The following is a 288,358-nucleotide window of genomic DNA, read 5'->3' as shown; positions in this document are numbered from 1 at the left end:
AATATGTCCAAGTTAAATTACGCAATTATGATAGGATACCCAATTAAATTTTTCATGTGTCCCTACTGATTTTTCAATTTTCCTATGAACAAAGAACAAGAAAACTTTCTGGGAGGCTGAAGAGGTAAGTGTTACAGGATATTTTCTGTCTGTGCCTTCTGATCATCTAACTTGATCTGTGACCGGGAAATTCTGTTCCTATGGACTGCTTCAGGGGCTTCCTTGCCTCTGGTTTCTGGTTGGGTTCAGCCACTGGGAGAGCTGCTTTTTCTGGCTCACCATAGATTCACTGCCTCATTCTATTAAAGGTGACAGGTCTCATAGTATGACCCCCTCTTTACAATTATTCTTTTGTTTTTCTAATAACTATTCCCTTACCTTACTTTCCAGGCCTAAGATTAGTAAAGGTTTCCTGCTATTATGATTCCTATGCTGTTGAAGCCAGATTTAAAGTTAGGTAGTCAGTGTAGTTAGGTAAATCGGGTCTAATATCGAGTGAAATCTAAAATGGAGACCATGTGGAGAATGACTCAGGGAAAACACAGGACAACTCATGGAATGTTAATGAAGTCCCGAAAAGGCCCTAGGCCAAAGTCCACCACAAAGAAATGTTAATGAACAGCCCCCAGCAAAAAGGTGCTGACTCAGAAGTCCTTCCTGACCAGATTACTTCTTTGGCCCACCTGTGTCCCACTCCTCGGGCCTTCCAACCTACATTCCATCACCAAAACTATAAAAAGGGGAAACAACTACACTTCCACGGATTCCACCTCTTGGGTCCCCTTCTTCCTCCGGGAGAAGTCTTTTCTACTGTCCTTTTATAAACTTCTAATTTCTACTCTGACCTTGCCTCGGCGTGCTTCTTTGGTGTTATTCTTCAACATTGGGGAAGCAAGAACTCGTCACCGGTCAACAGCGGTAACACTGTTATATACTATATTGGGATGGTATAGCACCCGTGCATTGGTGGTTTTCTTTAACTGCCCAACCTTTGGATGTAGAGATTTTTAATTAAACTGTTCTTAATTTTGCTATAACACTGTACTATTTCTGGCTGGAGCCTCACTGATAAAACACCTCATTTGCATGAATATTAAAGTGATTAGTAAAATAACTACTACAGTCCCTAACCCCTTATTTTATTATCCTTCATTGTTCTTTCTATTTATATTTTGCTTTCAGAGGCAATGCAGTATGTTGATTCAGAGGATGGACTCTAGAACCCAACTTTGTGCATTCGAATTCTGGTTCTACCTCTTTCTAGCAGTTTGACTTAGATTAAGTTACTTAGCTTATTTATTTTATGGGGTTACTGTAGTGATTAAAAGTTATTATGCTGAAAGCCAGGTGCAGTGTCATGTGCTTGTAACCCCAGCTCTAACAGGGTTCATTTTAAATTAGAATTGTTTTTTCTTTTCCATTTCTTGGTCCAGCTATTTTCTCCATCTCAGTTTCCATCATGCCAGCAAACTGTCATCTTATGCAGAGATTGAAAGATAAGAAAGCTCTCCACCAAAGTCCTGGCACCAACAAAGGTTGGAAAAACTGAAATTGTAACATATACCTTGGTCAGGACAGCCTAACTGAAGCCATACTGTATATTTCCTGGCTTTTTGTTCCTATAAATTATAAAGGTTCTGTAGGATGATTAAGGCAGATTGATTGTCTTCCCAATTTTGACCAAACTGTGATTAAATTCATTTTTCCTTTTTTATATCATTTTCTCTTACTTCTCATGTTGGCAGAGAATGAAATCCAGTTAGTTGGGACCTCAACACCTTCTGGCTCCAGGTTCCAGTAACACAGTCACTTGTAAGCTAAAACAGAAGGATCACAAGTTTGAAGTCTACCTAGTAAAAGTAGCAGCACTCCTGTTACCTCCCCCCCCCAAAAAAAAAAAGTTCCTACATAGAAAGCATTTAGAGTAATATTGGTCATCAAATTTATAGGTAAGTGACTTTATTATTCAAAAATTTATTAACAACTAATAAATTATATATTTATTTGTTTATCACCTATCATCCATTCAGGCAAAACTTGATTTTTTTTACATATGAATCCCTGATGTCTATAACAGCACTTTTCAAAAGAACTTTGTATGATGTTGGAAATGTTCTATATCTGCGCTATCTTATATAATAGTCATGAACCACAGTAGGTAATGAGCATTTACAATGTGGCTAGCACTACCCAGGGAGTTACTTTTAAATTTTATTTCATTTTAATTAATTTAAATCGCTATGTGTGGCTAGTGCTACCAGATAGGACAACACAGACATTGACTAGCTCATCATAATAGGTACTCAGTAAATTTTTGTTAAACACATGAATAACTATCTACTATGTATTGTTTGCTAGGCATTTTGTCAGACCTGGAGATAAGTTTATATATTAGTTCATGTAAACCTTTCAAACTATAAAGGAAGGCTCCATTATCTAGATAATAATATTGAGGCTCAGCCATTAAATATATTGAAGCACAGCACTGGGCCATTGACAGTGACCTGAATTAGACTCAAGTTTATCACAATCCTTTGATTTCAGAGTATCAGATTGCTAATCTTTCTTCCAGGAAATGGGAATATATTCTCAAGCTCCTTTCCTGTACTAGATACAGCTCTAATACTATACAGCCATGTATAGACTTTCCCACATTCCTAAAAATAAATTATTTGAGTGTAGGATTCATATTTCTTTCCTCATTCCCCATATAACACTGACACTGTTGGGATAATTCTTTTATTGGTACATAATAATTATATAGAATAGTGGGTTTCATTGTGGTATGTTCATATATGCACATAACATACTTTGAGCAATTACATTCCTTAATACCAGTATAATTCTTCATATAATATAATCTTCATATAATTCTTGGTTGAAAGAATCTAGAGGTCAAGGGATGCTTGGGTCCATGGATATGAGATCAAAAGGAACTTAGTATCTAGTGTCAATTAACATGCATAAGAAGAAATCATGTAAGCATTTGCTGGCTTTAATGTTTTCCCTTCCGACTACTGAACAGTTCCTTTAGAGCAAGTGTTAGCAAACCCCATAATAAATCCTTTAGGTTTTGTGCCTTATAGGTCTGCCTCAACTATATGTCATTTTGGTGTGATGGCATAGATAATTTGTAAATGATTAAACATGATCCAGTACAACTTTATGATCACTCAAACTCGAATTTTATATAATTCTCACATCTCAAAATATTCTTTTAATTTGCTAAGCTCTGGCCTAGACGGGCAAACTGACGTAAAATTAGGAATGAGAAAGGCAATAGAATTGTGTTGAAAACTCTGGGAAGAAGGGAAAGGCAGGGTAATATATAGCTAGCTGTTACTTTTCTTGCAACATATATTTTTTCCCCACTTTGGGTAATTCCACATCTTTTTCCTGTGTTACGCTTTAGGGGCTGTTCTAACGCAATGTACATATTTTCTCATATCTCCACTGTTCTCTCGGGATCATATGTTTCAAATAGAAGGATTTTGGAAGAATGAAAACAATTCAGAATTCAAAGTAACCGCTTTCTGATGAAGTGCTTACAAGAACTGAGAGACGTTTCACCAATTTGAAGCAATCTCTGTCTCATTTGATAAAATAAAATGTTGATTTTTATTCCCATTCACAAAAGGGACACATGGCTTCCTGTTCGCCGGACTTGGAACGACCCCTGCTTTTCCCTCGCTGCCCATCAGTTGGCGCCTTTCGCTGTTCTTTTTTTTTTTTCCCCAAGCCAGCTTTGGGGGCTGCAGTCGCTCCGCAGCTCGCAGGTCACATGGCCTGCCCGAGCGAGGGGAGCCCTGCGTCGGAGCTGCGCTGCGGGAGGAGGTGAGGCTTCCGCGGCGTATCCAACGCGCGCATCGCCTGCTGCTCCGGCCTCCGGGTTCGGGGATGGCGCCTCCACCGGAATCTGCCAGCCACTCGGCCTGGGCGACATTACAGGCGGCCTCGTTGTGCCCCGCGAATGGAGCTGACCGCCTCTACCGGGTAGGTCTGCGCTGCGCACGGTCTGCCCAGCCCTTTTGGCACGGTGATGGGGGCACCCATCCCTGAGACACGCCACTGTAGGGGGACAGGATCCGGGATGGCCGCGAAGGGCACACGGAGAGAAACTGTGGGGGATGGTGCTGTTTGGAAGAGCCTGTATTCCGGCCGTGCGCCCAGGGCACCCTGGCTTCGCTGCGGCCCTGCCCATGCTGCGGGCAGCTTGCTGCCAGTGAACCGCAGGGACCGCTGAAGGGCGTCGCCGCGCGGCCCGGCGGTCGTCAGCGCAGGGAGGAACGTACTTGTTCACCTCTCGCCCGCGCCCTCCTGGTTGCGGGGTAGATCGAAGGACCCGAGCAGGGCGCGTGCCAGCCTGGGCAAGACCGCTACCGAGCCCAGCCAGGCGCAGCGCCTAAGGGCCGGTCGCCTAATGGCCGCCCCTGGGCAGGGGAGCCTAGTCGCGCGTCCGCCCCTCCGGCCACCGGATGCGCCGAGAGCTCTGCTGAAGCTAGGGGTTTCTCGCAGCTCCGGAACCTGGGGAAGGTGATCTGACCGAGGAAGGGGCCCCTCCCAGCTCGCGGGAAACACTAGCAGAAGGAAACCTGCAAAGCGATGGAAATGGTCAGCCACAGCCTTTGGGAAGGGAAACTGAGGCCTGAGCGTAGGGGAACTGCCCAAGGTTAGCCGCAGACACTAGATCCTGGACCCAGGTCTCCGCCCGCATTCTTTTCCCAAGAGCGATAGTTAGGACATTCTGGGCATTTCTTGTCCTCTGGACGCTGAGCTCCGATGTCACCCGTGCCGCACTGCGCTCACGGTATCTTGGGGCACAAGCTCCTGCAGGGTCGGTGTGACCCAGGCATCTCCTGCTCGCCCCATGCTGTTCCCGCCCGCCCGCAGGGCGGCTCCAATGATGATCTCACTATGCGGACCATTAGCAAATCCTGCAGGTGTGTGTGTATGTGTTCAAGCGTGTGTGTTTTCCTCAGGGCAAATAGTTGTTTCAGGGGCAGTTCTTTTTCTAGAGGGCATGCACCAGGTACTTTATGCGGTAGAAAACTGTTAGTGCCTAAGACCTAACTTGAGAATTATTAGAATTTCTTTAAAGGATAAACTTTTTTTACAGAACACTCAAGAAATAAGCATGATAAAGAGACGATTAAAAACTGCACCCTCTAGTTTGTTGATATTTTATGGATATCTTCTTAAAATTTTCTCTACTTCATGCACTTGAAATGTTAAATCATTAACGTGGACCAAAAAATGGTTACTTTTAATTTTCTTAATTTTTTAATTTGGATGTTGTTGATTACCCATAGGAATTAATTGTTCCTGTGCTCATTAGTCTTTTGTGTTTCTGTGGTTGAATTGACTGTTAATTCCATTGCCCATTTTTCAGTTGAATTCTTTCTCTTTTCTTCTCCTTCTCCTTCTTCTTTTCTTTTTTCAGTACTGGTGATTGAACCAAGGCCTCCCACATGTTAGGCAAGCAGTCTGCCACTGAGTTATATTTCCCATTCTCTTCCTGATTTTTAAGCATTCTTTGTATATTACACATTAAAGTAGTAATTATCTGTCATATATATTGCACCAAATTAAGCATTTCCTGTTAAATTTTAGGAGTTCTAATTCCAGATTATCTTTAAACTTCCATCAATTTTTAAATTGTGATGGTGATTACATGGGTATATAAATTTTATAAGTGTCATTGGATTATATTATATAATTAAATGGTACATTTTGGTGTATGTAAAGTGTATCTCAAAAATATATATATTTTTTAAGCCAGGAGAATGAATGCTAGGTCAGGAAAGTGAATCTGCTAATCAGGTATTAAAACCTATTTTAAAGCTTCAGTAATTAAAATAGCATGGCTCTGGCACCAAAATACACAGATAAATAGATGCAAATGTCTACGAACAAATGCAAACGTCTATGAACAGATTCAAATATACAATCATTTAATAAAACTGTACCAATTTCAATTATGGCTAAAAATATGGATTTAGGCTCTCTGGCTTTCATGTTCACCATCCCAGTGTCTGACACAAGACTCAAATGTTAGTGAATTAAATGTCTAGTAATGATCATAAAAGTAATATATGCTCATTGCAGAAGTGTGGAAAGCAAAACAGAAAACCTCCATCTCCCATACCCTTCATCTCTCCTTCACCAAATGGTACTCTACATTAAAAAGGTAAAGTGGTCCATAGTATGTACATTTTTCTACAGTTGCCTTGACATAGTTTGCATTTTCTCTTAAAACTGTCCTAGTCTATTTGGGCTGCTCTAACAGAGTACCATAGTTCAGATACTTTCAACAACAGAAATATTTATTTCTCACAGTTCTGGAGGCTGGACATTTTCAGATCAGGGTGCTCTCTTCCTGGTTACAGACTTCAGGGCAGGATTCTTATTCTGTCCTTCTAACATGAGGTAGAGCAGAGCAGAGAAGCAAACCCTCTACTATCTCTTACTATAAGGGCATTAAACTCATCATGAGAGCTCAGGACCTAATTACCTTCCAAAGATCTGATCTAAATTTTGGTATACCATCCCATTGGAGATTATATAGGGTTTTAACATATGAATTTTGTAGAGACACAGAAATTCATTCCATAGTGGAGACCTAGCTAGCAATTCTTTTATTGTGGCATATTTAACCCCCCTCCCAATATTTTTAACATCTTCTTAGCATACTCTGTGTGATTATCTAAAAATCTATTTTCCCATTCTTAGACATTTTGTTTGCCTGCAGTTAGTTCTTTTCTACCTTCCTTGCTATCTTCTTTCTCTTCTTTCTTTTTTCCTTTCATCTTTCCTTCCTTCCTGCCTTTATTCCTCTCCTCCTTCTTTGTTAAACAAAACTTAAGTGAAAATTCTTTGTCCGTTTTTTGGTACTATGTGTTGACATTTCTGTCAGGTATATCCTTAAAAGTAGAAATGCTATGTAAAGATGATGCACATATAACACTTTTATAAATACTGCCCCAATGTTACCTCTGAAGATTGTACCATTTTATAGGCAAATGCCCATTTATTGAACTGTACCATTCCCTCTTTAATTGAATTATAATTAGATTATGTTCAATATAGATATTAATTCGGACTAAGGTACCTCTTTCTATTACTAGTCTTTGGTAAAATATTTTTTTTCTCCATTTACTAATGACCTTTTAAATGTCTTTTAGTAGAATTTGTAGTATGTGTGTATATTCCTATATTTCTTAAATTTATTCCTAGGTATTGGGTTTTTATTTTTGATTGACACCTTATATTCCATTAATTAATTTTTATTGATCAGATGAAAGCATTTAAGTATATTTACACATATACATGTGTATGATGTAAATATATAATCAGAGTGATAATGTATATATAAATGCATATGATGCATATTATTTGTATATGTTAATTCTATTACCTACCACATTCTAAAATTCTTTGCCATGTTTTTCAGCTGATTTTTTTGTGCTTCCAATCTGTGCAGAGGCTGTAGTATATATTGGTTGAGTACATAGGTTTTAGAATCAGTCTGACTGGGTTCCAAACTTAAAAGCTTTGTTAACCTCGGGTACAAGTTAATTGTGTCTTTTCTTTTTCAGCTATAAAATGGGCTTGAAGACTTCTCATAGTCTTTTTCTGAGGTCAATGAGTTGCTAAGAGCAGCACCTGGCATGTAATTGCTCATCAGTGTTTACTAGTAAGTTGGTCTCTGCACATTATGTGATCAGGCTTTTTAATGCTCTCAATTTAATACTCTCAGCTGAGAACCTGAGGCCCATAGAGGTCAAAATTTTCACATGGCCTTTTATTTACTCAACAGTCATTAAGCTTTTTCTGTGTATAAACTACTACACTGGGTCTGTGAGGGATTTCAAAGATATATCAGACTGAATCCACTAAAAAGGGATTTAGAAGTCCAGCTGGGGCATAAAAAATTCAAGGTCCATAAATAAAGCATTGGAGGCAGTAGGCATCATGGATAACACACGAGCTTTAAATTAGTCCTGTATTTGAATTTCCTGCTTTTGATTTCCTAGCATCTATTTTTGTTCTCATCTAAATGGGATTAATTGCATTGCTAGTTGAGAGTTGCTGTCTTAGAAGAAATAGATTCAAGAGTCTAGCACAACCCTGGGATATGTTGTAGGGAATTAATAAGTGGTAGCTATAAATATGTGCAATCAGCCCTCTGTATCTCAGGGTCCACATCTGTGGATTCAATCAATTGTGAATCAGAAATAATTTTAAAAAATTGCATCTGTACTGAATATGTACAGATTTATTTTTCTTGTCATTCCCTAGATAATATAGTACAACTATGACTTACATACCATTTACATGGTATGTAAGGTATTATGTTGTATTAGGTATTATATAAGTATTTTTACTATTATTATTATTGGTACAAGGGATTGAACTCAGGAACACTCAACCACTGAGGCACATCCCCAGCCCTTTTTTATGTTTTATTTTGAGACAGGGTCTTGCTGAGTTGCTTAGGGCCTCACTAAGTTTCTGAGGCTGGCTTTGAACTTGCCATCCTTTTGCCCCAGCCTCCCAAGGCACTGAGGTTACAGGTGTGTGCCACCATGCTCAGCTTATACAAATGATAAATGATTTGAAGTGTACAGGAGGATATGCAATAGGTTAAATGCAAATACTATGCTTTTTAAGTCAGGGCCCTGAGCACTTTCAGGTTTTGGTATTGGTGGGGAGTGTTCTTGGAATCTCAATATTTCAACAATAGTACATTCTAAAATAGGAAGTAACAATTGAATGCCATGGGGGAAGCATAGAAAGGTCCTCAGTATGTGTAAGAAAAAGAGCTTATTTATGGCTAGGGGAAATTATCCTTAGCTTTTGGAAGAGTCACCTTTTGATCCGATTTTGACAATTGTATTAGCATTTTATGGAGAAGGAATGAAGCTGGAAAGATAGAACTGGCTTGTGAAGAATCTTGGCAAAGACTTCAGACTTTATTCCATAGTCATTGGAGAATCATGGATTAGTTTTCCAGAAAATAGTACTGTTCTGACCTGTGCTTTAAAGGATGAGGTGGATGCTGGTAATGTAAAATATTACCATCATTTACACAGTGTTTCATGCCTGATAAAGAGCGTTTGTAGTCATTGTCTTTTCATCTAAACAAAGCCTAAATAAAATTAGATAATTTTCAATTTTTCTGTTTTGCAAAGAGACAAAACAGGACTAGGGAGAGGAATGACTTATTCCTATAAATGAATCTAATTAATGAGTGTTGGGGCCAGAATTGGACCCAGATCTTTTAATTTTGAATCTGTCACTCATGCTGGAGGTCAGGAGTCCACTCAGGAGTCTGTTGCAATCAACTGGCCTAGAAGTGATGTGGGTGACCAGGGGGTACAGTGAGGAAGGCATGATAATGGACAGGGGAGGAGAAAAGAGGCATATTAATAGAGACCAGGGAGGTGGCACTGGGAAGTGACTGAATGGAAGGGAGAGGTCAGAACCTGGACCCAGGTACCTGGGAGAGCAATGGTGTCATTCAGAGAGAAGAGTGGAGTTGGGAAATATGGCCAGTCCTCTAGTGCTTGTCTCCTGATGTCTAGCCTGTGTTCTGCTGCCCATACCTTGAGTTTAATGTTCAGAATCTGTGCCAAAACCTGTCATTGACATTCCATTTATTCATGCAAACCCTAGTTCGTATTTATTAGTGCCTTTCTCCTTTGCTATCTTTCCTGAGTCTTATACCTAGACATGGTAACAGGTAGAATCCAGTTTGAGGAGTGGTTGGGTTTCAAGGTTCACTTGCAAAGCATAGATAAGAACTCAGTAAATATTGTTCCATTGAATTGAGGGTATAATGATTGTTACCAGGCCAACTGACAGGTACCAGTCAATTCACATTGTTGCTGGAGTGTGGGCCTGAGCAGGTGACATTGTGGACAAGTGATTCTAGAATTCTAGGAAAAAGCATCAGATCTCCTCCTGTGGCCCAAGGTAGGTTTGCTAGATTGCATTGCTCTTCAAAGGAGAAGTGTATTTCTTCAATCTTTGTGACTTCAGGCTTTTGGTACCCTCTTCCTGCAGGAAAATTCCATATCTTGCTCTGCTGAACTCAAGTTATTATGTAACTTGATCTGGTCAGTGAAATATAGGTGGAAATGATGGTGTCACTTTTGAACAGTAGCTCGAGAGCCAGGTTGTGGTTTACTATGCCTCTTTTCTCTCAGCCACAAAACAGTGTTCAAAAATGAGGCAGTGTCACCTGCCTGGGTGCTGGAGTGTGGACAACATGGAACAGAGGCACAATTGACCCATACAGACAAATAATAAGATCAAGGAGTAAACCTTAGTTATAAAAAAGGGGGGAGGGGGATAAAGAAAAGAAAAACCAATATATTAATTGGAGGTTGTAGAAATTGAAAAGCAGAATATTTCCCCTTTGTTTTTATATCAGTATGAATAGATAAATCTTGTTACACAGTTTGCTTCCAAAATGGGAGTTGTTCTCTTGTTTTTCATGGCTCATATATACACCTAAAAAAACTTACTGAGTAATTAAAAAGTGCTCCAGGATTAGAATCTATTTATTTAAAACTTAGCAATAAGAGAAGAAATGCATATTATCATGGTTTCTTGATTTTTTTTTCCTGTAGCATATTTATAATAAAATATACTAAACTGTTTTTCCTTGTCACATTGAATACAAAACGAAAACCTTAGTTCTTATAAACCACTGGGATTTGGAAATCATTACAGAAGCCTGCCCTGACTCATAAAGTGTAGAATAATGGAAGACCTGGGTCTTACACCTTGTCAGCATTCTAGAAATTTCTGTGGATAGATTGATTGATCCTTTATTTTCTCCTGAGAATCTAACAGTTGGTCTGCTGCTTTTCCTTTCTATTGAATATTCATGGCCTCCATCCCTATCTCTGTGGGAGGAGTGAATTGCCTTGCCCCTTGGCTTTGGCCAGTGGGTGGTGAATGGGCTTGATCTGCAGCACACCTACACAGCATGTAACTGTACCTGCATGTTTTGACTCAGCCTCTTGTGCAGCTTCTATCCAACATAAGATCACTTCCCAGGTAACTGTTGCCTCTGCAGCTTGATCTGAAAGGAGGTACAACAGATGATCTGCTTGCAACCTACATTCTGTACCTGAGTCCATCTGGGCCACAGCTATCCAAAGATTGTGTACAAGAAGTGCATGATGTTATTGTAAGTTATGAAGATCTGGGGCCATTCATCACCCCAGCAAGAGCTGATCACTGCAGGCAGGGACTCAACTGAATCCTTCACCTTCCCTTGTTGTCAGTGGAACATTGATGACAATCTTGCAGTCTTGCAGCCGTATTTGTTAAGGAACTTTTTGAGATACTAATGATTTTATTGTCCTTAGGAAAGAAAATCACCTGGGTTTAAAAGGTTCTCTTTTTGTCTAATCTCAGTGCTCCCATTTCCGTCCCATCTGCCATATCATAGTAAGTGATACCACTTACTGTGTGCTTGTGTTATGGGGAGGACTGCTCAGAAAACGTACCAAGTCCATTTTGTCTGAATTGAAAAGTCTTTATTTAGCCAACCAGCTGGCAGCTGCTCCCCACAGGACCCATAACTGTCTCTGCAAGGAACAGCTCCAAGCCTGAGCATTTTAGGGTCTTTAAAGGCAAAAACCACATCTAGGTTGACATACCTGCAAGCAAAGAGGGGTACAGAATCTGAATTGAGGAGTTAGCGAAACAATGCAATGAGTACATTGGCATTTCCCACAGTACTTTCCAGGTTGGCATAGCAGCAAGCAAGCAGAAGGGAAGTGGGTCAAAATGATACTAGTTGAGTACAAGTTAGAGAATGGTTACTAATGTCTAGATAATCAATCTCTGACAGGGTACATTACCCAAGAAAAATGAGAATCAAAGAGAACAATTTTATACTGTGTAAGAATTGCCATTTTGTGTTGCCAAACATGCTGTGCTAAGCAACTATTGATAGGTACAGAGGCGGAGTGTTGCCACGGGAGAAGCATTTCTTATGGAACATGGAGTCTCGGGGTAAAATGGAGTCTGTTTGGTCATGGCCCATAACGCCTGCCATTTTCCAAGCTTCCTGCCTTATCTTGTTGACTTTGTTTAGTTCCCTCTCCTGTATGGGTCCAGCTCCCTTGAGTAATATAGCAAGGGCAAGGATAGAAGTTTGAGCAGGAAACCACCTGAATGCCCCTACTCCCAGGGCTATTATGCCAGGAGCATGAGCTTAGCCTATTCCAGTATTTGCATCCACTAAGTATGATATGGAACTGGTGAGGCCATGTGGATGTGGAATCCCATGCAAGAACAGAGAGAATCAGAGGCAGAAACAAATGGTTCGCACTATCTTAGAAGTTCACAAATGAGCCAACTTGGAATTACCTAATATTCTGCCCTCTTCTTGCTAATAATTTTGCTCTTTAGTACTATCTAGGTCTCTTATTAGTACTAGGATAGTCTGTCTCACCTCTGGGGTGACCCAGCATAATCTGCTTCTGTCACTGAAATTTCACTAGATTTATCTTTTTACTTCCTTGAATTATTATTTCATCAAACTGTACAGAGAGATTTGATATTCTACACAACTGTAGAGGGGTGGCCAGGCTAACTGCTATCATAAACAAATCCAAAAAGCATTTATGGCTAGACACAGTGGTTTAGGTATTGCTCACAGCACAGACCACTCTCGGTTGGGAGGTGATCTTTGGGAGCTGTTTCATGCAATCATTCAAGGACAGGCTCTTGCTATTGGTGGCTCCATCCTCCTCTATTTGTAGCTGGCAGAGTGGAAAAGAGAAGTGGAGAGAGCACACATCTCTGTATCCCCTGTGCCAGAAGTCACAACTGTAAACTTGCTCACATTTACTGGCAAACCCTAGTCACATGTCCCTCCCAGGGAGGAGACAGGCTAGGAAGTGAGGTTTGTACCCAAGAAGGAGAGAACATGGATGTGGAGTGGACTACCACCACAACCTTGTGTGGGGCCTGGACAACCTTTCCTTCACAAAAACTCAAACTGACCATTTTCTTCCAAATGTGTACAAACGTTATCATGCTTCTGAGGCAAGAGGTTTACATTTGCTACTGTAGAAATCATTTAGATTTGCATTGACGTTACTGGTTTTCTACTAGCTTTGTCTTTCTGTTTCTATTGTTTGGTGCAAATATGTTTTCCATCAGGACATTAGGCCTATTTTCTCCCAAAATATTACTTTAATTTGAAAACAGGCATATTTTAGTGGCATTTTCAATATGCCCACAATACATGCTCTCATTGGTTCCCATGATACTTCTATAAAAATAAAATAAGAGAAAAATCAGGACTAAATGAATATGCAATTTGAAGTATGAGTACCTGAGGTTAGAGAAAAATGAATACAATATGATATTAAATTAACAAACAGTTCAGGGAATCCCAGAAGTATTATTTTTCTTGTTTGGAATATGCAGGAAAGACAAAAGAGTTTTCAGAAATTACTGTGCACAGGCAGTGAACAAGTATTTACTGCACACTTATGCTGAAACTTGTTCTAACTGTGTGTATTTCCTCTAGACCAACCCTAGTTTTTTGACGTATGTTTTAAGAACCCATGTCTATATAGTTGGAGAATCAATTGACACAATGATTTTATTAGTCTAACTGGTGATTTTCTGGCACCGTAAACCTAACTAAGCATCTGTGGGCATGAGGACTTGGTTGAACTTACTTGACCTTGATGCTTATAGAAATAAGATAGTATTCCAGAGATCACTAACAGGTACAACTAAAGATCAGTTCACTACAGAATATAAAGTCTCTAATAGTTATACAGCCTCCAGCTAGAACTTCTGACTTGATATGTGCTCATATCAAATTCAGTCCTCATATTTTTTTTGGGGGGGTTATTTTTACCACTTTCTGTTTTTTCTCCTTAGGTTTGACTTGCTTTGATTCTGGCCTGAGTTCCAGGATGCTTTGTTCTTGGGATCAGACATGACCAAAAGTTGACCTCATGAGCACATCAACCTCTTCAGCTGCCATGCTCCTCCGGAGGCTGCGGCGACTCTCCTGGGGCAGCACTGCTGTCCAGCTTTTCATCCTAACAGTGGTGACATTCGGCCTGCTGGCCCCCTTGGCCTGTCACCGACTTCTGCACTCTTACTTCTATCTACGCAATTGGCATCTGAACCAAATGAGCCAAGAGTTCCTGCAGCAAAGTTTGAAGGAAGGGGAGGCTGCCCTTCATTACTTTGAGGAGCTGCCTTCTGCCAACGGCTCAGTGCCCATTGTCTGGCAGGCCACCCCTCGGCCCTGGCTGGTGATCACCATCATCACTGTGGACAGGCAGCCAGGCTTCCACTATGTCCTGCAGGTGGTATCCCAGTTCCACCGGCTGCTGCAGCAGTGTGGCCCGCAGTGCGAGGGGCACCAGCTCTTCCTGTGCAACGTGGAGCGTAGCGTGAGCCATTTTGATGCCAAGCTGCTCTCCAAATATGTCCCTGTGGCCAACCGCTATGAGGGCACTGAGGATGATTACGGTGACGACCCTTCGACCAACTCCTTTGAGAAAGAGAAACAGGACTATGTCTATTGTCTGGAATCATCACTGCAGACCTACAACCCAGACTACGTCCTGATGGTAGAAGATGATGCTGTTCCGGAGGAGCAGATCTTCCCAGTCTTGGAGCATTTGCTACGGGCTCGCTTCTCCGAGCCACATCTCCAAGATGCCCTGTATCTAAAGCTGTATCATCCCGAGAGGCTTCAGAACTACATCAACCCAGAGCCTATGCGGATCCTGGAATGGGTCGGCGTGGGCATGCTGCTAGGGCCTTTGCTCACCTGGATATACATGAGGTTTGCCAGCCGTCCGGGCTTTAGCTGGCCTGTCATGCTCTTCTTCTCCTTGTATAGCATGGGGCTGGTTGAACTCGTGGGCCGGCACTATTTCCTGGAACTGCGGCGCCTGAGTCCTTCCTTGTACAGTGTGGTTCCTGCCTCTCAGTGTTGCACCCCAGCCATGCTCTTCCCTGCCCCTGCAGCCCGCCGGACCCTCACCTACCTGTCCCAGGTGTACTGCCACAAGGGCTTTGGCAAGGACATGGCACTGTACTCACTGTTGAGGGCCAAGGGAGAGCGGGCCTATGTGGTGGAGCCCAACCTGGTGAAACACATTGGGCTCTTCTCCAGCCTCCGGTACAACTTTCATCCCAGTCTGCTCTAGGGTGCCAAGAAACGCCTTTCTGAAATTGGCCACTTCCTGGAGATTTAAATATTGAGTTCTTTCTTGAGACACGGTTGCTTGCAGATATTTCATTGTTTAATGTTGCTAGGAGTAAAGGCACTGGGACAGCTGAGGGACGCATACAGGTCAAGAGCTTTGGCTTTGGTAGCCCCTGGCAGGAGCAGCGGTTTGCCACAGGTCTGGCCCTGACTCCCTCCACACAGCCACACTGCCTCATGCAGTCAGTCCCACCCACTGAGGGTACATTTAAATACCAGTTATATTCTCCTGTTGTTTGTAAGCTCTTCTTTGTGATAGAGCTTGTGACTGCCAAAAATCTTGTGCACAACTGTTTTAGGATTTTAAGGATAGAATCTGGTGAAAGATGAGATCTTTCTGATGAATCTCTTTCTCATTGGTTATGAGAATGGATGTATGTTTAGAATGTAAGCCTAAAGAGGCAGGACCATGTTGATATATTCCATTTGTTTCCTTGACCTGGTGTAATAAAAACTGTTAAAAGATGGACAGTGCCTGGCATTTTGTAGGCAGATGATTTGGCATTTTCTACGGGTAGCACATTGATAATTGATATTATTAGTCACAGTCAGATCTGCAGGAGCTTTCTGAATCATCAAAGTCCACTTGCTTCTGTTCAGTAGTAACTTAATATTGATTTTTGTCATATTCTTATTCTTTGGCAATTGGACATTTCAGTAGGGTGAACTCTGTCCAGGTAGCAATCCTTTTCCCTAACTTTGCTGTCTAACAGTTCAACCACAGTTCTTTTTCTTCTGGTGTGTGGTGATGTAAAAGAGAAGGCATGGATCTTATCTCTTCCAAGCCCTTGGGCAAGTCATCTGGCCCCTCTGGGTCTCCTTTTCTTCACAAGTAAAGTGAGGACAGTAAGACCTACCTTTTAAAGTATACTTGAAGATTAAATAGCAAAATGGATATGAAACATAAGCAAATGCTTAGCCCATGGAGGACACGTGGCAGGCATTTTTTCACTGTTGTAATAAGCTGTTTTAGTCAGCTTTTCATTGCTGTGACCTAATGGCCTGACAAGAAAAAAAAAAAAAATTTAGGGGAAGAAAAATTTATTTGGGCTCATGATTTCAGAGGTCTTAGTCCATAGATAGCACTGACTTCATAGTTCTGGGCTCAATGTGAGGTGGAAGGGCATGGTGGAAGAAAACAGTTCAGCACATGGTAACAGAAAGCAGAGAGTGAGCTTGGCTCATCAGGAACAAAATACATACCCAAAGGCATGCCCTTTCCCCTGGCCTGTAACATACCTCCTTTAGCCACAACCATACTGGTTACAGTTAATGCTCAGTTAATCCATATCAGGATTAATCCACTGATTAGGTTACACCTTTCATAATCTAATCATTTCACCTCTGAACATTCTTGCATTATCTCACAAATTAGCTTTTAAAGGATACCAAAGCATATGAAGTTTGGTAGTTTTACACAAGCACATAAAACTCAAGTGTGTTTTGGATGAAGGTGCTAGTGATGATGTTTAAAGTATGACATAGGGCATGGGGCTGAAACCTGCAGAACATCTGGTTCATACCAAACATTTAGAAGAGAGGCTGACTTTTCACTGTGGCTTCTAAAGATTATGCAACTCAGCTTTCTAGCAGTCCCACCTCTGACTAAGCCAAAGTAAGAACTGTTCATTCAAACTGGAAATGCCCTGAGATTCCTGTTGAACCTATCCCCAGACTAGCATCTGAAAACTACTTTTCTCAAAAATTACAAATGTGGGTTGGGGTTGTGGCTCAGTGGTAGAGCATTTGCCTAATATGTATGAGGCACTGGGTTCGATTCTCAGCACTGCATATAAATAAATAAAATCCATTGATGACTAAGAGAATAAATTTTTTAAAGTTACAAATACATGTCCTTTGAAAATTACTTAACTAGTGGCCAGCAAGTCCCTATTAAGAATGGAGGATTATATGAGGGGGTTCCAGCAATCATCCAGTTTGTTTCAATGCCACATCTTCCACTTGTTTTTAAATTTCCATACTAAGTTTCTGTCTTGAGATCTGCTTAAGAACACTGAAGGAAAATGTAGGGATTGACTACCCACGCTCTACAGAGGGAAAAAAAAAATGAGATCCAGAGATGTTTAAAAGCTTCATACAAATAAACAGCAGCAGAGCCAGTAGAGAAACAGGACTTCTGACTTTAAGCCTGTGTACTTTATCTTTCTCTTCTTCTTCTCCTTCTCCTCATCCCTCCCTCTTTCTTCTCTGCTTCTCCTTCTTATTTTTTTTTTTAATATTAGAAACCTTTATTGAGAACATGGCAAACAATGAGTTGAAAATAAGAGTCCAAGGAGGCTGAGGAAACCAAAGTGAAGAGCAGACGGATCAAATGATGAGCCAAAGACATTTCAAATTACTGTTGATACTTAAGGCAATTTTTAAAAATGAGGCCTGAAGAAAAAAAATATTTTCTGGAGCATGAAGAAAATATATTGAAATCTGGATAGACTAAAAGAGCTAAATTGGGACTGGGGTTGTGGCTCTGTGGTAGAGCACTTGCCTAGCATGTGTGAGGCACTGGGTCCGATTCTCAGCACTACATATAAAAAAATAGATAAATAAAGGTCCATAAATAACAAATAAAATATTTTTTAAAAAGAGCTAAATTGTCTACCCAAAGTCTATATAGCAGGGATCTGTTTTCAGCAGGTAAGTTTATTTATTTATAAGTAAGAACCTCTTGTAACATTATCCTGTTTTGTTTTAAGAGAATATATAACTCCCATCCTTGCAGAGTTAGTCCATAAGGCCTTAGTGACCCCATGGAAATATGAACCTATCTCTGCAAGATAGGTGCACTGTGTTACAATGCACTGTGAACGCACATATAAACACCTGCCTCCCTTCCCCCCTCTAATTGTGAATGCCTTGAGTGAAGGGGCTGTGGCTCATTCAATTTTATATATAGGATGACATTTATTAGGCACTCAATACTTTTCTTCACATGAATGTTTAAATGAAAATGATTTTATAATATCACTACTATTTAGATTTTAAACATCCCCACATGACCCATCTCCAAATTAAAAACCCCAAACTGCTACCAAGTTTACCGTGCTTGTGACAGTATAGTGCTTCTGGATTTTTTTGTAAGCACACATTCTTTTTTTTTTTTTTTAATTTTTTTATTGGTTGTTCAAAACATTACAAAGCTCATGACATATCATCTTTCATACATTTGATTCAGGTGAGTTATGAATTCCCATTTTTACCCCAAATACAAATTGCAGAATCACATCAGTTACACATTCACAATTTTTACATAATGCCATATTAGTGACTGTTGTATTCTGCTGCCTTTCCTATCCCCTACTATCCCCCCTCCCCTCCCCTCCCATCTTCCCTCTCTACCTCATCTGCTGTTGTTCAATTCTCTCCCTTGTTCCCCCCCCCCTTTCCCCTCACAACCTCTTATATGTAATTTTAAGCACACATTCTTGAATCGCTAATTTTCATAGTAATGACACAAACTGGGCATTCTCTTTAATGGAATACTTGCTTGGAAGTTACTTTATTATTTTCTTCTTTTTCAAAAGTTCGTCTCACAGCACAGCTGCTTTTTTTCTGACAGACATTCTGGCTGTACTGCCTCATTATAAAGTTCTTCTGCTTTTTATTTGTGGATTCATTTTGGTTTTCTCCCTCACAAATTCCTTTCGGTCTGTCTTTCCAGCCATAGCAGTTGCTAGTCTTGTCTCCTTGTCAGACTTTGGCTTTTTATAAAGATGTTCAGTGTCCCAAAGAGAAAGTAATTCACCTCTGGGTTCCTCATCACTGTCTATTTCAATGTATTTTCTTTTGGGGGGGCTTTCCCAGGGGCAGCATCAAGTTTTTTCCTTATTTGGGCCATGCAGATTTTCTGAAAGCTTTCCTGAGTTAAAACTCGACTAGTGCTGATGACTGCAGCTTTCTTGATGGGCATGCTGTTCAGCTTCTTGGAAATTTCTTGCTCTTCATCAGAAAAGTGGTGCACATCAACCCATTCACCATCAGCATCCTCCTTCTCACTGATACTTTCCCATCCATCTTCATCATTTTCAGTTTTCTCTTCTTTCTCAATTTCTAGAAGCTCAGTTCCTGGGATGAAATCTTTAGCATCCAATTCACCATATTCTTGTACTCTTGCTTCAACAGAGATTTCTCTAGGTTTACCCTGGAATTTCTTCTGCAACATCTGAGGGTTCAGTGTCTGGAAGAGCTGAATCAGAGTTCTAGCAGACATCATCACATTCTTATCTTTGCATGTCTTATGTCCAGGTCTTGGAGAAGTTCTTCAGTCATGGCTACAGGACACCAAGCTGTTATCTCCTCCATAGCACTGATTCCTACTGTCATGACTTCCCCAGAGTTCTTGTCAGTAACAAAATTGTTGGCCATAGTCATGAGCAAGGATTGAACAATCTCTGGGGGTACTAGGTGATGAGAGGCTTGGGTAGCAAACATAAGGATCTTTGTTACTTCTCCCTAGAGGGGCTGCTAAAACCTTTGCAAGAAGGGATGAAAGTTGAAGAGAAAAAGCTCGTGAATTCCCACCAGTCATCATCTTCACTTCAAACCTTTCCTTAGAGCTCTCCAGATGCTTTAGTAGTTTTTCTGCAAAATATTGGGGATCATGAATCAAGTGAAGAGCTGAAAAGTTAAACACCTCTGGAGTTTTTTTCTTCCTCTTTTGTTTCTTGAGTATTTTCATTGTCTCTTCCAACCTTTTCTTGTTCTTGGAGTTCTTCTTCCCTGTGGCATACTGCACTAGCAGGTCTCTTGCTGTTTTAGGGCCTTCATCCTCAGATTCTGAGTCACTGTCCTATTTCTTGTCTTCATCTTTCCCAAGGAAGAATGTCAAAGCAGCAACTAGTATCTTGGTGACCTGAGAGAAGCATGTAGTTGTGATAACATTTAACAGTTTGGGCATCATTCCAGATGTTCCTTCTGTAGAGTTCTATCATCACATCCAAAGATATCTTGGCTGCAGTTGCATTGCTATCTCTTAACATGGCATACATAAAATTCTGCAAAACTATACTCACTTTCTTGTGTTTTGCATTTGTATGCTTTTAATTTTTTTTTAATTTTAGTTATAGATGACACAATACGTTTCTTTTATTTATTTACTTTTTTTATGTGGTGCTGAGGGTTGAACCCAGTGCCTCACCTGCATGAACCAAGTGCTCTGCCACTGAGCCACAATCCCAGCCCATGCATTTATATTCTTGATATCAGTTACAAATGTGTGTATAAAGGCTTTTGCAGAAGCTTATCATGGCAATGCAGAAGTTAAAAGAAGAGCTCTAGTAAACTTGATGGATTGTGAGATTCTTATTTCTCAGCCAGATCAAAGCTTTGCAAAATGTCATTCAAAAATCTGGATCCAAGGCTGTAATGATTGTAAGAGAGAAGATCTTTCAGCTCTTGAGGAAAGTTACTTAGATGTCCTGGGTAGCAGTGACCAGTCTGTGCCACAAATGTCACCAGCTCCAACTCTGCTGGGTTTATTTGACTGTAAAATGAAAATCTCCACATTGGATTTGTAGTGATTATACTACTGGAGAAACTCCTCCCTGTAGGCCAGTGGGTCCCGCCTCATCAGATTCTGTGACTGCGGCGGATCACTGGGCAGCCTGTTGTTTCTGCTGGACACTTTGGCTGTAGACTGGCTTTCCCGACAGCAGTTCTAAGAAAGTTCACACAGCATCCTGCAGCCAGTCAGTCCCAGCTCCTGCCTGGACTCCTGTGCATGTGCTTTTTTCTTAACCACATTATTGTGGTCACAGTCTCTTATAAGATCTGATAATAACCCAGACTAAATAATGTCTGTTTGCTAAGATAGTAGAAACCCATTGTTAAGTTAGTTTCAGTCTGTGTGTTCTACTGTTATAGTGAGCTGTCATTTATCCCAGCAACGTCCCAAGTGATTGGAGTGGCTAGATGGCTTCTCACAATGTTCAGATTCCACTTCTTCATTCCTCCTCCACCTCAAGTAATTGGTTCACCCCTGGATTTTACAATTGAACCATCTACAACATACTCATCAGAGTTTGTTACATTAGTGTTTGGGTCTTCTCATGAAAGGTTTTGACCCATGTCAAGAGAGGTACTCTAAGCCAGCCAGGCCCAACATGCTGGTTTACATTTCTGCTCTAATTCAGTTGTCCATTGCATGCAAACATCCCCTGCCTAACTCCTCTGTTCTGGGTGATTCGGGTCATCCTTGTCTGTTTTCTTCACCTGCACCCCAATATGTTTTCTACTGTTGATCTTAGCAAACCATTCTTGGACATTTCCCCCACCCACTTCTAGATCCTCCTCCATTTTATCCCTTATTCCTAGAGTCTAATTTTTGCTTCAGGCATCTGAAATCTTTATGCCAAAGCTGAAGTCCATTTAGTCCCAAGAGGCAGAGGAAAGCTGAGTACCCTTCCCACACCAAAGGACAAAGTTTACCAGGAGGATAGAGACCTATAATAATCTCACCTGCCTTTCAAAACTTAAATTATAGTTAGGCCCAAGAAATTTCTTATCTTGATGGAGTGAATTTGCATAGACATGAAATTCAAAATAAAAGCATGCTATCTACTGGGGCTTTCTGAAAAGACTTCAGACATTCCCTTTTCTAGGGAAATTTTTCTGATATCGCAAATAGCATGCACCCCCCCCCACACACACACACCCACCTACACACGGTGGTAGGGTCCACAGGTAGCCATTGAAAAGTACAGGCTGCTGATTGTACAAGCAACCATGGTCATTGGCCACAGCAGTGCCAGGATTTGATTCTTTCTCCGGATAAAAACAAATTTGGGGCCACCCAGAGCGCCCCACCCTTCACCTGTACAAACAATGCAACATGGTAGTCATTCCTTCATTCTTTCTAGCCTCTTGGCCTAAGGTCCTAAGTAAGTTGCGGAGCTGCCATGGGTGGTATACATGTCTAGATGATTTCCACTGGCAATAGCAGGAAGAGGCAAGGGTACCACAGCCCCAAAGAGGAAACCCAGCTTTTCCGGGACAGAAACACACAGACAGGGACCCGCCCCCAACACACACACTGAAAACAAAACCATAATAACAACAAGGTGAAAAGTAGCCATGTGTGGAGCTATGAAAGGTCTTTTTTACACATCACATCCCTTCTCCCTTGAATGCATGTGAAAAAGAGTTCTAATTCAGTTGTACACAGGAACCAACTCTCACTTTCTGGACCTTACTCTTTGTTCTTCTTTCTAGTTTTCTTTTCTAGGCCTATTTCTCTTTGTTCCAGTATTTCCTCCTTTATTTCTTTTTTAAGATTTTCACTGTGAGTTGGCAACAGAGCCATTAATGAAACAGAAGACTCCTGACCCTGTGGAGCTTCTGTTCTGTGGGGGGAGGTGGAGGGGGAAAATCAAAATAACAAATAAGAGAATTGCAGGTAGTGTTCAGAGCTGTGAAGGAAGTGGCCAATGTGGTGGGAGTGGGGAAAGGGTGGGCCACTTTAGATAGGATGCAATGTCTTCTAGAGGAGATTAAAATTTACTCAGACCTGGATTATAGGGAAAGGTTTAGCTAAGGGGAAAACATTCCAGATCGTGCAAAGGCCTTGCTATAAGAACCAGTGTAGAAAGTTGAAGGAATGGAGAGAAAGACAGTGTGGCTAGAACTTGAAGTATGAGAATGGGTGGTAAGACGTGAAGTCAGCTTGCAGGGCCAGATCACATCAGGCCTGGTATTGGAGGTGTCTGAATTTTATTCTAAATGCAATGGGAAGCCAGGTCCTAGCAAGTTACTGAATCACTTTCCCAGAGCATTGACTACCCATAGTTTTGGTCCTTTGAATTCTCTGTAGGCTGGTCCTATAAAGATACATGGAAGACATATTACATAAGACAGTGTGAGATACCAAGAAAGGTGCAGAGACTACTTCACAAGACAGATGCAGAGACTGCTTCACAAGACATCTTTGTTCTCTTCCATCTTTCTGACACCTTAAAGCTACCCTGTGTGTCACATACTTAGGCCATCTGTTCTTTTTGATAAATTGGTTCTTTTTGATAAATATATCATTTGCTTCTGGATTTTTATCAGTTTTTATTCCCAACTTGTTAATATAAGTGCTTCCTGGGGAATAAGTTCATTCTTTTGTATTTTTCTGTAGGTTGCTAGGAAAAAGACCAGGAAAATCTGTCATTCTAAACCATAGATTCCCATCCATTGCAGAGTGATGATTCAGAACAATGCTGCAGTTCAGTCACTGGAGTGACATGCAAGCAACACCACTTCACCACTGCATTTGTAATATATGTACTTTATTCCCCTTTAGTTCTATTAAATTACTAACCATTATTGACATAGCCCTAAAGGTTTTCCAATAATTTCCTACCCACCCACCCCCCAAAGACTCCAATTAATAAGCAATTCTCAGCAAATTTCATTATAGTTGGGATAAAAAACATATATAGCTTTAAATTACCCAATTTTACATCATGTGTTGCTGTAACTCACAATGCATCATAGTGCATGTAAAAATCCCACAGTAATCAATTTCAATTAAAATGCCTCTCCACCCAAATTAGGTTGCCAATTAAATAAATTCTCCTAAACAAGGACTGTACCTAAGGTAAATTAGATCGATCCTTTCACATTGGTATTCTCTAGTTGCACTGTAGTATTCTCACCACTTTTTTTTCAAACAGTAATAAAAAGAATCAGTCTACATGTTTCTGTTTAAAACATAGCAAAATCAGTTATAATTCCCTATCATGTGTATGTTTGATGTTGTGTGTGTGTGTATATATATATACTTTAGCTGGTATTTTAATATTTTAATTCCCCTGAAAAGAAATACATAGAAAGAATCATGGCTTTTCAAAGGATTTCCTTTTAGGCATGTTACTTACAGAAGTAGGATTCTCTTTTTTCTGGTTTTACCCAAGCAGGCAAGACATTGCTGATATTCCAGTTTTCACACCATCCAGTCTATGTAGATTTCTTTTTAGGAACATGTTTGTGCAATTCCTTTTGTCCTTCTCAATAAAACTCCTCTATCCAAAATCCATAGTCCTCTGGGTTCTGCAAAATCTTGGCTTCTGTCTAGCTCCCCATGGGATTTATCATCAAGGTGGAGGATTCCACCATCTTCTGTAATGTACATGTAGAGTACCTCCATCTTGAGCAAGAAAAGGAAAAAGCATCTGTGTTAGCTTTCTGTCACTGGAAAAAGATAACTGAGATAATTAACTTAAAAGGAGGAAAGGTTTACTTTGGTTCCCATGAGTTTCAATCTCTGGTGATTTGACCATGTTGCTTTGGGTCTGTGATGGCGCAGTAAGTAATCATGGTGGGGGTACATGACAGAGGAGGATGATCACCTCATGGTGGCTGTAAAGTAAAAGAGAAAATTGAGGAGGCTGAGGATCCAGTACCTCCTTCAAAGGCATACCCTCCATGGCCTAACTTTCTTCCATTAGACCTCACTCCTGAAGGTCCCACTATCTCCCAATAGTGCCACAGACTAGCAACTAAGCATTCAGCACATGGACTTTTAGGGGGCATTAAGATTCAAACCACAGCAGCATCTACACTTTAAAACTTATAAAAAAAAATTGCATGTGCCCATGTCACGTTAAAGGTTATGTAGTTTGTGTTTTATTCTTCAAGGAAATACATCAAACAAGTTAATCATAAGTAAGTTTAAATTTAGCAGTTTATCTTCATCTTAATGAATGCCTAAATCCTGTTAGCCACATGCATTCAGATGACTCAAAGCTTTTTTTCTTCTTTAATTTAGCCGAACTGTTGGCTGAAATGCCCTAATCTGGAGAAATGACTCCCATCTTTGAAACAGAAAAGGCTCTGAAGAGATTAGAATCACATTATCATTCATTTTACCAGATAACACTGCAGGAAGAAAAGAGCTATTTCAGTCAAACTAATTCCTCATTGTCACACTTGAAACATTAATCCTCAAGCAGAGGCAGACACATGTTAAAATTCAGAATTGCACCTCAGGACTCCTTTAGGACAAATTAATTTTTGTTCCATTAAATGCAGCGGGTGTCACATCTCATATATCAATTTGTGTTTATTAAGTGCCTATGGGATGGCAGGAGCTGTGCTGAGTGACGGAGACACAAAGGTGAGTGAATAAGACATGCTTACTTCCTTTCAGAACCTGGTGTCCAGTGGGGGGAGTTAGGACAGTGAGGTGAATTGTGGGATGTCAGCATTACAAGGTGCTGTTTGTAAGTTGCCCCAAAGCACTGAAACTTTAAGATACCCCAAATTTCCTCAACAACTCTGCAAATTCTTTGTGTGTGTGTGTGTGTGTGTGTGTGTATGAGACAAACATACGTTTTAAAGAAGAGTTGACTCTCAAAGGACTTTACTAGTTCAGATATGACTTACCTTATTGGCACATAGCATGTGAACCCCCAAAGTCCCAGTTTCTTACTTCTGGGAACCTGCAAAAAGGCACCTCATATCTTTGCACTCATAAAGAGCTTATTAGCTACAACTGTTACACAAGAATCTATTTTATCTCCCCTTTCCTGTTCTGGCTCCACACTGCCTGCCAAGTAACTCTACAGGGCCCCCTCTCTCACCCCTGCTTAAGGAAGCTCTTTTGAGAATACTAGTACTGTGCCAAGAAGACTATTTTTCAATGTTTCCCCAACAGCCACTTCCCCAGGCTAGGATAAACTGTGGCACAGCAAGGTCAGATGCCAACATCTTCTTACAACTAAGTTTATTTCTTGCTGTCACAAAATCTAATAAAGATCTAGGAAACTCTCTAGAGCAACTGTTTTCCATGTACCAACACAGCAATTTAGGCTGAGGGACCTTCCACTGTCCTACAGCTATCTCATCAGAAGCAGAAACCCTCCCTGGTCAACCAAGCAGGGCTAAAAGAGATAGTTTAATGGTTACTCACCAACTCTTTGCTTCAGAATACAATGGTCATAACTAAACACCATGGTTCTGCTTAACTGCAGAGGGTCAAAAATGCAGAGAGGTCTTATGTATGTTTGAAAGTGGAGGAGAGCAGATTTTGGTGAATTCTGGTAATATTTACTTGACAAGTCATTACTGGGTTCTAGGAAAAAGTGAAAACCATTGTATTGTTTGGTGCCTGGTCCTCAAATCAATGCTACTTATACCCAGAATCTCAAAATGTTTTCATGAGTAAGCTCTATTGTTTGGTTCTAATTTCTATTTCTATAGGGGCATTGACCTAGCTCAATGGTGGGAGAAAATGTTGAATGATCTCCACTCACAGATACTGCAACAAAGGTAGTCTATTCCATTTCTACCTATTCTTTGAACTTCAGTCACTTTGACCCTAGTTGCCATCCTTCTGTTTTAGACACAATTTTTGACACTTTTAAAAAATCCCTTTTTGGATAAAAAATCTTATTTAGGATTAATTATGGGAGTGTCAGGGTTTGGTTGGTTTGTTTGTTGTTTTTTGCTATATTGAGGATTGAACCCAGGACCTCACACTTGCTAGATAAGTGCTCTACCACTGAGCTCACATCTCTTCAGGGACTCTGAATTGAGGGATATGCAGATAAGAACAATAGCTAAATGCTGTTTATCAAGTAGCTTTTTTTTTCAGCAAAATTTTAGAACATACAGATCCTACAATTCCTCAAAACATTCTCATTGCTGCAGAATCTCTACAAAGGGGAAAACTGAGGCAACTGAAAAACAGAAGTTGCAGTTACAGACACTTCACCACAGAAGATGGCAAGTAGGGACATGAAAAGATGTTCTACCACATTAGTCACTAGGGAAATGCAAATGAACCACAATGAGAGAGAACCACACACCCACAGAATACCTCACATTTTAAAAACCATACTGGGTGCTGATGAGGCTGCGAATCAATTGCCTCTGTACACAGTGTGGAATTCTACACCACTGGTAGGAATATAAAGTTGTGCAGCCACTTTGCAAGACAATAGGCTATTTCTTGAAAAAGTGAAATATACATCTATCATTTGATCAGATCCAGCCATCGCACTCTTAGTTACACGCCCAAGAAAAATGAAAATATATGTTCACACGAAGACTTGTATGTGAACAGTCATAGAGCTTTAATTGTAATAGCTTCAGTCTGGAAATCACTCTAGTGTCCATCAGCAGCAAATGGACAGATTAAGGACTAGTCATACAATGAGATACTACTTGGCAATGAAAAGGAATAAATTTCTGACGTGTGTAACAATATGGATAAACCTCAAAATAAGTATGCTCAATGAGAGAAGACAGATTTTTTTTTAAGATTATGTATTGTATCATGTAATTTATGAAACATTCTAGAAAATGCCAACAAGCCACTACAAAGATAGGATGCCAATGTTGCCTCAAGATGAGGATGGAGTGGGGCAAGGCAGGGAGAAAAGGTACGTTAGGAAACATTTCAAGATAATTAATACGTCCAGTACCTTGATTGCTGGGATGATTTCTTAAGTGTATACATGTATCAAAACTTAGCAAGTTTTACACTTCACATACATACGCAGTTTATTATGCCAATTATATCTCAGCGTTGTTATTTAATAAGACTTTTATATAGTGGTTTTTGCATCAGCTAAAGATGAAAGACCTGGCTTGCAAATTTTCATTAAGTTTTAAATTACTTTTTGGAAACTCTCCTAAAAGTTCAGGTGAGCAGACAGGAGAGGTGAGTGCGCTGGGTTACCTGTCACTCCACTGTGTTGTTATCTGTTGGTTTGTTCACAGTTTCTCTAATGAATTCCTTCAAAAAAGTCCAGGTTTAGAAAAAAGAAAAAGAAAACAGTGGGAAAAGCTTTTAAAATCCATTGCATCATCTGATCTTAAATGCCCACTAGCTATTCCATTTTTTGAACCTAGGATTATATTAATGAGGAATTTTTCAAATATACTACATTTTTGAATTGAAGTTTCCCTCAGTTATCAAAGACCCACCATATTCCTAGCTTTCTCAACAGTCTTTTTTTTTATTCTCCTTTTTTTTTTTTTTTTTTTTTTAGGGGTTGTGGTACAAATGAAGTATATTGATGGCACACTAATCATCAGATGCATTCCAGTTTCTAACATATTCAAAAGGAAGGTTTGGCATAGTCATTGTCACATGTAGTCCTAGGGTTGAGGAAAAGTGTGCACAGGGCCACTCTTTATAAATTCAAGTTGCCTGGGCTGTGGTCTCAGCATGAGGGCTAGACTCAGGCATCAATCATCTTAAAGTAGAAGCAGGACACTAAAACCCCAATTTCATACTGAACACTGGCATCTTTTCCTATTTCCAGATTCCACAGAATCCCTGATGCTGAGATTGTAGCCAGAATCCAGCTTATTTCTTAAAAATATAAATTGATATTCACTTGTTTATTCATTCACTCAACAAAAATTCACTGTGTACCTGGCACTGTTCTAAAGATAGAGCAAAGAATAAGACAGATGAGGGTTCCAGATATCATAGAGATAATATTCTAGCAAAAAAAAAAAAAAACAAGTTTTAAAAATATGTACAGATGGAAAATGGTTTGGATTCACTGTAAGAACAAGCAACACTGTTTAAGGGTATAGAAGGTGTGTGGGCTGTTTCTACTAAGATATGGTAGAGGCTTCTCTGAAGGGACAGTGAGTGATACCAATGAGCAGGCTGTGTGAACATCTGGAGTGTAGGATCCCAGGCAGAGGCACAGCAAGTGGCATAAGTTCCTGAGGTGGACCCAAGCTTGGTCTGTTGAAGGAACATTGTCTGTATGGAGTCAACAAGAAAGGGGAAGTGACCAGAGATGAGGTGGAGAAGCAAGGTCTTATAGACCACAGAAAGAAGCTGGCATTTTATTCTAAGTGTGATGGGAAGCTGTGAGGGATGTGGAAGGTTTCTGTATCCTCCACTGGAAGTGCTGAAAAAAAAAAAATCTGGGCACAGGTTGACACCAGCATTCTTATCTAATCGCTACTTCAAACACCCAGATTGCTTCTGTTCTACCACAGAATAGAAAAGTAGAGAGAAAACTGCATTTATGCCAGCAATCAAGAAAAGAAAATAGTCACTTGCTAGAGACATAGGCAGATTTCTACACGACAGAAAGGGGAAAAAAATGGCTATTCCTACCTATTGCATCTTGGCTATAAGAAGGAACAACTCAAAAGAGGCCTGGGACCCAGCACAATCCACCCATTTATTTTGGAGCTAGTACTGGAGGTAAGAGGGGAGCAAGAGATGGGCTAGGGGCATGTCTACACCTCCCCACAACCACTCCAGGACAGACTACCCAATACTAGGGGTTGTATCAAACAGGTTCTTCCAGTGTCACTTACTGTCACCATGCCTTTGGTAAGGCTAAATATGCTTGGCAAATATCTGAGGTATTGCTTTGGCTGGTTGTATAGATTCAGCCTGCCACGACTGCAGCTAACTTGAGTCACAATCACCACGATGACCCCAGAGTAACACCGGTTAGCTCTCCCCATGTATTTTCATAGCAAATTATAAATAGACAAATCCATTAGAGTGTCATCAGAAATATGTGTGACTCTTAGATATTACCTAAGATACACCAGGTACTTTCTGGCTAGAATGAAGTCACTTTTGTCCTCTCCTTCTGACCCAGGTCTTGCTGCTGCTCAGGACCACACTTCTGTCACTTAAGTCTTGAATAAATAGCACTCTAAGCAATCCTGGATCTGTCTGCCTCTTTTCTTCAGTCTCATGGCAACTTCAAGTCAGTTCTCACGTACTGGGATTTTTTTCAGAACACTGGTACCCAACAGGTCCAATCTTGTCAGGCAAAGAATAAAGACATGGGCCAAGCTATTTCTAATTACATAGCACACAAGAAATTGAAGTTCTGTTATGTGTGAATGAAGTTCCCAGCCACACCCACTTTTGGTCCTGGCTCCTTCCACCCTATATCTAGATAGTTTGATGCCTAAACTGTCAAAGAAAGTCTCAAATAAAAATTTGGTTATATGTTCCTTCATTTGGATATTACACAAAGTCCACAGGACTTCATCTTAACTTTCCATGTAAGACAATCAGAAACTATCCTGGACCTCCTTTTATAAGACTGTGCAAATGGAAACATTTATAGGTGATAAAAAAAGATAAAAGAGAAGAGAAAGAAGGGACTCAATCTAGGAATCAGAAAAATATCTCCCAATGAAATATAGCTCCTATGACAAATAAGACATTTTAGAAAATTTCTAAACTGAGTCTTTGCAAGATTCAAAAAAACCTTGAAACTTCAAATCTAGAGCACAAAGTCATGGAAAAAGGATCTAGATGGGCCAGTGAGCTGTGGAGAGTTTGAAAAATATGTCTGGATGACAAGTTTCTGAACTCTGTCTTGCCAACTTTTTTTTTTAATATCATGGTAAGTACATGTAACTTTAACCATAAATTAATTTATTTTTATTTATTATTTATTGTGGTGCTGAGGATTGAACCCAGGGCCTTGTACATGCTAAGCACTCTATATAGCTCCAGCCCTTAACCTTTAATTTAAAAAATAAGTAAATAAAATATACAAAAGTGTTAACCACATGGAATTTCCAAGTCATACAAACACAGTTTTTCCCTCTTTGGTCATACTTGATTTGGAGATGAGGGTTTGATAAAAGATGGACATCACAAAGCCAAACTTTTACTCATATATTTACCAGTTGACGAGAATGGACCCCATTTGTGGTGGGAATAATCCCTTACAGACAGTGACTTCCCAACTACTATCACAAATTTTAAGAATTGTGAAGTAGGCTGGCTTCTATTAATAAAATTGTAATGAAAATATAATCTATTGTGAGGATTCAATTGAGATAATGTACAGATATACACAAAATATCTAGCATATAATGACATTCACATCATCATATCTATCATATATCTCCATTCCACTCTCAGCCAAGAGAATCACATGCAGAGCCCTACTTATTATTATTATCTCCACCTTATTCATTAGAATGACCTTCTTTTCATGTACTAAAGAAAGCACTTGGGTTCAGTCCCTAATACCAAACACACACACACACACACACACACACACATTTTGTATGTGTGCTCTTAGCTGCAATTCTATTTTTATTGGTGCAAATTAATTACACATAATGTTGGGCTTCATTATGGCATACTGGTACAAGCATATAACACAATTTGATCAGTTTCAATCTCCAATGTCTCCTCTTCCCCCTCCCCTCCACTGTCCCCCCTTTTCCCTTCTTCTCTACTGTTGGTCTCCCTTATACTTTCATAATGTCCTTTTGTTTCCCCTACTAGATTCCATGTATGAGAGCAAAAACCTGACACTTCTCTTTTTGAATCTGGCTTACTTCACTTAGCATGATGCTCTCCAATTCCATTTATTTTTCTATAAATGACACAGTATTCTTCTTCATGGCTGAACCCAACTCCATTGTGTATACAAACTACATTTTCTTTATCCAGTCATCTGTTGACAGACACATAGGCTGATGCATAACCTGGCTATTATAAATTGTGCTGTGATAAATATGGATATATATATATATATATATATATATATATATATATATATATATATATATATATATATATAGAGAGAGAGAGAGAGAGAGAGAGAGAGAGTAGTGTAGCTGGTATTTCTGGTTTTGGTTTTTAGTAGAACCTCCGTACTGATTTTCGTTGTCTACCACCTTCTTTCAATACCTTCGGAAATGCCACCACTCAGATGACAAATTATGGCAAAAACACCCAAATCATCATGTCATCTATCCTCCTGAGTCAAGCTAGAATAACTATACTAGGTGCATCCTTTTTCTGCCTATGGGGCTTCACTCTCGTTTTTGCCTAGTCTTTTAAGTGGAGAGAGCAATTTTTTTAAGTGGGAGGGAGATCCCACAACTTTCCTCCAGTGCCAGCTGTGTGGAAGCAAAGAGGGAAACAATTCAAGGGAAAATGCCTAAAAGAAGAGATCTCCAAGTGTGTGAAGCATCAAAGCAATTATCCTAAGCTAGCTCTGTTTATGTTACCTTTACCCTTTGGAAATGGAGTCTTTTCAGGGGTCAGAGGAGAAAGCCTTGAGCTCCCTCTAGAGGATAAAGTGTGAGGCACACGCTTCCCCAGACTTCAGCCCCTATATTTAACAGAGATGTCAGCCCTTCCCCATAAGAGGCACCAGATCCAGCCTCCTTGCTGCCTTGGGCACCTCTTTCTTACAGCACTCACCCCATCCTTCACTTATATCAAGTGCTGTCCTTGAGGGTAACAAGACTGTCCTTAAGTCTTCTCCATCCATTGTAATGGCTCCTGGTAGATAATAGACCCTCAGCAACTGTGTTTGTTAGAGGAATGAAAGCATCCACGGGAAACAAAAAACACTAAACTGCTGGAAGGCCATGCTTTATATTGCAATGCTTGTTTATTTTACCTATCTTCTTTTCTATTCTGTCCTCTATCTTTATTATAACGAATAACTTAAGCACATGCAATACTTAATTCTCATCCTTCTGCCTGCCTTTACTAGAGGAGAAGCACATTCAAACAGATGAAGTGAGTAGCTCCAGGTAACAGCCAGGAGGGATTAGAATAATGAAGCAAAGCCAGGTTTTCCTGACTTCAGATTCCACAATCAGTTATCAGTGAGGCCACTTTACTGTTTGCTTTGGATGTTTTACTGGCTTCAGCTTAATTTCTGCAACTGCCTATATGCACAAATGCACATTGCATACAAATTGGTAAAATCGAGATAACTTTGTCTGGTTTCCTGACTTATAAAAATGAACACTGATTGTAAAACCAAACAAAATAACACTGGTTCTCAAGCCTGATTGCACATTACAATCATCAGGAGGAATTTTTACCAGCACCCAAGCCTTACCCTGAACATTCTGACTTAATTGGTCTAGCATTCAGATGCATAACAGACTTTTTTTTTTTTTTAGAGAGAGAGAGAATTTTTTTTAATATTTATTTTTCAGTTTTCGGTGGACACAACATTTTATTTTATGTGGTGCTGGAGGATCGAACCCAACGCCTCGCACATGCCAGGCGAGCGCGTTATTGCTTGAGCCACATCCCCAGCCCCAGACTTATAATACACTGAGAACCACTGAAATATATAAAAATATAGAGAACAAATGTTGAATCTTTTATATCACCACTCAGAGATAACTACCACTGTTGACATTTTGGTGAATTTCTTTTCTGTTTGCATGGAAACTCACTCCAACATTATAAAAAATATATCATAAAAAATATTTTGTAATGTGGCTTCTTTTATTTGTTTGGTTTTTGCTTGTGTTGTGGGGCTAGGAATGAAACCCAGGGCTTCACATATGCCAGGCAAATGCTCTACCTTTGAGTTACACCTCCAGATAATTTGTTTTTTTACCCCAACTCCTCTGCCTCCATTATATACAAGTTTTATACTTTTATAGTATTACACTGTGTACATATTAATGTTAATACAATCACTTGAAAGCTCCTACTGATATTCATATTTTAAAAATTTATTCTGTTAAAATCAACCTTGTACACATTGCTGTGCTGCTAGTCTTGTTAATATTATTTAATTCTTCAATCTGATTTATGCTTCAATATAGCTTTCTCTCCTCACCTAAAGGAAGAGAGGAGAAGGAATTGGGGGAAAGATACAAAGACAAGTCCAAGAAACAGAAAACCTGGTGCTTTTATATCCTTGGCTCACTTTGGACACACTGGAATGATGAGGATGTCTCCTCTAGCCTGTTTCCAGGCATGTCAGTGTGTGTGTGAGACCAAATACTACCCCACTTCCTAACCAGATTCCCCTGAAGCCTTTTGTGTGGTCCAGGGTTGGGCATAACAGTGAGTGATAAGCTCTTTATCCTCTGGAGGATGGTTCACAGCAGGTAGTCCATTTGCCACAAGAGGTCACTAAGGAATAGAGGACCACAGCTTCTCTAAGAAACTCCTCTGGGCTGAACACATAGGTTTTTAGGATGTCTGTTGGTAGGGATCATAGTACCATAGTGATCTGTAGAACACCAGGGTCCTGGATTTACTATAGACACTGCTTTGCTGCAAGATCAAAGGAAGACCTTTCTTTCCACAATCACACCACAGCCATTGTTTCAGGAATTATCTTGCAATCCTAGAAAAGCTAAGGAAAGAGAAGGGATTAATTACATAGACTTTGGGGTCATAAATACAGTGATTATATTTCAACTCAGTAACTATTTCAACTCAGTAACCCTTTAACAAGTGAAATATACTTTCTAAGCTTCCATTTCCTCATCTGGGAAAAGGTAGTAAATATGGTATAACTACTAAATAGGAATTAAAATGTTTGGTACATGTTTACAGCTAATTAAATGTTAGTTGTTTTGTGTCTACATTTGGTAGAGGAGGGGAAATGAGTTTGAGGCATTTTAAATTAGAGGGGCTAGTGAAACATCACAATGAAGAAAATAGCAAGAGTATATATGTCTTGTAGTATGCATGTATGAAATATGCATATGAAATTCATATGCATGCGGGAACTACAAAACATACATAGTCATACACAGTCAACGTTTAGTGTTAACTAAATAGAGAGGTATTCTTTCTTATTTATGCTATCTGGCAATGTTTTTTGTTTGTTTATTTGTTTCTTTGTTTTGTTGTTTTTTTTTTTTTTGTTGTTGTTGTTGTTTTAAATGGACACAATATCTTTTTATGTGGTGCTGAGGATTGAACCCAGTACCTCACACATGCAAAGCAAGTGCTTTACCCACTGAGCTACAGCCCCAGCCCTGGCAATGTGTTTTGAGAACTAAAAGTGTTCACATCAGTCAGGAAGAAAAATGCAGCAAAGATCTCAAAATAAAACATCTTTAGATAGAAATGTTTTTCAATCCCATGGAACACCCAGTAGGCAGGCAGTCTAGGGCTCTGCTCTCTGCTGGTTTTATGGGTGTTTCCTGTGCTTTTGTCACACAGGGCCCTCCACTCAAAAGGGTTCAAGGTTTGCTATTGCCATCTTGAAAGGCTTTAGTGATTTTAATATTTAAGTTTGTGTTATAAGTAAAGTCCAACAGGACAATGGAACATGCACCTAATCAAGGGAATACACGGCATAATATGTTTGCATATGGTGTTGCCTCTGCTCTGTGAGCCGAGACTTGAGGAGGACCCTTGATGCACGAGAATGCAGGAGAGTCTCAGCGAAGGAGTTACAGGGAAGATACTAAGCATCTGGAAAGGCCAAGCTTTCCATTCAAACCAGAGCTTGCTTTTGTTCCAGAAAAAAAAAAAAAGCCATGGTGTGGTAAGAAACATCAACAATGAAGAGACCCTATCCCATCCTTTCTTCTTTGTGTCACTTTCTTGTATTAGCCAGCCACTTAACTTGAAAAGGATGACATGGCAGGGAAAGGGAAAGATAGCGCAGCCTGCACTTCCTTTTCCTCTTAGTACTTCTTTACTCATTAGTAAGTGGAAGGTAGAGAGCGCAAGGGAACATGTGTTACCAAGAAGTGGAATAAAGAGGTTGAGTTTTGTGCAGCCTTTCTACTCTCCTGATAAGAATGAAATGCATGTGGGGACTATAAGACGTAAGTTGTATCGTTTTTGTGATTCCACACACAGGTTAAATGTTCCCGTATTTGTATTCAAAACTGGCATAGCACAATATAGAGATGAGGGGCAAAATTCATACTAATGATTCAAATTTTAAGCTTTCTTAACATTAAACGGCCATTTAAAAATCAAAAGAGATACTATGGAAGAAAAAGAAACTTTATATTTTGCTACCTTTTTTTAGGCACTGGAGATTGAACCCAGGGGAACTCCACCACTGAGTTACAACCCCAGTCCTTTTAATTTATTTATTTATTTTATTTTGAGACATGATCTCCTTGAGTTGCTGAGGTTGGCTTCAAACTTGTGACCCTCCCACCTCAGCCCCCCAGGTCGCTGTGATTATAGTCAAGTGCCACTGTACCCAGCTAATTTTACTACCTTTAATGGCACTTCCCCCTTCTTTTGGACCAGAACCCCACATTTTCATTTTGCACTACCCCCACAGGTTATGGAGCTCTCCCTGCTGCTACCTTCAACATGTGACTTCTGGTCATATCTAGCTCAAAAAAAAAAAAAAAATGAAATGACATCATCTGGGTATGAAGGAATGCCTGTCTCTTGTTAATTCTTCTCGGGTGTTTCCTGGTTCTGTTTCAGCCCCAGTCACAGAGCTAAGGAGCTAGGAAGGAAACAGACACGTGGAAAGATGTCCCTTTGCCACAGCTCTGCATCCCCCTCCATCCTTCATCCTCCCCCACTCATCTGCAAGTTAACACTCAGCACATTCCTAACTCTTCACAGATTCCTCAGTTTGATTCTTCCTGACAGTCTCAGAGAAGACCTTTCCTTTGAACTCACTTACAAAGTTCTCCCTTACCTCTCCTCTGGTCCTCCCCATACAACCTTGGGACATGCTTAAAAGAAAAACCAAAATTGTCCAGTAACACCAAAGGTAGCTTTTAAGTCTAGTGAGATATGTGAAAGGAAATCTCAAGGCTTCTGTGAGTGGCTTGTTGCTAGCAAAGTCAGTGGCCCTGCCTGGTGTAAGTTGCCCTGTTTGGAGATTCAAGGTTCAGAGATGAGCTGGGGGTACCACCTAGTAGAGAAAAAGCAATTCAGATCTGTCAAGGAAATCTGCAAGGGAGGAGGGGAGGAGGAGAGATGCGAGGGGAGAGAAGAGAAGTAGAATTTCCAGCAGTAGACAGAACAAAGGACTTACAAGGATGTAGAAGGTTAATGCTCAATTTTAAACTGCCACCTTGTAATACTTGATCCTCTCTGGAAACCTTTATGTCCACAAAAAGACTTTGTGAAAATGAAATCGCATATTTTTTTTCTTGCTTTTTTATGGAAATCAAATGAAGGGATCAAGTTTCCCATTATGGAAAGAACAGGGTAGGTGTGCTGGGGCTGGGTGAATTGGACTCAACTGATTGGGTGAAATGAGAAGCTCTTGGCCAGAGTAATCTCAATAATATAATACCCTGCCCCTGGAAATTTTCCCCACACTGGGGAAAGGTACTGGACTTTCTGTAGTTATAGGATAGAGGTTTGAACCAATCTTATCTGGATATAAAAGGACAAGGAGAACCCAGCTGAGCTCTGAACCTATTTGTGATCATGCCTTCTCTTCTTTGCCAGACCCATGTCAATTGGGATGGTGGCTTTTGCAGAACCGCTGTAGGCAGCTTCCCTCACAGCTTCCCTCAGGGAGGACAAGGGGAAATGAGCATCTTGAGAAGAAACCTCCGAGAAACAGAATGGAGGAGGGTAGAGGATACTAAAAAATGACTGGCAAATTTGCTTTTACACAGTAAGAGCTCTCACAAGAGATGGCTCCAAAATATAATTATCTTTTAAGAACTGGTTGTCTTTGAATCCCCCCTCCTGCTTTCTTTCTTTTCTTTTTTCAGTATTGGATATGGAATCCATGGGTACTCCACCACTGAGCTACACCTGAATACTAGGGTACATTTTTCTTGTTATTGTTATTGTAATTGTTGGGTTTTGTTGTTGTTGTTGTTTTGAGACAAGTTGCTCAAGCTGGTCTCAAACTTTTGATCCTTCTGCCTCAGACTACCAAGTTCCTGGGATTATTACAGCCTTCTTCCTACTTTTTTTTTTCCAGTACTGAGGATTGTACTCAGGGGCACTTGATCACTGAGCCACATCCCAGCCCTATTTTGTATTTTATTTAGAGACAGGGTCTCGCTGACTTGCCTAGCGCCTCACTTTTGCTGAGGATAGCTTTGAACTCTTGATCCTCCTGCCTCAGCTCCCCGCCCCCTTGGCCCACCAGCCACTGGGATTACAGGTTTGCACCATGGCGCTGGCTCTTCCCACTTTAAAAAAAATTTTTTTATCTTTTATGTTTCTATTTATTTAAAAATCTTTGATTACTAGAATAATTTGTAGTTCCTGGAGAAAACTTGGAAACCGCAAGAAATTATAATGAAAGATCAAACATGACTACTCTTCTGGTTCATATATACATACATACATACACATATATATTTCTTTATAATAAGGATCATAATGCACAAAATTTCCTTTAACACTTTATCCTCATTATTTTTCTTGCCATTATGTCTCCTTAGTTGACATAATTTTAATGTTTTCAAAATACAAATAGTATATCAAAGGGATATGCCAACATTTACTTATCATTAGATCATTGAGTTATATTCCCAGTCCCCCAATAATGCCAATTTTAGTAACACTATAATATAGTATTTAATAACACTATAATATAGTATAGCCTTTAATTTTTTTCACTGAGGCACAAATCATATTTCAAACTTGGTTTTTCTTCTTTCACACATCACTGACTTTATCCTAGTCCAATTCACCTCTGAATGGACAAGTCTTCATGTCTGTATAACCAAAAATCCACATTCATTTTCGCCTCCCACAATCCAAATTCTACCTAATAAAAATCTTCTTAAAGAAGAGTAGTCTTCTTTTTTTAATTTAATTTTTTATTTATATATGACAATAGAATGCATTACAATTCTTATTACACATATAGAGCACCCCCAACTTCCTTAATAAGACTCTTTTGGTGCAAGAATTAAAATTAAGAATCAAAAAATCAATAAATGGACTCAAACTAAAAAGTTTCTTCTCAGCATAAGAAACCATCTGTGAAGTGAATAGAGAGCCTACATCTTGGGAGCAAATCTTTATCCCTCACACATCAGATAGAGTACTAATCTCTAGAGTATATAAAGAACTCAAAAAGCTAAGCACCAAAAAATATATATAATAATAATAATAATAATAATAATAACCCAATCAATGAATGGGCCAAGGACCTGAACAGACACTTCTCAGAAGAGGATATACAATTAATCAACAAATATATGAAAAATGCAATTAGAGAAATGCAAATCAAAACCACTCAAAGATTCCATCTCACTCCAGTCAGAATGGCAGCTATTATGAAGACAAACAATAAGTGTTGGCGAGGATGTGGGGGAAAAAGGCACACTCATACATTGCTGGTGGGACTGCAAATTGGTGCAGCCAATCTGGAAATCAGTATGGAGATTCCTTGGAAAACTGGGAATGGAACCGCCATTTGACCCAGCTATCCCTCCCCTTAGCCATACCCAAAGGACTTAAAAAACAGCATACTACAGGGACACAGCCACATCAATGTTTATAGCAGCCCAATTCTTCCCACTTTTAAAAGTGACAGGAAATCAGAGGGACTCTATTCTCCCTTGGTGAATGACTCAAAGAAGGGCCACCAAAGAGAATATCAATAGAAGGCAGGACCAGGGTAGGAAACAGATTAAAAGAGAGTGACTCCTCCCTCCTTTTCCACTCCACCTTCCACACCAGGGCTTCTGCCCCTTGGTCATGAGCATTGTGCATGCAGCCTCCTGCTGGGAGGCCAGTAAAGCAAAAGTAAAGCAAAGCTTCCTGGGCTCCTTGCCAGGGAGATAACTTGTTCCAAACTCTTACTTACATCTCCAGATGGCAGCCCAACAGGCGGGTGCTGGCATGCCTGGGGGTTGGTGTGCCACAGAGGACATGCTCTCTCCACGCAGTCTGGCCATGCACCTTGAACAATGTGACACAGGGGCTAGTGAGGTGAACCTGTCTGCCCCGTCTGGAAGACTGGCTTCCCTGCCACTCAGTCTGCTCCTGATTCAGAGGCATGGGTGTGTGGCCACATCTTGTGACCTTATCTCTTTCCCTCATTCCCCTTTAATACATTTCCACAAGTAAAATAGCCATTGTCTTTATTCTTCTCACACCTGCTTCCACCTCTCTCCGTATCCTTCTGTGTATAAACTGGTTCAGGTAATGGCAGTAGGCCCCTACTACCCTTCAAGTGGGGGATACCTCTTCATGGGTATGGGTAAACAACTTTGGGTTGGACTCAGGATTCAGCTTATTTTTCTACATATTAGATGGAGAAATATTTTTTAGGTAAGAGTGAGATGGGAAGATTCTGGATGAAGGATACAAGAGATAATGAGATTGGGTACTGTGGGAGCAAACATTTTGAAATGTTTGGTGATCAAGAGGGAGAAGGGAACTTGAGAATTGTGGGGAGAAGGAATGATGACGATGGACAACAGCTGTTATGTTCACAGTACTTACCTTTGGCCAACATTATGCTTAAAACCCTATGATTGGGCTGGGGATGTGGCTCAAGTGGAAGCGCGCTCTCCTGGCATGTGTGGGGTGCTGGGTTCGATCCTCAGCACTACATAAAAATAAAATAAAGATGTTGTGTCCACTGAAAACTAAAAAATAAATATTAAGAAATTCTCTCTCTCTCTCTCTCTCAAAACAAACAAACAAACAAACAAAACCCTATGATTCATTATTCAACCCAATCCTCTAACAACCTTGTGGGGTCATTTTTATTATTATCCTTTTACTAATCAGACTCAGAAACAATTAGAGAATTTCTCCAAAGCATCATAGCAAGAAAGCTCAGAACTGGAATTTGAAACAAGTTCTATCTGACCTCAAAGTCCAAATTCTTAAGGACTGTTACATTAACTCACCAAGAAAATTTATGGGTGGACCTTCAAGAAAGAGAGTTGAATTTGTAGATGACTGAATTAATTACCTGGGAGGGTGAGCAGCCCTGTCCTTTATTTGGTGGGAGATAATGTGGCACCAAGGTGGCCACAAGCAGTTGACTGGTGTATCATCTGCTTAAGCTACTGGCCCTCAGCAGTCTGAGCCTGTACCCTCCCAGCCTTCCAGGATGGCAGAGTTCTGGATCAGTTCCAGCTGGTCCTCTTCATTCCTGAAGACTGCTAAGGTGGGAGGAAACAAATCTGAAAAGCAGGAGGAAATGAGGCAGGAGGCTAGAACCTTCCCGTCTCTTCCATGCACGCCCAGATTTTGAAGATCTAGAGTCAATCCATAGCAACAATACTTTCTGAAAGAAAATATTTCACAGTTGAAGATTCTTATGTTTTTGTCTTAAACTATTTCCTTTGCTCCAGGACAACTATGTTTCAAAATCATGCAACTTTAAGATATCAGAGCATGAAGAGAACTTTCATTCACATAGATTAAAAGCTCAAAGCTTGTGGAGAACCTTAGACTCCTAAGCCTGTGTTTCAGTTCCTGCCTGGCTGCTTACTAATGGCACGACTTTGGGCAAGATATTAGATCATTCCCCTCCTCTCCAAAACAATGCTTACCCTTCTAATAAATGGGGATTAGTGGTGCATTGTATGGGAAGTGCCCTGTTAGGCGGAAGTGTTCAGCAAATGGCAATGCCCTCCCATGAACAATGCCATGTAGCTATCAAGAGTAGCATTAGGGGCTGGGATTGTGGCTCAGCAGTAGAGCGCTCGACTAGCACGTGTGAGGCCCTGGGTTCGATCCCCAGCACCACATAGAAATAAATAAATAAAATAAAAGTATTTAAAAAACACAAAAGAGTAACCTTAGGTCCCAAATCTTGCTTCCTGATTCTCAAACTGTGTGTGTGTGTGTATGTGTGTACTCAACTCACCGTTTGTGCTATAGGAGCAGAGAACTATTCTGTGAAGTAACATGAAGTGACTTTACAGTTATGTAGGGCTTCCTAGATGTCAAAGCACTCACTCATAAAAATAAGCACCACATAATTTAGGCAATGCAGCAACACAGGAGGGTCGCTATTTCTAGGCCCACTGTACACAAAAAAATGTACACAAAAGGAAAGGGAGGCTGGGAGGAGGGGCTTCCTGCAGCCCTGTGGCTGGACAGGAGCAGAACTGGACCTAACCTTGTGTTTCCTCATTTGGAAATTTTTCCTCTTGCACACAATGTTTTCCCACCTAAAGGCCCACAGTTTTACCAAAGAGATAAGGAACAGTGAAAGAAATATTGGGCTGGGGGTCATAAATGACATAAGTAACCACAACCTGATTAGATAGTGAGAGGAAAATTGGACTTTGAGACGATTGAGCAAAAGGCAAAGAGAAAACACTGACCAGGTAGTAAATAACCCAATGTGAGGGGTTGTGGGAACATGGGGATGGGTGGCCAATGAGGACCACAGTGTAACTCTTTCATGTCACATAAATACTGGTCCCTCAGTAATTCTGAAATTGTTTCCTAATGATTCTGCTTCCACAGCATCCTAACTGCATCTACCCATTTCCTCAGTGAAGGAAAACCTCAAATTCTTGATGAATGAATTCTTGATGAAGAATGACTGCTGATTTCAGAGTCTTGAAAACATCCCAAACATTGAAGCAGGTTATAATAAACAAGGAAATACCCAAATCACAGACTGAAAAAGATATTTTTAAGTTCCAGCCATGATCCCTACGTTTGTATTGTGTAGACGTAGCCCCTTTTCATCAAAACTCTTTCTCCATTCCAAGCTTCAGTTTTACTTTCCAGTATCAAGGAAGGTGATATTTCTAAGTCCTGGAATATGAGTACTCTCACGTTCACTTACCTTGGATAAAGAATTTACACAGGCACTCTACTTGTACAATGCATAGAGTTCAGATTTCTTAGCAATGAAGAGTGTCTAAAAATTTGCCATGAAGAAATGGAAGGTGAATCCTGACTCTTCAATTCCCATGTTGCCCTGAGCTTCATTATGGTGCCTTAAGACTATACGCTCCAATTCTGAACCTTTAAAAATGGGTGAATTGTATGGTATGTGATTCTAATTTAATGAAGCTGATACATTAATAAAATAATTGAAATCAGGGTTTTAAAAAGATATTTGTACATACATTCATGTTCACCATATCATTATTCACTATAGCCAAAAGATGGAATCAGCCCAAGGGTCCATTGACTATTCAATGGATGAAGAAAATGTGGCATACGTACAAAATGGAATATTATTCAATTTTTAAAAGGAAGGAAGTCTGACATATGTTATGACATGAATGAAACTCCAGGACATTATGCTAAGTGAATTAAGCCAGTCACAAACACACAATTACGATTTCAAGGAGAACCTAGAATAGCCAGACTCATAGAGATAGAAAATAGAATGGTGGTTTCCAAAATTTGGGTGCAGAATGGAATGGAGAGTTGTTTAATGGATAGAGAGTTTCAGTTTTGCACAAGTTTTGAGATTGGTGGCAGAACAAAGTGCATATACTTAATGATACTGAACTGGACACTTGAAAGTGAGTAAGCTGTAAATTTTATCTTATGCGTATTTTAGCACCATATTTTTGAGGAGTGGGGAACTATGGTTCTTGTGTAACATTGCAGGGGAGCTGCAATCTGGATTCCCATGAAATTCCAAATGAACAATGATAGAAAAGCTTTCAAATCCTAGTTATAATAAACAAGGAAATACTCAAATCAGTTTTAGAAAAAGCAAAAGTTATATTCTACTTGTCAATAATTTCAAAGATCACAAGGATATTAATTATAAGCCAGTTACTCTGGACTTTTTTGAGATTGAAATTCATGCATTAATATATTTATTAATCCATTTATTCAACAAAAATTGATTGGGTACCTGCTGTATTCCCGACATGGGACTGGATGTTGGGCAGACAGTGGTGAAACATTGCTGGTCCTTCCCTCTTGGGTCTTACAGATGAGCAGAAATAACTGGTATGAAGCATGCATTGGCCATGTAAAAATCTGGAATAGGTAGGCTTTTCTTAGTCTTTTCTCTCATGTTACTTCAGAGTCATCCATGAACACTGCAGTAACAATGACAAACGCAGCCACCACCATAACCACCACCATAACCACAAAAAAATACTTTTTGTATTCATTGGTTTGGTATGATTTGATTCTTGACCCCAACACTACCTTTACACCCCTGGTGTTGTGAAGTGTTCTAAGATTGAGTCACTCTTACTCATTTTATATTCTCAACAAAATATATCCCTTCCAGAAGTTTCCACAGCTACCAAAACACTCTACACACAGAAGTTCAGTAAAGAGTTTTTCAACTAACCCTCTCTCCATAATCAAAATCATGACTGCTGATTCGGAGTTATGAAACCATCCCAATCACCAAATCGGAATGCAATTCAACAAGGAAATACCTATATCACAGATGGGGGAAGGTATTTTTAAACTCCAGCCATGATTCTTCAAGTTGCACTGTGTAGGTGTGGACTTCTTTTTATGAAAGTTCTTTCTCATAATATAATAATCCTATAGTGAGTATAACTCCATGACACATAAAATTTACTTACATAGTCAAGTTTTATCTTGTGCTGGGTGCACGAATACACTTAACTCCATGGCCTGATGATTGATTTTGTATCACATTCAAACTAGAAATACTTGGAATGGGGCAGGAAGTGAAGAATACGTTGGCAGTTGTTGAAGGTACTGACAGTAACGATTATGAATGCCATCAGTGTATCACCTTTCAAAATAATCAATAATTGGAGATCTCTAAATCACAGGTGTGTTCATATTTACCTATTTCATAAAAATCTATCCTATGCTAGACTATTAATGTTATTTAATTCATGCTTCACAATCAGTTTCTAGTGGAGGCCTTACTAGTCCTTTTACCAGATGGTGAAACTGGACCAAAAAGTGAGGACTTGGCTGGGGATGTAGCTCAGTGATACAATGCTTACCTAGCATGCACAAGGCCCTGGGTTCAACCCCCCAGTACTGTTAAAAAAAAAAAAAAAAAGAAAAGGTTGGGAAATTCTCCCTTGTTTCTCAGCCTCCAAGTCCCATGGTATTTCAATCTTGAACATTTGACAGGGCTAGGAGGCTTTTTAAAAAAACAGCTCCAACCAACAAAACAAAATAAATAATCTGTTCTGCTTGGAGTCCTTCTTTCTCTAAGGTCCAGTAAGCCCTTAGCTTCGCTTTCTTGAACTTTGAGTTTCAAAAGCACATCAATCCCTGGAGGTGGGCAAATGCTGATGGGAGAGGAGCAGCAGCAGGCGGTATGGTACTGCTCAGGGCCAGCTGTACTCATGCTCCTCTGACGTGCCTGGCCAGTCTGCTGTTCACGTGAAACTACGCCCAGCATGACCAGGGACACCTAGGTCTGCCGACGCAAGTCATTCCTCTCTGATTAATGCAGGTTTAACGTCCAAGGTTATAAACTACTGAGAGGCAGACAGAAAAAAACTGATCTATGCTGTCTGTGTTCACTAAAATGTGAACAGGTCTGCTTTAGACCATTGACTTGGAGCAAGACATAGTCTGCATGTACCTGTCTTATGACTGCAGACAAGTTATTTGCTCTCTCTGAACAAGAATTATTTTGTGCATAAAGTGGGAGTAACAGACCTTTCCTAAGAAAAGTGATAAGGTGGAAGATCATGAAGAAAAGGAACCAAGTGCACCACAGAGCCTTAAAAGAGAAAAGATAGCTATTGTGATTGTCATCTTTGTAACACAAATAGTGGCATCTCTCAGCAGGTAGAATGTTTTAGCCACAGTTCTGACCACCCCAGCTTGGAACCCCAAAGGCCATCACTACACCCACTCTCCATTCTTCATCACCATCTGCCTCTCCCTTTTTTTTTTTTTTAACAAATCCATATGTCTCCAGATGAGGTCACCTTGGTCTCAAGAATCGAGTACCATGTTCTTAAATGAGCACCAGGTGGAGGTGGGAGAACCAGAAAATGAAGTCAGAGTTGCTGATGAGAACTCCACCTGATGTCCTCAGGACAGTCTTGGTCAACACTTCCCTCACCAAAAGAGCCCCAGTTTTGTGTTTCAAATACTCCAGTTTCTTCAGTTATCACATACAGTGTCTAGCCCTTCCTATTTTGAGAAACTGAGCTTTAACTATATTTGGAAAGCCTAATTCTCTTGCTTCTTTTCCCTTCATTTTATTGCTATTTCACTTTTTCACCAAATAGATCCTAATGTTAATATTATGGTCTGCACCATCAACCACTTTAGTTCTGTTTTCTTTTGCTTTCCCTTTTATGAGTTATTCCAAAAGAACATGTTCCAGAGAATTTATGTTTTCCTATAATCATGGCCATTGTATTATATTTTAAGATTTCTCCCTTTTATTTGCCTCAGAAAGCACTTGATATTTTTCCTTACTTTCTAAAGCAATTGATTTTGATTTAATGCTCAGGAAAAAAATCTTTTTGTAGAATGAAATGATACTTAGTGCTGTACTTGGGAGTGCTGATGGCTTTGATCCAACACTTGGACTTTACTTCTGGTTTTTACCAACTTTGAAGACAAAAGTATAAACGTTGAAAGAGAATGAGAATAGTGTAAAAGGTGGTAGCTTCTGGCTCTCCTCCATCAGGGAGCCCTGCTTAATTTTTGTAGACTGGATATGATGGGAAAAATATGTTGTAGATGGACATAATACCTTTATTTTATTTATTTATTTTTATGTGGTCCTGAGGATTGAACCCAGTGCCTCATATGTGCTAGGCAAGTGCTCTATCACTAAGCCACAACCCTAGCCTAAAGATACGATTTTTAAAAATAAAATGGTTGAATTTTATTTTCCATCAAAAAAAATCTATACATAGGGAATTCAAAATACAGAATCTATTTCCTCTTGTGAAAGATCATTCAAATTTAATTATAGAGTAAGCTGTTGGAACTGGCCACTAGTGAAGCATTAAAGATAAGTTATGAAAATACAGGACTGATTGTTTAATTTGGAAATATGATTCTTGAATGCCTACTGTAGTATAAACTCAATGCTCCTATGAAGGAGGAATTCAGCTTTTCAGAGGAGGAAATTAAAGCTCAGAGTAGTAAAATAAATAAATAAATACATACATACCTTGATCATGGTCATGTTTTTAGAAAGTACTAGAATTAAACTAATAAGAATTCTTCCCAGGATCCCTTGATGGGCCCTAGAGCTCAGTCATTCTCTAGCTGCATGATTTAGGGGACTCTCTCGGAGTCCACCATTCCTCAGCTTCCTCATCCGTAAAATGTAAGGTGTTGACCAGGGGTCATGTGTTCTAAAGCCAGCCTGTGTAGCTTTAACTTTCTATGAGCCTAAGGAGGGTGTGGACATGATTTGAAGGATTGGTTGCTTATGAACCAACCACAGTTATTGAATAAACACCTCCCTACCAGGCCAAGGTAGGAAGGGGAGGGAAAAAGTTAAAAAAAAAAAAAAAAAAAGGCTGATGAAAAGGCTATAAAAACTGTGTGTATCCAAAGATTTGTCCTACTAGGCAGCTGCGACTTCAACCACAGCTTCTGTTATCTAAGAGGACTCTTTATCAAACCGTAAGTAAAAGAACTTCCTTTGAATACCTGGATAGCAAGAGTGAATAAGGGGTTAATGATAGCCCTGAGCCCTGGGGGGAAGGACTGCTTGCCTTTGTTTATAGGAAAAGCCTGGTGGTGGCCTGGTAGGCGATGCTGAGATCACAGTGTGCTCTCACAGCGCACTCATTGCACCTTTCCTCAAGTGGCCAATTTGTCTAGATTGATTGCCAGTGACCTTGTTACCTGTATGGGGCACTTGTGAGTCTGTGGTCTGGGAAAAATACTTGAACACTTCTATTTTAATGGAGTGTAGTCAGTATTGAGGGTCCAGTTCATTTCCACTTTCTTTTCATTACAACTACTTATTTCAGTGAGTTTTATTTACATATGTATTGCCTTATGTCATTTTCTACATTCTCTTCCCACATGTACTGATTCTAGCACTGAAGTTTCTTTGTGACCAAAATGAGCCCTTGGAGTGTTTTGCTCTTTGCCTTCACCCACGGCATAAAAGAAGAAACAACAGGGTTGGAAACTTCACTGATCATAGTCATTCTGTGGTTGTGGATGTTCAAGCCCTCCACTCACTTAATGCTTTCTGTCACATTTCTTTTCAACACCAGCCAATGTGAAGATCCTGATTTATTTTAGTACATTTGCTCTACTCTCTGAAAAATAGGCATGTTATGAGAATATGTTATCTTTTCCCACAAACTTCTCTTTAAACAGTTACCTAGGGCTCTAGTTGCCAGTTGAGATGCAGCAGTGGCTTCAGTTCTGTAGCTGTGGTATTTATCACTTTAGCCAATGCAAATCTGGGGAACACCCAGGTTAGGATTAGAGGTACTAGGACAGGGAATGGTGTAGTTGCTGGAAATCTGAGAGTTCCTTTGGTTTAGATGCCAGTTTAATAGAAAGAGCAACACTTGAGTCTCTTTCTGGGCTGTTCCATGTGTTCAAAGGCACCAGGGATCAGGTGCCATCTCACTGCACTTGTCTCTCTGGCACTGGGGAGGGTAACAAAGTTGAGGGCATCTTCATGCATCCATACATGAGAGTGCTGCTCTCGTGCCTAGCAATCATAAGCTTGCAATGAATGACAGTCCCCTGCTCCATGTTCATCTTAGAAACCCGTCTGCTTGTACAGAAGCAAATAGACTCACTGCTGTTTTATAATTCTCTGGGAGTTAAATATCCATGTTTTACAGATCACAACTTCACAGAACCTCTTTAGGAAGACAGAAAGAACCACACTGTAGGATGCCATAGACTATTTGAATGAAAAAGGACTAGAAACCAGATTCTAAATCATAAGCCAGTAGGCTGGGACTTGCAATCCAAGAACATCACAATTTAGAAGGGGCATCAGACAGACATAGTGGGCCTGGGCCTCAGTTTCCAGTCCTCATCTCTAAAGGGTTATATTGATGCAAATATTTCTCTAAGGTCGGTCTTCTGTAGTTACTCTCTGTTCTTATATGTTAATATTCACAAGTTTCAGCCAGATTTGTGTGTGTATAAATATATACATACCTGCTCATTAAGAAATCAAACATTACAAAAGAAATATAAAGTGAAATATGATGCTATCCCCATCCCCCAGGGGTAACACCAGAATGTTACTCTTTGCATATGTAGACCTACAAATAGTATGTGAATATACTTCTTTTAATTAATAGGGTGATAATATACATTGCATATTTCTCTGAAAAATGCTTTTTCCCACTTAATGTGAACTACTTCTCATCACACTTTTAAAAAACAATTGATGTGAGACCTCTGGTCAGAGGCTTAGGGGCACAGAAATAATTGATTCTCATTACCCATTCCAGGCTAGCCTCCTGTCTTCTGGCAGTGAACATTGGCCTGTGACCTGTTTTATGATTAACAGAGAGGCAACGTTTGTGCTGATGTGGTACAGACCTTTAATCCCTCTGTATAAGTTTAACTTCCTGCAAACAGTATGAGTTGGACTTGACTTTTTTTCTGCTATTTGGTTGAGTCAGCAAACCCAGAATGGGGAAAACAACTTGGTAGTAAATAGAAACATGGAGGGCCTTTAGATGATGATTTTTTTAAAGTTCAAAACAGATAAATAGTGGCACCTTTCACTTTCATAATGCTTTATAAAGCACCTTCATGTTTATTACGCAATTTGACAAATACATTTTGAGCAACTATGGTGAGCAGGGTACTCATAGGTTGCATTGAGTCACTTGGCAATAAGATGACCAAAGCAGATATTATCACCATTTAATTCATAGTAAACTAAGAGAAGTTACTGACTTGCCCAAGTCCCAGCTAGGAATGGTAGAGCAGAACTGGTCCTTGAGCACAGGTCTGTCTGACTTATAAACCCCAGATTGCAAGGTGAATGTGTCAGACCCTTATGAATTTGAATTGCTATGTCTGTGGGGTGATGATTCACAGCCTAAGGTGTTCTGGACATTAGGAACCATCCCAAGGCCAATTCCTTTCCCATCCTCACTCTTTCCCTTGAATAGATGGGAGTGCTATCTCTTTTTCCAACTTTGTGCCTTATTGGGTATTGGTCCTTGGGATTAAAACTCTCTTATTATTTCCTATTTCTCATTATTTCCTAGTCTATTAAGTGAAAGAAGGAAAAGCCCAACTGCTTTCTGGGATTATTGTGAGGAATAAATTATATGTCAACCAATTAGCAGAATGATTGGCAATAAATGGTAATTTTTAATTGTTATTGTGCTATTTTTTTCCTTTCACTTCATAAGGAAACATTTTTTTTTCTTTTTGGCAATTATCAACTCCTTTGTGCAAATAATTAAACCGAGAAGGAAAAATTGCACCTTGGTCTGAAGGTTACCATGGCACCAGAAATCCACAGAACAGACAGCTAGTCCATTGCTGAAGTTCCCTCTACTTGTCAGGGTTTAGTGGGCCCCTGATGAGCTAGTTCAGCCTCAGAATCAGTGACCTCTAGGTCTCCTGGAAAGCACCCTATTTAGGATCGCCATGAACATTTGGCATCCTACTTTCATTCATTATGACTATTTGGAACTACTTAGGCAAAGGGGGAAAAACAGAACTTATTTGTTTATCCATCTGTGGAAATGGACCAGAATGGTCAGAGGAGTCTGCAAAGCTTATCTGCGCAGACCATCTTGGTCACAAACCTATTTGAGCACCCACATTTTGTGCACAACTCTCTTGTACTCTTTTTCCAGGCCTGTCACCATGGCCCACCGATTTCCTGCCCTCACTGCAGAACAGAAGAAGGAGCTCTCTGATATTGCCCAGCGCATCGTTGCCAATGGAAAGGGCATCCTGGCTGCAGATGAATCTGTAGGTGAGTGTGAGAAATGGTCACATCATACAACAGCATAATCTTGTTTCCACTCTTAGAAACTTTATAATCATTTTCCTTTCTCTGTGAGAAAGGAAAGGTTTAAGGTTTACATAAATGTGAGAGGGAGCAGAAGATTCATTGAGCATAAATCTTTTGAGACCTGTAGCTCCAGCAGGTAGATTCTGGAAAACCAAGGTGAGAAACTCAAGCCCTCCATCTTAAGGCCCTTGCTGGGAGTCATTTAAATCTAGCCTGTAGCAAGGCCAGGAACTCAGTAACCAGAGGGAGATCAGATATGCAGGTGTCTGCTGCTAGTAAGAAGGTAGTTTTAAAGTCAGCTCGGTTAGGAGTCTGCAGGGTGGAATGTGCATTTGTACTGGGGCAGGGCTCATGGATAAGGGAACCCCAGGATGGCACAGGGGAGAGTTATGGCAGCCTTGAACAGCTTAATCCAAAATGACAGAAGCTAAAATTAAGAGTCTTCCCCATTTCTTCTTCCACTGCAAATACATTCAGCGAGCTTGAAGACTGGATCAGGGGAGGGGTAGGGAGGTCAAAAGGCCTTCCATGTCCACCTGAACCCAATGATGGATTCCAACCTGACCCTTACATGCCCAGCCCATACAGCTACCAACTAGCAACTTTCCCCTGGGAGTCAAAAATCCAGGCAGAAACTTTGAAGATCAGAATTTAAAAAGAGAATCTTGCTTTCCATCCTGGTAAGGATCACTGAGTATGGAGAGGGGCTACAGGAAAGCCCTGGCTTGCTCCTTATGCTGCCTTCTGCCCAATCCCCTCAGGCACCATGGGAAACCGCCTGCAGAGGATCAAGGTGGAAAACACGGAGGAGAACCGCAGGCAGTTCCGTGAAATCCTCTTCACGGTGGACAGTTCCATCAACCAAAGCATCGGGGGAGTGATCCTTTTCCACGAGACCCTCTACCAGAAGGACAGCCAGGGAAAGCTGTTCAGAAACATCCTCAAGGAGAAGGGCATCGTCGTGGGCATCAAGGTGAATATCTCCATTCACACCTCACTCCTGTCAGGAGACAAGCTCCCCGCATGCTGGGCGGGGCAGGGCCAACACCTCGAATTCTCAGCACCTCGTTTCTCACCTTTCCATCATGATTTTCTTCCCATGGAGAATCAGATCCTCTCCTAGACTTTTCTGCCAGTGCCCTTGTCTTTCAATTGCTTTTTCTACAAGGTACTTAATCTCTCTGAATCTCTGTTTCCTCATTTCTCAAAATGGGAGTATTCATACCTAACACATAAAGTTCTTGTAAGGATGAAATGAGTTTTTAAAATAGTTCCTATCACATAACTGTTTGATTAATGGCCCTATTTTTATTAAAGTGCCTACTGTTCTATCTTCTAAGTAGGTTTTCTATTACTGCATGAATTTCTCCAGTGAAAATTAGCATTCATTCATTGGATGCTTAGAATTCCAAGCACTCATTTAACCCTCTGGGCAACCCCTGGAAATAGACTCATTTATTATCCTTATTTTAGAGATGAGGTGAAAAAACTGAACCACATGGGTAACATCATTTGCCCATATTCAGGCTATCTATAAAGAGTTTGTGGATTTAGCATCTGCTATTTTGATGCTTAGAGAAGAGGCTGCTTCCTTTATCTCTACCTCCTGGCCAAATGCAGGGCCTGGGAGGTGCAAGTGTTCAATAAATGTCAGGATTGACATTCTCAGTCTGTTCCTTCTAGGTAACTTCCCTTCTTCAGTAGACTGAACTGGGTCTGTCCCCCAAACCCATTCCTGCTGTACACCTTCCCTATTTACTCCTTAGCTTGTGAAAGATGAGAACAGAACCAAAAGTCTTGCTTTATCGTTTGCTGACATTCAACACCTGCTAGTTACTTGTTAATTATTTGTATCCACAGTTAGACCAAGGAGGTGCTCCCCTTGCAGGAACAAACAAAGAAACCTCCATTCAAGGTAAGGACATTACTTACCAATTTGAATCATCTTCATAGAGACTAGAAATGAAGATGATTAAAGAAAGAAGCAAGGAAAAATGAAATATGAATATTATTCTAATTTTAGAGCCATTCACACCTGGCTTTTCAAAAAAATATTTATTTTTTAGTTTTAGGTGGACAGAATATCTTTATTTTATTTTTATGTGGTGTTGAGGATCGAGCCCAGCGACCCATGCATGCCAGGCAAGCGCGTTACCGCTTGAGCCACATCCCCAGCCCAACACACCTGGCTTTTAATACCAGTTCCTCCATTTAATATCTGGGTGACCTTGGGCCAGTCATTGAAATGCTCTGAGCTTCAGTTCTCTTACCTTAAAAATGGGATAACAACATCTACTTTGCAGAGTAGTCATGGGGATTATATCAGACAGTGTACACCAAGTGGTCACCACAATGTATTGCATACTCTACCTGGAACTATTATTTTTAAAAAGAAATTCAGCAGTAATAGAGAGGAAAGTCCCCAAGTTTTGAGATCAGACACACCTGGGTTTGAATCCTTGTTCCATCATAGGCTACATAGATAATTTTTCAAGGTACTTTACTGCCAAGTAGATAATTCTTAACCTCAGCCTTGGATTAGTTAAGCAGAATTTGAATCCCAGCTGTTACTTTTCAGCTGTTCAAACTGTACGGTAAAGTGACTTAACCACTTGGAGCCTCAGTTTCCACATTTGTAAAATGAATATAATATGAACTATTAGTTATCTCTATTCTACTTGTGGAGTGTCCAGGATCTACATTAAAAAAAATGTTCATTAGTTCTATGTCTTGTGGCCCAGTATTGTGATTAAAGCTTATTTGCCTGGGTGTTGCCAGTCCTCAAGCTCTGTGGCTTGAAAGCTAAGCCAAGAGAGAACTTGACTTTGTCAGTGGTCCCACGGATCAGGTACAGAGGTTCAAAAAAGCTGTTCTCTCTTTTGTGACTTGCAGGGCTCGATGGCCTCTCAGAGCGCTGTGCTCAGTACAAGAAAGATGGTGCTGACTTTGGGAAGTGGCGTGCTGTGCTGAGGATTGCTGACCAGTGCCCCTCCAGTCTTGCTATTCAAGAAAATGCCAATGCCCTGGCCCGCTACGCTAGCATCTGTCAGCAGGTGCTCTGCCTTCCCTGGGCTAAGAAACATTCATAGATTCTTTCATAGATTCTCTCTTTTCAATTTTACTATAACCACAAGGAGTTCCTCCTCTTCCCTTACTATATGCTAGTGGTATTTTTTGCTACTTTTGTTATAGCCAAGTGTATAGGGAAAGATTTGGTCCCATAAGCTGGTAGAAACCCCATTAAGCAAGAAGCTCAAAGGCCAGTGCCATCAACTTCTGCTCTCTGCCAAAGCTCCATAAACCAATTCTAAAAACAGTAATGTTCTTGAGGCCAGAGTACTTGCTTATTTTTGGTTCATAATGCCAAGATATGACCCACTTAGATATGTAGCAAGGGGGTCATAGTTCAAATCTAGTCCCAATCTAAATAATTTTATGGAGGATGGTGGCTTGATGCTAAAGTTTTTAGCCAACACATGCTGAAGTATTTCCAGAGCAAATTAAGTTTGATTTGCTTCTGTGAGTACTGTGTTGGGGTTACTAAAGTTTCAGGCACCTGAAAATTCCCAGTTAGAAAACTCTGTACACTCTGCTTGAATGCCTCAATTAACTTATACCAGAGGCATCTTTCTTAGTAATTTAAACTTGACTGCCCTAAAAGGATGGCAAGTAGGTTCTGGGGTAGCTAGAATAATCTCTGGAATAGGATACAGAAATTAAGGGTTTGTATTTATTTTTTAACCCTATTCCTGAAAAAGTTTTCTATAACTTCACAGCTCTTTTTTACCTAAGCCACAAATTCTCACTAGATACTCCATAAGTTTCTTTTCACCCACTTTAATTCACGTATATGGTGGATTTTGTTTATACCAATTGAATCTGTTGAATCTACTCCTCAGGAAGGGATCAATCACAGTGTACACAGCTTCACTTTTGACCACCCACAACTCCATTTTCCTTTTTAGAATGGACTGGTACCCATTGTTGAGCCAGAGGTAATTCCTGATGGAGACCATGACCTGGAACACTGCCAGTATGTGACGGAGAAGGTAGGTCTTAAATATATAGATCCCAAATCCAGTGAAAAATCTTGTTTTTAAGTAACTGCTGTTATTTACATATAACAGCTGTTATATTTGAAATAGCCTTTTGTTCAAAATCATTGTGTAACATGGAGAAGGTGAGGAGGTGCTTGTCAGTACTTCCCTTTTTTGGTACATGGAAGAAGAAAAGATTTGCACACTAAGACTTGGGTTGGAGAATCCTCTTTCCCACTATGGATCTTGGTTGGGCAAGACATATTATCTATTTTGGATTTCCATTGTGTGTACACTAATAAATTTTTAAATAAGGCCAGCATGATAAAATGTTTTTAGAAAGCATGTTGTTCACATTCGACTTTCTAAGTTAGTCATAGTAGTTCTGAAAGAAGGTGATTTTTCTCATACACCAAGAAAGTAGAAGACATATTGTCATCTGAACTTGATTTTTCCCCTTCCAAAATTATGTGGACTGAAATGACATTTGAAAACACTTCTGTCTATACTTGGTTTTTAAGGGAATGAAGAGGGGAGGCCAGTTTAGATGTTTTCAACTAGTTTTATCAAGACACTCTCATTAAAGGATGATATTGACCAAGGGCATAATGGGAAGAGTGAGTGAAAGGTCCCAAGGACGTAAACTCATGCCATAGTTCACACAGTGGCACCACTGAAGTAGAGATGGTGAGCATGGTTGTGCTCGGTGGCTACAGTTTGCAGTGCATTGCAAAGATGAGGCCTGGAGGCTGATTCAGAAGCTCTTGCCAGGCAAGACATGGGAATTCCTCCATCCTGCATCCTTGCACTATAGAAGCGCTGAAGTAGGGGACTCTAAAATTGACTTTGGTTCACCTGTTTGGTCTCCTTGTCCTGAAGGTCCTGGCTGCAGTCTACAAGGCCCTGAATGACCATCATGTTTACCTAGAGGGCACCCTGCTAAAGCCCAACATGGTGACTGCTGGACATGCCTGCACCAAGAAGTATACACCAGAGCAAGTGGCTATGGCCACCGTCACGGCTCTCCACCGCACTGTTCCTGCAGCTGTTCCTGGTAAGATCTTCTTTCTTCTCTAATTCAAGGTCTCAGCCCTCAAACTTTGAAAGAATGCCACAAGCATTTGTTGTGCCATCTGCTTCTACCCTTGAAACAGACCTCCAGTCTCACAGGCAGCCAGCACGTCCCCTCCTGCTGTATGATATCAAGCATCCTATGTCAGTCCAATGGCTCACATCCATTTATTTCCTCAATATTTCAGTGCCCCATTTTATTTATTAAATTCTTTTTCTGCCTAGCCAACTAGTTTCAGCAAAGGCAAACTGATTTCCCTGACCCAGTCCCATGCAAGTCAAGCAGAGAAAAGATGGAGATAGTAGGTTATGTACCTTAAGCAGAATATATAAGCTGAATCTGATACAGTAGAGTCATGGCTTCTTTCCTGCAGGCATCTGCTTTTTGTCTGGTGGCATGAGTGAAGAGGATGCTACTCTTAATCTTAATGCCATCAACCTTTGCCCACTGCCAAAGCCCTGGAAACTGAGTTTCTCCTATGGACGGGCCCTGCAGGCCAGTGCATTGGATGCCTGGAATGGCAAGGCTGCAAACAAGAAGGCAACCCAGGAGGCCTTCATGAAGCGGGCCCTGGTAAGATGCTTCTACCTCTTATCTACCTGATTAAGTTGATATTAGAGGCCTGATGTTCTTGCAATGGTGAAGCATCATTTTCTCCAGGCAATGAAGGTTTCTATATACGGTGCCTCATAGGTATTTGAAAATGTGGCATGAGAGCTCAGTAGGAAGATTGGGGCTAGAAAGAGTTCTGAATTATTCATGCTGGTAGTAGCACTGATGACAGTAGATTGAAGGTTCTTTGTTTTCAAAGAGGCACTTCAGAGGGAAGAAAATAAGAGAACCAAAGTCTAAATTTGAGTCAACTTTCATTTTGGGAAGATGAACAAGAGAAGCCACCAAGAAAATCAGTGATTATATAATAGGATGAACCAAGGATTCTGGGAACAAACTAAAAGAGTTTTAAGGGGTCAGTAACTACATGCTGCAGAGAGGTTCAAAACAAAGACTGAGGAAAGGCACCGAGATTGGCATTTAGGAGCACATCAGTGACCCTCAACATTTTCAGTAGAGAGAGAAAGGGGAAAGGTGCCTCTTCAAGAAGTTTGTCTAGAAAAGACCAGGAAAAGTGATCAGGAGAAATGAGACCAAATAAGACAGAGACAGAGATAGAGATAGAGATAAAGAGAGAGAGAAAGAGAGAGAAGAGGAGAGAAGAGAAGAGAAGAGGAGAGGAGAGGAGAGGAGAGGAGAGGAGGGGAGAGTAGGGGAGGGGAGAGTAGGGGAGGGGAGGGAGGAAAACAAAAGAAAAGAAAGTTAACTAGTAACCATTACTTTAAAAATACTCTCTATGAGTCAAGTACTGAAGTGAACATACATAACCACTGTTCTCAGGCAGCTTAGAGTTTAGTGACATAGGAGAGAGGTTGGCTTTGTGAAATGTAAAGCAAAAGGAGTATGAGGATAGGTAAACATTAGGTAATGGGAATAACTGAGAGAAGAAGGACTTACAGAATATGTATTAAATATGGATGGCATATTTAATAAAAAAAAGGAGAGACAAAAAAGAAGAGAGAACAGGTTTGGATTCTGCTTGGTAGAGTTGAGATGGAGCATTTGATCACTCATTGAACTTGCTGAAAATGGGAAAGAAATTAGATTTCATTCCTGACAGTGGGGAAGGTTAGAAGCTGCTGAAGCAATCTGCTAGGAAATTGACCAGACATTACAGCCAGACATAGCCAAACATCAAATAAGGTACACATGCAACTGAAATGAGAGTGAGTTTGTAGTACATTAGCTTAGTTCCTAATTTTTCCTAATGATATTCTAAGGCCTGCAGGGAGATTCAGACAAACTTGAATGGGAAGTAGCAGGATAAAAGAGTAAGTTTAGTAGAGAGAGAGGAGTGCCTCATTTTAGTGATAGATAGACTCATTTCCTTGTTAACCATAAAGGAGGCTGGGCAAGGAATCAAGTTAGTCAGAAGTTTGGTAAGGAGGCCCTAAAGGAAAGGAAGCCCCCACCCACACCGTAAAAAGTTGAAAAACCATCTCTGGGACTGGAAGGAAACATAAAAGCACCTTGATGATGGAAGGCAGGGAATGGATGTGCTGGCATGTGGCTGATGGGATGGGGAGGTGGATCTCACAGGATGAGGGATTATGAAAAGTATGGATGAGAAGTGTCATCCACACAGAGCAAGAGAAGTTGAGTTTATCACCCAAGATGGTGGTTCTCAAGCTTGACTGTGCATCCCAATGGCCTGAGGGCTGGCTGAAATGCAGGCTGCTGGGCCCCATATACTGAATTTCTAACTTAGTAGGTATGGGGTGAACCCAGTGTGTCCATTTCTAATAGAAACCTAAATGATGCTGATTGTCCATGAAAGACTCTTGGAGAACCAATGATGTAAGATATCCAAATCTTGGAGAGTCCTGGAGAGAACAGACAATAACAACAATGACTGACAGAAGAAATGGCACCAAATATTATTATAAAAGTTTTGTTATTCTGAATTTACCTTTAATTGGAATGTACACAGGCAATCAAATGATAATATGATAACAATTATATCAAACTTACATATTCTTGTGGATAACTATAGGTAGAACACAGAAAAAGATGTAAACACTTCTTTTTTGATTATAGTATACTATACTAGTGAGAAGTTTCTCAACTTCAGTTTCTAGTACTGTCATTGCAGTATGATTGATTCTATGAAGAAACTTTCCCAGGAACTGACACAAACCTCAGTTTACCAAAGAAATGATCAGAAAACTGGGTCAAAAAGGAAGCTAATAGGAAAAAAAGGAGGGGGGTTATATCACCTTCAATATTTAGCAGTAGCATTGCAAGGAGAAAAAAAAAATCCAGCTGAAGGTGTAGCTCGTGTCCAGTGAGTGGTTACTCCCAGTGTTGCATTTTCTCTAACTCAGTGTCCTCTCCTATGCTTGTGTTTTAGGCTAACTCCCAGGCAGCTAAAGGACAGTATGTTCACACAGGCTCCTCTGGTGCTGCTTCTACCCAGTCACTCTTCACTGCCTGTTATACCTACTAGGCCCTGATGCCCACCAGCTTGGCTCCAGCTCTTCTAGGTGTCTGGGTAGGAGACTCGACAGGGAACAATCTTTCAATCAATCCTGGAAATTAGACAAAATTAGATTGGAAACTTCTGGAAAAACAATATGTGCTAAATTTCAGACACAGGGGAGAAACTAACTCAGTTGTTAAAATATAAATATGAATATCAAAGATCTGATGACTTTCACACAATAGTTTCCTTACACTTCCAGCTCCCCAGGCTCAAGAGTATTCATCCAAGAAAAGAACAGTCTTTAAAAGAAAACCAGTTCTCCTTCCAAATAACAACTACAGAGTAAAACATCTCAAAAGCTAAAGGGAAAGTAGATCTTATGAAAAACCTTACCACTGGAAGGTTATGAAGGAGACAACTGCAACCTAAAAATAAATAAAATGTTCTGTAACTCTTCTGTTGGTATTGGGTTTGATTTTCTGCTGTTGTTGACAGGCTCAGTTTATTTCATTGTCTTTGACTCTTCTAGACATGACTGGCATTAATGGTCAGGGGCCTCAGCTTTGGCTACTCATTGGAGTCAAATGGTAGATGCTCAGGATACACCTTAGCCCAATTAAATCAGAAACTCTAGATGTGGACTCCTCAAATTATCACATTTTTTAAAAGCTCTCTTGGTGATTTGAATGTGCAGCTAAGTTTGAGAATGTTGTAAAATTAAAGCCATGCACAGTATGAAGCCAACTAAAATGCAAAATGATTTCTAGTAACTTGGGATAGATGTGACTTTGATGCTTGGAACATTCCTCTTCAAGTGCCCAGGTTGGTGACACAGGACTACATTTCCCTCTGCATGGTCAACCACATTCCCTAGTTTTGCAGTAAATAATATTCATGTAATTAGAATTTGTTGACTTTCAATGCTCAGGATTAATCTATAGAGAAAGCATGTGAGAAAAATCATACTTATAAAAGCGAATTTGAACATTATAACTTTGGACAATACTGAAATAATTTAACTGACAGAGGGTGGGACATATAAGGGTATAAAGAAGTAGAGGACAGCAAAAGGAGTCAGGAATATTATGTAAAACTGATGGGTTAAGAAATAGTGCTGTAAGTCTATCTAGGTGATAAAGGAAATAACATAAATCACCAAAATTCACATATGTATAATTAAAATATAGAAGAGGGAAGAAAACTTAATTCCTTATCTTGAACAGTACAAAGATGAAAGATAGTGCTTTGAGTAAATAAATTTAAAAATAGAGCCATAAACATACTATCTAGACTAAAAAAGACAGAATTGGTCCAAAGAGGCTTGAGGAGAAAGACCTGGGAATAAGGTAAAGGAAAAATGACTTTTTCTTACTTTATACCCTCTATAACATTTGACTATTTATTGCCATATACTTGTCATTAGTTTTTTCTTAAAAAAAGTATTTACTTAAGCAATTCAGTCCTTCCTCAGAGGTCATTTAGCCAAGAGTTTCATTTGACACACGAGAATACCAAACCCAGAGCAGTTAAATTACATGCCAAGGGTCACACAGTTAAAATTTTTATCCAGACACAACTAAACCTGTTCTGTAAAGACACTTCTTAGATTCCCATTTAGTGGTTGAGCATGGATTTCTAACCAATGTTGAGTTCTTTATATCTTAGGCTAAGATATAAATATGAATTATGTTTCACTGGGAATGAAGATTTATATAATACATTTTCTGTAGCTCCCATCTGAAATTCTTGCCCACTAAAGGACTACAGTTACTTTGAAATCTCAATTCCAGTAATTTCCTATATTCAGGGTAAAATGAAGACAAGTGTTATGAAGCTTCAGATTTCAAAGATCAACTCTGTGATCACTAAATACATTGGTGGCTTCCTAGCTTTACCTACTTTGTCAGATTTATTCTAGGGGTGACTGAACACATACCAAAAATAAAACCTGGTACTAGATATAGAAAGGAATCAGTAGAAGTTTCATCTTTAGGGCATCTTCATACCAAATGAGCTCACATAGCTCAGCAAGACACACACAAGCTGTTGTTGACGAGGGGTGGGTTACTGGGAAGGAGAGTCTAATCAGATGGTTGGATGTAACAAAGCAGGAGATGGCATATGGATTAGCTATCACAGGATGATACAAGGAAGGAGAACTGCCTTTGTGCAAGAAAACATTTTGATAAGTCACTAGAATATGATACTTTGAGGGTACGAATATCAAAAGCCAAGGCCACAAAAAAAATGACTAAATGCTGAAAGGAACAAAAACAGGAAACTGTTTTTGCTCTAAAGAGGGAGAAGGAGAGAAAGGACAGAATGGGCAGAGAAATGAGGGAAGAAAGGCGTGGGAAGCCATTCTCACACGTGACTGGGCAACTCCCAGTTTGGGTCTGAGGCGCTCTGGCTAACTTTGTCGGAGCTTTCCCAGCCCTCTCCTGATGAGAGAGCCCGTCCGTGTGGGGGTTTGACTGACCACTGACCCTGACCTTGGAGTGTGGCCCCCCTCAACCTTCATTGGATGGAATTCTCCCCTGAATTTCTTGTTCCCCAATAAAAGGCTACTCCCTGGTGTGCTCGCTCTCTCTCTCTCCTGCTAGCCCTGAGTAATCCTTGCTGCCTTACCGGGCGGTTAGAGGTGGGAACCAGAGAGGGGAGCCGTCTCGGACCTGGTCATAGAAAAAGGTAACTGAGTCTGTATGTTTTATTTCGATCTCGCTAGCTAACTTTTATGCCAAGAACCTCATTAATGAAACCAGTGCGCTGGTCGCATGGTGGAGAAAGGGAGAAAAGAAAAAGAAAAGGAGACAGGAAGATGTTAGGGCAATATGTAATTAAGGGGTCATGACTAAAGGACTTTGAATAAGAGAAACTCGTAATACCAAAGATATTTGTCTTCTTGAGATGAAAAGCTTAGTTTTACATATGAGTCTGCATTATGCAAGATACTGAGATGAGTTGTTAACAATTCATAATGTGAATGAATTCAGCAGAAACAGAAGCTAACTGTGACAGAATATGGACCTAAGAAACTTACAGAAATCTTGGGGCAGGCTTTAGGCAAAGTAAGAATGGGTCCATTTGATTTAGCCCTCTCAGGGAAAAGACACCTACTGACATACAGATGTCGCTCACAGCAACAGAGGAAATGGCTCCAGTGTGCTAAGGAAGTTGTCCAGAGTCACATAACCAGTTAGTGAGACTTGGGCCAGTGTGATGTGTAAAGGCCTCTTGGAAGGGTGTTCTCATGATAGTTCAAAGCAGAGGTTCTGGAGTTAGCCTAAATGCAAATGCTGGCTCTGCCATTTATTAGCTTTGTGACCTTAGGCAAACAACCTTCCTATGGTTCAGTTTCTTAATCTCCAAAATAACTAAAAGTATATTTTCACATTTTATTGAGAAAGTAAATGAGTCAATAACACATCTCGGTAATAGGTTCACATCTCTTATGATATCCAAAAAGCTCTGAAAACCAAAAGTTTGCAGGGAATTATTCAGTGGCAAAATCTGACACGAGTCTATCCATTATTATTCCACTTGATGTGATGCAGAATATTAGTGTGATCGATAGTAGGTGCTGCCTGAGACCCTGCAGAGAGGGTTATAAAAAATTCTGATTTCCAAAACACGTATAGTCTCAAGGTTTTTTGGATAATGAATTGTAAACCTTTCCTTAGTACAATATCTGCCACACTTCGAGAACAGCAGATAAACTGCCCATGTTCAATAGACCCTGGGGGGCTCCTGCAATGTTACCAAGTCCCTAAGTCCATATCTAGAAAGGATGAATTAAGAGACAGTAGTAATGTAAAGCTCAACACAGCCAGTCATAGCTCTTTCCATTACTCAAAAATGATTTTCTGGCTGCAACACATTCTGTCCTAGGCTTCTTGAAATAGTGTAACCACTCAGTACTGGATATCAAATATACATAAATATACATAGAAATCAGTCAACAAATATTCACTCAGCTCCTACTATATGTTCAGTGCTATAAAGATACTGCATGGTCCTTACAAGCTCACTATTGAGATGAGGAAGATAAGGATACAGTTAAGAAACAAAGTGGCATACCATAATGTGCTAAATTACCGTGACACAGTCTAGCTGCCAAGATCCAAAGGGAAGGTATTCTTTATAGAGGCAAGATAATGAGCTGCAGGCAGTTCATTACAGGTTATATGATCTTGGTAAAGTCTCTTCGAGCCTCAGTTTCTATATCTGTAAAACTGTGGTTTTGAGGGCTAGCATAGTTAATGTACAATGCCCCATACATAAGTAGTGAATAAATACTAGTTATATTTTTTCTTGTCAGCCAGCTCTTGAACAACAGTCGCTTAAGTGGGAATGAATGTGAACTGTGTGTCCTGACTAGAGTACAGACTATATCTGTTGAGGGAATTGCAGATCATTCCAGAATGTTGAGGCCAAGTGCAATGGCATTGGAGGTGGTGGGTTGGTAAAGGATATTTTGAAAACTTTTGAAGTGATGAGAAATAGAGAACTATGGATGATTTTTAAGGAAAAAAATGACACATGAGTATTCCTGAAAATTACTTTCAGAAAGTAGTGGATCAGGAGGAAAATAAGAGCCAGGTAAATGTCTTTAACAATCCATCAAGGGCCTGGACTGTCTGTGGTGGGGTGGGTGAGTAGACACGGCATCTTCAGACTGGGGAAAACAATGAACTCTCCTTATGTAGCAGTCATTTGCCACCCTAATAAAGTCTCTGCACCCTGATAGACAAAACACTAGGGACAAATAAAAGCTCAAGAGGCTGGGGTTGTGGCTCAGTGGTAGAGCACTTGCCTCACATGGATGAAGCACTGAGTTTGATCCTCAGCACTACATATAAATAAATGAATAAAATAAAGGTTCATCAACACTAAGAAAACAAAACGAACAAAAAAAGAATTAACCTAACTTTAAAAAAATAAATCAATAAAAGCTCAAAGTTCATCTTTACACAGTTTTCAAAAAGGGACTCAACTACACGTACAGCCCTTTGAATACTGTGGCACATGAAAAATAGGGCATGTTCTAAACATAGCACAAATTCTGGCAGTTTAAGACAGTCAGGGCTAGGCTGTAGCTTAAGGTCTCAGGTGTCAAGAGAGATCCATGCTGCCTTCCTGAGATCTTAAAACACAAGACATATTTCTGCAGCCACTTCCAACTTTTCTTTATCCTGCCCATTTCTACCTTGGGGAATTTACCAAAGAAGTCAGAGTACACCTCTTGGTTCCAGGGATGCAATGACTGTCATGTGATATGGAAGTTTACCTTAGCTGTTGGACCAACATGAGAAACCTGTCCTTTAAAGCTTGGCTCCTGGATAGGAAACAATACAGGCAGAGGCGCACACCATATTTCATTTGTGCAAGATGTATAGCTAACCAAACCTCAGTGTTTAGGAAATTTAGGTGATTTTTCTCCAGTCTTTTACTGTATGTATTATATATAGCACACTATTCATTCTGCAAGTCTCCTTGAGGACAAAGGGCTGTCAATACAACTGGGCATTTTATACTTACAGAAAATACATAGCATATGGCAGGTACTTTAGAACTACATGATAGTTGAACTTATAATACCTTTGAACTAAACATGCTCACATCTTAGTTATAGAAATGACTTAATAAAAAAGAAAACAATCAACCAACCCCCACCAAGACCACTTCTAAAGTAAGCAAAGAAGGAACATCACAGGTAGAACATGAAAAATAGGGTATTTAAGTTTTGGAACAGCAACTATCTTGGAACAGTAACTTTAAAATGACTGGACTATCTGAACTAGATTTTAAAAGTTGAAATTTATTCTGCAAGCAAATACTGTGCTCAAATGGGTATGTTGTATATGCCTCTAGACTGGCTAATGATATACTCCCTTAGGAAGATAGATGAATGTGTTGCTAATAAAAAGTACAGAGAAATGGATAATTATAGTAGTTTTCAGTCTTTGCCACCAGGCTCCTTTTACCTGCTCATATAAAAATTTTATCTGCTAACCAATAATTTGTTTCATTTACTTAAACCCTAATTTCCTTTCAAAATTGTTCCATGTTAATTCCCAGAAAGAATTTGAGTAATTCCATCAAGTTCATAGTCTTGTACTTCAGCTGGGCTCTATACAAAACCCCAGGCCCTCCCAAGTTTTTGTTTTCTCTTCCATGCTCCCCAGCTGCTCCTTCAAACCTTTAATTTTGACAAGGCCCAACTCTGCCCCAAATCACATCCAGCTTTCCTCCTTCCCTCAGTCTCCAAACATAAACTCGCTTATTTTTTTTTAATGGATCACCTCATGTGAATTCAATTTCTTCATCTCTTGAACAAGACAGTGAATCTGTCCTCTTCCCTTTTCTCCCAAATTGGAGGAAGATGGTCTCCAAATGCTAGGACCATTAATGCTAGGATTCAGTTATCCTCCTGATCTTCCTTATCCTTCAACTGGCTATCTTTTCAGAACATAAAAATGTCAATTTTTCCTTAATCTCAATCTACAGCCCTCTTTGTAAATTTAATTTTTAATTGACAAATAATAATCATATACATTTATGGAGTACAGTATGATATAGCCCTCTTTATTTTCACACACTAGTCATCTACTTTTATTGCTTTTTATAGACCAGTAACATGGATAAAAAGAATTACAAATAAAGGGTTACCATTTGCTCTTTCATCTAGGATATATATTAAACAATGTATCCTCCCATCACTATTATTCATAAAAAGGACTTATTTTAAACAGGGCATAATTTTAGAATAAAGGTCTTTAACCACTTCAGCTTTACAAAGATACTATCTTTTTCTTACTTTTACCACTTGAATGTAATAAAATTTTTGTCTGAATTGGCACATTTAGGAACTGATGACCTACACTCTCCAGATACCATTTCACCCTCTGAAAATGTTTTTTTCCCAGCTCTAGAAGCTGCTCTTATAGAAACTCATTACTTCCTAATGAACAAGTCCAGAGGACACTCTTTAGCTCTTCCTCTGCCTTGCTGCAGCACTCTTCCAGGTCACTTTCCTATGGCAGTCATTACTACATGCTGGCCTTCCACGCTTCTGCTGCCCCTCCCTCAGATCCCTTTGTATCTTGCACATGGGATTCATGCCCTCTGGACTTTTCTAGTTTTATTCTTTCCTTGAAATTTAAATCTGCCTCTTTCCAGTTCTGGTAAATTGCTACATCAAATTCTAACCCAGTCTCTTCTGTAAGCACCACATCCTTATGTCCAATTGCCTCTCAACATCTTAATTGTCTCATGGGCAGACCAAGTTCAAAACAACTTCAACAATCACCTGTTTCTATACTGTGACACCCACCCCATTTTAGCAGTTAAGAGCATTAACACCCACCTACACTCAAAACTTCTAATTCTTTACCTTTTTCTTTCAATTACCAACTGCAGACAAATACTTCTCAAATCTGTCTCCTCATGTTCCCATTGGCTTAGCTGAAGCATCATAATCTCTCAACTGTTTTATAAGGACCTGTTTAGCTTCTTCATATGGAAACCATAAATTCTTAGAACAATTATTTTGCATGTCCTGTTTTCTGAGTAAGACCCATCGATCCAAGAAAGATCAAGTAGTATGAGCCTAGACCTTTTCCCTCCCATTCACCTCCATAATGACTGGTGAGTTAAAATGGAAAACAATCTCCTTAGCAGAACTCTCTCCATCTGCCTTCTTTAAGCTCTGCCTTTCCTCACTTTCACATTCCTGACTGAGCCCCTAGGCTGCCACTCTATACTCTGTAGCTTCCAGGTTATCTCAGACACTACTTGTTATCTTCACTGGTACTCATCTTTCAGTCTCATCCCAATGGACTCCTTTCAAATGACTTAACTTTTTCCTTCCCTTCTTTTCTAGGATCTTCATTTTCCTCTGCATTCATCTATCATTTTCATGCGAAACAAAATAACTTTAAAAAAAAATCATTTTTGGCTGTTTTTTTATTTTTTTGTTTTTTGAGATGATCCTGCCCATGAGTGCAATAGATCCTCCCATCTCACCTGGCCATCGGCTGTTTATAAAAAGCAATGAGTTGTATATATAGTCAAAAACTGTCCACTGCTACAGGAGTTTTGTCACTCCAGATTCATATCCAAGGATGTTAAAAATTATTCAATTCTAGTAGGAGTATCTCATACAACCATGGCCAAGAATTAACATGAGGAAAATATAAACAGCTACGGGTTATAATTCCAGTGAAAAAGTAAAGTTGTTTGTGTGCCTTCCATTGAAGGTTTGTACTAGGTTTTTAAAAATACTGAGCACAGGTCTAAGAACCTCATTATTAGTTGAGATCTCATTATTAGCCTGGGAACCACTGTTAAAAAAAGAAAGTTGACTATCCAGGAAAGGAGGGTAATTCTGTGGACTCAGGTACAGTCTGTTATTTTTCATACTTTCCATTGGGTGACAAGTATTTGTTTTGAAATCTTAACTTAAATCTTAAAATATAAGTACCTAACTTAAATAGGTCTATTTCTACACATGTATAATTGCCACATTTATATGCATACGCATACATGAACACATGTGCTATTGTGCTATTCACAATGAGAAGATGAAAATTGGAGGTTATTTTTAAAATGGCTGTGGTATAGGAAAAAGGGTGTTTGCTCAAACTGTTAGGAAGTTAGAATTAGTGAGTTCTGATAATTTGGAATTCTATATTCAGAAATTAGAGAACCTGGACTTAAGCTTATTTTGATCTAGTCTAAAAAAAATTAACTAGCCATAGGCAGAATGAGTTCCTTCAAATACTTGATTTTAATTTTAAAAACACAGTAATGTAGTTGATAGGACTGGTTTTAATAAAAAACTCCTACATGAAGCAAAAAAAACCAAAACCAAAACCAAAACAAAAACAAAACTGGTTTTAATTGATTCAAATGATGACTTAACAGGTTTATAAAACAACCATTAACTAAAGGAAGCCCTAGAACCAGAAATAAAAAATTTAAAATTGCATGCAAAATCTAGTTACCATAAAACCCAAAGCAATACCAAAATATCTCAAGCTTCCTAGCATAAACTCCAAGTCTTTTTATTTCCAATTCTTGGTAACCAAAATATGTACACTTTCACATGCTCCTTGGTTGTGCAGGAATAAGCTTATTCGTATAGTATTACAAATATCTTTCACAGATGGGACAGCACAAAAGAACAGTTATCTTCTACTTTTTTAGGCCCATCTTGGGGGGAAAAAGGCACTCCCAAAGATTGCTTGGTAACACCTTTGCTAGGTGAGGTTGGTTAATTACTCACATGATCTTTACACGTAAACTTAATAGTTCACTCATTTCACTGATCTGGGAATAACTAGGCACTGGAACTGCCTTTTATTAACTCACATGCCGAACAATTAACTTTCTTAAATAAATGACAAAAACTTTGTATACTGATTTCAAAAACAACTGAGCTTTGTTTGACAACTTACATATGCTTAATCACTAGGCTTTGGCATGCACAGCCAAACATAATGGAATTGAAAGGACCACCATGAAGATGGTGGCAGAAGATTCTCTGAATCATTATTCTCAGTTTTCTAACTCAGCTGCTCCCAGTTTCCTTGCACTAATTCAACTTTGTCCTTTAGAGCACTTCCATGTTCTACACCTGGGTTCAACTTCTCTGCTGAAAGATTTGTTAAAAGACACTTAAATTAGTAAGTCTTAGTCCATGATCATGAAAACAGAGTAATTAGAAGTCAACTGGCCATGGACATGTGTCCATCATTCACAGGATCTTTAGAAACCATTTGCCTGAAGCCAAGGACAATTTGCTTTACCAGAAAATTTGACTCATATTGAGCCAGACTAAAACTACACTTGGGTAGATAATCTCAAATTAAACTGAGCCTACTTATTTCTCTACACTTACTGCATCCATGCAGTATGCAATTTTTGATGCTGAATAAGAGATATATGGCAATTGAAGGCTTCACCACAAGCATCACATTCATGGGTTTCTTGAGTTTTCACCTCTGCATGGATCTTCTGATGGTTGACAAGGCTGCGCTGTTGACTGAAACTTTTGTCACATTTCTCACACTTGTAAGGTTTCTCTCCTGTGTGTATTCTCTGGTGTTGAATAAGACCTGAGTTCCGGCTAAAGGCCTTCCCACATTCCTCACATTTATGGGGCTTATTACCTGTGTGAACACCCTGATGTCGAATGAGATTACAAAGCTGACTGAAGCTTTTGCCACACTGTCTGCAGAGATAGGGTCTCTCACCAGTGTGGATTCTCTGATGTTCTATGAGAAATGAACTCCGACTAAAGCTTTTCCCACAAACAGTACACAGATAGGGCTTTTCACCAGTGTGGATTCTTTGATGCTGTACAAGATGAGCACTAACACTAAAAGTTTTCCCACATTCATCACATTTGTAAGACTTTTCCTTAGGGTAGACCTCCTGCTGTATAACAAGACTGCAATTTGGATCAAAAGTGTCCTTAGTTTCACTGTATGGATAAGTCTTCTCCCTGGTGTGGATTCTCTGATGCTGAATAAGACCTGAGCTTCTACTAAAGGCTTTTCCACATTCCTCACATTTATGAGGTTTGTCTCCTGTGTGAATTCTCTGATGACGAGTAAGATTGCAAAGCTGACTAAAACTTTTCCCGCACTCTTTGCACTGATAAGGCCGTTCACCGGTATGGATCCTCTGATGTTCAATAAGGAATGAGCTCCTACTAAAGCTTTTTCCACATTCTATACAAAGGAAAGGTTTCTCACCAGTGTGAATTTTTTGGTGTTGTATAAGGTACGTACTTAATCTAAAGGCTTTCCCACATTCACCACATTTGTGGGGTCTTTCCCCAGTGTGGATTCTCTGATGTTCAATGAGCAATGAATTTCGGCTAAAGCTTTTCTTACATTTGGTACAGTGATAGGGTTTCTCATCAGTGTGAGTTCTCTGATGCTGAATAAGGTGTGACTTCCAACTGAAGGCTTTCCCACAGTCACTACATTTATGGGGTTTCTCACCTGTATGGATCCTTTGATGTTTAACAAGGCTCCTTCTCTGACTGAAGCTCTGTTTGCACTGATTACACTGGTAGGGTCTTTCTCCAGTGTGGATTCTCTGGTGTCTAATAAGGGTTGAGCTCACACTAAAGGTTTTTCCACAGTAATTACACTCATAGGGTCTTTCCCCAGTGTGAATTCTCTGATGTTCAATAACAAATGAACTGCGACTGAAACTCTTCCCACATTCATTGCACTGAAAAGGTTTCTCACCAGTATGGACCCTTTGATGTTGAATGAAATGGGCCTTGCGGACAAAACCTTTTCCACATTCTTCACATTTATGGCATTTTTCTTCTGAGTTTTGTTTCTTATGAATAACATTAGTGTTTCCTCTGAATATTTTCTGCTCCTGGGTCAAAGATTCCCGTGGTATTTCCCATAAGAAGATACCTCTCTGTTTATCTAATCTACCAACAAGTTCAAAGGTTTCTCTACCCATGGGATCCTGGTCAATCTCACTTTTGATTCTTGTAACTATTACACCCTGTGGCTCCACTTCTTCCTCAATTTCCTCAATTTCTTGTTTTACAGTTGGTTCTTCATCCTTATCTCTGTTCAAAACATCTGGAATAAATAATAAATATAATCCAAACATCAGCCAAGCTCTTCAAAGGCAAGAAGAAACTATTAGAAAAATAAGGTAATCAAGGGGTTGGGGATGTGGCTCAAGTGGTAGTGCGCTTGCCTGGCATGCATGAGGCACTGAAAGTTCGATCCTCAGCACCACATAAAAATAAAAAAGATATTGTGTCCACCTAAAACTAAAAAATAAATATTGGGAAAAAAAAGAAAAATAAGGTAATTGAGCTGGATATTGTGGTGCATATCTGTAATCTCAGCTACTAGGGAAGAAGCCATGGCAGGAGGATTATAAGTCTGAGGCGCCAGCCTGAGCAACTTAGTGAGACTGTCTCTAAATAAAAAATAAAAAAGGGTTGGGGATGTGGTTGTTATAAAGTGCTCCTGGGTTCAATCTCCAGTACAAAAAAAAAGGCTACTATACTTAAAAAAATTTATTACCTCAGAATGGTACCGTGAAGATTAAATTATATAAATATTACTTCTTCTAATTATTTTTAAGAGGTAAGATCTTGTTTAAGGCTGGCCTTAACTCCTGGGCTCAAGAGATCCTCTTGCCTCAGCCTCCCAAATAGCTGGGATGACAGGCATGTAACACTGAGCCTGACGTAATATTATTATTTAATGTAAGTTATCTGATGAAATAAACTGGCTTTTTTGGAGAAGGGTATCAAGATTGTTCAGGAGGCAGAGAATGAGATAGTAGGAGCAAGTAGAACTGGGGTGAAGAGCTATCAAATCAATACTGATACAAAGTAAGATGGGTAAACAAAGAAAGAAAACAAGTAGGTGGGATTAACTGATCTAACAAAGAAGAAAGGATACTATGGAACAAAAACAGTAAGGTCAGAAAAATTTAGGATGAGAAAGCATTACTGGAATCTGGGCAGAATAAATAGACCAGTTCATAGAAGGAACACATAAGAGGATCCTGGGACAGATTTTAAAAAGAAGGAGGAGAAGGAGAAGAAGCAGCAGCAGCAGCAGCAGCAACAGCAGGGAAAGTTACAATTTATTCATTAATAAGAATTTATTCATTGGCCCGATGAAGTAAGCCAGGATTGAAAGATAAGTCATAAAGCTCCATATCAGATGAAATGGATATTTATTAAAAATGAGGAAATAAAATAATAAACACGATGTTAAGAAATAAGTAGCTCCTATGTTGATAAATGGGTCTTTAAAAAAAAAGGTTGAAGTGTCATGAAGTGTTTTGTTTATTTTTTAAGGCTATGGTCTAGAAAGAATAAATAAAATAAGTATAAAGGAACATGGTCAGAGAAATGGAAGAAATGAAAAAAGTCTGCAGCAGTTTACGACTTCACTTACCACAAATCATAATACATTCTTCAAGTACAAATGATTCTCAACCTTCTGAATATATAAGACCCAAGGTTCATCACCTTTTTTCAGCTGACAATCTGTATTACATCTGAGAAATAAAAACCCTGCAGATGTTGAAGAAAAGATAGCATAATAATCTAATAACACAGTGGTCTATAGGACAATTAAGCCTGCCTCTTGACTTCTTTCCTGATTTTCCATTTCTCTTGACACCTCATAATCCACAAGAAGATTTAATCACTATGAAATTTATTTTTGACCTTAATTCTTTTCATAATCCTCTTCTCTCAATGTTCTTATATTTTAAATGTGTCGTTAACTATGAATTTTCTTTTGACTTACTTCAAACCAGTTAAGCTATTTTATTAAAAGTAAAACAAACTTACTTCTCTTATTCTCCTAAGCAACTACTAGAACCTCAACTTCTTCTAGGGTACTTACAATATCCCCTCTGGAATTCACTTTCAGTGGACACTAAAGTCCTAGATTTCTCCTGCTTTCTTATTATTAACCAATCACCAAAATCATGAAATCCTTTCTAGTGTCTACAGTCTCCTTTTAACTCTCACAATCATTCAGCTATCTAATAATCTGTGGCCCTGATCTTTCTTTAGGCTACCCTCACATTATATTTGCCTGATTCCAGAGATGTTTAGAAAATGGAATTCTATTCATGTCATCACTTATAGATTCAGCAGCAACATATCATTTTAAGATCAAATCAAAGCTCTTTATTATGACACTCAGAACTCTTCATGACATGGTCTCTAATTCCCAACTCAATCCTCCTACCTACTTATCATACTTTATGCAGGTAACCTGCTTGTGTTAGTCCTTCATGCTCTATCCTTGCATTTTCTATTTATTAAGTGTCCCTCTGCATTGCTTACTAGGCAACTCTTGGTTCTTTAAGACTCAGTTCAAAGCAATAGTTCCTCTACAAAGACTTTGCTAAGTCCACTAGACAGATTTAGGTGTTCTAATTTTCTTATTACCAATTCTGTATTACTGTCCATAACCCCACAGTGTTGCCAATAGATGCCATTATTAACATTTTTAACTGTTATGTGTTGGTCTCTTTCATTGGATCAAAAAGTCATTGTGGGAAAGAAAGTCTCTATAATGTTTACCCAGTGGATATTGTACTGGGTAAAATTACTCGAAGAAATAAGACAAAGTTAACATCACTTAAAGGTGATATGAAGTCTACTTAAAACTTTCTGAGTCAAATGAAAATATAAATAGTAAAAACAAGATTAAAAAAATTAGTTCTTATTACAAATAAAACCGGTCAGTAAATACTAGAGAAAAATAAAATGTTCTTCACAGTAGTAACAAAAAAATATAAAACCTAAGGAATAAATACAGCAAGAAATGTTCTAGTGAGTTTTAGTGAGGCATGGTGGCATACCTCTGTAGACCCAGGAACTCAGGAGGCTGAAGCGAGAGGACTACTTGAGCAACACAGACTATACCTCAAAAAGAAAACAAAAATTAAATAAAATGTACAAGACATGTAAAAATAACCTGTAGAATTTTTCTGAAAGAAAAAAAGACAGTTAAATAGTCAATCAACTGGCTAAAGAGATTCAATATTATAAAGACAGCGATTCTTCCCAAACTAATCTATGAAACTAATAATATTACAATCAAAATCACATGAATCAATTAAAAAAATCTAAATTTCAACTGAAAGAATGTATGCAACTAACTTGTTAAGTACATCCTGAAAAAGAATACTGAAGACTGACTTATCTTAAGAAACATAAAATATAATATATTGTTAAAGTAAAGGAAATGACGACACTGGCATAAAAACAAATAGGTTAACAGAATAGGAAGATGAATAAAATAAGTGTAGGCTTCCATACAAAGTAGACTTGAAATGATTATCTATTACATCCAGCTTGGTGATTATGTTCTATGTTTATATATCTTCCCACCCTGTGGTCATTGCTCATTTATTCATAGTATGCATCTGACTCAATGTGGATGTGTCTCCAGGAATGTGGAAACTGAAATTAAAATAGCTAGTTAATCTAAATGTGGTTAGAACTGTAAACTATCAACTCAGAAGCAAAAAGGGCAGAAGCATATGGGCATAAGGACTGAAAACTAATCTGCCAAGGGGGAGCGTCATGGACTAAATGGTGTATCCCCTTTGAAAATTTAAATGTTGAAACCCTAAGCCCCAATGTAATAATATTTGGAGGTGAAGCCTTTGGTGGGTAATTAGGTTTAGATGAGGTCATGAGGGTAGAGTCCCCATCATGGGGTTATAATGCCGCCCAGTCTACTGTATTTTGTTACAGCAGCCTAAGCTAAGACAAAATAATTTTTTCAGTTCTTGAGATTGATTCAATTTCTGCTTTCAGTCTTTTTCAGATATTCAACTATAATCATGCTCATATGCTGTATAAGACATTCCATATCTTTATAATAATTCCTTTGTTGGTTTATGCTAGATTAAGTTAATTTTAATGTTTTTTAACTCAGTAGTTCTAATACTATGTATGGTAGCTGAGGGGAGAGAAAGAGAAGGTAAGGAGATGGTAAGTGGACAAACTTTTAAGTCAGAAGTCAGGTTGGTGTACTTTTCTTGTAAAGGGCCAGGACAATAGATATTTTTCATTTTGTGAACTATATGGTCTCTGCTATTGTAATAATTAAAGTAATTAAAGACAATAAAGAAATGAGTATGTCTGTGTCAAAAATAGGCCACAGGCCAAATGTGACCTGTGGGCCATATTTGCCAACCTTACTATCCAATGGAGTATAAAACAAACAGTCTTCCTGGTTAACAAAATGGGAGAATGGGGAAGAACTAAAATTTCTAGGGCCTAGCACAGGTTCAATAACAAGTAATTGAATTAATATTTTAAGAAATAATTGAAGAAAGAATATAATTAAAGAAAAAAACAATGAGTTCAATATCTTGTAATTTCAGCAATTCTTAGTTCTGTCCAGTGTGAATCAAGTAGTCTGAAGAGCCAACGTATGGATAAGTTGGCAGTGACTCAAATACACCATGGTATATTAAAAAAAAAAATTAGCAGGTGATACAACTAAAGATTAAAGTAGTATGCAGGAAATAACAGAGGAGACATGAAAACTAGGCAGAAACTATATTAGAGAGGTCCTAGAAATGGTAAGAAATTAAGATTTTTGTATTGTTAGTTATCAGGAACCATCAAAAGTTTTAAGCATAAAATCACTTTGGTAGCAATACATAAAATATATTTTAAAAAAGAGATTGGGGGCCAGGGACTAGTTTAAGGCTATGGCAACAATCCAATCAAGAGATGCTGAGTCTTAAATGAACTGGACTTATTCAGTTTCACAAATATTTAAGAAGCATATAACATAAGCCTGCCTCTGTGGTAAGTGCTGAAGAAATCAAATGAAACAGGTAAAATTATTGTCCTTGTGATAATCAGTGTGGTTAGAGAAATAACAAATAAAGAATGTTTATGGGACAGTAATGTTAAATAGTAGAAATACAGAGAAAGAAATGTTTGACTCTGAAAAGAAGGTCTGTGAGATCTTAATGGATTATCTGAGACTTGCCAGCTAACTTATCTACATGGTCTTCAAAATACAGAAAAGATGATGATGAGAATAACATTCAATACTCATACTGTGCTTCCTACATGATAATCAATGTCCTAAGTGCTTTATACATACACTATCTCAGTAAATATTCACAATAACCTTAAAAGGTTGGTGCTATTATTATTTACATTTTATTAAAAAAAAAAAAGAACTGAGGCACATAGATGTAAAGTAAGTTATCCATAGTCATAAGTCTAGTAAGTGGTAGAAACAGGATTTGAACCCAGGCAGTTAGGTTCCACCTTACTTTTCTTGGGTGGAGATAAAGACTGGAAACTTACCATCACATAATGGCAGCTGATGGCCTGAGGGCCTGTGGGCCATATAGTGTAGATAAGATTATCCAAGCAAAGTGTTCAGAGAGGAAGTCAGAATATAAGATAATGGAGGCAAGCAATAAAGAATTTCAAATATTCATAACGAGGTGGAATAAAATAAGGCCCAGAAAAGAGCCTATTTCATTTGACAATGAAGTTATTATAAATCCCCGCTACACAACTTAAAGGACATACTAGAGGCAAGGCAAAAGGTGTACAGATAATGAAAGGTAAAGTAGTACAGAATAGACATTAACTACTCTTAAAAAACTTGCCTATGAAGAGGATCAGTAGTAAGTTATAGGGAGCAGTAAAAAGGAAACTCTGGTTCAAAGATTTTTTTCTTTCTCCTCACTTCTTCCTCAATTGAAAAAGCCATGAAGAGACCTATCATGAGAATAAAGGTACCAAGAGAGAAGGACTAGAAACTGAAGGCTATTAGGGGAAAAAAGATGTCTGATGATAAGTTTCTGGAGAAAAAATAGGACTAGTTTTAAGTGTGAAATGAAGGCAGAGAATATGAGGGTTCAGGCTTAGTGGCTTCTATTTTCTCTGTGAAATAGAAGGTAAAATCCAGAGAAGGATGGGAAACTCTTAACTTTTTGAAGTAGTAACCAAAAGGATTAGGGAACAAGGCCTGTTAAGGACAACAACAACAACAAAACCCCCAAAAAACAAAAACAGAAAAACACTAAAACCAAAACAAACCAATCAACCCTGCTGAAATATAAACCCTGTGGAAACTAAGGGGGGAAAAAGCTGTTTGTGTGTGTGTGCATGTGTATACACGCATACATATATACATATACATACAAACACACATCATACCCACACATAAGACATCCATCCTTTTGTTAAAGACTGTTCCCTTCAGTTTAGTAACTCAAGTAGAAGAGGGGTAAAAAGTAGATTTTTGTAACAACAGGATTTAAAATTTTCAAATGGACATAATTTATTATGCAGGTGGTAAGAGAGCATGCTGTTAATTAGATGAGTAAGTAGTAAGGAGAGAACTTACATGCACCTTGGTAAAGAAAAGGATACATAAGGGGACAGGAAATACTACTAATAATGAAAAGATAGGAGAGATAGAAGGTAAGAAGTTGCAATGAGCTCCACTAGGACATGTGTTTTAGTCACCATTGTTTAGCCCCAGTCAATACACATCTATTGTCTTGAGTAAGTGATCAGAAAATAGGATGTTGGGGTTTAGTAACTGTCTGTCACAAAAAATTTAAGGGTATGAGTTGGGTAAATGTGGAAAGCAGGGTCTCTAGAGTCAACATGGTTAAGATCCACTGAGGTTCAAGTATTGACTGAGTCACCAATGGTGTGGGTTAAGTACAGAAGACTGAAATAGGTGATAAAGTTATATGTGTGAAGAACCAAAGAAAATGTTGACAGATGATGGTGAAAAGAAATTCAGTGGTTAGGACAAGAGTGCCGAGTCCTCAAAGGAGAGTTTGTTTGAAGATAGAAAGCTACTGCTTTGGGAACAGCATTGAAAAGCAGGAAGAACAGTAACTTCTCCCTTGCAGACTTGAAACAAAGGATGGGGAAGGAGAAGTGGGAGAATAAGCAGCCCCCACTCAAAGGACTGCCAAAGAAGTGGTGTCCTTGGGAAAAAGCCAGGTTTCAGTTAAGGCAGGGAGGGGTAAGGAACATTATGTGAAGAAGAACAGGGACTCCAGAAGGCCAGTGAAAAGGGGTGGGAGGAAAGCAGTGGGAGGATGAGCCAGGAGGGAAAGTACAAAGCAATATGGGAATAAGATGATGAAGTCAGGAAGCCAGAAAAGCTTGCATTATGGTCACTGCAAGGAAGTTAAGAATAAGTGCCATGGAAACAACCAATGGTTGAAAGGTTTGAATCAGAACTTTAGAACAAAGCAGTTTTGGTACTGGTTCAAACATTCTAAGTCTGATTACCAGTGCCTTCTTGGATATTTTAGTTACAGAAACAACAGGTTCTTACCCAGTGAGACCAGGTTTCCATAATTCTCCATCATGACATCTTTATAGAGGCTTCTCTGAGCTGGGTCCAGATAATCCCACTCCTCCTGAGTAAAAAACACAGCCACATCCTCAAATGACAGCAACCCCTGAAATAGTATGATTTCTGTAGTCAGTTCCTATTGTCTCAAGGACAATTCTACCAGTGAAAGTGGCAGAAGCTATTACTTATCAGGGCCAGGTGCTCTAGAATGAAGATGGTAACTAAGAATGCCCAAAGGTGCCCAATTCCGGGAACTGACTGCAAAAGACAGGCCCCTCGGATTAGAGGGAAAGTAGGCTGGAATCTTGACCTCAGAAGTGAAAGAACTAAGGATAAAGCATTTTCTGGTTTAATAATTATACCTTAATATTTTAATTTAGAAAACTGCCCCAAGGTCTCTCCAAGCTCCCCTTACCTCACTGTCCCGCTCCAATTCTCTATTCGCATTCGCTTGTGACCCTATTCAATTCAATTCCATCAGGTTCTTTAAGCATCTACTTTGGGTCCAGGCATCATGCCAGGCGCAGAAGACACAGAAGAAGGTCAAAAATGGTGCCTTACCTATAAAAACTCAAAAATGAGAGAGCTAGCTAGGAGCATTCCTAATTTTCTCCAGCCGACTTATTAAGTTGCTCAAGAAAGAAAAGGAGCCAGCGGGCAGATTTTAAGTGAACCGCACCCCAGAGCATCGGCGGGGCCTGGGGGGTTCCTCGCACGGCAATGGCGGTCAGAAAGTTGTGGGGGGTGGAGGCCCAGCTGGGGTACCGGCGAGACAACGGGAATCCCTGGAAAAGGGCGACTTACCTTTGGCTCCAGCGGGGGGCTCGGGGAAGCCATTCTCGCCAGAGAAGAGCGGCGGCCACACGGAAAGGCTCTGGTGAGGCCTAGCCAACTGCTGGAAATTAGGCCCAAACAAGACGAGTTTCCCTGGCTGGGTCCGGCCAGGCCAGGTCCTGCTTCGGTCCCCGAGCGGTCACGTCCCCAGCGGCATATCAGACTCGCTCCCTGGCTGTCCCCCAACCTCGAATCCCCTCCCCTGCCAGGCTGCTCAGTCTTTCAGATCTCGAGAGCCTCCTCTCGGTTGCCAATTCCTATGCCTTACAGCCAAGCTGCTCTGTGACCGTCCGCCCCCGGACCAGAAGGCGTCACCCGGAACCTTCCCGGGACGCCCCGCAACTACAACTCCCATCTTGCTCCGAGACTCGACGCGGCGCAGCCTCCTACGGCCACGCTACCTGACTACATTTCCCGGCGTGCAAAAGGAGAGGGCAACGACGGGGTGGGCGGGGGAAGGAAACACCTGCCACTAAGCTTTCATCCGATTGGCTGGTCTGTGTGCATCACGTTCGGCTGAGAGAAGAATTTAGGTCACCGGCACTTCGCGAAAATGGCGATGTTGTGTGTGTCCGGCATTGCTAGAAGAGGCTTGACGTGGATAGTCTTAGGGACGACGCGCAGAGAATTTTGGTCTCGACCCAGGTAAAACTGAAGTTCGGACGGTGGGTTGCGTTCATGAAAAGTAAGGAAAGAAACCGAGGAGGATTAGGGGACGAGTTCAGAAGGCAGTGCCATGCCATTAAGACGGGACCCTGTTCTGAGCCGCATCAGAGTAAGAACAAGAAGAGCGTTAGGATTCTGAGTTCAGACGCTTCAGTGAGGGTCTCCGCGAGTGCTGGGCCCAGTCACGTCCCCTCTCTGTCTTGATTTTCCAATAACGGAAATACCGTCCCTTTTCCCTTCCACCTCACTCATGAGTTAAGTAGAGTTTTAAGCGCGTGTGCCGGGCACCGAGTGTGGTGTCAGAAAACCAATGGCTCATTTGGAATATCCACTTCCACACGAACGTGAAAGTCGGTATGTATCTAATGGAAATTAAACCCCACCTAAAACATGAACGTGAAAGTACTTGGTAAACTAAAATCATATGTTGCTTCACAGATTCAGAAACGAAGTGCATGCTCTTGTTTTGTTCGTTTGTTGATTCATTGATGAACTCAATAAATAGTTATTAAATTGCTTTCCTGGGCCGGCATTTCTCTAAGCTTGTAGGATATAGCAGCAGAAGCAAATTTCCTTCTCCGCGCCAAAGTACTCGTGACACATGAGGTAGTCGAGGCCCACAAAGAGGAATTATTTTTCCCACAATCGCAAATCAAGTTAATGGCAGAGTTGGATCTAGAAACCTGGTCTCCTAACTGCCCCTCTGCTGTTTTTCCTACTGTACCGTGTGGAATCCTCCGACGGTAAATCTGTTTGACCTACATCATGTTTAGGGCATCAAAATTTAAGGTGGTGCCCTCCATGGTGTCCCTCTCCTGTAATTCCAGTGACTCAGGAGGCTGAGGAAGGAGGATTGCAAGTTGTCTGTCAATGGAGTCTTTAGAGTTTTCTACTTACAAGATTGTATCATCTGCAAACAAAGGCAATTTTACTTCTTTTTGATTTGGATGTCGTCTATTTCTTTTTCTTCCCTAATAGCTCTTGGTAGGATTTCCAGTACTATGTTTAATATAAGTGGAAAGTACTATGTTTAAAAGAAGACTAAGCATTCTTGCTTTGTACTAAAATCTTAGAGGGAAAAAAAAACTTTTATTTTTTCTGTTGTTTATAATGTTAACTGTGGTCTTCTCTAAATGATGTCTTTTATGTCAGGGTAGGTTCCAACTAAATTTTTAGAGTTTTTATCATAGGACTATGTCAGATGGTTTTTCTGCATATTTTGAGAAGATCATGTGGTTTTAAATTTTTCATTCTGTTAATGTGGTGTATCTAGTGATTTGAACATGTTGAACGAACTTTTCATTCCAGAGGTAAATCCTACTTGGTCATAGTGTAGTCTTTGATATGATGTTGAATTTGATTTGTTAGCATTTTATTCTGATTTTTTTCATCTATATTCATAGAGGTATTGTCTTGTAGTCCCCCCCACACACACTTATAGTTGTCTGGTAGTGTCTTTGGTTGGCTTTCATATCTTATTTTCATAAAATAAATTTGGAAGCATTTTATATTCTAACTTTTGCAAAAGTTTAAGAAGGGTTAGTAGTTGAACTTGGTGGCTCATGCCTATAATCCCAGTAACTCAGAGGATGAAACAGGAGAATCAAGTTTGAGCAACTTAGCAAGACCCTATCTAAAAATAAAAAGGGGATGTATCTCAGTGGTAGAGCAAACCTGGGCTCAACCCCTTGTAACAAAAAGAAGAAGGTAGGTACTAATTTTTATTTGAATATTTGGTAGAATTAACCCAGGAAGCCATCTGGCTCCAGGCTTTTTATTTGTTGGGAGTTTTTTGATTACTACTTTAATCTCCTCATTGGTTTATTGGTCTGTTTCGGCTTTCAATTCTTTCTAGACTTAGTTTTGGTGGGTTGCATGTTTCTAGGAACATACACATTTCTTCTGGATTATCCACTTTGTTAACATGTAATTATTTATAATGGTCCCATATGATACTTTCTAATTCTGAGGCGTGTATTATCATATCTCCTCTTAAATTTTTGATTTTACATAGGTGAGTCTTCTCTCTCTGGCCTTGTCTCTCTCTCTTTTTCCTTTAGTAAGGGTTTTTCAGTTTTTGTATTTTCAAAACACTAACTCTTAGTTTGTTATTAATGTTAGGTTGTTTGAAATCTTTTTTAATATTGGCATTTATTGCTGTAAACTTCTGTCTTAGTAGTACTTTTTTGCGGCTTATAACTTTTGTTGTGTCATGTCTCATTTTCATTTATTTTGAGGGTTAAAAAAAAAAATTCGTATTGATTTACTCATTGACCCACTGGTTGTTCAGGAGTATCTTGCTCACTTTCCACATATTTGTGGAATTTTTGTTTGCTGATTTCTAGTTTTATTCAGTTGTGGTCAGAAAGGATAGTGTATTTTGATCTTAAATTTGTTGAGACTTTGTGACCTAACAGAATGAAAATTTTTAAAACCACATGATCCTCTCAATAGATGCAGAAAAGCCATCTGACATAGTTCTAACATTCATTTATGATAAAAGCTCTAATACTAAATAATGTTCTGTGTGTAATTGAGCAGAATGTGTACTTTTCTGCTGTTAAATAGAAAGTTTGGCATGTGTCTGTTAGATCTATTTGGCATATAGTATTATTCAGGTTTTTTCTTTATTGATTTTCTGTATGGATGTTCTGTCCATTATTGAAAGTAGGTTATTGAATTCTTCCATTGTTTTGTGGTCACCTTCTTTCAGGTCTGCTAATATTTGCTTTATATACTTAGGTGCTCTAATGTTCAATGCATATATAAGTTGTTATCTTCCTGTTGAATTAACCATTTTATCATTATATAATGACTTTGTTTATCTATAAAGAAAGATTTTGGCTTTAAGGTTAATTTTGTCTGATAGAAATATAGCCATGCCTGCTTTCTTTTGGTTTTCAGTTGTATAGAATTTTTTTTTTTTCTATCCCTTCACTTTCAGACTGTATGTGTCCTTGAATCTAAAATGAGTTTCTTATAGAGAGCATATAGTTGGGTCTTGATTTTAAATCCATTTAGCCACTTAGTCCTTTTTATTTTTTATTTTTTTGGCAATAAAATTTATGTTTTTACTTACATAAATACAAAGTTTTGTATTTGCAGAAAAGTTAGGAGATATTACAGAGACATCTATATAGTCAATTGTTTTTCTACTAACAACTTATATAATTATTTTACTATTATTAATGAACCAATATTAATATTATTAGTGTATAGATTGCATATTTTATTCATATTTCTTTCAGTGCTACCTAATGTCCTTTTAGTCTTCTTGTAGTGACAGTTTCTCAGACTTTTCTTGTTTTTGATTATCTTCACTATGTCTTTTGATTGGGCTATTTAGTCCATTCACATGAACTACATTTCATTCTGGGTGTGATAATGTGTGGCCAGAGTGATTGACAATATGAGAGCTGAGAGGACAGAGACTAAGTATAGACAACTCTTTGAGAATTTGAGTGGTAGCTGGAGGGCAATGTGGAGTCTATGGTGAATTTTTTCTTTAAAAATGTGGGATATTATATCATATTTTTTACTCTGGAATTACTTTAGTAGGGCTTTAGTTCATCTTTTGATGCTGAGAGTGGGTAATTGATGAAGAATAGAAGTTGATTTGAATCATGGTTCTGGATGCTGGCAAATCATCATCTGCCCAGCAACTGGCAAGGGCCTTCTTGCTGCCTCATAACATGGCAGAGGGCATCACATGGCAAGACAAAGCAAGTGTCCTACCTTGGGTCTCTCTTCTTTCACAAAGCCACTAATGTCATCATGGAATCCCCTACCCTCATGACCTCATCTAATCCTAATTACCTTCCAGAACCTTCCAAAGGTCCCCACATCCAAATATCATTAATATATGGGGATTCAGTGTTGGGAACTTTAGGGAACCTACTTTAAATAGAAAGTAGGTAGTGAGAGGTTGATGAACAATTATGTAGAAAGAGGGATTAATTGCTGGAAGAAAGTCTTTTAAGTAGGCAAGGAGGAATTACATTAAAAACCACATTCTTGGCCAGACACCATTTTCTTTCTGGTGCTTCCATTTTCTGTGGGGATCAATCCTAGTCAGATGCTAATTCCATGAGAAATAGGATTCCCTAGGTAGTTCACAAACAAGTCTTACATTAAGCATGTAAATGGTATGTCAGGCAGATTCACTTCCATTGACCTGTTTACTCAGTACTTATTTAAGTAGCTATTATGTTTCAAAGAACCCCAAAATCAATTAAAAAGATAATCTATATTGAGGAATTTATGGTTTGATACGGTGATTCTCAACCAAGACAATGTTGCCACCTGGGGACACATGGCAGTATCTTTGGTTGTCATGACTGGGGGGCAAGGATATTACTAAAAATCCTACAATGAACAGGATTCATGTTCCCCCACCCGCAACAACAAAGAATTATCTAGTCCAAAATGTAAATATATTTGAGGCTGGGAAACCCTGGTCTCGTTAGAAAAACTAGAATATAAATAAAATTAAAACTTAGTGTGTGATATATTCTTGAGAGCAATATAAAATGCTGAGAAGATGAGAGGAACTTAATTATATTTGGGGAAATCAAGTTAAAGTTTCTTAGAAGACAACAATTTTGCCCCAGAACTTATATGATAAGTAAAATTTCTGCAAGAAAGCATTTAGGAAAGGATATAACTTGAGCTAACACATGATTTGGAAAAGTCAGATTGTATTAAATTTGAGATTAGTGGGAGGTAAGGTTAGAGAGGTAGATTGAGGTTAGATTTTCGAGGACTAGGAATCCCAGATAGAATGATTTACCTTACTTCTTTACCCATCCCTAGGAATTTTTAGAGTATGTAAAAACATAGTTTTTGTTTTCTGTTTATGCCAACTCATTCACCTATAAGCATTCTGAGGGTAGGAACTTATTCTTTTGTGGTCTTCACCATGCCTAGAAAGTAGTAAAGTATGCAATTACTTGTTGAGTTTGATTGGTGAACAAGATTCAGTCAAGTGTTTGTTAACTTCATTAATGCAGTGAACCAAAGATTCACATATTTGTTTTTGATCATTCCAGAAAAGAAAAAGAACCAGTGGAGACTGAGATGATAGAAGAGGTAAAAAAAGAGCCTATTCTGGTGTGTCCTCCCTTGCGAAGCCGAACATACATACCTCCTGAAGATCTTCAGAGTCGTTTGGAATCTCATATGAAAGAAGTTTTTGGTTTATCCCTTCCCAGTAATTGGCAGGATATCTCCCTGGAAGATTGTCATATGAAGTTTAATCTCTTGGCACATTTGGCTGATGACTTGGGCCATGCAGTGCCTAACTCCAGGCTTTACCAGATGTGCAGGGTCAGAGATGTTCTTGATTTCTATAATGTCCCTGTTCAAGATCGATCTAAATTTGATGAACTTAATGCCAATGATTTGCCTCCCAATTTGAAAATCACTTGGAGTTACTGAGCAGTTCAGAAGATAAACACATGGAAGTCATTTGCCCTGAGCAAGGGGGCTGTTTTAGACTTTTTGATACTTTACCTATCAGAACACTGCTCCAAATCTATTTTTTCCATAGAGGAATGCAATATCTCTTTTTTTCCTCTTTTATCATGAATTAACAAAGAAATAACAGGATTTTCTATTTTCACATTTGCTGAAACCATTCTCTTTTTTTTAAATGGAATCAGGTCATTAAGAATTTATGGACGGTTTCTTCAGAGGACCACTATAATGAGTTTAAGATTGGAGGTCATTACAAGTTCAGATGTGGTCTTTACCCTTCTTAGGCATAAAGCAATAGTTGCAAGAAGATGTTCTAATCCTATTAGGACTCTTAAATCTATGCTGTAATGATCATATGTAGAATACATAAGTAAGGAAACTTTTATTACATATAGAAAGTTGTTACTTTCACTGCATGAGTAGAAACAAAATATACAGTGCATTGTGGATTAATCTTTTGGAATTAAAGTATATTTCTTAAAGTGTGTTGTGTCTTTAATCTTTTTTAAGTGAAATTTGCTTTTTTTTTTTTTTTGCCTTATCATTCCCTTAAAATAAATATTATAACTTTGAAAAATTAGAACATGTGGCAACTATTATAAAGTGTTGTGGCTTTTTAAAATAAGAGATGCCAGATTCTATATTTAATTGCATATTCTCTTTAGAGGAGATGATGTTTATTTTAAACCTTTTATCTTTTCTGTAACTTTTAAAAATGGGCATTATAGTAAGAATCCACTAGTGTGGCAAATCTTTGCACTTTGATGTAGTTAGTTTGTGGAAAATACTCAAATAGAAGATTCCCAGATGGTTCTGAGTGACATAATTAAATGATTAGGAATTGTTTTCAGACTGTAGATAGGATTAAAGAAGTTGAGGCAAGAAGAAGAAATTTATCGTATTGTTTTATTTTGACTAATGACAATTCTGAAAGAAAAGTGATAGAAAGGTTTTAAGCAAAGGAAATTGCATTTATTCTCTCCCTGAATGACTTCTTTGAAGAGGGAAATAATCAGTTGGGTATATAAATTTTAGAATATTAATTTGAAAAATTATTTTAACAGTATAGTGTTATGCCTATAAAATATCTGTAGCACTGGCACTGTGGTTTTCAAGAACTTCGAAAGTGTCATTGTCTGGACCCTGACATTAGACGTTATAGCTGATATAATTGTGTCCTCTCTGCTTCAGATATATGTGAAAGAGGGATTCAGCATGGAAACATTTGAAATTTATGTACAGGATTTGATTGTGTTTCCCATACAATGACATGATGGAAATAAGGGATTGGGAGATCAGTGGGGAGGCAATGTTGATTACAAGTGGAGAAGTGTTTGCATAAACCAGAGTTCATGTTATTGTTAAGACAGAAAAAAATTACTCATTGTAGTATAGAACAGAACTCAAAATTTCAATTGCATCTGAGTCATCTGGGAATCTTTTGAAAATGCAGATTATTATTTAGTAAAAGTGAACGTGTCCGGAGCTTTTGCATGTCTCCAAAGCTTATAGGAGCTGTGCATGGAGGTACAAGCTTGTAATTTCAGTGACTTGGGAGGCTGAAGCAGGAGGATTACAAATTCAAGGTCAGCTTCAGCAAGTTAGTGAGGCCCTCAGCAATTTAGACTTTGTCTTAGAATGAAAATTAAAAGGGCTGGGAATGTAGCTTAGTGGTAAGTCCCGGGTTTAATCCCTAGTACCAAAAAAGGAAAAGACTCATAGATGATGCTGATGATGTTTTGAATAACATGACTCTAGAGAAGACAGAAGTATCATTCCTTGAAACAGTTCTGGTAAATTTAGCCATCCAGGAAGATAAGTTTCACATCCATCAGTATTTGTAGAGGGCATTACTGGTGTATAGGTCAGTACAATGACTGTTCAAGAATAATAGCCTTTAGTTTTCCTGGAAAGAAAAACATTTGCTACATTGTTTACCGAGTTAACCAAACATATGTAATAGTTTTACATTTTTTAAAAATTTATTGATTGCTATTTAAAAGAGCTATCAGTTCACTAATTTTAGAGAGTCAGAGTCAATAGAAATGATCTTACGTAAACTATATATTTCAAGTAGTGAAAGACTGCTCCCATTTAATTTTGACTTTTTTTTTTTAATTATAGAAGTAGTGTGTTGTGAGCCATCCATGGGCTGTATATGTGAACTATGTGTATTTGAGCATATGAGGGGACTGGTTTGACGTTGTGTGCTGACTGGGCTGTGCAAAGCAAGTGTACCTTTCTTCCCTCTCTGCATGTGGTTCCACACAGCACCTCAGATGGCTGTGACTTGCCAAGATGTCAATGAGTCTACTGACCATAAGAAATCACCAAGCAAGACTCCACCTTTTGAAACCCATCCCTTGCCTTATTTGGGTAGAATATTCTATTGAATGTCTTTTCCCCAATTAAAAACGGGAGTTTCAGGTGTGCACTCCCTTCTTCTCTCTTGCTTTTTCCAGCGCTGCCCAGTGTGCAGCTGACCCATGAGGACACAGAGCAGTCCCACCCTTGAAACTCAGGTTTGTGTGTTGTGTGGTTTCTTCACCATTTTCTTAGTTATTGCTGCATCCAACTCCTTTAAACTCAGCCTATCTTGTCAGCCTGGCCAGCTGGTGACAGTAGTGTATTTTTTTAGAAAATTGGGAAAAACAACAAAAAAAATTGTCACTGTCCTCTACTCAGATAATCATCTAACATTATGGCATATTTCCAAATGGAAAAATAAATATTTGTTAGGGTAGCTGGTGCAAATATCTACGTGACACACACCTCTGAGTCAAGCAAAGGTTTATTGACAGAGAATATCTGCCAGGCTGTCCTGTAAGCTGTTGCAAAAAACTTCTTAGCTATATAGTCATGTACAATGAAGTAGTTAAGAAGTGAGCCATCGGGTCCTGTGATTGTTACTTGGCATCTTTGTTGTGATTTTGATAGTCATGCCTGGGCAGGCTTCTTAAGATGGCAGGTGCTGATTTTCAAAGTGGAGGACCTAACTATTTCATGTATTTTATAATTCCTGTAGCATCATGTCCTTCACTCTTCCTTCACATTATGGGCTTTTCCCCTTAGCATTAAATAGTCTTCAAGAAAAAAAAGTTTGGTTAATAGCATATTATTTTATACTTGGATATTATCCAACCAATTGTCTATTATTGCATATTTAAATTATCCCGATTTTTATTTTTTTATGGATTTTTAAAAATCTGGCTTTTCTAGCTTTTTAAGAATTGGTCTGCCATAAAATTTCTTTCTACTCAAAAGCTATTTCTCGACCTACTCAGAAGTAGATACTAAATTTCTTGACCCTAACCTAGGCATGGACAACTTGATCCCTGGTTCTGTGATCTTAATCCCATTAGCAAGTATTCTGTGAATCCTAAAGTACAAGATGGTAGGTAGCTTAAAAATGCATGAACTTAGTCTTAGCCAAAATTACTTTCATATCATTCATTTTTTCATTTGCTTATTTCACAGTACAAAAGTATAGTTTTTACTTGAATGACTTGCAAATTTAAAAGTAGTTTCTAACTTTGGATTCCACAGAATTCTGATGTAGAATTTTACAGAACTCGGCAGCTTTTTTCCATCATGAAATATCAAATTCAAAATATTTAATACTGATTAAACAGTAGTCAGACATCATCCACATTGAAATTTTACAATGTCCCAGTAATGACCTTTATACCAATTTATTACAGCTTAGATCTTAAATGTCCCCCAAAGGCCATGTATTGAATGCTTGGTTGCTAGCTTTTGGCACTATTGGGAATTCGTGGAACTTTTAGGATGCAGGGACTAGTGTAAGAAAGTTAGGTCCACTGGAGGTGTGTGCTTGAAGGAGATGTTAGGAATCTAGCCCCTTCTCTGCTTCCTGGCTATTCCACTATATGATATTCTACCTCACCATAGGTTCATAAACAAAAGAGCCAACTGACCATGGACTCATACCTCTGAAACCATAAGCCAAAATAAAATCTTTTCCCCTTTTAAATTGATTATCTCAGTTATTTTGTGATATCAACGGAGAGCTGACTAACAATTTTAACCCTGATCCAGGATTCAGTACTGGTTCATTTATTTGTTCATTAATAACCAATTCATTAGTTATGCTATTTTATCTCCTTTACTTTGAAACAGTTTTTCAATGAAATTTTTTCAAGTACTGTATTTATCTAAATTAACATGAAGGTGTCATAGTATTCTTTAACTTCCTATTGATGTCTGTTGGAGCAATGAAGATAAGCTCTCTTTCATTTTGTGTATTTGTTATTTGTCTACAGTCTTATTTTTATTGGATTAGTCTAGCTTAGAGTTTGCTAACTGTCTTTTCAAAGAACAAAACTTTGTCTTGTTTTTTTTCTACTGTTTATTTTCTGTTTCATTAATGATGCTTTTATTATTTTCTGCTTCCTTTGAATTTATTGTGCTCTTCATTTTTTAGTATTTGGAGGTAATGTGTTAGGCCATTGATTTTAGACTTTTATAGTTCTCAAATACAGGCCATTAAAATTACAAACTTCCCCTTTTCAACTTTAGCTTTATCCTGACTTTTTATATTGTATCATTTTCATTTATTTTGATATATTTTATAATTTCCAGTGTGATTTCTTCTTTGACCCATGGATTATTAGAACATGCTCAATTTTCAAACATTAGAGGATTTTCTAGGCATTTTATTGTTATTTCAGATGTCATTGTGGTCAAAAGGTATGCTGAATGATTTCAACATTTTACTTTCATTCAGATTCATTTTATGGCCCAACTTATGACATGTCTTATTGTATTACTACCTGTGCTTGAAGGTGTTGGGTTTACTGTTCTGTGAATAGAAAGCAATTAGATCAAGATTGTTGCTAGTATTATTTAAATATATGCCTTTAATGAATTTTGTCAAGTTATTTTATCAGTTACTGAAAAAGATATGCTAAAAATTTTAGCTAATTGCTTGAAAAATTGTCTGTTACTTTAATTTTGTTAGTTTTTTGGTTCATGTATTTGAAATCCATTACAAGATCTTAAGATTTTTCTCATCTTGTCACATGAAATTTTAACATTTATGATCATATCATTATCTTTTGTCTCTAAAAAAGTCCACTTGGTCTTGAAATCTACTTACTCTGACATTAGTATTGCCACTTTAGAGGGTTTGTGAATCTGTGTCTCTGTATGTGTATGAGTGAGAGAGTATGGTGTCAGGGAATCAGGTTGCTTATGCTTGCTGTTGCATGGTATATATTTTTTCTCATGCATTTACCTATTAGTTTTAACTACATTCATAAATTGTCATACAGTATGATTCTGGGTAATCCTTTTTTGGCTGCTTTTGTTTAAAGATTTATCCCAAAAGTATGCTGTATAGTGTCATTTGAGTACATATAAATTTGTAAGATTCAATTGCATGTATTCATTTACGACTCTTCTAAAGCTCATGTTTGTAAGATTCATCAAGATTGTTGCTTATACTTGTGATTCTTTTTATTACTTATAATATTCTACTGTATAAATTTGCCACAATTCATTCATTTTATTGCTTATAGATATTTGTTTCCAGTTTGTTAATATCTTGAAAAACGCTGTTATGAACATTATTGTACATATTTCATGGTGTGCTATCAAACACATTTCTGCTGAGTTTATCTATAGAGAGAATTGATGGACCATTTATTAGATAATGCCAAATTGCTTTCAAAGTGAAAGTACCTATGTATATTCCCCTAGCAGGTTTGAGTCTTGGTGATTTATTTCCTAATCCTTATTTTCAGAATTTTTAATTTTTGCTAATCCTATAGTTGTGAAATATATACCCCATGATTTTAATTTGTGGGTTTTTTTTTTCTGCAAACAATTGAGATTTAGATTTCTTTCCATATACTTATATATTTGTTTCCTCTTTTGTAAAGTGCCCTTTTCAGTCTTTTTTTTTCCCCCCATATAATTTGTATCAAGGGCATAGACTCCTCACTTTCACCTACAAATGTCTGATTATTGGCTAAAAGCAGGAATAAAGATTCGGTATCTCTGCTTCCATTTTGCATCCAACTCCTTTCCTCTAAGTCACTTTGGATTCCAGGAACAAGGTCTGATTCTATAACCATCTTGTGATGAGTTGAAGTTACCCTCCAGGCAACAGTAACTTTCTTAATTGAGAACAAGGCCCTGTCTGACCAATCCTGAGGTAGTGATGGACACTGGCCATACCTAGACAAGATCACATGCTTTTGGCCACTTTGAAAAGCACCCAACTATACAAATCCTAACCCTTGCCTTGTCTTAATTCCTCTTTCTAGGAAACCTCAAAATCACTGACAGACCCTGGAAGTTAAATTTCTTTTCATGCTTTTCACCTTTCCTGTTTGGCTTTTGGGCAAGTGGCTGAATCTGATTTGTTGGATTCCCAGAGTGAGGCCTTTACCCTAAGACACTAGTAACAAATATTTGTTTGATATTTTTATAATTTTTTGGGGGGGACATGTTTATATATTCTAGCTAATAATTCTTCACCAGTTTTTTTGTAGCATAATTTGGTTGCAAATTTGTAGCTTGTGTTTCCAGGTTTTTTAAAGGAGTATTTGGCTGATCAGAAGTCCTTAAAGTAGCCAGGCACGGTGGTGCATGCCTGTAATCCCAGTGGCTTTGGAGGCTGAGGCAGGACTATCACAAGTTCAAAGCCATCCTCAGCAAAAGTGAGGCACTAAGCAACTCAGTGAGACCCTGTCTCTAAATAAAATACAAAATAGGGATGGGGATGTGGCTCAGTGGTTGAGTGCCCCTGAGTTCAATCCCTGATACCCCCTCCCCCCCAAAAAAATAGTACTTAAAGAAGTTAAATTTATTAATTGTTTCCTTTAGTTTGTACTTTAAAAATGCGGTCCATCACTTCATATAAGACCCAATACTGTGTGTGTGTGTGTGTGTGTGTGTGTGTGTTTTAGTTGTGGATTAACCTTTATTTTTATTTATTTATTTATATGTCGTGCTGAGGATTGAACCCAGTGCCTTACACATGCTAGGCTCTACCACTGAGCCAAAACCCTAGCCCCAAGACCCAATACTTTAATGGAGTTTATCCTTATATTTTGTTGTTATTTCACTAGCTGCCTCGAAAGTCTCTGAATTAGATGAGGAAGGAGAAAGAACTTGGAAATTTGGTGTTCCCCAAATTCTGAAAGTTGGAATTAAGACTTAGAAAAAGTATTTTGCTACCCATTACTGTGACCACATTTGTAGTTCCCAGCTAGTATGGCCTTGGGAAAGAAAGTCTTTGCAAATTCAGAGTTATTCAGTAGTTCTTTATTTGTAGAGGACAGGTATGCCCAAAGAGTGTCAGTAGAGGTAAACAAACAAAAACTGTCTATAAAGAAAACTAATATGTGAATAAAATGTAGGGTCTATCCCTAAGACTAGGAGATTTCAAGAGAATATAAAAAGAAAAGAGGGCAAAGGGAGGGGGCTAGGTTCACTAAAGTTTAAAAATTAATAAGAAACTAGAGCCAGGTGGTAGATAAGCTGATGATGTTAGCTCTTGCAAAACACAGTTGAGGTTTTGGCCTTCAGGGCAACTGGGTAACTGTCCTTTTCCTTTACTGCTGGAAAAGAAGGCTCAAGAGGAAGGGGAAAAAAAGGTATTTTGCTTTGGGTTTCGGAGTGTTTCTTCTGAACTGATGGGAAATAGCTTGAATTAGAAATACAAATCAGGTTATTTGTTCCAGTGTTTGGAATTTAGGAGTTTATGAGGACAAATAGTCTCTCTGCTCCTTTTATAATCTCAGAGAGCTGTGGAGTTACCCAAGAGTGCTCAGTAAGAGTGTCTTCAGTCAGATTTTTCTTAGAAAGAATGTAAATACGAAATTACTATGAATGAGGATACTCAGAGTATATTTTTAAGGAAAAAAAAAGGTTATCAGAAATCACTTTTCTTTATCTTTTCCGTCCCCATCAATGTTTCTCCCTCTTTTTAACAACTATTTTCTAGAACATAGAAGAAACCATTATAGTCTAGAAAACTAAATTGTGGTCCTATTTATAAATATTTTGTTAGAAAGGTGACTTCTTCCTTCCTTTCTTTCTCCCTTTCCTTTCCTGTGCTGAGGACCTAACCCAGGGCCTTGTGTACACCAAGCAAGTGTTCTCCACGTCCCCAGTCAGCAATTTTATTTTAGTGAGTGACATGTTAGAATTACATTTTGTGAAAATACATGTTACATCTATTTATACAACTCAGAAATGCTTTCCGGTAGCTAAGTATAATCATCATGATTAAAAACATATCAAGAAAACAAGTATGAGTTAATTTCTGTTTGGGTACACTGGATGATATGTGATATTTAAATAGAAGCTTAATGGGTGATATATGGAAGGAAATACGAGACCTTAAGCTTAGTTAAAACAGGACTGTACCTAATCTTTCAGTGACTATCAAATATAGATCCTTGATAAATTTTTGTTGATCTGTTAATCAGTTTGGCTAAGAGTAGGAGATATGAATTCCATTCCTGGCTTTGCCATGTATTGCTGTGTGAATGTAAGTGTTCATTTTCTTGAATATTGTAACAAATGCAATATGATTCTTTTGAGCTATAAACTCGTTGTAACCTCAGGAAACAGAAGCAATGTTTTATTCATTCAATTCTTATTCTCAGCTCTTCTGTCTCAATATGCTCATCCTTACTAGCATTTTTTCATGTCTATCCATCTATTTATCTGTCCATCCATCCATCCATCCATCCATCTATCCACACACATACACACGGCCCTCAGCTGATCAATTTTTGGTTCTCACCTCTCTACTAATGTTTCCTGGAATCCCTTAAAAATAAACTACTGGTTCTTGAGTTGTTCTATCAAGGTCAGCTTCTGGAGAAACCCAGAATAACATACACAGTAAGTTCTTCCTTGACCCACCCTTCAGCCTTCAGTGTCTCATTCTTGAACAACTCAGATATCATACTCATTCCTCAAACCTGCTATACCAGATTCTGCCTTCCCTTCACCATATTTTTTCTCGAAAAGATCACAAGGATGAACAACATACAGCATATCCAGTGGTGGTTTCAGAACTGAACTTGTTTGAAATATCAATTGATAGTAAATAAATGACCTTTCCTTTAGCCTCCTCATCCCTCTAATATAGGATTTGATCTTATACAAGTTGTTGTAAGAACTGGTTTAACAGTCTGAAAGACTGTTATCTTTGCATCTGATATTGGAGTTTTGGAGCTTGAAGTATTCCAGGCAATTTTGAAGGAAGGGTGGATGGAGAGGAGAGAGAGGGAAGGCTTTTGTCCACAAAGCATGAGTTTTGGAGCTTGAAGTATTCTTGCTGCCCCTGGCCTTATGTATAAGTGCCTGTAAGAGGGGGTTGTACCCTTCCTCACAGAACTAAATTTGTAAGACTTTTAATATATTTTGTTTTCAATATCATTCTGTTAAAAATATCTTCCCATTTTCTAGTTATTTCTTCTTTGACCCATTCATTGTATAGGGCAGTCATTTTAAGTGCTCAGTAATCAGAGATTCAAACACTTTGTTAGGTCAGTTTCTACATTCAGTGTCCTATGTTCTAAGTTTCTACATCCAGTCCTCTACATTCTAAGCAAAAATCAGTAAGCTGGTTTCTTTAGAAAGAGTTTATATTCTGAAGTTTTGAGGTGTAGTGTTTTATAAGTGTCAATTAGATAAAATTGGTTGCAAGTGTTTAAATCTTCTGTATCGTACTAATTTTTTAAAAAATGTGCTTAAATGACTGAGGAAAATGTTAAAATCTTCAATTATGTGAATATTTTTTGGTGCATGCATTTTGAAACTCTTTGTTATTGCAGAGTACATATGTGTTTAGAATATTTTGGACAAACTGTTTCTTATGAAACATCCTTCATTTTCTCTAACTATCTTGATAAATAGCTTGAGATATGTTAATAAATATGTAATTATATAAAACATTATCTAAGTCGCTAAATATAGCCCCACTAGTTTCTTTTGCTCAATGTTTGTGTTGCATGAATTTTCTTCCCTTTTACTTTTATCTGTAAATCTTTACAATGTGTTTCTGGTTTTTGAACTGGTCTGACAACATGTGTCCTCTAATTGGAGTGTTTAGTACACATATATTTAATGAAATTATTAATATAATCGGGTTTAAATCTCCAGTGTTGGTATTTTGTTTTCTATTAAGTTTATTTATTATAAATAATAAAGGAGTAATCCTTTATTCCCCCTTTCTTGTTGTGGTAGATTGTATTTCCAATGATTGCAAATGGCAGCACAAATACGCATCTCATCCCACATCCTTTTTTTATTTCACAAAATGTGACTGATATTAGTCCCACTGCTTGTAGAAGCCTATGGCCTTCCACTTGAATTTTAATGGTGCCTTCTGACTTCTCCAACCAATATAAAATGACAGAGATTATACTTTTACCTGGCTCTATCTTTCTTGAAATATTTGCCCTTTTAACACACCATCCTGTGAGGAAATTCAAACTAACCTCTGTAGAAAGACCACAGTGAGGCTCATATATAATGAAAATTATGTGAAAGAACTCCCAAATAGGTGAAAGAATGATTCTCAGATGATTTTATCCCCTTGCCTTTGAGTCTTGCAGTTGAAATACAAGACATTGTGACACAGCGAGTGATAAGATGACCTCATGATAAGCCAGCACATTGCAATTTCTGAAAAGAGTTGTTGTCAGACTCAGGTCCACAATGTTCTTCACATATTTGCATTTCTAGCTCAGGGGCTTCTATTTTTAGGCCTCTTTTCAGACTTTTGATCAAGCCCAATTTCCAAGTTCTGTCAGGCACCTCTGCTGAGGCCTCCTTATGCCCTGAGGAAGGGGAAAATTTAGACACTTTTCTGTACTCTGACTCATTACTCAGTATTTTTCCAATTCCTAAACCTTCCCCTCCACTTCCTTGCCCCAGGGGGTCTATAAAATTTCCAGAGCCTTTTATTTGGGATTCCCTCCACCGTGAGATGGCCTCTGATTCTGGGCTGATCCCTTGACCTTCTTCCTGCATTGCCTGAGCACTTTCTCTAGTTCAGACTTTTGCTATGCTAACACAGTAAGTGATTGATGGCTTAATCCTTTTGGTTTTAGCTTGTTGCTTTAATTGGCTGCTGGACAGAGGAGCAGGAACAGGCAGCTTAGCTCTCCCTTTCTTTCCTAGCTCAGCTGAACTTCTGACAGGTCTTTTAAGTTATCATAGTCTACTTGCAAATAATTTTTTTAAACTTGAAAAAACAGTGAAAGAAGATTCTTACCACAAGAGACTTCTGCTAATCCCACTTTCACCTTTTTGTCATTTCTACATCTTATACTCTTTTATTATTTTAATGTTAAACAATCTTTTAATTACATTTAAATACACACATGCATACACATATGAGGAAATTTTGAAAAAGGACTTTCATATTTGCTCAGATAACTACATTTTTGGCTCTTCATTTTCATCTTTCCCAAACAGATTAAGTTCTCTATCTGGGATAATTCCCTGCAATATTTGAGCATTTCTTGAAGTGCAGGTTGCCTACATAATTTCTCAGAGGTTTCCTGTAAATAACTTTAGTTTCCCTTCATTTTTGAAATATATTTTTATTAGATAAGGCATTTTAGTGTTTTAAGTTCTTTAAAATTTCTTGTCTTCTGGCTTTTCATTGTTTCAAATATTATTTATATTAGTCATTCTCATAAATGTAATATTTCTATGTTTCTCAGCTGCTTTTAAAATTTGTTCTTTATATTACCAGTTTGACTGTAATGTAATTGTTGTGGTTTTCTTGGCTTTTGACTTCTATCAAATTTCTTGCAACTGTGGCATGGTGTTTTTCAACAAATTGGGGGGAATTTCAGCCATTATTTTTTCAAATATGTCTTCTGGATCTCTCTCCTGTGTCTAACTAGTGTTTAATATTGTCCCACACATCTCAAGTTTTCTGGTCTTCTTTTACACTCCTTTTTTTTTTCTCTCTCTCTCTCTCTTTGTACTTTAGCTTTGCTACTTTCAATTGTGTTGTCTTACTTTGGTTGGTCCTTTACTCTTCCATTTTCTGTCTCATAATTCCGATATTTGGGCCATTTCCGTTTCTACTCTACTGATTGTTTTCTCTTATAATCATGAGTTGATTTTAAAACTTCTTTTGTTCCTCATAATTTTTTAAGAATTGACTCCTGGATATTTTGCATAAAAATAATGACTGAGAGAAGCACAGTGGCACACACTTGTAATACATCTACTCTGAGGCTAAGGCAGAGGATCACAAATTCAAGGCCAGCCTTGGCAATTTAGGCATAGCCTGTCTGAAATTAAAAGGTATGGGAATGTAGCCCAGTGGTAGAGTGTTTGCCTAGCTTTCCCTTGAGTCTGAATTCCCAGCACTGAAAAAATAATAATGATGACTAAAAATAAATAACTAACTAAATAAAGATTTACCTCCAGGAAAGGATTTTTGTTTGTTTGTTTTTATTTATTCTGTCAGAAAGTGATAATTAGGGGCTAAAACAGTTTGATCTGTGGTTGAGCTGAATCTGGGCTTTGTGTGGTTCAGTGCACCATTGGTTTCCAATAGTTTTCATTGTGGAATGGATTTTTCTCATCAGAAGAGCCTGGGGTCTCAGCATGAAGGAACATCTGGGTAGATCTTTGTGCTTTACGGCCATGCTAGCTTTTCAAACTAGGGAATTCTGATTTGCAGTTCTTCTGGAAGAAGAGTCACTAGGGGATTTTCTTTGTAGTTATGCTTCATGAGTGTGGGGACATCTATCTCTGTCCTTCTCCCCTCAACCTTTGGAGTGCAGCTGCCTTAACTTATACAAAGGCCTGCAGTGCCTCAGAGTTTATCTCAGCTCCCAGCATGCCTCCCTGCACTCAGTCTTTGATGCCCTGTCCTTGAGCATGTGATGCAGTCGTATAGAAAGTCAGCAGATGGAGAAAGTCTGTGGTTAGAGTTTCTCAGAATTTTAATCTGTCAAACTAGCCTCCACATATTCATTAAAAGTCCATTAAATGTTCTGTTGATTTCTCACTTTTCTCCATGGGGTTTCTTTCTTTCTGCTTTATCATAATTGAAAATCAGCATGTAGGAGAGAAAATTTCTTGTCTCCTATGAGTAGTGTGTCACTTGCTGGTGTTCACTTCATTTGGATTCTTGGCATTCTCAGCAATCCAATGAGTTAAAATGAAACAAAGTCAAAAACTAAACGAACTTTGATTTTGTAGTTTATTCAGCTAGTTATGATTATTAGAGAAGAGTGGTCACTCTTGTGGCTTTCTCCAAATTAACCAAAATATTAATTTTTAAAAGTGAGATCATAAAAAGTTCAGTAAGACCTCTGTGTCCCTGAACGTCTTGTCAGCTTCTAGTTTTGCTTAAGAACTGCTAAATCCTAAATACAAAGTGGTAGATATTTTTACTCTAGGAAAAAATACACACATCAGCTTAGTTTTTGAAAGATTTTACTCTAGTTTGAAAAGGTCCTCCTTTTTTTAGTGCAATTATAGGTAAATTCTTCAATGTTAGACATTCTGTTTACAGGGTTTGGAGAGAGGATTTGTAATGGAGCCAGCTGTTCTATTTAGAGACATATTCAATAAATCATTCTGTTTTCAACGCTGCCTCTCAGTTTTATAATCTATTATACCTTATTTTTCAAGAGTTCCCACACAACAAATTGTGATATGTTCTTGAAGTACTGACATCATTCATGTGCATTTGGACTGCTGCTTCCTCAACCCTAATTCATTATTATAAAACTTATCATCTTGCTTTTTGTCTTTTAGAAATTTGTTGAAAGCCCTCAGGCGTCTTGCATTAGAAGATTACAATAGGATATGCTAAACCACTGGAGAGTTAAAACTGAATCCTAAGAGGTCTGACTCCAGGTCTAGTTCACCATTCATTAACTTTATTATTTTAACTTATTTTATTCCTTCTTTTTTTCTTTCAGTTTTGAGGTTTTGTTGAAGATTTTCCTAAAGAATTATCTGAGATTGCCACACACCAGAAATGGTTCAGCTGACAGTTACTCCGCTAAGTGCACTTGTTGATGAGCCAGTGCATATCCGGATTACAGGCCTGACTCCTTTTCAGATTGTGACTCTTCAGGCATCACTGAAAGACGAAAAGGAGAACATGTTTTATTCTCATGCCTACTATAGGGCCAATAAAGTTGGTGAGGTGGACTTGGAACATGATTCTGCACTTGGAGGTGACTATGTGGGAGTCCATCCCATGGGTCTCTTCTGGTCCTTGAAACCTGAAAAGCTATCAATTAGACTATTGAAAAGAGATGTGATGAATAGCCCTTTCCAGGTCCAAATAAAACTTTGTGACCTAATGTCACCACTAGGAAATCAAGCTACTAGTATCTCAAAGGTCAGCCTGACTTTGGAAAGGTGGTATGTGGCACCTGGTGTCACACGGATCCAGGTGGAGGAAGGCCACCTTCGAGGAGCCCTCTTTCTACCTTCAGGTGAGTTGAATTACTGATGTTATTATCCTTGCTTTTCTTCTTTTGAATACTTAATCCTTCTAGCAATTTAGTTTTGATGTGGATAATTCATAGAGCTCTCCTTGCCTTCCTTAGAATCAGAGTTAACTTTAGGTCATCAAAACAGGAATGTGCTAATAATACACTCCAACTCTGAGCCTGGAGCTTGTCTAAGGATATGACCAATATAGTTAATGGAATCCCTACATTGTGGGGTTTCCAAAGTTTTGGATTTATACTAAATTTATCTGCATTATAGCCTGACTATTCTGACGACTCTCATCTTGATGTCACAGAAACTGTGTCCCAGCACCTTTGGGGGCTCTATTATGTTGCATTTCAGTTTAAGCCTATGTTATTGCATTGTTGTCACAATAAGCTGGTGATGTGATGGCTTGAAAAACTGCAACAAATGAAGATGATGCAAAGACACTTTATTCCCATGAGTCCATAAATATTGCATATTTATAAAATATTCCATAAATCAGATAATATAGCATTCTTCCTAATGGCCATAAAACTTACCAGAATACAAATTATTTCCCACAGGGATCTCCTCATACCAGTAAACAGTTTTAAACATCTATTGCTCAAAGTTTATTTTGACTCTGAATGAAGCAAAGATAGTTCCCAGAACACTTCACCAGACCGAGGTTTCTGATCTGTTTGAGGCCTACTGCCTCAAACAAGTGCTTTTATTTGGGACATAGCTTTCGCCTCATCAGAATATGTTGCCTTTATTTAATCTTTCACTTATAGAACTGAGATGGTGTTTTAGTCAGCTTTTTCTCTGCTATGACCAAAAGACCTGAAAAGAACAGTTTTAGAGGAGGAAAAGCTGATTTAGGGCTCAGAGGTCTTAGTTCATAGATGGCCAATCCCATTGTTCTGGACCTGGGATAAGGCAGTACATTAAGACAGAAGGGCATGATGGGGGACAGCATCTCAGGACATGGCACTAGGAAGAAGCAAGCAACAGCTCCACTCTACAGGACAAAATATATATACCCTAAAGTCATGCCCCCATTGACCCACCTCCTTCAGCCATACTCTACCTGCCTACAGTTACCATCCAGTTAATCCCTATCAGGGGATTAATGCACTGCTTAGATTAAGACTTTCATAATCCAATCATTTCACCTCTAAACTTTCTCACACTGGAGCTTTTGGGGGACACCTAATATCTAAACTATAACAGAGGGCTTGAGGACCCTTGATGTATTAAGGTTGATTTCTGGGAACATAGAGTTAGAGGTGGTGTAGAAGGAATAAATCTTCCCTTTTCAAATTTACCATGACCCAAGTACTTGTTTGGATAAATTGGAATTTTATATAGCCAGTAATTAGCATACAGACCATTTTACTGTGTACAGGACCAGGAAGTAAGTAGTACAAAATTTTGTTTCTTTAGCATTCCACCCCTGTTAAAAATTTGTGTATTGATACAGTTCTTCCATGTTGGGATGGTGTGCTGATTCAGGATGTATTGTTTGTGAACCCTTTGGACATTGTGTATACTAGTTTTTCCACTTGAGGTGTTTGTTCTGTGGGAACACAGAAGGGTGAGTTGTGTAGGCCATAAAAAGGTTGAGTTGGGTCTCAAAACATTTCTCAACTGCAACATTCTTTCTAGATAAGGTACTCTGTACTATTAATAGTTCTCCCCTTTCCTTCCAAGCAGAAGATGCAAGAAAACATCCTTATTCTTCTACTCAAATGGCATTTTAAAACCAAGCTATATTAAGTTATCATTTCTTTTTTTCTCAAAGTGAATATAGTAATTTTTAAAAATTCCTAATACTCATTTAAATCAAACCACTCCTTTTAAACGTGTATGGTACCTGTCTTCCTTAGCTAAAATCGTATATCTAACAATAGAATTCTCCCAGTAAATGCATTGTAAATTTCTTTTAGTGTATGGACTCCCTCAGAAAGGGAGTGTAGAATGATTCTCTTACCATGCCTCCTTTTTACCAAATGTTAGGGAGTGGGGAATAAAGAACATTACTTAGTGAAAGAGTTCATCATTTACATCTGCTTAGGTGGGAGATTTCATTACTTAGCAGATTAGTGTAACTGAGCAGTATCAAGCCAGGATGGTAGCAAAAGTAATCTTTAACAAAAAATATTTTTGAGTCATGTGCTTCCTTGAGAACCCAGTTAAATCTTTGTATTCTCATGTTAGTTAGCTTTTCATTACTATAATAATATACCTGACATGGTAAATGTATAAAGAAAAAAGTTTTATTTTGGTTCACAAATTTAGAGGTTTCAGTCCCTAATCGATTGGTCCTGTTGTTCTGGGCAAAGCAGCACATTCTGGCTGGAATATATGGTGGAGCAAAACTGCTCACCATGTGGGAAGCAAAAGAGAAGGAAAGGAAGGAGCTGGGGTCCCTTCAAAGGCATGCCCTCAATGACCTGAAGACCTCCTGTTATTGCATCTTGTCAAGTTTCTACCATCTCCCAATACCATCACCCCTGGATCAAGCCTTTAACACATTGCTGTCTAACCTATAACATTTCTCATCAGTAAAATGCATACTTAAACATATATTCTACTTTTGCATATAATTTTAGGACCTTCCAAGTTTTCCTGAGGTCTGTTATGTACCTTTTATGGGTTAAGAAGTACTGGCCCAATTTTCTGGCTTTCTTTACTCTAAGACTAGGCAAATGGATCCCTTATCAATAGGCCATAATTCAGTCCCAGTTACAAGGCTGAAAATTGGGAGATTCTATTTAAAAATTTATACATTAATTTCAAAATTTCTATTGCATTTCTCCCTTATGGGTTCATATTTTTATTATCTTTTCCTCATCCTTCATACACAAACATGTTTTGTTTTATTTTATTTTATTTCTTTTTCAGGAGAGGGCCCTTTCCCAGGGGTAATTGATTTGTTTGGAGGTTCTGGTGGACTGTTCGAACACCGGTCCAGTCTCCTGGCCAGTCGTGGCTTTGCCTCGTTGGCCTTGGCTTACTGGGGCTATAAAGACCTGCCTTCCCAACTACAGAAAATAGATTTAGAGTATTTTGAGGAAGCTTCCAACTTTCTCCTGAGACATCCTAAGGTAATTTTATCTCTTTAGTAAGTTTTAGTCCTAGTTTTTTAAAATAACCATAATATTCTGTTACTTCTCTTAACTTCCAATTAAGATTCTCCCTCAGTAAACCCAAAATTCTGTTACTTGCCCATATTATTCACTTGACTTCTCATCCAGTTTATTTTGCTCAGAAAAACAAAATGCATAGGAAGTTAGCCTGTGTCCAAAAGGCATTGGCTTTGAAGTTAGACAGAAATGAGTTATATTTCTAGCTTTGTCTCATCTGGTTCAGGGAATTTGGGTAAGTTACTTAGTGCTTCTTCACCTGTTAAATAATCTTATAATGATTCTACTTCATAAAGTTATGGTGAGATTTAAAGGCTATTATAGAAAACAAGGTTCTTATTATATAGTACTTGATAATATAGCATTGTAGTCAATATAGTATTATAGTACTTGACAGTACTAAATACTCAATTATTATCATTATCATTTTCTCATCACCATTTTTACCTAGACAACTACTATGCATTTCTTTGAAAAATGGGTCTGAATCTTTAATTACTTGAGAGGACCTGAACATAATACTTTAGTACTAGTACTCTGATTGTAGTCCAATCTATCTTGGAATCTTAAAATGTGTACTTTGCTGCTATAATAGGGGTGGCTCTTATTATCCCTTGTGGATTGCCTACTATTTTTTTCCTTAATAAGAATTAAACTAAAATTAAATGTAAATAGTATATAATTTTTCATATAAAGATCACCAATATAGAATCAGGTTTGTAATAATAAGATAAGCAACAATTAGTGATAATTTACTAATGTACTGAAATTTTAAATGACAATTTTTGATGCATTAAATGGAATTGTCCTTGAACTATCAGATAGACAATGTTATCATTATGCTAGCCCTTTGCTTGACTTGGATGAGAAATAAAGAGATTATATGATTCTGCTTTTCACTTTCTTAGTCTGGTTCCCCTTATACTTGCTGCATGACTTTACTGTTTTGACATTGCTGTTTTTGCAATGTCAAAAAGATAGCTAGTTATGACTATTAATCTAGGTCTAGAAACCAAAATTTGTTCCTAGGCCCTGAGTGCTTCCATTAATGCTGCTTCACAATATCTCTTCTGCTAAATGATAAATCAGAGACCTTTTAATTCCTGATAGGAATAGTTGATTTTAAGTGACTTTTGAAAACTTGAAATTCCCTGATCCCAAATTGGTGACAGAAGTTTTAGCAAGAGTTACTGTTCTTCCAAGGATCAGAAACAAAGTAGATAAAGTCTGCATATATTTGAGTCACACTTTTTAGTTCAATTATGTTATAATTGCTTTTGGTTTATCTTCCATGGCCAAATGCATTGAGTTCCCATCTCTCCTTGACATAACTGTGACTATCTTCCATATTAAGACATAGAATTTCAGAAAACGGGAGCCCAGAAAAATGGAAAGTTTAGTAAAGGATATTGAGTTTCAGTAAGAAAAAAAGAATAAATTCTGGTGTCTATTTTATAGTTAATAGTGCATTGTATATTTCAAAATTGCTAAAGGAATGGATTTTAAATGTTCTCAACACACAGAAAGATAAGTTTGTAAAGTTGTGAAGTGATGAATATGTTAACTACCCCAATCTGCTCTTTCCAACTGTACCTCATAAATGTATATAATTGTTATGTGTCAATTAAAAATGAAAATTAAAAAAGGATTTCAAATCTTTGAGATACCCTTTAATTGATTTAAACCACCCTTTTAGTATGCGGCATGGGAAATAGGGAGAATACATTCCTCATTCTGTTTGTTTAGTTTTTTCCCCCCTTATCCTATTTCTCACATTTCTATCAGCTGTCCACAAGTGGTATTTTCATTTATGTTTTTCTAAATAGTGGAAACCCCAAACATTTAATTGATAAAATTTCCTGAAAATTCAGAAGACCAATTAAGAAGAGAAAGATAAAAAGATGTTTCTCTTTGAAACTCTGCAAGCAGCCAGGGCGCAAACACAATCAAGGCTGTATTTTGTGCCACAAAGAACTATCTTGTCTTGAGCTCCTTCTTTGCACTCCTGTACCTAGCCAGTGATTGAGAGCTAGCTGTACATTCTACACTTCTAAATAACTTGGAACCATGTAGTTTCCTTTTCATTTCCACTGGTGTCCCCTTTTGTTCAGACACCATCACTTCTTGCCTATGCTATTGTAATAAGTTTTAGTTTTTCTGCCTCTGTTTTGTTCAAATTAAAGTTGCAAGATTAGCCTTTTGAGAGCACAACTGTTTGCCAGGCTTCCTAGCATTGTTAGACAAACTTTCTATACTCTGAATTCTGCATATTTCTTCAGCTCTACCTTATGCTCATCTGTAAAACCTGGCCTAATACCGCTCTTTAGTTAGGAAAAGAGTCAAGACTTGCTTGGCACTTCTTTCAGAAGTACTCACTATCATGTTGTTATTTTCTTTTTCAGACTTATTCTGCTTTTTCCCACCTTATTCTCTAAATTCAAGTAATGAAGAACTACCCTGTGGTCCCGTAACTTCATTGCTCTTTGTTGCCTCCGAGTTCTCACATGTGTTCCTCTCATGGAAAATCTGTTTGGGCTACATTTCCCAGAAAAGTGGCTGTTGGTGGCCCAACAATATCAACATAAAGAATTTTATTCTCTCATTTAACAGATCAGAAGAGAGGTGGTTCAAATCAGTGAAGTGATCAAGGAAACTGAAATGATATTTCTGTAATTTTCTCACCTTACTCTCTGGGTCACAAAGTGACTGTGGCAGTTTTAGGCATACTTAATGCCTGAACATGCCAGCATCGTAATATGGAAAGAATGGTTAGAAACACAGGCTTTCACGTCATAATTCTGTATCATTTTACATGGGGATAAAAGAAGGCCTTAGGTATAATATATTGGCCTTACAACAGAGGCTGAAAAAGTATATAGCAAAGAGCAATAGGTTCAAACACATGAGAATTTATCTCTTGGGACTGGATACATTGCTATGCCACACAAAATCAAGGCAGCATTAGCCTTGAAACTGTAGTGAATGATTCTGGTATAGGTAACCTAATGATGCCTGCTACACTCAGCATGGAATACTACTCCTTTTTGGCTCCCATTTTTTTTTTTTTTTTACATGAATACTCAATGCGTAGTCCATTTCCTCTGAAAGTCTTTCTTTGATCCTGCAGGGAGTTCCTTGGTGGCAAGAGATTGAGCCTTTTCTCCCTGGGGCCCTCACTGTTTGGCATAGGGTGGATGATCTAAAAATGCTTATTTGATAATTGACAAGGAAAAAGAAAACTGAGCCAAACTCCCTTGTGAAAATTTTTTTGCAAACAAAGCAAGCTAGAGTCCTCTGTTCAAATTTCATGCTTTATCCTACTGACCCATCTTCTTTCTCAGTCTCTTCCTCTAGGATGCCCATTCTTTTAAACTTTTAGAATTGGTGCAACAAAGTTTATTAATCAATTATACCCTGATTCATATTATTCACAATAGTACATGCATTTTACTTATTTTCCCTAAGACATTGATATTTCTTGAGGGCATTTTAAACTCAGAATCAAACACAATGCTGAATCCATAGTATTTAGTCAGTAAAGCTCAATATGTTTTTAAAGGAGTATTTCCTTGAATGCACATTCTATCTTCCAGAACTCTACACATGAGGTGTGAGTATATTTGTTTGCATTGGTCACTGAAGCTCTTTGGTTGTCTAAGATGATGGGTTTTCCTAAATGAAGGGTAGAATAACATCTCATTTTTGTTATTTTCAGATCTTTGGCCCAGGCATTGGGGTAATCGCTACATCCAAAGGAGCAGAGATTGCACTGTCTATGGCTGTTCACCTAAAACAAGTCACAGCCACCATACTTATAAATGGGCCAACCTCCATTTATGGCTTTCCACATGTATACCGCGGTCATACCTATCAGCCTATACCCTATTCTATACAGTTTCTATCCACCAATGCTTTGGGGTTTATAGAGTTTCATGGCATTTATAAGGAAATTGGAGTTGAGGCCAGCCAGTCTTTTCTTCCCATTGAAAAGGCCGATGGGCACTTCCTCTTCATTGTGGGAGAAGATGATAAAAATACCAATAGCAAAGAACAAGCTAATAAAGCCACAGAATGGTTAAAGAGACATGGGAAGAACAACTGGACCCTGCTATCTTATTCTGGGGCAGGCCATTTGATAGAGCCTCCCTACTCTCCCCTGTGCTGGGCGTCAAAGAACCCCAATGTTTACACACCTCTCCACTGGGGAGGAGAGGTTATTGCACATGCAGCTGCACAGGAACATTCTTGGAAGGAGATCCAGAAATTTCTCAGGAAGCACCTCATTCCAATGGTGACCAGTCAACTTTGAGAAGACTACATATTCCTGGGAAATAGAGAAGAAAATCTCTTCATTAGCATCTCTTGATTTTCATAGAGGAAGACCTTTGATCTCTTACTGTTAAGAAGGAAGTTGTAACCAAAACACAGGGCAGGAGGAGTGGGAATGGTAAAGTCTTAATTTTTGAAAGGGAAATGGTTTCCACTGAACCAAATATTATACACTGAGAATCTCTTATTTGTAGAAATAATCTATGCCTCTACCTGCCCTGAAATAGTCATCATTTTAGCAATTCTCAATCATAGCAATTGTCAAGGGAAAATTTACCAACAATGAACCACAGATATGAAGAACAGATATGAAAAGAATCAGATGCTGACATCTATTTCCTAAAACTCAAATATTTGTAGATCCCTCATAGCTCATTAAAAATATACTCATAGCTCATTGTTGCTTTGTTGTTATTGGGAGGCTCGAGCCAGATAAAGAATGTGTTATTTTAAGGCAATGTGAAAGTTTATTATGGATGTAAGATCATTGAATCAGTCTACAATCAAAAATTCAACAAAAATTAATGAAATTAAATAAAATTATTTTTGTGTCTGAACATGTACAGCATGTTGGCATTCTCAACAATGAGAAAGCAGAAATTTGAGATTCATAGACTTGCAATTCAGGGAGGTAGCCATAATAATGGGGATTGTATGTCTCTAGATTAGGGTCTGGTAGACTTTTCCTGTAAAGTAACCAGATGGTAAATATCTTCAGCTTTGTGAACCATAAGGTCTCTGTTACTATTCCTTAGCTCTATTACAGCACAAAAACTGTAATAGCCATAGGTAACTGTGTAATGAATGATGGTGACTTTATTCCAATTAAATTTTATTTATGGACATTGAAATTTGTGTTTCTTATCATTTGTACATATTTCAAAGTAGCAATTTTCTTTTTATTCTTTTCTCCAAGGACTTATAGATGCGAAAACCACTCTTAAATCCAGCAGCACCACACAAATACGCTGTAGGCCACATATAACTCCCAGGACATAATTGGATGACCCTGCGTATAGTGCAATCCAAACGACCTTGTCCAGGGTCAGATTTGCTGTGTGTTCTCTAAAGGGAAAACCATAGTCCCACTATTCCCAAGCTACCCAATTGCAGTGAATAGAAGGTGATTGGTGGCTAATCAAGGCGAATATGACCAAGCAGAAATGTATTTTAGATGATTTTGTAGGTATGATGGGTAGTCAATGAGAAATTAGAATAACAGAAGTAAAATGAGGATGCTTTAGTTGTGTCTGCCTAAACCCCTTTCCATTTGTGTGCTTTCTGATACTTTCTTTGTTTAGAATAAAATAATCCTATTTGGTTTAAGTAGAACAAATAGCTCCTTCCTCTCTCACTCAGAGAAGTGGTCACATTTCACATATTTGAAAACCTCATATTGAGTATGATAATCGTGCAGTTGCATATTGAATAGCTTACATGACTCTTAAATTTGTGCATTTGTATGTTCAGATAAATAGGTGTGAACTCTGATGTCAATTCTTTACGTAAGTGTATTTATTGATGTTGATATCACTTTGAGAGTGACATAATAATGTTATTGATAGCAATTTATATGATGAAATTAAATAATTTCTGTAATAATGATAATTTCTCAAAAACTATTTTATAAATTTATGACTTATTACTAATTTAAGTATTACTTTAAGAAATGGACTGGGCGCGATGGTGCATGCCTGTAATCCCAGGTTGTGGAGCCTGAGGCAAGAGGATCGCAAGTTCAAAGCCGGCCTCATCAACTTAGTGAGGCCCCAAACAACTCAGCGAGATCCTGTCTTTAAATAAAATATTTAAAAAGGCTGGGGATGTGGCTCAGTGGTTAAGCACCCCTGGGTTCAAGCCCCAGTACCCCTCACACCCCGCAAAAAACTACATGCACACAAAGAAATGTGTTTATTTGTTATTTCAATGTCTTTGTCCTCTTCAAAGAAAAATTGCTCAAAATTAAAATGAATAAATCAAATCTCTAATGATCCATTGAAAGATGTCTGTCGAGAGAACAGAAATTATGTGAAAATCTTGGTCATAACAACACAATCACTGATTTTGCTAAATGATGACACAGGATGAATATGTAATGATTTATTAATTATGAGTGTCTTTATTACTTATTTGAAACACTGCTGGCCTGTCAAAAGAATACCTAGACATGTACTATAATAATACTATGGAGTTATTTTTTGATATTTTAAGACTTCTGGTGATAGAAATATTATAATTTTACAAATAATTTTTTTGTCATTATGAAGGTATATTTCAGGTAGGAAGATAGAACATATTTTACTGAATTGTTTGTTCTTTTGGTTTATTCATGTTAAATAGGTATAATACTGTATGTAGATCTTCATTTTTACTTTTGCTCCACAAATGTAGGGAATGGATTTATACATTACATATGCCTATTGCTGAGGAGTCTCCCTAAAATTCATATGTTGAAATCCATCCTCCAAGGTTCAGAGATGGGGCATTTGGGGAAGTGATTAAGTCGAGCCCTCACAGTGGGATTAATGCTTTGTAAAAGAGGTTGAAGGGAGCTGTATTGCCTCTTCTACCACATGAGGATGCAGCTACAAAATGTGTCTATGCATTCATCTATGAATGACCCCTTATCAGTCACCAAATCTGCCAGCACCTCGATCTTACACCTCCCAATCTCCAGAACTGTGAGCAATATATTTCTATTATTTATAAATTACCTATCATAAGGTATTTTATTATAGTAGCAAGAATAGACTAAGACAGACATCAGTACCAAGAAGTAGAGCATTATCAGAACAAATACCTAAAAATGTATAAGTAGCTTTGGAACAAAGTAATGGGTAAAGGCTGGAATAGTTTGAGGTACAATGCCATGAAAGGGACTTTACAGGTGATTCTGGTGAAGGTTCAGCAAAGAAGAGAGCTATAGGGATTGCTTCAATCTTAGAAATTACCTGAGAACTCATAGTTAGAGCGTAATTGGAAATATGGATGATAAAAATCATTCTGATGAGGTTTCACATGGAAATGAGGAATATGTTATTGGAAACTAGAAGAAAGGCAATCCAGGTTTTAAAATGGCAAAGAACTTGGCTGAATTGTGTTCAACTTATAAGTGATGAAAATAGATATTTGATAGAAGAAATCTCTAAGCAAAGTGCTAAGGGTGTGGCATTGTTTTTCTTGACTGCCTACAGTAAAATGTGAGAGGAGATAAATAAATGGAAGGTAGAATTTATAATTGGAAGAGAAGCAAAACTTAAAGATTTGGAAAATCCTCAATGTGGCTGTGTTCTAAAGCCTGAAAAAGCAGCCCAGGAGAAAACACCAGGCTGTGGTAAGTAATTGTTTGACAAGGAGATATGATTGAGTCAATTTTTTTTTTTTTTGCTGCTGCTGTGATAAAAGGACAGAACCAGAACAACTGTTAGAGGAGAAAAGGTTTATTTAGGGGCTCACAGTTTCAGAGGTCTCAATCCATAGGCAGCAGGCTCAGTTCCTCAGGGCTCGAAGTGAGACAGAACATCACAGTAAAAGAGTGTGGCAGAGGGAACCAGCTCATATGATAATCAGGAAGCAGAAAGAGACTCTACTCTCCAAATACAAAATATATACGCCATAATCATGCCCCCAATGAACAACTTCTTCCAGCCACACCCCACCTGCCTCCAGTTACCACTCAGTTAATCCCATAAGGGATTAATTTACTGATTAGGTTAAGGCTATAACCCAATCATTTCTCCTCCAAACCTTCTTGCGTTTTCTCACACGTGGCTTTGGGGGTCATCTCACATCCAAACCATAAGAGTATAGTTATGCAGACACCAGGTGCTATCTACCCTGACAATGGATTAATGCTGTCCCTCTATCACAGGTCCAGAATGCTAAGGCCTAGGGACAGAAGATGTCAAAAGAGGGCCCTCAGGTATTCCTGGAACCTTGGTGCCAGGACACCTCAAATCTCCCATTTCCTCTATTCTGGTGCAGTGCTCCTCAGCAATCAGGTGTGATTTAAGTGGGCTAAGGTTTGAGTTGGTCACCCTTCTGGTAAGCACAGATGATAAACATTGTTGATGCCCATGAAGTACCACCTTCATCAAGGTGCCGAGTACATGAGCTTTGATGGCATGGTTACCTGCACCTGAATTTCAAAGGATGCCCCAGAGAACCTCAGCCCAGGCAGAGAACTGCCACAGGGGCAGAGTTATCACAGACAGCTCTCAGGTCAATGTCCAGTGGAGCTATAAGGGTGAGGGCTACCATACGGAGTGATGCCTAGCAGAGCTGTGGGGACAGGGCTCACCTCTATGACTGTAGACCGGTAAGCCATCGAGAAGCAGTTCCAGTCTGGGAGAGCCACAGTCGAAAGACCCAGTATTGTAGAGCTGCTCTGTGGGTTTCTCTCAGCAAAGCCATGAGGGCAGTGTGTGTGGAATGTGGAACAATGAGACAAGATTATTCTGGAGCTGTAAGATTTAATGTTTGCCCTATTATATTTGGGGTTTAGTTGGAACCTATTATCTCTTCTTTCTTACTTCCTTTTGGAAAGGAAATGCCTGCGCTGTGCCTGTCCTACCATTATATTGGAAACACATAACTAGTTTGACTTCAGAGTCCCAATGATGAAGGGGCATTTGCTTCAGGATGAATCATACTTTTAAGTCTTATATCTATCCAATTTAGATGAGACTTTAGATTTTGAGTTGGTGCTGGAACTTTTGAGTTAGCTTTGGGGATACAGGAATGGAATGAATGTATTTTGCATGTGAGGACACAAATTTGGAGAAGTCAAGGGAAAAATTCTATGATATGAAAGTGGGCATCACCTTAAAATTCATATGTTGAAGCCTGACCCCCAGGATGATGATACTGAGGGGTAAAGCCTCTAAAGGGAATGATGGGATTAGTGCCTTATAAGCGGATAAAGGGAGCTGCTTTGCTCTTCCACCACGTGGGTAGCAATATGATGCCATTTATTAAACACACAGCAAGTTCTTATCAGACATCAAATGAAGAAAGAAAAGCATCAAGCTGCTGAAGAAAATAGAATTTCTTTTCCCTGATTAGTAATTTTATCTGTCACAGGTGAACTTTTGTTCTCTTTTAATCTTTGTTTCCTGCCTTCTCGTGTTGCTTGGTAGTTCTTAACTATCCTTCCTCCTAACAACTCACATTCTCCCAGTATTATAGACTTGATCCCCTGCATCTTGGGAATCTGCAGGTCTGGCACCAGCTGAACTCCCTTGTTTTTAAATTCAGCTTGTAATAAGGCTGCTTCCATGTTGTTGAGGGTTTCTTCCCCAATCACTTCAATGTTAATCCTGTGTGAGGCAGTCAGATTCTTGTTGCTTGTCCTCTGCTGATTTGGATCCTTTGTTGTGTTGACACCCTTCCATGGGCAGAGTCCCGCCTGGTGGTGCAAAGAAGTGGGAAATTTTAGAAAATCTATTCTATTGGATAAAAATTCAGTTTGGCTTTTGTGTTTTCTTATTCATACTCTCAGAAATTTCATTCTATTTTTTCTTTTACATGTCTCACTCATTCTTTCATTCATCAAATATTTAATGACCACTAAATGCAAGGTGCTATTCTGGAATGGAGAAATACAGACGTGAACAAGGTATAATTTTTGCCCTTGAGGCAGTTATAATCTATAGTAGTTTGGTCCAACAGCACATTCTCTGATGGTAGAAGTCGTCTATATACATATTGCCCAATATGCTTGCTATACATAGCTACTGGACATTTAAAATGTGGTTAGTATAAGTGAGGAACCAAGTTTTAAATTTTATTTATTTTTAATTAATTGAATTTAGCCACATGTAGCTAGTGGCTATTGGATGGAGCATAAAAGGGAGAGACAAATAAAGAAGATTTTTACAATATCATATGTTACATTTTAAATAAAATGGTTAGTTTTACCATTAAATAGATTTGGGGTTAGTTAGAAAGACCGAGGTATTAATCTCTACCTATGTAAACTAGTTGGAATCCTATTGAGAAGAAGGCCACAGAAATGGAATACAAGAAAAGTAGGAAAATGTCACATAGATGAAGCATGGTGAGAGGAGGCAAGGAGAAGAATTGAGGGCCTTGGATGTTGGAAACTTGCATAAATCATTGGAAATATTAATTGATGTGTCTTCATCCCCCACTTCCCACCCTTACATTTTGACATTTCCATTTTTCTTTGTTGTTGTTCTTCCACCCAAAGGAGGCCAGTCAATGTCCTTTGCCTCAGAAGAAGTTGGCAAGTCAAAAAGAGAAAAACGAAAGAATCTTTTCCCAGCCTTTGAGTTACAGAAAATCTAATGGTCAATATGCATTCCACAAGTCACAAATAAGTGTGGATTATTTGGTTAACACCTTATTGTTAGTGGGGTTGTTTTTTTTTTTTTTTTTTCTCAAATTGAGGTCTTGCTGTGTTGCTTAAGCTCTCCTTGAACTTCTGGACTCAAACAATCCTCCTGCCTCAGCCTCCTCAGAAGCTTCAACTACAGGTATGTAACCACACCCTGCAGTGCTATTTTTTTTTTTAATGCAATTCATTTGAATGCCTTTAGACTGGGAAGGTACTCTTTAGTTCATACTAGTCCTGTATTTCATTCGTCCCTGGAAGCTAGAGATGTAGAGATTTACTTTACAAGCCTGGCCCCTATAGGTATGTGAATTTGGTGTACCTTATAAAGCAGGTTTAGAAGAAGGCATAATGATGCATGAGCAGGGTTTCCTAGCACCAAGTCTTTCAGCTTTGTAGAAGAGAAGTTGCAGGAAAATTACTTGGACTTTGGGGAAAACAAGGTACCCTGCTTTAAATTTTGTTGTTACATCTGTCACCCAGAGGAATGAGGACTTAAGACAGAAGTTATTTTGAATCTAGAAAAACAGAAAAAATTACATTTTGTGCACACATGGATTTGTGGACTATAATTTAATTTCTCTTTTCCATTATTTATCCTGTCAAACTATAAGTATCAGGATGCAACTGAGTGGTAGTACTTAAAAATTCATTTTTAAGAATGCAAATATTCCTTTTTCAATTATATTAATAGAATTTATTTAGTTCCTTATTTCCCAGAGCTTAAATAAAATTCATGTGAAGTAATTCAAAAAGGAAAGACAAAATTTTCAACCTACTATATTCTTCTCCATGGATACAATGCTCACTAATCAAGGGTGACCCCCATCTTGGATGCAAAACTAAGAATGGGCTCTATCAATTGAACATGGTGCTTTAGCATAATGCCTTAAGGGGATGATGCTGAAGAGTGGTTATGGTAAGCAATTTAAATTAACCATGAAAACAAATTTATATTGAATCAATACATTATACAGAAGTTTTGAGGAAAAGAATAATAGCCAAAAGAATGTGAATGAATTATGGGTTCCTAATGATCTCATGTTTTTGGGGAAAAGGAAACAGCAGATATTGAGGCTTATAGGAGGGATTAACTCAGAATGGAAAATACCTACAAAGCACTGAAATGTTGCTAAGGATTCAAGATTTTTTTTTTAATATTATATCTTACATCTTCCTAACATGAATGAAAGACCAAGAAGTTTGAATTAATGCCACCTTCTCTTAAGAACTTCCACAATATTGAAGTAAAATATTCATAATATTCTATTTATTCAAAATTATTCCAATGACCAAGAGTTTATGTTTATGTAAAATTGTTAGTAATACTGTTGTTGATAGGGGATCGGGTGGAAGGAGTGTTTCCTTTGCAGAAAATCACTTTTTTAAGGTTCATAAAGGCATTTTTCCCCCTTGACCATCTCCTACTTCCAGTGACCCACTTTCTACAGTAGAAAATTAGAAGTCAAGGCTCCTGTTTCTATTCCTGCGCTATCAGAGTCAGTTGATTTTCTGTAGAAGTTTTTCTGCTTGTAAATCTAAACCTCAAAGCCGTTAGTTTGCATTTCACCTAAAATAAAATCAATGACCCTTTGGAGAATCAAGCTTTAATGAGGGGACACCTATTACTATAATTTCTTTGAAGATATTGTTGAAAAATGGTGCCCACATGTGTTTAAGTATGATAGGCGAAATTTCCCTTTTGGAAAGACCTCACTTTTTCTTTTCTTCTAAGGAACAGATAACTTTTCCTTTGAGAGCAATTAGAACAACAGAAGGATGACTGCCCTTTTTCCTTTAACTATCCATCCTTTAGTGCCAAACTTACAGTCCACCAAATGGTCTTCTTTTCATGTTCCAAGTTTTCTTTGATCTGTGTCTGTGATTCTAGTTCATATGTCCCCAGGTTCTACTTTATGTTTATTTTACTCTTCATCTGTTATCTGTAAGCAAGTTTAAATCCTTTGTGAAATGACATATAGAGGGAGGGAGGTAGAACAGAGGGAAAATGAAAGGCAGAAAATAAAAGGAGGAAAGAACTAAAATTTTCTTTATAATGGAGTAGAGTTTGAAATGACTGATCAAATATATATTGAAGTCTCTTTTACCAAATACAACATTGGCATTTATCACTCTACTGGAAAGGCATAAAAGCAGAGAAAAGCATGTGAAGTTTTATTTCCCTTAAAAAGAACATATAATGGAAATTCTGCAAAAAGCTGGAAATCTAGTAGTAGCAGGTGTGGATTACAGACTAAAGAAACTACTACTGCCATCGTAATAGGTGGTCTGTTTATGTAACTACCCCAGACGGGCATGGGGCTGGAAAGCTTCAGTGTTTTCCTGTTTTCGCTTTTCTAAGCTCTTTAACAGAAATTACCCTCCCCTGCTCACATCCTAACAAAGACCTTGTGAAACAGGTCACATGAACAGATGTTATTTCAACTGATGAATTAAAGCTCAATTTACTCAAAACCACAAAATTAAGATTTACTGGCATTACAATGAATAAGGCAGAAGGTGGTAGTGTCAGATCTAGCTTGAATTTCCAGTTCTAGCAACTACTTATGAGTTTCAGAGCATGTTACTTAACCTGCATCTTCATTTGTAAAATTAGAATAAAACAAAGACTCTGGATGTTTCCCTCTCCCTCTTCCTAAAGTTCTGTGTATTTTGCACTACATCTTTAGAAGTTTAACTTTGTCAGACCTAACATCAGCCTCGCGTTGGCCTTTCCTTGGAACTTACATCTCCAGCTTGGTCTACTTTACCACTGCAGGGCAGGAAACTCCACTTGGCCTCCACTTGCCTGCTGCCCATGTTCCAGCTAACAGCCACTCCACAAAATGGCCTTGCAGATGAGCTAGTGCACATCCAAGTGACAGGCTTGCCCCCATCCCAGATGGTGACCCTCAAGGCCTCCCTGAAGGATGAGAAGGGGAATCTGTTCCGGTCCAAAGCCTTCTATAGGGCTAATGAAGCTGGAGAGGTAGCCGTGGAGCGAGATCCTGCATTAGGGGGTGATTATATAGGGATCCATGCGATGGGCCTCTTCTGGTCTCTGAAGCCTGAAAAGGCTTTCCGGAGGCTGCTCAAGAGGGATGTGATAAATGATCCCTTTAGGATCACTCTGTACCTATATGACTCTGTTTGCTTGCAAGATTCAACCACAGCTCAGCCCAGGGCCAGCCAGATGGTGCAGCACTGGTTCTTGGGCCCTGGGGTGCAGCGGAAGCAGATCAGAGAAGGTCGTGTGAGAGGAGCCCTTTTTCTCCCTCCAGGTGAGAGTAATCTTTGGTGATAAAGTAAACATTGTTGATGGGGGGGGGGGGGGGGAAATGTGTCTAGATAGAATTAATTTTCTCACTCGTTATATTCATGGTTCTGCTTGACCCTCTTTACTTGTGATCCCATTCTCTTCGTTGTTCTCAGGGGAAGGCCCTTTCCCAGGAATCATTGATTTGTTTGGGAACACTGGGGTCTAGTTGAATTTCGGGCCAGTCTTTTGGCTACCCATGGCTTCGCGGTATTGGCACTGGCATATTTTGCCTATGAAGACCTGCCTAAGAAACTGCTGGAGTTGGACTTGGAATATTTTGAAGAAGCTGCCAACTTTCTACTAGCTCATCCCAAGGAATTTAAAGTACTTTTCATTTTATCTTGAAAAATTACAGGGGGGAAATAATCACCAAGGTCTGCTATTTTTTTTTTAATCAGTCTGTGTAGACTTGGGTACAGCACAACTTATATTTAAATAATGATTATAATAATGACTTTGTAGGATTGTTGAGTTGATTAGCAACTAGTGTTTACTGGCATATCAATAAATGGATATATTATGATTCTTTTCAGCAGAAAAAGCCAAGTCTCCTTACATTTGAAGTGCTTGTAACTTATTCATAAGTGGCTCTTTAATGTTTTATCAGTCACTAATCTCAAATCATAAATTCTCTGGCTTGACATGTTTTCAAACTTCAGTGATTATCTCTGCATGGGGTAATGCTAGTGTAGGTCCAACTAAAGGGTCCTGAGACTAAGAACAATGTAGAAATTCAATGCTCAAATTGAAGCATACGATTAGAGCAGGAATACCAGCAAAAACTGATTTGGCTGCAACAATTAATTAGCTGAATTTAGTTAGTTTCAGAGATGGGGGTATAGAACTATATTTAAGGTAAATATCCAATGCCAGGAGCCAGGATTGCAAAAGGAATTTGAAAAGGAAGTGTCATTTTTTAACTCTTTGTGAAGTATCATTGTACTAATGAAAGTGTGGCCCATGGTTCAGTGGCTCTGCATCACCTTTTAGAAATGCACTCTGTCATTCCCTATTTCTGAATCAACATCTGCACATTAATAGCATCTTCAGGTGATTCTTAGGCACATTAAGTTCTGAGCACCAGAATAGTACATCTTGTAACCCAGATTTTTCTAGGAATTAAATATCAGTTGAATTATGATGTAGTTGTCTTGAGGAGATTCCAAAGAACTGATATTTGCATTAAGACTAAAAAGAATAGGAATAGATACTACCTGCTCAGGTGTCAGGGTTGACATTCTTTTAGATTGAACCATATTAACATCATTTTGTAGGTAAAAGATGTTAAAATATCAGTTCTTTCTAATGGTTCAACCTAATGGTGGTGAACAAAATAGCAGCTAAAATTCATTGAGTGGCATTTTTTATGCTAAATACTTTATATGCACTATCCCATCTCACACTTGCAATAGTCTTCTGATGTAAATACTATAGCTTGAGCATCCTTAATAACAAAAATCTGAAATTTGAACTTTTTGAGCACCAACATGATGCTCAAAAAGTTATTTAGGACCATTGCAGATTTTAGATTTTCAAATCAGGGATACTCAAACCTGTAAAGTCTATGCAAATATTCCTAACTCTGAAACATTTCTGGTCCCTAGCATTTCAGATAAGGGATGTTCTACCTGCATTAACATCATTCTCACTTTTCAGATGAGAAAGCATACTTAGATTAAGTAATATGCCCAAACTACATAGTACGGGAAATAGTCAGTGTGACAATGGCTTTGCCCCAACCATGAAGGGGGCTTGATTCCCTAACTTGATCATTCTCTTCGATCTAACTCTGGAGAGCCTTGACTCATCTCAGGGAAAGAGGATCGATTACCATTGTCAACTTCTTTATCTTCATTATTTGGTGAAACGTGTATGATTTTTTTTTCCCAAGAATACTTGGATTTTCTAAAAGAATTGCTTTAAAGGAATTAAGTCCCAGATAAAATATTTTCAAGTTAATTTTTTAAATTTCAGATGTAAGTATTTGTGACACTGAGGAAGAAATTCAATTGTAAAAAAAAATTCGATTCAGATTTAGATTCAGCAGATGAGCTTCCTCCTCTGCCCCTAGAAACTATTGTGGCCAAAGGTAAATCTTTTAAACTTCCCAAATTTCAGTTATCCTATAAAAAGGACCAACTGAGACAATATGTGCATAGCACTTAGCCGAGGACCTAGCATGTAGTAAATTCTCAACAAATCCATTTGTCATCTTTGCACATCCAGTTTCCTCCCCCTTTTCCTAAAATTTCAACCCCATTCTGAGTGTTTTAGGTTCTGTCTTAAATCTTTCTCAATACAGCACAACTTCTTCATCCTCTCTGCAACTACATAAGTTCCTTCCCTCATCGTTGCTCACCTGTGACACCATAGTTTTGTATCAACCATAGTTGTGTTTCCTATCTCCAGGCACAGCCCTCCTCTCTCACACCCCCATCTGTTCTTCACATGGATACATCCCAAATGTAAATTTCTTTGAGGACATTTTTCAGTATCACATTCTTGCCCCACTCAGACCTATTGAGCAGACATCTGAAAAATTGGATCTCTAATAAGAAGAAAAATTTCAGGTGATTCTGATGACAGAAAGGGATTGAGTGTGCTATTGTGAGAAAAATAAACAAGCAGGTCTCTCTGTGCTTGATATTGTCTGTCCAAAATGTCCCTCCCTTCCTCCCTTGCCTTTCAGACTTCTTACCTCTCATTGGCATCTTCAATAGACCAGGGAATTAAGGACTCCCTTCTGTAATCCACTATAATTTTCTTTTACTGGGTATGGTAATCTGGTGTTCATGGAGGGCAAGCCTTTTATCTGTACATTTTCAATACTTTCAGAGTTAGCTCTTGGATTAATGTAATAATGCATTACATTAATTCATTAAGTTTATAGCTATTAAGTTTTGGCATAACTTAATAGCTGTAACATGCTATTTATTTATGATTTAGTTAGTTAGTTATTTTGGGGCACGGGGGATTAAACTCAGGGGCTCTCAACCTCTGAGCCACATCCCCAGCCCTATTTTGTACTTTATTTAGAGACAGGGTCTCACTAAGTTGCTTAGTGCTTCGTTTTTGCTGAGGCTGGCTTTGAACTTGGGATCCTCCTATCTCAGCCTCCCAAGCCACTGGGATTACACGCCCAGCACATGTTATTTAACTGGGAATTACACTTGGAATATTTGAGAGAACCTGACAAGCATCTTTTTCTAGCTGAGGGCAAGGATGTAATTCTTTGAAAAGCTTAACTGCTGTGTTCTGAGGCTCAGTGTTGCTGGACTCTGAGCGCATTTATAGAACTTGACCTTTGATGAAGTTTTTATTTTTATTGTCTCATTCCATCCTCATAACAACTCTGTAATGCAGGTGAAATTGTCACCCCCACAAGACCATGAAGCTTAGAGAAGGTGAGACATTCTCCATGCCAGAAGCTGGGAGACCCGAGTGCCAGAACTCAGCCTTTTTTGACTCTTTTCATTAGGCTGCTTTATTGATCAACATGCAGCTGCTTCTTGAGTATGGGTTGTAATGGGTTTCCCTTTTGTTTTGTGCTTAAGATCCAAAGGCCAGGAATTGGCGTGATCTCCGTGTCCAAAGGTGCAGAGGTTGGGTTGGCCATGGCCTGCTATCTGAAGCAGGTGGTGGCCACCGTCTGCATCAGTGGGTCCAACGCTGTTTTGGATATCCTGCTCAGATACAGGGATCTTCTTGTAATGCCCTTGCACTTCCATAGGGAGCGCATCCAGACCCATGTCTCTGGGGCTGTGCGCTTCCGGAATGGGAACAGAGACCCCCGGAATGAGCTGAACCAGTAGAGTGTGCTTCCTGTGGAAAAGGCCCAAGGTTGCATCCTCTTCATCGTAGGAGAGAACGATGAATGCATGGATAGCCGAGCATATGCGGAACAGGCCGTGGAGCAGCTGAAGAGCCAGGGCAGAAGCAGTGGAAAGATGCTGGTGTACCCTGGGGTGGGCCATCTCATAGAGCCGCCCTATGCTCCATTGTGCTTTGCATCCTGGAGTCCAGGGCTCCCCTGTCCTGTGCTCTGGGGAGGAGATCCTGTTGCCCATGCTGCAGCCCAGGAGCATTCCTGGGGAGAGATAGAGAAATTCTTCAGGCAACACTTCAGAGGGACCAGAAGCAAACTCTAAGTAAAAGCTCCAGGAAGATGGGGTGGGGAGAAGAGGCTGGAATGGGGGCAGGCCAGGGACAGAATGTGAGAAGACAGGGACGGGGGATTCTTCTGGTTTCTCTACATTTACAGCCATATTGAATCAACTGGATGGAAATTGAACAAAAATCAAAGACCAGGACACACGAATCTGAGAAGTTTAAATGTACTTTGAATTTTTGTAAATTGAATCCCAGTTTGTATTGTGATACTTTTGCAAATTGAATAATTTTTATCTACATGCCCTCCCACCCCACTTAGGGATGGCTTATATCCAGGCATTGCTAATCTTAATGTATTCCCTGAAATTTTCTGTAATTCCTGTTACTAGTAGGAATACAATTTCGAGTTGGTTTCTGACACTTGCTATGAAAGTTCTAAAACCACCATCAAGTACAGTGCTTCCTCTAGATATTCAGTAGATAATTTTTAAAATTTAAAATACCATGTTAAAGTGCAATTTTTCTCTCTATTCCATTTACTTACTACTATTTTAATCAGGAGTAATATTGAATTTAATCAAGTGCCTTTTAGCATTTGTTGAAATTAAATGAGTTAATATATGTAGGGCTAAATAGAACAGTGCCTAGCACACAGCTATATCCATACCAGAGTTAACCATTATTAATTTCATAATGCTTTCCTCTTTCAATCTGTTAGGTGGTGAATTGCATTCATTAATAAACTAATTTTGCTTGTTAATCTAATTTTTAGTAGCTGAATTTCTCACATTGATTAACCTGAGTTCTAAAATTTCTTTTGGAGCACATCTAATCATTTGTAGTATTTCAGAATTTCATTTATATTTTCTAGATTAAATTTCAGATTACCTTTTTGACAATCAATAATTATGTAATCTTTACTGTGTTTTAATAGTTTCTTTGCTTTTTTCTCTTATAATTTTTCACATAGCCCCTGTTATTTATTTGCTTTCTCTTTTCTTTTAGTCTGGCTTGATGAATGTTATGGTTTGGATCTACCATGTTCCCAAAGGCCATGTGCTGGCTTTGTTGCCAGCCTGGGGTGTTATTGGATGCTGGTAGAAAGAATATCCTATAAGGCAGCATATGGCAGATTGCCATATGGCCAAATGACCTTTGAAAACTTGAGCCAAAATAAATCGTTCCTTCTTTATTTCCTCAAGTATTTTGTCAAAGCAATAAAAAGCTGACTAAGACACCAAATATTTGTCTATTTTATTTATCTTTTGAGGAGAAGCTTTGGTTTGTATGGTGATTAGATCAAGTTAAGTGAAACAACAATTAAACAAATCAAATTAGGTAGTGGGTCATTTTATGGGACAAGTGACCTGTCTCTTCAACAAGTTAATTGCGAGAGAGAGAGAGAGAGAGAGAGAGAGAGAGAGAGAGAGAGAGAGAGAGAGAGAAAAAGAAGTGGCAGGTCAGGTTAATGAAATTAAATTCAGAGCTATGGATAAACAAATGGATAAACCAAATGCTGTATGTGGCCATGGTTTGAACAAAGTAACTGGAAAAAGAATTTGGGGGATATTTAAAATTTTATTTTTAATTGATAAATAATAATTGCATGCATTTATGGAGTATAATGGGATGTTTTGCTATATGTATACATGGACTGCTTATACCAAACTAATTAACATACCTTTCACCTCACATACTTGTGTTTCTTTTTTCTATTGAGGACATTTAAAATCTCTTAGCAATTTTGAAATATAAATTCACTATTATTGACTATGGTCACCATGTTGTCTAAAAGATCTCAGAAACTTATTTCTCCTTCTAACTGAAACTTTGGACCCTTTGTTAAACATCTTCCCAGCCCCTACCCCCCTCCCCTTAGAGTAATTTGAATATGAACTGGATATTAAATGACACTAAAAAAATGTTATGATTTTGTTAGGTGTGATGTAGTATTGTGTTTATGTAAAAATGTCACTATTTAGAGAGGCATATTGAAATATTTAGCAGTGAGGATTCATGATATCTGGGTACTAAAATACAGGAATATTGTAAAATGTGAATAACTACTAAGTTTAGATGAAGAATATAGTAGGATCTGTTACACTATTCTCCCTACTTTTATGGGGTGCCGGCAGTTTTTCATAATAAAATGTTAGAAAGAGGAGATATCAGTATATTTACCTTTCTGCCTCAAAAAGCAAGAAGGTTATCAGGCATCATATCTTCTTCATGGCACCACCACATAAATTTCAGATTACCTTTTTGACGATCAATAATTACATAATCTTTACTGTGTTTTAATAGTTTCTTTGCTCTTCCTTACAGCCCATTTAAAAAATTATTGACTTTATCTTCCATTTTGCCATTTTCCCAAACTCGGTTCTTTTAAAAGATCCATATTTATCTGAATCTTCAGCACATCTGAAGATTCACTCTTCAATTGCAGTTTTTATAGGTATGGAATTTTATGTTAGCAATTATTTCCCTTCAGCCCTTTGGTCTTTTTTTATCTTGGCATTCATTCTTGCCAATGAGATATTTGATTCTTGTTTCTCTTTCCCTTCATCCCCTCACCTCTCTCAGCATTTTACAAATTTACGATTTTCTCTTTGTTCTTTGTGTCCTTAAATTTTCTCAAGAAATGACCAAGTGTAGGTCTATGGGCCATTTCATACTAAAAATGTCTTCACTATGACTTGTCTGTATGTCCTCCAAAATTCAGGTGTTCTGACTTAATGGCCAATGTGCCAGTGTTAATAGTAGGCCGTTTAAGAGTGATTAGACCATAAGGGGTCCTCCTTTGAGAATGTGATTAAGGCCCTCATAAAAGAGGCTTCTTGCAGTGTTTGGTTCTTCAGTCCTTCAGTCCCTTCTGCTGTGTGAAGATGCAACGTTCCTTCCTCCAGAGGACAGAGTCATAGAGCACCATCTTGGAAGCAGAGAGAAGCCTACATGGATACCAAGCCTGTTGGAGACTTATCTTGGACTCCTGCCTTCAAAACTGTGAGAAAAAATTTTCTGTTTTTTAATCCCAGTATTGATATCAAGTATTCTGTTAACAGCAGAGCAAATGAACTAAGATTATCTTCAGCTTTAGGACATTTGCTTCTATTATTTGATCTCTTCATTCTTTCTATTTGTTGTTATTGTTGTTCTTTCCTCTGAAACTTCTCTTATGAGGATTTTATGCAGCTTCTGGATGAATCCTTCATGAATATTGTATTTTTCTCATATTTTAATTTCTTTGTACACTTTCCCTTTGCATACTTAGAGAACTCAATTTAAGTTGTTAAGCCCATTAATTTGTTCTTCATTTATGACCTAGCTACCTAGCTCATAAAATCATGGTTTGGATTTTATTTTGAAGATTATTTTTAAATTCTATGATCTCTAATTGGGTATTTCCTTAAAGCTGATTCTTGTTTTATAGATAGGTTATCCTTTCTTATTCCTCTTTTCACTTGTGACTTCATGGTTTCCTGTGTAGGTATTGTCATTGTATTAAAAAAAAAAAAAACACCACAAATGATGTTCCTCGTACTGAGATTCATAATCCTGCCTATCTCAGTACCACCGGGATTTGATCTCAGCAAAATGAAACACATCTCCTTCATTTTCTTCTTTACAAGGCCTTACTGGGATCTCAGCTCCCAGATCCACTGTTAAGTCTTGGCATGATTTTAACAACATGTTCATAAATCTATTTCTAAGGTTGCCATTCTTAACTCAAACCCCCAGATGATGAAGTAATTCACAACTGGTACTGTTTAGTTAATGAGCCTTAAATGTGGGCCTCATTGGGTCCACAGCCTGCTGGGGTAGATGACCCACCTGTTTCCACTTTAAACCTTATGGCTATTAAAGAATAGAATGAATAAACACTGAAATGAGAAATGCCTGACTACACTGGATGGCCCACACAGGGGCAGAAACTGTTGACCATAATGATGGTGAATGAGAAGAGGACATAACAATTTTGTACAGAAATAAATGTGACTACAGTAAGCCTGGATTTACCCAATTGTGAAATATGGAAGGACATCACTGGGAATTTAAAGCATTGCTTTATAGGATGACTTATTGGAGAAATGACTTTATGTATCATTGAATGTTATCCCAAAAGAACTGTTTTCTGTTTCAAAGTATTTGAGTTGAATTAATAGATGGAAGTTCTATTAAGGTTAATTGGGAAAGTGAGTACATTTTTCCCTCAAAGAAAGTCTTTGAGGGAAAAGAGCTTCCCCTCACCTGCCTTCCATTTCTATACAGAGTTAGGTGGCTTCATGGAAAGGTCATAGAACATAACCTGTTACAGATGTGGACACACAAGATATCAAAATGAACAAGCCAGGGTGAGAACAGAGGCACCAGTTTTGAGTAGTATGAAAGCTGATTTTCCTGACAGTCGTTTCTGCTATTGGGAATGTGTGTAGAGTGACCAGAGTCCTCACATGGGACCAGCAGACTAGGGAGTAGATCCAAACTTGATTCCTTTTTTCTTTAAAATTATTATTTTTTCATATTTATTTTTTAGTGGTACACAATACCTTTATTTTGTTTATTTTTCTGTGGTGCTGAGGATCGAACCCAGGGCCTCGCACGTGCTAGGCGAGTGCTCTACCGCTGAGCCACAACCCCAGCCCCCCCCCCCCCCAATTTCTTTTTTTCTTACTGGCTTTTCATTCGTCACCTGTGAACTGGGAGAATTCAATTTGGAAAAGTGTTCTCTGAGGAAGAAATGACCATCCCTCCACACCCAGGCTATCTCAAGCTGATGAGTCAATCTTCTAGCAATTTTTCACATCCTTCCGACTTTCTCTTTATCACCATTACCACCCTAGTCCATGTCATAATCACATTTTGACCAACATAATAGCCTCTTAATTGATCACCCACTTTCTGCTTGGGATTCTCTTCAACCTGTTCCACACACATTTATAGAAGTGCCCTTTAAAAATACATATCTGACTGTGACATTCTCTTGCTCACTAAAGGTCTCCTGTCACTGAAGGATAAATTCCAAAGTTCATAATAAGATGTCCAAAACCTCCAACATAGTGTCCAGCATTGTCAAGTGTCCTTTCTTCATTCACTCGCAGTCTTGCAGCCACACTGGCCTGCCTTCAGTTCCTTCCTGCTCTAGGGCCTTTGTATATGCTAGTCTCTTGGCTTATTATGCTTTCCCTCCTGCTGTCAGTCTAGTCCTCTCCCACTTATTCTAAATAGATCCACATTAATGTTACTTATTTACAGAAGCCTTTACTGTTAATAAACCTATCTTCCCCATCTAAAATAGGTATTTTATTAAAGCCCTAATTTCAAATGTATTGTGGTTGTCTTCCTTTTCTTGCACTTAACAGTCTCGTGAGGGTAGGAAGCAGGTTAATTTGTTTTGTTGCATACACTCAGTTCTTAGCACATAATGTTTATTAAGTACTTATGAAGGAAGGCATGAATCCTGAGACATTCTGGATGAAGAGGTAGGATGTGAACAAGAGTTTTGGTGTTCATTACAAAAGTTTCGTGGAATTACAGGGTCTGAAGTAAACGACACACTAGTTTTAGTTCAAATTGAATTTATCAGAGCAGAAATTACATCATGTCTTCAATGTGACCTACTTAAACTTGGGCAATCAGGTATTTGATGTATCTGCCTCCAAGATACTCAACACCCTTGAGGTCCTGGTAGTTGTATATAATAGGGAGTCAAGCTAAGTTTTTTGAAACTTAAATGTCACTTATTGTTCTACTCATTAAATCATCCCAATGATAACTACCCCTTCTCCTTCTGAGTATAGGATTATGGCTGTTTGCATTCTCTGTTTCAGTAGAGTTACCCACAACCCTTCTGCCTATCACAACGAGAGAGAGAGAGAGAGAGAGAGAGAGAGAGAGAGAGAGAGAGAGAGAGAGAGAGAGAGAGAGAGAGATCTTTCAAATTTACCAGAAGGGGTGTTCATCTGTTCATAACTGCCGAATGCAGTTTCTTCACCATTGTCATCCCTACATCTAAATGTGTTCATCTTACTACTACCTTCAGGCCCCATTAAGTTTCTCTTTACAAATAAGTCATAGTCCATTTCCCTTTAACCAAGTTAAGGAGACTTCTGGCATCCATCGATTGGACAAATTTTCATGAAGTGTCTTCTCTGTGTCAGGCCCTGTTCTGGGTATGGAACATGTTGTAGATATCTACAGGGTTCATGGTCTGGTGAGGCTGCTTATGTGAACCCACTTAATTAGCCTTTCTTTTGTTTCTTTCCAATTCCTTTTCACAGGGAATTAGACTTTCTCAGGCTTCTCTGGGCTTTCCTTAAAAAGAAGAAACGTTCACAGAATTCATTTTCTCTTAGGCTGTAGTGAATACCTGTCCTATTCGGACAGAGGGCTTTGCCCTTGACAGAAGATCCTAGCAGAGTGGTCCCCGGCCTGAAGAAAATGAATTGCACATGGCAGATTTGATGATAAAGATAAATCTAAGACCTGTGAAGGATTTTGGTGCTAAACAGAGGCAACACCAAGGTCGCCAAAGAATAATATGGGAAAGAAACTGGACTGACTGGGGGAATCCTAGGAGTGAGGGTTCCCAGAAACCACTGGGGGTGTTTTCACAGCATGGCACTTGATAACCTGCAAAGTCCAAGGCTAGGAAAACGGAATTTTCAGCTGGGGCTTTTGAAACACTACGGATAGGTCTTTCATGGAAGTACAGGTGGAAGGATAATGAGACTCACTTTATGGAATGAACTTTTTTTCTTGGAAATATGATTTAATGACCAAATATTTAAATGACTTTTCACTGTGATAAGAAATGGGTATTGCAAAAACAACAGTCTGCCAGAATTCTTCAGAATGTCTTATGAACAATGAAGTAAAATTGAGCCATTATTGCTTTAAAAAAAATCCTAATCTATGTTTAGAAAAATAAATTCATTCTGAAATTGGGTGATATTATGCTTAGGTAGCTTACACAAGATTGGAGAGCTCAAATCTTGCAAATGACTCCTCATGATTTTCTTTTCTCTCCAGTACCATCTTCTGAACTATCACACTGAAAAACCTGTGAAAAGATGTGGACTTGGTTCAAAGGCATTTTGATGTAGTGGAAAAATGGAAACTGGAGTCGGGCTGACCTGGATTATAGTGTTGGTGGTTACATGTAGTACTTGTTTTGGATTCTAGTAGCTTCTCTGAGTTCATTGTTTTGGAAACTACCAGATCATGTATGTGAAAGCATGTGTTTCAGAATCTGGGATAACTATACATTATATACTCCTCCCCCACTTTAGACAGATTTCACTCAGAAGATGTGTGTGAGAGTGTGTGTAGGAGAGCTTAGGCCAGAATGAAATGGAAGCTTCAGGAAAGTTTTAGCAAATGTAACTTTTGTTCCTAAAAATGAATGTCCAACTTTTTATTGACAACTCGGGGGTATCATGCTAGGTATCCTGAATGTGCATCCAAGTATCTTAAAAATTTAAGAAATTCCTTTATTTTGCCTAAACACACACACACACACACACACGCGTGCGCGCGCACGCACACACGCATAGACACTTAGGGAAATGACCCAGAGGTCATTCCAATATTTGTGTTTATCTGAGCTCACATGAAATGCAAAGCATAAACTCTGTTGAGGTCACTTCATGATAACTGTTCAAATATCTCTGCCCAGTGGGTGCAGCATAAAGAAAGAACATAAGCCAGAATACATTTTGTGATAACTTTTTTTTTCTTCTCTTTAGAAAAAAAATATGTACAAAAAATGCTAATAAGAGCCAACATGGAAGTGTCAAGAAAACATTCTGATAAGTACAGACAAGGAGCTCCTTCTCTCAAAGGAGGGACACATTAGTTATCACCATGCTAGAAAACTGGGATGCAGTTAAAATCCTAGAACAGTTAAAAAGCCCAAAGTGAAGCTGTTGCTTTGGGGCTCTATGTTGTAGATGCTCTGATATCCTTTCTGTAAAATAACACTGTGCAAACTGTAAAATATTCATTTTCATATAAAGTCCATACAATATGATATACAAAACCATTGAGTTGACAGGGGAGGTCGGTGCTGGCTGCTTTTTGGAGAGAAAGCTGCATTGTTGCCTGCCTGTCCAAAGATATGATTCCATTTTCTTGGTGGGCAAGGCCATTATCTAAGAAATAATCATAACCCAACACCCACCAAATCTAAGATTTTCTGCCAATTGTTAGTGTAACAAGGCTACTTCATTAACATATTACTCTACCCTTTGATGCAATAACTTAACAGATCAGAACAAAACGTTCTCTTTGAAGATTTTCTTTCCCTAGTTGATTCAGATTTATCATTAACCAACATCGTTCTTCCTGCAACTCAAAAGTTTAACTTCCATTTAAAATTCAAAAATTCTGAAGGAGGCAGCAACTGTGGTAATAAAAGGTTAAAGTGAATTGTTATATTAATTTTGTGTCTATAAAACTGAGAAAAGAAGGTTTGTGTACAAATATCACAAAACAACATCAACCATTGAATAAATGTGATGCTTCAATGCACACTTGAACAAGAAGAAAATTTTGTTGGTTTTAAAATTCTGGCATAAATATATTAAAGCTGAAAAAAAAAAAAGATCAGGGCAAGCTACATCACTTCGTCATACAAAAAAATGTACAAAACATTAGCCTCTAACTAGATAAACATAATACTTGTCTTCACAGTTTGACCTTCAGTAACTGTGTGTTTTGAAGTATTGAATTGGAAGGTGGTTTAAAAAAAAAAAACAAAACAAAAACAGATGGCGTGGCATCAGTCAGCTCAAGTAACTTCAGTCATGGAGGCGGAGTGATTCTGCAGAACAAACACAGCAGATAAAACTTTAGGGTTGAGTTGACTGGGCCCCACATTTGCATGCATCCATCCCTCACCACCCCCTTTCTTTCAGGTCTTCTTGAGTTTGCTGTTCCCTCCCCTCAAATTCCATTCCCTCTTCATTTAAATTTTCCCTGATTTTTTTTTTTTCTTTCCCCAACCAAAGTAGGATCATTTCTTCACCAAAATATAATCCTCTCATATTTACTCAGCTATTTCTTAATATAAACACTTAACGATCTCAAAGTAGCTGCACCCCACACACTTTTTAAATGATTTTTTTAATGTCTAACATTTTCAATTAAATTTTTCCATATAATTTATTCTTTGAGTCATGAGTTCTATAGAAGTTTAATATGTTCCAATGGATAGGTAATTTGGGGTTTAATTTTAGTTATCTTTACAAAAAAATTTTTTTAAGAGAAAGTGATATACTTAATGCAAGAGCCATTAAACTGACTTAAGATTTGCTTCATGCTCTTATTTATGATTTGTTTCACATGTTTAGAGGAGGATTATACATAATGCATATTAGACCAATCTTATTGTCTCTATCCTTACTATATTTTGTTTGCTTACTTATTATTGATAAAAATGTGTTAAAATCCACCATGATTGAAAATGTGCATTTTCCCTTGTAATTCTATCATTTTTTTTTTTGCTTATATAGCTTGTCATTATCACCCCAAGGCCTTGTCTATTGTATCTAGATGAGATGTCACAAAGATAGTGACAAATTTTAAAGAAGTTCAACTACACTCCTAGTGGACAATAAATTTATGCATAGTCTTACTGCAGTTATTGAGATAAATAACAGATTCAAAATATTTTATCTATCTTAATAAAGCAGTTTTCAAAACTGGTACTTCAGTTTAAAAATTTGATTTATTCCATTTCAGTCCCTATTCCCCACCTACTTTCCCTCACCTACTCCCTCTGCCATTCTCCTCCTTCTATTGATCTTCCTTTTTTCTCATTTATTTGTTTTAGGTGCTTTCTATATGTACATAAAGGTAAAGGTGAGATTCCCTGTGGTATATTTATATATGCACATAGTATGATTTTGTTAAATTCATTCTGCAATTCCTCACCCTTTCCATTCTCCTTCCTCCCTCTGATCTCCTTTTCTTCCTCCATTGATCTTTCTTCTATCTTTATGATAGCCTGTACATCCCACCCCTGCCTTTTTTTCCTTATCTTGCTTTAGCTTTCCTATATGAGAGAGATTTCACCCTTGATTTTCTTCATCTGGTTTATTTCACGTAGCATGATGATCTCCATTTCCATCCATTTACTGGCAAATACCATAATTTCATTATTTGTTTTTGATATCAGGGATTGAATTTGGGGCATGTGACCACTGAGCCACATCCCCAGCCGTATTTTGTATTTTATTTGGAGACAGGGTCTTACTGAGCTGCTTAACACCTCGCCATTGCTGAGGTTGACTTTGAACTCAAGATTCTCCTGTCTCAGCCTATAAAGCCACGGGGATTACAGGTGTGCATCACCACTCCTGGCAATTTCATTATTTTTTATGGCTGAGTAGAACTCTATTATGTATATCTACAAAATTTCTTAATCTATTCATTTGTTGATGGGCATCTGGGTGATTCCCTAACTTGGCTATTGTGAGTGGTACTGTCATAAACATTAATGTGGCTATATCACTATAGTATATTGATTTATAGATCTTTTGGATAAATACCAAGGAATGGGATAGCTGGGTCATATGGTAGTTCCCTTTTTAGTCTTTCAAGGGATTTCTATACTACTTTTCCAGAGTGGTTATACTTAGACTAATTTGCAGTCCCACCAACAATGTATGAGTGTGGTATTTAATTTCTTAATGTGTCCTAGACATTTCTTGGTCTGATAAACTATTAATAATCTTGAAGGAGAAGAGAGAAAGAAAATAGGAAAGGCTTCAGACAGAAGGTAATGCATGGGCAGTGTTGGGCAGAATGATGATATGCCAAGAAATTATTCTTAGACCAAGACATTGAGGGGAAAGCATTTACAAGGAGGCAAAGATTGAATATGATTGTATTCCCTGTGGTATATTTACATATCAAATATTTTTTGCTCTTTTAAAATTTATCTTTGTTTCAGTTGCTTCATCTCAAAAATAGTGGACACTGTGACCACACTGGGCACAAGAACCTACTTGCATAATAAAGAAAAGCTAAAGAGAGAGACTCTAGCTTTTAAAGTTTTACCATTTTTATCAAAAGATACTGTTGACGAATTTGTCATTTAGCTGGTACCATCAGGTTATATATGAAAAAACAAAATGTTTTTAACATGCTGCTTCTAATTAGACCATTGAAAATATTCACCTTATTAGAAGACAAAACAAGTTAAAAAAATACTGAGCACTAGGTTTCATGATGAGCCTTAACTATTTTTCCCCAAATGGAAATAGCTTTATTGCTTTTCTGTTCTGATTCATTAATAAAAATAAGACTTCATTGAAGATTAAGAGGCATAGGATAGCTTATCAGATAGAAGTCTGATAGTTAATTTTTAAATAATAAAAATATTCATACTACACTCATACACAGTGCATGATAATTACAATGGGAGGGGTTTTCCTTTTTCCTTGTACCATCTATAAAAGTGGTTTAGTAATAATACCAAGTATAAACAAACAACTTCTTATTTATTTCTTTATTTTTTTGTGGTGCTGGGGATTGAATCCAGGGTTTTGTGCATGTGAGGCAGGTAGGCAGGTACTTCTACCAACTGAGCTATATCCCTAGCCCTATAAAAAAACTTTTAAGATAGACTACCACAGAAAAGAGATGTCTTAGTAGGACCTCCGATACCTGAAACAAGTAGCATTCTAATGAAAACACTTATATTATTAGCTGTCCCCACTTGCTTGAAAAATTCTTACTTATCCCCAGCTCTCCAACTTCCTAGCTGTGTGTTTTTTGGCAAATAATTTAACAGTGCTGACTTCAGTATTTTTGTCTGGGGAGTGGGAATTATAGTACCGATTCAATATGGTTGTTAAGAATACATTTGTAAAGCACTGAACAAATATTCTAAGCAAAAATAAGTGCTTAATACTATTTTTCTAGGTTCCTTTCAGTTGGCAAGTTTTCTCTATAGCTTTCCTTGTTTTCTCAGAGTTTTTTTTCCCCCTGAATTTGTATTCAGCACTTTGAGCAGTTATCTGATTCAGCACATCATATGGTAACTTATTTATATTTGTCTTTTCTATTCATCTCAGTTCTTTGAGGTCATGGACTGTGTGCTTTTTTTTTTTTTGATATCTTGGGCATGAAACAAGGTCCTGTTGTAGAATAACTGATCAAGAAGTAGGGGTTGTTAGGCTGGGGATGTGGCTCAAGCAGTAGTGTGCTTGCCTGGCATGCGCACGGCGCTGGGTTCGATCCTCAGCACCACATACAAATAAAGATGTTGCGTCTCCCGAAAACTAAAAAATAAATATTAAAAAATTCTCTCTAAAAAAAAAAAAGTAGGGGTTGCATGGGATTTCTAGCATCAAAACAGATCCAAAAGTATATTTAATTAGTAGCCTTTTTACTATGCCTCCTGCTTAAATCATTTGCTGTAGCCAAACCTTTTCCACCAAATATGGTTGACCCTTGATATCTGTGGGTTCCCCATCTGTGGATTCAATCAACCACAGATCAAAAAATTTGAAAAAAAAATGTTTGTACTGAACATATACAGAACATTTTCCTTGTCACTACTCCCTAAATGATATAACAGCTATTTACTTGCATTTACATCATATTAGTTATTGTAACTTATCTACAGATTTCAAATGGTTGTTTGCATACAGGCTATACATAAATAATATACCACTTTAGAGAAAGGACCTAACCAAAATTGAATTTTGGTATCCTTTGGAGGTCTAGGAACCACTCTCCTACAGATACTAAGGGACAACTATACTGTACAAAGGCAACTATTAGTCAAAACGTCACAAATGTGATAACACACAGGGGGTCCAAATATCCTAAAGCATCTTGGGTTTAAGTTGAACATTTCTAAGAAATTCCTGAGGATTTATGGTAGCCAAATCCCTGAATGAACTCCTTTTTGTGAAGGCCTTTATAATGAATGAATTGGATTTTTATTGATGTCAGGTAGATTCAGTGATGTCCTGCCCCCAATAGGGGAATGGATTGATTGACCTCACGAGGTCACAGGTTTGAGCCTGTGGGTCTGCTCTGCTAAATCCACTTTACTATACCTGTGCACTTAAGGTTTCCAGAGGGCTTTCTATCCTTGGGAAAGCCATTAGGGGTACTCCACGGGGATCCTCAGGTTTGGGTTTGGAAGGAGATCCTTGTGTTCCTTTAAAGTTATGGACCACACACATTCCCTGCAGGATGAGGGGAAAAAAGATTGGGGTAAGATTAGAGCCATCAGTGCCTGGCCATCTCTAAAGGTTGCAGGCCTCTTCCTGTGAATATCATCACTATAGTGACTCTTTTTCCTTTGAATGAGGTGGTAGGGACCAGGAGAAAGTCTGAGGTCTCTGCTGAGTACATTTTAAGTGCTGAGGAAGCAGCTGTGTATTCACCAGATGGCCAGGGACAATAAATCCACACCATTGAGCCTGTGTCCTCAGCTACAAAATGGGAATAGGAATACCCATCTCATTGATCTGTAACAATTAAAGATGACGAATGTGAACCACCCCTAGTAACAGGGAACATGTATTGAGGACCACTATGTGTCTGGTACCAGCCTAAATGTTTTATCTCATTTCATTTAACCCACCCAATAATTTCACAAGGAAGGTACTATTATTGTCTCCAGTTTAGATAAGGGAAATAGGTTAACTTGTCCAAGGCCACACAGAGGTTTAAATTCCAGAGCCCTTAAATCACTTCTAGACTGTTTTGCCTCTTAATAAGTGCCAAACATAGCAAGTACTCAGCCAACATTGGCTGGTCTTTAATTTCTACCTAAGCTGATCATCCTCAAACTATGTGACTACTATTATCTTGGAGTTAAATGACTCACTAGTGGTAGTTTTTTTACTACTGCCATTAAAAAAAAGTCTCCTATAAATTATTACTCATTTTTCTTCATTTTTCTATCAGAGTCAAGCATTTTTATCATCTTCTTTGCTCCTTTTGCCTATGTAGCATTTATCTGCCTCTTTTTTTTTTTTTTTTTGCATTATTCTGCATCTTTGTTTCTACATCTGGTGTTTTTGAATTTTTCCTGTCACCCTTCAGACCATTTACATAAATGTTCTTTATCTGGCTTACCTCCAGCTCAATCTCCAGTTTTTCTTAAACTCCCTCTGCTTGGGAAATGGAAGAAGGGAGTCCTGGAGTTGAGTGACCCAGGTCAGATTCATGGCTTATTGGTTGGGTGGTTATTGGGCAAGTTTGGTGACTTTGAACCTCACTTCCTCCTCTATAAAATGGATAAAAATATTGCTAAGGTTGTGGAGGAACACATGATTTGATGTGCTCAAAGTAAGAGTAGACTATGTAATAACTGCTCAACTAATAATGTCCTTGCTATTTGCCTCACATTCTTTCTTATGGGAAACACAAACATGTAAAATGACATTGAGCATGTGCCACCAGTGCGCTGCCATCCTCGGTTATTGTTCCTCTCTGTTTCCTCACCAAATCTCCAAGTCTCTTTGGAATGTTTCCACTCTCCGCCATGACATCCCTCCTCTCCCATTTCCTAGCCCCATATGTGTCTGTGAGCTGTGCACATGCAGTCAAGGGGGGTCCTTCTTATGCCAACACAATTCTATAGCAGATCTGGATCTTAGGTAAAGGTCACTTAGAATACACATTTTAACAACTGTGAAGTACTTTGAAAGTAATAACAGACCAGACAGTAACTCAGTGGTAGGAACAGGACTGCAAGATACTGAGAGAAAAGAAATTTTATGTTGGTGCAGAATTTGTCTGGGGCTCCAGCAAACACAGCAGCATTCACAGATATCGTCTTACAAAGACCCCACAAAATTGCTGGGTACAGTCAGAAATACTCTTTGACCTGAGCTGGGAATAGCTGGTTCTAGGACTGATGGATGTCAAAACTGTTTGGTTTAGCTTTTCTTTTGAGCCCAAGTCTTCATGTATGTTCCATTGATCTCCCTTTGAATGGCTTCTTTTCTTGAAGATACCTATATTCTTTCCCTCTTCTAAAAATAATTTCCTCTGGAATTATCTCTTATGAGATATTGGCATCTTGGGATCATTCCAGCACCACTTTTTCTGTAATTTGACCCAGACTATGTTAGATGAGACCTTTTTTTGTTATTACAGAAAGAAACTGAGTCTGTTCAAAGTAACTTCAAATTATAATAGAGCTCTAAAATCAGGGTTCTGAATAAATGTGTGAGTCTTTTTTTGTGGCATCTTAGTAGATGAGTTGAGAAACTGAGAAGCTCAGACAGGCACACTGTTATACTGGGGAAGGAAAAGGAGGTATGTCATATGACTGTACAATAAATTTTGGGGGATGCCATTCATAAAGGGTCTTGGATGGAAAATGGCAGAAAGGGAAATGGCGGGGGGAGGCCTTTGAAACGGACGGCTCTTTTCTCCTTGGGGAGGCTTTCTGATTATGATACGGGATTTATTTCATGCAGAATGTGGGTTTCTAGGTCTGGTGATTCATTGTAAATCCTTCTGGGTCTATTGTAAATCCTTAGAGATAAAACAAAAACAAAACAAAAAACCAGTACCTCCATGGACATATAGCCATGCAATAAAATACTACATAGCAATAAAAAGGAATAAATTATCGATGTATTCTGTAACATGAATAGGTCGTAAAATGATTGTTGGATGTAAGATGCCAGAAAAATAACACACATCATATGATTCCATTTATGTGAAATGCTAGAAAAGGCAAACTAACAGGATGACAGAAGGTAAATGGTTGCCTAGGGAAGAGGGGAAATAAAGAGTGAGAGAGATGACTATATCTGTATGCCAAAATTTATCAAATTGGACAATTTATTAGCCTTTTATTATCTGACTATTATACATCAATAAAACCATAGGGGGTGGATAGAAAAACAAGATAAAAAAGAATAGAAGTTCACCTTTTCCCAAACAACTCAGCTTAAGAGATTTTCTAGGAGAGCAGGTGGCCAAGCCCTCATCTATTTGAGGCATTAAAATATTAAAAATGTAGATATATATGCCACATTTTTTTTAATCCATTCATCTACTGAAGGGCATCTAGGTTGGATCCACAGTTTAGCTATTGTGAATTGTGCTGTGATAAACATTGATGTGGCTGCATCACTGTAGTATACGGTTTTAAAATCCGTTGGATATAGACTGAGAAGAGGGATAGCTGGGTCAAATGGTGGTTCCATTTCCAGTTTTCCAAGGAATCTCCATATTGCTTTCCAGATTGGCTGCACCAATTTGCAGTCCCACATTACTCAGCAATAAGAGAGAATAAAATCATGGCATTTGCAGCTAAATGGATGGAGTTGGAGAAAATAATGCTAAGTGAAGTTAGCCAATCCCCCCAAAACAAATGCTGAATGTTTTCTCTAATATAAGGTGACTCTTATAGTGGAGTAGGGAGGGGGAGCATGGGAGGAATAGACGAACTCTAGATAGGACAGAGTGGTGGTGGGGGAAGGGAGGGGGCATGGGGTTAGAAATTATGGTGGAATGTGATGGGCATTATTATCCATGTATGAAGACATGAATTGGTATGAATATACTTTATATACAACCAGAGATATGCGAGATTGTGCTCTATATGTGTAATAAGAATTGTAATGCATTCTGCTGTCATACATAAAAAAATTAATAAAAAAACAAATGTAAAGATGTGGAGAAAAATATGTTAACCAAAATTCCTCTCCCAGAAGATTATATGTAGAAGCCACTGTGGTGGAAATAAGATGCCCAAGGGCATGTTCAAATAACAAGAGGCCTTCCAAAAGGAATTGCTGTGGATAGTTGCAGGGTTTCTTATTTCTGAGGAGGATAAATGCACTATGATGACTCCTGGGGCCAGGATGCAGTTTCCTGGGATGCTGGAGGAGAGGTTGCCTACTTCTACCAGCTCTTCCTTATCTTTCCCTATAAACACTTAGCTTCTGCCCCCAAACATGTGAAGAAACACTTAATGTGGCACATCTGCAAACCAGTGCTCTTTATCAGTCTGCCCATCCCCAATTTAAGACCAGTGGTGAAGGAAATAGAGTAAGCTATCCTTCTTGAGCACTCCTCTCCCTGACCTCCAGAAGGAAAATGGTCAAGCATATTTCTGGAAAAAAATGTATTTTGAATTCACTCTTGCAGCAAAAGGATGCATGATACATGGAGAATAACTGCACCCCAAAATGTCAGGACATGGAATTGGACTGCAAGGTCTATAAAACCCCACTCAGTATGACCTCAGCCTTGGGGACCAAGGTAGGAAGAAAGAGGCTGACGTACCAGAAACAGGGCCACCGCGGTGCCCAGGATGAAGCCTGCGATCACGTCTGAGCAGTGGTTCCGGTACTCCGAGACCCGGTTGAGGCCGGTCAGGAAAGCTGTGCAGAGGGTCCCGAGGCACAGCACTGGCTTGGCCAGTCGACTGCTCTTCGTCTTGATTGTGCTTGTGATGTACATCTGGAGTGGAACAGAAATCGGGGAATGACAGAAACCAGACAGCCTCTCTGTACTGGTGCATGCACCGGTATGCACGGCCACACAAGCAGGGGTCACCCCAAAGCAGCCACATTTACTATTTCCCCTTGAACAGCTTCACTAAAGCTCCTTAGTAGAAAGTGTTGGTAGGAAGCTAGTGCTGCAGATAACAAGGGTACTTAATCAACCTCTTGTATTGAAGTGGACATGAGAACAGAAGTTATATTGCTATAAGGAATGGCTGCAGAATAACGACAAGATTCAGAGCATGCACTTTTTATGCAAGGAATCAGAATCATTTGAGGGTATTAGTAAATCCAGATAACAATCTCCAATATCAAATAAATCCACTATGGGAATGAATTTTATGGTGGAGATCAGGTAAGTGAGTGACTGTACATTTTACATTTTGTGTTCCACGCAGAACTAGCTGCTTCTGTTCACTTTCAGGCAACAATACAAGAGAGTTAGCTGACCGGCTGATGGACTAAATTAGAGCAGCCCAACCACCATCACACAAACAGATTTCAGTTGTGACGGGAAGCTGAGTCCCCACATTTCTTGGGAAAACTGTGATCAGCTCCATTCACTCATTGACTCCAGTGTTTTAAAACATTATAAACTTTTCTTTGTGTGCCACAACTTACTACAAGTGCAAAGACCTGAACCAGATAGAGAATGATGTAGTTTGTGGCACCTGAGATGTAGCCTGTTGTATTCTTGTGCGAAGCTGCATAAGACTTGGGTTTCAAAGACTCAGTTATCAAATGTGTCCCTACTTGTCTAATGCTAGGAAGATGTGCCTCTTTCAAATGATCACCTTTGGCAATGGCTACCAGACACCAGTAGAGGGCATACTTGATGCATCCCTAACAAATGTGATGCATTTAATACCGCTTAAAAAATGCTTTTTAAATTATTCTATAGTATGTGTGTATAGCTGGAGCACATATAAGTCCAGGCAGATGTGGTTTGAAATGTTACAGTGGAAATTGTTAGTTTCTTAGATGTTTCAATATTTCTATGAATACTACAAGACGGGAGTCTCTGTTTCTTTGTACCAGTGCCCTTTAAAACTGGCTAGTGTTATATGCATGTATGGAAATATCACAATGAAACCCATTAATTGGGATAATCAGTATGCACTAGTAATTAAATAAAAAACTGTGCTTATATCAAAGTTAAATAAATTATAGTATATTATTATAACCTGAGACTGGGAAATATTACTTAAAATCTTCATATTTTTAATATAATTTCTTATGCTTCTACATTGTTTTCTAATTATATCCTTTATAAATCTTAAAAGAATACCAACTATTAAAAGCATGGAACTATGATTAATTCATAGTATTCACAGTATTAAGCTGTACCTAAAAAAATCATTGTTGAGTGATTTCTTTTGTCTTTTTAAATTGACACACAATAATTGTGATATTTATGGGGTACAATGTGATATTTCAATACATGTACACATTGTATAATGATCAAATTTGAGTAATTAGCATATTAATAACTTGAGTAATTTCCCAAAACACTTAACACACAACAGACTCAGAAAATGTTTGTGGAATCCTGTATCAGGTTTCTGATTATAGTCCATTTGTGAGGCATGAGTTGGACTAGATTATCTGCATCCTTGAAGATACGTGCTACTACAACACCTATTTGATGCATGCTGACTATATTTGCTTCTTTGTTTCTCAATTAAGGTTGTCTCATTTGATGATGAGACAGTAGTTTAAGTACAAGATTTGTTTTTATAATGGCATTATCGAAATTTTATGAGATTTGATTCTGATATAAAGGAAAAGGTGCAAGAGTAAACTGATTTATATAAATTAGGTTTTAGATAATTTAGGACAAATTGATCTCTGAAAGTTGGAAAATACACTGACTGCATCAGAATGATTTCTTTCAAAAAAAAAAAAGCATGGATTTTTTTCCTTCCTTGATAAATCGAAGAAGTCTAACCAAGCAACAATTGATCTGTTTTATAAACCAAGGCTTCTGTATTATTTGTGTTCATGTTTCCTTACCATGGGGGGTGGTTGAAATCATTATTACCATGTATTCATTAAAGAATAGCTCTAAAAGGAATAACTAAGACTTAGTTGGTGGTTAGCAAGTTGATCCCGTAGATGAAACCCTGTAAATGGGACACAAAGGCACTAATTGCTCCAGGTTGTATAAAAGAGAATATTCACCCCATGGACCAGAGCTAGAGTCAATCACCTCTTTCTCCACTCCGGAGTGGTGGAAGAAACAATATTCCCCAGGAGTCAGAATGTGCTTCCTATAGCTACTTAATGGGGGTGAAGGGAGATGGGCGCCTGCCCCTTGAGAATGGGACCAAGGCACACCAGAATGGCTGAGAACAATGGGTAGTTTGAAAAGGGTCTTTCCTCTGCCTTCTCCCATCCCGTCTTTCACTGAGAATCACTAGATGAATCACATCATGAAAACAAGCTGAGATAAGGGAAAGGGTGTTGTGGCCAACAGTTGTCCCTCCACTGGCAAATGCACATGGTACTCATCAGTGACCTTATGATATCAGCCATGTGCACCTTTGAGTTGATCCCTGTACTTCTGGGTGCTGGGTTCTAAGGAAACATAGGCTTGAGAAAGGTGAAATGAAGGCATTTCCAAAACAGATACATTTTAAAAGTAGGAAAAATAAGAGAAAACTGTTGTTTCATAAAGAAGATAAACCATAAAGAAGATGTTATAACCCTGTGGGGCAGTCAAAAGGTGGTGTGATGTGGGGAGCAGTGAGAAGTGAACTTTTGAGTATTAGGGGTCCTTCTAGGATCACTCATCTCTCCTAGCAAAGTGAAAGAGTGTCAGAAGAAGCAAAGTGAAGCTGGGCCTGCCCACTGCTAGGGCAGCCATTCACTTATGGCCACACCTGACAATCTGTAGGCAGGTCTGAGAAAAGTGGGCTGTTCTGGAACCAAAGCCTTAGCAAAGACTGCTGTGAGGGGTGGTGAGAAAGTCCTAGCTCTGACTCTGTGTCCTTGGCTCTTCTCTGGGTCCCAGTTGCTGCATCTGCAAAATGGGAGGCTGTAACTAGGGGATCATCAACATTTCTTTCCAGAACTAATATCCTCTAGGAGGTCAGGTTGTTCTTTTGAGATGTTAGGAGTGAGATTAGGTTCAGGGGCCTATATCGCATCCTGTAGCATATGATGTTGATCTGATAGCTACATGTTTTACGGGTCTTTATAAAAATCGCTATAAGTGAGAGTGATAAAAGGATGGGGGTAGGGAAGGCAGAGAGACACACCAGCAAAAACCTGGCTTAGGGGGAGATGGTAAGACTTGCACACTCACCGTGGCATACAAGGCGGAGTAAATGCTCAGAGCAGCATGTTTGGAGGGAAAGGATCTCCGAGCCTTTTCTATTACTTCCAGGTCCCCCGTACAAATGTTCCCATTGTTTATGAACTGGTGGTGCACCCCGCAGTCTGTACTGGTATAGTTCGGCTTACACACTGTCAGGAAGTATGGTGTGAGGTGCCCAGTGACCACTTGTCCGGCGTTTACAAAAATGTCCGTAGCAAAAAGTCCAAATGCAAACACACCTAAAAGGAGATTTTAAAGAATTTTTAAAAATGGAGACACATGCTGATGATTGGTTTTTGCCCCTGAGAGGAGACAGAGCAGTCGGAGTCCATGATGACCTGTCAAAAAGATCCTAAGAACTCCCAGAATCAAATTCTTCCCTTACCTTCATCTTTCCAGGGAGTACAACCTGTTTCCCAAATCCCCATTTCTTCCAAATCGAGGTTTTAAACAACCTATTGTTAGCATTTTATTTATTTTTTGTATAAGTACCACACCCAATAGAATTCAAATTCTAGAGTCTCACAGACCTGGGCTCCTATGCCACTTAGGGTGACCCATTCGCAAAATACTTGGTTTACCTTCTTTTTTTTTTTTTTTGAACCTTGGAGTCCTTAGTTACAAAATGGAGGGGCTAAGTTTGAGAAGACAAAGTTCCATACAAAATATCCAGTGTGGTGTATAGTTTTAAGTAGTTACTCCCTACCAATTCTCTACCTATAGAAAACATTCTTCTTGGTCTTATTTGGAAATGCAAATAATTCTAGGAGAGGCTGTCTATAATATCATGGTAGGTGAGAGTGGAAAAAGATTTTAGGGAGTTGTCCTTAAAAACAGAAAATATCATGATTGAATGGGATGTTTTATTTGATGCTGGAAACAGGAAATAAGACTAAAGGAAGGGTGTTGTTGACTGTATTAGTTTCTTATTGCTGCTGTAACAAATTCCCCAAACTGAGTGGCTTATAGCAACTCGGTATTCTCATCAAGGTCTAGAGGTTAGAAGTCCAAAGTAGGTTTTCACCAGGCTAAACACAAGGTGTTGGCAGAGCTGTGTTCCTGCGACAGTTCCAAGGTAGAATTCATTCCTTGTCCTTTCCAGTCCCCCCACATCCCTTACTCATTTTATGGCCTCTTTCCAGCATTCACATCATTTCAACTTCTACTCCCGTTGCCACATCTCTTTCTCTGACTCTGGCTCTCTTGCCTGCCTCTTATAGGGTCCCTCATGATTAAATTTGGCCCATCTGGATGATCCAGGATACTCTCTCCATCTCAAATTCTTTAATCACACACATCAGCAAATTCTCTGTTGACACGTAAGGTAACCTATCACAGAGTGACCACTATTCGGACTTGACTTGTTTGGCTGAGGACCCTGTGGGTAGGCAGTACTTCCTAGATTTTGTCTGTTCTCTGGTAAATTCCACAGGATTAACTTCAACAAGCTTGAACATGAATAAACAGAATTATCTTTTTTTTTCCTAATTTAAATTTGTTTATAACTAATACATAGAAACAAAAATTGGACCATGTTTATGGGGTACCATGTGATATTTTGATACATGTGTACACCGTAAAATGTTTAAATCCAGTCATGCATATCAGCCTCCTTGAACATTTATCATTTCTTTATGGTAAAAACATTCCAGCTCCCTCCTTCTAGTCTGCTAAATTCAGTACATTATTGTTTTTCATAGTGCGATGGCATAGCAAAACCTCTCACTCCTATAACTGTAACTTACCCTCTTCCTGTTCCTCCCTTGCCCTAGGTCTCACCTTCTTTTGGCAACCACTATTCTACTCTCAACTTCTATAAGAACAATATATTTTTAAAAATTCTACGTGTGAATGAGATAAGCCAGCACTCAAAGACAAGAACGGCATTATTTCAATTAATATAATGATCTCCAGGTTCATCCACGTTTTCATAAATGACAGGACTTAATTCCCTATTCATGACTGAAGAGTATTCCACTATTGTATCTGTGTATCTGTACCACATATTTTTTATCCATTCATCAGTTGTTGTACACTTTGGTTGTTTCCATTTCTTGACTACTGTGAATTGTGGTACAATGAACACGGCATGCAGGTGTGCCTTTGACATGCTGCTTTCATTTTGTTTGGACATATATACCTAAAGTAGGATTGCTGACAAGGAAACTTTGTATTGTTTTCCATAATGGCAGCTCTAAGTTACAATCCCACTAATGGTACGCAGAGGTTCCCTTCTCCCTTGTCCTCACTAGCACTTGTTCTCTTTTGTCTTTTTGCTGATAGCCATTCTTACTGAGGTGGGGTGATATCTCACTGTGGTTCTGACTTGCTTTTCTATGATGATTAGTAATGTTGTGCATTTCTCCATATACTTGTTGGCTGTTTGTATGTCTAAGAGAATTCTTCATAGGACACATTGCTGTGAATTATTTCAAAGTCTGTTCAGTACATCTCTAGATTATCTGTTAAATATATCAAGAGGCTTTATAAAGCCTGAAGATAATGAAGACAATGTTTCAAATGCAACTTAAAAGTTGTCAAGTGTGAGAGACAGTGTTAACCCTTGTGTCAAGGGTCTGCTTGAGTTTCAATTAAATTTCTACCCAATTTTGATTTGCATATTGAATGTCCTGAATCTGCAAATTGTGCTGATTTCAGCACCAAAAAGTTAATCTATTATAGCAGAAGGGAAGAACAATTTGGCTGAAATCTTCATCCAGTTTTCATTTTGATCTGTATTGATTGCTATAATTTTCCTTTCTGTGGCTTTGCCAGAATGTGCTTTATCACAATGAGAACTGGCTCTTAATAGCTTCAGCTGGCTCACACTCACATGGTCTGACCTCTGTGGGCAGGCATCCATTGATCATGCAAGGCAGTTTTCACCCCCAGGTTCTAGAAGTCTGAATCATTGGATTTTTTTTTTTTTTTTTTTTTTTACATTTCCAAGCAAGAATCTCAAAGACCAAGTCTCTGGCTTTTTTAAGGAGCAATAAGTCTGTCTAGACATACTTTTCCAGGAAACGAGGATAATTTATGATTTGAAAAAGGGAAGGTGACAGCATTTTCCTGTGGCATTTTCTTTGTCAGAAGTGTCTCCAATTAGGGCTGGTCTGCTCTTTCTGAGATAGGGGATTTCTCAGCTATTTGGATCAGCATCTGAAGTGCCACCTCTGTGGTCACAGTGATCCTGTGACTGTGGGCTCTGCATGTCACTGTCCTGTGTATTGTTGCTGAGAGTTGCTTTCTCTTTTTTTCTCTGCTGCCTCTGGTGGATTAAGTCTGCTTCTCCTGATGGCTTAACAACATCTGCTTTCCTCAAATTTTATTCTGGTGCATTTGATCTGTCCTTAGAAGGAGGTTGTGTCGGCTTGGGGAGCCCACCTGCTTGGCTTGAGCCACCCCAATGACAGGTGACCTGCCGTGGTGATTTACAGACAGCATTAAGTCACACAGGGATTTTGTCAAGGAACTTAAGCCACCCTCTGCTATTTACCCTGACTTGTGTGTATTTTTACAAGCCTGAGAAGCTAAAAATAGCTCCTTTTGTCCTTAGAGTCTGGTGAAATGCCATTTATGTTCTCCTGTACTGCAAGGTATGATTTGAAGGAGATGGTATCAAAATATCTATGTATCCTACTTCATGTCTAAAATTGAGATCATATATTTTAAAAATTTGAACCCATTTTTATTTCTATTACCCCTCCCCCCCCCCCATGGCTCTATTCCATCAATAGTGTCCTCCTTGCAGGACAGCTGATTGCATATCAGAATGGATTTCTGCATTTAATTATAGCAGACAAAAAAGTCTGAAAGTCAAGCAATTTTGACTTGCCAGAGCCATGTTCTCATGATATTTATTACTGCTTTGCTTCTCCTCTAAACACTGAAATCTTGGCTTGGAAGATGAAGAATCATGGTGTGGAGGCCCAAACACCTGAACATCTAAAAATCAACCACAGAGCACAGGAAGATGTGGATACAGATGAGGATGTCACAAAAGGTAGAGAAGCTGGCCAGATCTGGCTGAAAGAGTAAAGGGACACAACCACGCTCCCTGCCTCATACGGTCATCAAGCCTCAGGGGTGGGGTGAAAGAAATCTCCAGAATAATATTTTGGAAATGCAGATGAAGGGTGGCCTGCACCTCCCAGGATACCGCTCAAAAGCCCTGCAAATGTTTTGGGGAAGTTTCACATTCAGCTTGGCACCAGAGCCACAGGTGACTGCATTAGGAATGGCTAAAAGAGTCAAATGGGTTGAGAAGAGGCCTACAATTAAGACAAAGAAATTGGCATTTGCTGGTGACACCTGCAGGCTCTGCCATGGTGACAGGAATCATCTGAGGAAACCAGAGCATGTCTCTTCCTTGTGGCCTCAAAGAACTGAACTGACATGTGCTTGGTAAGCCAGAGGACAAAGAAAGAGGAAGGTTTTCAAAAGTCCCTCGTTTTGTTCTAGGGCTTTACCTGGACTCCATCTGATTTCGGTTAGGATGAATTTGGACAAGTTAGGACCTTCGATCACTAGTAGTTTAGAACGGGAAGTGAGACTCTGTGACCTGGTTCTGGCTATGCAATCAGCACAGGGCTCCAGCTCTGGTCCTGATAGAATGAGGTAGAAACAGTGACATATTCTGGCAACATGTGTGATGAGGATCTTCAAAGCCACAGATCACTGGTCTGCTGGCAAAAGGTATTAGTGCTCATGCCAGGATGCCTTCAGACCTGGACGAGGTATGTAACCAGACTGCAGGTGCCCAAAGGACTCTTGCTCTCTGCTCAGGCTTCCTCAGAAAGCCCAGACCTAAGTACAGAGTGATAGTCAGCGGGGAGGGACTGCATTCCTTCTTGCCCCAAGGATCCTGTGACCTTAGACAGAGCCTCCAAACTAAAGACTGAACACTCTGTGCTAAATTATACATGTGTAATTTTTCAGTTAAAATTGCTCTTTGCTGACAGCCTCTGATGGATCATCTCTCAATTGTTCACTAAAATATACATGATGATAGCAAGAAAAAAATGGAAACTCGTAACAAAATTCAGAGCCAGGACTGATGCCAACGTGCAGGGAAAATCAGAGAGGGGTTTGCCCCACAAGAAACTACATATGGAGTAGGTTAAATCTCACCCTCTCTGACTCTCTTTGTGTCTCTGTCTTTCCTACTTTGTCACACATACTCACATACAGAGTTTCATAGTGTAGAAACTCAAGTTTCTCAGAAGACGGGGACCACAGGAGAAAATCTAGAGAGAAAATTCTTTTTTCCCCTATCATCTGACCCGCTGACTCAGATCCAGGAATTGAGTTGCTCAGATAACAAGGCTGTCATCTCTCCACTGGATGAGTTCTGCCCTTTGAATTTACCCATGGATTACCTCCTTTTCTCTCCAATTCTTCAAATTGTTTTTAGAGACAACGACTAGGCAATGGAACCTTGTGTCAGAGGAAGGGCCTTGCATCCATGGATACAGTGCACTGGAAACGAGGTTAGGGCAAGAGGAGAAGGCGGCTCTCTGGGGCAGAGGAGCTCCAATGGCCTGTTAACTCCATGATCGGCACCATAACTCGCTCTCAAGCTGCAGCTCTGGAGATGAATCCCACTCTGTTGGTGAACGCTGAATGTGTAAAATGTATAGGGAAAAATGGACAATCACATATCACATGGTATTATGGGTTAGGTATGAGGTGTCTCCCCAACACTCAAGTGTGAGACAAAGCAAGAAAGTTTAGAGGTGAAATGATTGAGTTATAAGGGCTTAACCTAATCCATGCGTTAACTGAATGGACTGGGTGGTGACTATAGGCAGGTAGGGTGTGGCTGGAGGAGGGAGGTCATGGGAGCATGCCTTTGGGGTACATATTTTGTCCCTAGAGAGTGGAACACTTTCTCTATTTCTGGATTTCCCTGTCCTGAACTGCTTTCCTCTATCATTTGCTTGCTCCTCCAAACACTGAAATCCGCCTCAATGTTCTGCCTCACTTTGGGTCCAGACTAGTGGAGTTGGCCAGCTATGAGCTGAGATCTTTGAAACCATGATACTCAAAATAATTGTTTTTGAAAGGCCTTTTGGTCACAGCAACAAAAAGGTAACACATGGGGTCTTGGGAAAACTACTTCTACTTTGGACTAGTATGATATCATTACGCTTATCTTTTGTATTCATTCCTTATTTCAGTCAGTATTTACATCGGTATGATTATCCAATAATGTCCATTTCACCCATTAAAATTGTAGAATATTCAAGCTTTATAAGAGCATGAAATGCCTTTATTTTTGCATCAAACTTGGCACATACTAGACATTCTCATAATTAGACATGGCACATAGTGATAATTTAATAGGTTATTATGAGTCCAAAAAATGAGCCGAAGAAACATCAGACTAACAGGTGAAGAGAATAAATGAGCATAGGTAGTTATCTATACTTTTAGCTCATGTTGGTGTCTCATGTCTTTGATTCTATAGAACATAGGGTGGCTATCAAGCTAATGAACATGTAAGTTACTGTGACTGAGTCTTTCCTATAAACTTCATGAAATCCAGCTTAGTGCTGGACACCTAGAAAGCAAAGAGAATAATTGAAAACTGGGACTTTAGAAGTGTCTCATGAATTGGAAAACTTGTAAATTACAATTTGGAAACCAAACCCTTCTCTGTTTTCAATGTAGCAAGAATGGAAAAAAAAAACACAAAAAAACAGAATCTTAAATTAGACTATGAAGACCCATGATAGACACAATAAACACTACTTGTTAGAAACGTTTGTGAAACACAAAGAATCAGGAAGGCATGATGAACCTGGGAAAAACAGGTATGGTTTTACTTAGGCACTCACATCCTAGAGAGAAATGTTCCTGTTTCTGATTCTGAGAAGTTGCCAATATTGTCATTTTAAATATTAGCACATGGGCTCACGAAAATACAGCTCCTATACATTTTCATGTGGAGAAACCTACATGGAACATTTTGAATAGTAAAAGGATACTAAAATTAAGGAATACAAAAGATAAATATAATGGTATCATTATCAAAAGTAAAAGGATACTCTGGGTTAAGTCGGTAACAGTATCCTCTGCATCTCTGTCTTTCAAAAGGGAGGGAATGGACATTTCTACTTCAGTAGGTCTCAAATGCTCCACCAGCAGCTTCTTGGTCTGAACTGCCCCTTGTGCCACCCCTGCCTGCCTCACCCCTTCCTCCATATAAGTATGTTCTCAACCTCTTATCAAAAATTGTTAAAAGAGGAGTATTCTTTTGTTTCTTTATATTAAAATGATGCAATAAAATATAATTAAAGAACTATTATATGATATTGAGAATACTTGAATATTCTCTCATTTAAAAAATTAACCATTATGGCTGGGGTGTAGCTCAGTGGTAGACCAGGCCCTGGGTTCCATCTCAGTACCATTAAAAAAAAAAAAAAGAAAAAAAAAAGAAAAAAGTTAACCATTATGATGATGATTATGTTGATAGCTTTTCTACCATGATGCCCATAAAACAAAGATAATTACCCTCAAATGAATTTCTGGCCTTTGTTTTGGTGGGAAAAAGGATGGAATATCTTACTCCATATAAAAACATGCAAGTAAATGCACTGATTTGCCATCACCATTTTCAAGGGTATGCAGGAACCCCTCAGGAATTCTTATGTTCTGTTTTCTCAAACTGCAGTCGGGCAGCCACTAGCTCTTAAGTCTAGATGACTTTTTCCATCAAATCACCATTGCAAATGGATGCACTTTTCTTTGCTTTTCCTTTTGCTACATTGAAAGATCCAGTGGAGAAACATCTGTTTAGTTCATTTGCCAATTTATTAATTGTGTTTTTTGAGTGTGAAGTTTTTTGAGTTCTTTATATATTCTGGACATTAATTCCCTGTCAGAAGAGTAGCTAGTAAATTTTTTTCTCCCATCCTATAAGCTCTCTCTTCACACTCTTGTTTCCTTTGCTGTGCAGAAACTTTTAAATTTGATGCCGTCCCGCTTATTGATTCTTGGCTTTATTTCTTGAGCTTTAGGAGTTTTATTCAGGAAGTCAGTGTCTGTGTCAATATGTTCTAGTGTTGACCTTATGTTTTCTTCTAGCAATTGCAGTGTTTCTGGTCTAATTCCTAGGTCTTTGATCCACTTAAAAAATATTTTTATTTGTTTATCTTTTATGTGGTGCTGAGAGTCGAACCCAGTGCCTCACATGTGCTAGGCAGGCATGCTACCACTGAGCCCCAGCCCCTCTTTGATCCACTTTGAGTTGACTTTTGTGCAAAGTGAGAGATAGGGATCTAGTTTCATTCTCCTACATATGGATATTCAGTTTTCCTAGCACCTTTGTTAAAAAGGCTATCTTTCTTCCTAGGCATATTTTTGGCAACTGTATCAAGGATCAAATGATTATATGTGGATTTGTCTGTTTTATAATATACGAAAAAAAAATATTCAGCATCCTTAGAAATCATGGAGATGCAAATCAAAACTTCAGTGAGATTTTATCCCACTCCAGGTAGAATGACAATCATCAAGAATGCAAATAACGATAATGGTTAGTGAGAACATGGGGGAAAAGGTACCCTCAAAAATTATTGGTGAGATTGAAAATTTTAGTACAACCATTTTGGAAAAGCTGTATGGGGACTCCTAGGAATGGAATCACTATATGACCCAACTATCCTACTCCTTAGTATTTATAGAAAAGAACTAAAATCAGCATATTTCAGTGATACATGCATCAATACCAACAGCTGAACAATCCACAAAAGCTAAGCTAAGGAACTTAGGTACCTATCAACAGACAAATGGATAAAGAAAATGTGGTATAACTGAGTGTGATGGTGCATGCCTGTAATCCTAGCAATGCTGTAGGCTGAGAAAGGAGAATCACAAATTTGAGGCCAGTCTCAGGAACTTAGTGAGCCCCTGTCTCAAAATAAAATATATAAAAGAACTTGGAATAAGCTCAGTGGTAAAGTAATACTGGGTTCAATTAACACTATAGGGGTGGGAGAGAAAGAGGAAACAAAAGAAAAATGAAAATGCATTATATATACACAATGGAGTGTTAGTGATAAAGAGGAATGCGATTATGTCATTTGCTGGCAATTGGTTGGAACTGGAGAACACAATGCTAAGTGAAATAAATTGGGGTCTGAAAGTCAAGAGTTGGCTATTTTCTCTCATAAGAAGGTAGAGAGAAATAAGGAATTTTTTAAAAAAGTGTATCTCATGAAGACAGAAGACAACAGTAGAAGGGGATAAGGGGGAGGGAGGAGAAAATGTGAAATGAAATTGACCAAATTATGTTATTTACATGCAAGAATATATCATGATGAATTCTACTTTTATGTCTAATTACAATGTGCCAATTTAAAAACAAATAGAAGGAATACCAGTAGTGCAGAGTAAAGGGGGTCTGGAGGAGGGAAAAGGAAATTACTAGGGATTGAAATGGAGCAAGTTATGTTATGCAAATCCATGAATATATCACAACGAACTCCACTATTATGCATGACTATAATGCACTAATAAAAGCATTAAAAAAAAAAAAAAACAACAACTCAGTGGCAACATTTCAATGGAGAAATTCATTGGTTCTTGTCAATGTGTTCTCAATTCAGTAACAACCAGGAAGAGGAAAGATGGTTACAGTCTTCCATTTTTAACCTGCTTTATTCACATGGGAAGTTTTCTAATGAAGATAATTTTTCCACATTTTTTTATTGGTACATTATAGTTGTATGTATTGATGGGATTTATTGTTACATATTTGTACATGCATACAATATAATAATATAATTCGGCCAGTTTCACTCCCCAGCACTTTCCCCCCTCCCTCCCCACCTTCCACCCCTTGGTCCCTTTCCTCTACTGATCTCCCTTTGATTTTTCAGGAGATCCACCCCCACCTCTGTTTTCCTCTTTCCTTTCCAGCTTCCACACATGAGAGAAAACATACAACCCTTAACCTTCTTACTTTGACTTATTTCACTTAACATGATGATCTCTACTTCCATCCCTAATGAAGAAAATTCTTCTGCAGTTGCCATGTTCATCTTATTTCCCTGTAAGGACATTCTGAGCTGATGTCTAAATTAGACTGCTATGGGTACTGGGTGATCATCTTTATCATAAAGGTAACAATGATAGCTGAGCACTGTGTATGTACTAGATATTATTCTAAGTGCCTTGCATTATCAGTTTACCTAATCTGTACCACATTACAAGAAATAGACACTATTGCTATTTCCACATTGCACAGATATGGAAACTAAGGCAGAGAGCTCAATTTGGCCAAAATCAGTCCGGTAGTAAGTATAAGGTTAGAAGGATCTGGAGTCCATGATCTTAACTGGCCTTTTTCACTTAATATAATGATATCTAGTTCCAAACATTTTACTGCAACTGACAGGATTTCACTTTTTATGGTGGAATAATATTCCATCATATACATAGATATCACATTTTTTTCATCCACTCATCTCTTAGTAGGCATACCTGGGCTGATTTCTTAGCTATTGTGAATACTGCCACACTAAACATGGGCAGGCAGGTATCTCTTTGGTATGTTGATTTCATTTCCTTTGAAGATGTACACATGTGTGCATACACTCACATACATTACAGTTTGGATCTTTAATGTTCCACAAAACCTTATGTATTGAAAGCATGGTTCCCAATGCAACAGGGTTCAGAGGTGAGGCTTTTAGGCAATGACTGGTTCCTGAGGGCTCTAACATCATTGGTGGTTTAATCTACTTAATGGATTAATTCATTGATGCACTGTGGACTACTGGGAGATAGTCCCTAGTTGGAGGAGTAGGTCACTAGGGGTATCCCCTGGAAGAGTTTATCTTGTCCATGGCCCCTTCCCCCCACCCTTCCTGGCTGCCAGGAGCTGAGCAGCTTTCCTTCACCATGACCTTCCACCATGATGTTTCTGCTTTGGAGCCAGCTGACCATGGACTAAACCTGAAACCATAAGCCCCCCAAAATATTTCCTCTTCTAAATTGTTATTGTAAGGTATTTTGGTCATACTGATGAAAAGTTAACCCAATATAAAAATGGGATTAGCTGGGTCATATGGTAGATATTTTTTCAGTTTTTAAAAAAAATTTTAATATTTATTTTTTAAGTTTTCGGCGGACACAACATCTTTGTTTGTATGTGGTGCTGAGGATTGAACCTGGGCCGCACGCATGCCAGACGAGCATGCTACCGCTTGAGCCATATCCCCAGCCCATTTTTTTAGTTTTTTAAGGAAGCACCATACTGTTCTCCATAATGGCTGTGCTAATTTACATTCCCACCAATAGTGAAGTGAGCCCCTTTTTTTCCACATAATATTTGTTAGTTGTTTTTTTTTTTGATAACAGACATTCTAACTGGGTTTTGATTTGTATTTCTCTTATGGCTAATGATACTGAGCACTTTTTCATATGTTTGTTGGCTATTTGTTTTCCTATTTTGAGAAGTTCCTAAACCTGATTACTTGTTTTTTCCTTCTATATTCTGAATATTAATCCTCTATCAGGTGAATAATTGGCAAATATTTTCTCCCATTCTACAGGCTGTCTCTTCACTCTGTTTCCTTTGCTAGAAAGCAGATTCTTAGTTTGATATGATCCCATGTGGCAATTATTGTTTGTTTCTAGGCTAGTATAGGGAATGATTTTCAGCAGAAAATCATTCCCTACACTAGTGTCTTGAAGTGTTTTCTCCTAGTATTTCCAAGTTTTACATTTAGGTCTTAGATCTATTTTTAAAAAATTTTTTAATTTATTTTAATTAGTTATAGATGGCAGTAGAATGCATTTACACACTTTGATATATCATACACGGATGGGATATAATTTCTTATTTTACTCAGTGTACAGGTTGCAGAATTATATTGGTCATGTAGTCACATATAAACATAAAGTAATAATGTCTGTTTAATTCTACTATCTACTATCTTTCCTATCCCTACATCCTCTTCCCTCCCCTCCCATCACTTCCCTCTATCTAAGGTAATACTATTCTCTAGTGCCTCCCACCTTATTGTGAATTAGCATCTGCATATTAGAGAAAACATTTGGCCTTTGGTTTCTTTGGATTGGCTTATTTCACTTAGCATGATATTCTCAATTCCATCCATTTACTGGCAAATGCCATAATTTCACTCTCTTTAAAGCTGTGTAATATTTGGGGACTTTTGTACTTTCATATGAATTTTATTTTATTTTTATTTTTTTAGTCATACATGACAGTAGAATGCATTTTGATGTATAATACATACATGGAATGTACATACATCAATCATACTGTCTATTCTATTCTGCTGCCCTTCCTATCCTCCCTACTCCTTCATATGAATTTTAGTATCATGTTTTTCTAGTTCTATGAAGAATATTATTCATATTTTTGTATTTTTTAATTGAGGCATTATAATTATACATAATATCAGGTTTCATTGTTACATATTATATATTCACATAACATAATTTGTTCCATTTCATTAGTAGCATTTTAATAGGGACTATGTTGAATCTATATCTTTGGGTAGTATGGACATTTAAATTTTTTTTTTTTCTGGTGCTAAGAATTGAACCCAGGGATGCTTTACCACTGAGCCATATCCCTGGTCCTTTTTTTATTTTTTAATTTGAGACAAGGTCTTGTTAAGTTGCAGAGGCTGACCTTGAACTTTCAGTTTTCCTGCTGGGATTACAGATATGCACCACGATACCACTATTAAGGATTATTTTAACAACATTAATTTTTTCCCAATCCATCAACATGGGAAGTCTCTCTCTCTCTCTCTCTCTCTCTCTCTCTCTCTGTGTGTGTGTGTGTGTGTGTGTCTGTCTGTCTGTCTGGGGGGGTTCATCAACAATTTATTTTATTAGTGTTTTGTATTTTTCATTATAGAAGTCTTTTGCTTTCTTGGTTTTTATTCCTAGGTATTTTATTTTTTGTGTGGCTATGGTGAATGGGCTTGCTTTCATGATTTCTTTCTTTGTTATTGGTGTATAGAAAACATACTGCTTTTTGCCCATTGATTCTGTATCCTGATACCTTATTGATTTTTTTAATTGGCTTTAATAGTCTTTTGGTGGAGACTTTAGGCTTTTTCTATGTATTAAATAATATATAAAGGATCATTTGAAGCCTCCCCTATTTATATGCCTTTTGCTTCTTTATTTTGCCTAATTGTGTTGGATAAAACCTCTAGTACAATATTGAACCAGAGTGATGAGAGTGCATGCCCTTATCTTGTTCCTAATATTAGGACAAGTTTTCAGCTTTTCCTTATTCAGTAATGATGTTGACTGTGGGTTTGTCATGCATAGCCTTATTATGCTGAGGTATGATCCATCTATACCTACTTTTTCAGGGCCTTTCTTGAAGGGATATTGAATTTTATTAAATGCCATTTTCTGTGTTTATTGAGATAATCATATGATTTTTCTCTTTCATTCTGTTGATGTGTGTATTTATTGATTTTCATATGTTGAACCATTTTTGCATCCCTGGAATGAAATGAACTTTATCGTGTTGAATGATCCTTTTGATATACTCTTGAATTCAATTTGCTAGAATTTTGTAGAGAATTTTTGCATCTGTGTCTGTAGTTTTAATCTGAATATTAAAGTTTTCTTTACAAGTTTTTGTAACAGGGTAATGCTGGCCTCATAGAATAAGTTCAGAAGGGTTTCTTCCCTTTTAAGGAACTATTCCATAGATTTAAAGTTTAATAAACTTTAGCAATGAATTCATCTAGTCCCATCTTTCTTAGGAAATTTTTGTTATGATTCAATCTCATGACTTGTTATTTCTCTATTCAGGTTTTCTATGTCTTTGTGGTGCAGTTTCAGTAGGTCATGTGTGTCCAACATTTTTTCTATGTCTTTTATATTCTCCAATTTATTAACATAGTTTTTCAGAATAATTCCTAGTGATAGTTTGTATTTTTGTGGTATTGCTTGTAATGTCTTCTTTTTAATCACAAACTTTATTTATGTGGGCCGTCTCTTTTTTTCTTGGTTTGTCTAGCTAAAGGTTTGTCAATTTTATCTTCTCAAAGAGCCATTTCTTTTTTGTTTCATTGATCTTTTGTACTATTTATTTTAGTCTACACTTAAATTATTTCCATTCTATTATTTCTTCTACCAATTTTGGGTTTAATTTGTTCTTGCTTTGCTAAAACATTGCATCATTAGGTTATTTATTTGAAATCTTTCTCATTTTTTAAAATGTAGGCATTCTTTGCTATAAACTTCCCTCTTAGTACTGCTTTTGTTATATCCCATAAATTTGGATATGTTGCTGCCATTTTCATTTGTACCAATAAATTTTAAAATTTTTCTTCTGACTACCTTGATGACTCCATTGTTCATTCAAGAATGTTTTATCTCTATGCACATGTATAACTTCTAAGATTATTTTGATCTTAATTTTTGTTTCTATCCCATGTGATCAGAAACGATACAGGATAAGATTTCAATTTTCAATTTTTCTTGAATCCTTTAAGAATGTTTTGAGGCATAAGTTCCATGTATGAATGAAAAGAACATAGTCTGCAGTTGTTGGAGGGAATGTTCTGAAAATGTCTGTTAAGTCTATTTGATCTACAGTTCAGTTTAAATCTGATGTTTATTTATTTTTTTGGTCTGGATAATTTGCTCATTGATGAAAGTATGTGCTAAAATCTCCCACCAGTATTGTATTAAGATCTATGTCTCCCTTTTGGTCTAATAGTACATTTTTTTAAATTGTGTGCTGTTATATTAAGTGTACACAGATTTATAATTGTTACATTGTCCTGTTGAATGGATTCCTTGGTTATTATATAGTGATCTTTTTTTGTCTCTTTTTATAGTTTTTGTCTTACACTTGTATTTGGCAAAATAGACTTTAACTATTCTTGCTTAACTTTTTAAATTTGCTTAGAATATCACTTTCCATCCTTTCACTTTATCTGTTTACCTTTCCTTGTGAAGTGAGTTTCTTGCAGGCAGCACATTGTTGTTTTTGTTTTTTAAATCCATTCAGCTAGTCTATGTCTTTTAATTGGAGAATTTAGTTTGTTTATGTTGAGAGCCACAGCCAAGTGGCCCCAGAAAACTTCCAGCTGATTGGCTCCTCTATGGTGATGCTCATTGGGCTGTTTCTCTGCCCTTTCAGACCACAGAGCTGCTCATTGGGGAACTCTTTTAGCTCTGCCCACGTGACCCAGCCAATCGGCCTCAAGAGCGGGAGGAGTGGGGGTTGAGAGGCTCCCGGGAAGCCAGTGGTGGCAGTTGGGCTCTGAGGGAATTCCTGAAGAGCTCATGTGGTGCAACCTGTGTTCTAAAAATAAAGTTTGTTTCTGCTTGACAAGTGGCTCCGTGAATTGTGCCCAGCTAGACTGCAGCATGTTTACATACAAGATAATTATTCCTATCATTTTCGTGATTTTCTTCCAGTTGTTTGAAATATTCTTGGTTATTTTCTTTCTGTTCATCTTTATGGTTTGATGATTTACCATATTGATAGCATTTGTTTCTTTTCTTCTTTTTTGAATAATTATTCTTCTAGTGGGATTTATACTTACACATGCTTTCATTATAATAGTTATCTTTTTCTTCACTTCTGAATATAGGCTTCAAGCATCTTTTGTAAGGCTGGCCTGGTGGTGATGACTTGCCTCAGTCTTTGCTAATCCTGGAAGGTCTTTATTTCTTCTTCATTTCTTAAATATAGCCTTGGTGGGTAGAGCAACCTTAGTCAGCAATATTTTTCTTTCAGGACTTGCAATACCTCATTCCATTTCCTTTAAGCCTTGTAGTTTTTCTACTAAGAATTTTTTTGTTAGTATAGCGGGAATGCTCTTGAATGTGACTTGGTGCTTTTCTCTTGCAGAGTTTAAAATTCTTTGTCTTATACTTTTGATAGTTTGCCTATGATATGCTATGGTGAAGATTTTTTCTGGTCATGTCTATTTGGGGTTTCTATAAGCCTCCTATACAAAGTTGTTCATAATCTACCTAAATTAGGGAAGTTTTCTGCTATTATTTCAGTGAATAGGTTTTCTATGCCCTTAACCTTTATCTTCTCACCTTCAGGTATTCAAAATGAAGATATTTAAGTGCTCTCAACTTTTTCTTTCTTTCTTTTTTTTTTGTCTGAGTATGAAATTATTTTTAAAACCTGTCTTCACATATTGTTTCTTCTGCTTGTTTAGTTTGTTGTTAGGACTAATTTATTTTATATATATATAATATATATATATATATATATATATATAATATATATATAATATATTTAAAATATATAATATATATATTTTATATATATATATATTTTTTTAGTTGTGGTTGGACACAATACCTTTATTTTGTTTATTTTATGTGGTGCTGAGGATCAAATCCAGTGCCTCATACATGCTAGGTGAGTGCTCTACCACTGAGCTACAACCCCCACCCCTACAGTATATTTTTTTGACTCACTGATGTCATTTCCAAGATTCCTGTTTGGTTCTTTTTCAAAATCTCTTTTTTCTGAATTTCCCATTTATATCCTGAATTTTCTTCCTAAGTTCATTTAGCTGATTATCTGTATTCTCATAGATCTCATAAAGCTTTTTAATAATCATTCTTTTAAATTATTATTATTATTATTATTATTTTTTTTTTTAAAGAGAGAGAGAGAATTTTAATATTTATTTTTTAGTTATCGGCGGACACTGCATCATTGTTTGTATGTGGTGCTGAGGATCGAACCCGGGCCGCACGCATGCCAGGCGAGCACGCTACCACTTGAGCCACATCCCCAGCCCAATTCTTTTAAATTATTTTTGATGTTCTTTCATATTTCTTGTATTGCTACATTGAGATTTGCACATTTGGTGGATCAGAAATCTCTACAACTTTTATGGGATGGCCTTCTTAGTAAGCAGATTTCTTCTGAAGATGTGTCTTGGGATGTTAGAATTAAAGTCAACATTACATAACAAACTATCTGGGCGCCATGATGTAGTTTCCCTATAGCTTCCTTGGCTATGATTAGTGAATTTGGGCAAAATTCATTACCATATTGGAGTCAGACTTATGGTCTCTGAGGTCTATGTAAGAGTGGGAATATTCTAGCAGTTCTTAGCAGTTCAGGCAGGTGTGGTATAGACAGCAACGAGTATGGGGGTGCTCCCTGTGTGGCTGTTCTTAAAGAAGTGGTGGCACATATTGGGTGATAGAGATGCCACAGGTACCCACATGCTAGCTTTGCAACTAAGAAGGCCCTCTGGTATTAGCAGCATCAGCAGTGCTGAGGGATCTGAAGCACTGTCCTTTAACCAGTCAGTGGGATAGGCCCAGACACTGTGCAAGGAAAGATGGTGGCAGAAATATTCAGCACCCACTCTGTGGCACTCACACCTAGTCCTGACATCACTGCAATGACTCACCGTGGAAAATGCATAGGTTGGGTGGCAGCAGGAACTGTGGTGTCCCTCTCTGCAGCTTCTATGGCAGTACTCCAGGTGTGAGATGTCAGCTAGGTGTAGGCAAAGTTGCACTCAGCCTCCACAGCCTTGTGTGCCCAGGGGCAGGGCAATAGCTAGAGACAGGGTGTTGCTCAAGACTACCTCAGCATGCCCCTATAGGCAGGGCAGCAGTAAAACCATGATGTTTTCTTCCTATCCTGTTAGTATCAGGGGCCAGAACACGGTACAGGAGGGAGGTGTATCAGAAGCAGCATGGGTACCTGCCTTTAGTCCTGGCACAAGCAGGAGTTCACATATCACTGGCCACATTCTTAGTTTCAAAGGGCAAGCACTAGATCTCCTGGCTCTCAAGGGTGGTGTCCTTTGTTCCCTTTTGTGTCACAATGCCTCTCCTACAATGCAGGGAACCGGTCATACTTAGGTGACAGTCACTTTTTTGGGCCAAGTTGGGTTCAAGAGGCAGTACTCACCCCCAAACTCTACAAACCAGTGTAGTGGAATGTCTATGGAGTCCCAGAGATGGGAATATGCAGTGGGTTTTGACCTCTAGAAATGTTCAAATTCAAGTAATAGCTCACTTCTCATGATGGCTCCTGGATACAGCACTGGAAGTTCACTGAGAGATGTGAGATTCTTTTCCAAAGCAAGGCTACTGAGCAGATTCCATGTTACTTATTTAAGTGGGCCACAAACCTGTGAAGCTTGTGAAACTTTGCAATAGCTAGGATTGCAGCCTCCACATTGATAGTTTGCTTGGACTCTATCTTTCATTCTTAGGTATGCAAAGGGGAGAATCCCTTCCCCATCTGTGGAACCAGGGTGGAAGGGTAACTTGTTTTTCTTACTGTCCTCTGAATCTTTTATTTTTATTTACTAGGGATTGAACTTAGGAGTACTTAATTACTGAGTCACATCCTCAGCCCTTTAAAAAAAAATGTGAAATAGGGCCTCAATAAATTGCTAAGGCTGACCTTGAACTTGAAATTTCTGCCTAAGAATCTAAATCATAAAAATTCTAGTCTGCTGATTTTTCTGTTTCATGGTCACTCACTGTAAATTGTAGGAACATGCCTGTTACTTTGGCTTTTCCTTCCAAAATGGGTTTTAAATGGTACCTACATTACAAAGTTCTTATTCAGATCATGGGAAACTGATAAAAACAACTCATAAATTATAAGTTATAAGTAGATAATAGTTACTATTACAATTGAAGGAACTAGTTATAAATTAGTCATAAAATTATTTCCAAAAACTGATGAAAGAGTTAAGAAAACATCATTCTCAACACTTAAGACAAACATTTAACATCATTTGTTATTCATCCTTTGCATTAATAAAGCACCTTTTACAATTGGATCAGCTGTTTTTTTTTAAATGCCCTGATAACCAAGTAAAAGATGTACTTCTTCTCCCCCCAAAGCATAAAATTACATGATTTCTTAACATAGTTTTAACTCAAGAAGAATGTCTCCTTTCTTTGCACTTTTGCAGGATAGCTCTTTGGTGTTTTCCCTCTCAAATGTCTGTCACCTTGTTAGTTTCCAAGTATCTGCTCCTTAATTTTGTTAGGTAGCATGGGTCCAAACTCTGATTGGTAGAGAAGAAAACCCCTAACAATTTGCCAGAAGCAATGATAACTTTAAAATATATGGAGAATGTGGATGCACAGGAGTCCAGAAAGTATGCCCTGGATACAAACCAAATGTGGAGACAGACAAGTGGTATCTACCAAGCAATCTAAAAACAGGGATATCAAAGTGTGCATTTTCAGAGTGTTTCCATAATTCCTCAAACATGCCCTTTCTGATTCTGTGTTTATAATTTTCTAATGCTGAAGCTGGCAATCTGAGTCCAACCCCATTCCCACCTCGAGACTTGCATAACTCTACCACCTCCATGCCAGGGGGCTGCCAGCCATGTTAGTGGTTAAAAGACACTAGTATAATGCTATTGCCCTCTGTTTGATGCATTTCCAGCCACTTTTATTATGTTCTAATGTAATAATTTAAGTAGTTTTTAAAATACACATTGATTTTTATAATTATTATAGAAAGCTTTGAAACTACCCTTTACTAACTGTTGAAAGTAATTTTAGAAGTTCAGATAGTAATTTGGCACCTCACTGTGCATAATTTTGTTATGAACTATTTTGTAGAGCAAAAATATTCAGAACTTTTGGGAAAATCTTTAAACTAAACTTGTTTTCTTAAAATCTTTATCAGTAGTTCTTAACTAAAGGTGATCTTGTTCCCAGGGGACATTTTGCAATGATTGAGGACATTTTGATTGACACTAGTGGAGGAGGAGATGCTATTGGCATCTGGTTTGTGGAGGTCAAAGATGCTGCTAAACATCCTACAGTGCACAAAGGACAGTACTCTACTCCTATACAAAAAATAATTATATGGGCTGAAGTGTCAATAGTGGTGAGAATGAGGAACATGGATTTATGGCAATTAAGTGCCAAGAATTTGCATTGGCTAAACTGTGAAGTGCTAGAGACCTTATGAGCCCAGCTTCTAAGTACTGGTTCTGGGGAGGATCCTCAGAAAATGATCAATAAAGTCTCATACGATTCAGTAACATTCCCCTTGATAATTAGGGTAAGCTCTAGGATCCTGGGCTAGTCATCTGTTTCAGTTCTGTAACAATCTGGTTCGCTGAAAATGACATTCAAAAGGGAATAGATTCATTTTCTGCTCTGAGCAGAGCAATAAAAAACAGCCTCATCACAGCTTCTTGAGACCCGAGCAGAGGTTGCTCCCTGGCTAGTCTTTTAAACCAATCATACCTCCCAGTTTTAGCATCCTTTCTCCCCTGTGTACTTGAACCCCACCCAAAATGGGAAGCACCAAATGCCTTAGGCTCAATTTCAGGTGGGTTGGCTGCTCATAGGGTCTAGAAACTGGGGTTCTGTTTCTTTCCCCCTAAGATCCTTCCTGGTTCTCTCCTGATTTATGTTCCAGAGCTTCAACTGACTGATACTGCTGAGTTCTAGAAATATCTCCATCTGGTGATAGGCCCTTGTCCTGCCTTCCGCTTCACATTTTCTTTTATGGTCTATGCTCATGATGCAGATACGGTGGCTTGGGTTTAGACTCCCTGGGCAGGGAAAACCTTTTCAGTGAGCTCTTGGAGTTGGCCTACTTCCCTGGGCAGCTAGTTGGTTGGGAGCATCCCTATCTTGCTATCAAGTCACTGTCAACTTCTAGATAATTTTCATTGTATGACAGTCTCCTCTCCCCACTTAAAATGGCAAATCTGCCCCCACAAACTCCCTGTTTTATTTCTCTGGTTATTTTTCTCTGTAGCACATGTCTTCTAACAAGACACTATAATTTATTTGTTTACTGTCAGGTTTCCCCTGTTAGAAATTTTTCCTTGTTGAGTTTATATTCTATTTGGTTGACTAGTATATTCTCAATACATTAATGAGTGCCTAGCATAATAGTAGGTGCTCAATAAATTATTGAAGATTGAATGCAGACCCTCGCCTATATTTTAATTATAAATACTAATGCAAGTAGAAATAAACTGATTGAATCAAATAAAGTCTGTTTCAGATAAATTTAAATGACTTTCAACAGTGGAAAGGATTTTCTAGTTCTCTAAAAGGCTGACATTAAGCTTGTCTCAGGGCATCCATTCTTACAACCGTAAAACATCATGACCTTTGAAATTGCATTTAAAATATTCATGCTTCATTTAGACCACACTTAATTTATGGCAATTAATTAGTGTTACATGAATTAACTGTTTACCATGGCATTTTCTGTTCTGTCCAGTGCTACCTAATCCTTAGACTGACCTAAATGGCAAAGAATTTGCTTAGTATTTAATCAAATTTTTATTCGAAGTAACAATGGAACAACTCTGGGGTCTCAAATGAAAAGGCCATAATAAATAGCTTCTGGATGACAGATTATTTTAGGTGTTAATAGATCCTTCTATATGGCAAACACACCAAAAAAAAAAAAAAAGACCCTCATCAAATTCTAATGCTTTCAATTCATCACCTTTTGATATTAAATCAGTTATTGTTTAATAATTGTCAAATACAAGAATAGGTTTATTCAAGTATATTTGAATGAACAGAATTTAACTGAACTTCATAAGCTTTTGGAAAAAATGACTTTCTTATTTAAGTCTTTACTGCTGAAAAGGGAATGCCAGTTCATCTCTCCCGAGAACTTAAATCTGCAGATTGGTATTGCCATCAAGTGTATTGACATGGAATAAGAAGGGAAATGAGGGAAAGTTGTCTAAGTACATGTCAGTAACTTGATATTTGTTTTTTAGAAATGTTGGTTGAATTTGTTACTTCAGTCAGTCCCTTTCCTCCCTTCCCACATCCATGTAAACATAATGTAAGAAGACCCAATGGTTTAGAAGAGGATTTAAACTATGAGGGTTTATACATAAAACATGGGAGAAGAGGTGTCCTTTTAATGCAAATCTTAGGTGTACTTATTGTTGGATTTGTGAATCAGAGGAATTTGGTCAGGATTAAGACAATTAGCATTTGCTAACAGAGGGCTTAATTTGAATGTTTTCTCTTTGATTTAGCTTTTCTTTCCATTTTACCACTTAAAATTTATTTTGGAACTTTGAGGTGAGGCAGGGCTATCCCTTCAAGTCTAGGACAAGAATGTGAGAGCCCAGGTGCCACTTTTAGCTCTCTTTCGGACACTGAAGATTCCATTAGAGAACTTGACCATCTTCCTGGAGAGCTGAAAGTCTTTATCTTATTACCTACCATTTTTATTTTGTTAATATTTAGATTTTCTGATATTTAAAATTATATATATTCATCATTTAAAAAATAGAAATTATAAAATAATGAAAAAGAAAAAAATCTCACATTATCTGGAAAAGTTCACTCATTATTCTAAAACTCAGAAATAATAACAGTTAACTTTTAGCGTACAGCCCTTAAGTCTCTCTTCTGTGGAACACACAAACATACAGTTATTTAATGATGTATCCTTCTTATGTTTAGGAATAATTATAGAAAAATTTGACTAACATTATAACAGGAATATTCTCCCTCCATTATACATTCTTTTTTTTTTTTTTTTTTTTTTAAAGAGAGTGAGAGAGGAGAGAGAATTTTAATATTTATTTATTTTTTTTTAGTTATCGGCGGATACAACATCTTTGTTTTGTATGTGGTGCTGAGGATCGAACCCGGGCCGCACGCATGCCAGGCGAGCGCTCTACCACTTGAGCCACATCCCCAGCCCCCATTATACATTCTTAATACCATTTTTTGAGATTGCAACTTATGTTGGCAGCATTGTTTTTTTAAAAATTGTACTAGATATTTTTTATTTTTATGATAACAATATTTTAATTCATACAATTAATTTACATCTCTGTTTCCATAGGATACATTATTTGAAACTGAATTTTAAGGTAAAAAAAAATTGTCTTTAAGGCTATTGAAATACATTCTCAAATTGCAATACAGAAAGGGCATATCAACTTATCTTACCAGAACTGTATTAGAATCCCAGGTTTGTTTTTTTTCATCCTTGGCAGCATAAACATTATTTTCTTTAAAAGTATTTCGCTAATCCATTGGTCTTTTTTTGCAATGTGAAGCTGATTGTATTTGTTGGGAAAAACTATTTGTAATGGATTCTAGAATAATTATGTAAACTGCAAGAGAAAAGTCATGCCATTTCAACTTAATTAGAATAGTTATCTGAAATAGTTGTCATTTTCCAATGCCAATTGCATAGTATGTATTTTGGTGGCTACTGGGCTAGAAAAATAGACTATTAGGCTCTTTACAATAACATCCCTAATATACATTTTGATTACCACCTTATTTTTTTTATTTTAATTTCTGACAAAGGAAACATTTCCATTTAAAGGGTCTTTACTCCTTGTAGTACATTTTCTTCCTTCTATGAAGAAAAATCAATCTGTAGTCACCCAGAAACAGTAAGTTGTCCTTGAGAGACCCTTCCCCATCCTTCTACTCTGACCCTCCTATATAAAAAAATCAGAGTAGACTTCAGGCCTTCCCCTTAGAAAACTGCCTTATTTGTGCATTTTAATTTCCTAGAAGTAAGTTGAAGATTGGTAATAAAGGTAATTAAAAAAGGAGGCAAGTGAATATTTAAGAATCAGCATTTAGCAGCTTCTCTTTGCTCTTTGCTTGTTCAAAAAATACAAAATAAAATACTATATTTATTAAAAATCTATGTGCCAGGCACACTTCTATATGCTATTGTTAGAGAGTGAAGAATATACAGTCCCTGTTCTCCAAGGGATTACAAATTATTAGGAATAATAGGCTTAATTATGCATTCTAATGTGGTAGGTACTTATAAACAATGTAGGTGCAAGGCTCTCTGGGGGCCTGGAAGATGAGGTAGCTAGCTGTCTGTAGGGGCAAACAGATAATGTTTAAGTAGTGTTCTGAAGGATGACTAGGATCTGGCCAGATTTTATGGTAAAGGTATGGCAATGGAATACCAGGAATCCATTAAAAAGTTTTAGGCAGGAACAATACCAGGAATCCATTGAAAAGTTTTAGACAAAGAAATGACTTATCTAAATTTTTGCTTAAGAAAGATTAATAGCTGCAAGACGAGCAATGCATGGTATTTTTGTGGGGTTGATGTGAATGGAACTAAGTCACAGGACAAAATGTAGGAAGATTGCTTAAAAGGGCAAGAAGTTTTAATGGCCTGAATCAGTGTTTTTCAAACTTTAGTGTGCATCAGAATCACCTGGAAACTTGTTAAAACATATATTATCAGGCTCAATCCCCAGAGTTTTTGATTCAGTAGGTATGGGATGAGGCCTCAGAATTTGCATTTATAACAACTTCCCAGATGGCTTAGGTGTCTCCCAGGTTTTCTACACTAGCAATCAGGCAGATCCTCTTGTCATAAAACAAGAGGAAAAGCATTAAGCAAATAACTTTTTACCCATCAATGCCCCTTGCCTTCCAGTGCTGTTTTTTCTTCCCCAAGGTTGATGATACCTGCTGGCTATCCCTTTCTTATGAGCATTATTTCATGATGCTGATACCTAACTGATCTATTTGAATGCCTCTGCTTTGGGCTTTCTGCATTCAGCTTTCTATTAGCGTACAATAGACCCCAAAGGACTAACGTGTCATCAATTATGAATGTGGGAATTTGATGTTCCTCCAAGGTGACAAATTTCTATTTAACCTTGATGGTCCTGAAACTCTGCTCAATGCATTGTTTGTGTGGGAGGATAGTGCACCCCAATAGGCAACCCGGAGGGTTCATTTTGGGGTAATTAGGGTCTCTGAATCCTCAGTGAACAAAGACTTGCTTTGGCTAAGCATACAGGCCTACATAAATGGCAAATCAAATGCCAGTTAAAATTTTTATTCTTTGGACCCTGTTCCCAGCTAGGGTGTGATTTTTCTTTGCCAAGGAAAAATAACAATGACTTTCTAAAGATAATTTCTATTTAATTCTAATCTAATAACCCTCTGAATAACTTGTTTACATGTGCAGGAAGCACATCAGGTGGTGAGCACAATCTGCTTTCTTTAATGAATTATGTACATGCATATGCATCCATGCACACATACATTCCTTGGGAGAAATTACTATACCTCATTTTCTACCAGATTCTTCATCTGTACAATGAGAACCATAAAATATCTTACAGGATGTTGTACGGGGAGTAAACAAAATAATGTGTATAAATTGTCTAGTTCAGCATTCGGTATAATAAATATTCTTTTCTCTCCTTTTCTTCCCCATGGATGATTTGTTATCTAGCCAATCTGGTGGTAAGTGATCTGACTCTGGACATTTTGAAAGGAGCCATGGTTTGAAACAGGTAACCTAGAAAGTAGTGGCATCATTTTGATCAGGGTATCACAATGAGCCAATTGCAGTCCTCTATAGTATTCAAAAACTTTTCAGAAAATATCATTAGTCAATTCTTAGGACTATTTTAATGTTAAGGGTTGTTTCTTCTACATTGATTTTCTTGGACTGCCCACTCTACTACTTTCCTCATTTTCATTTTATTTAGAGACATTATTGCATATTTGGTTTTGGTGTGGTCATCTGCTCATGGATGAGAGCATTCAACCCTTTCCTATAACAGTGGAAAACAGTGGGATGGGGGTGGAAATAAAGATTATCCAAAGGGTTGAGTGTATACTATATATCTGGTCTCAGTTCTATGTGTACCAAATGGCACCTTGGCTTGTTTAAATACCAGACACGTTACAGCTTGGGAGTTTTACTGTGGCTCCCAGGAAGATCCAACCAGTAGATAATTGCCAGATTTCATTAGAACACAATAATAATTATTATTTATTAAGTATTTATTTTGTAGGAACTCTGAAATACCTTTATTTCTACCTGTGCTCATACATATATTCCCATATGTATGATCATTACCAAAGCACCCTGGGATTTTTTTTTTAATAAAAGTCCTAGAAGGAGGGATATAGAACATTTTTAAAAATTATTTCTTCTCATAAACACTAATAAAAGTATTTCTTTCCAACTTTGGAAAGGCATTGTTTTCAAGACCCTAATGGATTAGATTTTAACCCTTTGTTAAATTTCCCACATTTAAAAAAACCCCACTGGATAGAAAATGTTAATCAGGAAATTTGATTATTTCTAAATTAATTTATTAGTATTCCCTCTTCTACCTGTTGCCTCACCCATCTAACGGGTATATGTCAATATCCAATCAATATTGAATTATATGTCCAGGGAAAATTCAGATAAATGTTTTATGGAGAAAAGCAACTTTAAAACCATTTCTAAGGCAATAAGTGCCACTTTATTTCATGGGTCAAAGATTCAACTTGGCACTAGGGGAAGACTCCATTTCTGTCCTTCCTGGATAATCCCAAAGCAGCCCTTGCTTTTAGTTGAAAGTTCCATAGCTTAGATTGTTTTTCCAAATGTGTTCAAGTTTAATAAGTTTTACCTATACACAAGGGCTGGCCCAGCAGGCTCCTGTACTCACCTATGAATCTGATGATCCTTCTGACTAAGGGGTTCAGGTAACAGCATTCTCCAGTCAAAATTGTTTTCTCCTGGGCAATCAGGGATTCCCTTGTTGACTTTATGAAATACATGGATATCTCACCAATAAAAATCTGGGGAAGGAATATTTAAGAAATGTCAAGCTAGAGAGTTGTTTAAGAGACCAAAAATATATTTTTGAGGATTCACAATTTTTTTAAGATACTATGTTAGAGAGGTGGGAAGTTAGATAGTAGTTTACATTTAATTCTTCAAAAGAATTAGAGAAAGTAATATTTGATAATTTCAGAGAGTCCAGGACATAATATTAAAGTCTAAGGTCATATAAAACATTAAAATAACAAATTGTAATAGAATTTATGATAAGGATTATGCTGGAATTGAATTTTTAACTCAGTGTGTGCATTGCAATAATGAAAAATGATTCACACAGCCAATGTGCCCAAGTAGGCATTATATACACATCACAATAAATTATTACTTCATAATTTAAAAGAACTATCACCATTTACATTATAAATCCTTGTTTGATCATCATGTTTGCCTGATACATTTCTCCTACTCTGAAAAGGTTGTTACTTCTTGATATGGTACTTATCTTTTACCTTGAAATAATGTGATACCATTTAAATCATAATACCTTTACATGGTTATAAGCTCCTTGATGGCAAAATCCACAGCCTACATTTTTAAAACTATCCTTATAGCACTCAGAACAGTATGTTCTTATTTGAAACAAGGAATTGGCATGGGGCAAGTTTTAGCAAATGCTGACACCGCCATAACTAAAGACTGAGATCCATCAATGAAGAATGAAACTTAATAATGACCACCACCTATTGAATACTGGATGTCAGGCACTTTTTAGCACAGTTACATGCTCACAAGATACCTAGTGTAGGTGTAATTACCTTTGCTTTCCTGGTGAGGAACAAAAGCTCAGTAAAGTAATTGACCCTCCAAAACATACAGATGGCACAAGGGAGCACTGGGACTGGTATCCAGGTCAACCAACACCAATCCAAACCTTACACTTCTCAGTATGTTACCCACCATTTTGATTTTCCTAATCATAATTTCAACACTTCTCCAGAAGAATATGGTTTTATAGATATTTTTCTTTCTCTCCATAGATCTGTGATTTTAGGGAAAATTCATCAATGTTGTAAGAATTCCCATGCCTTATTTTCTCTTGCTACTATGGACTAATTAGATGTATAAAGATGATAACATCATGAAAATGCACAAGGGTAAATTAAAATTTCAAAACTGGAATCATCTCTGAGTGGTTTTCCATCCCTTCATGGGTGAGAAACCTAAGGGTTTCAGGGACTTGGCCACACACTTCAGTGTCTGAAGCAGCTCTAGAATGTGGCCAGAGGCTCTATTTCCACTACACTACTCTACCTCATACCTTAACATCATGAGTCTTTCTATGGTTAAAGGATACTGCATTTAACATACTTTGCTTTTGGTGTCCTCAATATTAAGTCCAAATTTAAATATTTGTATTGAGTCACTACTATGTACAAATGTAGTGGTTAACTGTGAGGAAGAACTGTGAGGCTGGTTTTTCTTGGCTTCAAAGCTGGGTTTGTGACTTACTATTTCTAATGATCTTGGATGCACTATATAAGCTTTCTATACCTTAGCTGTCTTATCTGTATAATCAAGATAATACTTTTAGGTTTAATTGAGTATATATATATATATATACATGTATCTATATATGCATACATGTATCTATATATGCATACATTATATGTGTATGTATGCATATAGGTGATTGTATTTATACATATGAATCATATAGAACTGTGCCTGGAACATAATATGCACTATAGGAGGAGTCGAAGTTGTTATTGTTAAATCAATAACCAGTGAATCAATGTCATCATCATTATTTCTATTAAGTACTGTGCTAGGACACTGGTGAGGCAGATTCCAAGATGAATAAAAGACCCTCCATAATCTAGTAGGAACATACACACACACACACAAGATCTTGTAAAATCAGACAGATTGTGTCTTACATACATTACAAAGGCAATGTAGAAAGAAGCCAAGCCTCCCGGGTAGGAGGGATATCTCTGCTTTGGGAGAGCCAGGTTTCCTCTAGTCAGTAATGCCATATGTACTTCCTGGCTAGAAGACGCTGCTGCCTGTTATATATTTATAATATGCTGTCTTTATTTACAAGAGTGCCTTTCACCTCCTCTGCCAAGAGCACTATCCAGAACACTAGTGGTTTTATGCTATCACATGGAAAAAAACGTCAGTTTGTCCCCCCCCAAAAAAAAAAAAAAATTCTGAACTTCTTTAGTCTCCATTTGAGGGCCAAATATTTGTATTTTTCCCCTACTCCCTGCCCAGAACCTAGAAAATGGTTAGTTCTAAAATAAATAAATAAATAAATTCTATTTATAAGGGAAGAAAATAAGATTGAACATTTTATGTGGCCTAGAGGATGCTTGCTGTCTCACAGGCCACAGGTCCTGATATGCTGTAGCTCAGCAAGACCTTTGCATGTCTCCTTGATTCACAATCTGCCTCCCTAGAGATATTTTAAATCTGGATGGTGTGACCTTGAAATGAACAGTGACAGTCCAAACTGTCATTAGAGAGAAAATGGGGAAGGAAGAGAAGACAAAGAACCATTTAAAAATAGAAAAGTCATTAAACCTACAGGTTTAGATGATTGTGATGGTTAAAAAAAATCCAATTAATTATTTTGTTTAAAAAATTTTAGTAGTTACATTTAGCCTAATAATAAATTTGTTAGGATGTCTTAGCCAGATTATTTATATATATATATATATAATAAAATAATTAGTTTTTAACTAAATAAATAGGTCTCTTTAGATCTGAAGACCGTGCCTTAGAGTTCTGGCATACTGTAAAAAGTGAAAAGACTTTCTGGGCTTGGAATATTCTGGTCAGCAGTGACCCCAGCAGAGAGGGCAAGGATGTATAGAAAAATATGGCACCAGGGGGCCAAATCAAAGAAGTACACCAGGGAGGGCCAGTGAGGTCAAAGATATAGGCCCAGCCATAGGTGGTCTGCAGGTGAGATAGTGCCTCAGTACTGGCACAGAGAGAGCCAAGCAAGTCAGAACTTGGGTGGCAAGAAGAAATACTCAGAATTCACAGGCAACGACCCAGCATGGGTCACCGTGTCAGGCAGATGTCTAGAAATGGTTGTGCAGAGTTAGAAATACTTTGGGCTCAACACCCTTAGAATTCACAATGAAATGTTGCTCTGTCATGTAAAAATATTTGTATACCTTCAAAAGCTCATCTCTAAGACACATTTCTTTCATTATAAGATGCTAAGAAACTTTCTTTGTCCCTGTGAATATGCATTACTATTCTGAGTGAACAGTTGTGGATAAACTCACACATTTGCTCAGGTAAATGGAATAGTATTTCCTTCAGGGAGGTTTCCTTGGTCTTACAGAGCAGATGAGCTATTCTTATTGTACATTAATCTTTTAATTTGTTTTTCTTTTCTAGGCCTTGTCACAAATAATCACATTGTTTTTCTTAGTTATGGTATGTCTTGTCTGTTTTATTTATATTCAGTTGTATCCTAGGGCCTAACCTAATATAAAGTACACAGTAGTTGCTTAATGTCAATGAATTAAGCATATCATATTAACATAGATCCTTTAAAATACAGGCTTAACAAATCATACTATAAAAAAGAAAAAAATTATTTATATCATTTATATTTCTAGATCCAATGGAAAATGTCACTTGTTGATTCCTTTGCTGGGCTCCCTCAGGAAAAGGGAGACCCCATCTTGCTTCTGCCATGGCAAATTATATAGCTCTCTAGCCTGACATCTACCCATTAGTTGCAATTATTGTTTTATGCCACTCTCATTTGACTGTAAGATTCTTGAGGGAAGAACATTTGTCATTTCTTGTATTGTGCCCAGAACAGGGCCTGGTTTATAGTAGGTTCAGTTAATATTGTTGAATAAATAAAAGTATGAATCTTTAAACAACCTACTGATCGAGATAACTTTTAAGGTTTAATTTCCCTGAAAATGAATACTTGATAAAATTTCCAATATATATCAGAAATTACAGAATTTTTGTTATATTCCTAAGAATAAATAAATACCAGGGACTAAATACAAAGTGTGCTATCTCTTTAATATTAAAGTGGGGACAGTCTTGTAACTGAGCCCTCAACCTGTGAGCAGATCTATCTGGTGCTATCTCCAGGAAGAAAGTATCAGAATTGAGTTATATTATAGAATGAGCACTTGGTATCTGCTAGAGAATTGCTTGTGGTGGGGAATATCCCAACACATCTTGTGTCAGAAGTAGTGTGTTAAGTGACTGTGTAAGAGAATAGGAAAAAAAATATTTTTTTTCCTTTAGAAATGTCATGGAAATTATACATGCGTAAGAAGCAGACCAGGGAAATGGGATGGAGAATAATGAATGCATGAGAATAAATAATAAGTGAACATTGTTCACCATTGCCATTTCAAAAGTCCAAAACATTCTTCCTCTATAGGAAAGATGGTATGTAAATTCTGGAAGTTCTCCATTCAGTGAATCTATGCACTGTTCACACAAGGTGGCAAGAAAGCAAATAGTGAGTAGAACAACTACACACAACCTATCTGCATTAAAGCACAACAGAACTAAATTCACTCCAAGGTATACCAAGCTAAACAAAGAATATGAAGCAAAAGGGAGTAAGTCCATCAGTAAAGTTCTAAGGCTGTCCTGTCACAGATGGTAAGTGATACAAAGATTATATTGTCAGTCAACATTCAAACCAAATATGAGGTATGGAGAATAAGAGAAAAAAATCAGAGCGAGAGTATATTCTAATTTATATATCTAGTTACTGGCAATGCCTGGAATATATTAACAGATAATGAATGTTTGCATGAAAAATGAAGGAAGGAAGAGAAGGGAGGAAGAAGGAGATTGGTCATTTTATCATTTAAATGCATTGAGATTTCCTGGATTTTAGTAAAAACTGTGATGGATATGAAGATTGCTGATGAATCAATTCTGGTCCCATATACTGATGAATGAGCTTTAGGGATATTCTGTTTTCCTGACCACACACAGGGTGGTTTCTCCATTCACTAGCCCTCTAGCATCATAGGTCCTGATTCTGCTTAGAGAATGGAAGACTGTGAAGATAAAGGTCTTCTTTCTGCCAGTTTTCAGACCACATTTGATGCTATTTTGCACATGGTGGCAGATTTGCAACTCTGATTTTGGCAATGGCTGAGTTCTTCCATCTGTACCTCGGCCATGCCACTCTGTCTCAATCTATCACTTTGCTCAGAGAGCAGCTGCAGCATGTGGGACTCTCCATGTATTTGGACATAGCTGCCTTGCCTATTTAGGCCCTTCTGATTGTTGGCTAACAAACATCATATCAATCATGGAAAATAGAGTATCCTCCAGTGAGAATGGTCAAGGCCAAACTAGATCTGGCAATGAATGAACAGTAAATAAATTCCATTGGTGCATTTTTCACCCCCTGAGAATGCCAGCTACAGTCTTAAGTGACATATGGCCTTTTAAAAAAAATTTTATTGTTGGTTGTTCAAAACATTACATAGTTCTTGACATATCATATTTCACACTTTGATTCAAGTGGGTTATGAACTCCCATTTTTACCCCGTATACAGATTGCAGAATCACATCGGTTACACATCCACTGATTTACATATTGCCATACTAGTGTCTGTTGTATTCTGCTGACATATGGCCTTTTGATAATAAAAAAATATTATTATTAAATGATTTCACCAAGAAACCATTGCCCAAGCCTTGTCATGAGGAACTTCCATACTGGTTTTCCATTATGACTGTACTAATTTACATCCTCACTAAAAGAGTGCAAGAGTTCCCTTTTGTCCACATTCTTGCCAAAACTTTTATATTTTGGTAATAACCATCGTAACAAGTAATGTCTCATTGCTGTTTTAATTCATATTCATATTTAATTCATAAATCCCTGATAATTAATGATATTGAGCATATTTTCATGTAAGTGTTGGCCATTTGTATGTCTTCTTTTGAGAAACATCTATTCAGGTCATTTGTCCATTTTTAATCAAGTTATTGTCTTATTGATTTCCTTATATATTTTAGATATTAATGGATATATAGTTTGTCAGAGCTTTCTCCAGTGCTGTATGTTGTCTTTTCTCTCTGTTGATTTTCTTTGCTGTGCAGAAGCTCTTTAGTTTGGTGTGATTTCATTTGTTTGCTTTTGCTTATGTTGCCTATAAATTTGTGGTCATCACCAAGAAATCATTGCCCAAGCCTTGTCATGAAGTTATCCCCCTGTTTCTTCTAGTCATTTCGGAGTTTTAGGTCTTACATTTAAGGCTTCAATCAGTCTTCAATCCATTTTGAATTCATTTTTGTGTATGGATGAGATGAGAGTCTAATTTCATTCTTCTGTATTTGGATATTCAATTGTCCCAACACCATTTATTGAAGAGACAATCATTTCCCCATTGTGTGTTCCCCTTTGTTAAAAAAAATGGATTGGCTAAACTTGTGGATTTATTTTTGGGCTCTCTATTCTGTTCTATTGGTCTATGTGTTTGTTTTTATGTAAATACCATGCTACTTTGGTTACTAAAGCTTTGTGGAATATTTTGAAGTCAAGTAGTGTGGTGCCTATGGCTTTGTTCTATTCTGCTCAAGATTGCATTCATCAGTGGGTGGTTGGGGTTGTAGCTCAGTGGTAGAGTGCTTGTCTAGCATATGTGAGGCACTGAGTTTGATTCTCAGCATCGCATTAAATACATACATACAAACCCATCAATAATTAAAAAAAAAGATTGATTTTTATCATTTCAGGTCTTTTTTGGTTCCATATGAACTTTAGGATAGTTTTTTCTATTTCTTTGAAGAATGTCACTGGTACAGGGCTAGGCATTGAATTGAACCTATAGGTTGCTTTGGGTAGTAAAAACACTTTTATAATATTCTCCCCGTTCATGAACATGGGATATCTTTCTATTTAGTGTCATTTCCATTTCTTTCATTAATGTGTTAGTTTCCTTGGTTAATTTTTTCACTAAGTCATCTACTTTTTGTAGTTATTGTAAATAGGATTATTTTCTTGATTTCTGAAATGCTGATTTTTATGTTTATTTTATGTCCTCCAACTTTATTGAATTTGATTATTAATTCTAACATTTTTTGTGGCATCTTTAGGGTTTTCTATATATAAGATAATGTTGTATGTAAACAGGCACAGATTAACATCTTCTTTCCCAATTTGGATGCATTTTATTTCTTTTTGTTGCCTAACTGCTCTAGCTAGAATTCTAGTACTATTTTGAATGGAAGTGATGAGATGGGGTATATGTCTTTTTCCAGATATAAACAACTTTCAAATTTTCCCTGTTGAGTATGTTGTTAGCTGTGAATTTGTCATATATAGCTTTTATTGTATTGTTTTCTGAGGATTTTTAAAGAATGTCCAAAATTTTGTCAAGTGCTTTCTCTGTGTTAAGATCATATGATTTTTGTCTTTTATTAATGTGATGCATCACATTTGTTGATTTACATATGTCAAACCATCCTTATATTCCTGGGATGAAATTCATTTTATTTTTGTTATGTTTTTATTAGTGCATTACAATTATATACAACAATGGGGTTCATTGTGATGAATTCAGCTTTCTGACATTTTGTTGAAGATTTTTGCATCTAAACATAGATATTGGCCTCCAGTTTTCTTTCTTTGTAATGTCTTTTCTGGCTTAGGAATCAGGGTGATTCTGGCTTTATAAAATAAGTTTGCAAATATTACATCCTCTCTAGTCATTTGGAATAGCTTGTACATTTGGTATTAGATCTTGGTTAAATGTTTATATTTTTTAACAATGAAAACATCTAGTCTTAGGCTTTTCTTTAATAACAAACTTTTTATTACCAATTCAATCTCCTTATTATTTTGTGTTCATACTTTTTATTTCTTCATAATTCAATCTTTGGGGATTATGTGTGTCAAGGAATTTATCCATTTTTTTCCTGAGTTATCCAATTTGTTGTCATAATAGTCTCTAGTGATCCTTTTATTTCTGCTGTGTTAGTTGTAATGTCCCCTTTTCCATCCTTCTCTTTGAGGATCCCTTCTTTTTCCTTTGATTTCTAACTAAATGTTTGTAACTTTTATTTATCTTTTCAAAAAAGTGATAACCAACTCTTAAGTTTTGTTGATCTTTTCTATTTTTCTAGTTTCTATTTCATTAATTTCTCTGATTGTTATAATATTATTTCCTTCTTCATGCTGTTTAGGTTTAGCTTGCTCTTGTTTTCTTTTGGTTCCTTACGGTACAACATTATGTTGTTTATTTGATATCTTTCTTCTTTGTTTATGTAGATACTTACAGCTATAAACTTCATTCTTATGGAATGCAGAATAGTGGTTCTGAGTTTTAATATGTGATGTTTTTCATTATTGTTTGTCTAGAAAAAAATTTAAATTTCTATTTTCTTTACTGACCCATTGGCTATTCTGGAGGGTGTGCTTAATTTTTATGTATTCATGAATTTTCTGAAGTTCCTCATCTTATTGATTTTATGGGTTCATATCAAATGTTTTAACTTAGCACAATGATATAATTTCAATCTTCTTAACTTTGTTAAGAATTCCTTTGTGGCCCATCTAGAGATTTTGGGCAGGTCAGGGCCACTGAAATTGTGGCACTGGGATGCGTAAAACCTGGTGAAGCTATGGTCTGCCTGCCACTGAGGGCTTCCGGATGCTGGAGCCACTGAAGTTGGCCTGGTGGTGGGTGGTACAGACCAGATCAAGTTTGCATTGCAAACCTAAAGTTTGGGGTTGAGATGTGTCCAGAAGGTCAGTCTTTGGACACTGGCGTCATGAAAGCCTTCCTGGTGTTGGGTTTTACTGCAACAAGGTTGGCAGTAGGGTAAAATGCAAAACCCTGTTCTTACTTCCCTCTCTTTCCATCAAGTGGTTGATATCTCTCTCTATGCTGTAAAACCTAGGATTTGAGAGGGATGATGCAGGTAATGTAAAACCTGTCCTTCCTGCCCTCTTCAATGTATCTTCTACTACTATACCAATCAGATTTCCTTCGATTTTTTTTTTTTGTGTGTGTGTGTGTGCGTGAAGGTATTTTTGTGTGTGGATATTTTAGATTAATGTTTCTGTTGGGGGGATGGTCACAAGAGAGTTCTACTCTACTCTTGTTCCACCCCTCCCCTTCATAAATGTTTTATAGAAGGAATGGCAAGTGATAACAGATATAAATGAAAAACTTAGGGAATGGTTTTTAGATTTCAAAAGATAAAGAGCCTGTATCAAAAACAAGTCAATGGAAGATATAATTCAAATTTCAAGGGGATTTTGCTGCATGTTATATGGGGTCGCCATTAGAAAGGAAATTCCTAGTATATACATTTTGACTGCATACATGGGCTAGTTGATGTTTCCTGAATGTGGGCCTTTGAATTGAAAATCTAGCTCTCTCGTTTCTTAATTAGAGTTTGAACCTTTTTGATCCTCAGTTTTTCTTTATTTCATGGCTTGAACTTAGTTTTGACTATATCAGAGATTTATTGAGAAGATTAAAAAGCTGATATAAAAGCATCTATAGATGTTCAATGAATGTTTGCTTTCTTCATTTCCTGGCCTATTTATGCAAGAATATATGTTGAAGTGGTCGGAAGAAATCATTGTGCCTAGTCCTGGTGAAAGGGCACATGGCTAGCTTGGATTTACACCTATCTAGACATATGATCTTGGACCAGTTGCCTCTTTGGGTCTCAGTTTCTCATTTTTCACACAAAAGCTGGACTAGAAGACCTGTAAGGTGATTTTTTTCTTTCTTTTTTTTTGCTCCAACACTTTGGTCTTTTTTGTAGAGGCTGACAAGAGAGGGCTTATTAAGGGAAGCTGAAATCACATAATTATACTTCAATCTTAATTCAGTTATTTAAAATCTCCAGGGCTACCATGATTTCTTCAATATTGTTTCCTTCAGCCATCATTCATTTCTATAATCCCATGGAACTTTATTCTCACCAGGTAATCTTTCCTGAAAGTAAAGCCTACCTTATAGTCATCATGTCTCTTGCTATCTCTGTCACTTTGTATTCTTAAAAAAAAAAAAAAAAAACACAGCAGAGGCTGGTGATGAATTTTGCTCTGTGTCTGATACTGTGAGGAAGAAGAGAAGGTTCTTTATATACCTCCCCCAACAGTGGCTTCAGAGCTCTCATCTCAGATTTTTATATGCTTTGTTTTCCTATCATCATGAGCATTCCCAAGAAAGTTTTTGTTGTAGATTTTTTTTTTAAAGTGACCCAGGCAATTTTAGAAATGCACACTCTACTGCCAGTCCTGACTGCTAACATTTCCTGCTTGTCTTTAATCTTTCCTGATATGTGCCATTGACAGCCCCAGGTCTGCAGAGAAGTTCTGGTTCCCTTACTTGCTGAGCTTTGGTTATTCCAAGAGTTCTTGACTTCTGCTTTATCATACATAGATACAGATGATGGACCTCTGCTCTTGATGATTCCTATACTTTTCAAAGCACAAGGCTTGAATGACATTATTTGCAATGATAGCATTTTGAAATTTGAATAATTCAGTAAATGGGATAATACTGGAGCCTTCCTACTGTTATTAATCCAAAGGCTGCTCAGAAAGTTCTCTTCAGTTAAACTTGATATAAATAGAGCACTAAAGTGGTATTATGCATTTCTAAAGCATAGTGTTCTCTTTTAAGATTTTTTTATGGGTAGGGAATACAAGAGAAATAGAAATTTAAAATAAGTCAGCTAAAATATTGCTCTCAGTGAAAAGTAAGATGGATTGTAATCATCAAGTAGATTGACTGTCACATATTTTTGGGCAACAGTATCTTTTTAAGAAACTCTAGAATGTTTTCCTTTCAGATGATAATTGAGAAGCTAAGAAAAAATGATACCAGGTAAAAATAAATAATATAAAAATTATCAAGTTTATTAACATAACATTTGAATCACCATTAGAAGGGATATCTTTTAGGTTGGAAGCATGTCTCTTTATGGAGTAGTGTTAGGCATTACTAATCTGCAGTGTGGAGAGAATAGTTTATTTATTTAATGCTTTTTAATCCATAAAAATTAATGGAGATATCTATAAGTCTTTGGGGGAAAAAAAGTACCTGGAAGATTGAGTATATTAGCAACAAAGAAGCTGTAGTCATGGTAATTTTTTTTTCTTTTAAAAAAGAAGTCATGTGATAATGTACAAAAGGTGGAAAGATGTGAATTAAAATGTTAAAAAGAGTTTCAACAGACGAGCTTGTTCAGCCTGGAAGAGGCAAATGAGGAGGGCGCACAAGGCCCTACAATGTCTCCTTCACTTGGGCAGCTGTGTCCCTCGTCAGTTAGCCAACAGGCTTGCACTACCGAGTCCACTTCATGATTTGCATTGTGCTCTTACATTTGCTGCAAGAGCTAACAGCCTAGAAATTCCCAAATGAAGATTCACAACTCCTTCCAAATTGTTCCTTTCTATCCCATTTTGTGTGTGTCTCTTCCTTTCCTAGGAAATTCCTGATAAGCCTCATATATGTGCATGCTAGCATGCAAACTGTGTGCTATTTCAGTCCTCTTGGGCTGGGAATCAAATGCTCTACTGCTTCCATACTAAATACTCCCCTGTCACTTCATTTAAGGCCAAGAAAAAGGTTTAATAGCTATTTTCTCATGCCTTGTGCTGCTGGGACTGAGATAATATAAGGGCAAATCAGATTCTCTGCTGAGTAAATCCTCTTATCCAAACAGGTTCTCTTCCCTTGACTCTTGAGTATGTGAGTTTATTCAGCAAGCCCAAGGCAGTAGTTATCCCAGCTTTCCAGGTGGTTAGGAAAAAAGTGACTTCTGCTGACTTCTTTGAAGTGCAGTCCAATACTTTTGGCTAAATAGTCTGGGTATAGTAAGTCCTCCATGCTCTAACCTTTCCTCAAGATCCAGGACAGCAGTGGCTTTGGCCCTGTGCAGTTTATCCCATGTGGCCCTGATGCATTTTGATGCTAATATTTTCTGACAGCAAAGCACAAAAGGAGAAATAGAAAGTGACAGGTCAAACAGGAGACTTTTTCCCTCATGGCTTTCCTGCACATCCCTGCAGTTGAGAACAGGGTTGCTAATGCCCATCAACAGAGACCCAGAGCAGTGAAGGGTGCTTGGTTATGCCATTGTTAATGTGCTTGAGGATGCACAGGAAACCAAGGACAAGTCCAGGATGAGGTCCTTTTGACACTTATCATTAGTTAGTAGTGCAGAAATCACCCAAGAGGACCCCTTCTTTCATTATACTAGAGAGATTAGGAAAAATAGTTTTAAGGAGGAATTAAAATACACAGTTATGTGAAATACTCTACCAGGCACAGAACTGCAAAACTGAACTCTGGAGAGTAAACCGAGAGTTGAGAATCTAACATGTTCTTTTTTCATTTCTCATGAGTTCTGAGAATTGGAAGGATCTTGGAAATAGTTAGCCTGATCCCTCTTTTATGTAAAGATGAGGAAACTGAGCCCACAGGGAGAAGGACTTACCAAGGGTTACACAATAACTGGCAGGATGTTGGCAGACCAGCCTTCTTGAGAAGGATGACTTCATGGTGAGGACAATGAAGGCACACACTCTGAAACAGGGGTGTGGATGGAGGTAGGTGCTAGGGATGAGTGATATAGTGGCCCAACAGAGGCTGCTCTTGGACAAGCTGTGTGTTTCCGAGGTGGGGCAGAAATGAACACAGCTCCTTGCTGTCAGGAAATTTCCCTGAACATCAGAAGAGTTCTACATTCTGTCCTGCTGCTTTTAATTTATAGTTAGTCTTGAATAAAGATCAAGCACCATCAGCAGGGGTGCAAGGCTCTCCACCATTAACTGTCAGCTGTAATCAGCTCCGGTTCCTAGTCATGCTTCTCATTTGGGGAGAAAATAAAAGTGGAACCAAATGGGTGGCTGCCTGTCTGAATGTGTACAGAACTAGTTGGAACCTTCAGCAACTCATTGAACGTTGTCTCAATATTCTCCTCTAAAAAATGAAGGGAGATGAACCACACACTGTATTCTTTAAAATGTTCCTTTTCCATTCACTGGGCTGATGTGAGGATCTGTTAGGTGATGACTGCAGAATATATGCAAATTATAAGATGTTATTACCATCACCCAAAATGTATTCATTTATGGGGTACTTCTCAGGACATATTTTAGGGGCTTGTTAGCATGATTTGTTACACATTTTTTTCACCCAGAGAAGCAGAGGAATGGAGGGTTAAATCAGGGTTTCCCAATTGAGAGCTGGAGAGGAACTGCAGGCTCTCAAAGACCTAGTGTAAGCTCTGTGCACTATCCTCTGACCATATGCCCTTGGTTTCCATTGGAACATTTTAATTTGTGTCATTTGGGAAAATAGATCAATGGTTGGTGCAGAATCAAAAGTTGTAGCCTGGAGAAGAATTTCTGATGAAAATCTTCGAGTGACAAAAAACCTAGTGTTTTTGCCTAAAGATAAAATTCTTTACAAAGTCCCGTTTTTCTATTTTTGTGTTTTTGCTTATTAGAATTCCCATTTTCAAGCTTTATTAAAAATTTTGTCACTTCTTAACTAGACAAAAGAACTAGAGAATACAATTTATTTTTAAAATTACCTTTTGATTTTAAAATACTATGCACTCATGGATTTGCAAAGAAAATATATAAAAGAAAAAAATTAATATTCAGAGATAACAGTTGAAAATGCTTAGTTTATTTTTTTTGGTCTTTTTATATGGACTTGAAATTACATTTCTAACACCCACAAGGTATCTTTGGAGGGTCTCTTAAATATTTAAACCCACAAATATCCACAGGCTACATTAGGAGCTGCTCTCCTGGAGAGGAGACGCAACTTCCAGCAGAGCAGTATAGCACAGGTGTGTAGGGACTACAACGCATTAGAGAATGCAAAAGTCACCTGGCTTAATAGCTGGGTGTCCAATGGAGTCAACACATGGTGGTGCCATGCCATAGATGTAGTTTTTGGGGTCCCACAGTGGACACAATGGTAACTAAAGCAGGGAATAATAGCACTGCACTCTCTCAGGTAATAATAGCTCTCTGAGAACAGATGTAATTCACCCATATAGGGTCAATTTTACCTAGTGACATGGTAAATACAGATCATTTTCTCAGGCAGGAAATTAAGAAATGGTCAGATTCTCTGACCAAAAAGAAATATTTTACCCATAATTCAATTTTTTTGGTGTTTTAAAAAAGATGAAATTATGAGCATGTTCCAACACAACTTAAGGTGTTTGAAATATGGGTTTAACCAGTCCTTCAGTATTGTGTACTAAGCTAGTTTCACATATTTTGCTATTAAAATTATTGCTGAGATGAAAATACCTATGTACAAATCTTTGTATAAAACTCTGATTATTTCCATTCCCTAGATTTATGTTAAGGAAACAATGACTAGGTCTGAAATTTATAAAGCTTTTAAGACATCTTTGACAAGCTACTCTTCAGAAAAATAGACTAGAATTTGTATGAAACTATGTTCTTTTAAAATATCTGCTGATTTTATACTAAGAAAGTTCTGTATCTTTAAAAATTATGGGTTTTGTGACTGCTGATAAGTTTAGAAATGCTTATATGAAGTCTACTAATTGTTAAGTGGCTATTCTTGTTCTTTCTTATTTTTACTTTGGAAAGCTTACCTTTTACTTATTAAGGATATTTATATTTGAATCTCATCCACTGTAAACTTTTTCAGTCTTTATTTACCTTTCTTTTGTCTACCTAAAAATAAAAATTTGTATCAAATCTTCATATTCTTTTTTTATATGCGTATATCAACATTCCTGAGATTCTTTGTACTACCGAGGGTATTTTTTTTTGTGGGAATTATACTGACTTTCCAAGTGTTGGAAATCGATATTTTTGTTTGCAAATATGCATTGAAAAGCTTTCCTTTTTTTTTTTTTTTTTTTTTTTTTAGGATCTGGAACATTTTATATAGTTTGGGATTTTTCATTCCTTAAAAGTGTGGTGGAAGTTATTCAACAGCTATGTAGGTTTAGTACAATTTTTGAGATAAATTTTAGACATATGTAGAATGTCATTCTATAGTTCATCTGTTCAGCTTTGCTACATAATTTTAAGGCATTTTTAGTATATATTATTTTAATAGAAAGTTATCAATTTTATTGAGATGTAAGCATTTATGGGCACAGAATTGTACATACAATTTAAGTAGAAATATAGCATAGATTTTGACAGGATTCTTTTTTTCTTTTCTTTAATATAAGAAAGACAGAAGTTAAAAATAGCTAAACTAGCCAGGGATTTTTTACTTTATCTTTCAAAGAATTAGAATCATAACAATAGAATTATTAAATAAAATTAGAAGCTAATTTTCTGCTCACAATTCTTATTAATCTGTTTCCCTCTTTTTTTTAAATGGAAAAAGTCTCTACAATTACAAAAATAATTATAGAAGAATCTAGACAATGATAAGTGATGTTTTCCTCTCCTTCCCTGGATTACTCATATGCACATCTGAATACACAGGAAAATAATGCTTATGAGACAGGAAGAAACTGCCTCTGATTCTAGGCAGAACCCAGTCTGGTTTCCTGGTTTTTACCTAGGGTGTGAAGTGTGTTGACTTGTGTGGTAATGGAAGCATGTCTTCTAAGCTTTCTCTTATTCCTTAGGCAGTAAGAAAGGATAAGGTAAGAGGGCTGGAGAGTTTAGTCTCCTTCTGGCCAGGGCCTCCCTCTTGGTACTTTAGAATAGGGCAGAAGAGGTACTGTGGGCATTCTCAGTGGAATCTCATTCTCTTCCACTGGAGAAAGTGTGGTCTGAAATCCAAAAGAGGGCAAAAAATAGTATCCAGCCAGGATCTTTGTTCCATACTCTTTATCATTTAGTACATGCCAAGCACTAAATGAAGTCATTTTTAAGCCTCATGATAACTAATAAGACAACCAGTCAATTATTCTCATTTTGTATGGGAGGGATCACTATGGTGACTTGTCCAAAGTCATACAGCCAGGATATAATCCAGTGATGTTGGACTGTAAAGCCCATGTTTTTACCCTGATAGATCATGTCCCAGCCTCTCAATGCTCTCCTGAATCCCTACAGCATACTCTTATCATTTCAGGGGGAGCTTTTGTGAGCCTGGGATCAATGATCCAAATGAATTTGTAGTTTCGTGACTCATTATGTCTATATTATTTCCCCTCAAAATTATATTCCCCTTTCCCATGCTTTAACATGGAAAAAATTGCCTTGAAAATGATACTTGAACTGAATGTCCAAGCAGTGGGGACACTCCTCAGCATGCCAGTTCATTTAATCCCCCAAAGAGTAGAGGGTACGTACAGGGGAGGTGGGAGAGTTGGGAGTGGCAGCTATTAGAAAAGATGAAATCGTGCCCCAACTAATCTGACCTTGTAACATACTTAGACACAGAAATGCTTACTTTAAAACTCACAAAAATCTCATTTTAAAAAATTAATATCTTAGTGTTAAATGATTGGTCTACAAGCTTTATGCTCTTGAAGCGGTCTCCCTTGAGGTTTGCCTGGCCAAGTTTTTGCTTGAGAGAGAGAAAAGGAAATAAAAGTAGAGTTGTAACTGAATTGAATGTGATGTAAGGTGAACAGATCCAACAGTGGATCAGAGAAAATTTTGGTCAAGGGATTTCTCTTATCTCTAGCCCCTCTGGAAGTTCAAACTACACAGCAGGAGATACTGGCCAGGGGAATTCTATTCCACTCTGATCTGAGTCTTTCTTTATATCCATGCCAGCACTTACAGTCAGGGTCTCTTCTGAATACACACAGCTGTACATTTTTTCAAGCACACAGAAGTTGTTCTGAACCTGTTAGCTAATCGTGCCTGTTGATTTATGACATTCACACATGCTTTAAAAAAATACAAATTTTAAAATCCAGATACTAAAAAGTAAAAGCCACCTAGAAAAGACAAGACCTGTTTTCATGAGAGATTTTACACAAAGCTCCATTCACTCTGTCTTGGCTGGAACAGGATATCACTGATAAGGCTGTTGGTGAGTGCCCAGGAAGAGAGGAAAGAGGAGAAAGAGCAGGCAGGAAATATTCTTTGGTATCTGGCAATAAAGAAGAATGTCTATTTCTATACTTACAATCACAGTTGGGGTGGCAGCCAGCACGCAATAGAGCACCAGAGGGGTGATGAAGCTCTCTTCCTCTGTCCCTGGGTAAGGCTTCATTAAGTCTCCATCCTGACAGAAGAATCCTTGAATATGCACCTGAAAAGTGTCAGTGCATTCGAAGTAGTAGGCAAGCAGCACTGTCCCAGCCATGATGACAAGCTGAAAATACAGCATGGCCACACAGAGACATTAGCAGGGCTTCGGAGCAGCACGCATCCCTTAGAGCACACTCCCTCCATCACCCGGCGGCTCTCCTGGTTTTGGTATTGGCAAGTGTGTGCGTGCCTGGCTCAGCGTGCTCTGGGCTCTGGGAGTGTGTGCTTTCTTGTCTGCCTGGTAACATCTGTTGTAGAAACCTTCCAGCAAATAATACACAGCTCCCATCTGAAAGGCAGGCCACAGCCAGGCTTGTGAAGACGCCCAGCTTCTGTTGCTACACTCTCTCAGTGTGCATGGGAACCAAGGCAATGTTTCCACTCAGGACAGAGGTGAAGAGTTAAAGGGCATGGAGTCAATAGCAAGATGCAGATGTGAGATCTGTTCATCAGAAATTTCATAACAGGCTAGAGGTAGACTTACCTTATAAAACATTAGAGGCAGATAAATCAGGAATGAATGAGTGAGTGAATGAACAGAAAAGGAAAGTTTAAGGCCTACAAAGGTAAAGAAAAAATTTCAGAACCATCTCCTAAATTATGAGCAGCTGTTCAATCAGTCATAACTTTTAATCATTTTCAAAACAGTTTTGCTTTTATTCCAAAATGCTTTTGACCAGTAACCAAAAATATATCTGATGATCATATTTAAATGTCTTTCCTAAGGTTTAGCACACTTATCCTTTCATTTTGATACTAATTGCCTAGAAAGTCACTGAAGTTTGGCTATAGATTTTAATAGGTATGTGGAATTGAAGGCATAGGGAAATGCAGCATTTTTTTTTCCTCCTCATCTATATTTGGAAAACACCAAAATGTCAAGAAAGAGACAAAGGCAGATAGAAAACAAGTCTTTGAGGTTACAAAATTGTAGAACCTTAAGCCAAAAGGGATCTTGGAATTCTTCCAGTCTAGCACCTTCATTTCATAGATGAGAAAACTGACCACTGGTGGCTTATCCAGCAAGTACATTATTCATGTGCTTAGATGGAGCATTTGAAACTCAGATGGAGAAAATATATTCTTAAATGTCAATGTGTTTAAAGGTATCAAAATAACCATTATGGGAAAAAAATATAACATGGTAGGACATCTTTCTTTTTCCATCTCTGGTATCAAGAATTGAACCCAAGGGTAGTCTACCACTAAGCCACACCCCAAACCCTTTTATTTTGAGACAGAGTCTTACTAAGTTGCCTGCTAAGGCTGGCCTTGAACTTGCCATCCTTCTGCTTCCCAAGGTAGGACTTCTTTATTTGGAAGTATATATAGGACAGTGAGGGGAAAACTATCATCTTTTCAGGGTTCTGGATGTCCAAAGTTCTTTTTCCAGCCCTGGAATGACTAAACCAAAGTTACACAGATAAAATATAGTAAAACAGGGCTCAAAATCCATATTTCCTGATCTGTTAACAAAAACCTTGATTACAGGAGCTTTTTGCAGAATCTGGTGTTAATGCATTGGTGGAGACAGCCATTGTCAGGCAAATGTCCTTGTGTAAACAGCACCAGGAACACTGCAACTGGCTTTTGTGGAATAATGTAGTTTTGAGGAATTCCTTGCATAGATTCTGTCATAAGCATATAAGGACTTTTCCTTCATGGCCTTCTGGTTCCATTTTGTTAATTTGATGTGACTCCATTTTGATCCTGACACCTTGCGTGGGGACTAGACAAAAATAATCTGAGCCATCGATAATCCAAAACGGATTCAGGGAAGGAGAGCAATGCTAAAATTGTTTTTTTTTGTTTGTTTGTTTCAAGATAGCTTATGTGTATTTCTCAATTTTCTAACACTTCTCTTCTTTTAAAACTTCCCCTTTGTCTAACCACTTTGGATGCACCTGGTCCTCTAAAGTATATCCAGGATTATGTGTACCTGCTAGTCACAAATAAACTCTTTGCTTTGGAGAGCTGGTATCTGTTAAGCATTTTAGGCTGACACTCCCAATGACACAAAATTGATCTCACTGTTTCATATAGACCTTCTAGTTTGAGATGGATTTGAACTGGGCTTCAAAAGAATACAGAATACAATGTTGCAAAACAAAACAAAAACCATTGTATTCTATACAAAAGGGTAGAGAGAGAAGGGGAGGCAAAGGAGGGGGATGCCATTGCAGAGAAGCACTGTTTGGCATTCATATCCATTTTCCAGTCCTTTTCTTCAGCCACAGCATTGAAGCACAGTCTTAACACTCTAGAAGTAGCCTCTACCTACTCCCGGGACAATAAAATTCTACTTCATCATAGTATGAAGAATGCTCTCTGTTCCTCCAATTTTCTCCCTTTCTCATCTCCCACTGCAGTGTGGCTCAAGTACAAACTCCTAAGCATCTCTAGAAAGGTCTTTGTTGTGGCTGCATCTCTCTCTACCACCTTTCTTTTTATTCCAGGTGGGCCACCCATCACACTCTTCATTCACCATCCTTTGTGCATAACTTGTTCCTGGATCTACAAGGATTATATTCTTCCAGTGAACCTTTTCACCACCACCCCCAGTGGCTGGCTCCCCATCACAACTTCTGCCTATCCAATAATCTGTTTCTCCATGCCTGAAGTTGTTTATTGGTACCACATACAATTTTTCATCTATGCTGTTTCAAGTTATTTGTGTTCCTTATAGCAACAGGGAAGAGACTTGGATAACTGTTTCCTCTGAGAGTTGCTCCAAACTGCCCTTGCCAATGGTGTGCTTGCCTCCAGCTAGCTTATAAAGTCAAAGCCCTAATGTTTCTATTTCTTTTGTGCATGGCTGGTCAACTGAATTGACCTGGTGGGAAGGAACCTAGCCAGCTAACATGAACGTGTTGAGGTGAAATAACACTAGAATTTCAACAGTTCTGAGACTTTGCAGCTGCCTGTCTCCTGCACAGGAATGATCTAGGATTTTTGTGTCTTTTATTTATGTGGCTGGAAGCACATTTCCCTCTTCCATTAATCTTAGGTCCTGCCCAACCTCTATGCAGACATCTTCTATCAGAGAATTTGGGACAAAGAAGAAACCAAAAATGGCATCTAGTATCTTCTATTGAGGAAATTTATTCAATTTCACAGGGTGCCTTTGTGCTACCACTTCCTTTTACTAAAAAGAAAAGGGAAGTAAAATAAAGCAAAACCACAACACACAAATCAAATAATATAAACTTAAACACAGACTTCTCTTAATGTTATTTTTGATTCCGGTGTATTTAACAACAGCATAATCAATGTCACATGACTAAATTTGAACTCTGTAGAACAAACTGATGGATTCATTCATTTCTCTGAATGCTGCTTCCAGAATTAAATCAATCAGTTGGTTACAACACAACCTCAGACGCTCAAAGGATAGGTGGGACCCCTTGCAGCTTATACAATAGCACTGACCCCCAACATGGATCAACTTGCTGTGCCTCTTCTTCTAAGCAGCCAGACACAGTTGTCATTCTCAAGCAATTTTCAAACTCCCGGGAGCCTCCCCAATAATGCCATTTAGCGATACAAAGGAGCAAAAATAGAACAATTCGGATCTTGATTTCTAGTGCACCTTCCTATTGAAAATTATTTTGCAACGATATATTAAAATGGAGCTGACACATTTGCTGGCAGGACAGGAGCTACACATTGATTCAGCTTCCAGGAGTGAAGAGGTCCACCGGCTGCACTGACGACTGTATAATTAGCCATCGGTGCTCTCCCTTTTCCCTCCCCGGTCTGGGTCATGATCCATCACTGTCTAGGTTTATGTCACTGTGCCAGCTGGCACACTTGCCATCTCTGCTTCACTCCCCAACCCCATTTAGGGATGCATGGAGGGAGGCCATAATGTTGGTGTCACGTAAGCAGATGGTGAGGCTGTGCCGGGCCGAGTACTGGTGGAAGGGTTGAAGATGTCAGTGTGACAGAAGCAATTATGGCTGTGAAAGGATAACGAGAGCTGGAGAGCTCACATACCAGGGACTTCCTTGATTTCACTTCCCAAGAATGACATTCTAATGTAAGAAAGTGCATTAAGTGCTGAACATTCCACCAGGATTTGGAAGGCAGATGTCTGAAATTTGGAGGGCGGTGTTTCTATGCAGGCCCTCTGCTGATTAGAGGAAATTAAATGTCACATAGTTGAGCAAGGGGATGTCAAGTCTAGAGCAACTGTGGACCACAAATTTAAAGACTTGATACAGGCTGTGGGGAACAGGGTGATGGGGTAGCACTCAGGTGTATGTGTATTGGTGTGGCACAGAGATGTGATGGGGCATAATTCAAACTGGAGAATTTCTTTAGGATAAACACTGATGAGTGGTATAGCTGGGTCATATGTTGGTTCTATACCTAGTTCTTTAGGAACCTCCATACTGATTTCCACAGTAGTTGTACTACTTTACAATCCCAGGGTGGGACATCTTCGAATAGCATGAATGAAAGTGTAAACCAGTGTAGTATGCTGGAGTGGAAGCTCATGATAAAACTGACAGCCTTCACTGGGGACTCTTAGAAATAAGTGTGAACCTTTGAGAGGGGCTAGAGGATCCAAAATGATAGAGGCAAGAACTAAGGAGGAAGATGAAATGATATATTATGCCTGTGTCCTAGAAACTCTTCTAAGCATTTTACATAAACCATTCTTCATGGTCAGTATATTATTATTATTTTCATTTTACTTCTAAGAAAACAGGTACAGAAAAATTATATGAATTACATAAGGTCACCCAGCTCATAGGGGTGAACCTGGGATGATTACTATGAATATAATGTATCTTTCCACACAAATTCATGTGGCCTGGGGAAAACCAGATTACAAATTTGTTAGTATAACATTAAGCACTGAACTATGTGTTATATGCTTGGATGGTTTATTTAAATGCCTTCAAGGGTCAGTTTCCTCATCTGTACGAAGGTTAATAACTATCTCATAACAATGCAATGAGGCATATTTTCATTTTGTTCCAAAAAGGGAGTTATATTAACTTCTGCCAACTAAAGTAAAGCAGAATAAACAAACAGTAGGAACAGAGGAAAATAAGTATGGTGACATACAGGAAGCATAATTTGGGATGTAAATTGTCTAACAGTCAATGCAGTAAGGAAAGGCTGGTCAGTTACACATTTCACAGTATTTGTAGGAGTAAAAAACCAATCAATATTTAAGGTAAAGGGTGTGGCATGCTAAGTAATGACTCCATGAATATTGATGGTGCGATTTATCTGAGACCTCATCTCAACTCACTATAGGGTTAGTATGCACTGGGCATGAGCTTAGTGGTATAAGCAAAATCCACAAAAACAATGCCATGGCCATTTTAATTCAGTCTAGGTTGAACTTGAGAGACAGCACAGTGAAAGGCTAAGAGCCTAGCATGGACAGTCTGGGCTGGAAATAAGCTCTATTGCTTCTTTAGTTTATTGTGAGGATTGTGCATCAAGCACTAAGAGCAACACCTGACTTCTGGCACTACAGCATTTTTTGGGAGTGTTATGTCAGGGTTCCTACTTAGCTGTAGTTTCTTAGTCTGCAATTCACTGATGCCCAATAGTTCTGAAAACCTAAACTATCTTCTTTTAATTAGCTCTGGTTAAGAAAGACAGCCTCTTGTGAAATGGACCAATATGTATATTAGAATCCATCTCTTCTCCTTTAAGGAGGAACAGAGGGGTGCCCTCAGACAAGGATGTATGGATGGAATGAGATCAAGAATTCATACAACTAGCATTAATCAAATGCCTACTACACACAAACACTGGAAATATTCAGTTTTTAACACAACTGTTGAAACAGGCATGGTCTTTGGATTCAGATGGCTTTCCGTGGGGGGATAGACATCATAAAAATAAGCCCAAAGAAATGATAAGGGAGATTCTCATTGACCACATAACGTTTGTAACTTTAAATGTATCATCTTATATGATACTTTGTAATTTACCCTGTGAGCTGCAGTGAGTTTCCCTTGTCTAAGAAAGAGGAAACTATCCAAACTCGTAGAACTAATGAACGGTAGAGCCAGGATTTAAAACTGGTACCATTCAATTACTATTTTATACTTATAATCTTCAATAACAAAATGAGATGATACACATAAAATGCTAAGTGCTCTATTCTTTGTGTGTGATGCTGGGGATCAAACCCAGGGCCTTATGCTTGCGAGGCAAGCACTCTGCCAACTGAGCTATACCCCAGCCTGCTCTGTTCTGCTTTTAATCTTTAAGTTACATTAAAAAAAAAAAAAAAACACTAGAGTTGGGCAAGAGTACAGGCTGATACTGCCCATTCTTCTTTGTTCTCCTATCTATGATGATCTTTTTTCCAACTCCTTTAATTTTCCTTCTCTTCAGTCTGGTAAATACATAGTGGTGCCCTACAAGGATCTGTCCTTACCCCACTTTGTCATTTTCTTTATGTGCCTTCCATTGGTATATTGGTTACCTTTCCCCTAATACGTCTCTATTCTCAGCTCCATGTTCTCTCTTGACCACCAATATGGTGGTGTTCCATAGACACTCAGCTATCACAAGTCTAAACTGGAGTTTAGAATTTCTTCTCTATCTGGGAAAATCCAACCAGCATCCTCTCAGTCACAACAGCTAGAAATCTCAGCATCATCTTGGATTCCTCCTCCTTCCGACTCCTGCCAGACCCAGTTAGTTGCCAAATGCTACTGACTGCAGTGCCTCCTTGTGTTTATCTCATGTAGTTGCTGCTGCCTTATCCAATCTCCACCCTGCTGCTAGAATCTAGCCTTTCCACGCCCCCATTTACCCTGCTATCAAACAGTTACCATCCTATGTTGTAGCTATAATTACATCTTTATATTCCTTCAAATCTTCAGTGATTACCTTCTGTGGACTGAATGTTTGTGTTACTCCAAAATCCACAGGTTGAAGTCCAAGTCCCCAGTGTAATGAGGTCTTTGGGAAGGAAGGAGGTCAAGCAGGTAGGACCCTCATAAATGGGATCAGTATTTTTAGAAAAATAGACACAATAGATGGTATCCATTTCTCTTCCTCTCCTTTTCTGTCTCCCTCTCCCATGTAGTATTCAACAAGGAGACTACCATTCACAAACCAACAAGAGGGCCCTCACCAGACCCTGAATCTGCTGGCTATCCTTGATCTTGGAGTTTCCAGCCTTAACCATGAGAAAAAAAAAAAAAATGTTTGCGTTTAAGCCACTCAGTCTGCTGTAATTTGTTAGAGCAGCTTGAGATGAGACATAGCTGTTTCAGGTAAACCAAAAAAAGCTCTGTGCACTGAACACACTGGCCTTTACTTGTCCATACTTTTGGTAGAAGAAAGAAGCCTGCCCTCTATTTAGAATCTAAGCCAGAGTCCAGTGCCCTTCACTCTCTGAGACCCTGAGCTGACTACCAGAGCCTTGCTCAGTCCATAGGAAAAAAAAAAAAAAAACACTCTCTCTGGGATTTCTAAACTTTCCTACCTGGCCATCCCTTACAGAACAAATGCAAACACCACATCCTTGTCTGTAGTTAGGCAGTTCGTTCCTACTGCACCCTGTTGATTGTTTATGGTGGATTATATGGAGAAATGTAGAGTATATGACAATACTACCAGATAGATTTACAATTCTAACAAAGAAGGGGTAAATTTTGGGTGTAAGTTAAATTTTCTCTTTGATCTTCTGCTTTTAAGAATGTTTTTATAATTTGATCACGCAGATGAATTCATACAAAGGATGCTAACTGTATAGTGACACCAAAATGGCAGGCATAACTAATATAAGAGAGGGTAGAATGAAAATTCAAAAATGATTGTGACACTAGGGAATATTCCTTAGGGATACATGCAAAGCCATAAACAAGGCTCTTGTAGTCAATAATTCAGGACCTAAGAGAGTGAGGGCATAGGCCTCTGGCCTGAGTTGCCCATGGGCTCTTCCCCAGGGCCGCCTCAGAGGAGAGAAAGGGCAGAGCTCTGTACACACTGCATGCCTGAGGAAGCGAAAGGATGGAGAATGGGTAAAGAGAAGTCTGGGAAAAGAAAGTCCCAGGTGATTTCATGTGCATTTTACATACTTATTGGAGGTAGGTGAAGAAGAGGGGGAATGGATGGAAGTAATCCCTCAAGAATCTCTATGTCTAAACTCCTGCTGCATTGTTTTGGGTGCTGACCTGAGGTGTCTCCGCAAACAACTGCTGTGACAAGTTTTCAGTGCTGTAACACAATTGGTTAGTTGTTATAATCAGACAGATGATGGATGGATGAGTGCATGGGAGGAAGGATGGACAGATATTACAACGACATCAGGAAGAGAATGTCAGCTCATACATGTTGGGAGACAGAAAGGGCATGTCAGCAATGACACGCGAGCTGGTTGTCATAGTGAAATGGAAATTTATGGTCTCCAGAGCTGAAAGATGCAGGCTCAGTACCAGGAGGACAATTTACCACCTGTGCAGTTTTTAGGAAATGTACAAAATCTTTCTAGATCAGTTTCTTAATATATAAAATGTATACATAGTTATATAAATGTATATAATTAGAATAGGATGTGAATTTAAGTTCATAAATTAAAGGAAATCTCAATAATATAAGCATGAATACCTCCCAAATCTATTTTTGGCTGCTTAAACCTTATACTGGCCAGAGGTTGTTTTTATTTTTTTGTGTGTGAATTTACTCACTTAGCATACATATTTGTGTGATGTTTCACCTTTTGCAAAGGATTTCTTTTAGCCCTTGTCTTACAGTACTTGCTGAGAAAGGGTAATTCCTAATCATCTTCAGCCTCCCCCCCCAACAGAAGTAGTAAAATCTTTCCGGGAAAACTAATGTAAAACGAGTTCTATAAAAACCAACTGACTGATCAGAAAAGCCACAAAATTCAAGGTATTACCGGGTACATCAATATGCAAATCCTGCTGTCCTGTGGGGGAAGGGTGGGGTGACAAGACCCTGTCTGCTCAACCTTTCAGAGATGAGAGAATTGGAGAAGAAGATACACTCTGTGGTCACCAACAGCACTACAAGATATTTCTAAGGGCACTGACCTTGTCCTTGGGCAGGACACTACATGTTCAGCCTTCATATTTAGATGACTCAGAGGAGGACCAAGAAATGGGAGGGAGCAGAATTTGGAGATAAAGGCCTGACTTTGGTCTTTGTTCTTTCACTGACTTTGTAATTCCAGGCCCATGAATTTAGCTTCTCTGATCCTTTGACCCACCTGGGAGGAAACACCTGAGCGGCCATGAGATCATATGGGAAGTGGAATTACAGGACAAGTCTTGAAGGAACCCTTCGAAGATGGTAAAACATCACATAAATATGTACACTAAATGAGTAAATTCACAAAAACATCTGGCCAGTAAGAACTAGATTGGGGGAGGCATTCATATTTATATGAGTGGGATTTCCTTTAATTTGTGAACTTACTTATTTGGACTCATATCCTATCTTAATTCTCCCCCAAGTCCAAAGATGGTAAACTGATGCCTAGGAGAGGTTACATCAAGATTAATAGGGGTTGGGGCAGTGGCTCAGTGGTTGAGCGCTCACCTAGTATGTGTGAGGCACTGGGTTCGATCCTCAGCACCACATAAAAAATAAAAATAAAGATATTGTGTCCACCTATAACTAAAAAATAAATTAAAAAAAAAAGATTAATACCCGCTCTTCCTTCTCTGTTTTATTGTAGCAGGCAGAATTCTAAGCTGACCTCTGACATTTCTGCCCGTTGGTATATATTCTCTGGTCCCTATCTTCAGATGTGGTGGGGACTTAGTATTATAATAGGATATCATTATCCTGATTATGGGAATTAATTACATCATCACAATCCTTTTGCTATATATTGCAGCATAATCAGATATCTTTGAATAAAAAAAAAAAGGTGGGCCTGATCTCATCTGTTGAGACAGTTAAACAAAGGAAGCAGCTGAGACATACTTGCAAGTCTGAGAAGCCAACTGCTATGATATGGAAAAGACAATATGGCCAGAAAGGGTACACCTCTAGGAGCTGAATTCTGCCTGGGAAGAGGACTCTGAGGGGGTGGTTGCAAGCTTAGCTGACATGTTGGGTTTCATCTAAGACGACGCTTATTGGAGGACCCAGCTGACTTGTACGAGACTCCTGACCCACAGAAACTAATAATAAATTCATGTAGTTTTAAGCTATTAAGTATGCAACAATTTGTTTTCCCAGCATAGGAAAACAATGTAAAGGGAAGAAACTCCCTGGTGATGTCTATGACCAGGTCAGGGGTTCCTCTAGTGGGGCAGAAGAATCTCAGATTTTGTGCTTCACTGAATCATCTTCATCAGCAGCAGGCCCTGGACTTACTCTCCTCTGCTAAGGCAGAGGTTCCTGAGTTTTGCAGTGCTGAAGTCTGCTTTTATTATTTTCTTCCTATACTTCCCAAACTATAAAAACATAACACCCAACATCTATTTTTTTTTGGGGGGGGAGACAATTAATTTGCTTTCTAATTTTAATTCATTAATTACCTTAATGATAAATGCAGAGATTCTGACTGGTGTGAGATAAGCAGAATAACCAAACTGATGTGTGGTTTTTAACCTGGCATCAAAGAAATCTGATATTTTGATCATTCCTGTAAGCCGGACATGGATAAATATGCTCCTCATTTCTATTCAAGCATTTTGAAAGACAGGAAGCAGCTCACTGACCCCAGTAGTTGACATCATTTGAGATGTTCACCCAGACTGTGATTTTTTTTCTTCTCTGAGAATTGCACATTTAAACCTATAGTCATGCTTGTATTGCAAGACCAATTCCCTGACTGCAGCTGACTTGACTAAGTGTCTACACCTGGCTCAACATAGGTCCATGAGATTCTTCCAAGCATCAGAAGCAAGATTCTCAGAATATTCACTTGGGTCCAGGACATAAAAACCCAGGAGCCAACAGTTGCCTTTTGTGGCTACCTGAACCTGAAAAGCTGTGAAAGCTAAAGGATAGTTGTTTTGTCATCTTTAAAATTTCCTTCATCCATAATGGTTTTTAAAAAATGGTTTTTAGTAAAAGAGATAGGGACTTCACCAGCAGGCATGGCCACCGTGTGAGCAAATCTGACAGAAAGGCACAAGCCCAGGCTTGTTGTCATTGTGGCTTTTGAGTTCTTAATTGGTTTAACTTACTGCCTAAATATGACTTCCAAACTTCTCACATGTCCTAGCACAATATTTTGAGTCTTGTACCTTGGTTGAAGGACAAAGAGGACTTCATCATTACCACCTTTGGCCTGTTTGTATTGTAATATCTACATAGAAATTTTAATGTGGGATATTGCAAGGCCCAGCAAAGGTAACTGAAACATAAATTTAATATATTGATTAAATGGAGACGTCCAACAGGTTTTGTTACTGGAATATTCTCAGGACATATGGGTATTCTGGAATTCCCAGAAGCATATTTTAGCATAAAGAGTCTTTTAAATTTATTCAATCATGAACCTCGCCCCACCTTTGCTTCCCATGGCACATCTATATCAACTTACAGAATAGTCATGAAACTCAGCTTGAAAAATGCAGACACAGCTTCTTGTTGGGAAGAAGGGAGAAAAGGAAAAGAATGAAATATAAATGTTTGGCTATATTGGGTGGGAGGGTGTAACAACCTGCTTATATGTATCAAATAAGGAACTAAACTTGCTAAACTCCTCTACTGGGATGGCAATACCGTATATCCTTCAACATTGAACCGGTGACCATAATTGTGGTTAAAAATGGAAATATTTTGATTGCACCATTCTGGGGATCTCAGGTACAGATGCCATCTTAGTTTAGGAACAGGTACCTCCTAATTCAGATTTTGGTACACCATGACCCATCTATTGTGCCAATCGGTATCAGAGAATTAAAGAATGGGGCAAATAAGAAGAGCAGCAACAATGGTATGTTTAGCACTGGACACTACCCATGGGACTGCTGTGATGACAACTATCACTCCCTTTAGTAGCTTAAAAGCAACTGTGGTAAGGCCAACAGCAGAGCAGTGACTATTTGCTCATATTAGTCCCCACTCCCATATGGTTTGGAGTCGCACCACTCAAGCTCAGCATCACAGCCGTCATCTCAGAAAGTCTTAAGAATGTGTCTCCAAGGTTTATCTGGGCATGGCCTATGTGATCATAGCACTCAATGAAAGTGTTAAGTGGGTGCCTATAAACTCCTGAGTTTCTTCATATTATGTAAAACACAGTTGCCCTATTTTGAACTCAAAGCTGTTTGGAGAAATAGTTTCAAGAAAGAGAGGAGACTAATTCTGGATGCAGTTTAAACACAGAGGAGAATGGCATGGGGTGGTGGAGGTCGGAAGAAGCAGGAGAGGAAATTAAGATGGATAGTGGCTGTGTCATCCATCAGGTGAGTGGGTGAGCAATCCAACTAGGCTTGGATTCACTGTAAGGTAATTTCAAGTTGTTATCTTTGGACAACTTTCTCAAAGGGGATGATACAAATTCTCCAAGCTGCTAGGATGCTTTATAAAGTTATAAGAAGTTATTAATTTACCTCTTCCAACTTTTACAGTACAAAACTGAGATCACAGAATGCCATATTGCTCTGAGAGTAGCTCCAATCCTTAATCATTCACACAGACATGATATTGCAAAATACTGAAACAAAAATGTTTTTTCCTTTGAAAAGACAGTTAAATATTTGAAAATCTATCAACGATAATTGCATTCTGAAATGTATTGCCATTATTTAATTGCACATATTTTCTTGGCACTAAACTGCTAGCACTTCAGGAATTCATCTTTGAAACCCAAGCAGAAAGAATGGAACTTGGTGGTTGTTCAATAAATAGTGATAAACATATTTGGAGTGCATGCATTTCTTAAATGAGGCTCCAAAAGCAAAAGGCACAAAGAGGAAAAATGGAAAGATCTGATTATATAAAAATTCAGTGCATTCTACTGAGTAACTCCTCAAGTCAACAGAACAATGACAGACTAGGAGAAATTATTTATAATATTCAAAGCATGGATATGATTAATACCAAGCATATGTGACAAATTGACAGAATCCAAATATATATATGAAAAGAAAAAAAAGGTTGGCAGTAACATAATTTGACTGAAGTACTGTATATGATGGAAAATTACATAATTTTTAACAATAATATATTAGATTTTCATGAAACAATACATATGATTTACTAAATGCCAAATACTTTAAGGGCTTTACATGTATTAATTCATTCAACCCTCAACTCTGCAAAGTGAATATTATTAATAATTCCATTTTCTAGATAAGGAACATGAGGGTCAGAGTTTAAGTGATTAGCCTAAGGACACATAATATGCAAATGAAGAAGCCAGAATGTAGTCTGGTTTAGATTAATCACTGTGCTCTACTGACCAAAGCTTAAAAACATTAAGTGAAAAACACATCAAAGAAACAAAGACCTATAGTAGAATGATATTTAAATAAAAAAAATGCTGAATACTCTTCAGGATATATACACAAGGTCATAAGTACATTAGAGTCAGGATGATGAGGACAAATAATCAAATGACTGAACCACACACCAGGGAGTATGATTAATTTAACTAGGGAGTCCCAAAGACCAAGTACAAATAAGAGCCCAATTCAGCATCCTGCAGACTTAGAGGGTATCTGTGTTGAACAAAATGCTGCTTTGATAATTCACTCCAAATACTGCTTTCACAATTTGTGGTTGCAGCACATCCAAATTGTTGAAAGAGGAGCAGAAATGAGTAGAAAACGAGCATCATGCTGCATATTAATGCCTTCTTAATCTTTTACTTAAAAAGCAAAACCTCAACATATCCGATTGCAGAGTCCACAACAATGGAATGAGTGTCTGCCCTCCGCTGTCATTAATTGCAGATTCACTATGTCATTTTGCTCCCCCAAATAAAGGATGTCTTCATAGACTTACTTGTGCATGGTTTTCAAAGAAGATCAGACACATGGAGGCTGATTCCATAACTTAGCTATTGTGAACCGTGTTTGATAAACATGGGTATGTGCACATCTCTCAAGTGTACTGACTAGAAAAAGACTGAAGGGTGGTATAACTAGATTATACGGTAGTTCAAGTTTTAATTTTTGATGAACCTCCATACTGATTTCCCTAGAGGTAGAACTAACAGTGGTATATATACACAATGGAGTTTTGTTTAGCTGAAAGAACAAATTATGTTATTTGCAGGGAAATGGATGGAACTGGAGATCATCCTATTAAGAAAAATAAGCCAGACTCAGAAAGATAAGTGTTATATATTTTCTTTCTTATATGGAAACTAGAGGGGGAAAAAAAGAAGCAAAAAGGGAGAGGGGTGTCTTATGAATGTGGAAGGGAGATGATCAGGAGGAGAGGACCAAGGGAGGACAAGGCCAGTGAAATCTATCAAATTACCTTATGCTTGTCAGAATATGCTACAATGAAACTCGCTATTCTATATAATGTGTACAATAAAGAGATCAGAAGGACAAAAGATTTCTACTTAAATATTAAAGTCACACTTTTACCTTAATTAAAAAAATGAGTTCTCATTATTTATAACATGAATTCTTTTCTTATCATGAGTTGTTAAATTAGGTATCTATTTAGAAAAAAAAGGCATTGGAAAAAGTGATTTTATGACTCCACATTAGAAAGAAAATGAAACTAACACTGAATATTCTGCATGCCACGTGGAAGAAAATGTTAAAGATTTCAGGTGAAAAAAGAAAACAGGAAACAAGGTTGAGCTTCTAGGTTTGCCTTAAACAGCTGTAAACAGAAGTACTTAGGATACCATTCTAATTTCCCTGCCAAGAAGAAATGTGATTTTTTCTCTCTATGCATTTCCAAGTTAATTGGAAATTAGGCAAATGAGGAGAAAAGGAAAAACATTCTCTTCAAATCAACCAGTTTGTTTTTCTTTCTAATTAAAACAGGTAAATCTCCACATTGCATGAGTTAGATGTTCTCATTTTCCTTTAAAAACTATTGGGCAAGGATTTTTCTCATTTCTCTCTAAAGGCACCATTAGGTTGCCTGCAAGATTGTGTCACTTGCAAACACATTAGAAGATTCCACATAAATGAACAGAGCAGGGCCTCAGTAATCTGCTGGTGGTTGTTGGCTCCTAGGTGCTCAGGTCTGCATCAGCTTTACCCTGGCTGCATGTACAGGAAGCCAGTTACCCAGGGGAAAGAAAGAAAGTAAACCCCTGAAATGTGGCTAGTATAACTGTGGAGTGGAATTTTTTACTTCAATTTATTTAAATTGAAATAGCCACATACGGCTGGTGTTTACACACAGGACAGACTATGATGGACTTGTAATAGCAGGGAGGTATTATGAACCAACCATAAATTTGAATCTTTTTTTAGTATAAAATATTTGAATACATGCATATATAAATAGGAAAGTAAGCTACTAGAATTTTACTTGGTAAAGGTTAATCATTGTTACAATTTGGTGCATATTTATTCCACCAGACTTTTCATTTCTCTCCAAGTTTGTAAGTACATACAATATAAATTATAAACATAAATCTATAGGTAGATTTTAAAGGCTATAAAGCAGAAGCACACTGACACATGCCATTCTGTGGGTTTTCTCTTAACACATGGACCATCTTTATGTTGGCACAGAGAGATATTTACAGCTGCATGTGTTGGAACTTATGTGTTCCCTTCTTTCATAATCTCATCTTTGTCACTCCAGCCAAGGAGCCCTGATTAACACACAGGTACGTGCAGGGATCAAATTCATCTTTGGACAAATCAATCAATAAATGGGCAGTGGAACTGAATAGACACTTTATAGAAGAGGAAATATGATTGGTCAACAAATATATGAAGAAATGTTCAACATCTGTAGCAATTAGAGAAATGCAAATTAAAACTACACTGAGATTTCATTTCACTCCAGTCAGAATGGCAATTATCAAGAATACAAGCAACAATAAATGTTGGCGAGGATGTGGGGGAACAGGCACACTCGTACATTATTGGTTCAAACACTCTGGAAAGTAGTGGGTAGATTCCTCAGAAAACTTGGAATGGAACCACCATTTGATCCAGTTATCCCACTTCTCAGTATATACCCAAAGGACTTGAAGTCGGCATCCTATAGTGACACAGCCACATCAATGTTTATAGTGGCTCAATTCACAACAGCTAAGTTATAGAACCAACCTAGGTGCCCTTCACAGATGAATGGATAAAGAAAGTGCAGTACATATACATAATGGAATATTACTCATCCATAAAGAAAAATAAAATTATGGCATTTGCTCGTAAATAGATGGAGACTGTCATGATTAATTAAATAAGCCCATGTCAAAAAACCGAAGGCCAAATGTTCTGCTATGCAGATGCTAATACACAATAAGCAGGGGGGGGGAGGTAGGGAAGAACAGAAATACTTTGGATTAGACAAAGGGGAATGGAGGAAAGGGAGGGAGGATAGGAGTAGGAAAGACAGTAGAATGAATCAGATATTACTTGCCTGTGTTCACATATGAATACAGAATCAGTGTAACTGTACATCAGGTACAACCACAAGAATGGGAAGTTATACTCTATGTATGTAAAATATGTCAAAATACATTGTACTGTCATGTATAACTAAAAAACAATATTTCAAAAAATCTATCTTTGGGATCACACTATGTTGCATGTATCAAGGCCCCTATCTCAGGATGAAGGAAGAGAAGTAGTTAAAAGAGGAGAGCTTTGGATGCCAGATGGAGTAAGTTAAATATATCTAAGGAAATAAAGAGTTTTGAGCAGGAAAGTAGAAAAGTCAGACTGTCATCGAAGAGGGTGACCCTTGCAGTAGTGTATGAGACTATGACAGAGACCTGAGGCAAAGAAATCAGATTTGGAAGAAAGGTTTTATAATAGGTCAGCTATTAGGTACTCAGAATGCCTCCAGTATTTCTATGCGATCACATTTTCAGGGCAAGCTCACAAAAATCTCAAAATGAGTAGACATAAAATATGGTTTGTGATAGCTTAGTTTCTAACTCTTGTGAATATATAAAATAATTAATTCATTAAACTTTTATGGAGCATTTATTTACTATATGCCAAACAGGAAATCAGCAGTGAACAAAACAAGTCTCTGTCCACGGGGGAGAGGTAGTAAAAGGAAATTCAGGGGCTAGGAGAAATAAGTTTAATTTGAAACATATAAATTTTGGGGGAGAGTGGGAGGTGGGATTCATTACAGGTACACAGAGCTGTGCAGGCAAGAGATACCCCGAGGTGAGAGGAGCTGGGGTCCTTGTTTTCTAATTATGATTACTATGATAGAGACATAGGGCAAGACAGAACTAGTCCCAATGTTCTTTGAGGTAGATTAGTGGGGGCTGTAGTGAAAGCGCAAGAAGAGAGAGCTCTTCTGTGTTGTGCTGAAAAATTTAAAAAAATAATAAACCTTAGGGTGCTAATGCAGGAATGTCACCATTTAAATATTTTTTTGAGTGTGTGGTACTGGGGATTGAACCAGGGCCCACTCATGCTAGGCAAGTGCTCTACTACTGAGTTACACCTCGGCATAAAGAATGATTATAAGGTGAAATGTTTGCTGCACTAATGGCCATCTCACACTAGACAGCATAGGTGGGACCCTTACCACAAAACTCTTTGGTGAATCTCTACTTTTGTACTAGTTGTGGAAAAAGATGTAGAGAAAAAAACGCATTTGTCTCCAGAAAACATATCATCAAACTCAGCTTTGCTTGTTGTCTAGCAAGTGACAAGAGGCAATGCAGCTTCAGACCTGTTTCTAGTTCTTTTAGATTCTAGGAGGTTCATTTTCCCTGTCTCCAGAGCAAAAGGGGCCAGATGTCCTCTTTTTTTTTTTAGTGCTCCTATGTTCAGTATCCTTAGCCTGTACTATTTTATCACAAGCACCTAAAAAACTAAGAAAGAACTACACGATGTTTGGCTATCTTCATTATTCAAAATATGAAGAACTTCCATATGCCCCATACCCTTTCACTGAGTTTCTAAAGAAGTGATCAAATTCAAGGAAAACAGTAGTTTGGAGTCAACAGAACGAGAAATGACAAAAGTTCGCTGTATGTGTCACCATTCAGAATCATGAAAGGTTATAAAACTAATAATATTTCCTGGTGATCATTTTCCATGGGGTACTAAAAATAGGCAGTACTGATAGATTAGAATTGAAGCCACCCACAACTGATAATACAAGCAGGAGTACACTTTCAGATGTGAAATTTGTTCTGAATTGGGACAGAATATTGGAGTTATTTTAAATACATGCCTGGGTATGTATTTATCCTGTGTTCACTAAAGTACCCGCAAGTTCCTGAGACGAGAAAACTTTGGTTCCAAAGTATCTTCTCCAGAGAATAGACACACAAAAGACAATCTCGTATGGCATGTTGCCAGATGCTGACTCAATCAGTGACTTATCCTAATTGTAGAGGAAGCCGGATGGCATTAGTGAAGAGGGCTACCTCTCATAGTGTTGGCGTAGCATGATTGCTATGCAATTTAGAGTATTTAATAGAGCAAAGGTTTCTTAATTTATTTCACTTTTCCTCTTAGGTTAAGTTATCCTCCAGAGTACTATTTTGTCAGGAAGAGGTTATGCCTCCCTAACCATTTTAGAATCACCTTTCAATGTGAGTTTAGGCCTGGTAGAGGGTTGCTTTCTCCACCACCTTGTGTTTGGAAGGTCAACCTCATAAACTCAGAATAGCTTCACTGAGAGAAGCAGACACTGAGCCGATAGATCATTTTTGTTGTGCTCTAAATTGAAATACGATAAGAACAGGCATTAAGCTGCTTAGAAATCTGAATTAGAGGAACAATTGTTCTAATACACATGATAGGGCAAAGGCTCCCAGAGCCCATAATCGCCCAATTCCGATGAAAACCTGTCACTCTGTGAATGTCCATGCTTGGCTGGAGGTTCTGCAAAGTAATTTAAGCCTCCTTTTCTTGCTTTCATCCTGTTGGATTGATTTTTGTTCCTTTTAAAAATGATCGTTCCACTTTGAAACCTTCTGATCGCACCACAATGCATAATCTGCTATCATTGAGCACTTTAAATGACCTTTCATTTTGCCAGGGTTCTTCTGACCAAGCATACCTCGTCCATGGAAATTTATTCAATGAATTGTGAAACTATTTTAGAAGACATATTTGGAGCATTTGATTTAGGCCAAGCATATTGAGCTGAAAAGGTTCAGGACATTTTATTCCTAGCTGGTTAATACTCGTTATCACAGATACCTTTGCATTTTTGACTGCTGTTTTTTGTTTGGTTGTTTTGTTTTGCAATGCTAGGCAAGCACATGCTAGGCAAGTGCTCTACCACTGAGCAACACCTAGTCCTTGCTTTTGACACAATGGCCCCTAGAGTTTTGGGAACTCAGTGTGTGAAAGACTATTTCAATAGAGTCTTCAATAAATCCATGTAAGCAACCATGGATGTCAGAACTGGCCTAAACAGAATATGCAGTATTCTGCTAGTCTGAGCCCCATATCCTGACACCACACACCCTCTATGCTCTCCAGATGTAGATCCTAACAACTGTAAGTACTGCTGTGTGAGCTAACCTAGGCTTAGGTTACTCCTTTCCTGGGCACAAACTCTTTTATGTTCTATGAAGGAGGATAGGAATTCTAGTCTTGGGAATCTGGAGAAACATTTGTAGCTGGATGTATTCAAGAGAAGCTTATAGTCACTCAGCATGCTCGCAGATTGAGGAGCTTTGGGAGAAAAAGCATCAATTATCAGGTCATTTTAATTCCTAGAGCTACTACAAGGAGCACCCTGGTCCTGGGAGCCAGTAAAAAATCCATGCTCCAGGCAAAGAGGTCCCTAGGGATTGCACACACAGCAGAGCTGTTGCATTTCCAGAGCCTGAAACATGGTAGCTGCTCCATGAGTTCAGTTAATGGATGAAAATCAGAATTTTGCAAGGTCCAGATGTGGGCATCTAGATAAGTGCTAATAAAACAGACTTCATAACCTACAGCCCCGATTCCCTTCGGTGCCTCAAGACAACCATTAACAACCATGCTATCTAGATGACCATGTGGTACAGCATTTGCAGGTAAATGAATGGAGTTGGAGAACATCATGCTGAGCAAAGTGAGCCAAAGGCCAAATGTTCTCTCTGATAAGTGGATGCTGATCCATAAAGGAAGGGGGGCATGGGAAAAATGAAGGAACTTTGGGCAAAGAAGAGGGAGGGATGGGAAGGGGGCATGGGGGCAGGAAAGATTGTGGAATGAGATGGACATCATTACCTTAGGTACATGTATGACTGCACATATGGTGCAACGCTACATCATGTACAACCAGAGAAATGAAAAGTTGTGCTGCAATTATGTACAATGAATCAAAATGCAGTCTGCTGTAATTAAAAAAAAAAGACTGAAAACACTTTTCCTTACAGATATCTTATTAGGTACCCTTCTTTTCCTCATGGTTGCTGTAAAAATCTTCCCTTGAGATGGTGAAAGTGAAGGACTTGTCTACGTAAGGACCCATGGAGGTCATCTGGAAGCTTAGAGAAGTGAGAGGGCGTTGGAGGAACTCTTGTGTTAATGCTTCTCTGTTTTTCCATTTCCAGTTGAAAAACCTTCTCTGAGGCCACATTTCTGAATGCAGTTATCCTAAGGGGTTGGTTCTAGAGGACATGCTATTGGGCCTACTTTGTTTCAGGAGCCACTGCCCATGGTTTCAAGGAAGAGCCCCATCACTGTGGCAGAAGTTTCTTTGGGCCCCTTACAGCGTGGCTATGATGGTGAATCAATGGTGTCAAAGACCTGGATTCTTCTCCAAGACCTCCTTGCACATGCCCTTGGTCTTGTCATTCCTCTCAGTAAGCACGAGTGACTGACTTTGACTCATGGCAGAGGCACTTGTGTATTCATACTTACTCTTGCTAAGAGAAGACACCTGGGTTAGCCCACGGGAGGTATGTGAAAGTCACATCAAGGTGAGCCAAGTCATGCCGGGTGACAGCAAACTTACCAGATTGGGCATCACAGAAAATGGCTGGCCCACTCTCAGACCAATGAGTGAACTTGGAGAGTGACCTGTATGTTGCAAAACAACTACAGACTCATGAGCTAAATACACGTCCTTGCGATATGCCCCTGAGTTTTGGAGTAGTTTGTTCTGCGATGATATTGTGACAATGGGCTCCAGATACAGCTGCTTTCCTTTTCTGTCAAGGGACCATCTAGTTCAGTCTTTGAGGAACCAGAGTCTGGATACAGAGAGCTTGGGTTCAAAATCCTGCTTCTGCCACTCACCAACTATGACCTGAGGAGGGTCACTTACATTCTTTCTACCTCAGTGACTTCATCTATAAAATGGAAACAAAAGTCTCTACTCACAGGGGGCTCATGTGATGATTAAGCTAATTATTTCTGAAAAGCTAGAACAGCCCCGAGCATCTAATAAAGCACTACCCAGGTGCTATTATCATTTGCTATTATGTGGATTTGCATTGTTGAAGAGATGGCCAGTCAAGTGGTTTGTGTGTCCCAGGTCCTGCCTCTTCTGCCTTACCAGGAAATGCTAGGGAGTTTGGATTCTTTTTCCAAGGACTTTTATTTTTATTTCACCTGTGACTACTGCTTTCTCAGGGTAGGCAAGAAAGTTTTAAAGTTGGCCTCAGTGTCTTCTCTCTTCTTATGAGTCAATCTGTGCTATATCTACAGATGTTTATTGATATCTTTGCCATTTGAATGTGACTTTCTCCTAGATTCTAGTGTTTTAGCAAACTTTCCCTATTTTTATGTTATTTTTAAAATTTTGAAAGGACTATAGGAAAGGCAGGTAAGGAGGCTTGTGGTCGAACAGCTATTTGACTGTGGTAACAAATATATAGTTTCAAAAAATCTAGTACAACTTTATTTGGATTTTTTCATTTGTTTAGAAAAACTTGGCAGATTAATATTCATCGCTCTTCTCTCTGTATTCTGGACCCATGTCAACATGTAAAATCAGAAAGTGATTTGGGGAAATTCCTTGTTTTACATTCTGTATTATTTCTCTGGATCATAGGATCACAGACCCTTGGAAATGGAAGATACTTTAGAGATGACCAGTCTTTCTTGTGATGGATGAGGAAACCAAGGCTCAGACAAGTTCAATGACTTGTTTGGAGTTCCAGAACAAGTTAGCAAAAGAACCTGGATAAGAGAAGAGTGCTCTACCAAGCTCAATGGATTCTTACTTTTTAATTGTTCAATATTTAATATGCAAAAATCATATACATAATATGCACATAATATATATATGTGTGTGTGTGTGTATGTGTGTGTGTCTGTGCCTGTGAATATATATTATGTTAGACACACAATAAAATGCCTTAACACATCACCCACTTTTAGAAGTAGAACATCATTAATAATATAAAGACTTCTTGTAAATGTAGCTCTAATCTTAGCCTACTGGGTTCTGTTGCATTCCCAGCCTAACACATCTCCCAAAGAGGTCACCATTTTCCTGAATTTTATTTTTATTATTTCTTTGCACATTGTATGATTAGCTAAATTATATGTATTTTAAAATAAATACTGTACCATATCACAGTCTCGTTGTTTAACTTAACATTATGTTCCAATATTCATCCACATTTCTGCATGTAACAGAAGTTTGTCATTTTCACTGTTTACCATGAAAGGGCTTTTTGGTTGATTTGATTTTTGGCTATAAGGTAAAATGCTATGAATAATCTTCATCCTGTCAACTGAGGCATACATAAAGAATATAAAGTTTCTCAAGGGTAAGTGCTTCTGAGTGGATTTTCTGGATCACAGGATGAGATAACATGTTCAACTTTGTAAGATCACCAAATCGTTTTCAAAATGTTTTTCCACTTTCTATCCTCATCAGCAGGGTGTGAGAAGTCTCACTCCTCACAGGATCATATCGATGATGGGCCTTTCAACCTAGTGAATATTACTATCAAGTAGTCAGTAGTCTTAACATGCCCTTCCCTAATAATAGTAAGATTGAGCATCCTTTAATTCCGCTCCCCATCTCCCACCCCCCATATAGGGAATTGAAATCAGGGGAACTCAACCATTGAGCCACATCCCCAGCCATTTTTATTTTTTATATTTTATTTAGAGACAGGGTCTCACTGAATTGCTTAGTGACTTGCTTTAACTGAGGCTGGCTGTGAACTTGTGATTCTCCTGCCTCCGCCTCCCAAGCCGCTGGAATAAGATTGAGCATCTTTTTCCATATTTGTTCACCCTGCATGTTTCCTCTTCTACGAAATGCCTATTTATGTCCTTTTATTTTCTTGCAGTTTTCCATTTTTTTATATTTTTCTTTTAGTTTATTTGAATTAGTATTTGATAAATTCTAGCACCAAGTTTTAAAATCAGATATATAGGTGGCAAATAAATCTTCCCTGGTGTTTATTGACTTATCTTTTTACTTTCTTTATGGCATTTTTAAATGAATACAAATCCTTGGTTTTAATATTGTCTTCAGTATGGCTTTCACTACATCAAATTTGTATTTTATTGTATGTCAGCACAGAAAAGAGATTATTTGCACAATCAAATTCCCATAATTTGAAGATAATCTAATATTCTAGTCAATCACATATCTGAAATGAAAGCCTGATTTTAAGTTTAAAAATTTTATAGAAATAAAAAGCAGAGACCCACGACTCTTGGGTCTCTGAGAGAATCTATTGCTCAAATACAGAGTGTGGGGGTGTTGTGAGGGGTGTAGGTGTAACTTCACTGAACAGTAGTGCCTACAGCACATCAATATCAGCTGGTGACTAAGTTACCTCGCTTGGATACCCTCTTTATTATTTTTCCTCTTTGTGAATCTTAAACACCTCCATTTTCACTGCTTCTGAGCATATCTCAAACATCGAAAGCAAACAAAATAAAACACAAATATAAACCCTCCCTGAATTTTATTCCTGCCTTTGGCTACTGCCCACTATTTTCCTATGCCATAAAGCTTCTCAAGGGTTAACTTAATTTGCTCCCTCCACTTTTCTCAAATTGTTCTCATTAAAGTCATTAATGACCTCTTAACTGAGAAATGCATAAAGTACTTTTCAGTCCTCAGCTTATTTGATGTCTCTGCAGCATTTGACTCCCGTCATTGGAACCACTTTCTCTCTTGGTTATTTTCCTAATGTTATATCTCAAGTCTCTTTTGAGTCTCCTCCTGTGCACACTTCAAATGGAGGTGCTTTCCAGGATTCTACCACTAGCTCTGTAGTCTTTCCCCACTGCTTGTGGGGGAGGAACTCATGTACTCCCAGGATTTCAACTGCCACTTACATACTGGAAATCTTTGTTTCTTATACAAACCGCTTTCCTAAGTTCTAAAACTTTCTACTGCGTTTCTCCAGTGGCATCAACTACCACCTATACTTTGGTGATTCATGGATGACTCTAACCCAGACCTTTCTCTTTAACACCAGACCTTTATTTCTAAATTCCCCCAGATGTTTTTTAGGCACCTCATACACAAGATCTTTCAATCTGAATTGTAACATCACCTGCTTCCACCTCCTGGAAACTCTTGCAGCAGTACTACCTTCTCGGAAAATTTCACCCCTCCATATGCAATTATTCAAGCCAGAAAATTGAAAGTCATCCTTGAGTCCTCCTCCTTTTTTTATCCACTCCACATTTAACCAGATTCCACAACTGAGCAAATATTTTCCTATTATTCAAAGTCATTCTTCTTTATATCTGCTTCTCTCTTTTGTGTGTGGGGGTTGGTACTGGGGATTGAACTCAGGGGCACTCAATCACTGAGTCACGTCCCCAGCCTTATTTTGTATTTTATTTAGAGAGAGAGTCTCACTGAGTTGCTCTGTGCCTCCCCATTGCCGAGACTGGCTTTGAACTCACCATCCCCCTGCCTCATCCTGAGCTGCGGGGATTACAGGAGTGAGCCACTGCACCCGGCTTCTGCTTCTCTTTTATTCAGGACCTCATCAACTCTTTCTAGATCTAGCCTCTTAGCTAGATTCCTAACTTTATTTATTTTTTTGACATATCATATTTCATACATTTGATTCAAGTGGGTTATGAACTAGATTCCTAATTTAGGTCTTGGTCTGGTGCAGAAGAGTCCATTGCCATAATACCAAGCAGTAATTACTTGTTTGTATGACAGTCTTCACCACTAATCTCAAGGATAGTGACAAGTTCTATTTATCTTTGTAATACCAGCACTTCTAGCTCCTGGTACACAATGAGCGCTTAAATAATGTTTGTGGAATAGATTAATGTGCACGAATATTGCAGTGTCACTTCCACAAAAGCTGTGTTCTCCCTGGCTCTATCAACATTTCTAGAGCCCACAGAAAAACATTCATTCTGCTTTTCTCTAGGATGATCCATTTACATTTAGATTGTCCTGTTCTGACATGATGCTGCTCTTAGATTAAGGCAGAAATAACTGAAAAAAGTTAAGCGGAGAGCAATCAGACACTTGACATCATCTCAAAGATACAATGATTAAAGAAATGGGAATTATTTGTGTTAGGCACCGTGACTGAAAAAGAAAATCAATATTTGAGCAATCAGTACTGGGAACAAGCATTTTTTTTTTTCAACAAAACACAATGCTGGTAGCTTAGAGATGACAAATTTTTTTGCTGCTTCTCCCATTGAGAGGAGGAGTCTAATTCTCCTCTGCTGGAAGGTGTTTGCTTGAGCAATAGCATGGGATGAAACAGACATGGTGAGATTACAAGGCTAGCTCAGAAAAATCCCTCCAGCTTCTTTGAGTGTCCCTTCCTGGTCTCCTATACTACAAATCTGGTTGGTCACCCTGCTGGGAGTCCAAGGTATATAAAGAAGCTATAGGTACTCTGTTGGCTCCAGCAGAACTCCTGGTTCACAGTCAGCTTTAATTGCCAATGACAAGCAAACCATGGTGGACACCTGGCCTGATAGAGCTTTCAGATAACTGCAGCCCCCACCAACATCTAACCATAATCACATAAAAAGATGTAAGCAAGATGTAACCAGAAAAATCCACTTTGGATTTCTGATCCACAAAATTGAGTGCAAACCATTTTCAAAAACCATTAAAATGGGGGGTTTCAAACTTCTAAATGAAAGGATAAAAGAAACTGAAGTTAAAGACCAGGCATTGTAAAGCTTCTAAGCTGCAAAGCCTGAGTTAAAATGTAAAAGACCAGGTATTGTAAAGTTTCTAAGCTACACTCAAAGCCTGACATTCCTGTGGCAGTTAAGACAATTCCCTCAACCGCCCATTAGGTGTGTGTCGGAATTTCCCCCTTGACTACCTAGTTGCTTAATAACCTGGACCCCGAGCAGTTCAGCATGTACGCACTCCGGGGCCTAAACCAATCAGTTTAAATGTGTACCCCGCTTTAGGACTAACCTATCACCCCCGCCCGACCTGTTCCCGCCAATGAATGTACTAATCATGTTCGAGAGTTGTTGTTCGATTTTCCCGTGCCTCATGATGATTTGCTCTGATGTATGCAAAGCCCAAGCCCTCCCCAAAAAGTGTACTTAAGCACTGCTTAACCCCTGCTCGGGGTTCTGGGCTGCTCTCCCTCCTTGAGTGAGCACAGAGCCCCAGCATGCTGGATCTTCAATAAACCCCCTTTTGCTGTTGCATGAGTCGGTCTCTTGGTGGTCTCTTCCTCCGTGGTTCGCCGGTCCCTTACATAAAATGAGGTGGTTTGTTACTTAGCAACAGATAGTGGAAACAAATATAAATGCTGGTTGACTGAGCTCTGAGCTTGCTCTTTTAAGTGAAGCCCCCAGCCCCCAATGACTGAGTAAGGCAGTGGTAGCCAAAGCCAAACACATTCTTGGAGTGTCCCCCGTCAATGCTACACTAGATGAAATATGAAGGTCTAGCCATTTCTGTACAACTGGGGACTCCTTAAATGGGCAGTCTTTTCTCCATGAGTCCCAGATGCTCTTTTCTGTCTGTACCAATGGCTGAAGTCTCCATTTGCCCAATACAGCCTCCCTTTCTTTTCACAGGTGTTACTCCCCGATAAACTTGCTACATCCTATATTCCACCAAAGATTTGCATGAACTTTCTTTGGAGAATTGTTCAAGGATGCATAATGAGTTGCTTCGATAGGTGGTGTGTTCTCCACTTCTAGGGTAAATCAACCACAGTCCCAGCAATTATATACCATAGAGGACATTCAAGTAATTCTTTAAAGCATCTGCTTCCTAGAGAACACAACACAGACAACCATCTTGCATTACCTCAAAAACATTATAATGGTAAAGAGCAACTTTTGACTTGTTTTAACTTGCAAAACAAGCTCATCAATACTAATGTGACTACTGGTCCAAGTTACTAAGGGCATAAAGTCATTGTGGAAGTAAAACACAGCAATGCACTTCATTATGGGCAACTTAGATACTTTGCAAAACTAGGACTGCAAATTAAAGAAGGGGATGAGTGGGCCAGAGGGAACACCAGGATGTTGATTTTGTCCCTGCCAGAACTCTCAATGACAATAATGTCACAAAGATCCAATTGGCCCTGTAAGACAGTTGCTGATTGAAAAAAAAGAAAAAGAAAAAGAAAAAAAAGCAACCTCAGCCCAAGCTCATTCATTTCTCAACCCTGTCATAAATCCTTACTGGAAATTGCTTAAGGATATGTGAACTAAGCAGAAAGGTCTAATAACAATTTCCAGTCATTTATGAAGGAGTCCTGAGATTGCATCTTTTTGGGAAAAATTCATAACATATAATCACAGAAGCTAAATTTGTCTCCTGCTTCCTTAACTAAGTTCAAAGATGGCCATTTTTTTTAAGTGGGTTATGATAACCATGAAGAAAGATAGTAAATGAGTAAGTGTGTGGTGTGGACAATAGAGCAGAAGAGGTATGTGTGAGACAGACACACACTAATAATTAGTCCATCATCTTAAAATAGGAATTAAATCACTTACTGGCATTCTGTCCTTTAGTCTCACATTTATAGAAACATTTGTTCTTTCTCTGACAGTTGACATTCCCCTTCCTGGGGAAGAGAAGAATGCCAGGAGAAGGGCAGGAGTCCTCTGTTCAAATATTTGAAGAATTAAAAGGAACGAAATACATTACAGCAAAAGTTGTTACAGCAGCCAGAGGGTAGCAATTGGCCCAATGTTTGGAAGCTGACCAGAAAAAGATTTGCATGAACTTTCTTTGGAGAATTGTTCAAAGATGCATAATGACTTGCTTTGAGAGGTGGCATGTTCTCCACTGCTAGGGTAAATCAACCACAGTACCAGCAATTATGTATCATAGAGGACATTAGAGGGGATTCAAGTAATTCTTTAAAGCCTCTATACCAGAAATTTTTAAAGTACTGAAATGAAGAAACAGGAGGACAAATGTGAAGGCATTTTGAGGGACTTTTCCCCTTACACAGAAATGTAAAGCAACAGGAATTTCATTACCATAATCAAATGTTAGTTCTGGTTCCTATTTTGTCAGGTATAAAGCTCAGCTGATACCTTTAAAATTGTTTTTCTGATAAAGCCAGCCAAGCATGAAATAACTTCAGAGCTGCTTTAGTAAAAGACTAATAGAGGAAATTACATTAATGAGAGGCTAATAAGTCAGACTAAGAGGTCCCTTAGAAGCATGTGTCTTTTTTGGAGGAGGCTGGTGAATGTGGGGCCTGTTCTAAGTGAAGGGGTCTGTGTTCTCATTTTTTAAGGAAAGGTTTTGGGAAATTTATCAGTAGGGGGCATTGGTGTTCTATCAGCAGGAGAATTCGACCAGGAAACTAAGTGCTTTTGCTAACTCTGAATAGTTTAAAATGATCAACAAGCCAAAGCAGATAGAAAACTGTTTTTCTTAGAAAGATCCACATAGAAATATCATCTGCTCTAAGTGGAATTTTAGGAAATGGAAGCACAGCGTGTACATATTTGGTTTTTTCAAGATAAATGAAAGATGCTAGGGGCCTTTAAAAAAATTCTTTTTTTTGAAAGAGACTAATATCACAGCAGCTGCAGAGTCAGCATTTTCAGCCCTAGGAAATGAGAAGAGAGCTGATTTTGCATCCTGGTGAGCCAGCATCACTAATGCTTATAGCTCCCATTTAACTATAATAAGAATGAAATTTAACAGTTCTCTGTTAGAAACTTCTCCAATGCAACATCTAGGCAAAGTCATCTAGTCATGAAAGGAATGGAGGAAAAAGGAAAATGTGTCACTCTGGGACTCATAGAATATGGGACAAAGAGCCACATCGATTCCCCTGAACACACACACAGGCTTTGCATCCGTCATGGAAAGATTATTAAACACCAATACAGTTGAGCTCAATTTCTTCCCACATCCATCACAACATAAAATGAGATGTAGATATATGTATCAATTATTATACTTTGTAGAAAAACTTGATATCCCAGACTTCTTGACCTCTACTCTCAAGAATATTTTAGTTTCACACCTTAGAATCTTGAGACTTAATGAAATCTGAGATTTTAAGGAATAGTTAAAAAGGAAGGATGCATTAAAATACATATTCACACACATTCCTAGGTTTTTCTGATTCAAGTCTATTTGAAACAAGAGAAGGCTAATTCCCACTTACATTTTTGCTTTTATTCATTTAATACACATCAAGGAAGCCCTTCATAAGTAAATCACAGACACAGATTAGGTACTTTTTTTTTTAAAGGTTGCCTTGATCTTTGGGACCATGTTTTGAACCTGGTGCAGGAGATATATGTATATATTTCAACTTGAGAGTTATGCTGTAGGTATGAGGTGTCCCTCAAAAGCTCGTGAGACAATGCAAGAAAGTTTAGAGGTGAAATGATTGGGTTATGACAATCTTAACCTAATCAGTGAATTAATCCTCTGATATGGATTAACTAGGTGGTGACTGTAGGTAGGCAGGGTGTGACTGGAAGAAGTAGGTCACTGGTGGTGAGCCTTTGAGGTTTATATTTTGTGCCCAGTGAGCAGAGCTCTCTCAGCTTCCTGTGGCTATATCCTGAGATGTTCTGAGTCATCTACCATGATGTTCTGACTCACCTTGGGCACAGAGCAATGGAGTCAGGCATCTATAGACTGAGACCTCTGAAACTGTGCACCAAATAAACTTTCCTCCTCCAAAAATTGTTCTTGTTAGGTCTTTTGGTCACAGCGATGAAAAAGCTAACTAAAACATTGATATGTATATAACACACATATACATATATATACACACATATACAGATATCTCAACTTAATAAGCTCTTTTTTATCTAAGATATAGAACTTTTACTAGCTTTTAAAGAAAAATACACTTGGAGATAATACTGTTGGAGAGAAGGTAAAACTCCAAGGACATGTACAAGTAGGAGCCAAGAGAGGACTACCTGGCCCAGTATTTTTAATAAATTATTGAATTTGGAAATGGAGAGAGGAGAAGAAAGGACCGAAGGCAATGAGATGGTTCTTTGGGTTGAGGTTGTCAATAAAATCTTTCTAGTCAGCACACATTTTTGGACACTAGAATATTTAAATATTAAATTTGAAATTATTTACAATATTGCAAGGTAAACTCACTCCCTTTGTCCCATGCTTTCTACAAACAACTGTCTTGTGGATGGGTTTGCATATAGGTAAATAAGTGTAAAAAATTAAAAGCAAAACCCAAATTCCACATTGTTAATGTTTTAAGGGAAACAATGAGAACGTGGACAACAGAGAAGCATAGAGAAATAACAAGTTAACTGAATATAAACTGAATACGCAGAATCAGGAGCATGAAGTCAGAGGAGACCATGAGAATGTAACCCCTCCCCTTTATGCCTACCTACACCCCAGCTGCCTGATTCACACACTCAAGAATTCACAGAAACTTCAGGTGAGACTTTGGACAGCTGCAGGTATGGAATAGAGGGTTCAGTCAATATTATAATGATTTTAAGGGGTCAAGTAGCCTTAGCCAACATTGCATTTACATGGTGGTGAAGCCCACAAAGGATTTCCAACCCACTTTTACATGGCATTTTGACTTCCTTTCACCCTCCAATGCAAATTTGTTCTTGGGCAAATTAGTTCAGTTACTATATAACCTCAGTTTCTTTATTTATTTAAGGGAAAAAGATAAAATTATTTACTCAGTTCCTGAATAACTAAGGTCCTGAGATTCTGGTCTCCTGTTTTAGCTTTGTTTGTTTGTTTGTTTTTTGTTTTTTCTGCTGTAACAGCTCTGGAAGAGAAGTCCAATATGAGCCTTCCATCTGTCATTACATGGTAGAAGGCAACAGGGTGAGAGGAAGCAAAAGGTAGTCAGACTCATCCTTTTATAATCCCATCCACGAAGCCCTCATGGTCTAATTGCCTCTTTAAAAAGTTCCACCTCTTAATCCTGTTACAGTGGCAATAAAAATTTGACATGATTTTTCAAGGGGACAAATATTCAAACCACAGCAACTCCCTCCATGTCTGGTCATTCTGGCAGCACCAAGGGACAGGTTAAATCTCTATCACCATCATCCCTCCTGACGTGTTGTGCTTATGTTCTTTTTTCTTATTTTTGGTACTGGGAATTAAATCCAGGGTCACCCAACCACTGAGCCAAATCCCCAGCCCTTTTTTTGTATTTTATTTAAGGCAGGGTCTCAGTGAGTTATTTAGTGCCTCGCTAAATTGCTGAGGCTGGCTTTGAACTTGCAATCCTCCTAGTCTCAGCCTCCTGAGCCACTGGGATTACAGGTGTGCGCCACTGCTCCTCGCTTCATTTTCATTTTTTTTTAAAGCATTAATCCATTTTTTCTACTTACTAAACAATTTTTCAAAAATGGCACTTTTGAAGGTAAATGAAGAATGGCCTAAAAGCAAATACCTACATGTGGTCTGATGTGCCTATATAGAGAAACTCATCGTAGTAGTAAACAGTAGTAAGCACAGCCGTCTGCAGGTAAATAAAATACTGGAGTTGCAGTTGCATTTCAGTTCAGAAAAAGATTGTGGGCTTAATCTCATGTGATTTGAAAGCTACTTTAAGTCTATTTGCAAAGATTAGTCATCCGCATGAATAATACAGGTAGATTCTGAATGTTTCTATGAATGGGGGTCCACAGTGGTTGGATCAGGTGAGAAAACTGTTCAGTATCGGCTCAGACACAGCTGAGGTAAAATAAACCAATAGAAAGTAAATGAGGCAAAGGGAAGTCTTCAGGCCCTATGAACTGGGCATCTTCTCTACAACCACTTCATAAGATTATGTACCTTTATACCCATTTTATAGATTGAGGAAACTGAGACCCACAAAGGAAAAATAACTTGCCAAAGATCTCATAGCTAGGATGATGTGGTAATGGGGTTGAAATGCTGATAATAAGCCCAATCTCTCCAGGAGACTATAGATGCAGCTCAGCAATCAGACAACTAAGCAATAATTATAGGACCAAGACAGATACCTGAAACAGCCCTAAGAGTTCACAGAGCACAGACTTATATATAATCAGACCAAAGTCCAGGGTCTGTTACTCATCAGATCTACGACCTCGGGCAAATTAGTTCAGTGACCTATAACTTCAGTTCCTTTATTTGTTTAAGGGGAAAAATGGGAAAGAGATAAAATTATTTACTCAGCCTGAAGAAAGCTCCCAATACAAACACTGTCAGGGGTAGTAATATTAGGTAGTAGCCCTTTTTTTTTAAGCAGGGCACTGCCCTTGGTGAGAACAGACTAGTTCAAGGCCACTGGTCCACTAGGGAGAGTAGATAAGCTGCATCCAGGAGTTTCTCAGGGAGCCTCAGAGGCCTGCACAGGAAGCCTTTGCATAAAAACTTGTTTACTTCCAAAGACATTTTAAAAAACAAAACAAACAAACAAATAAACAAAAAAACCAAACAAGCAGCACCAAAAATTGGTCTTGAACAAATCAGTTCAAACTCCTGTCACTAACTGTACTCAAACAAATATTTTGTTTGTGTACATGTGGCTACACTTAGGCCTCTTTTTCCCTATTGGTATGCTTCTGCAAACATAAAAATGCTAAAATGTGTATTTGTGTATGATTTTTTTTATTTGCCTTTCAAAGTATAATGCTTCAAAGATGATAGATATTTTAACTGGGGCACATGTAGTGAAGATCAAAAATAGAAGGTTTGAAGCACAAGGTTTACAAAGTAGAAAGGTGTAAGAAAGATAACGAGAGACATTCAGAACACTGAGAGTCATTATGGAATTGGAATAAACCTGGCAATCACCCTGAAGCTGCCTAAGGTAACAGGAAGGAAAGTAACACTTATACAACAAGTGAATCCACAGTGAGCAAAGTCCAGGAAAACAAATGGGGTGACTGGATGGGCTCTATTGTGGTGACAAAGGTGACTCTTCACCTTCTCAAAGGTAAGAACTGCCTGAATAATAAGCTCAAGAAAGTTTGGCTTTTGTAGTAACATTTTCAATGCAATTTAAAAAACGTGGAAGAAAAATGTTTTTGCTATTGTTTTGAAATTGAAACGAGTCTTGGTGAAATCAACATAATCAAAACCATAATAAAATATTTTTTTAAAATGTGGACTTTCCATCAAGGTTTATTGTTGGTGGTTTTTTAATTTTTTTTTTGTTTGTTTGTTTTAAATACCCAGGAAAATTAAATTCTTTCAACAGAAAAATTCTGCTATATTGCTGTTTCACAGATAGAGCTTAACCTGTTTGGGGGAAGAAAGAAACCAAAACTAAAAAAATATAACACCATTTGCACCTGGGAGATATTGGGCCTCAAGCAAACCTCTGCCATCTTCCAACACATTTCTTTGGGGGGCACCATTTTCTGTCCTTTACTCCTTCTTTCCCTTCCTCCAGTGGTCATGTCCGTGAAAGGACAGGGCCTTGGTGGGCTGGAGGGAGGGAGGCAGTGGAAGTTTTTCTGAAGAAAGAGTTCTGGCTTCAGGACTGGACAGTCCAAATCTTTGCTCGGCTGCTACGTGGATGTGTGATCTTGGGCAAGTCACTTGATTACAACCAAGTCTTAGCAAACCAGGGACTTCCTAATGTGACTCAGGAAGAACCTCATTTGTGAAGAGTAACCACCTCCTGCTAAGGACAACTCTGGCCTCTGATAGCTAGGTCTCTTCTCCACCTCTCCTTTTTATTCAGCAGAATCAGAATTAAACACAAAAGTCAGAGAATATATAAAAGGCAAAGAATATATATACAGTAAAAATTTAGAACAAAGAGTGACTAATTTGGGGGAGGGGCTTCTTAGAAACACGTGTAAAAAACATGTGGTATTTTTGTTTTGGTTTTGAATTGCTGGCCTTTGTGTTCTTGTAAGAGAGCCAGTAAATAGCACCCATGTCCACCCCCTACAGTGTTCTGAATCCATTAAGAGAGAGAAGGGGTAAAAGATCAAAATTTTCCCTTGGTACTTTCAGAGGCTGGGCCACCGGATGTGGCTCAGGTGGACCTCCTCCTGTGGAACCACACAGTTGGGTCACCTTACCCCCTCAATTATAGTGCTAAAAAACCACAGTCCTTCCCCATAGAGAAAGAACAGACTAGTACACACTTCCTGTGGTCTCTCAAGATGAGGGAAAGAGGAAGAAGCTGAGCCACACGTGCCCAGCTCTTCTTACAAACTTGCCTAGCATGTCACTTGTCCCATCCCAGGGCATAAACCATTGTAGGGAGGCCATACTAAAGGGTTTATATCTTCAGTCTCTCTCTCTCGGATCGGAAATACCAGGTGTGGGGAATGTACTTCTGTGATCATCCATCATCTCAATTCACTTTTGTTCAGCAGAATGAATTGGATTTTACAATAATGAAATTTATTATAAGTAGCAGAACTCTGCATCGATATCCTTAGTGTTTAAACAGATTTCGGCATCCTAATGAAGACATCCTGGTTTTATTCTGGAATGGCCTGAAATGAGATCTATCTGGGTTTCCCTTGCCTTTCTTAAACCTTTTAATGCATTCAATTTCCAGAGATGACTGGATTGGTTCCAGGAGAAGGAGGGGGAGATGACTGTACACATCTGTAATGATCTCTGACAGTGTGACACAGAACACTGATTTTTACAGCAGTAGTCAAAATTACAGTAATTAGAGAAAATATCCACATCTTTATAAACAGAGTGTTAACTGATTCAAAAGGAACTTAATGAGAACTTACAAGAGGAAGCACACTTTTCCACTGAGTATTAAACATTAATTAAAGTCAGAAGACACTAGTCAAATTGGCTCTCTCCACTTCTGTCATTTGGCAAGGTGCAGAAAGCCTCTGGAGAGACTCTAGAATCTGCTGACTTTGCTGGCTATGGCCCTTCCAATGGGTTCTCTAAATTTATGGTCAGTTTCAATGTTAAATTTTACTTCCTGCTAAAGATCTTGTTAAGATCTTATTTCAGAAATTCTGAGATGAATGCACAGCATTTTTGAATTAGACATTATAAGAAGGCATTTTAAAATGTCCTTTTCATGATAAAGACAAGTAAAAGAAGTACATATAAAGTCTAGAATGATCCCAACTATGACAGAAAATACTGGAAGAAAATACATCAAATTATTAGAAATGGATTCCTCTAAAGGATTGAACATCAGGAGACATTTTCTTTTATGCTTTACCCATCTCTGTTTTATAAATGAAAAAAATAAAGCCAGTTTTAATATCTCAAACGTTGCACATTCTCATGGAAGAGCTAATCAGTGTCCCCAAATCATCTGCATGGTACTTAGGAGAACAAATTTTTGTTTCTGTTTCAAAGACCTTGGGAAACTGACAAATTTGATTAAATGGAAAATAATGAACACAACTAACATTTGAACCATGTACTGCACTTTTCTTTTTGCCAAATGACTGCACATAATTTTTACTTTCAATATAAAATTATGCTTAGAAATAAATGTGTCACTGTGGCTTTGATCCAATAACAAACCTCTGACCCAATCACAAATAAGAAACTTGTAGAATCAGAACTAGGGATTTCTTTATTCTGAGTTTAGAACTCACCGATTCTGACAGAGCAGGTCAGAGGAATGTCTGGCTTGTTCAGACAAATCTCCTTGGGGGCTATGGTTGAGAACACTTTATATTGATTCCCAGGTAAACAATTGAGTAACTTAGGATAGTCACTTCATTTGATTATTCCAGGTCACTTATTTTGTATTTCTCCCTTGTGAGTTTCCATGAACTCCCTATTATTCTTCTCTAATCAACTCACTCTTTCCAAAATTTAACTACTACCCTGACCAACTACTTTCTATTTCTACACTGCACTTACTATTTTACTCTTTTAGAATGTGATTGCCCATTTTCTGTCCAGCATTCATGGTTAGCTTGATTGGTTCTTCTTTTAAAATAATCTCATCTCCCTAATATAATCCCACTGGAATTCACTGTTCACTTCAACCTTTGTCCAGCTTTTCTTCTTTTGTGTTTAAATTTATTAAAACTTTATTCTTTCTACTTCTTTCTTTTCTCCATGCTTAATTCCATTTATTTATATAGACAAGAAAGTGCTATAGTGTTTTTTTTTTTTTTAACGCTATACTTTGAGGCATCCTATATTCTCACCTGCCCTCTGAGGCAGGTATCACAACCACCAACAGATTAAGGAGTTGAAGAAACTAAGATCCAAATAAGGAAACTGAACCTAACTCCTTGATTTCACAATCCAGCGTCTGTACCACTGAACTCCTACTGTACACCAGCTCAGGTGGCCTCTTTACCTGAGCTCTGGTCAGGTGGGCTCATGTTAGAACTCCAAGGGGAGCCTACCGTGAGCTTACAGGTGAGACCATTTGCAACGTTATTTTTCTCACGCCTAGATTGTCTTTACCTGTTTTCCCCAATAGGCTAGGAATTACTTCATGGGGCAGTGGGTGAAGGAGTCCTCACAGCACATAGCCAAGTGCCTCAAACATACTAGATACTCATTTTGAGTTTGTCAAATTGACCTGAGTTGAAATAAAAGCAGCAACGAAATGGAAAAGCTAGAGGCCTTCCAAATAACTGTGGACTCCTGTTTTTATCAGGTCAAAGGAAGAGTGCACAGGTTTAAAGTGGTAATTGCTGTTGAACCTCAAAAAGAAATTATGTAGAGCTTCTGACCGAAAATTAGCTCTGAACTCTTTCTAGGGAAAATGTTACAGGAAAGTCTCAGCTCAGACCATAGCACATATGGATTTATGGATGGCTCCTATGTGTCTGCATTTGAATTGGTTTCCAGGGGTACACTGCAGAATTAGGCAGACTCTAAATTAGCCCCAAGTCTAGCGGGGAGACAGCCTTCCACAAATAATAACAACGCAGAGGCTCATGTACAATTTCAGATGCACTTACTAGATACAGCTGTATCCCAGAGGAGGGTGTCTGGTCGGGAAAGACTTCACAGAATAGATAAAACTCATCTCATCATAAACCAACATCATCAGGGGCAAGTCATTTGTTTTGGAGTTGGGCCTTTTTACACACTTAAAAAAAACTGTTGGTAGCATTCCAGTTCTTAAGGCAGATGTAATACCCACACTTACTTAATGATAATTTTTAAAATACAAATGGAGCAGGTAGAAATCTTGCCTTTGAACAAGGGTGTTTAAAAAAATCCCATTTATTTTTTAAGTCAATTTCGATCTATTGTGCTACCATCATGTTGCAAAACAGAAATATATTCTCAATGGTGATTTCTGGGGCTCCCTCACAGGATCTCAGTGCATTGAAGAAACCCTCAGGTTGCTGTTCCACACCAGTGAGCTCTGCAGCTCTCAGGGTGCAGCTCACATTCCATGCCCCAGTGGCTCTGTCACTTCTGTGCCATATAGGCACAGGCATCTTTGCTGGGTTCAAGAGGCCCAGAGTCCAAGGTTCAGCCTCCTTTGGTGGTGCCCCGTGTGGTCATCACCTTTGAGCTCCTTCCCCCTCTCAGGAGATCTGCCACGGGGGGGGGGGGGGGGGGGGGGCGGGGGGCATATGTCCTCATTAACTGAAAAGCCCACCCATTTTGTTCTTCTTTTCTAGTTTAGGCTTTAATTAAAGACAAGTACCATGCTGTGAATGTTTGTGCCTCCCTGTCTCCAAAATTCATATGTTGAAATCTTAGCTACCGAGAGATGGTATTAGGAGGTGATTTGGTTGTGGGGATGGAGCCCTCATGAAGGGGATGAGTGTCCTTGTAGCAGAGGCTCCAGAGAGACCCCTCCACCCCACAGTGAGAAGATGGTCATCTTTGAACAAAGAAACAAGCCTCACCAGACACTGGCTCATTGGTCTTAGACTCCAGCCTCCAGAACTGTGAGGAATAAATTTCTGTTGTGTATAAACCACCCAGTCTATGATAATTTGTTGTAGCAGCCCAAATGGACTAAGACAAAAGAGAAGTCAGTAACTTTGAGTAGTTTCAGCTGTTTTCCCTGGAATATATCCCTGTGATTGAAAAAGCACAGTGAGGCCCTGGCTACTTGCTGAGTGTGGAAATGGAGTGGGGGAGGGGATAAACACACACACAATACACATGTGGGCACAAAATGATGTTTCAAAACATTGCTCTGCCACAGGAGCAAAAGGACTCCCAGGAAATTCTCCCGTTTCTCGTATAAGCAGCTGAGTGATCACGCCAGAGGGTAAGCTCAGGAACCGAGGTTATAGAGGTCAGCCTCAGCAACAGCGAGGTGCTAGGCAACTCAGTGAGACCCCATCTCTAAATAAAATCCAAAATAGGGCTGGGGATGTGGCTCAGTGGCAGGTGCCCCTGAGTTCAATCTCTATACCCCTTCTCCCAAGAAAAGATGAAAATAAACTCTGGGCACTTTGTTTCTATGGCAGGAACACTGAATTGGGAGTCAAGAGACATTGACTCTAGGTCTTAGTTCTCTCACTAAAGTTTCTGTGTGATCTGAAACAAGTGACTTCAATCTATTTGGGCCTTAGTTTCCCCAGATATAAAACAAGTGGAATTGATGGGCTGATCCTAAAAGTTCTTCAATGTCCAGCATTGGTAATTGGTTTGGCATAACAGAAGAGGATCTATCATGTTTGCATGCGCATAATAACCACCACAACATCATCTCTAGTATTTGACACTTTGAAGTTGTATTGTTTGGCTAGGCAGGCGCAGGGGACCGTGGGTAAGTAATGCTAACTGGGTAGACGAAGCTTCAAGAGTGAACACGGGAGTGACAGGCATGCTGTGCCCAAAGAATCTCACTCCTCCTGACGGCTGCTGGCCCTTCTATTAACGTCACACTCAGCCATCTTCACATTGTGCTCCTTCTTTGTGTTTGACTGCATGGTTTTTACAATTGGGATGAGAAATTCTGGGAACCAGGGGTTCATGGGTGGTCGGTCCTTGAATGGCAGAGGTCTGGCAATTGTCTGGGAAAAGCTGTGCGGGGCTGGAAGGAGCCAATCAGCCCTGTGCCGCAGGGTGAGGCACAGCCCTCATTAAATCCATCTGCAGTGCTGTCTATTTTAGGGAAGGTACAGTGTGAGCAATGACAATATTTCACTCCACAAATGGCCCATAAAAAACATTAAAGATGCCATGTGCTCTAATGTTATTAAAGTAATGATTTTTTTTCACTTGAGGAGGAACTGCTGGTAAAATTCATTCCTTAAGTGACTCTGAATGACAGATTTCTGAGCAGGCATACATTGAGGCCCAGCCTTTTCACCCCCAGGGTCTCCCCCTTCTAGTCCAGAACCCCCAAAAGGCCCTCTGCAGCCACTCAAAAGAGCCCACAGTGCCATCTCTGAGTGAGACTGCCACCAGAATGTTCTCTTTATAAGAAGCCAAACACTCCATCAAAGATGCAATGACATAAGCGTGAGCATCCGTAACTCCAGGTTCAATGAGAAGGGAAATCAATCCAGTCACCAAAAGGAAGCTTTTAATTATTTCCCTCACCCTGAACGGAAATAAATGCTTAAAATGTGACAGTAGAGCATATCTCATTTTGGACATGAACCTGGAATCCTCCCTATTTCCCTGGCAGAATAGTTTTAACCATTGTTAGTGTATAACCACCAACAAAAGGGAAGACCTTCACCCCCCGGATTTGTAGAGAAAATCCTATTTGCAGAATCCTTCCATTTGATTCAGCTGCTCACATTGTCAAATGCCAGAGGCAAGTAGAATCTTCTTATTTATTTCTCACAAAAGCTCTGCAAGGCAGCCCCGAGGGTTTGCTATTTCATGTTAACAAGGTGAGGGAGATTTCCACACAGATACCAAACCACAGGTTACCAGGCATCATTAATAGAAACGGGAGAGGAGTTGAGTAGTGACAGGGGTGTATGGTGAGGTAGACTTCATCTCGTCACACAACTTGTTGAAGAATTTTTTAAAAACACAGTTTGGAAATGACTTTTTTTCTACAACAAATAAGTACTAAGATTGGGCTATATATGCTAACAATTATATATTTCATATATATATTTATATGTAATTTAATTTATAGCAACACAACTTAATGACCAGGTGATTCATTTCTCATTAGAATTGTCAGTGCATCACATCTGGGGGCAGGGGGGCTTTAAATTATTTTAAAACACAGTGTAATTTTCCCAATCCATGTCTTCAATGTATTTCTAAGATCACAAAGAGTGTGTAGTCTTTTCCTGCTGCTGTTAGTTGGGATAGACAATCCAGAGGCTTAAAGATCTAGTGCTTTGCTTAGTACTGTCATTATAGGTCCTTGTTCACTGTGGGTGAATCAGTGAAAAGATTTAATTTTCATTGGTGAGGGAAATTTTGTACAAATTCTGGAAATTCTACTATTTAGATGTTGGAACGGGCACTGTGCTGCACCAATCAACATTTTTCCATGCAAATTCCTGAGAGACTTGCCACCAGAAGCAGGCGTTCCCCATGTATGTCTTTCTGAGAAGAGCTCAAATATTTCAAAGGCAAAATGTGCTTCCTTCTAGGACCATGGCTTTTCAGCCTTTGCTAGAAGTACAATATTCACAGCCACCATTTTACACAGAGATCTGATATTAGAAGCATGCTCAAGCAGAGGTGCCCACAAAAAGCAGTAGAGGTTTGAGGAAACCTAGGCTTCCTCCTGACCCCACCTTTTAACATCTATGAGACTCACTCTTAGATCTAGTCTGCAGAACAGAGTATGAGGACTCTTTCTCTAGCCTATTGGCAGAACAAGTCAAATCATACACAACTGCCCATATTCTCTGAGACATCCTACCTGTATATTATAGATCACGGGCAAAGGAATGAAGAATGTATTTTAAATCACAGATCACAGCTTTCAAAGGTTTATGTGGTAGGCATAGAGAGATGGAGACAGGTGGGGGTTTTATTGTTCTTTTGATGCAGCTAACAGTATATTCTTTACCAGAGCTGGAAAAAATCTACATAATACCCCATTAGGAGAAGAGCACACAAAAGTGTTTGGGTTACATTGGCTTTTCAAGGTAGAAATGAGCAAACAATCCCTCCATTCTTTTCAAAATTACAGCATTTGGATTTTGGCAAAATCCTCACTTGGTATATTGGTACACCCTCATTTACTATCAGGAATTCCCCTAGCATGCGCCAACCTGAGGGCAGAGCTGAGATACTTTATAATGGGATGTCAAACATACTGCGAGGCACCCCAATTTCTCAGGTGCTGCTTTAATTCTCAAGTTGCTGCAGGGCTGCCCCAGCCACTGCTAATTTCTCTGGGGATTTGGTGTCACTACCTACAGAAGTCACACACTGCACTTCTGCTGAAGAAATTGCTTCACAGTTGTCATAGATGCTGCTGTGATTACTTGTTGATGTTGATTTTCTATGCAGTCTCTCTATTTCTAGAATGGCTAAAGATATTCTCATTACACAAAGGTTTCATCTATTTCCTTTCTCTCCTCATTCATCTATTCCTGAGGGAAGGGCTTTGTATCCTCTCTTATCCAAATACTGTTGAGCATATTTGTTGATAAATAATGGATTGTCAGTAAATATCTATTCTTCTAAAGGGTTCACTTTGGGGGACAAAAGCACAGACTTTGGAATGAAGGAGGCATCAATTTGGATCCATGCTTTCTTATAGGTGGTATGATTTAGGGCAAATTTCTTCAATCCTCTGAACTTCTTTTCCCTTTAAAGTTGGAAAACAATACCTACTTCACTAAATGATGTTTGTAGGAGAAAATGGCACGTGATTAGCATGGCAGACATTAAGTGCTTATAAAGGTAAAGTACCTATCTTTTCCCTCTGAAGAATGAAGTGCTGTAGTACTTGCAGTGGGGTGAGGCTGGCTTTGCTCCTCAAGTCCCCAGGATCCAGAGTGATTGTGGTCATTCCACAGGGGCTGCTGGAAGGATTCTCCAAGGAGCAGCGTGGAGGTTCATGGGCCTTGGTCCACCATGTTTGTCTACTGACTACTGGGCTATACCTGGGCACTTCTCAAGGTGTTTCCATCAATACCAAGCAAAGGAAACAAACAGGTTAGGGGAAAATTTCAGTGGCAGAATGGGAGAAAGCTACTGTTACGATAGAAAACCGACCAACTGTAGAAGGTATGTTAACAAAATTGATATTGAAGTATGTTATTCCCCTAGTCCCCATCATTCATTCTTCCATCTTCTGGAATCATATTCTTAAATTCCTTTGGGAAAACACTTCTCTTCATTTTTGGCTATGTGATTTGTGGAGGAATGGCCATATCCATACCTCCAGGGCAGAACCCTGAGTGGCTAAAGCCAATCACAATATCCAGTCTTCTGGCTGCAGTGATTGCTTTGGACATATGACTCAATGAGAGGCAGTAAAATGTTTTCTGGGGAATAAGAGAAAAAGAATTGACTTTCTGTGGCTCTACTACAAAAGAGTCTCTCTTCTTTATGGAATAGGGAATAGTAAGCTATAAGACCTGAACTACTACCATAAGGGGAATGCCTAGATATATTGTATCACCAGATAAAATATGAGAATTAAGAAAGAGAGTGAAGAGATTAGGAGTAGTGGTAAAGGGAGAAGGTTCTTAGTCAAAAGTGTTTGAAGTGCTTGGCTAAACCTTAACTAAAGCCTGTAGGTAAACATCTGTAGTTTTCAGATATGTGAACCAATCAGTTTGATAGTAATAATTTCCCTGATATTATTACTAATTGTTAATTAATGTTTGCCAAACTGAACCTTAATTTCCTCACCTGACAAAAGAAATTTAATAAAAAGTCTCTTTATACTTCAGGTGATAATGAAAGAATACATTTAAACCACTGTGCTCAAGTGGCATTTTTAACATAAAAATAATTAGGAAGCCATGCAGAAGGGCCACCTAGAAGTCAGGGGCATTTGTGCCCTTCACTGAACATGTGACAATGTCTGGAGACACTTTTGGTGTAACTGGAGGAGAGCTGTTACTGGTATTTGATGGGATGCTGCTATGCATCTTATGACACACCACGCAGACCCCCTCCAGGGCCCCCCAACAAAGAAATATCCAGTCCTGAATGTCCCTAGTGTCAAAGTTAAGGGATCCAGATAGAGAAGGCACATTCGTGGATGTCAGCGCAGTACTCACATGACACCTGGGGCTTCATCATTTCTGCCAAACACTACGTGGAAATGAAGAAGGAAAAGTGGCACAGTGAGCAAGCACGTAAGACAGCAACATCAAGAGGCAAAAGAGACGGACTCCTTGTCCTTCCACTAGGGCTGAGAGAGTTCTCTCTGCACCCTCTGGATTTCTGAGTAAATGAGGAAGATGAGAGCCCAACTGAGGAAAGGTAGAGATTAAGGAGCTCCCTCACGTGCAAGCTGGTCTGCCAATTAGGGTTCACAGCAGAGCTGCAACAAGAGGGTGGGTTCTTCTGTCCAGGCAGGTGTGGGCATGGCACAGTCTCTGGATGGGAATGCTCCCTGCATCTTTAAGTGCAGTCCAATAATTGTGCTGTCACAAGGAGTAGAATATCTTAATTCACTAACCAGCTACTGACCTCTTTTACATTATACATTGCTTCATGCTCCTTAAACAACATGTACATATCTCTCTGTGCTGAGAGATGGTCTCTCCTGGTGAGGCAACAGAATGTCGCCGGGTTCAGTCAGACAGTCCCAGGTGTAACAGAGAGCAAAAAGGCAGAACCATGCTATAAATCATGATCTGGCCCTTTGTGACAATGATAATTATAATGAAATGCTTCTGGATTTGGGCATTAAATGCGTGTTTTCTCATGAAACTTCTAGGCATCAAATGGCTACATTCCCATTTATGATTTAAAGAAAAAAAAACTGAAGAAACTATAGGTTGAGGGAACCTACCTCAACATGACAAAGGCTATATCTGAAAAATCAGAAGCCAACTTCATAGTGAATGAGGAAAAACTGAAAGAATTTCCTTTAAAATCTGGGACAAGACAAGGATGTCCACTCTCACCACTCTTGTGTAATATAGTGCTAGAAATTCTTGCCATAGCAATTAGGCAAGAAAAGGAAACAAAGGGATAAAAATAGGAAAGGAAGAAGTCAATTCATCACTCCTTGCAGATGGTATGACCCTATACCTAGAAGATCCAAAAAAAACTCCAATAAAAGACTGTTAAGACTAATAAACAAATTTAGCAAAGCAGGTTATAAAATCAACATACAAAAATCAATAGCCTTCCTATATGCCAACAATGAAACTGTTGAGAAAGAAATTAGGAAAACAATTTCAATTCACAATAGCCCTAAAAAATAGGCATAAATCTGACTAAGTATATGAAAGATCTCTATAATGAAAATTATAGGACACTAAAGAAAGAAATTGAAGAAGACCTCAGATGAATACATAAACTCTAGATAGGGCAGAGGGGTTGGAGGGGAAGGGAGAGGGCTTGGGTTATTAATGATGGTGGAATGTGATGATCATTATTATCCAAAGTACAGGTATGAAGACACAAATTGGTGTGAATATACTTTGTATACAACCAGAGATATGAAAAATTGTGTTCTATATGTGTAATAAGAATTATAATGCATCCCACTGTCATATATAAATTTTAAAAAACTGGGGAAAAAAAGAAGACCTCAGAAGTTGGAAAGACCTTCTATTTTCATGGATTGGCAAAATTAATATTGTTAAAATGGCCAAACTACCAAAAGCAAAATACAAATTCAATGCAATCCCTATTAAAATACCAATGACTTTCTTCACAGAACTAGAAAAACAGTACTAAAATTCATTTGGAAGAATAAAAGATCCAGAATAGCCAAAGCAATTCTAAGCCAAAAAAGTAATTCTGGAGGCATCTTAATACTTGACTTCAAATACAGTAACAAAAACTGCATGGCATGGGCATAAAAACAGATGCATAGACCATGGTACAAAATAGAAGGCACAGAGATAAGCCCACACATCTGCAGTCATTTGATTCATGATAAAGGTGTTAAAAACATATTGGAGAAAAGAAAACCTTTTTTTAACCAATGTTGCTAGGAAAACTGGTTATTCATGTGTAGAAGAATGAAACTAGATGCTTATCTCTCACCCTGCACAAAAATGGATCAAAGACCTAGAAATTAGGTCAGAAACTATGCATCTCCTAGAACAAAACCTAGGGTCAATACTCCAGTATATAGGTACAGCAACAACTTTCTCAATAGGATCCCTATAGCTCAGGAAATAATGCCAAGAGTTAATAAATGGAATAACATTAAATTAAAAAGCTCCTGCACAACAAAGGAAACAATTAAAGCTGTGAACAGCCAACCTACAGAATGGGAGAAAAATCTTTGACAGCTGTTCTTCTGACAAATTAATATCTAGAATACACAAAGAATTAAAAAAAAATTACACCAAAAAATGAAATAACCAATTAACAAATGGCACATTAATTAAACAGACACTTCTCAAAATAAGAAGTACAAATTGCCAACAGATATATGAAAAATGTTTTAACATCAGAAGCAATTAGAAAAATGTAAATCAAAACTACACTGAGATTTTTTTCTCATGCCAGTCAGAATGGCAGTCATCAAGAATACAAATAATATTTTGATGCCTCCTGCTTCACTGTTCTTGTGAAGGACTGCCTTGGCTATTCTGGGTCACTTATTTTTCCAAATGAATTTCATGATTGCTTTTTCTAGTTTTATGAAGAATGTCATTGGGATTTTTATAGAAATTGAATTAAATCTTTATAACAGTTTTGGTAATATGGCCATTTTAACTATATTAATTTTGCCTATCCAAGAGCATGTAGATCTTTCCAACTTTTGAGGTTTTCTTCAATTTCTTTATTTAATGTTCTGTAGTTTTCATTGTAGAGGTCTTTCACCTCATTTGTTAGATTGATTCCCAAGTATTTTATTTTTTTGAGGCTACTGTGAATGGGGTAGTTTTTCTAATGTCTCTTTCAGTGGATTCATATCTTACGTATAGAAATACATTTGATTTACGGGTAGTGATTTTATATCCTGCTACTTTGCTGAATTAATATATTAGTTCTAGAAGTTTTATGGTGGAATTTTTTGGATCTTCTAAATATAAAATCATGTCATCAGCAAGTAGTAATAGTTCTTCTTTTTCTATGTGTATCCCTTTAATTTTTTTTCTTCTGTCTGATTACTCTAGCTTAAGTTTCAAGGACTACATTGAATAGAAGTGATGAAAGATGACATCCCTGTCTTGTTCTAGTTTTTAGAGGGAATGCAGGAGGCATCACAATACCTTAAACTACATTACAGAGCAATAGTAACAAAAACAACATGTTATTGGTACCAAAATAGACATGTAGACCAATGGTACAAAATAGAAGACACAGAGACAAACCCACATAAATATGGTTATCTCATATTGGAAAAAGGTGCCAAAAACACACATTGGAGAAAAGATAGCCTATTCAACAAATGCTGCTGGGAAAACTGGAAATCCATACATAGTAGAATGAAATTGAACTTCTCTTATCCTGCACAAAAATCAGTTGAAAGTAGATCAAAGAAATAGACACTAGAACGAGACCCTGTGCCTAATAGAAGAAAAATGTTCATCATCTCTAGCAATTAGAGAAATGCACATCAAAATTACTCTTCAGATTTCATCTTGATCCAGTCAGAATGGCAATTACCAAGAATATAAGCAATAATAAGAGTTGGCAAGGATGTAGGAAAAAAGGTGCATTGTTGGTGGGACTGCAAAATGGTGCAACCACCATGGAAAGCAGTATGGAGGTTCCTCAGAAAACCTGGAAAGGATCCACCATTTGACCCTGCTATCTCACTCCTCAGTTTATACCCAATGGACTTAAAAACAACATGCTACGGTGATACAGCCCCATCAATGTTTATAACAGCTCAATCCACAATAGCTAAACTAAGCAACTAACCTAGATGCCCTTCAACAGATAAAGGGCATCTAGGTTAGTTGCTTAGGGATAAAGAAAATGTGGTACATGTACACAATGGAATATCACTCAGCCTGTAAGAAGAATGAATTTATGGCATTTGCAGATAAATGGAGGGAACTAGAGAATATCATGCTAAGTGAAATAAGCCAGTCCCCAAAACCCAAAGCCAAATGTTTTCTCTGATAATTGGATGCTGATATGATCCATAGTGGGGTGGGGTGGGGTGATAGTGAAGAATGAAGGAAATTTGGTTTGTGTAGAAAGGAGTGAGGGGAGGGGTGGAGTTGTTGGGATGAGAAGGACAGTAGAAAGAGACAAAAATTATTACCCTAAATACATGTATGATTACACTACTGAAGTGACTCTGGACCATGTACAGCCAGAGGAATCAGAAGATGTGCTCCATTTGTGTACTATATGTCAAAATTCATTCTACTGTAAAATTAATTAATTAATTAATTTAAAAACAGGGAACAGTAAGAAGGACAAGAACCATAGCATATCATAACATCAATCAATTGCAGGAAGTGTTTCAGTGACAATAAAACACTATTTCAAATGCTGGTGATAATTCAAATAAATAAGGAATGAAAATCCAAAGAAAGAAAAAAAGAATACAAATAATAATAAATGCTGGAAAGGATGTTGAGAAAAAGGAACACTTTTACATAATTGTTGGGATTGTATAATAATTCAACCACTGTGGAAATAATTCTGGAGGTTCCTCAGAAGGCTAGGCATGGAGCCCACCATATGACCCAGCTATATCACTCATTGGTATTTCTCCTGAAGAATTACAATCATCTTACTAGAGTGATACATGCATAGCCATGCTTATAGCAGTACAATTCACAATAGCCAAATTATGGAACCAGCCTAGGTGTCCATCAATGGATAAATGAAGAAAATGGGAGGGATACACAACACACACACACACACACAGTGGAGTTTTATTCACCAATAAAGAAAAATGAAATGAACAGAACTACAAACCACTATGTTAAGCAAAATAAGTCAAATGCAGAAGGTCAAGGGACATATGTTTTCTTTCATATGTGAAGGCTAGAGAGGAAAAGGAAAAGAAAGATGGGAGGTGGGTCTCATGAAAATCAAAGGGAGATCAAGAAAGGAAAGGCATCATGGGATGGGAGGTGGAGAGGAAGGGGGAAAGAGCTGGGGAGTGATACTGGCCAAATTATATAATTATATTGTGTACACATATGAATACATAACATCAAATCCCATCAGTATGTATAACTGTAATGCACCAATTTTTAAAACATGAGAAAAATGCTTGTTTTTCTCATGAAACTTCTAGGAATTAAGTGGCTGGAGTGAATTCATTGTCAGGTGTCCACCTCCCCAACCTGAGGCAGAGTCACTTAGAGCAAACTTAACAGAGATTCCCACAGGCCATCCTATGTGGTACCCAGGAGCCCACCCACCTGCATACAGTAAGAGGTGAAGACAAGGACAAGGGACAAGCTCTAAGAGCGAAGGTTCCGGGCAGCAATGCCGCTGTGTAGCTTCTCTTTCCCTTCACAGTGGGGGAGAGGCTGGGTGGATGACATGACTGGTTTGATGACCTTCCTTTCTCCTCCTCCTCCACTGACATAATCAGCTTCCCTGAAGGACCTCTAGATGGGAATGAGTGCCTGTGTGCCCATGGATCTGTGCAGTGGTGCCACTCTTCATCCTCCCCTGTGCTCATTCTAATGGTCTCTATCAGTGCTTAGCAACTTCTTTTAAGGCATTTCAGCAATTCTTTTTCTTTTTTATTGGTGAAATCTTTAAACCACTCTTTTTACTATCCCTGTTTCAATAGTTGTGATTTGTTACCTGCTGAGATTGCTTTTGTCTTAATCATTATGCTTTAAAAGACAGCTGTTAGAAGTTTCTTTAACTGCACAAACCACATAACAGCTGAACTAAAAATGAAATGAACTGCTTTAATTTCCCATGTTTTGCTAATAAAAATAGTAATAATAATCACAACAGCACCAGCTAAGTCTTGAAAGCACTGTGCCATGACTTATAATATATATTTTCATTTACATCTCACCACATCCTTATGAGATAGATGTTAATAAAACAAAACATTTATACTACCTATTTTGAAAACTGAGTCTATGGAGGTGAAGTGACTTGCCCAAGGTCATGGCAAATGGTCATGCCAAAGACTCAGGACTTGACATGAAAGAGTTGGAACTCTAAGATCATATTTTAGTTCCTGCCTGTCTGGTTTCTTCCAGTATTTATCATTATGCACACATAATTTTTATGTTTTTATAAACATAGCATTGACAGACCTTATTTTTCCTCTTTTCACTTAACAGAATACTAAAAGCACTTTCCAAGTTGCTATACTCACAAAGTGGATCACTTTTACTGATAGTGTGTTCTTTTTCACAAAATGGATAGACTATATTTGACTTAAGCATGCTTCCATTGCAGCATATTCATGATATTTTTCTGTTGCTTTTTCATCTTTTAAATATAAATCTCTGAACATCTTCATGCATGCAGTATTTTCTAATTTTGAATAATTTCTTGGGATAAATGCCTGGGAGTGAAGTTACTGGGTCAAGGAGCAGTTTCCTTTTTCTGTTTCCTCAAACATATTCTTCAATGAGTTTTCCAAATTACCCCTGGAGTGAGCACTTCTCAAGGCTACTAGGTTTAACATGGCTTCTTCAGTATGCAATTCACCATTACTCTGAGTTGGTATTAATTCAGTAGTTATCTTCTGTGAACAGTCATTCTTCTGAAAATTGAACTGGATAAGTCATGAATATGTGGTTCTTCTTGTCAATTTCTATAAACATACTGTAGGATATAGACAAGGGGTCAGGAAACTATGGTTCACAGGCCAAATATGGCCCACCTTTTTCATTAATTTTATGTTTTGATTGATACATATTTGTACATATTCATGAGGTACAGTGTGATGTTTTAATTCACGTATATAATGGACATTGAGCAACCTGGTTATAATTAGAATATTCACCGTATACTTCTATCATTTCTTTATGGTGAGTACACTAAAATTCTCTCCCCTAACTATTTTGAGATATATGATGCATTATTATTAACTATATTCATGCAGTAGAAGGAATATTGTCATAAGACTCCAAAGCTTACACTTGCTGTGACATTGTGCCAGTTGACCAACATCTCCCCATGCCCCCATCCCCCTACTCTCCCTGGCCTATTCTACTCTTGATTTCCGTGAAATAAATTTTATTCAGATTCCACATATGAGGGAGATCACGTAGTCTTTTTGTGCCTGATTCATTTCAATGAACATAAGAAACTTAAAGAACTCAGTAGCAAAAAATCCAGTTAAATAGAGGGCTAAAGATCTGAACAGACACTTCTCAAAAGAAGACATATAAATGGCCAACAGACTCATGAAAAAATGTTCAATATCACCTACCATCAGAAAATGCAAATCAAACCCACCATGAGATATGACCTCACCCCAGTTAGAATCACAATGATCAAAAAGAAAGAAAAAATCAAGTACTGGTGAGGATGAAGAGAAAGGGGAACTCTCATACACCACTTGTTTTTATAAATAGTTTGAGTGGAGAACAGCCACACTCGGTCATTTATGTATTTATTTGTCTGTGGCTGCTTTTGTGGTGCCACTGCAGACTTGCACCGTTGGCAACAGAGATTGTATGGCCCACAAATCGAACCAAATACATAATTTTCAGAGTCCCATAATAAATGAAAACATGGAGGCCCTAGTTAAACAATCATTAAGAATTTTAACACTGCGACAGCATAGCATTAAACCAAGTAAGGGTCACATGCCTATGAAGCCCAATCTATGAAACCTAGAGCATTTACTATCTGGTTCTTTACTGGAAAAGGTTACATGTTAATCCTGAATCCTTATAATATAGTCAATTTTTTTCTTTATCTATAATCCCCCTTTTAATTATGCCATTTGTATTAAGACATTGGTACTCATTTTTATATGTGATAGAATATTTATATAATTTCTTTCAGTGACCACTGCCTCAATGATCAGATCATTAAATTTACTTTTTGCCAGTTCCTTTGGATGATATAACTTCTTATGTTTAATTCTAGTTAATTATAATTAGAATCTTATATTAATTGGAATGTGTGGTATGAAAAAGCTCCAGGTCTTGGTCTTAATAACTATTGGCCTTTTGATTTCATTACATAGTACATTCATGTGTGCTTATGTGTGCATGTGAGTACATACATTATACAAATGCACATACTAGACCTCTAATGTGAAATGGCAGAGTATTTGATGTGCCAGCCAGCACACATTGGCAAAGCAATGATGTGTTTAAGCTCCTTGTAGTACAGGAGCTGTTCACAAGCCACCAAGAGTGAAAGGTATCTCTGTAGCAGGTCAAATTGTACTTTTCCTAGCAGAATAATGTGCTTGATTCTTGAATGGATCTGAACAAAAATATTTTTAACCTAATCCTCAGTCCTTCAGTGATAGAAATTCTAAGCCCCTTTTCATCAGGATCTGCATTGTCACGTCATCCAACTCTTTTTATAGATTTTTCTGGCAGCCTTGCAAGGCAGTCAAGAGTGACTGAACTGCACATTCTTTTCAGAGATCAAAACTGTAGACAAACAATTCCCTCCAAACTGGCCCACATTTTTGGTTTTCTCTCTGAATATAACAAGTCAGAAGTCTGCAGTAGGAGATATGACACTGATGAAATAAATTATTTAATTCAAATAATCACATACTTTTTTCTTTCTGTATTTAACCTACTGTGAAAGATATTAAAACAATAGTAAAACAAATTACATGTGAGGTGCTTAAGATCAAACTAACTTTTCCTTTGCCTTTTCAGTGCATTTTACTTCTTAGGTACAGAGCATTAGTCTTAGAATCTGATTTGACAACATGACACAATGGGAAGACTGTGGAAATGAATTTCAACCCAAATGATGATATTAGGTAGAAATTGGTAAAGGTAGTCTATATACAAAATGCTAAAGTATGTGCCTAAGACTCAGATGGTCATACATTTTCCAGTGATCAATCTAACTAGTGGACAGAAAATAATACAGTAATTCTGTATAAATCATGTCTTCTAATCTGAAGAAAAGACATTGAAAAGTGCCAGGAAGGTAATATCCATTTAGAAATTTTATGTTTCTGCACATTTACTATTTTAATATTAACTTTAGAATTCCTACAGTGTGCATGTGTTTATGATTTAAACACATCCTTTATCTTGAATTTACTATGGTGCCTTTTAAAAAGTGTTATAAGGTTTGTATTTCCTAGGTACTTATTTATTCAAAACAGTTAATGCATTTTGGTGTGTTTCCTTTGGTGCCTTTGGTTTCCTAGCATTCATCAAAAGTTTTACAATAGAAGAGGTGTGTAAAATGCCTAAGCTACCATAAAAATGCTGACAGCTGTTGAAGAATGGTAAGTTAGCATTAAAGGAGTGATCAAGTAGACGATGAGATGGAAATAAAACCCACTGTGACTGAAATGGACAGAAAATGGTGAAGACAGAGGATGACTGGATAAAAGCAAAGGAGAGAAACACTACAGAAAAATGAATAGCACTTCCAGGTATAAATACTCAACAAGTCATTATGGATGAGGGAGACAATTATGTGGGAAATGTGCTACAGTGGACACCACTGCAACGTGTTGTGCTGATTTCATCAGCAAGGTGGTGACCCAGAAGATAGCTGGTGTACTATTTTTAAAATTTCTCACTATAAAAATTATACACACTTGCAATATTTCCTCAAGAGCTAAACAAAATGGGTAAACCTGGAATGGTCACCTTTCTTGACATTCACTTGATGTGACTCATGTCTCATTTCTTCTGTTAGAGATACGTCTATCTATCATACTCCAAGACAGTTTCCCATAAATACATGGAAATTATTATTTCAATAATCCCTGATAACTCGGAGGAATATTCATTTGACAATATCTGCTTATACAATCTGAAACCTGTATTTACCTATCAATTATAGTACATGATTCTTAAGAATCGGATCAGACTTATCAACTATTTTAACTCGGAATTAATTCAGCAATTATATTTACCACAAAATAAAATAAAATATGCAAATATTTAAACAATTACATGACCCCTAGATTCATGAACATTGTTCTGGATATAGTTGACATTCTGAATTACTATGATCAGATTCTAAGGAATAGAGAAGACATCTCAAAAGCAGTAGAACATAAAAAAATGAGAGCAAAAGATCTGGTGTAAGACAACTTGAATTTGAACCCTTGCTTTGCCATTAGCTGCATAATCATGGGCAATTTAATTCACCTCTGTGTTTCAGTTTACTTATCTATAAAACAGGAGTGATAATAGTATCCATCTCATAAGCTTGTTGCAAGGTTTAAATCAAGTTAATTTATATAAAATACTTGATGTCTGACACAGAGTATTAGCTGTTAGCTATTATCATTTCTAAAATGAAAGATCCAATTTCAGTTCAGATTCTAAGAAGGGCATGAATCTTTGGTCCAAAGAACTAATATCTTTTCTGCATAAGATCCCATTAATAACAAATCTCCCAGAAGAACTGAATCCAAAGAGAGACAGAGCTCCTGCATTCGCAAGCCAGGGCCAGAGTTAAGAATGCTAGATTAACTAGCCTATTCAGATTTGCAGCCCAGCATGGACATAACCAAGTAATGACAATATTCTCTGGCTAAAGGCTGCCAGGAATACCCTGTAAGTTGACCAAGTTGGTTTGTACTCATTGTGGTCCACGGAATGCACACCATGGATAACTGAATGGTGTCCCTGAGAGAGGGAATTAGGACTTGCAGGTTGGAGCTGTGATGGAGCTTCCATCTGATTAGATGTTTTTAGAAAGCGGGGATAATTTTAGGATTGGGTCTTAATAACTCTTATCAAAGTACAAGCAGACTAGAAGAAATTGAAGCAGGTAAAGAGACCATAGTCACTATGCTTAGCAGGAGAGGGGATATTTAATTTTGGGGGCCTGGACAATGTTCATGTTTTGTCTGTGTTCAGATGTGAATTCAGAGTGGTCTTGTTTTTGTCTTGATCCATCATAGTTGCAGAAACCTCTCCTCTGATGACGTGTCTATGAAATTGTCCATGTCCCACAGGGCACTGGCAAGGCCTAGTTGACAGCACAAGGCCAGCTCCTGGGAGCCAGAGGCTGCCTTTTTCTTACCGTCTGAATTAATCTTATTTCTGATTGGGTAGTTGATCTCTTGTGAAATCCTCAGTCCTATTTTTTTTTTTGAATATTACTTTTAGCATCAGGATCTGAATTCTGAAATCAACGAGAGGCCCATAAGACCACAATTATAGCATGAATATAAAATTAAATTTAATTAAAATTAAAAGTGGAAGGATGCCCATCCTCCACAGTAGGAAAAAAATAGATTGCATTCTTCTTTCAAATTTTAGGTTTTAAATGCTTCTGTATTTTTATAAACAAAAGTGATTAACAAATGTATTCATTTCAGCATATTTATGTAATACATGAGCAAATTTGGGGGGAAAATTGGAGACTTTGAATCCTCTTAGACTAAAAATACATTATAAAGATTAAGAGAAGGAAAGAAAGGCAAGCTCCCCCTTCAGCAGTCTTAGGAGAGTGGGATAGAGAGATGAGTAGACTTATCTATCTAGGCTGTTTGTAGCCACTGATGACTTCCCATTCAAACCCCACAGAGCTCAGTGGCCTCTAAGCCTCTTGTATTCAGGATGTAAAAGCCTCCAGGTTGCTTGTCACTACCTACACACATCCTTGGCTTCTACTAGATGATCCCTGTAGGTGCTGTGAAGCAGCCTGAGTTATATTAATTTCTATGCAGTGCAAATATTCATACCTCTATCCTGAAGCCAGAATGCCCTTGCTTTTGACAGAATATCACTAGATATTTTACAGTAGCACTAACCTCTCTGTGGTATTTGCAGAGTTCACGATCACAACTCACAAAAGTAATTATCATGACACAGCAAATGCACACAACATTAGGTTTTACGATTTTTAAAACAATCTACATTTGAAGGAGACTTAAGTGGTTATAAAAGCAATCCATTACACCTCCAGGAAGCACTGCTCATTCTTTACATCTAAGGCACCATTATTCCTGGGCTCAGACCTGGATTAACAGTCTCCGCACAATCAAACTGTCTGCAGGAATCACTGTCAATCTTAAAAACAGAGCAAATGATTACATCAGCAAGGTGGTGACCCAGAAGATAGCTGGTGTACTATTTTTAAAATTTCTCACTATAAAAATTATCCACACTTGCAATATTTCCTCAAGAGCTAAAAAAAAAAAAAATGGATAAACCTAGAATGGTCAGCTTTCTTGACATTCACTTGACTAGTAAAGAAAACTTCATTGTCAATTGCTCAAAATATGCTGCAGGTTTTATCCCATGCATTTCAACAGGTTGTACCACATCAATCACCAAACATCATCAGTCACCCATGGATTGGTTGACCCTATCTTTCTGAGGTACAGACAATGGAAAGTAGGTTATTTAAAGGAAGATGCACAGATCCTTGGGCTGTGCAGGTGCTGGTGAATGGATCATGCCCCCAAACTGAGAAAGAACCCTAACCAAAGATATAGGTAAGGAGCAAAAATATTTCATCCATCCAGGTTGGTCCTGTCTATAACATTAGATATATCCATTTTTATATTGAAATACCCACGCAGCACACATGTCGACTAGACAGAAAAACTCCCTGGGGAAAAAAAGTCTGCCTCTTTGAATACCAATGGACCTCATGTCTTATTTATTTTGTTTCATAGGAAGCTTTGTAGTTAAACTTGGAGTATAGTTTCTATAAATAGAATGCAGAACACTCATGTTCTAAAACTTTCATGTGTCAGAATAACCTGGAGGTCTTGCTGGAACACTGGCTACCAGGCCTCTCCAACTCTTAGGAGAGTTGATTTCTGATTCCTCAGGTCTGGACTGGGCATTGAGAATCTGCTTTTCTTACAAGTTCCCAGGTGATGCCAACACTACTCGTCAGGGACCCTCCTCTGAGAGCCACAGGTCTAGTTCTTTAACTTTCAGAGTTCTCTGAGAGCAGACCTCTTTCTCTGTTCAGTACTTTTCATAACTGCTCAATAAATGGCTGTTAGTGAACAAGAAAGGAAACTGAGGCACAGAGAAACTAAATGGTATGCCCGAGTTAGATGCTTCTTTTCTTTTTAGACTGGTCAAAGGGGAAGCCACTAAAGAACAGATTCTGTCTTTGCAAACATGAAAGGTACCAAATTACAGTTTACACCTAATAGAAGTTGGATGGGCATAGAAAACTTCTCCAAAGTCTTCCTTAGGATTCCACCAAAACAAAATGGCTCAAAATAATCGTAATAAAAGATAATGTTTTCATCTCTGAGAAAATTGTTTAGGATTTCAGACTTGGTGTCCACATGCACATCTCATTGGACATGAGGCAATTCTGTGTCCGTGCCACATACTAGAAAACCAGAAACATTAGTGCCTTTCTTTTGCTAAACTGTGTGTGCTGATTGGCTCCTCTGCGGTGATGCTCATTGGGCTGTTTCCCTGCCCTTTCAGACCACGGAGCTGCTCATTGGGGGACTTTTTTGGCTCCGCCCACGTGACCCAGCCAATGGGCCTCAAGAGCAGGAGGATTGTGGGAGGTGGAGAGAAGCTTGCGTGGGAGAGAGAGGCTTGTGGAAAGCCGGTGCTGGCAGTTGAGGCTCTGAGGGTTTTTCCTGAGAGGCTTTTTGTTTGGCGTGTGTGGTTCTAAAAATAAAGTTAGTTTCTTTTGACAAGTGGCTCCTGATTGTGCCCAGCCAGACTGCGGCACACATGCACATCTCATTGGACATGAGGCAATTCTGTGTCCGTGCCACATACTAGAAAACCAGAAACATTAGTGCCTTTCTTTTGCTAAACTGTGTGTGCCTTTCTCCACTGCATTCTTTCAATGACACCTTCTAAGGATGGTTCTGTTCATATAACCTTTTGCTTCTGTTTTTCTTTACTGTTAGAATCTGCTGTCACCAGGTAAATAAATGGGTATGTTCATTGTGTTCTACTAAATAAATATCTGGTGTGTTAATAAATTGAAAAAAAAAGAAATTTTCTATTTCTTTTTTCTGACTGTTGTAGAAAAAAAGGCAATTTGGAATTACCTTTACAAATGCACTAATTTATTATACCCTGAGGATATTATATTCAGTGATTTAGCAAAACTAATCTGAACTAATCACAGACATACATTTGCTGAGACTAAGCAAATTTTCTAGTAGAGAGCTACTTAGCCATTTGGAACAAATGAAGGTTGAGGTATAAAGATTAAAGAATAGCTGCAATATCCAAAAGAGGTTAAGAGTGTTTTTAGAAACATCAGCACAAACTGACTAAAATGCAAAGAATTCCAAATAAAAGGAAAAAACACTATTACAAGGCAGCAGAAAACCCACCACTACCAAATTCTCATGGTCAAGGGACATTCTCCAGGAGTCTCTTAGGGATTCTTACTCACTATGGAAGAATCACACCTCAGATCTTTTGTTTCTATCCAATAGAGCCAGGCAAATAGTGACTGCCCATTCCCTTCCATCCTGTCAATGAAATATCCAGGGTACACTGGCCCTTTTAAAATTCTAACTATTTTACAGACCAGACTTGACATCTCCACAGCCTACTTGGACCAATGTAAATGAGTGAAACTGAGAGAACATAATAGGGAGTAGTGGGACTCGGTTAAAAAAAAAAAAAGGCCCCTTTGGAAAGGGGATTGCACACAGCTTCAGGAGATAGTTGCTCTACTGGATGTGATCCCAATGTTACCAGATCTTCCAGTTTTTCAAAAAGTATCAGAATCTGCATTTTCATGTAGCTTCCTGACAAAACCCTGTTTTGACACAAACAAAATACATCTGTAAGTAGGATAGGGCCTCCTGCTTTCCATTTGGGACCTCTCCTTGGGCTCCTGGAAGTCCTTCTCTGGTCCTACATTCCTGATTTCAAAATTTCTTCTATGTATTTCTCTGATCCTGATGTATTCCGTACTCCCTTTGAAAAGCACTCCTGTTATCAAAATGTCTCACAGGCTCAGAATTCTTTTTCCCCTAACTCCTTGTGGACTAGGCAGTCATTCACTCTGAATAGGAGCATCTGTTGTTGCACAGCTTGGTAAAGGAAACTGTACTAAGGAGAAGTTTAGGTGCCATTCCCCAGAGCCATCCCCCAACTTATACCTCACATCTCAATCTTATCTCATACACCTAGAATGAGTTTCCAAAGATGCATGTGAGCTCTAAGAAAGAAAGTATTCTACCTAACTGCTCAGAGTGTAAAGACTACCAATCCCCAGCTGGGCTTTGAGAAAATCTGAACCAAACTATAAAGCATTTGCAAGTTCAAAGTGAGCCTCCGTAACTTAGCGAGGCCCTAAGCAACTCAATGAGACCTTGTCTCTAAATACAAAAAAGGGCTGGGGATATGGCTCAGTGGTTAAGCACCCTTGGGTTTGATCTCCAGTACCACCCCCCGCTCTCCCTACCCCCGAAAAAATACAAGAATAAAGCATTTGAAGATAGCTCTGCTTAATTCTTCCAATTTAGGTACAGATAAAAGACAAGGGATAGCCTTAGTAATAATTTTGCAGGTCAGTCTAGACTAATGCTTGTAGTTCCTCTCTGTCTTATTCTCTTCCATTTCCCATAAAGTGAACAAGCATGGGAAAGAAAGGGGGTTGGATATTTTTCTTTAAGGGTATATTTATTCATTTGCTGAACCAATGCCTTAAATTTGTCAGAGATGGAAATTAGTCTTTGAAGAGACAAACACACATTATAAAAGCAAACAAAAATTAGAGAAATGTAAACCACTTATTTAGGTATCTTTTGCTTGGCCACACTCCCAACCTAGAGTAGAAGGTGTAAATGGTGCCCCTTTTTTGGAAGGTTCCAAGGAAGGTAGGTTATGTTCACCAAAAGTCTTGGATTAGCAATGGAGGTCTACTCTGTGCCATGATAGAGGGTACCAAACCCTAGTGATCCTGCCCTGGAATGTTCTTGAAGCACCTCTGTGTCTTGGTCCTGGAGGAAAGAGTACCTTCAGGTACAGATAGTAGTTACAAGGGAATCTAATCATCCCACTAATGGTTAGACATTCAGTAGATTAACAGGTGAACCTAGGTGTTATAGTCAAGGGATGAATTAAATTTTAATTTCAGACCATTTTATGAAGAGACTCGCCTAGCAAAGGATCCGCTTTTACAGATCCTTGTCCCCATTGCCACCTCTGTCCCCTTGCTGTGGAGCAAGAGAATCTGAACAATGTTCTCAGGACACAGAAGCAGAGAATAAGACAGGCATCTAAAGATTCCAGGAGAATTTCAGACTGCAGGTGGAATAAGTGGAGTCATGGGTCAATACATAAAGACAGCGAGCATCTTACTACCCTCTTCAGATACACTTCTTGAGAGTCTTTTGACACAAAAGACTGTATTCAAAGGTGAGCCTCTAGAAAGTTAATCAGCAGGCTGAGGGCATGGGCCCTGGAAAAGAGAGAGAGAGAGAGAGAGAGAGAGAGAGAGAGAGAGAGAGAGAGAGTGTGTGTGTGTGTCTCCAAACTGAGTCCTGAATAGCTTTCTTTCCCCAAGTATGGACTTAGACATTCATAGATAATCTACTGTTCTATTTATGAAATCCTAAGTTATAAAAAATCACTGTCAGTAGCGTTTAAACCTTTTTCAGCTAACCCCGTCACTTTTTGATTTAATAAACAAATGTAGCCTCATATCAGTGTCTGGCATAGGTCCCAGCACAAAGAAAAATTTCAAAAACATGTGTTTATTAAATGTTGGTTGAATAAAATCTCTGATTGAACACTGTTAAGGTCATAGGCTTGCCTGTGACATGCTAGACCTTTTACATGGCTAATTTGTTGTATCCAAAGGCTATGACCAATGTGAACTTAATAAACATAAAAGAGATGAACATATAAAAGAAAGTGTTTAAATGCATGTCTTTGGGGTGAGCTTCTCATACTATTGGCTTTTTCCTGTCATTCTGTAGATGGCAAAGCATTACTTATCCATGATTTACTTTCTAGAAAAATCCAAGTTCTGGCATTAACAAAACCTCTTCTTGTGATAGAGATTTTTCAAAAATGTTTATCATATGAGCTTCTCTAAAATAGTTTTTCTCAAAATCGTATCCACCCGTCAACAGCCTGCATCACTCAGGGAAACAAGGTTTAAAATGTAGATTCCCGTCAACCACTCTGTCTGAATCCAGACTTTCAGAGGAGAGTCAGGGATATACATTTTTCAACCCTCTATTGATTCTCATGCATACTGAAGTTTCAGAACCACTGTTCTAATACCTTCTGGATGGGGAAAGTTGACCTGTACAAAGAAACAAAAACATGCATTCAACTTATGAAGCTCCCTTGTAGGTACATAAGGATTTTAGCAAGCATTAATGATCCATTTTTTTCTTACTATAGGGATTTAACATCTGGGAAAACACAAGTATCTTAAAGGTTTCAAACCTGGCTTTGAGCTGGTTACCACACATATCCCTTCCCTCCAAAGACAGAATCTAAATTTCAGAGACCCCGGTAAAACTGATCATCATCCACTTTGTGATTGGTAGACTTGAATTGACAAGTGAACAGTCTCTTGTATGTAAATGTCCCTAGTTATTAAAAAGATACAAAGCTGAATTTGACTCAAATGTCTTTTGTGAACTCAAGCAATCCTATTAGCCCAAGAAGAAAATATTGACATCCTGAAGAAGCTTAGAGATCCTTTCAATACACTGAGGCTCAGTTTGGAATGGGGCTATTCTCCATGGAGGTGAAAAGGTGTCCCTGGTGGCAAACCCCTATTGGAAGGGCCTGGCTGTGGTTTTGCTTTCTCAATGCGTGGGGACAGCAACAGCAAAGTGGTCGTTCATTTGGCTAGGACTCAAATTCAAAGCTAAATATACTTTGCATCTTCAACTGGACATCAGTCAAGCCTAGACACTCAGGTGGGAAGGTCAAAGTCAAGGATGTTTGGGGTAGTGCTGTCACAGAATGTGACTCTTGCTCCTTTCTAATATCTCCACCATGATGTGATTTTCGTCTTTGATGGATCTTGAAATACCTGTTTTCCTTTATGCAGAGTGTGAGAGTATGGTATCAAATCCTCTAGGGGATACAAGTTGGAGAGGTGAACAAATCCTCAATGGGCTCTCTCTTGTTCAAACAATTAGGACATAATATTACATTTAGATCATGAGACCAACACAGGTTGGTTAAATCAGAAAATTGTACGCCTTCTTTTTCTTTTTCTAATACTAAGGGAAATTGTTTTATACTAGCATAATCCTACTGAGCTTCTGAAGACAAATGAGGAAATTAAGAGAAACTGCATCACTCAGGGAAATAAGCTTAGATTATTTTTATAAAGTTTCAATTGGCCTTCATCTTTTTAAAAATTTTACTTATATTTATTTAATAAGTATATTTCTAGATGGAAATATATTTGTATTGTTTTAATCAGTTATAATGATATATGTAACAGTAAATCAATCTATAAGATATTTTTTAACTTTGAGCTTATGGTACCAACCCCCCCACCTCCCCAGAAACTCCAGCTGTTATACAGACCACTCAATCATGCCAAGGACAAGAAAAACAAAGATACAACTTTCAAATTCATTCTCTGTTCTAATTCTAACATGGAAAGATATATTTTCATTTGTAAGTGGTAGAGGATATTTGCTTTCAGGAAAAAATCTTTTGAATAATATATACTCTGAATGCCATGATTTCTTATTTTTGAAGTAAAAATAACTGCAGAATAGATATACACACACATTACAGAAACAGACATGTGCATTTGCACATATATGCAAATCTATGTTTTTTCTCCCAATCCCCACTTGACCACATAGCATATTTATGTCCCACTGCCTTATTTTGCAGGCTAATAATGCCTAAATCTGGAAGAAACCTTAGTATTCAATCTTAACATTTTTACAGGTGAGCAAAATGAAACCTAGAAGTTCAAAGTTATTTCTTCAAGGCCATATTTGGCTATAAGGTCACACGAGAATGAGATGAAAACCCAAATTTCCTGATTCTAGTCCAATATTGTTCCCAAGGACCAAAGTCTATTTTCCTATGGTCTCTTATGATAGATATTACTTGGTTTAAAAAAAAAAAATCACAAGAAGTACTTTTATAGCTCCATCTATAACATAGCCTGGTTATGGGAGACATATAGGGTGCTGGAAGAGAAACTGCTTCACTGCTGCAGTTAGAGGTGACACTACCCCCAAATTATTTGGTACTGACAAAGTTGACAGAGTTGATACTGTTTAAACATGTATCCACAGGAGGCAAGTAAAAATATCAATGATTTGAAGTCTGAGGGTGATCTAACATTTCTTATAGCTCTTGGCAGATTCCATTCAATTCTGTGCACTTAGAGTTTATTGAGCATTACAGCAGAGGCAGCTAGCACACCCTGCCACATAGTCCCTTGGCACAGCTGTTTCTTACAAGAATAATTCTCCCTGAGGGTTTTCTGAGGTTCAGGAGGACACTGACTGCCTGCAGGGATGACCAAAGTGCCTGGAAATCAATGTCCCTGGCAGCAAACATGAAACAATGATACAGAATCATAAGATAAATACTCTGCTTTCAAATCCCTCAGTTGGCATGGCTGAGGTATAGTCTAGGTGGCCTCCCAGAAGTCTTTAGAATGCAGTGAGCCCCAATTCTCCACAATGAGAACCTGCTCTTTAATGTACCTTACATTAGTTTCATTCAATTTCCCTGCTCTCTGCAGGTATTTTCTAAGATTCCTACCCAGATACACTACTTGCATTCAAATTCTTATTTTAGAGTCTGTTTCTAGAGAAATCCAACCTAAGACACATCTGTGCAAATCACTGTTCTGTAGTATGCATCAAAGGATTTGAAAGCAAAAAGGATGTCCTTTGTTTGTTAGCTTCTTCATTGCTGTGAAGAGGTCTCCTCAAAAAACTCATCTGTGAAACAATGCAAGAATTATTCAGAAGTGGAATGGTTGGATTGTGAGAGTTGTAACCTAATCAGTGAATTCATCTATTGATATGGATTAAGTAGGTGATAAATATAAGCAGGTAGAAAGTGGTTGGGGAAGGTAGGTCTCTGGGGACATGCTTTTGGGGGTTATATTTTGTTCTCGGTGAATAGAGTTCTCCGTCTGCTTCCCTCCATCACATACTTCCACCATGATGTTCTGCCTATCTTGGGCCCAAAGCTATGGAGTTGGCCATCTAAGGACTGATACCTCTAAAACTGTGGGCCAAAATAAAAATTTTCTCCTCTGGAGATACATGTTTTAAATAGTATCAACCGTCAGGTCTTCTGGTCACAGAGATGAAGAAATTAACAACAAAGGACATCGTCAAAAGGCTGAAGCCAGAAGGAATGATATGACTTCTCCATAGGTAGCCACACGTATAAGACAGCAGAAGACAAATTTGAGGGAATATACAATAAAGACATTTTAAAAAAATGAAGAATTCTCACAATGAAGAGTGAAATTTGCCATTAAGAACTTAGTATGACATTCTCCATAGCATCAAGAAGTCGACTGGCTAAGTAGTAGCGTTACACATATTAGATAAACAATTGAGGTCCTGATTTCCCTTGGAAATGTGTCAGAGAGTGTGTCATTACTTACACAATGCAAACTTTGATAATCAATCCCAAGGGGAGAAATTTATACAACCAGAGCTTGTTTTTTAGTGGCAAGAATAGGCACATAAGCCCCTAAACTGATTGAACAAGATTAATTATTTTGCATCTTGTGTTTAATGTGTCAAAACTATCTGTTTTCATTCAGTTCTGTCAAAATAGACTAATTTCCATAGAAAGCAAACACATTAAACAGTTAGATGCTGTGTATGTCATTAGGTTGACAATTTAGCCATTTGAGTTTTCACTCGAGTTAGTGGCCATGCCAGAGTCAGTCAAATATTCATGGGCTGTAGACCCACAGAATCCTGTAAATAACCCTCTCTCAGACCAAGATGGGTTACTAAAATAAAATAATGAGAATACAGCAGCTGAAGAAACCATGTGATGAGAAACCTCAAGGGCATCCCTGAGGTGATACAATGCTGGCTTTTCATAGCGTGAGTTAATGATTACTGAACACCTTCCTGTCATGTGCTAGACACCTTAAAAATTCAGTTTTTATTTAACCTTAAAACAACCTAGTAAAAAGCAGGTATCATTATTATGCTTTTATAGATGAGAAAAGTGAAACTCAAGATGCTGAGCAACCTATTGAAGTTCATATGGATATTTCATTAGTGTCTCAAATTCAAACTTTCCCAAATTTTCATGCTGTCTTGCTTGCGGATGAAAAGTACACCAACATTTCAGCTTCAAAGTGATTGGTCTCAGAAGATGAGAAAAATGAATTTGAATAAATGTCAGCTGAGAAGAACTTGTATTTTAGTAATATGGTGCTGAAACTTAATGGCCAATGTGATAGCATTAAGAGATGGGGCTTTTTTTCTTTATTTTTTTAGTTGTAGATGGACACAGTATCGTTATTTATTTTTATGTGGTGCTGAGGATCGAACCAAGTGCCTCACACATGCAAGGCAGGCACTCTACCACTGAGCTACAGCCCCAGCCCAAGAAGTAGGTCTTTTAAGAGGTTATTAAACTATGAAGGTTCCTCCCTCATGAATGGGATTAAGGCCCTTATTAAAGAGAAAAAATCCTCTATGTCCCTTCCAGTTCTCCAGGCCTTGAATCTGTCTATCATGTGAAGATATGGCTTTCGTTCCCTCCAGAGGACACAGTAGAAGTAGTGCTATCTGAGAGAGAGAGAGAGAGAGATATGCCTCCTCATGGACACCAAAGCTGTTGGTATCTTGATTTTTAGACTTCCTAACTTTTAGAATTCTAAGAAAACAAATTGATGTCCTTTATAAATTATCCAGTGTCAGGTATTCTATTATAGTAGTGCAGACTAACACATTAGTTAAGTCAAAAAACATACTGTTTGCAGAAAAATTAGTCTTTAAACTGCTTTTTTTGTCTAAGCATTCTTTTGTCTATTAAAAAATTAATTCATTTCTATATTACCTAAGCTCTGTGCTCTGTACATAAAATTAACATTTCCCCTAGAAAATCTGAAGATTTTTAGGTCTGAAGATTTTCTCAAGGAAAACTATAGGATTTCAGATTCAACGAATAGAATGAACTGTTTGGGAAACTGCCGAACATGCTAAATCTCAAGAAAGATAAGTACTCATGTAGAAATGATAGCATACAATGAAAAGCAGAATTGCCTAAATGGATTCAGTTTTAACTAAATATAAGAGCTATATGGTTCAGAGTGCTTTAACAAAATTACCTTAATCACTTCTCTCAGTTTTTTTTTTTCTGTCTTCCATTCTTCAAATCCTCATACTTAATTCTGTTGGAATGAAGCTTTTTTACTCCAAATATATTTTCTGTCTTAGTTTGGATTCCTTCCAAAGTGGATTTTGAGACAATGACGTAGCTGCAAATAGTTATTTCTGAATTGATCCCAGGAAGCACATTAGGGATACGGAAGGGAGAGAGTTCAATAAGTTGCATTAATGAGTGAGTTGTCATTATGGGCACCTGGCATTCTATTTTGCATAGGATCTCTCAGAGACTATATCAAACTCCCCCAGAACTATCCCACGGAGGAGTGAGGAAGCTGGATTACTTATCCATCATCACCCCTCCTTCCCTGGTTGAGGGTTGCTCCTGGGAATGTTAATGCCTAGTGAAAACAACAACAGGGCCTAACAGGTTTCTATAGCTAGAGAGCAGCCTCAGGCAGAGGGCAGAGAACCCTATTTGCAAGGGTCCTCAGGATGGGTCAAGAGAAAATGGAAAGAGCACTAATAGCACCTGCTATCCTGTGTCTACTGTGGGACATTTCCACAATGAGCTTCTGGATTGATTTCATTCTCAAGCTTTACTGACATTGGAATGACCTGCAACATATAAAATTGAATCTCTACCCTCTCTCCTTACTATTCTAATTAAGATGAATGGCTGGGTTCATGAACCTAACTTTAACAAGTACACCAATCACTCCAAAGCAGGTGGTTTCTGCTCATACTCTCGGTGACAGAATGAAAATACTATGTTAGTGGAACCAGAGACCATCAACTCAACATCATGTGGGCTAACAAGTATCTCAGAGAAAAATCTCTCTCTGATCACAGATACCCCCCTTTTCTCTGCTCCACTTTTAAAATAAAAGCTGTTGTTCACAAACAGAATATAATGAGTATGTTAGTCCAGTTTTGAAAAATCACTTACACATCCAATTAATGCTATATCCAGAAAAAAATGATCGGATCCCCTTGTACTAGAGTGGTCATACTTTTCTAACACATAGTTTTGCTGAAGGAGTGAACTTTGGGGGAAAATAGAAGAGTTGACATTGGGACAGAAATGCTCTCTCTATATTGTTTATAAATCTCAGGAAAAAACTGTTCAAGCCATTATCATGGGGAGCCAACATATAAACCAGTGTAGCTTTGCAAAATATCAAAGCTAGGCCATCATTGTCTTTTCCAGTTTCCTGAGTGACATGGTAGCTCTAAAGGCAATTTACTATATTCAGAAATTAATCTATAATATGGAACTTCTTTCACATCCTTCTCATCTGTACACTGTGTATTATGAAAAGTGAGCCAGAAGGGCCCTAAGTCATGGTACTTATTTGTCTCCGAGAAAAATATTCTGCATTCTGGGGAGAAATGGTATCTATTGTAAACAGTGAAAATGTCTCCTTTCCATGGCTTCAGGGTTTTACCACCATTTCCACCATTTGATATCACTAGGTAAGGTATAAACTTAAAATAACCAGGAATATTTTTGTTTCCCAAAGCTTATAGGAAAAATTAAATGCATAAGATAACCTGTGAGGTATTTCATGATTTGGCCTGTCTCCCCCCTGTCACTTCTCCCCAATTTATCCTCTAAGCTCTGGCCTTTTAGAAATCCCTTCTGCTCTTCAAGTTCTCCATAACTTCTTAGGTCTGGGTCCATGCCAAGATGCCCCTTATTCTGGAGCCTTCTTCCCATCAGCCTACTCTTTCACCTAAACAGCATCTTACCAGTCATCAGTAGTCTCAATGTAACTTGGTCCTGCTCCTTCCCTAGCTTCTACACAAAGGTGACTCAGAGCTGTTAAAGAATCTTTGCAGGCCTGGGCCTCCTATTCTTGAAGGCTCCTCCCCCCATTGTGTTAAGTATACTAAGATATACCTTACTGCACATTAAGCAATTGTTCTTGGGTTTTAGTCAGCTTTGGATTGGTGGGACCAAAAGACTTGACAAGAACAACTCAAAGGAGGATAAGTATATTTTGGTTCAGTTTCATATGTTCAGTCTCCACAGCTCTGGGCCTGAGGTGAGGCAGAACATTGTGCCCAAAGGGTATGGTGGAAGAAGGCTTCTCAGCTCACGACAGTCAAAAGCAGAGAGCTCCACTTGCCAGGGACAAGTATCAAAGGCATACCTCCAGTGATCTACTTCCTCCTGCCATGCCCACCACCCAATAACTATCACCCAGTACAAATTATTAATCTATCAAATGGATTAAACCACTTCTTAGGTAACAGATCTCATAATCTAATCATTTTATCACTGAACATTTCTGCATTGTCTCACCTCATATTCAAACCATAATACCTTGTTATAAACATTTTGAAATAAATTTTATAGTTCTGCTTTTGAAAATTGGCTAATGAAAAAATAAGCTGCCATTGATTGTGAAAGGGTCAAGAGTTACGGATTATCTGGTCTTGGACAAGTAACTAAGACTCTCTGAATCTCAATTACCCTACAGAAAACAAGAAGGGGCTGCATAAATGATCTACAGCATGTTTAGCACAAAGAGTCTATGCTTCTCTCATGAACTATGAAATGTTTCTAGTGGTGGCAAGTGCATGGGGGTAGAACAGGGCACGGATTTTTTATTGATGTAACTGAGAACCAGGTTCTATGGCCATAGCTGCCAGTTGAGTAGAACAAGACAGTAGTTTCATACAATTGTACAAGAAATATAGTTCTAAAGCTAAAAACAATGATAAATATTTATTTAACATAGTCAACAATTTAACATATTAACTTTAAGAAAAGAAATTCAAGCATTTTTTACATTTTCCTAAATAAGATCATCAAGTGAAGCATAAAGTAGTATTTGCATAAAGTAGTATTTATATTAATACTCCCTAAAGCTGGCATTGGTGAAGACTACATAGAATGTGTTGTAAAAATAATCAAGTGCTAGAAAGAGCAACCCTCACCATTGTTTCTAGTCATTCTATTCTAAAAATGATGTAAGAATTTGAATTTTTTGCAAATATAAATAGTATTCAAATTGCAAAGAGTACTGTATTTCTTTAGAAAAACACACATTGATAACAATAAATCTTTAAAAAGGAGTTCTTTTTGATTAAAAAAGTGCAAAATTTGTGCTTTACAACCCAACTTTTAGAGTCAAACATCAATTTTTGTGCATATCTTTTCTTTCTAGGTCTACTGTTGTAGGGCATATATGCATATTTCCAAAAGGCACCAAATTTGATGTGTGCACTGCCCATTGTGTAGACAGGTTATCTGGCTTGAAGCCTGAAATATCTAGTGCTGTGACTCTAACACACCTGGCATGTCTGAGAAGTTAGTGAGGCTGGTAGTTTACAAAAATATTTCCCATTAACTAATCTACATGGAGAAAATGGAAGAAAAATCAAGGTAAGAGAGACAAGGGGTGTCTGCCTTTAGATACTGGTCCTTCTACAAGTACATGGATTCATGCCTAAGTCCTATGAAATAAGGGCCGCAGACACAACTTAAGACACAGTGCCCCACTAATGCTCAGGTGACAAAAGAGACATCAAGTGTGGGAGCAGGGCTTCTTCCCACCTATAGAGAAAATACTAGCAGCTCAACATTAGCATCCCTCTGGGAGCAACGCCAGAAATGACAGAGTGAGGCACCTTTACATGGTTTCCTTGCTTGAGGAAATGGATGTGTATGGCTAGTGATGAAGAAAAAGATAGCCGAGTTTCCGGGTAGAAAAAGCCAAGAGAGTACATCATGAGCATATGTGGCCATCCCAAGCTTACTTGGGGAAGCCTATGGGGCGGTTGGAGTTCTCTATGAGCAGGTGTGAACAACAGAAGGTGATATTTTAATGCTCATTGAAGCCATGAATGCCATCATTTTCACAGGTTGATGAAGTCTAGTTAAACTTAGATTGTAACTGTTTTGAACCCATTCCCTTCACTTTTTACATACTTATTGGCTGTTTCCTTATGGAATTATGTATTTTTTAATATAATTTTAATGAATGCATAATGCTCTATATATGAATCAACATGGACTTTTTCATCAGTGTCCTATAGTTTAATATTGGAACTTTATTTTTAATAGTATAAACAATTTTATGATAAATTAATCTTATAGCAGAATTTTCCATATTCATGATTATTTCTATAATTTAGACTTATTAGGAGTATACTTTGGGATTGAAGGAGAATATAAAGTTTCCAAAATTTCACTGCACACTGTCAAACCACTATCCACAGATTGCAATTTATACATCCTTCTCTTAATGTGAGCATTCCTCTAAAGTCTATTTTTATAGGCTATGAGATACATTAGGTTTTTTAAAAATAAATACCACTATTGCACTGGCTTAGAAATTCCATGGAATTTGGAACTAAGATGTAAAAGAAATACAAGCCATAAATACCAATGATCACCATATCCATGATCACCTAGACTGGTTCATATCATATTTATAAAAGGATGAATTCTATGAAAGAAAAAATGCAGCACAAAGCAAATAATGGATTCATCTTCAACCTGAACAAAATAATATGATTCAAGAGACAAGACACTGTCTATTATGTCCCTGAAAAATATAACGTATCGTATCTAAGTTCAGAGTCTGTCAGTATCTTGGTGTGGCTATCTGGACTTATGCCCCATGGAAGAAGAATGTAAAATTCTTTGAGGACCAAAATATTGATGTATCCATCCCAAAATTATTAAGAATGCTTGGTTTAAATAATGTTAATTCTCAGGAAAACTAAGAGGGAGCATGTTACTAGATGATATACAGCCCAGGAACAAGGTAGTCCAGAGAATGACATAAAGTATGTGGTAGATTGAAGAAAGCATTCTAGGGTAGAATTTGGGAAATTCCACTTGAGTATATATGTTCCTTAGTCAGGCTGCCATCTTTGGAACAACATGACTTGGAGTCATAATGAAATGTCAATGTCCTCTCAGTCCAGTCTCTCTTGTAGAGTTAGAGTCTCCTGTCACATAGCAAACTGATCATTGCTTAAACTCACAGTATCAAAGGAGATCTTTCTATCAGTTCTATTGGCTATATAAATCATTTAGTATATTTAAAAAACTCAACAAACACTTGCAAACATCTCTATGAACTAGCCAAGTAAAACCTTTTCTTATCTGGATGATTTGGGACTTTTTAGTAGGAAGAAAAATCATGAAGATACTGTAGTGGTCACTTGGGCTGTGAAGAATCACTCTCCCTTCAATGTATTTGTAGTATGTAACTTGCTACTCCTTCTGAAATGGAAAAAGGCCACATTTTGTGTCTTTGGGTAATGAAATGTAAGTGGAAGTGACTTATATTAATTAAATATAAAGATTTAAAAGTCTGTGCTGTGAATCATCACATTTTCTTATCTTTAACAAAGTGACCATGGAAACATGTTGAGATGGAGACTCCAACAGGATGGTCCCTGAGAGACTGTAATAAAAAGAGTTCTGTCATTGACATACATGGGACTTGCAGTGTAAAAAATTGGATTGTGTTGTGTGAAGCCACTGAGATTTAGGCAGAGTCTATTATTACTGCAGAACCCATCACATACTATTAGATTTATGCAGAGGTTATTTTAAAATACCAACTCATAAGATATAGACTGGGTCAATCTATATATTTGATTCAAACTCCTATACATTTATGTAGCGTCCAACCACAGCCTGTATTCAAATATCTTAACATTTAAAACATAAATGTAATTTCTTTCAGTATTTTGAATGTGTTAAGGCACAAAATGAACAATTTTAGAAAATTGTTTAAATCTTAGAAAACTATGTGATCAAATTCAGCTCTGTGGTCACCTGTAGAGAGGCAAAGAAGAGAATAAATCCTACAAAGGAGAGTACACGGGAGCTTCATGCTTGTAAATTATGTTTTATTATTATTTTATCTAAATATGAACCAATGATGTCAAAACAGTACAATTTATATACCTAGGTTGTGGTACTTGAGTGATGATTATGTTATTTTCTGTGATACAGAGTGAACTTGAGATCACTCAAAACATATTTTTATAAGAATATTATTTGACAACAATTATAGAAAGCAAAAGTATTTCTGATTTATATCAGTTAACCTACTCCAGCAAACAAAACATTATTTCTCAAAGATTTCTCGTTATTTGAGATTTATCTGAATTAAAATATTAAAAAATATTCTTAAAAGAAAGTAGATTATAGAGAGGAAGGTTCTCATTTTGATGTTTTCATATGTCTAAATTCTGGCCTCTGAACATAAGAGTAAGGATGTCCTTACTCCATACTAGTTCTCCAGTGTAGAAAGTTCATCTCTTCAACATGACTTTGAGACCAATAATGAAGCCTACTTGTACATAGTGGGAGAAGCATGAGATTTGCATTTATGTTAAATCAAAATCCCAATTCAAACATCTATTGGCTGTATTGGCTTGAGTATCTCTATTAACTTCTCTGTATTTCAGTTTTTTCATCTGAAATTTTAAAAACAAAATTTCTATCACATAAGGTCAATATTACTCTAGTGATGTTCTTAAGTCCTCCATTTTAGAATGTCAAATATGGTGTCTTTAGTGATAGAATACCATTATTTGGTTATATGAAAATCTGAACTATAGATGGCTTACATTTTGAGATACATTCAGGCATTTGTTTCATTAAAATATTGACAAGAGCAAAAGAGCTCTCATTCTGAACTCATCCCTTCCCCATTCAAAATCCACCCCCGGTATTTTGTAGCACCTATCAGTGACATTTTCTGGATTGATACTGAGGTTGTTCATTATTTTCTCATACTTACTAGAGATTTATATTTCCCCCCAGAATCAGATTGGGTCTTTATTATTTTGGAAAGGAAGTTGGAGCATGAGGACAGACCATTATGGAAAACAGGAAGGAGGTTTAGTGGGAGAATCTTAGAAAGCCAGGTGTGATAGCTTCTCTAGACCAACTCCACATCCTTCTCTTGGGCTCTAAACACCTGATTCTCTCACAACCCCGTTTTCTCATCTCCTGAGTTCTTGATCTCGAGGGCCAGCTCCATTTTTTTATTCCTGTCTTCTTTTCCCTTTGTAATCATTTATTTTAACGGAAATCTTGATCCCAAAACATCTAACTTAGACTCAATGCTGAAGAACAGAGGCAGTCTCACTCACTGGGAAGAGAATCTAAAGACAGGAAAAGATCTCATTTTTAAAATTAACACTGGCATTTAGATTCTATGAAAAAAAATAGATACCTGAATATCAATATTGTTCAGGATTATACATACTAGTTAAATGATACTTTAATGAAAAAAAATGACTTTTTAATTAATATTTGTCTTTGCACTTTAACAGGCCCATGACTGTTTCATTGCTTTGTTTGAATCCTAACCCAACACACTTCAGTATATATTGTAAAATATTCAAGCCCAGAAACGTCACATATCTGGGGATTAAACTTGCTAGAGTCCTCCTCTCGGGGTAAGGGTTTTGACATTCCAGTTACATTTTCATCTTTGTGGTGTAGGAGCCATTCTCTTAAAATTACTTTCATGTTAATATTTATTAAGCACTTAACTACATGGCAAGAATATTCAGGTACATTACCTTATTATTTCTCAAAAGTGCCCATGAGGAAATTGCGTTTCTTTCCATTTCACAGATGAAGGAACTGAGGTCAAAGAAATACCCAAATTATTCTGGCAGCAAATGACAGAGCCAGAACTCAACATGAAACACTTTACATCAACTTGTTTTCTCTTTCCTCTCCAGTATATACAGTGTATATTGATGCTTTCTCCTTTAGCAGGCACCAGCAGAGTTTTGAAAAAATTAAAGATGACAGTGTGAGTTAAATATAAAAATCTAAGAGAGTTGCAATCCAGCTCCCAGAAACAAAGAAGCCAATGCTGCTGAATCTAAGCACCTGCAAGCAAAGAGAGGAACGCAAGGCCAAGAGACATTCTTCTTTCAAAACCTGAGTCACACGAAATAAGAAGCAGAGAAATGGCATGCAGAGCCCAAAAGTGATGATGTAGAATTCCTTCACTACTAGCCCTAGAGGAACACACTCAGAATCATCAAGTTCTGGAATTTGATGATATTATCTATCTTCAGGCTTGTGATTTATAGCCGGGTAAGTTCACCCTGAGAAAAGTAAATTGTCAAAAACAGACAACAAAAATTGCAAGTAGAAGAAACTATCAAAATGATAAAACTGTCACATCTGTACACATCAAGCCACAATTGCATTCATTATGTCCAAATTCCTGGCACTTAATACTGTCTGCTGAGGAAGCTAAGCTCCATTTAGAGTTTTGCTCTTAGCACAAATATATTTGAAAGAGATTTAGCTGTGTAAGCTATTCATGATTTTATAGAGAAGACAGAAAAATCATCCTAAGAGGAACCTACTGTTATCTGGGAAAATCTGTCAAAAGAGACAGGTAGTGTGAAGCATTTTGGAAAAATACATCTGGTACTGGTTGTGGGGGAGCGTGGGAGACCTCAAACAGCTCACAATCTTGTTTTTCAGAGGTTTCAGCCACCAACTTGAGCGTGTGTCAGAAGAATACTTTTTGTAGGATATTCAAATATGAGAAATACTACAGAAATGAAAGGGAAGAAAGGAAGAAAACAGGAAGAGAGAATTAGAGAGAGGATGAGGCAGGGAAGGCACAGGATGGGAAAAATAGAAAAAGGGACTAAGGATGAAAAACACAGACTATTTGATGTTTTTATCACTATTTTCATTTTTTTTTAACTTAATTTGTTGTAAGCACTTTTATCCTGACCAAAAAATGAGGATGAGAGGGTAGATAGTCTCATGTTCATGTAAAGGCTCATTTTTTCCTTTTCCTTTTTCTCACTACTTCTCTAGATTTTGTCTAGTTTAGCATTTGCTATTTTTTTTTTTACTTGTTCTAATTTCATCAGAGCAGGGAAAAACTAAAAATTATTGGTCAGAAGCACTATTGTGGACCGTGGTGGAAATTTAGTGATTCTGAATTTCCCTCCTATTAGTAATACAAGTTTATGTTCTATCCCTTATGGCCATTATTCTATTGTCAAAAGCTTTCAGCCTAAAAGGCTCTGGCCAGGACAGCAAGGGACATTTAAAGGTCAGCTGATACCCAGAGATGTACAAAGGAGAGATTTTTCTGCATGTCTAACATTTAAGGGCTTGGCTTCCAAAGCTGCTTTGTCCATTACATATCATATTTCATCCACTCTGCTGTCCTTCCACTGTTCATCCCTTTTCATACCATTACCTTCAACACATGCTCTTATAATCTGCAAACTTTGTTCTCTCTCCAGTGACATTAAGGGCTCATTTTGGCACCTTTCCAGGAGTACCTGGGGCAAGACTGATCCTGATGTTTTGACACCCTGAGACTTTCTATGCTTCATCAGGCAGCATCTCTATCATCTAATTCAGCCTTCTGGGCGGGTCCAGGCAGACTCATAATTCTTCAGCAACTTTGAATTTTAGAGCCTGGTTGGCAACTATTCTTATCAACTACCACAAATAAATCATACATCCTCAAATCCAAACCCTATGTTCATATAATTAAAATCACCAAGAAAATGCATATCAGTACTCCACTCTAGGCAATATGTCTCTCTCATTCCAGGCCTGTATCCCCCACACATATTTAAGGCATGGCCCAACGATTTTAGCTCTACAGAGAATTTAGTGAAATCCAAGTTACAGAACATAGTTACTATGTGAAGTATCCAGAAAGGGCAAAACACATATGCCTTGTAACAATAAATAGATACTAAGTTTTAACTGAATGAATGAATGAATGAATGAATACATTTATAGAACAAAAAAATGAATTGACAACATTCCACTGCAAATATCAGCAATGGTTAGCTTTCTTTCTAATTCACAAAAGGGTACCCCAAAATCAAGAGTGGTCACTGAATAAACTGATGCTGCAGTACACCTAGGTGAGGGTAGAGAAAGGGGTACATGTCAATCTCCGTACTAGAGCTTGGGATTTAATGCTGCTGAGAATAGGACATAGGGACTTGAGTCAGAACTGAGACTCCTGCATACAATCCAAGATTCCTGAAAACTTGCTTTTCACTTCTAAGGAAAAATGTTTATGTAAATCCACCTGCTAGCATAGGAAGACCACAAGACAGGTGAATTTTGACTAAGTATACTTTGGGATTGTGCAAATCGGGATTCTGAATATACGGCATAAGCCCAAGGGAAACGTTATCGGAAATCATTTCAAAGTGATGTTCTCCAAACCTAAAGTCCCACATAAATCCTTTAGAAGTAAGTTCTACCAAAAATTAGTTTTAGAAAAACCACAAAAATAAATAAGGCAACAATCCACTATAAGCTGGAGACGGGAGATGCAACAGGAGGACCAGAGTACAATAATTTCAGAACATAAAAAAACTGTCTGAAAGATTTTTAAAAATTTAAAATAATTGAAGATATATAAGGTACAAAAACATAAGCACATGAACAAACATTATAAAATAGACAGGTTTTTAAAATACGTGTAGAACTTCTGGAAATTGAACAAGACGAGTAAAGAGACAGGGAATATAGAAACAATCAGAAGATACAAGATATATCAAATAAATGTTATAGTAAAAAGAATAGGGATACTGTCTGAAGAGCTGATAGCTGACAGGTTGTTATAGGACTAGTGACAAATATGACTTCTCAGTTGAGAAGTAAAACAGGTCACGGCCAGTATAAATTCACAGTTAGAAAATGCAGAACACCAAAGGAAAAGAGAAAAAAAATGAAAAGCAACTGAAAAGAAAAAGTGGATAATTTTGTAATAATAATAAAATAATTTTAAAGCTACGAGATAGAAAAATAAATTTCTTTATCTAGAATTCAATGTCAAGGTAGATTACCATTTCGGATTAATTACAATATAAAGACAACGTCAGGTAAATGTTAAGAATATTTATTATCTACAGGACCTTTGTTGAAAAAACTACCAAAGGATAAACTTCAATTGGAAATTGAAAGAGGAAAGGAATAAAAGAAGCAATAGCAATCAAGAAAATAAACATGGGATAAGTGTAAAGAAACCCTCATTGAAAAAGATAGTGAAAAATTTGCTATTATTTTACTTGACTTAAAATCAAGAATGACACACAATTGCTAGATGTAGTGGTGCACCTGTAATCCCAGAGGCTTGGGAGGCTAAGACAGGAGGATTGCAAGTTCAAGGCCAGCCTTAGCAATGTAGTGAGGTTCTATGCAACTTATTGCAATGCTGTCTCAAAATAAAAAATAAAAAGGTCTGGAGATGTAGCACAGTGGTTACACCCCTGGGTGTACCAAAAATAACAACAACAACAACAACAACAAAATACAAGCATTTAAAGTAACATAAGAAAACTCATTAATTGTTCAAGAGAATGACAGAACAATTGATGAATCTCATTTTTAAGCCAAATATATATTTAAAATTTAAGAATAATTTTAAAAATATTTGAAATGTAATCTATCATTTATAGCCAATAAGGGGGGAATGGGATTAAAACAAATGAAGTGATCTAATCTAAAAGGGAGGGAATAGGAAAAAAACACCATGCTTATTCATAATTTAATAATGAAACACCTGAGGTATTCCCTTTAAAGTCAGTAACAAGAGAAATATGTTTTCTATGTTACCACTATCCAACATTACACAGGCAGTCTTAACAAAGCAATAAAAATTAAAGGCATAACAACTAAAAAAGAAAAAGTATTATTTGTAGATAATGCAATCGTGAAAAATTCTACAAAATATACAGACACACTCATAAAACTACAAATAGAGCTTTTAGAAGTTTCTTCAAGAAAATTCACATACAAATATCCTATACTGTAGCAACAAACATCTAGAACAAACATGTTCTGATCCCCTAGCAATTCTACTGCAAGTGTCAATCCAAGGAAGCTCTTATATAAATGCACACAAAACTAGAAATAAGGATACTTTCAAAAAAATTGTTAAGAGTAAAAAAAAATAAATTAAGCAAACAAATGAATCAAATTGTCCCTTAGTGAAGTATACTTGCATACTTAGAATAAAATGCCATGTTTAAAATGATGATCTGGGCTGGGGTTGTGGCTCAGCGGTAGAGCGCTCACCTAGCATGAGAGGCCCTGGGTTCGATCCTCGGCACAACATATAAATAAACAAAATAAAGGTATTGTGTCTAACTACAAATAAAAAATAAATATTTTAAAAAATATTTTTAAAAAGTGAATGATCTGTCAAATAAATCTGTATAATGGTGAATGAAAAGGCAAGCTGCAAAAGTTAGTTTTCAGAAGGTATCATTTATGTAAAATTTCCCTAAAATGTTATGTATAAATATGAACATAGTAAGAAAAATACAAAACATGCATGGGAATCATGTAGGGAAAGGAAGCTTCTAGCTTCACATATGTAGGCCCTTCTGGATCCAGGACAGCAGGGCTTTAGCATATCTGCAAAATTTTGTTTTCCTTGAAAAAATACTTGAAGCAAATATGGCAAAATTTTAAGCTTTGGTCTTAAAGATGTCTGTTTTATTTTCCATGTTTAAATTCTTTTATAATTTAAAAAAAAAAAAACAACAACAGTTGAAAAGATATCTATTGATCCTACTGACATTTTAACCAAGTTGTTTTTGGCCAAGTTTTCTAATGCCATCATTATAATACCTGGAATGATGGATGGAACTAAGCATTAGATTAAAAATGCATGGGAATCATAGGACCACTTTGAGATTCACCTCCATCCTCTCCATTTTTCTTCCTATTCTACTTCACTTCCTCTTTCTTTTTCCTGCTGGTTTGTGAGAGAAGTCATGATAGATCTCGAAGTTCCATACAAAATAAGAACAATCTAGCAAGAAAAAGAATAAACTATCTCTCCCCTCGCTGTCTTTTAGAATTATGTTTGTATCCAGGTGAGCTACAGGAGGACTAATTTATCTCTCTAGCTGCTGCTCTACCAGCCAAGTTCATCATTCACGCATTAGAGAGCTGAAAACCTTCAGAGACTACAGATTCTAGCAATAAATTAAATCTCTTACTCAGAGACTTGGTTTCTGTTTGATTTTTGAGAAAAATCTAAGATAAAAGCCCTGGAGGGAGGATAAAGATGATGACAAACGACTTATTCCCCAATTTCTCACAGCTTACTTTAACATTTTATTTTTCTTACGACAAAGAAGAAAGCAGTTCCAAAGGTAGTGCTATCCCTTCTATCCTTTCTGCATGAGCAGCAACAATAAGAATTCCTTTTCCTTCATCACAAGAACAACAGTAACCAGAATCCACAGTATGCATGACATGGAGCTATTGTCTGATTGGTTTGGCCCTGTGCAGCCCATTTAGGGCAGACTATACAGAAAGTCATGTTTATTGTTCTGAGTTGATGTCTTTCCTTATCTTCTCAGAGGTTTAGCTTAGACTGAGTCTGTCTGTCCCTTGACTTATGTCAGTTAGCATCTCTGTCCCAACCTTCTCTACCTTTTCCTGATTCTGTAAAACAAACAGGTTCATGAAAATCAACAGAGAATAAATCCCCAAGTACTATTAAACTGCCAACCAATATCCATAAGGTGAACTCAACAATAGCCAGACACACACATTTGTCCCAAATTCAGAGTGCTCAAAATTATCTCAATACATAGACACAGATGCATGTATTTCAAGGTGAAATTGACTTTAAATTAAAAAAATTTATCAAAATGATTCATAAGCTGTGTATTAAAAAAATCCATACACTGAAAGTACATTTTTTGCTAACTAAGTGGTAGTATAGCCCAAGTGTCTGTTTTCACATAGATAATAACATATATCAACATGAAGGTTCCTCCGACATTAGGTCAAAAAGATGCCTATGGTAGAATATGCCAGAGCTGACCCTTGGAATGGCGACTATGCCAACAGGAAGATCAGGCACTGACTCTTCAGCTCTTTTTACTGTCATATTTTAAACTTGATCTTTAGGATGAAAAACGATCCCTTAAGTCCTTATCTTCTTGAGAAGACAAAAGCAGTATCTTTGGCAAATCAACATCTTATTCTGAGAGAAGCAGGTAAACAGATTTTTATTTAATTTAAATCGTGATTCCAAATTTCCTAAAATTCCCAAAAGGATGCTGGAGAAACTGTTTTCTGGTACACAACTGGAGCAACCCAACAAAGTAATTCATGACTAAAAGAAACCATACATTATATAAGTTCCCAACACCTCACCAAAGAAAAGTACCTAGTGGAAATGGGCAACTTTATGATTTTTTTTTATTTGGGCCCCAGGGCAAAAATACCATAAAATAACAACATCAGTAAAATTCCTTGCTTATTGAATTCTGAAAAAGGTTACTGAATTTTAAAAAAGAATTTAATTAAAATGCTGCATTCTCTTTCATAGTTAATACATTCAGATCACAATTGAAAATAAATAATTATTCTGTACCCAAATATAAAGTTTAAAGGCCTTCCTATTTTCTGTCTTCCTATTTAAGAAACATTTTACATAATTATTTTCCAATATTTACCAAAATATAACTATCAATCCTAAGATTAAACAACTGTATAAAACAATCTAAGCTCTCAGCATAAAATCTGCTATCATTACAATTTACCATAAATTTTAAAAAATACACATACCTCAACAAATATAAAACATGGGATGATGGAATAACTTCGTTGAGTGTTGTTTCCTACAGCCATTTCTCAGACCATGTAGCAAGACTGCACCGTCTAGAACTGTCCAGACTGAAACAGAAATAGATTTCATGGTGTAAGAGCCATATGTTCAGAAGTCCCTTAGGTACATTCATAAAAATATCAGCAACCCTCTAGATAAGCAGGCTGTGTGCAAACAATGCAAAATAGTGACCTATAGCACAGCGAAGCCAGACTAACAATCATTCCAATGAAAAGCAAATAAGAGATACCATCTATAAATAGTCTTAGAGCCAAAATGACCAGGTAGGAGGCCTCTTATGCATAGAGGTATAGCAAATAGAATTCTGGTTTCTAGGCTTTGCTTAGTGCCTTAACCTGGTAGACTGCTGTCACATCATGAAACAGTTTACAACATAAAACATTTGTTATCATCCCCGCTGTGTGTAACTGTCCTGTCTGTGCCTAATCCCTCAGTGTGCAACCTTGTTTCTTAGGCCCTTGCTTCTGTCTTTGGAGCTTTCCATCAGTGCACTAACCTCTGACTTCCTTCCTTCACCATTATTTGCCTTGACTACACAGCCATTAACTGCTTTGGGTTAATACATCACTGATCTGTCTCTCTGGGTTCCCTCTGCCCAGGGTATGATCCAGACACAAAACATTAAATCTATACTATTCTCTCAATTTATAAGAATGAAATAGCTGGACAACAGCAGATAAATGTTAAAATATTTTATTAGAATATCCCCAACTTGCTTCAAACTGAAAATGTTCTTGAATTAGGAATTAGGTTATTTTTGGGTTCTTCTTTTATGAAACTTGCCAGGTAAAATAATTTTTCCTTGACACTTTTTATTCTCTACCCAAAGCCATGATACACGTGTTTTATATATCTGCTCTTGACAGTTATCTTTTACCTATTCAGCTCTCTGTCATTTCTATCAACAGTTCTTCTGAATTGTGTTATGAACTACTCATCTACTTGAATGGCCAACTATACTTTTTTTTTTTTAAAGGACATGAATTAATGTTAATATCTTTATTTCTCTCCTTACTAAGTCTTCCCTTACCCTTTTACAGAATAACATTTCAAAATATGACCTTCTCTTTTTTTATTAGTTGTTCAAAACATTACATAGCTCTTGACATATCATATTTCATACATTTGATTCAAGTGGGTTATGAACTCCAATTTTTCCCCCGTATACAGATTGCAGAATCACATCGGTTACACATCCACATTTTTACATACTGCCATACTAGTGTCTGTTGTATTCTGCTCTTTCCTATCCTCTACTATCCCCCCTCCCCTTCCCTCCCCTCCCATCTTCTCTCTCTACCCCATCTACTGTACTTCATTTCTCTCCCTTGGTTTCCCCCCCCTTTCCCTTCACCTCCTTTTATATGTAATTTTGTATAACGATGAGGGTCTCCTTCCATAAACAGGGACGAGAGGTGGGAGGGAAAGGAAGAGAGAAGGGAAATTGCATGACCTTCTCTTTTTGAGATGCCAACATTTTGCTTATGAATTAAAACCTTCTCAATCAAATTTAATATTACATGCTTTATAAGTTCCTTCCAATCACAGTATTTAAATTATCTAACTTTTTAGACAGCTTATTTTTCCTTTAAAGATGAATATTATCTGTTAAAAATAATACTCATAATATTATTATTTCACCTATTTTTGATTTAGAAAGAATATTTTCTACATCAAGAAAGGAATCTACATGCATACATGTTTTTACACATTGATCTGGCAATCATGTATCATTTTCATTTACCTTTATTAACTTAAATCCTAGAATTCACTTATCAGTATCAATAATTCAGATTTTTCTTTTAGCATCAACTAAATACAGTAAAATATATATGAAAAGAAAAATTTTAGTGATGTCCAAGTGGGCAGGGGTATAAGTAAAAACCAAGAAATTAGACACCTAGTATTTTAGATTACTTCTCCAATTAAAAAGAAGAGCAATATAAGGGAGAATAAGGGACAAACTTTGGGGTATCATATGAAATTCTCCCTTATCTTAATTTTTCTGGTTCAAAATGCAAGACAGGTGTGTATGTGTGTAGGGGGGAGTGAGAGGTAAGGAGAGGGAATTATACCAAGGCATATTTTTTTCGGGGGAGGGGGTTACCGGTGATTGAACTCAGGGGCACTCGACCACTGAACCAACCCTATTTTGTATTTTATTTAGAGTTAGGGTCTCACTGAGTTACTTAGTGCCTCACAGTTGCCGAGGCTGGCTTTGAACTCGCAATCCTCTGCCTCCCGGGCAACGGGGATTGCAGGCATGCACCACCGCGCCCGGTTCCCCAAGGCAAATTTTATATATCATGCAATTCATCCATCTCATGAGTACAATTCAATGACATTTTGGAAACTTAACAACTTGTATAGCTATCACACACACCAAAAAGTTTAGAACTTCTTATCACCTGCCCCCCAAAGAATGCCTACTTTCTATTAAGACTCCTTCACCGTAGAATATTTTCTACATCAAGAAAGGAATCTATAGTATTACCTCCTTTTCTGTCTTTCAAGCCCAGAACCATTCATCTACTTTCTGAATTTATGTTGGATATTTTGAGTAAATATTATCATACAATATGTGGTCTCTTATATCAGGCTTCTTTCATTTAGCATAATGCTTGAGATTTCACTAATATTATAGCACATATCCCCCTTATTATTACCAAATAGTATTTTGCCATATGGCTATAACAAGTCACCAATAGGTGGAAATTTAGGTCATTTCAAATTTGTTTATTGTATCCCATGTTTTTTGATAATGATAAATAACATCAATGTGCAAGTCTTTGTATGGCCATATATTTTCATTTTCATGGTAGAACCTATGAGAGTTATTAGATTACATGTTGAATTAAGTTTAATTTCTAAGAGACCTGTCAAAATGTTTTCCAGAGTTGTTATGCCTTTTTACATCCCCAACAGCAGTATATGAGGGTTCCCATTTCTTCACATCCTCATTAACATTTTTATTATCTTTTTTTATTATAGCCATTCTAGTGGGTATGAAATGGTATCTCATTGTGGTTGTAATTTGCATTTTGGTAATAACAAATAATGTTGAGCATCTTTCCTTGAGCTTGTTAGCTATTCTCATATCATTTTTTTTCATGAAATATCTATTCAAATATTTTCATTTTGTGATTGGATTGTTCATCTCATTATTTCCAAGGTGTTCGAGCTATTTGTATATTCTGGATACAAGTCATTTATCAGATATGTATTTTGCAATTAGTTTCTTCTACTCTCTCCCTTGCCTTTTAATTTTGTTAATGATGTACTTTATATGCATATTTTACTAGTATAATAATTTTTAATCAGAGACTATTCTTGTTAAACTTTAATTTCAAAGATGATTGGGTACTAATACAGGGATGTGGGTGTGGGGGTTGTTTTGTTTGGTTCAGTTTGTTTTTTTGTGATCCTGGGGATTGGACTCAGGGACTCATGCGTGCTAGGCAAGTGCTCTATCACTGAGCTATATCCCTAGTCCACTAGTCCAGATTTTCAACAGCAATTTAAAATGTAAAAAAAAATATAAAAAGTTGAGGTCATGATGAAATTAAATTAAGTGTTAGGAATCATAAGAAAAGACAACTTAGAAAAATAGATTCAGTGAATAAACAATTTATAGAAGAAATATGGCCAAGGAACATATGAAAAATATTCACAACCTCATTAATTAAGTCAGATTAAGAAAACTAAAACAAACAATACTGAGATATTTCACACTTCTGAAATTGGCAAAAAGTAAAAGTCTGATAGCCCGAGGGTTGAGCAGTGTGGAGCAGCAGATGCTTTTCCTCACAGCTGGCAGGAGTACCTGGAACAACCACATCTAAAAATGATTCAGCAGTTTTTAGTATGGTAGATGCTCATTCTTTTCACCAAACTCCCCCCACACACACACACACAAAAACCCTTGTAAAAATTCTCACCATACAAAAATCAATTGCATTTCCACACATTAACAATAAACTATTTGAAAAATAAAGAAAAAAAATTCCATTCACAATAGCATCAAAAAGATGACATCAGTTATGTTTTACCAAGGCAGTAAAAAGTCTGAACACTGAAAACTATAACACATTGATATAAAAAATTGAAGATGAAGCAAAAGTAGGGGGGAGGCATCCCATGTTCATGGATTGGAAGAATTAATATTGTTAATGTGGTTAAAAGACTACTTCCCAAAGTAGTTTGCAGATTCAATGTAGACCCTATTAAAATTCCAGTGGCATTTTTCACAGAAATAAAAAAAAATCCTAAAATTCCTGTGAAACCAGAAAAGTCCCCAAATAGTCAAAGCAATCTTGAACATAAAAGAACAAAGCCAAAGACACCATTTCCTGATTTCAAAATATATATTTCAAATCTACAGTAATGGAAACTATTTCTTTGCTGAGGCTTTCAAATTTTTCACTTGTTTTGAGCACATTTATGATTGTCATTGAAGCATTTGTATGATGTCTACTTTACAATTCTTGTCAGATAATTCTAACATCTATATTATCCTGGCATTGGTGTCTGTTGGTTATCTATTCAGCTTGAGATTGTCCTCTGACAGCTCCAGCAGATGCAGCAGAAATACACTGTGTATTGGCATATGAAGAGGAAAATCCAAGATCTCCATTTGTCCCTCTAATACTTGGTTGAGGAGGGGTCCTTTGTTACAGCTGGCAGAGGGAAAGTTCAGGCTTCCCACTAGGCTCCACTGAAATCACTCTAGAGATAGGGAGAGATATCTGCTTACTGCTTCTCATATGGCCTCTACTGACACTGTGGGAAGGTGGCCTTGTTATTGGTGAGTGGTGGTAAAACTCCTGACTTGGGCTTCCTTGGATACTACCACAATGAAGAGAGGGGAGGGGTGCCTCATTACTGCTAATTGGAATGGCAGAGAATGTGACAACCCACATTCTCTCCCCTGTCACTGGGGGACAGGGAGAGACACTCACTACTGCTCAGTATTAAATGAAGTCCTGGCTCCCCACTTGACTTTCTCTGCCATGGCCATAGCAGGAGTCTGAGGACTCTATTTATAGTCTGGCAAGAGTCGATGTCTAGGCTCACAACCCAGACTTTGCTGGCAGGGGTGGTGTTTGGCTGGGGCCAAGAAGGTATTATCTAGAAGTTTTCTGGCTTGTTAGGCTTTTGCTGGACTTTTGTCCTGTCTGTTGCTAATAATGTCTGCAGTTGCCAGTTTTTTCAGACCTCAATCTGAGATATGTAAAATAAAAAGAAAATCCTGGAACTCACTACTGTGTTGTTCCTTATTATCTGAGGTCCTTACCAGTTTGGTTTTTCTCTGCCTCTAGGACTATTTTTATGTTGTTGTTTTTTTTTCATATAATGTTCTAGGTTTCTCGTTCTACTTAGAGAAATAGAGAAGAATACATCCTCCTCGACTCTCTCAGAAGCAGGAGTTGTCAGAAGTCTTTTTGAAGAATATCATACATGAGAGCCATAGAGATTCCTGTGTAGCCCAGCTCTGCTGTGTTTTCATGAATTTGAGTTTTTGGGTACCTCAAGATTCAAAATACCAGAACAAACCACATCATTCATTCATTCTTTATGCGTCCCTAATTTGTATCAGGTAATCCATAAGCCTGATTAGAAGCAATGAGCTAGCAAATACTCAGAATTCCAAGAGCTGACATATCTCAAGAAAAGACTGAAAAACAAATATACAAACAAATACAAGAATATGTTATAGGCACTAACATAAAACAAATAAGAGGAATAAGGGTAGCACAAAAGAATCATCAGTTCCAAATCTTGGGGTCAGAAGTCTCTTTTCTGTTATTCACAGCAGACACAATGTCAAGATTCATGATATGTTTTTGAAGCCTATAAAAAGATTTTGATTTCTTCTGAAATAAAGAGAAACAACTGTTGGGTAGAAAAAGGTTTTAATATACAATTAATATATTCAAATTTATACCATTTCAATTATGAAATATAAATTTTACTTTTCATGGAGAAAGAGGCCAATGAAGGCAAAATGACTAAGAATCATGAAACAATAATGCAGCACTGGTAGGAGGAAAGAGAAGGAAAGGTTTGTTAGAGGAAGTGGCCATTTAGGTTGATTGAAAAAGATTAGTTGCTCCCTTACCAGACAGAGGTGAGAAAAGCATTTTAGCTAAAGAGAACAGCAGGAGTAAATGTTCCAGAGATATGAATAAGCCTAATATATTTGTGAAACTCTGAAAAGCAAACCAGGTCAAATGTATGAAATCCAAGAACAAGATGTAGATGCTTCCAAAATCTGTTATGTACATGCAACTCTTTAAGCAAAAGTTCATAGTCAAAATACCTTAAGGGGAAGAAATACAGGATTTGTTATTTCCACATCAGATGATGTTATGGCTTAGATATTAGGTGACCCCCAAGTCTCATGTGTGAGATAATGCAGGAATATTCAGAGGCGAAATAATTAAGTTATGGGAGCTATAATCTAATTGTGGATTAATCCACTGATATGGATTAACTGGGTGGTAATTTAGGCAGGTTGGGTAGGACTGGCGGCTGTAAGTCACTGGGGCATGCCTTTGGGGTTTGTGTCTTGTCTCTGGTGAGCAGAGTGCTCTTTCTTCCTGGCTGCTTTCCTGTGTTGTGCTCTTCTACCATGATGCTTTGCTTGCCCTGTGGCCCAGAACTATGTAGTCGGTTGACTGTCGACTGAACCTCTGAATACATGAGCCAAAATAAACTTTTCTCCTCTAAATTGTTCTTGTCAGGTCTTTTGGTCATAGTGACACAAAGCTGACTAAAACTGATGGGGAAAAAAAAAAGGAATCCATATCGATAGACTGTACTTTATTAATTAACTCAGATTAAGTTCTTCATTTCTAGGAAGTATCAGAATTCTCAATGAAGTCAAAGCCATCTCATGTGTTTCCACAGAGTTTCTCACAAAATTTCCTCTTTATGCAAAATATAACAAGTCCTATTTAACTCAGAACAAACAAAAGTAATTATGAACCCTGAAGTGTCTGGTGACAGAGTACACTGACAGCATTGTCTTGGAGGCAGGGTGCAAACAAGCCTCTTCATTTTTATGCTAGGCAAAGTTGGATCCTGCTGACCAGTCAGGGAAGTTTTAAGTAACAAAAATGCCCTTGAAAAAGAGTCCCCAATGAGTCAGTGGGACATTTGCCCAGCCCTAATGTGAGTTAAATTGCCAGTTTCCAAAGTCACAGTGGCTGCAGTCCTTCTTCGCAGCTCAGCTTTTATGATTTAGGAGTGCTAGAGCTTGCTCCTCCTATAGACAGTGTATGTGGAGCTAATCTTGCTAAAAATGCTCTGGTGGTTCCCTTCAAAGTTAGGATGGTCTGAAAGAATAGAGTTAACTAAAAACCCACAAAGCAAAGGTTGGTTCAACATATGGAAATCAATAAATATAATCCATCACATCAATAGTCTTTAAGAATCATAGGATTATATCAATTGATGCAGAGAAAGCATTTGACAAAGTATAGCACCCTTTCATGTTCAAAACTCTAGAAAAACTAGGGATAGTAGGAATATATCTCAACATTGAAAAAGCTATCTATGCTAAACCCAAGGCCAACATCATTCTAAATGGAGAAAATTTGGAAACATTCACTCTAAAAACTGGAACAAGACAGGAATGCCCTCTTTCACCACTTCTATTCAACATAGTACTTGAAACTCTAGCCAGAACAATTAGATAGACAAAAGAAATTAAAGGGATAAAAATAGGAAAAGAATAATTCAAACTATCTGACATGATTCTATACTTAGAGGATCCAAAAAACTCCACCAGAAAACTTCTAGAATAAATGAATTCAACAAAGTAGCAGGATATAAAAATCAATAAATAAATCAAATGCATTTCTATACATCAGTGATGAATCCTCTGAAAGAGAAATTAGGAAAAGTACCCCATTCACAATAGCCACAAACAAAAAAATAAAATACTTGGGAATCAATTTAACAAAAGAGGTGAAAGACCTCTACAACGAAAACTACAGAACTAAGAAAGAAATAGAAGACGACTTTAGAAGGTGGAAAGATCTCTCGTGTTATTGGATAGGCAGAATTAATATTGTCAAAATGGCCATATTCCCCAGAGCCCTATACAGATTCAATGCAATTCCAATTAAAATCCCAATATCATTCCTTATAGAAATAAAAAAAGCAATCATGAAATTCATTTGGAAAATTATAATATTTTTAGGATTGTTTCGTTGGGGTTTTTTGTTGTTGGTTTGGGTGGTCAGTTTTTGTTTTGTTTTTGGTACTGGGGATTACTTCCAGGGGTGCTCTATCACTGAACTATATCCCCAGCTCATATATATAACACACACACACACATACACACACACACACACACACACACACACACATACATATATATTTTTTTTCTGAGACAAGGACTTGGTATGTTGCCCAGGCTGGCCTTGAACTTGCGATCCTCCTGCCTCTGCCTCTAAAGTTGCACTACCATGCCCAGTTAACAGATATTCTTAGAAGCACCAAAAATATGTAAAACTGCATGAATAAATGCATAAAGATATTTCTAAAATGGTAAACTCTTGCAACTCCATTAACTACTAAATTTAGTGTTTATAACAATCTGAAAATGATTTACATGTGAAATTTTTCTCTATTCTAACAATTTGCAGAGAAACTAGAGATAATTATAAACTGAATTAGCAATTGCAAAAGGTAATTTCAAAAGAAGAGTCACAAAAATCTTTTCATTTCATTTTGCCACAAAATATTTACTGTTGGAAGAAGACTCCTTTTCATGGTTTTGTTATCCTAAGGAGTAGGGCCTCAAAAAGCAAGCAGTGGAAACAATCTTAACAACCTTAAAATAACCCTGAAGGGATTTTGCTTCCATCCAAGACAAAGCAACAAACCCGATTTCATGCCTGAAACAACTAAACAAGAGACAAGAATAAACAAGACAACGGCTATTCAAGAGGTTGGACTGAAGGCCATGAAGAGATCCCAAAAAACTGAACAAACAGAGAAAGAGAGGTGAGGCCTGCGATTGCCCCAGCTTTATGGCCTGAAGAGAGTCTATAGGCCCCAGCATCAGGAGAGGAACCAACAAATGGTCCTTGGTCTCCCTGAGCTGCTGGGTAGGAGGCCAAAACAATCGGAGTTGCCAAGGCAGAATTCCAGAGGGCAGAACGCAGCATGGAGAGCATGCCTGGAGGTTTGCAGAGGGTCTTGGAGTCTTCACCAGAATACTCACAAGCACATGAAGAGGGGGAAACTACCAAAGGTCCAGAGAGAAACCACCCAAAAGGATTAAGGCAACAAAACATAGCCATCAGGAGTCACACAGACCGCGAATATTTTTGGTCTCACTAACCAAAGTAAAAATCCTCCGAGCTTACCAGGTATCAGGGAGAGTAGTGAGGTTTGATAGACTAATAACTCCAATATGAAAATATTTCTTCTTGGGGGACCTCAAGCCATACTGGGAAGTACTCTTTGTAGCATGGAATTTTTACCCTTTAAAAATTACCTTTTTAAAGAATACTGAATATTCTCCAAGCTTCCTTTTATTTTTTTGGAAGACAATTCTTAACACATAACAGCTAATCTTTGTGCCCTGAATGTGTGTTTTTCCCTAGTGTCAAACTCCACCCACCCAAAGCCAGTGTGGTGACAGCATAAGCCATGGCCCAGGTCATGGCAAAGGCATCTCTGATGTGAACTGATGAAACTTCCTGGAAGTTCCTCAAAATTTGGTTGGTTTAAGATTAAAGGTAGAGTATGACCAGAATCGGGGTGGCAGGGGGAGGTGGGTAGGGTTTATATCCTATGATGACAAATCTTAATTGAAAGTGAAAGGGATTGGAGAAAAAAGAGAAAACTAAAAGGTAAGGGGAAAAAATGAATTAGAGTCACATTTCGTTTTATTCCCCAGTACTCAGGGTGAGCCATAATCCCCGAATGCTGCTCATCTTTAACACATGTTAAATAGGCATTAACTTCCTGGGTGGTTCTGAGCTACCCCTCCCTATTCTGGATCATTTCTATTCAGTGCATGAGCTCCAACCAGGATCACAGTTTGCATTTAATTTTCCAAAGCTGGAAAAACTTATCTCGATTTTAAAGCAACAGACATTAAGGGATAAGAACAAATCAAATGAGAATGTAGGTGAATGCAGAATACATTTCATCAATAGGTCGTGTGGGATTTAGGAATGCACTACTTAGGCTTTTAAGAGAAACACTTTATTCTGTTCAATTTTAGAGATGCTTTTCAAAGCCTGTCAAGGATGACAATGTGCAGACCCACACACAATAGAAGGGGGCACTGGCACTCCCTTTATCTCCAATCTCTTTCCTCCAATTTCTCACAGTCAGATTCATGGTTCCAGTTCACGAACTAGCTCAGATTAAGGCAAAAAGATACAAAGGAACATAAAACCCACAATTGAAGGAAACCTAGAATTGGCTCAGATCTTTGCAAAATACCCAGATTCGGGGCCCCACATTGTTGCTGAGTAACTTTTCAGACCAAGGGGTAATTCCAGGGCTCCAATAGTATGTTGGCCTGGTTCATAAAGCTCAGTCCCCTGCTGTTTCTATTGCTCTGGTCTGATGAGTCTTCTCACAGTACCTTGGTTTCTCTCTGGATCCCTGCCCAAGTCTCAATGAATGACTAGGACTCAGAGCTTCTACTTCTCTACATGAATCCCCTGAATTTACCAGTATGCCTGGTACACACTGCAGTCTTATGTCTGGATGGACATTCTGCAAGACAGCCATTGCCCCTTGCCACCAGCATATGACTAGGGTCCCTGTTGCTGAGCCTCTCATAGCTAAGTGGGCTTTCTAAGGCAGAAGTCTGCCTGGTTAAATATCTGAGCTTGCTATACCTCTGTCAAAACTCCACAGTCCCATCTTGCAACCCTCTCCATCCTATGCTCAGCGTGCATCCCCCCCACCCCACCGCAACCTTTGAGCATTCTAGCTACTCACTCAATGTGCCTCAGTTACTTCAGAGCTCCAATGAAATGTCATTTTCAATGGGAACATTTCCTTGCTCTCCCTGCTTGGTTTAGGTCTATGATACACTGTCACCATACTCTTTCTTCATTATTTATTATGTAATTGTTCCATGTTTGTTTCTTTTCTGTATTGTCATTTTGTTCTGTGAGGCCAGAACCAGATTTGTTTTCCTGAACCTTAACACCTTATACAGTGCCTGGCATACAGCAGGTTCGCAACAGATACTGACATAAACAATGCACCTCAGGTACTTGGTTCCATCATGAGTCCTCATTTCCCCTGTGTCAGTTCCTCAGCTTCAGATCCCATTTTAAGGATCTTGGGTCAGTCCTTCTACATTCTTGCCTGTCAATATGGTCTTAATCCAGGTCTTGGCTCAATCCTTTCTATTTGCTCTAAATAGCTAAGACTCACTCCACCTTAGAACCAAAGAACTGTGACAAAGTGTGTGGAAGTTCTAGAAACTAAATGTAAACCAGAACACATTTAAAAATGGAAAGTTGAAAGAGGAAAAATTATTCCACTAAATTCTACCTCTGGGCCTTACTGATATGCAAAAAATCACTTCTAATTACTACTTTATATGCTGAAGTGCCATAAAAAAGTATTTAAATAAAAACCCTCAAGTTCATCGAATAGTAAGCCATCTCTGTTAAGACTAGTCTTTCCAGAACAATGATAAGCACAATGATGATACCAACCACCAAGTTCAGCAGGTGACCTGAAACAGTTGGGAACAAACCAGAGAGCATGGTAGTGCCAAAATCCCTGATGAGAAGGCTCCCTTGGATCATTATGTGGTGCACCACCTGGAGAACTTCTGAACAGGGAGACACACGCCTCTGAGAAGAGCATCGCCAATTTATTTTTTAATTTACTCTATTGTTTACCTTTAACTTTCCACTAGGAAATAAAAAACAAAACATAGCTGCAAAAAGTAGAAGGACATAAAGATATTTTCTTAATTGTGGTAAGTTAATGTTTCCTTCAATAAAATTAAAGGCTGAAAGAAAATGAGGTTTTGGTGCTCTGTTAAACTGAATCCTTGAAGCACTGGAGCCAGAAGGGGATTGGGGGAGGGAAGGGGAGAGGGAGGCAGGGAGAGAGAGAGAGAGAGAAGGGACACACACAAACATACACACTCACACAGTCCCCAAAAGGGCTGAGACATTGGGAAAGCTGCCACAGAAGTCATTCTCAGTTTGAAGTCTTAGGAGAAACAGGCAGAGAATAATTTGTCATTGCTCTCAAATTAAAAGTAATGAATGTGATTTTTAATCATACCTATGTATTTGTATTCTTTGCATCTTGCTCTGGTTACGAAATTTCAAATGCAAAAATGTAATTGCAATTACCAACAACAAACTCCTAATTAAACCCCTGTCATGTTGTCATCATGATCCATATTGTAAGACTGACTACATGGAGGTAAAGAACTGGTTTCTTATGGTAAGAACCTTCTCACAGTGAAAAATGTTCAGTGATCAGCTTTAACATGAATTTGTAGTATGTTAACTTCTATTCTGAAATGGGCTATATACCACAGAGGCTCTGGTGTTGTGGTGTCATAACACTTTTTACTAAACTCTTCTGAAGTCAGACATTGAGAAGAAAGTTCCATTGTATCCAAACACCCATTAATCCAACGTGGCTTTATTAATTACCCGCTCAGTTCCAGGCCTAATGTTAGGCTCTGACTGATACAAATATGAGTCAAGCAAGGCATGGACAGGAGGCAGCTTGAGACCTAGCAAGAGGGAAAATGCTGGCAGAAATGCAGAATCTATTTTTTAAAAAATGAATGTAGACCATGAGAATTCACAGGAAGGAGGAATTATTTTCAAGGATGATAGTTGTGCTGGCCCTGTGAATGTGTGTAAGTTATGAAGAGGCTCCGGAGAAAGAATTTCTAGGTACTAGGAATGGAATGAGCCAAGTATGAAACAGAATATTCCCTCCTGCATTTGTGGTATGAAACTATGTTTAGGCAAGTTGGGCTAAGATGACAGAGATACAGAGGAATAACCATTGGGTTTAGCTAGAATGGAGGGAGATAGGAGCTGAGTTACTAAGGGCCATTCTAAGGACTTAAGATTTTCTTAATTTACTTTGGCTAAGAACATGCAAAATGGGTGGTGGTAGATAATCACTGGAACAAGGGAGACTTACCAGGGGCCACTATCATTTAGACAACAAGTAATTAGAATGACAAGAGGGCTAGCTTCAATCCAATTTTTGTATTCTTGAGATGAACAGGGAGAAGAGGTAGAGAGGAGATCCTGCTTGAATTGGAGCCTCTAGTAAGTGGCCTGGGAAGGGTATTTGTTATGTCATTAAAGTTAGAGGGACCAAAGTGCCCTGTCAGAACTCCTGCCAGCGGCTCCTCTCCACTGACCTCTGAATTCTGTTCTAGTTGTCATCTCTAGGGCACGGTGATTTCTAATGATCCGAGAGACGGGGATCATTAATTAAGGAGAGAGAAAAGGTAACCTAAGATCAAGTCCAGAGTGGGAAATTGCTGGAGAAGAGAGGAAATGCCCCCAAAGACTAGAACTCTAAAGCTGCTGCACAAAAGTCCTTTCGGCTGTGGTGGTTCCAGGGTATTAGACAGCCCTTTATGGTCTTGCCTGCAGGGATGTATGTCACAAGCTGTTGTGCTCAGTGGGGAGGCTGTGATACTGTTGTTCTGCCAAGCAAGGCTGCATTTTCCAATTTAAAGCTAAGCTGCCCAGGAGCCAGGCTGTTTGTTTTCAGGAGAAACAAGAAAAAAATGTGTGTATAAGGCAGATGCTGGAGAGGTACAGAGACACAGAGAGACAGAAACAGTCTGTGAGTTGAGACACGGACTCCTCCTGTACACCCACTCCCTGAACCCATGTTTGGTTTGTCAGTAGATGCTCCAGCATCCCCCCAAATCACTGTGAGAAAGTCCCTGTTCCCTCATGGCAGGATAATTAACTCACTATGAGACCCAGTGGGATCTCACAGGACACAAGAAAAAGAAGTGAGAGGAATTCCTTTCACCACAAAAGATTTTGGAGAAGAATTCAGACAATGTCAGGGTAAGTTTGCCTGGACTGTTATAAGATCAGGGAGCACTATGTATATTCTGTGACTGAACCAAGCTTAGGATTTTGAATGAGTACATAAGAATGATAATTTTGCTCATTAGTCTCCTTGACAAACATTTATTGAGTACTGACCATTTCATGTACACAAGGATACAGGTTTATACTCTTAGGTTTTACATTTAATATGGTAATGCCTTAAGTTAATTTTGATAATGTTAGGAAAAGATGTTGGCATTTCTCTATCCATAACAAGCTTCTATCTTCATCTAGTATTCCTGATCTTCTTTACCCTACATATACTTTCTCTTTTATCTGTGCTACTTATCATTTGATAGACTATATCGTCTATTAGGTAGATTTATTGTCCTTCTCCAAATTCCGGAATATAGTTTTCACAACTCCACGCCTATTTTGTCCAGCAGATGTAGCCCAAGTGTCTCTTGGGAAAATGAACAAATAATTACAAGCAAGATCAAAACAATTTCTCCTCAAGATCTGTCATGGGGTATTGAACAGAGTCTAGGGGGTCAGGAAAAGTCTCCCTTGAAGAACTGATCTTTGGATGCATAGGAATTGGAGGGTAGGAAAGTGAAATGTCTTCCTGGCAAAGAGAATCACAAGTGGGAAGATCCTGAAATGAGAAAAAGCATAAACATATGGCTGAAACATGCAGGTAACGGAGACATGGGATGAAGCTGGAGCAAAGACAGGGCCAGGCAGGCCATACTAAAAAGTATGGGATTAATTATAAGAATTAACTCTATCAAACAGTTTTAAGGAAGAAAACTGTCCTGGCCTAATTTGTTTTATTAAAGGTTGTGCAGGTGGCAGAGAATGACCTTAGAAGAGTAGGATGGGAATGAACACAGTGAGTGACGTGGCCAGCTGAAGTTCCTCATCTAGACAAGAGGTGGTGGTGGCTTGTGTTAAGGGTAAGATGACAGGGAATGAACTTAAAAAAATAATAAATTAGAGTAAATAGTTAGGATTTAATAATTGTGAGAATGAGGGGCTGTCAAGATACTTTTCCATATTTATTTAAATCCATCAAACTATAACACACTTTTATTTTTTGCATGCAGGGGTGATGAACAGGTAATAGAATTTTTTTTTATTTTTTATTTTATTTATTTATTTATTTATTTATTTATTTTTTGCTTATTCTCCCATTAAATCGTCTGCAGCCTCCTCTTCAGTCTTCCCCACAAAACCCAATCATTTCCTCTCAGCCTTCATCTGGTGCAGGATTAGGTACAGCATGACACAGACAAGGCCCGAGAATCACCTCACAATCCCTCCTTTTAAAATACCACTTTTAAAGAAAAACAACAAAATAAAAGCATATTGTAAATTTATTCCCCAAATAAGTCAGGGTCTCTAAATGTATATTAATGCTCATAGTTATTTTCTCTTTGCCTTTCCAACTCCCACATAGCTTTCCAGGCACAGTTTAATTTCTGCTTCCTTCTATGAAGCCATCTGAGATGACTGTATTCAACTCAGCCCTTCATTCATAACAACTGTCCTTTGATCCACCAATCAGTCATGCACACTTACCATCTGAGCCATGGATTCGGTACTGAATTACAGGCAGCATTACATCATTAATGATTGGGTGGGAGAAGACAACTCTTAAACCCTGGCCAGTCCATGATTTGCCTTTTGTGCTCTCGTGAGGCATACTGCAAAGTTCTTATTTAACTTTCTAGGAGCACATGTGTTATCTTTCCACCCCAATTATAGACTACAACAGTGATCAACTTACAAGTTCTTTGTCTCTGCAATAGAGACCAGATGGGCATCAAGTAGGCACTCAGTAAATGCTGGTCTAATGAACTGTCATATTTGCAAAAGACTCCGATTCACGATAGTCACTCATGAATATGCAAATTGGAAGGAAAATAAATGATGTCAAACAACTAACAACACCATTTTGGGTCAGGTTTCACCTGGTCCTTTTGCTAAAATTATTCAAAAACAGAAAAAAAAATACCTAAGTTTAATTTTCAGTGTAAACAAGGTGTAAAAGGCAAGGCTCACAGGAATGGTGGAAACAGAAAAATGTATCACACAAAGTTAGATATTTGCTCACTGACCATGCTGCTATCTATAAATAAGCTTTGGGAGAAGCTAACACTTCTTGTACCTGTTCTCTTTTGGCTCCATACTTTGCTAGCTTATAGCCTATAGTGAAACATGGGCAGATTCACTTTCATCCTGTGCTGCATCCTGATGTCCCTAGAATCCACCTGAATAGCAAGATTTCTAGGTCAGCATCAACTGCATCACATGAGTAAATGTAAATAACTTTGCATGTTGATTAAAAGGAACTTGTTTGACAGACTTGAGCATGAGTCTGAGAGTCTGACATAAGAGGGTCTGAACCCAGATCACAACTGGAATCAAGTTAGTAAACTGGATTGAGTCCCTGTGACTTGCTGAGCTTCTCTATTCCTTCATATCATGGGAGGTCCATTATAGACGTGTGCAGTGTTCAGCTTATGCCAGCTGTTCTGTACGCGCGTGTTGAGTGAAAGCTCCTTACACTCAGTAATTGCACTTAAGTTTTCTACTTTTGTCCTTCTCTGTCCACACCTCACTCATAGGAAGAAACCACTATGCAATTCTGCTTAATAAGAAGGAACTGATTTCTTATAGAACATTAGCAATATTTATTAAACATTCTCCTTATTCAAGCAGATAAAAAGATTATTAGTTACTTAGCTTTTGGCTAATTCCCAGGGCACCTAATTTGTTCACATCTATGTTCAGAAAAGCTTCAGATTTGAACACAACTTAATTTCACAATTTTCTCACAGAGAAACCACAAGGCAATCAAGCAAGTAGCAGTATGCAGTCTACATATCATCCAGCAGGGTTTTATGAGGAGAAAATTCATTCTTGAGATTGGAGGAAAAATCTGGATAATGAGATACTGGGAGCAATGAACCAATCAGCAGGAAAAACTTAAAAAGCACTTGTGGGTTCTGCCTGAAGCCCTTAATTAACCACATTCTCCCCAACACAGAGCAAACCCATCCAGGCAGCCAGGAAAATAAAAACCCAGCGTGTGGAGCTCAGTGATGGGTCAATGCCAGCAAAGTAGTAGGTCAAGCTCTGAAGATTTTAGAAGCCCCAGAAAACAAAAAAATCAAAAGCCATGGTGAGGTGGAAGTTAGAATGCCCAAGCTTAATAACGAATTAATGAGTCCTGTTCCCTCTAGTTTAGCGCATCATGCTAGGATGCCTGAATAGCTCCAAAAAGGGGGACTAAGTGGCGACAGAAATGTGTGCATGTGCTGTTGGCACAAAATTCACAAGTCCTTCTCTAAGTAAATAAAACCAGTCACAAAATCATTTGCTTTGCCCTTGGGAAGCCACGCGCTTTTGTGACTACTTGGCAGATAAACCAAAATTGCCTTTAACCGAAGCATTTACTTAGGGCCATTGTACCGACGCAGCATGGGTGCCATCCAAAATCTTACATCAATTTGATGTCAGGACAAAGGCAAAACAGAAGATGTTCCTGCTGTTTGGTGTTGGGAAAAAACCACTGTCAGGCCATGTTTAATCATGCAAACACACCTGCTTGAAAGGGGAAAATTGCACCCTTCAGAAAGATTGGTGGCTGTCTAGCACCATATGACATAACAGAATTGCTCATGACTTCTTCACTGCACTTCTTTAAGGAAGATTTTATTTTATCCTCATTTTACAGTGTGGATACAGAGAGGTTAAGTAACACCTCAGGATATTACAAGCCTAATAAGGATTGAAGCTAAAATATACACTAGGTTCATGAGGCTCCCAAGGCAGAGGGCGCTCTACCATACTAATTCCTTGTCCTAAACAACACTTGTCTAGGATAGTCAGGCTATTGATATGTGGGAAGAAGAAAGTACTAAAATATTTACCCTAAATCATTACTATGAATTAAATACCTAAAATAATGGAGCCTCAGGGTAAAAAGATATCCCATAAGCCATTTAAGTCAAGTGTTCAACCTATGCTAACAATTTTAGAAAAGTGCTTAGATATAGTTTTCAAAACAATTTTTAAAAAATAGATAAATAAAATAAAGGTATGATTGTGTCTATTTTTACATGGTGCTGTGGATCTAACCCAGTGCCTCACACATGCTTGGCAAGTGCTTTACCACTGAGCCTTAAACCCAGCCCCACAGTTTTAAAAAATAATAATTTTCCAGACAAATAGTTTCAAGGTCTGGTAATATCCCCTGATAAGACACTCTGCTCTCCTTACTATAGCTTATATTTTGAATGCTTCCTGTGAGTTAGGCAGAGCTATGTTCAAGAGGATTGACGTAATGAATGCCCATGATAATCTTACATGGCAGGCACGCACTATTGTCAATCAACTCATTTTATGAATAAGGAAACTGAGGCTTTAAGTAGTTGCATAGCTCGTCCAAGGTCAGACAACCAGATGGATACAAATCCAATTTATTAATGTGGTTTTTAAAGGATAACAAGAGTCTTAACAGAAGTATCCAGTAGCCTAATACTTCTTTCAGTCTAATGCATGCTCAAACTCCTTCTCTTTGGTTTGCTAGAGCCAGAACTTCTTGGAATAACTGAGGCAACATGTTAACTACCATGTACTGACCCTATATTTGAACACCCACAGTGAACAAAAACATGCTTCCAGATTGCTCTACTTGCAGGCAACTCTGATGATCAGAAAATCATACTTGTATTCAGCTGATAGTGCAATTCATTTAGGAAACTTCTTCTTGTATCTCTTGCAGGTCAAGGGCGAAAACCATGCTGATGAAGTGACATTACCAAAGGCAAAGAGGTTTAATGCTATTCATTGAAGCACAAGTGATCTTGAAGGAAATTGAGAGAGATTCCTTTTCAAGGACAGCTTTAATAGCTGAAGGAGTATAATGCTTTATATCCAGTCAACCGTCCTGCTACAGACAACTTGTCACACTAAGTAGTTAAATTTTTTTTTTTAATATTTCAATGACATTTTGAGCGGATAGAATAGGCTAGAGTGACTGAGGAAGTTAGGAACTTTTTTCTTTTGAACTTACATTTGCATTTAACTTGCAATTCTTTCCAGTCCTATGATTTTTGTATAAATATTTGTGGAATCTTGATGGATAATTAGATCATCCTTTATCCAGGAATTTGTCCAAATTTTCTGCTCTCCCATCAAAGCTGAGTATTTTGCTGGTCTTTGGTCCATGTTAAATAAGTAACCATTCTAATAGCTTTAGAGGTCACATATAAAATCCTCATTTTTTAATGCATACACCATGAAATTAATGATGCTTACTTTTGAACAAAAGTTTAAAGATTTGAATCACATGATAAAATGGATTTCCTGCCTAAAAGCTTTCATTTTGATTGCAGAGTGATAAAGTACCAAATGCCCCCAAAGTAAATATAGCATAAAGCACAATGAACACTTTGCATCATCATCCAAGCAGGAGGATGTGCAGGTATCTTCCTGAGGTCCCCACACAATCCTTAGCAGTGGAGATTACCATCCTATTTTACTGTGAAAGAAACTGAGAAATAGAACAGCCAACTAACCTGATCAGCACTATGTAGTAACTAAGCAAAAATAGTCCTCAAACCAGGTCCTCAGAGATAAATACTTCTCTAATTAGAAGGCAGCTAGCTTGCAACTACTCACAGGGGATTAAAGCCATTTTCCTTTTGTTCTTCCTGGATCTAACAGACTAACTCTCCCCAGCTTTAGAAACTCAATATGTACCAAGTTCTTTCTCTTACCCTCCATTTGAGTTTCCTTTAGAAACTCAGTATGTACCAAGTTCTTTCTCTTACCCTCCTCTTAGTCCATTTTTTTTCCAGCACTACCATGTCTCAATAAGCAAAATAATTCCTTTATGAAAGAATCTTAAATTATAGTCTTAAGGGTCCAGCTCTGATTGTCTTAGTCCCTGGAAAACGAGATGCAAAAGTTTAATTATCGGTGCACAGCTTGGAACACAATGGTTGCTCATTTCAACCCTCTAAGTTCCTATTGGTGCCCTTCTTCCTCATAGGCATATTTCACATGACATAAGTGACCCCTTTCTCATTCTTGTCTTTCTACACACTCTTCTTTTGCATAACAGCTCTGACTCGCCATCTCTTCCCACTTGTTCTCTTTTAGCCTTTCTCTTTTTCTCTACAAGCCACAATTTCTTCATAGGACCTTTCAAAATATATAAAGTAAGATAGGAACTGAGGTTAAAAGGTCAAATAAAATAAGGCTTATAATCCCCAACACAGTCTTGGACTCCACCTCTGCTCAGCAGTGGCACCATGTCCCACTCCTCAGAGGAAAACATGTTGAAATATTTTGTTTCTCCTGATATTTAGTAGCAAGTTTCACACATTAAAGAGGAAGTAATGGAATTCATATTATTAGGGAGGGAAAAATCATTTTGAATCAAACTACAAAGAAAAAGTTTCAAAAGAAACTATGTTGCCACCGTCTAAACTACCACTCAAGTCTCTTAAATCAAGACAACTCAAAACAGGGTAAACTTGCCAGGCGGGGTGGTACACACCTGTGATCCCAGCAGCTCAGAAGGTTGAGACAGGAGGATCTCGAGTTCAAAGCCAGCCTCAGCAACAGCAAGGCAGTAGTAATAAGCGACTCAGTGAGACCCTGTCTCTAAATAAAATACAAAATAAGGCTGAGGATGTGGATCAATGGTTGAGTGCTCCCAAATTCAATCTCAGGTAGAAAAAAATATGGGATCAAGCATCATTGAAATTATATTATCAAGTATATATGTAAGATGGGAGAGAGTTTTTAATCCTGTAGATTCCTATTTAGACACATGTTGATTTAACATTGAGAACATATGACAAAGAGATAAAACAAATTTAGCACACATAAGCTTATTACAGAAGAGGTAATGAAGAGTCTATTCAACCCCATGCCTTCATTCATTCATACAGTTGAAAAGTCAATCTTCCAAACCATAGGAGAAGCTGTTGGTGCACAGCATGTGTCCTTGAATCTTACTACTTCAATTGACCTGCCCAACTCCCACAGGTACAGAATCTGCAACATCTTTCTCTTTACCTGGGACCATTTTACCTGAAGCAGAGAGTGTTTGCTCAGCTACCTGCAATGGAGGTTGAAAGTGCCAGGAAACTAAAACTTGTAAAAGCAGCCTTCATCCAAAGTCTCATGGTAGCTGGGGGTGATGCTCCAGCTCCCTGGGCCCTTGGGTGAGAAAACTCTGAGCCATGCATCTTATACTGGTCCAGACGTTCCCCGTGGGGTTAAGCTCCAGTCACTCACAGTGGCAGCTGGCTTGATCCTTTGTTGGTGGTCTTCCTTCACTGTCTCACTTTTCTACTCCATGACTAATATTTCCTATTCTTTCCAAAGAAACCAGTTATACTAGCTTTATTTTCTCATAGTTTGGATCTGTATTGAAATGTGCCAAGACAAAGACCAGCTTCTTTACTTAAATTCTGGTCCTATCATCTCCCTTCTCTCTCTTTTCCAGTCTCTTCTCTTGCTCAATAAAGAAGCTCTTCCTCTTCCAGCAGTCTTTCTAACTTCCCCTCCCCCTTCTTTCCCATTCAATCTAAAGAGTGCTACATATGTTGTCATTTCCCCCATCTCTACTAATTGCAATCTGGCTTCTGTACCCATCTCTCCATTGAAACCCTTTTCACCAAATGTCAACAATGACCTTCTAAATGCTGAATCCAACTAACACTTTCTGACCTTAATTTACTTGATTTCTCTGTAATGTGTGATGCTGCTGAAATCATCTTCAAGTTTCATTTACCTTGACTTTTGCAAAATCACTCTTGATTTCCCCCTGATATTTCTGATGATTCCTTTGCAGCCTGTTTTGCCGGATTCTATTCTTCTGCAAACTATTTAAATATTGATGTTCCCCAGGGTTTTCTTTGCAGACATCTTTTTTTCCTGGGGAATTTTCCTGTTAGTCATGTGCTAAAACATACTAACAATGTGCTGATACCAATCAAATCCATATGTTCAGCATTATTATTCTGAATTTAGACACATGGACCCAACCACCCCTCTGAACATATTTACTGAATGTTTTTAGGCACTAAAAAATCCATATGTCCAAGAATGAACTTGGTGCAAATCTCCTGTAAACTTTACCTTATTGAAAGCTCCAAATATCCAGTGGCCCATTCTCACTCTCAAGAATCGTGACCAACTAACAAATGAATTTTACCTCAGAAATATTTCTCAAATATGCACTCTCTGCTTTCCATCTCCATTATCACAGAAAAAAAAAATCAAAGAAAGTATGGAACAAGAAGTGTAAATCACATTAGATATTTAAAATCTGACATTTCAAATCTGTCATTAGAATAGCTCATTATAATCCCTCATTATCTCCCTCATATGGTATGATAACCTCCTATTTGGGTTTCTTATCTCCAGGCTTTAAGCCAACCACCAAATCCATCCTCAAGCCTGCTGTCAAAGGATCTTTCTCAAATAAGTGGGACTACTTCAATGTCAGGCTCACCAGCACATACAAAGTAAAGTTCAAGCCTCTTTACATGTCATGCAGGGACCTTTCTTAACTCTGCCGATTGCTTGCTATTCAGAATCACTTACAGTTGAAAATACTTAGGCGATGGCTCTCCTTAGCTTTTGAACTCCAGCTATTTCATCTATCTGGAAAGACTTTCCCTCTCCTTATCTGCCCATCGACATCTTATTCATTCATTAAAATCTCCCCTGGGTCTTCCCTTTCTGTGCTTCCCTGATCCTGCAAGACAGAATTAATCATTATGTCTTTGATTTTACTGCTGTTCCTTGGCTATGACTCTTC

At 38.1% G+C, this 288,358-nt stretch overlaps 7 protein-coding genes and 1 pseudogene across 13 annotated transcripts; 5 read left to right on the top strand and 3 right to left on the bottom strand.

Annotated features, from left to right (window-relative positions):
* The first annotated feature begins 3,833 nt into the window (after positions 1–3,833).
* Pgap4 (post-GPI attachment to proteins GalNAc transferase 4) lies at positions 3,834–15,728 on the top strand. The gene is made up of 2 exons (XM_027931028.2): positions 3,834–3,993; positions 13,924–15,728. The coding sequence occupies exon 2, from the start codon at positions 14,001–14,003 to the stop codon at positions 15,210–15,212; it is 1,212 nt and encodes a 403-aa protein (XP_027786829.1). The 5' UTR covers positions 3,834–3,993; positions 13,924–14,000; the 3' UTR covers positions 15,213–15,728.
* A 3,029-nt stretch (positions 15,729–18,757) lies between these two features.
* LOC114089110 (protein SDA1 homolog pseudogene) lies at positions 18,758–20,640 on the bottom strand (annotated as a pseudogene).
* Positions 20,641–50,618: 29,978 nt separating this feature from the next.
* Positions 50,619–58,936, top strand: Aldob (aldolase, fructose-bisphosphate B). The gene is made up of 8 exons (XM_027930955.2): positions 50,619–50,730; positions 51,531–51,742; positions 52,630–52,684; positions 53,662–53,822; positions 54,735–54,818; positions 55,686–55,860; positions 56,252–56,451; positions 58,841–58,936. Exons 1-8 carry the CDS (start codon positions 50,619–50,621, stop codon positions 58,934–58,936), a joined length of 1,095 nt encoding a protein of 364 aa, XP_027786756.1.
* Positions 58,937–67,794: 8,858 nt separating this feature from the next.
* On the bottom strand, positions 67,795–78,965 carry Znf189 (zinc finger protein 189). 7 transcript variants are annotated; one of them, XM_071600788.1, is made up of 4 exons: positions 78,616–78,965; positions 78,227–78,372; positions 77,791–77,875; positions 67,795–70,530 (listed from the first exon to the last, which is right to left on the bottom strand). In XM_071600788.1, exons 3-4 carry the CDS (start codon positions 77,822–77,824, stop codon positions 68,810–68,812), a joined length of 1,755 nt encoding a protein of 584 aa, XP_071456889.1. In that variant the 5' UTR covers positions 77,825–77,875; positions 78,227–78,372; positions 78,616–78,965; the 3' UTR covers positions 67,795–68,809. The 7 variants fall into 7 exon arrangements, with proteins under 7 accessions (XP_071456889.1, XP_071456890.1, XP_027786751.1 ...); XM_071600789.1 differs by having other exon boundaries at positions 77,791–77,872; XM_027930950.3 differs by lacking the exons at positions 78,227–78,372; positions 78,616–78,965 and adding exons at positions 71,875–71,993; positions 73,301–73,358 and having other exon boundaries at positions 77,791–77,877.
* Positions 78,966–79,158: 193 nt separating this feature from the next.
* Positions 79,159–85,268, top strand: Mrpl50 (mitochondrial ribosomal protein L50). Its single transcript, XM_027930962.3, has 2 exons — positions 79,159–79,290; positions 84,360–85,268. Exons 1-2 carry the CDS (start codon positions 79,199–79,201, stop codon positions 84,745–84,747), a joined length of 480 nt encoding a protein of 159 aa, XP_027786763.2. The 5' UTR covers positions 79,159–79,198; the 3' UTR covers positions 84,748–85,268.
* Positions 85,269–98,794: 13,526 nt separating this feature from the next.
* Positions 98,795–106,701, top strand: LOC114089187 (bile acid-CoA:amino acid N-acyltransferase). The gene is made up of 3 exons (XM_027930953.2): positions 98,795–99,260; positions 102,151–102,353; positions 106,108–106,701. The coding sequence occupies exons 1-3, from the start codon at positions 98,795–98,797 to the stop codon at positions 106,699–106,701; spliced, it is 1,263 nt and encodes a 420-aa protein (XP_027786754.1).
* A 9,193-nt stretch (positions 106,702–115,894) lies between these two features.
* LOC114089186 (acyl-coenzyme A amino acid N-acyltransferase 2-like) lies at positions 115,895–120,543 on the top strand. The gene is given in 4 exon segments (XM_027930952.3): positions 115,895–116,357; positions 116,509–116,550; positions 116,553–116,719; positions 119,950–120,543. Coding segments are annotated over 4 exon segments (1,266 nt in total).
* An 8,552-nt stretch (positions 120,544–129,095) lies between these two features.
* Plppr1 (phospholipid phosphatase related 1) lies at positions 129,096–265,455 on the bottom strand. Its single transcript, XM_027930957.3, has 7 exons — positions 265,393–265,455; positions 184,992–185,180; positions 167,773–167,905; positions 141,311–141,561; positions 137,783–137,959; positions 133,579–133,710; positions 129,096–129,326 (listed from the first exon to the last, which is right to left on the bottom strand). The coding sequence occupies exons 1-7, from the start codon at positions 265,453–265,455 to the stop codon at positions 129,294–129,296; spliced, it is 978 nt and encodes a 325-aa protein (XP_027786758.1). The 3' UTR covers positions 129,096–129,293.
* Between the last annotated feature and the right edge of the window lie 22,903 nt (positions 265,456–288,358).

Source organism: Marmota flaviventris, chromosome 13 (assembly GCF_047511675.1).
Source record: "Marmota flaviventris isolate mMarFla1 chromosome 13, mMarFla1.hap1, whole genome shotgun sequence".
Taxonomy (NCBI): domain Eukaryota; kingdom Metazoa; phylum Chordata; class Mammalia; order Rodentia; family Sciuridae; genus Marmota; species Marmota flaviventris.
Note: the sequence above shows the minus strand (reverse complement) of the source record. Positions and strands in the feature narration are given on the sequence as shown.

What these genes read in the sequence shown, in the direction of transcription:
- Pgap4 (XM_027931028.2), top strand. Translation starts at nt 14,001, where the DNA reads ATGAGCACATCAACCTCTTCAGCTGCCATGCTCCTCCGGAGGCTGCGG.
- Aldob (XM_027930955.2), top strand. Translation starts at nt 50,619, where the DNA reads ATGGCCCACCGATTTCCTGCCCTCACTGCAGAACAGAAGAAGGAGCTC. An exon ending in GGCTGCAGATGAATCTGTAG is followed by an intron (nt 50,731 to 51,530) that starts GTGAGTGTGAGA and finishes CAATCCCCTCAG; the next exon opens with GCACCATGGGAAACCGCCTG. An exon ending in ACGCTAGCATCTGTCAGCAG is followed by an intron (nt 53,823 to 54,734) that starts GTGCTCTGCCTT and finishes TTTCCTTTTTAG; the next exon opens with AATGGACTGGTACCCATTGT.
- Znf189 (XM_027930948.3), bottom strand. Translation starts at nt 78,648, where the DNA reads ATGGCTTCCCCGAGCCCCCCGCTGGAGCCAAAG. An exon ending in GCCCCCCGCTGGAGCCAAAG is followed by an intron (nt 77,918 to 78,615) that starts GTAAGTCGCCCT and finishes ATACTATTTCAG; the next exon opens with GGGTTGCTGTCATTTGAGGA. An exon ending in TGGAAACCTGGTCTCACTGG is followed by an intron (nt 70,531 to 77,790) that starts GTAAGAACCTGT and finishes TATTTATTCCAG; the next exon opens with ATGTTTTGAACAGAGATAAG.
- Mrpl50 (XM_027930962.3), top strand. Translation starts at nt 79,199, where the DNA reads ATGGCGATGTTGTGTGTGTCCGGCATTGCTAGAAGAGGCTTGACGTGG. An exon ending in GAATTTTGGTCTCGACCCAG is followed by an intron (nt 79,291 to 84,359) that starts GTAAAACTGAAG and finishes TGATCATTCCAG; the next exon opens with AAAAGAAAAAGAACCAGTGG.
- LOC114089187 (XM_027930953.2), top strand. Translation starts at nt 98,795, where the DNA reads ATGGTTCAGCTGACAGTTACTCCGCTAAGTGCACTTGTTGATGAGCCA. An exon ending in AGCCCTCTTTCTACCTTCAG is followed by an intron (nt 99,261 to 102,150) that starts GTGAGTTGAATT and finishes TTTCTTTTTCAG; the next exon opens with GAGAGGGCCCTTTCCCAGGG. An exon ending in TTCTCCTGAGACATCCTAAG is followed by an intron (nt 102,354 to 106,107) that starts GTAATTTTATCT and finishes TGTTATTTTCAG; the next exon opens with ATCTTTGGCCCAGGCATTGG.
- Plppr1 (XM_027930957.3), bottom strand. Translation starts at nt 265,455, where the DNA reads ATGGCTGTAGGAAACAACACTCAACGAAGTTATTCCATCATCCCATGT. An exon ending in AAGGATCATCAGATTCATAG is followed by an intron (nt 141,562 to 167,772) that starts GTGAGTACAGGA and finishes ATCTCCTTTTAG; the next exon opens with GTGTGTTTGCATTTGGACTT. An exon ending in ACTCCGCCTTGTATGCCACG is followed by an intron (nt 137,960 to 141,310) that starts GTGAGTGTGCAA and finishes GTTCCACTCCAG; the next exon opens with ATGTACATCACAAGCACAAT.